At 30.4% G+C, this 269,378-nt stretch overlaps 7 protein-coding genes across 7 annotated transcripts; 3 read left to right on the top strand and 4 right to left on the bottom strand.

Annotated features, from left to right (window-relative positions):
• The first annotated feature begins 18,026 nt into the window (after positions 1–18,026).
• On the top strand, positions 18,027–23,700 carry LOC132926562 (probable cytochrome P450 6a13). The gene is made up of 4 exons (XM_060990932.1): positions 18,027–19,106; positions 22,085–22,309; positions 22,534–22,785; positions 22,927–23,700. The coding sequence occupies exons 1-4, from the start codon at positions 18,206–18,208 to the stop codon at positions 23,100–23,102; spliced, it is 1,554 nt and encodes a 517-aa protein (XP_060846915.1). The 5' UTR covers positions 18,027–18,205; the 3' UTR covers positions 23,103–23,700.
• A 39,116-nt stretch (positions 23,701–62,816) lies between these two features.
• Positions 62,817–146,409, top strand: LOC132926739 (transcription factor collier-like). Its single transcript, XM_060991128.1, has 14 exons — positions 62,817–63,855; positions 73,050–73,203; positions 75,252–75,315; positions 75,388–75,443; positions 85,897–85,970; positions 86,607–86,675; positions 128,858–128,939; positions 136,752–136,869; positions 139,154–139,308; positions 139,399–139,525; positions 139,669–139,757; positions 140,998–141,220; positions 142,885–143,238; positions 144,965–146,409. The coding sequence occupies exons 1-14, from the start codon at positions 63,659–63,661 to the stop codon at positions 145,072–145,074; spliced, it is 1,872 nt and encodes a 623-aa protein (XP_060847111.1). The 5' UTR covers positions 62,817–63,658; the 3' UTR covers positions 145,075–146,409.
• A 10,629-nt stretch (positions 146,410–157,038) lies between these two features.
• LOC132927450 (DNA (cytosine-5)-methyltransferase 3C-like) lies at positions 157,039–163,310 on the top strand. Its single transcript, XM_060991984.1, has 7 exons — positions 157,039–157,232; positions 161,135–161,200; positions 161,981–162,068; positions 162,162–162,395; positions 162,538–162,685; positions 162,764–162,999; positions 163,069–163,310. Exons 2-7 carry the CDS (start codon positions 161,159–161,161, stop codon positions 163,278–163,280), a joined length of 960 nt encoding a protein of 319 aa, XP_060847967.1. The 5' UTR covers positions 157,039–157,232; positions 161,135–161,158; the 3' UTR covers positions 163,281–163,310.
• A 4,926-nt stretch (positions 163,311–168,236) lies between these two features.
• On the bottom strand, positions 168,237–174,561 carry LOC132927129 (plexin-A1-like). The gene is made up of 2 exons (XM_060991589.1): positions 174,403–174,561; positions 168,237–171,310 (listed from the first exon to the last, which is right to left on the bottom strand). Exons 1-2 carry the CDS (start codon positions 174,430–174,432, stop codon positions 169,163–169,165), a joined length of 2,178 nt encoding a protein of 725 aa, XP_060847572.1. The 5' UTR covers positions 174,433–174,561; the 3' UTR covers positions 168,237–169,162.
• A 2,463-nt stretch (positions 174,562–177,024) lies between these two features.
• LOC132926813 (plexin-B2-like) lies at positions 177,025–186,332 on the bottom strand. Its single transcript, XM_060991219.1, has 3 exons — positions 185,498–186,332; positions 181,634–181,730; positions 177,025–179,638 (listed from the first exon to the last, which is right to left on the bottom strand). Exons 2-3 carry the CDS (start codon positions 181,706–181,708, stop codon positions 177,596–177,598), a joined length of 2,118 nt encoding a protein of 705 aa, XP_060847202.1. The 5' UTR covers positions 181,709–181,730; positions 185,498–186,332; the 3' UTR covers positions 177,025–177,595.
• Positions 186,333–186,409: 77 nt separating this feature from the next.
• Positions 186,410–195,020, bottom strand: LOC132926812 (plexin-B3-like). Its single transcript, XM_060991217.1, has 3 exons — positions 194,789–195,020; positions 192,219–192,307; positions 186,410–188,763 (listed from the first exon to the last, which is right to left on the bottom strand). Exons 2-3 carry the CDS (start codon positions 192,285–192,287, stop codon positions 186,691–186,693), a joined length of 2,142 nt encoding a protein of 713 aa, XP_060847200.1. The 5' UTR covers positions 192,288–192,307; positions 194,789–195,020; the 3' UTR covers positions 186,410–186,690.
• Positions 195,021–212,552: 17,532 nt separating this feature from the next.
• LOC132924433 (uncharacterized) lies at positions 212,553–263,037 on the bottom strand. Its single transcript, XM_060988745.1, has 6 exons — positions 262,769–263,037; positions 255,578–255,946; positions 249,470–249,608; positions 242,020–242,192; positions 232,871–232,894; positions 212,553–213,376 (listed from the first exon to the last, which is right to left on the bottom strand). Exons 1-6 carry the CDS (start codon positions 262,845–262,847, stop codon positions 213,294–213,296), a joined length of 867 nt encoding a protein of 288 aa, XP_060844728.1. The 5' UTR covers positions 262,848–263,037; the 3' UTR covers positions 212,553–213,293.
• Between the last annotated feature and the right edge of the window lie 6,341 nt (positions 263,038–269,378).

The raw sequence follows: 269,378 nt of genomic DNA, 5'->3' as shown, positions 1-269,378 counted from the left end.
CGAATTTTTGCTTTTTTTGTTTACGTATTGATACATCAATAATTAATTTCCATTATAACTTAAAAGTTGTAAGTCGGACCTTTCGATTGTATTAATGACAATACTCTATTGACACATACAATAATTTCATTAAATTGAACGTACCCGTACCGATATACCGGCGATGCATTATTTACGGATAATTTTGATTTGAATTGACGAGAAACCTTAGAGACTAAATATAATATACTGTATGTATATATATATATATACATGGCCTGACATTCAGTGGATATTATCGAAGAGTTCCCGGGGGTTTGACAAATAAAAAATACTATACATGAATAACGAATGAGTTTTAATTCGAAAATGTAGACATTTCGTAAAAAACTGTATCCCGTCATTTCTCTGGAGAGGCTACTTCACGTTCCAACGACAATGCATATAGTTTCGCTAAAATCACATTTCTGAAAACATAAATACATTAACAACATTATTCATAAACCAACTGTATATATATGTGTGTGTGTGTGTGTGTGTGTGCGTGTGTATCCAGCAAGCACGTTGGAAAATGAAACAAAAGCCCAGTGACGCAGACGATATTAGCCAACTCCGATCATCGAACTTTAACTATATATAATGTAATATGCAATATTCGTATTATAACGCATGTTATATTTTATTATTAGCATGCATGTTTTCGGTAGACTTAATTTTATTTTTCTATATCACAAAATCAATGTCTATTTATAAGTCAAAATTCGTTTTGAACCAAACAAAAAATGTCGTATGCATTTCGTTGACTAAAAAAAAAAAAAAAAAAAAATTCTTTCCGGTTCCCCGTTTTGTTTTCACCTAACTTTTCTAACAATTAATTTTAAAGTTCATTTTTCCATTTGTGTTTCGATGCACATCGATAAATTTCAAAATCATTATCCAGCTATATTTCAACCAGTTTTTGATTTTGTTTAGCTACTGTCTGCAATAAAGTATTTTACAATATATTATACATTTCTACTTGTGTATGGTTGTGCGTTTCTGATATGCACATCAACGTATTTATTATTTAAACATTCATTTTTGTGTATTTTTTAAAAAATATCATTAAAATACACGTAAAATCTACTAAATTCATTATAAAATGCTGATAAATAATAATATTATAATATATATCATAATATTAGTATGAGTATATACTATATATGTAAGACGCTTAATATACCTACCTACCTACTTATAAGACATAACTACATAAGTCATGTCCAAAAAATACAGTTGTTGAAAAATAAATAATATTATTTAATAGGTACAGTAATAATTGTAATCTTTATTATACATAATATATTGTTTCAATTGTCATAATAGTTGTTTTCAAATAATGGTCTAGAAATTATAATATAACATGCCCTGCTATAGCGTTATGCAAAATATGTGCTTAGTGCACATACCTTATATTTACAATGCACCTACGAATAATGATTATAATTTTAAACATCCATCGTAAGAAACAACATTATATTAAAAGAAGAACCATTCAGAAACCAGAATAAATAATTAACATTCGCGAACTTAGGAATTTTTATGGAAGTAGAAATAATAAGTTTTCATCTCTACATCTTTTCTACTATTCTATCTTTACAATAACACAATACTCAATATATATATATATTATAACTATTGATAACATTCAAAATTCAACAACAAAATTGGATAGAAAATCCCTTCAGTGCTGACTTTCAAATAAAAGTGCGGTTATCTATTGAACAAGACCAGCGGTTCGATGTAACGTCAAATTCCACAATGAAGGTGGTCTTCATTCGTATCACTGTCGTTAACCCAATTTTGGACACATGTGAAACTACAATACCCGGAATTGGCCAACAAAGCTTTGAAAAATGTAATACCTTAAGAAGTGTCATATATCTGTTTGAAATCGGATTTACTGCGTTAGCTGTAATTAAAATTAAATATCGGTCAAAATCGAACGTTGAAAATATATGAGAAATAACTATAGAGCTACGATTTTAATGTATTTAACATAAATAAGCTCATCCGTCTCACTAAAACACTAAATATTAATTAATTTTTATATTGATTTACATTTACTGAGCATAAAATATTTAATTATAGTTTTTTTCTATATTACCTATTTACTTATTAATCGTTTTTCATATACGTCGTATAATAAATACAATTGCATACATATAACCACCATTATTTCATTGTCATTAATAATTTGGCTCGCAAAGTTTTGTGAAGGCACAAAAGAGCCATTAGATGAAAAAGTTTGAATACCTCTGGTGTATTATTTAAGCGTAAAAATATGAAAGTAAATGCACCACAAAAATATTTTATAATATTGAAAAGAAAATCTACACATAGTTTGTGATACTGAAATTAAAAAAAATAATTATTGTGATTTATCAAGACAAGTAATACCTAATGATAACTATTTAACATGAAGCAAAATATAAATTGAAGTTATAAAACAAAATCTAATTTTTGTTTGTTCACTTTTTTAATCATATTAATTATTTCATTCACTGAAGTAACTATTTCCTTATTAATATAAAATAGCGCGTCCTTGGCCCATTCGTGCCCAACCATGGTTTCAGTCAGCGGCATACAATCGTAAATTAAAACAATTTAAAAATTAATTAGCTGCAATATTACATATGTAGTTTTAAAATACTAGTATAAATGACTTGTATATTATTATTATACTGAAATAATCAAATCACATATTAAAATTAATATATCAAAATGCCTTTACAAGTATAGTATTTTTGATTACTTTCAAATCTTAATAGAATGGATTTAAAATTTAATAGTTGTCATAAATTGTAATGAAATGAATCATTATTTATAATGGAAGAAAAAGTTTATTAATAATAATTACAAATTTTCTCAATATCTCATTAATAATTCAAAATTGAAAAATGTATTATGTGGGTTGTGGTGGTGATGAAGCGGAGATAAGGCTCTACATCAACACCCCAATGCTAGGTTAAACAAAATAAAATGATATTGTAATAATTATAATAAATAAATAATAATAAGAAAAACATTTATCATCATCACCCTTATACATTATATATTAGGTACTTTACACTATTTGACTTGATGATTAATACTTATCACTTATCAGTTATATCTATACTTATTCTTAATTTTAAATATATTACATCTTATCTAAAAAAAAAAATAATGTAAATCATGTAAGTAAAGAACGATATTAATATTTTGTGTTTTTTCACGAACTTATTTCATGGTCCGTACATTTCTGAATTCGGCTTTGTGAGTCAACTGATAAGTCACTTTGTATTCGTATTCTCATCGTATGGCATATCGTAATTTTTTATACTATACATCACCTGTCGAAAACAATCATATTCAGACAAATATTCTCTATTGAATATTTTCAAATGATCCAATTTTCATCAATCTATACAGTCTACTATATAGTCTATTTACTTAACAACTTAATACTCTAGTTTTCGATACTATAATAAAATACAAGCATAAATCTATAATTAGGTCGATTAAAATATTATTATCGTTGAAAATGAATTGTATCCGAAAAGTATATCGCTTGAAAAGGAAATTTGTGTATTTATTAAAAATGTAAACTCCCTCATAAATTACAGACCTTTTCGTTGCTTTTGAATATTTTACGCATTTATACGAAATTTCATCCGAGTTATATTCATAATTGGTTAAGTTATGAGTAAAAATGTGTTTCAAACCCCTGTTTTGGCACTGGAATTATTTATGTTTAAAGTTGTATAATATTGTCCTAAAATCGCTCCCACGAAAGAACCACCTAGAGGTTTGATGATGTTTAGGGTTGGACACATCATATACTCAACCCTTTTACAAAAAAAAAAATATAGTATATTATCTATATTAATTTATAAAGTTCAAAGTACAGATACATATTATAAAAGGAACACTAAAAATAACTTTATAACTGTGATTATCATATTGAAGATAACTAAATACTATAATATAGGTATAAAAGAAAGTAAATAAATATATCATTTAAATTTGAATATTATCAAAATATAAAAAAAAAATTCACAAGATTATTAGTAAATAATAAAATAATAATAATCTACCTAACTCTCAGCTTATTTTAGTGATATCGATAATTAAGTAGTCATGTTTGTTAAAAAAAACAATGAGGTATACACGCTTAATTTAAGTTACAAAAATACTTTTTTTTATTTATAAACTATGCATTTTATATTATAACCTATTGGCTAAGAAAGTTTGGCTATAAAATATTATAAGATTTATAAGTATTACTTTTTAAAATACAAAAAACTATTACAGGTATATTTGTAGAAAAAAAAACAGTATAAAGGATTAATAAAAATATAAATTAATAAATTAAATTGTATTAATTTATAATTTGTACATAAATCGCAATATTAGTTTATTCCCCAACACCTAATTGTAATAATTCTTAATAACATTCAGTATTTTTAAATAAAATTACCATCTGATGCAAATTAAAAATAAAGTATAATATTATTTATATAATATGACATTATTAACTATAACACATATAATAGATAAACTAAAGTTGTAAACGAAATTAATCAAATAAAAATCATAAATATTGTCGTTAAATAATAAACTTTAATTACGTTAATGAAAAAATTATCATAATTTACCCAAAAAATATCTATTCAAAAACGTAAAGAGAAGTTAGAAATCAAGTCAACCTATTTGTAGGACAATATGATTAATAATGAAACGATTACAAAATCATACAACTAAATTATTATTATTATAATAAATTAAGTCACTTAAAAACAGCTAAAAATAATAATCATCTACGAGGTTACGAGTTTATTGAACGAAATGTGTATTTCATAATAGTTCTATATGGCTATAATTTCATTTTGATAGTTTCAATAATTTGAAAACTATTATGGTTTCACCCGTAGTTACCGCACTGAAATAACGCATAAGACATACTAATTTTTGATATAATATTTATCGTTCACTCTGTACCTATATAGCCTACACAGCTCGGTGAGGCATGTCGGCGGTCAACTCTCAGATTATATTATTATTATGTGACCACGACGGCGGCGCGGTCGTGTTCAATTATCAAACAGAGTGAGTATAGCGCCGGTGGCTGCGGAGGCGTTGGGTATATCATCTGCACACACACACACACACACACACACGAACATCATGGCACTCACTCTTTATATTGCCCCGTCGTTAAGCCTGTTCAAACTTTTTAACCAGACCCAAATCTCGTCCGATCGGCGAGGCAATAAACTCGCGGCGCTTTATTGGCCCCAAGGAACTCGGTTCGGGGAGGGCACGGCGAAAAACGGCGGAACGGACGTGGAAGGAACTCGACCGCGCGGTATACCACTGCTATATACACCGGTATACCTATAAACGACGTGCGTTTGTACATATATATATATATATACACAGATATATACGTATATACGCGCTACGCTCGTTTTTCTTTTTTTCTTTTTATGTCGAAAGCGCCTTGTAAAACGTTTAGCCGAAACTACCACACATTTCGCGTCATAAACACGCGGCGGCGTTGGCGCGTCATATCGTCGGAGGTGTACTGTGGGCCGCCGTCGACATAATAATAATAATACATATAATACAAGAGTATAAAGAAAACGAAACGCGATAGAGACACCGAACGGCGGGAAAAAAAATAAGTCGATACGCGTATTATGACGTTAAGAAACCGACAACGACGTCCGGACGACAGACGCTGAGGAGTCTCCGTGTCGACGGAAAGTCGTGGCGAGTGGCGGCGGGAAGGGGTGGGGAGGGGGTTGAGGGGGTTGAAGATCGACCGGGGTCGAAGTTATTGTTCACCTTCAGTCACGTCGCAAATATCTCGCGCAGTTACCGCGCGCGCCATTCTTTCGTCAAAATTGTCTAAACAGCCCCCTGGGGTGCTATATTGACACAGTCTATCTTGATTGCTTGCCGATTATACACACACACACACACACGCACATCCGAAACCCACACACGCGCGCGCGCATACACTTTAACACACCGACACTCGGTTTCTCCGCGCGCGTATAGCCGGTCCACTGCGACTTTATATTATATTATATACGCGCGCGCGGAAACCATTGCTCTCGCCGTCCATCCGGATCCCGCCAGCTCGTCCACGTCTCGTCGTTCTCGTTCTTTCCGGAAACTTGTCTTCTTCCCAGTTCCATAATGCTCTACAGCTATTATTATTATTATTATTATTATTATTTCCACCGGATGTGTCTGAAATGTAATTTTTTCAACACGTACCACCGCCATCGGATCGAGTTCGTTATATATATATATATATTATATTATAAATATAAAGTCCACGAATCTCCTGCAAAAAGGAAATTGTCGACCGCGAGTTGTAACGAAAGATCTTCTTCGCAGCTAGTCAACCGCCATAACATAGTGAAGTACGCCTAAGCTTGAAATATCGTCGAACTATATAGATATCTGTTATATTATTTGAAGATTTCTTTAATAAAATGTGATTAATCGATTTATGAATATGTTAGGTAAGCAGCCTTAGTCAAAAATAGTTTGTACCGATAGTTGTAAATGTTCGATTATCGTAAAATTGAAAAATTTAATTTAGTAAATTATATTTTTGATATTATATGTGTACTGAAACGACAAAAAACAACAATCAAGTAGTTATGAATAACGAATTTTTGGATATTAAAGCCGAGAAAAAAAGTTATTCTTTCTATAACGATCTGACATCACATACTTTTACAATTTGTTTTTTGTTTCGGGGAATCTTTTTTTTCAATATATGGTTTATAAAAGATCAAAAAGTTTCATTCCTTAACTTACAGTTTGGAAAGTGAATAGAGAATTAATTTTTTGACTTACGAGATCTCTAATTTGACATTAAAAGTCAAAACTAATCAAAAACCGAATATCTGTAATCTAAATCTTCTCCTGTCAACGAACCTTAAGTACTAGCTGTTACTGCGGAAAATAAACGTTTAACCATTCCTGATTCACACATCATTCATTGAATTCATGTTATCAATTCATAAAATGTAATTACAATTGTAAAATCAATGCGAACGAGGGAAAAAATCTGTTTTAAGTGAATTGGATCCAAATTTACCAAAACCGATTATTAATCAAAAAAAAGAATATCTATAGATTCATGATTGGCTGATATCTTAATCGCCTATGCATTCAACGCAATAATCTAACAACATTATTTTATCACCTATGAATTTGAATACAATTATAGACAATTGCATTCGCTCGTTTCGGGTAAAAAATGAAAATTACACGTTCTTGCCGTACCGTAAATAGATAATAAAGCTACCACCGTATCCGGCCATCATTGAGCTCGTTCGATAACTTATTCAGTACAATTGCTATTTGCATATAAAAAGTACCTATAAAAAGATAAAAAAAATCGTTTTTAGCGTTAGATTGGACAAAAAATATCCCGTCGATGGGTAATAATAATCTATATTATTATTATTTATATTTCATATACATATTATATATATATATATAGTATTATACAAATCCCACCAATAAATATAATTATTTATATAATCAATTCACATCAATTTGTATGTAATATGTATAATTATTTAATATTTTCAGTTAATTTAAAAATAATTGTCATTTTTTTTTTAATATCACTTTCAATTGTACATTACTATATTAACTTGTGTAACTTTACGTCCAGTATTCACTGCAGTAGATAATTCAAAAGATATTTTCAAAATTTCCCAATATTTTTGTTTATAACATGTGATTAATAATTAAGATATGTTTACAATAGTATGACAATTAAATTAATTTTTAAATTGCATTATCTAGTTTCAACAATATGTCCATTAATGGGAGTTAAATTCTACATCTGGAATCATTTTGAGATGACCATTATTAAAAAGTTACAACATCTATATTACATGTGTATTTTCACAAGGAATTTAAAATCGTCTAAACGTTAATAATTTGTGTACTTTTTTTTTATTAGTATACCCGTACTACACCTAGCTATGTATTACCGACTTATGCCAACAGAAGAGACGTATACAAAGATCTTTGCAGACGATACCTTTATGGGCAATTATGTTTATAAACGCTATTTGACGGACATGGCCAAGACCTGCAGCAGCATCAGCAGCAGTAGCACTCCTCGAGGCGAAGTGTTTAATTATTATACGCCAAACTCGGAGTTAATAACGCGCGCCGCGTTTTCGCCTTAGACTGTTTTAATATTTATTAATAATACCGCCGCCAAGCACTGTACACGCTGCCGTATTATACCTACACAACACTATTCGTGCATATATATATATATATACATGTATACACACTATCTCTCTCTCACACACACACACACACAAGGATGTCACGACGCGCCCCCACACCTTCGTACAGCAGCTCTCCCACAAGACCGATAACTTTTCTACGCTGGTTCATCGCCGCCACTGCCGCTCTCGATCCCGCGACACCACCATCCCCTACACGATCCCTCCGAATTAATTCTTCGCCGCCGTCTTGGTATAGTGTTTTTTTTATTTTTTTATTATTATTTTTTTTTTTTTTATGTATACATTTGTTTGCTCGCGTGTGTTTTACCATTTTTTTACGCGTTCTCGTGTACCTGAACTCACACAAGCGCACACAGGATACACCCTCGGCTTTTGTTTTCAGCGGCCGTTAAAAAATTCAATCCGATGCGGCCGACGAAATTATACGCACACGCGTATATTTATCGCACTGCCAGTTTTCCTTCCCTCGACTGGCCGCAATACTGTATACACACATACATATATATATATATACTATATATATATACTCCGCCAACGAAATTAATATTTCATAATAGTTTTTCGTATACACGTCGTCGTCGTCGTCGACGTCACCGCCCGTCTTCGTCGTTCGCCGTGGTGGTGGTGATGGTGGTGGTGGTGCGAGACGGGAGGTTGCCGTAAAAGGAGAAATGAAAAAAAAAATCAAACCGTCGGCAAAATAATAATATATCGTATAGGTACCTACCAATGGTGCGAGGGTGCTTGATTGAATCTGTACGTCGGCGAATGAAACAACAAAATATACGCACTGCAGGCGATTCTGCAGCAATTTTATATACATGTATGAATATATAACGTGGGCGATGACAATCAATCGTTGTAATACACTATTGATAATGTATAGCTCATATTGTACACGCGTAATACATAATATTATACATTGGTATACTTGGTAATTGGTATAAAGCATCAAAACTAATAAGAACGCGTTGCTAAAGGAAAGCCTTTTTTTCTTTTTATAAAAATTATAAGATTCTTTACAACGATAATTTTTTTTGCGTATAACCTCGATTGGTGATCGAGACTTTCATCACTATAATTGTTTTACTTTCCTAAAAATGCCTACCAAAAAATAACACGTTATATACTATTATATATATTTTTTAAGGTTTACACAGAAATCGTATCATTTCTAATCTTGAAGTATAATACGATTAATGTTTTAGACATCGAGTAAAGCACGACAGTTTCACAGTTATTCTTCGGAAACAAAATTTTTGAGAATTATTTTTGAAATCATCAAAACCACAAGCAACGCATTTTCAACCTATAAGCATAAACTATTATGCGTATAAGTGTGTGTGTGAACATCGCAGCAGCTTTTGATTTATAATACGCGAAAAAACAAGATACCGGAGCTTTGTAAAATATACATATTTTATTACAATCTTTTTTATTTTTTTAAATTTGAAAAAGCTACATAACGAGAACAAGAAAAATATTGAATATAGTAACTTATAAAAATAGTTGTTCTTATATGACGTTTATATTATATTATAGAGAAGTTTTCCTAACCAAGTAAAAATTAAACACAAGAGGTTCGAAATACATAGATTAACCTGACCTTCTTTATTCTAGACCTGCCTTAATATTTAAGTAATATACCTACTATTGTATTATTTCGCTATTTAATTATTAACTTCCCAAGTAATGATTAAGACTTAAGAGGTCACCACAACCACAATAAGTTGTTGTCTTCATCTTACTTTCCTAGTATAGCAAATTTACGCTTTACTTCGTTAGTTTTTAAAAATTACAGTGAATCCACCTATTATGATACTTAATAATCATAACATTATTTGTGTTCATGTTTTGGATTTTTTAAATATCTAATTCAATTTTTACCGAGTTTTTCGTTTAAAAATAGTGACATTTAAAAAAAAATTAAACATAATTCGTTTTACCTAATGAACTATGGTATAAATATCATACTTACATAAGAAATCAGGCTTACAAATAATGTTTTTAACTTAAAATTGATTTACTCTAATTTTTAAATTAAACGTGACCTTCTGAGCGTAAATTTATCAAGTTACGCAATTGTAAGACGGAGACAACAAATGCTAGTGTGGCGTTCTCTTAACGACCATTTGAACAAATAAAAATATAGCAGTAGAATTGTATAAATATATAATTTAAGAATGTATGTTTAATGTTATTACAAAGAAACTCAAATAATTTTAGATTGAGAAAAATAAATTAAAAAATATTTCGTAAAACAGTTTTATAAATTTCACTATTTCTATTTTTTTTTTTTTACATTTAGTTCTAATTTAAAAAGAAACATTTTCGAGGAAATATAAATAAACTATTTAAAGTTCTATAAAACTAAAAACAATCGAAATAAATCTTAAATGTGTATTCTCTACATAATAGAACTAAATTAAACTTTTAGAGTACTATTTAAAAACTCATTAAAATCAATACGTTCATAATTTCGATTAAAACCTAATAAGTGCCATTATGACAATATAAAATTACAATACAGCGTTATAAAATATTTTAAATTGTATACGTAAAAATATCACATTAAACTATACTTATACTAAAAATACTCATGTTAACCTGCTAAATAATCTCCATCTTTTGATGGATCATAACAATATATTTTATCATTTTATCAGTGGATATTTAACCGAGCAATAAATAATTAATATAAGTCTCTACGAATCCGTATTGATTATAAATAATGGCTTTTTATATACATATTATATTTAACTATATACAGACAAGATAAATTTAATTGAATATCAATTTGACTTTCAAGGGGATTTGTGTACTTACTCGTATTATTGGTACTTTTATTGAATTTATTGAAAAAAAAAATTATTTTAATGATACATCATAAATATAATATAGGTAACAATAATTATGTTGCCGTGACACACATACATGATATATACATGAAAATGTATACGTACTACACATTTCATTTTAAACAAACGATACTTAACTATTACCTATATGATTAAAAATAGTTTTTTAATTAGTATAGAATAAGTAGACAATACCGGTACTCATTACACGTAACTTACCTCATTATATGTAATGAATATGGAATAATATATAATATATTAATATGTATGATGTACCTATATAGGTTGTACGTACCTATAATATGCACGATACATGTATCTATATATCTATACTTGTCACTGAGTACCATTTGTATACGGTAGTTTCGAGGAATAAAACTAAAATTGCATTTCAATATTAAATTTAAAAAAAAAACATTATTCAAGTACATGTATTATGCAATAATATATGCTACAAAAAATTATTAAATCGAAAAAACAAAATATTATATATCATTATATTTATTTTTATTGATATAATTTTAAATTGTGAGAAACGCCTATCTATATTTATTATTAGTTGTGAATTGTTGTATAAATTACGAGTACATAACTATATTTTATATATATATATTATTTTTTTTATCACATAATATCAAACAAATAATAATTGTTTATCAATTATTGGTCTTTTAAGATTTTAAGAAAGCCATGAATCGTGATCTCTTTTTAATGCATCTATGAATTTCCTAATAACTAACTTTCTAAATTTTGTCAGTCGGTAATGAAAATTAATTATACCACCCCACTATATTAATGCATGTTAGTCCTAGGTATCTACCTGATCATCTTTAAACGATTATAAAAGTTGTACACTTTTATTGAAAATAATGGACTTTTAATTCTGTCCAAAATTCTGATTTATGTCCGCTCGGAATATTTTTTAATAGATGATAAAATGTTTTCATTTTCATAGAAATACTCATTTCTATATAGTAATACTTTAAACGAATTTATAAATCAACAGGTATGAAAACGAGTGCTCTTAATTTTCGTATTTGTAACGAATATTTAATATCCTCACTCCTCAGTATATTTATTTGAACAGCCACGATTTTGTATTTGTCTCCAAATTCCTCAACTAAAACGAAAAAAGCAGCTATCTACATTTTTATACTCACAAATTTAATTCCGGACTTCAAAACGTTTTTATAAATCTATATAACGTACAAATATTTGACAATTTAACGAAATCATACAAGTAAAACGAAAAAATCAAATATCATTGAAAAAAATTAATCACTGACCATAAATTAAATTAATAACAAACAATAAATGTATAGTGTGTAAATTAAAATATAGTTGTCAGTAATTATGTTTATCCTTCTTTTTAAACTGTACCTATGATATATATCTTCATTCTATAGAAAATTTTAATTTTATTAATTTTTAACATTTTTGGGTATGGTCAATTCAAAACTGTCTAACTTTTGTTAAAAAATGGTTATTTTCCGAAATATCTAAATGTTATTTTTAAATATGCTTATTAGTATATTTCGGTAATTAAACTAATGTTTGAGTTTATATCCAATTTTATTGAATTTTTTAAAAAAAAACATTCAACTTAAAACGAAACATTAAAATAACGTTTAAAAATATAATATAGCATTAAACGGGAAACATCAAATAATGTTTAAAGCACAATAATATTAATTATTAGCATTTTATTAGATCTACATGCCCAAAAACGTAAAAACGATACACATACTTATAACTTAAGCCCTACTTGACACTTCATTAATATAGAGCTCATCGTTGCCTTTTCAAAATCAGTTGTATATTATTTAGAATATAAATTATTAAATTATATTTAAAAGACATAATTGTATGAAACATATAACATAATATACGATAAAATTGTATATTATACTTTTATATTGTTAATTAAAATATATTAAAAAAATTTACTGAATTGGCATACAATTACATACAATTTACATGCCTCTAAATTTCCATGCACAAAAAACATACACTAAATAATGATTTTTGATTAATAATCAAATTAAAATATCCATTCCAATAAAAATCAATATTTTATTTTAATTAGTAGTTAAATTCAGATTTTTAATTTTGGATGGTCTGAATCTATCGACTTTTAACTAATCTAAGCTGGGCATATACCTACATTTGATCATACAATAATAAAGTTGTATATGTATTTTATCAAATAATAAGCTCTTATGTATGAAGTATTGAACTTAATCACTTAGTCACTTAGATGTTGATACACTATAGCTTCTAATGAATTTGATGATTTTACGATAAATGTGTTCTAAAATAATATATTGAGTATAAAATATATGGTAGGTTAGATTAGGTTATATATATAAGTAAATATTTGGTTGGTTTATTTTACAGTAGCTTTTCAGTGTACCTAAGTCAATTATTGGGAAAAAAAATTACATAATTCCCATTTTAAACCAAATTGGTTTTGAGTCATCTCGTAATTTGTTTTCATTCCGAAACAATAGTAATATTTTTATATTTTAAAAAGTAAATACAAACAATTCGCTGTCTCGCTGCTCGTGTATATAGTAGGTACACAATATTATATTATATTATTATACATACGCTGTGCACGGGCAATTCGGTTTGAAACGATCGAGCGATTCGTCATCGGTACGATATACGATTTTTAATTTGATTTCTTTTTTCGTTTACAATCCTGGTCTAGATACAAATGAGATTTACAACGGCGAAACGTGACGAGGGGAGAGAAGCGAAAAACAAATGTTTAAACAATGGACGTTTTATGGAGATATACGCATATCATCAATTGGTCGGGCGGGGGAAAAAATAAACTCCGGCGAATAAACGTTTCGTGCAGCAGGTAGATATGCTGTGTAGCGTGTGCATAATATTATATCATCTAACCTATAATAATATATTATGCGTATACGCCTAGTTATCATTGTGCACATAATTATTATGTGTTATTAGTATGCCTTGTAAGTTATGTAGGATGTAAAATTCGCACGACAAAAAATCAAAAATATGCGAAATCACGAAAGGATTACACGTTACAATGTCGCAAAAAGTATGAACGCTTTTTATGAACTCATTATTTTTTTTTTTAGCTATATTTAGTTGCTTGCGGTCGACGATGTTAAAGTTAATTATTGAATAGAAAATAAAAATACTATCGGTTTCCGAAAAAAATTTAAAAAATATGAATTTTGCGATGTTATATATAAGCCATTAAATTATACATTTCAACTAAACACTGCAAACCTGTGCATTGAAATTTTCGTTTTTCGCACAACAATAAAGAACTAATTCGAAAACACTCGTTGAAGATGTCTCGATTTTTAAATTCGCGACGTACAGAACAACAACAGATTTCGACCTCGGTCTGCAGTTGTACTACTACCTATTACTATATAGAACAGCATATTATATAATAATTACAAAACAATTTATGCATTTCCGCGACCACTCCCGAGACCCGAATATCGTCACGGTCTGCGACGAATTAGATAGGTATATATACTCATAGGACCCGTCTCCTGCCTATACGTCATATTATATATTATTTATATGATACACTACGCGTATAATCGGACGATATTAAACGACACGCCGAGCATATTCAATACGTCATATCGTTATAATATTATATTATTATACACCAATATGGCGGCGGCGGACCGGAAACGCGCGATCGGGAACGGCGCGACGTTATATTATTATTATGGACTTCGACGGAAGCAGACGGATGACGCGGCGGCGGCGGGTCGTCGAATATATCAGCGCGCACGCGAAACCGGCGGACGGGGCGGCGGCGGCAGGACTCGGTACAAATGACTTGATCAGTGAGAAATTCCGTATCCCCACGAGGGCCGTACACAATGGTCTCCGGATCTGTGTACGCGCGCACACAATATAATATTATATTATATACCAATATACCTACTGCACACACACACACACACACACACACACACGTCACACACACACACGTGTACGCTCGCGCGCGTGTATATTATCCCTCTAAATAAATTAGCCGACGCGATCAATGAGCGAACAGCAATCTACGCGTACGCGGTCATGATTCTTCCGGGCGACGGATATCGGCGGATGTCGTGCGCGCCGCCGATTTGTTTGTATTTTATGTGCGCGCGTATATAATAATGTATATTGCCACCCGACCGCAAAACATTACGTGCACACACACAAACACACATACACACACACACGCGGTTACGGTATATGCGTATGACGGTACCTATGTATGTATATTGTGTGCACGCCGCCGTTCGGTCCACATATTATATAAACCGCCTACCTGGCCGACAGCAGCAGAGTTGGGCGACGGCGGTGATGGGTATATGTAAATTTTAATATCGTTATTACGTATATTATAATAATAATAATAATAATAATATGTCATCGAGATGTTTTATTTATGTTTTTTTTTTTTTTCATACGAGCGGGTTTCATTTTACGGCGGCAACGACGACGGACGATCGCTACGATCGACCTGTCTACACGACTATACGCTTACCCGCGGGCGAGTTGCCCTAACGCGCGAATGAAATGCACTCCCTCGCAGCATTCCGTACTCGCAAATCGGAAAATCGTACGAATATCATAATATTATAAAATATAATGACTGTATACGACTACACCGGTTGAAATCGTAAAGACGAGAACCAACGGGTTGATTGTACCTACAGCATGCAGTTGCGGGGTAGTAGAACGCGAGGAATATACGAAATGCAGAAGTAGGTCTGAAAGAAAGTCGAGAAATGGTAAACTTAAAGAATGACAAAAAGCCGAGGATGACGGGATGAACCCACTATATTACTCAAAAGTGAAAAACCCCGTTCAATAATGTAATTCCTGAGAAACGCCTACACGCTCTGCAAGCGGGTGACGAGTCGAGTATAATATATACACTTGCGACCGGTGAATAATTATGCGGCTTATAAGTGATATGCATCAAGTGACTAGAAAACTACGAGAACCTTTACTAGACCTTTTCGAGAAAGGCCTATAGAGTCATCGCAGCAATACGCGGGGATCCCACACTCAAAGGGTCGGGAAAAAACAGACTTAATAGACATTCCTAGTCTTTAGATCTTTAGACAACCTCATTATCAACCCAAGCTTTTAAAAGCCTTACTACAAACATAATCGGCCAGAAGTCTACTACTTAATTTAAGGTCTGCAATGACCGTGACTATAGGTACTACGATGAATGATAGGCAAATAATCATATAATATAATTGCATAGGTAAAAACCTGCCTACATCGATCTGAATTTTTCTAGCAATAGTCATACGTGTTTATAATGAATTAATGAATATATATATCGTTAAAATATTTATACTAAATACTCGTGATCAATATTCAATAAACCTATAAACAATTTGCATTGTAATAGATGCTTGCAAGATCGAAAAATTTAATATTCATTCAAATAACTATCGTCAAACTAATACGTTATAGTACCCAACGAATACCTAAATGAATTGTAAAAAAGACTTAAGAGGACGCCATACCCGCATGTGTTGTCTCTGTCTTACTAACGGACATCATAACAAATTTTCGTTCAGCAGAATACATTTTGTGATGTAAGCTTTAATATTAGAGTAAATTTACCTATTATCAAATTTAAAAGTAAGAATATTATCTAGACAATGATATGTGATTTTATTGATATTATTATCATTTTAAAGTTGTAATATTTTACATAGCTGTAACTCACTTTAAAATAATAATATCATTAAAAACATATGTCATTGTTTAGATAATATTCCTACCTTTAAATTTGATAATAGGTAAATGTACTCGAATATTAAAGCTTACATCACAAAATGTATTCTGCTGAACGAAAATTTGTTATGATGTAAGACAGAGACAACACAGCGGGTATGGCGTCCTCTTAGGACAGATGAACTCATAAATATGATGTAATACAATTTTAATTGATGACACTCGATAAGGGATTAAAAATATAATTCTTAAATGTACTTTTCGTTACTATTAGCCAAAATTATTGGTAAAATAACTTATATTGTTGATGTCCTACACTCCCACGAATATTTAATCATAGTTTTAATAATGCGTGCTCATAAAAATAAATAATAACGGGTAACACTGTCAATAAAAAAATTAATTACAAAATAATTTCTTCGTTCGAGTGGCCCGTGGTTGACGTACCGCGTGTGTGTGCTGTGTACCGCGTTCGTCAGTTTTAACCGTTTCTTTCGTACTACGCAGTATAGATACACGTGTACGCACACGTCATGTGAATCACTCCGACAATATTATAGTATACTGCGTGTTTGCCGTCGATATTAGGTAAACGATCAACAATATATGTCATTAGAAAACGAACGATATCGTATTGTTATCGTCGTATAATACAGGTAACAGGTGGGTACAAAACAGACTAAAGGTCAGCTAAAAAAAGAGCGAAACATAAAGTTTCAACGGATCGGTCAAAAAGGTGAGACTGTATACGTCTCGGCCGGCAGTCGATTCGTTCTCTAGAGAACACATTAGTGTCATTGACATGCGCAGATTGCCGATTTCGGCAAGTGGACCAGAGGGCGCAACTACGCGCGCGTTCCAGACCGCTTCAAAACACAACAACAACAACAACAACAACAACAACAACAATTATATTAGATTAATATATAGCGTTGTTCGTCGGCGACGTCAAGGCCACGTCGGCAGTCATTATCTCCGTGAGCTATTCTCTCACGACGATCGAGTGTATAATTTGATATGTGATGATTAACGTTCGAGGTCACTAGCCGCCGACCGGTGCACGCGATTCCCCGGCAATGAGGACGACGACGACGCACGATAACATCCTGATAAATACGCAATAACCGTCGCAGCGACGGCATAATACGGTCGGCGCAGTGGCCGCGTCCGGTCCACTCACTCGCGCAGAGATCGTCCGTCGATCGCTTACGGAATAGCTTCGGGTCGTCCACAGTCGCGGCGTATAATTTCCTCGTTATTCTCCGTCCGGTCCGTCCGTCGCGCGATATGACCGCCGCGCGGCTACTGCTCGAGCTGGCCACCAGCTGGTGGACGATCGCCGCGCTGGCGACGTTCGCGGCCGTCGCGTACCGCTTCGCCACGTCCACGTTCGGCTACTGGCGCGACCGGGGCGTCCCGGACGTCCGGCCGACCGTGCCGCTGTTCGGCAACTTGTTCGGGATGGCGATGGCCGCCGAACACCAGAGCCGCATGTACGGCCGGATCTACGACGGGTTCCGCGGCCGCCGGTACGGCGGACTGTATCAGATGCGCACGCCGCACCTGATGGTGTGCGACCCGGCGCTGGTGAACCGCGTGCTGATCGGCGACTTCGCGCACTTCACCGACCACGGCCTGTACACGGCCGGCCCGGACGAGAACCCGCTGGCCAACGGGCTGTTCAACATGAACGGCGCCCAGTGGAAGATCATGCGGCAGAAGCTGAGCCCCGTGTTCACGGCCGGCAAGCTGCGGCACATGCGCGGCCAGGTGGCCGCCTGCAGCGAGCAGCTGATGCGCAACGTGGCCGCGGACGTGGCCGCCGGCGGTCCGGTGGAGGTGCGCGACGCGCTCGGCAAGTACTCCACCGACGTGATCGGCACGTGCGCGTTCGGACTGCAGCTGAACGCCATCAACGACGAGCAGTCCGCGTTCCGCAAGTACGGCAAGGCCGTGTTCGCGCCGTCGTTCCGCACGATTTTCAAGGAGCTGCTGTGGATGGTGTCGCCGGCGCTGCGGCGCGCGCTCCGCGTCGGCGACTTCCCGCGGGACGCCGTCGAGTTCTTCACCGCCGCGTTCACCGACACGATGCGGTACCGGCAGGAACACGGCCTGGTCAGGGACGACGTCGTCCAGTCGCTGATCCAAGCCAGGACCGACCTGGTCGTCAACAAGACCGAACCGTCGGGTATGGCGCGACGGAGTGTCGGTCGGCATTACGTCTATTACATTATTATTATTGCGGGCAAAGCGTATGTGGTGCGACGATTCGACGCTTCCGGGGAAGAAGGTCGTAAACGACGCATTGGCCGAAAATGAGTTAAACGCCACGATTCTCTATCGATAGAGCCAACGATTGTACCGATACGATTTTTTTACGAATTACTATCGATTTTTAAATATTTTGCGTAAACGCCAGTATAACTATCAGGTGTGTAGTTATATTCGGTGTAAACGACTATTAAATATGTCGTTTACGCTGTTTTCTCTTGTATACCCGTTGATATGATGTTTTGAGCAATAATGGGCGTAAGTCCCATATTATCGCTAATAAGCTAATTTCTATCGTAATTATCAGTAAATTGTATAGTAAAATGTATTGTATTTTTATTTCGGCTGTCCTGTAAAATTACGAAAATGTCGTTTACGACCTTCTTGCCTGAAAGTGTCGAATTTTCCGGGCATTACGGTACTGTCTGATTACGAGGACCGGAAATGTACGCAAAATTACACGTTGGCTGGGTTATGTAAAATTGCCCAGTGGACGATGTAAACCAAAAGATTTTTTCATATAATTATAAACCTTACTAATCTTATCAATTACTTTATTAGTTATTACCTCAACTATTTATTTTTGCTAGTATTATTGAAATAACATTTTGAGTACAATTACATCTATCATAACATCATCATGTCCTCCTAAATTTTAATATTTCCTCGGCGCTTCTTCGTAGCAACCGTTAGGTCAGGCACATTTTCTACAGCAGTGTTTTTTCACCTTTAGAATAACACTAACACTGCATACAGTTATCTACAGTAACTCATTTTTCATTGCACGTAGTAAACTGGTGGAGAGACCATTATATTATATTAACACTACAGTATACACGACTATCGACTGCCTAAATAATAAATAGTATTAACAACTCACACGTTAGGTACGACTCAATGATTATAATAATAATCATTGGACGACATTTTAAAAGGTAAAACCAATATACCGATAAGTCGATAATATTATAGATGGAACGACGATAATAATTGACAAATTAATATGCAAAATATGCATTTTATTTACCAAAATATACAAAAACAATTTTTTTAGATATTAGTTAATATTATTTAGACTTGGGTAGTATTCCGAATATTTTTGAATATTTTTTTTTTTTTTGAAAGTATTCAATACAATATTTTGAATATTTTTTATAAATATTCTTAATACAGTATTTGAAATACTTTTTTACCGTCCAATCACACTAAAAATAATTTTATTGCTTCTTCTGTCATAGAAATTGCTTTTGTACTTATATAAAACCATAATATAAGCACCTATAATTGTATAACTTTTATAATAATATTAATTATATTATAATTAAGTATTAATGAATAGTTTTTTTTTTGTGTGTGAGTATAATGTTCCTTTATTAGGTTTTACTAAAAAAGTTACCCACTTTATTACTTAAATAAATCACATAATATTATAATTTGAATATTATTTATAACGAATAGATTGGACAATGTTCACTTATCAACACTGAATTAAAGAAAAAAAGTATTTGAAAAATATTTGGAATACTTTTTATGAAGTACTTATACTTGGGAATACTTTTAAAAAGTATTTTACCCAAGTCTGCTATTATTAAATTGTCTAATGTGAACGACCGGCGATTATATTGAAGATTTATATTGACTGAAACTGATTTCCATATCAAACGTTGTTGTTGGAGCATATTTAAATGACGTGATTTGTCCCGGATTTAAAGTACGAGTACCTAATATTAACATCTTTTTCTTCCGTTTTATAATGTTACATAAATTTTTATAAATGTTTTAAATCCCTTATTCTTTTTTAGTATTAAGTTCATTTTAGTTTAAATAGGTAGTTTATTTCCGATAATTCGTCAAATAAACCATTTATTATATAAATTTATTAAATAAATACTAGTTAAAATTAACTAGATACTCAACAATTTATATATATGCAGTTATATGCGTTATGTTCAAAATATGCAAAAAAAAAAATTGTACTATTTAATCAAGAATAAGCCAAATCTTGGTCATATCTGACAACCAATCAATTTGGACATAAGGAAAATAAAACATGCAAATGAATAAAAATACTAGCCCTAGTTATTGCTTTATAAATATAAAAATACGTAAATAATGTTAAAAAATTAATATACTAAATTAACTTGTTTATAGCTTAAGTTACAATACCCAAATTACTACAGGCAAAGCAATTTGGACCGGTCAAGGTTATAACCTTGACCGGCCAAATTGTATTTTTAATGTACCTATTGCCCAAATACACCGCGCAAAGTATACATAGACCATATAGAATATTTAAACATTTCCCGTAATATATATATATATATATATATATATATATGTATATGTAACACTATGCACATATAGGTGTCGCGTAATAAGACAAGACGAAACGTCTCGGTAAAGATATAGGTAATCCCAGTCATATACGCACCTGAGAAAATATTAATAATAATTTAAAACTTTAACCACAGTTATATTACGTACAATAATCGCACTCTATCTAAGATTATTGTATTATTCGTCATTTTGATGACATGTGTTGCGAGCTAACCATTTTGATTTCATTTATTTTGTTGTCTCCACCTTGCAAACGTACAACATAACAACTCTTATTTTAAGTTATACTCGAAAGACAGGGAAAATGTTTGTTTTTAAAACACTATTATTTGTGAATGATAACAGACAAAAAATATCATTGCCAAACCAATACATAGACGACCATATTCGTTAAACATCTAATGTGGATAAGCTCGTACAATATTGAATATTATAATATACGAGTATATGACTAATGGAAAAAACCTTTAACTTTAAAACCCATTTAGTTGTACAATTTATTTAATTTTTATCATTGAACATCATACATCTTGGTATTAATTTATTTCATGTATTTAGTGACATTCTTAGAAACCGATATCGTGGCCAATGCATTTGTACTATTCGCCGCTGGTTTTGAAACAGTGTCTACGGCGATGAGTTTTTGTTTGTACGAACTCGCATTGAAAAAACCAATACAGGACAAAGTACGAGAAGAAATGAATGCAATGAAGATTAAACGTAATACTGAAGTCGACGATGATTTTCTAAAAGAATTACATTACTTGGATATGGTATTAGCTGGTCAGTATCTATATATTTTAATCGATTTTATCATTGACAGAATATAAAAATAATATATACTCGTAAACTTAAATCATATTAATTCATCCCAGAAATATAGAATATTTACTATATGAAAAACCATGTCAAATATAGCAAACACCTGTTATCATTATAGAAATGATGGAAGGTATATTATTGACGATTTTTATGATTTAAAATATGTGTGAATATTGTTTTTTTAGAAACCTTACGAAAGTATCCGCCGTTAATAACACTATTCAGAGAAGCGACGCAGGATTACAAAGTGCCCGATGACACATTAGTAATTGAAAAAGGTACAAAAATTCTTATTCCTGCGTATGCTATTCATCACGACTACAGATATTATCCAGATCCAGAGACGTTCGACCCTGAACGGTTCTCGCCAGAAGAAAAAGCTAAAAGACCGAATGGGACTTATATGCCATTTGGTGATGGACCTCGCTTATGCATAGGTATGTGCTATGTTTCTGTTGTAATAATTTTATGCAAAAATAAACAATAAATGGCGTGTACGAATTTTTCACTGTGAATTAAGGTTTTTTTCCGTAATAAATAATATTTATAAAATTAAATAACTATCTTTAACATTTTAGGAAAACGATTCGCTGAAATGGAAATGAAATTAGCATTAACTGAACTTTTGACCAAATATGAAGTGGAACCATGTGAAAAAACGGACATTCCAATGCAATTCAGTAAAAGATCAATAATTACTATGCCAGAAAATGGCATTTGGTTAAAATTTAAACCAATAAATACCCCTAAATAAGCATACGTTTATTCAAACTAAAATATTCAGTACATATAATAGGTTTTAAGGCCATCAGCTTTTAGATGAGAACACGTGGAGGATCAAAGAATGTACTATACCATAACACACGAAACAAATTGTCTTATTTAGGAATATTCAGACAGTTGAGCAATGGCTATGTTCTAAAAATCACCTGTTTAATCTATTATCTATTGTATACAAATTATTACGTGTTATGAAATTTAAATACAAAAAATAACAATGAAAATGTGAATAATATTCACGATATTTCTATATTCTTATATATTGGTTCTCTATTTTAATTAGTGTAAACATGAAATATATTATATTTTTTCTAACTTAAAATATATATTTCATTAAAAAAAAAAAGTGTTATTTTATATTATTTAGTATAGCAATAATTATGGTTTGAAAATTTTATGAAATAAAAAAATGTTGAAATATATCAAATCTGTGAATTGCTAGAAAATAAATCAATTTCGCTATACATAGACAAAACAAAACACTAATAAAGAAATGTTTCGAAAATTGTCGATCACGATACTCATCACATATTAATATCAATAATTAAAGCTACAATTTATGAACTTTATTATTATTAATTAATAAATAAATTTTATATTAAAAAATTAAATTTCTAACACTAGCAATAATATAAATATTTGTATAAAATAATAATTTATACACTATCATCTGGATATACAGTTTATTGTTACTTTATAGTTAATACACGCATAAAAAAATATTAGATATTCTAGAGAGAAAGTGAATATTATTATTTATCAATATTTTAATTATAAATGTATGGTAATTTTTTTTTTTTTTTTTGAAAAATCAATAATTGTTACTATTAAACTTATTAATTAAAAAGTATGTATTTTGGCTAACATTAAAATTGTCTCTTTATAAGTGTTTATTTGCTTTTATGTATCTGTATTTATACATGGAATTATAAATACTTAGCTATACCATACGAATTATAAATGCAATATAAATTAAAAAGGTTTTCAGTGCTTTCATTGAACAAAGCATATCTTTTCTATCAGCCTTTTAATTTTAAAACCGGCATTTTCTAATATAAAAATATAGTCGTATACAGAGGTATCAGATATCTACCGTATTAACATAATTATAATAGAATCTATCAAAATATTAATTGTTTTTTATTTTTTATTTTTAAATATTGTCTTTCTACGTTGTGATATATTACGTATATCTGCAATTTAGTACTTATTTGTATTTAATTGTATTTCTAGTTCTAATTATATTTATAATTAAAGCGTATTAGTCCTTACTTCCTTACGGATCTATTTAATACACGAAACAGTTTTTGTTTACAAAAAACTAAAATATAACATGAAAAAAAACTCGACGCTATATTATTCATTAAACCCAACTTAAGCTTGGTTAATTATGCAATGTTATAACTTATAAATTATAAAACCATATTATCTATACTTAAGATAAAACTATACTCGTGCATCTCTCTACGACCGTACTAATACCTACTCTTAAAATCATTTAATAATAACAATAGTAATAATAGACAAATAGACCCCGATTTTCTTGGCTAGAGTATTGTATTTTAAAACAATAATTATCATTAAATTCATAATTTTCTTGCCATAAAAGTCTATAAAAAAATATCAAACACGTAAAAAAAGTTGTATTTAAAAAATTGTCTTGACTTATTTTTTTAAGAAATTAAAATCAAAAAAAGGTAGTTGATTGGTTACCGCTCTACTGTACATTAGTTGACACTATTATGAGTAGGTTAAATTTGAATTTAACCATCTATCATTGTATACATCATACAAAAAAACAGAGTCATACTCTAAGCAGAGAGAGTCTGTCAGCCTATATCACACACTATGTGTTTTTTTTATATACATAGCTATTTATATCATTTTTTAATTTTTAATTTTAAAGTAAGTTGATATCATTTTTCTTGGATAATATGGTATTTTATTATTTATATAACTCGAAATTTAATTTAACTTTTCTGTTTAATACATCAAAAATAGTTTTATAATACAAATATACATTTTCTTAAAATAAATCAAAAATGACGTTGCACATAACAAAGTTCAGTATACTTACGTAAAAGTTCTAAGTTTCCACGAATAACGTTTTTAAATTATAATAAAATAATAATTTTATAATTATCATTATTCATAGTTTAAATAAGTGATTTCGTCAAAATTCTAACTTCAAATGCATATAAAAAAATTGTGCCAATATATTATTAATATTTTTATACAGATATAAAATAATAGAAAAAAACTAACAAATAATTATGAAAAAGGTTCATACCTATAAATAGCTCAAAAAGGGTTTATAAAGTTTTGAAAATGTTATAATATAATGAAAATAATAATATAAACATTTGATGAAAATGTCTAGTGTTTTCTGTTTTTTGTTCTAAATATCAAAAATTGTTTGATGAAAAATTTATGAGTGAATATCGAATATCGTGAAAATTTTAACTTGAAATTGCTTATAAAAAATCAATTTGGATTTTCAGTAGAATTTTGTTTTTGTAAATAGTTCAAAAACTTATCAAAAATGTTTTATTTAAATATCAAATCTTAGGTATGAAAATAAAATATACTTTCATGAATTTCTAACTAAAAAAGAATTCGTATAGTTTTGATATTTTGAAGAATTTTATTTATCAAAATGTTAAATTTAAACACTTAAAAAAATTGTGATTATAAATTTTTGTCATTTTTAAATTGAAAAATAAACGATTTATGAGAAGCTGTAAATAAAATGTACAAGCATTTTTACTCAATAAATAATTTTTAATCGATAATTATTGAAAAAAAAAATAGAAGATTGCTCATGCCCATAAGTAGCTCAATAGTGTCGAAACATTTTGAAAATTTTTTTGTAAATAAAAAATTATAGTATAAAACATTTAGTGAACATTTCAAGTATTTACGATAATTCGTTTTCTAATTAGTTACATCAAAAAACCAAAATTGGATTTTCTTAAAAATTTCGGTTTTTCCTTAATTTTATTAAAATATGTTTCTTAATTTACTTTTTACCCAAAGTACCTAGTAGATCGACTTTCCTATCAGAAATCACTCTCATTTTTTGAAATTAAAGTGTTTTTACTGCCACAAAAGATGACTACAGACAGAAAAAGAAACACACACATACGAGTATCATTGTATCGTCTAAAATATGGAATATCGATCTCGAGTAGACAGATTTTAATATTTTTTCGAAATCAATCAAAATCATTACTTTGCCAATAGAACACGTCTACATTGCGTTAAACAAAGACAGAAAATCGCTTCCGATATCCCTTTAATTTATATTATCATATTATATAGTGTTAACGATGTATATATACATGTACGCAATCGACGTGTCATTCCTACGGCGGCGCCGTCATACAGACGCGACGTTTTGAATAAAATACAAATCTATGGCCCGTTATTATATTATTGAAAATAATTATTGCACTGCACGCGGCGGCGGCGGCAATCGAAAGCTGTTACAATTAACGTCAGGATTAACCGACTGCAGATATATATGTACAAATATATTACCACTACTATACACCTATATAATGTATTATATTGTATGTATACGCATACGTAGGCTACCGTAGTAGGTACTCCACAATATATACATATATATATATATATCGTATCAATTATTTATTACGTTGTTTCGTATATATATACGCGCGAATAACAAGGGTACTGTAATTGCACATGTGCTTATGACGCCACTCTATTCAACTAAACGTTGCGGAATTAAAATAACAACCGCATATCCCACGCGAACCCCGTGTACATACCGCGCACGTATATATATATTATTATTGTTGTTATGTATATTATATACGAAAATGATAGAACCAAAAAAAGCCGTTGTTATTATTTAGGTCGATTTTTTAAAATAATAGTTTAAAAAAATTACATTTGTAATAACACGCAGTTTAAAAGCACGCACGACGTATATATATATATGGTAGTTATATAATAATATGTAGTTTCGACGTGTGTATATATCAAACGCTGCTTGTGAACAGAAAGTTTTAAAGTCTATAATTTTCGTTGATAATAAAAAAAAAATATATATATATTAATTTTTAAAAAAGGTCATTAAACACAAACGGAGTATATATAGATGAATTATTCATAAAATCGTGAGCACCAGAAATATGTCTATATTAATAATTAAACACCCCGTGTTATAAAATAATAATATTGTAATATGAATAAAAGTCGTACGGTTTAGTTATTATTAATACGACAGATGTATATATAAATCCAAAACTGATTAAGAGACCGCGCGCAGTATGACGTTAATTTCGGTTAAAACAAATAATAATAATAATTAATAATATATTACAATGTTATATTTATTGCGGGCCTAACGAGTGTGAGTATAAAGTCGGTGGTTAGGTACCGCTATAGAGGAAATATAGTGTGTGGGTGCGTATAACAATGTATACTTAGTTGACGTCTTTCGACGTTGCGCAATGTTCTTTTGAACTTGCAGCAGCCCCATCGTGTTTATCGTTTAATACGAGTACCGCAAGATTTAATCCTTTCCATTTAATTTCCGAGTCGACAGCCTTTGACAAACAAGGCGCCGCTACCATTAGCCAAGCCACACATACACACGTCACGCGATCGGCGATGTGGATTTAATTCGAATCCAAAAGTTTTAAAAGGGGTGATAAAACAGAATTTTGCAAACGACGCGGAATGCAACGTCGTCACATATGAGAGGAGCTGAACTTTTTGGCACCGCGAAGTTACGTTTTGCGTCGCAAATACCTGCACCGGAACGTCGTAAAACCGAAGAATATCAATCTGTCGAACGGGATTTTGGTATTATAGAACGCGGCGAGTAAGACAGTATAAGGCATTAAGTTTAGACAGAGTAGGCACTAGATTCTATATTAAAAATAAAAAAATACCTGCGACCTGTCAATGAATGTCCATATAAATATATATGTTCTTGAGTGTTTTCTTTCCGTCGAATAGAAGATTATATTGACTAAAAGGGCGGATTTGTTGGATAAAAATGCACTACGCACTTTTTAAAAGCTCATTTTTTATTTCTCTCGTATGTACTTGGCGTTTATCTTTAATTTGTAATGTTTTCCATTTGGTCTATACTTACGGACCGTATATATGTTAAGGTATTATATACATAGTATATAATGTGTAATTTTGAGGCCGGTACCTATAGCCTGTCCAAAAGACATATATTCGAAAGCTTTTGTTCGGAAAGTCGTGTATTTAAAATCTATATATCTGTATATATAGTCGGTTTAATTAATGACAAATAAAATATGCGCCTAACGATATATCGATACAAATTGAATATGCCTTCAATGTGTTTCTACAGACTACGAGACTTTATTTCTTAGTGATGCGTGATGTTAAGCCATAATAAATAATTTTCAAAACATTTAAAAACAAGTAACTATATAATTAGAAAAACTGACGGTTGTAAATATATTTCTATTGAAATTGTGAGAAAAAAATTGAAACAATAATGCAGACAATCAGTGAAGAAAAACAACATGATTTAGTTATAAACTTAATTTTTCTCGAAGACCAAAATATTTCCACACACACACACACAGTTGATCCAATAATCCAATAGATATCGGATAACATATATTATATTCGCAGTCGATATAATATAATTGAATAGCTCGACATCACTGACTTTGTATATGTTTTCGATTCGTGACAATACCTATGGATATATATTATATACTGCAGTTTTTATATGTCAACAACTGCCATCGCTATGAATATTATAACGATCGTTTCGTTTACAACGCATTTGGTTGTTTAGTTTTAACTATAACGTATTTCGCCGTTTCGCGAAACGATATCGCCGATCATAACATAACCGGATGTGGCGAAAGACAATTCGGAAAAAGACATTACAACAATAACGGTCGTCAACAATATTTATGTGGTCGCCCGAGTTTTTATATTCTATTTTTTTTTTTTTTAAGTCTGCGGCTACGACCAAATTTAAGGTTTGCATTCCATCTACTTCCGTTGCACCTATATATATATACATATTATTATTATATATGTGTGTTCGCTTGATTTTCACTATGGCAAATAGATACACACACACACACACACACACACACACACACACATGTGCTCGGGTGCTTATATACGTATACATACAGATAATATAGCGTACCCAAAGATGTTGATGTAGTTTATGTTAGTGTCATTTTTTTTCGCAGCGCATAAAAGAAAAGTACGGTTTCCGTGAAAGCTCTATTTGGCTCGCTCCTTCTCCGTCCTACACACACACACACACACAAACAATATACATACACACATGTTCCGGGCTTTCAATGTTCCGCCATATTATACGCGTATATACACACACGTTCACAACGCGGTTTCGCGCATATTTATATGCGTATATAGACACAACAAGCATAATTCTTGACTTTGGGTGATAACTTTTCATTGTGAATAATATTACCATAAAGATGTCCCGGAATAATACAATTCGCCGAACCGAAATAAAAACAAATTTTCCCGCGACACCGCATAAACACAAATAAAAGTGCGAGTAAAGACGCGGCGGCGGCGGCGGTGACAACTGCTGTGGGGTCATAACGCGCAGTTGTGCCGACGCCATACAGCGAGCATATACGCACGTACGCGACTAACGCGCACACGTATTACGGTAACCATATATATACATTGTATTATATATATTATTATATTTTATATATGTATAATAAAGCCGTTGCGTTGCAGTTGCACAAATTACGAAGAACACAAAAGTTCGTGTTCGAATTTCCGTTTTATTATATTTATTGTATTATCACTTACATTAAAGTGTATATACCTATCTACCTACATACCGTCTGCCGCCTACAAACAATTTAGGGCGATACCCGTTTGCGTACATTCACCCTTTTTTTGCGACTCGTTTGCGTACAAATGCACAACTCAATATTGCACACACGAATTTTTAATACCTGCGATAAATGACACAATACGTAGAACTCGTTTGCGAACATAAACTATGGCAAAACTGCAAAAGTCTACCAAAACTCAAAAAACATTTTGCTTCTCACTTTTACAGGCTTAGGACTGTCTGTTTAGTATCGTTAACATCACACGTTCAACTATACCAGGGATGGACAACTGAAAGTTATTAGAGCCAATTTTTAGAAAATTAAAATTTAGCGGTCCAGAGTATAGGGAGCAAAAAAAAAAGGCATTCAAAATATGCATTTTAATTTAGCATTGACGTGGTATAGAGTATAGACGATTGACTCTGAAATTGTATGATGTAATTTGAAAATGTAGCGCGGGACAGATAAAAAAGGTTTGCGGACCGCCAGTTGCCCACCCCTGATACTTTACCATAGGCATAATAGTAATAGGTATGATGGTATATAATAACTCAAAACGTAGCCGAATTATCACCGGCTAAATCTGTAACTTGATTATACTTAATTCAATTAGTACGTGTATCTTATCGATAAATGATAAATCGTATCTACTATCTTGCATTAGGTACTAAGTTACAATATAAGTCTAAATTGAGTACGCAAACTAGTCGTCATTTTACAGGTCAAAATGTGTATTAGCGGGTTTTCACATTTTTCGTTGTACGCAAAAGAGTTGTCGGTTTACAGGTAAAAAACTGTGTACTGTGCGCAAACGAGTATCACCGAATATTATTAATGACACCGTGATTATATATATATAACACCTATAACCGAATTGACTAATGTTCATGTTTTTTCGACGAGGGAACTCAATCCTATGATAATAATGTATTTAAGATACCCAAGTTTTACGTAATAATAATAATAATTATTAAATATAATATACATATAGGTTTATTATAGATTATAATTTAACAGTGACGTAGTAGTTTTTCTAATATGTATACAGAAAAAAAAATGATGATATATACTATAACATTAAACCCATTTGACTCAATAAAAATAATATAGACAACAATAATCACATGATTTTGATAAATCTCGTCAACATTTTAACATCGAAAAGCTTACATGAAAAAAATCATGACTATTTCGGTATTTGTAATTGCTGTAAGTGGAATTTATAAGCTGTTATAGAGCTATTACATTTTAAAAGTTTTAGAAAAAAATTTGAAATACAAATTCGGAACATTTTTAGATGTCTGGAAAATATTTATATAAACGTTTGCTAACCATAGGTCTACTCGTCTACTCAACACCTGTACTACATAGCATAGAAATTACCGAATTTTCCTTTCTATTATAGTTTTGACTCACATAGTCACATAGAACGATTTAAGTCTAATTTTCTACCAGTTACCATCTTCAATATTGAAGATTTGTTCGACTATTAAAATTGTTTTCAAACCGAAAACCAAAAAAAAAAAAAACAAATGTATTTTAATAAACTTTACACAATCTATTGTAAAACCAATACATTCAGCCGGATGCTAATTTAAAATTATTTCAATATTCTAACCACTTTAAAAAGAGTTATATAAAAAATAATTTAAATCCATTTTAATTAACTATATTATTATAAACATCCATCGTTTAAGATAAGCTAGGTACAACGTGCAGGGCATCAGATTAATATATGTTGATTATTTGGAAGTCAAAAATTATATTAACAGATTACCTACTAACGACCGTTGTATAAAAATTATGAACATGGACTTTCATGCATTTATATGTGTTTTCTAGTTAAAGTTACTGTATGCTGGTATTGGTACTCAAAATATTTATCGCCTATTAGATACTACATTTGGGTTTAAATATCAGTTTTGATTTTAAGGCCATGTTTTTAATGTTTGTCAATATTCTGGCACTACGATAAATATTTCTTGCAAATAAAGCTTTACAAATTTGCAATTATTTAATTAAATTATGAGTTTTCCGTTAAAACAATACCAGAGGCTAATTTTCATCTTAATAGTCTGTAGGCTATTTAGATTACAATAATGCAATGCAACATAAAGTTTATCAAATAATTTATTACATCTACTCCTATTTTTGGTTAATATGAACGCGTATAATATTGTGTAAATAGATAGGTAAGTATATAATGATATAGTCCTTTAAAATACACTAGTTTAAACTCTGAATGATAATATTGTACTACATCACTATAATTAAAATGGTCATAGAGTAATTATCATTGTTTGGTCTATACAAGAAGGCATGGTACACTAAAATTGCAATAATCTAACCTAGATTTTCACTAAAACACGTAGCGTCGTGGATATAAACTTGTAGTTAGTTCATTGTTATAAGTTATAATTTTAAATGGTATAAGTCCCAAGACCTGGTTATAACCAATGTTGTTAAATATTTTTGAATGTTTATAATTGTTGTTTGTTTATACAATCTAGAGCTCTCGGATTTTAACGTGAATGAAGATTAACGTGATCGCGTGTAATTAATTGTTAAACCGCGGATATTTATGTCACATGTAATACAAATAAAATATTATTAAACTATAATAAAATATAAAAAATATATAAATGTTTATAATTTCCGTAAAATAAATAAATACTAATAATATTTTTACCTATTATTTTAAAAATATATTTTTCATAAGCAGTATTATATCGTACTCATAAAAGAACAGGGTGAATTAAATGCTTTGGACTCAAATAAATAACTAATATTTCCGATAATCGCTAGAAACTAGAAACCATTGGAATATACTAAAGTAATTGAAAATAAAATTCCACGTGTAATAAAAAAATGCATGTGAAATAAATTCACAACGTGAACACATACATTAATTTTAATTTCCCATGTACCCATGAATTTAACTACACGTAAGATAAAACGAAAATAAATACTTATTTCAGTAAAGTATAGTTTTCAAATTATAAATCTGTAAAAAATATTTTATATTATTAAATATAAGTTTCTCTATTCACAATCAATTTTATCTGTACTGAAAAAAGTTGAATACAGTGAATAAATTTAAATATTTATATTTATAAAATATATATTTTTAAATCGTTTAATGCCTGTTCAAATGGGTTATTAATCTGTCGTTTATGAAATAAATTTATTTATTATATAAGCACTTATTACGTTTATAGGCACGTCAAACCCTAAATCATAACTTATTTATAATTTTTAAAATCTTTTTCATTATACTTCTTTATTGGTATTTGGAAACACGTGGAAAAATTACATTATAAGTAAATTTGTTTTAGTTTTTATATTCAATTCTTTCATCAACTTGACGTATTATCAGTGAAAACTTTTAGTAACGTTATTATTTGTTTTCCTGAATATTATGTGTCACATTAATTCCAAAGTAGATTCAAAAGCTTGTTGTTTTCCTTGATTATTACACTTATTCTCATTTAATTTTTTTCAGAGTTTTGAATACTTCTTAAAGTTTATCAATTTTGATCACGGATTAGGTTTATTGCTTTTCTCGAAAATATATATTAAGCTTCTGTTTATTTTTAAACTTAATATAAGTATACTTTCGTTTCAATGAATTTTCATTTACCGTAAATGATAAAATAAAGCCTAACAAATGATTTCATATTTCATTGTACGAGTACAAACTATAAACTCCTTTAAATCGATTTATTTCAAATGCAATGTTAAACTTAGTCAATAATAATAATATAATAAGTACAAATAATATATACTTTATAGTATATAAGCACAGCTATAATAGTAGTAGCTACGAATACTACCGCTATTATTCAAAAAGACGATCGCAGCCATACTGAAGACCGAACAAGTTCGTGTTGGACTTTATCATATTTGAGATATCTGCGTACAAATATATTTAAAAATTATACAAATAACTAAATGTATAATTATTTATATTATTTTTAATTTAATGTAAATACAAAATTATTATTATTATTATTATTATACATAGTCTCGTTTGATATATAGAAACATATATTATATTGCACTCCGATATATAAGTAACACGTTTATTTATACGCTATAAATGTGTACGGAGAGAAAATCAACAACCTCCCCTCGGTCCCGGCCACGGGTCCGCTTCTGCTGCAGCATAGAGACGAGCGCGGGTCTCTTATTCGCGGTCGTGTCACCGGCGGCGATTCCCAACACTCGTAAATTTTTATCTCTTCCGGCCAAATCCCGGTGCACGGATGCGCCGCAACATAATAATATACCTCTTACGACGCGCCGCTCCGTATAAAGTTTCGTATTAGTGCCCGCCACGAATAAATATAAGTACGCGCGTAATACTTCTTTTACCGCGGCCGCCCGCAAACCCCCCCGCCAAAACATATATACGCGTATACACGTGTGTGTGTGTGTGTGCGCGCGCGCGAGTGTATTTATTTATATACATCGGTTCTTCTCGTGCCGATCGTAATTCGAATTATCAATTCCCATCCGAGGGAAACGTAAATCCGATCGCGGCGGTGGCGGTGGCAAGACTGCGGAAAAATAAAACTTTCTGGTTTTTCGACTGCGCGGATCCACCGAATCCTGAGATATGGACCCGGTCTCGGTACGTCTTAACCACCGTGCCGATACGGTATGGGTTATATAGGTATATTGTATACCTTTATATAATAATATATCCACATCTATACACATACATACGCAACCAAACCGCTGCGGCCGTCCGTCTTCGAGCCGCCGTAAGTTGTTGGCGGCAAATCGTAACACCCAAAACCCACCGCCGCCGCCTAGAAACTTTCGGTCCGGGGATTTACACGGATATAATATTATAGTAGTCGGTCCGCGAGCGCGATGCCAACGCCCAACGAAATCATTGCTCCCCGTCCGGACCGCATTGTATATTGTTATAAATGATCTCCCGAATCATTATATATATATAAGACGATATATGACGCGACTACGCGCGTATAATTTACGATCGCGAGTGTATAAAAATATAAACCATCATATACTGCAGGTGTTGTCTAAATAAGTGGGTGGATAGGAGGAGTAACGAGTATATAGTAAATCGACGAAAACGGACGTGTGCCGTTGTATATTGGTCGGTTGTATTCCCGTGTATCATTATTCGAGCTTCGTTTAAGCTTACGGACGATGCGGAAATTTATATCGGTGAAAAATCGCACTTTGTTTACACAGCGAAAATAATTATAGACCAGAGACGACCTATATGGATACGACTCGAATGGCGACTATTAAAGGACACCTCTTTTGCGTAACTATCATATTATTATAAACAAGGGATGAGCATTTTTTATCGAGTACCAGGAATTTTGACCACGCATATATATTTTAACTATATATGGTATATTGTATAATATATATGGCTAAATTAAGTTGTTCGCTGTCATCGGATAAATAGAAAAATAAGCCATTTGTTTAATTAATTTAATACAACTATCAAAACATTTATTTTTAACTCTGTATATTGAAATCGGTTCTCATGAAATATATACATTATTATTATTTTTTTTACAAATAACAGTGGATAATGTACATAGAGAACTAATTTTGTAATAATAATATAGATAGTATATTATAATTTACCATATAAAATATTTATTGTAACAAGTTTATAAGAGGAAGCTGACTGTGGGTATTCATTGACTTTCACTTATTAGTTTCTAATTAAATCAGAAACTCTATTTAATCAACTTTTCACGCCCCTACATAGTGTGTCATACCACCAGGAAAATAGGGGATTGGAAAATTGCATTCATTGAATTTCCATTTCATTGATAATTGTATTTATAATGAACATATATCTAGCTAAAATTTAATTATGATTTTTAAACTAGTAAAAATTTGAGTTATAGCTAAATCAATTTTTAAAATTAAATAGGTGTATATAGCATGTGCGATTTTATCTGAATTATCTTACATGTCCCTTTTATAACACAACTTAAAATTATAAATTATTATGTTCTTAATATTAAAATAATATTTAGATATAATAATAATAATAATAATATAATTATGTATAAAATTAAATTTTATGACAGACCTGCTATGTTAATTTTATATTTTTATAATATAGTAAAATAAAATATTAATTTTAAAGTAAAATATTGTTGTCGGCAAGGTGGTTGTTTAATATATTGATTATATAGCTACATATTATATGTGTATCTCATTTTCAGTCACCAAAGAAACAACACTTATGAGTTTATGACAAAGTAATATATGTTTTTTTTTCAATATGGAAAAAACATATTCTAAAAATCAAATTACTCATACGTATATTTTTTACGTAATAAATGTAAATTTATTCATTTTTATCTAATAAAAATCCAATTTATTTTCAATATTCTATTTCTGACTCTTAAATCAAACTTGTATCTCAATTTAAAAATTAAGGTATAGTTTTTGATTCCAAAATACATTTTTATTTTCAGCCAAAAATGGTTAAAAATACAGTTAAGTGTAATTTAGGCTTTATTAGGCACATTTGTGGTTTATTCATTAACTCTACACTCTTACTTTTAAACACTCTCTATTGGTATATTATAAGTTAGAAAACTACCACTCATCAATATAAATAATAAAAGTACATCAAAACAAAATGTTAAAATCAAAATCTGTATACATTTATTTTTTCATATTACATTTAATACTCAACTAAGTAAGTACAAACTCGCCACTTGTTTCTACAATTGTGTTTTAAATTTCCTTTAATCTTTCACTGTGCTCTGTTCAGCGATAGAAACTGCCATGGCACGACAAGAATCGGCGTGTGTTCTCTCGCTGGACAGATTATATACTTAGTGATCGCCATGCTCAACATTTCTTCAAATATTGTTATTAGATTCCATTGATTTTCTTGAAATTTGTCTTTAATTCGTTTTAAAACTAACCTCCTAGTGGTTATTAGTATATCGTACTGTTTTTGATTATATCTTATAGTTATATTTGTTGTTTTTATTTTGTATAATATATTATATAATATTTAATTTTTCTCATCATACTCGTATTAACATCGTAATTTAATATTTTTATTGTACTGTGTTTGTTATATTTTGCTTTAAAATTTTTATAATTATGTTCACGTTTATATATAAAGATAAATAAATATACTTAATATTCTTGGAACTTTTCTACTATGGTAAGTTGCTACGAAAAACAGATTTAACTACTGAAAGCCCATAAACATTATTATCATATTTATTTATTATACAATTAACAATGCACCATAAGTTATTTTTAATATTTTTCAATAGGTTATAATTTATTATATTATCATAGTTTAGTGGCGTTTAGTGTTTACTGATAATTATTGTGATCTTGTAAAAATTCATGAATAAACTAGGAGCTCAATAAATTATTATTTTAACATTTTTAATGCTAGGGTGTATTTACTATATTAGAGTTTTTAAAACAATGAAAATAACATAGGTATACTTTATTTTAATTTTAAAACGATTATAAATAGTATCGAATTCGGAATTTAATTTACTTATATTTATGTAGTGTAATGCATTATTTTGTACGAAATGTGTCAAATATCCTGTATGTCTGGCATCACCCCACAATCTAATGGAAAATAGTCGATGACGCGGTTTCCGATCGATATCATTATATATGGCTACACTTCTTTGAAGTCATAAATTTAATAAATTTTGAACATGTTTAGCATTAATTTTGTTAAGTTATTCCATAAGTTGTCCTATCGAAACGATAGTATTTTTATTTTTATTTTTGGAATAGTAAAAATTAATTTACTGTGATAATTATTGGATGTACCGACAATTTTTAGTCTTTTTTGTATAATTATAATAAATTCTAAAGACCACTATAGTAATGAATTGACAAAACAAGAACTCTGATACAAATGAACGTTCTGATTGAGTAAAAAAGTTACTATTACGATATATTGCTTATATCCGCATAATATGCCTGCAATATAATGAGCTGTGGGTAATTGTATAATACCTAATAATTTGATCGGAACCCCGTATTAAATATCTATAGATACTGATGTTTATTATATCGAATGTGTATAAATATATTATATCCTTTATAATAAATTGCGTGCACACAGTCACACGGTTGTTGTAATACGTATTTTCAGCGCTTCGTAAATAGACCATTCTCGTTATTAAACGAGAATGCGTATATACAGATAATACAATATAGCCCACTCGCCACGGCCCGCGATAACCGTACACCGGACCACAGTGACGCGCGGGGCGAAGACCGCGGGGGACGGAGAGTAGATCATTCAATTTTTCATGGTGTTTGATGCATATTTCATTCGGTCGGCGCATTTTCGGTTGTGCGGGATCGGCGCGGCCAATTGTTTTTAAAAGAACGTGATGGGTCGAGCACACGCGAGACGATGATGTCCAGAGACGTTAACGGTTAAGCGGGCCCTGTACGCCGCGCGACGGAGCGTGGTGGTCGCGCGAGGGGGGCTAAAACGTTATTTTTATTATGTACACCACAAAATGGACAATTTTGGTCAGGTAGCTGTTAAAATAGTGAACAGTGCTTATGCGTGTATATTGTCGACGGAGTCCCACAGGTCCAATTCAATGTTTGTGTGTGTGTGTGTGTGTGTGTGTGTGTGTGTGTGTTTGCGTGTGTGGCGTGTACCTACCCCTTCGCTTTCCCCTGTTCGTCAGCTCTTCTGTACAGCCTTGAACTCGCGGTATCATTTCTCGTATACTCAAATAGTGGTATAAGGACCAACGTCCCCCCGACCATAATCCCACCATATGACCGGATGCTGATCGAATGACCATATCACCCTAAAGCACAGCGCGCTTATACGCTGTATCTGTATATATATATAATAAACTATATACTAATATATTATTATAGTCGTTTTGTCAGCGTAATACTACATGTATATATTATTGTATATAGAGTGGTCATAACAATAATATAATACCAGCGTGTGTAAAGTGTGAACCATGACGACCTGTAACAAACACTATATGGACACTGGTATATATATATATATATATATATATATACATAACCGTGTATAATAGACGTACCTATATTAGAGCTATACACACTATATACATTATTCACCGCTTGTACAGTCGTTTAGTAATAATAAATAGCTAATACATATACATTATATTTACACACACGTGTATGTGTGTCTGTGCGTGTGTGCGTGTGTGGTGTGCTCAGCGACACATATGCGCCCCCTCACTGATGGTTAGAAGCACTACGGACCTCTCTCTCTCACTCTCTCTCTCTCTCTCTCTCTGACTGTCATTAACTGATTTACAGGCTGAACCTCATTAATAGAACGGAATGTTTAACTAAATTGTATCACTTTAAATAATTATACGCGGTCCGGCCGAGGGGTCAGCCATTATAAATTAACGGCTCTCTCTCTCTCCGTGTCTCTCCCATCATCCCTCTCCACAACTCACTCATTCCTACTCTATTTAACTCTGCATTTATGTATATGTATTATATTTATACATAAACACGCGTGTAGTGTGTGTGAATGTGTGAGTAAGTTTACTCGCCGACCAAAATTACACCATCACAGAGGTCGAGTCAGAAACTGCTATTCGCATTTAGGACCCATCTGACCAGAACTAAAAAGAGTAGCAATTTATTTAATACATTTCCTTCCTGAGAATGTTACTTATAAAGTGTCAAGTATACACAACAATATGTTTAAATACATAAATATTATATATTATACAAAAGGTATTTGGAGTATAACTTTGAGTGCATTTTATACCGCACAGTTTTGGGTACACCGTATTGTTTTTCTTTTTCACTATAATTATCAGAACACGAGTTCTGAAGGACGTCTAACGTGTATCGTGAGGCTGATGTACTTAAGTCAAATAAAATTAATTTATAATACATTTATATATATGAATATAGTGCAATGATAATCGTTGTGATTACCGTAATAGTCATAAAATCAACAGCGAAGGCGTAAAAATGATATTAGTCAAAATATGTTTGAAATCGGTACAATGGCTTTTTTTTATTATAATAATTCAAATTAATGATCGAGTCCAATAAATTAATGATTAACCATTGCAATATTTTATATACATTGTAATACAACTTACTATTTTGATTTATTTATGTATTTCAAATTATACTATTATTATTACTACTATTAATTTCTACACTAAACGGAATTTCAATTTAAAATGCAAAAATTAATATTTACAACAAAGTAAAGCATGATCTGACCTTAAATTTCTAAATTGACAGTTAGTTCTTTTTTTAATGTGTATTAAATTATTAAATTATTTAAAGAGAAAGTAGTATACCCCGTAGAGGTTTATTATAAATTTAAAATTTGTAACCATATATTATGATGATGAATAGATAGTAAATATTACAATATTTGTCCATATAAAATAAAAACCATAATTTTTATAGTCACTTCATTTTCATGAACGTAAATAAAAAAAATCTTAATTATCAAATACTATTTTTCATCTATACGAACTCAGTTTTGCGTATTTTCAAAAACTGTGATAATAAACTAGTTTGCTAGTTTGTAGCTATAAGCAACCGGAATGCTGGGTAATATTATATTATACAACAAATGTTGTAAATAAATAATCCATCTATGATGTCGAATTACCATTATTTAATAATTTATATGCATTACAAAATACATTACGATTATAAGTTATTAAAAAACTGTAGTTGTATTTGTGACGGTCGTTTTACCAAGTTTTATACCAGTTTTTACATACTGCAAAAAAAAGAAAACAATGCAATTCGAGCTTTTATCGGCTCTTACATATTTATTATTGAATATTTTAAACTCTTTGAAATTTTAAGAAACATTTTCTCGGATGTTTGTAAATACCTTGAACACCAAGTCACGTGCATGGCACATGAATATTAAAATGTCATAGATATTGTAACGTACTCGTATATATTATAATATAGTATATTATGGTTTATACATCATCTATTGATCTATTGATAAGTAAGTGCGTTGGAATAATTCGATAATATACATTTTCGTAAATAACTGACAGATGAGATGTCATGCTATTATATCAAATTGACAGTGATTGTTTGATAAAGTATCTGTATTAGTGTTATGTTAATAAACGTAGTGTGATAGTATTTGTGTTTATTGTTGGACGATCGGTAATACCGAAACCTCAGTGTAGTATTTACACTATTGGTTGGTGTAATTGTTAAGTGTTATTAAATGATGCCAAATATTTATTCTATTACAAAAGTTAACAATTATATTATTTTACTTGTATCCTGTTTAATGTACACACACACATACACATATATAATATAATGTAATATATTATAATATGTAACTTGTATCAATAATAATTTATTTCCTAAATTAATCGATCTCGATCCACCTTTTATTTATCTTCATTATCAATGATTCGCAGAAATTAATTTTCTGTTACTACTATTTTACACGGTTATTTACTTTTCTTCATTATCCTATTTATTTAAAGTAAACAACTTTACTTAACTCATATGAATTTACATTTAAATTGCTTGTTAGTGGTATAGATATTTTTACGTATCAAATAAAATATAAATTGTGTAAAAAAATAATATATTATGTACATAATTGCATAAATAAAATAATGTTATCATTTATGTAGAAATATATTTTACATAATTTACCTAAAATCTCAATTCTTTAGTTTTCTCATTGAGCAAAGTATTTAAAAATATACGTATTATATATAATTATATGTTATAAATATTATCCTATATAGTGTGATTGTGATGTCATTGTTTCGTCTTCTTTTTTTAAATTATTTTATTGAGTTTTTACTGTCTTATCTCATAAAAAAACAATTATTCACCAGCTGTACTACGCATTTCATCAGTGAAAATGAGCATTGTCAGCTTGAATTTTGTAACTAAGTTAATAATTTCATAATTACCATCACTAGTAATACTTAATTTGTGTTTTCGGACGGTTTATCACTGTTATCTTGCGATAAATCTCAGATCGTCCTAGCACATAGAATAGTGGTTTTTAACCTGGGGGTCGCGAATGATAGGTTTGAGGGTCGCAAAAATTAATAGACAAAATGATTTTTCTATATTATTAAAAAAATAAAACAAAGTTATATTTTTTTTCTACATCTATAATAACACCTATAACAAATATAGGATGAAATAAAATGTAGAATTAGACTTAAGAGTAGCAGTCACTAATATAAAACCTAATATGGAATCAATAATATCAAAAGTTCAAGCTCAAGTATCCCATTAACACGTGAATAACAAATTAAATTGTACATTTTTAAAATTTTATTTATGTTTAAATGTATTGTGTATGCTTAACAATACGTTTTAAAATAATGTTATATTATAAATTAATTAAATTTTAGTGTACGTAAATTAATCAAAATTGTATACCATATAAATATTTTATCAGTAATTACATTAAATTTTTATGAATAAAACAACGTTTCTTTATAAAGGGGGTCGCATTACAAAAAAATAAAAATATAATGGGTCACGATCGGAAAAAGGTTGAAAACTATTGAAATAGAAGATAAAAAGTCTAAAACCATCGCCCCTCAATAGTACGAAAATCTAGAAATTGTTTTGTTTTATCAGTGAGTATTCATATTTGTAAAAATCTAAACTTCAGATGCTAATAAAAAGTATTTGATAATTTATGTTCAACTTTTTGTTTTAAATTTAAACAATATAACAACTTATTAGGAGTTTTTGATATTAATAGATTATTTTGTATTAAATTTTCAAATCTTAGGTATAAATATAAAAAATTTTTTAAATTTTAATCAACAAAACATTTTTCAAATTATCACAATTTAGTCAAAATTCTAAATTTAAACACTTATAAAAAAATATCATGACAATATATTTTCGATATTTTACTAGTAACAGAATACTTATAAAAAACCTTAAATTAAATTTCATGTTTTTCACCTAACGAAAAATGTATAAACCTCATTGATAGAAAAAAAATGTCGTCTAAAATTTCTATAAATAGCTCAAAAATTCAAAATATTTAAAAGATTGTATAATGTATAAAAATACTAACATGAATACTATCTAAGTAAACAAATTTTTAAAAAAAGAACTGGGAATCTTTTACTGTTGATCCTACCTTCTCCAAATAACAACTAAATACAATTTTCTACAGAAAAAACTTTCAAAGTTTAAAATTAAAGCATTTTTATTGCTTCAAAGATTGATGACAAAGTGAAAAAAAAATACACACATCGTTGTAAAATCAATACCTGTATTCATTGTTCCGCTGCAAATGTAAAAAGTGTAATTAAGAATAATTAAATATTTACGTGTTTTGGTTATTATAAAGTTACGACAGATAATGTTTAACAAAAGTCTTATAATTAAGACGTGTTGAGTTGACCTCTATAAGCCAATGAATTATCTCTGTTTGTTGACTTTCGTGGAAAATCACAAGCACCCACAATGATTTACGCGATGTTCAAACCCTTTGTAAACTTTGCCATGGCGTGTGCATTGACCAGTTTTACGAAACTGCTTAATTAAGTTCCGTGTTAAAGTGTCCTTATAAGTTTTCCTCGTACTACGTGTAATTAATATTCGTCCGATGTTTAGTTTTCGATGTTCACGTAGTGCCATATTCATATGTATGAACACTGTATCACTGTAAAAATTATAAACTTTAATTTTAAAAACTTCCTGCAAGAACAGCTTTGTACTGTAAAAATTCATTTTTATTGCTATTGTATTTAATATTTTTTATGTACACAAAAATATTTAGAAAAAATAACAATATCTTTAAAGAATTTTATTTTTCATTGTATTTCTTTAATGCATACTTCACCCAGTTGCACAACCAAGGAATGTAGCAGCAGGTATATTGGTTCATATAAAATAATTCAAAAACTAATAACTATTTATCATCCTAACAATTAGTACTCGACATTTGATTGATACGAGTTCTAAATATTCTTAGAAAGTTAGAAATAACATTTATTAGTAATAATAAGATAATTTACAGTTGCAGAATTCCGATTCACTTGTTTTTAGGTATACATAATTCGTTTTATTGGTGTTGATATAAGTATAACATTTTCAATTTATTTTAATTAATAATATTGTACATTTTTCATGTAAATAGAAGAACATTGCATAAGTCATTATCATAAGAAGTTAATCAGCTGATGAGATCTCATCAAATATTTTATTTAATATAGTACAAATTGTAATGGTTTAAGACGTTTAAGTATTACTAGTATTTATTTTTCTATATAATATCGTCTTTTATAAAAATAAAAATATATAATTTAATTTTTTTTTTCATTAATAATACATTTTTAAATGTAAAGCATATGTTTTTACACTAATTGAATTTTCATTTTATACACTTAAACATGACATTTTTTCAACGTGAAAATGAAAATATGTTTTTGGTTTATTTTCAGATATTTTTACTTACTTACCTATATGTCCTATATTACCTATTAGGTATAGAGCTGCAACGAGTTTATCGTAGCTTTGGTTTTTATTTTCCAGACAATAATAATTAAGTCCCGCCTTTTATAGTTATATATATTATAACGAAATGGACAAGCGTTTTCTTGGTGTTCCAATTACTTTTTCGCACGAACTACAGCACACGATCCCAAGAGAAAAGACTACGGTAGACCACTGATGCCATTTTTTTTATCTACGAGACTATTCCATACGTGGACAGTATGTCCGACAATGTTGTTTATGATATATTTTATAAGGGTTCACCGCGACAATATTGCCCAGTGGAGTTGAGAAACGAATGTGCGAGGATAAATTTCCAAATAAAAGGTGCAGGTATACGCGTAATTCAAAAACGAATGAAATAAGTAAGTAAAAATAAAATAAATAAAAATGTAGGAGGGCTATATGTGTCCAACGTGAGATATTTTAAGAGTTTCGCGTTATTTAAAAAGTTTATTCATTTTCATATACGGGGCATATTATATATAGGAGTATACATTATACTGCAGTACACACATGCCCATATATTTATTTATTTATTATAACTGCAATATTGCACGCCCGGCGATAATACCTTTTGAAATCTCAATCTTTTTTTACAGAACAAAATACTTATTTAAAGCCAAAGCGCTCGAATATAAAGGATGAAATAAGAAACCAATACATATATTATAGAATTAGAATACGAAAAATAAATCTTTCAAAGTATGCAGTGGGTTTTTGGATTCAAGTAACATTTGTTATAAATGCGTAATATATTGTAGGTGGGTCATAAGTTGTAAAAAAAAAGTTAAATATGTATGCACTGTTATTCTTTATAAACTTCAATTAATTTTATAAGACTCAAATTTCTTAAAAAAAAAAAAAAAAAATGGTAAAAAAAACTTATTTGATTTTCATATCGAATCGGTGAGTATAACTAGTCAATTAATTAAAAAAAACTAATAAAATAAAAAATAAACAAACAAATTTTTGGATTTCAAACTTATTAATATTTTGTCACATATTTTATGTCAAATAAACACTGTGGTAAATTTAAAATAAAATGAAATAATATTAATTTTTAATTATTACAGTAAATATTATTCAAACATTTATTTTTAATATACTCTATATAATTACCTTACTAGATTACTTATAAACACTGTTCTAAAAAAAAAATAATATCTATTTTATATGTATCTATGAATATTTTAAACCTTATATCAGGTATTCAGGTTGCTAAATGATATGTATTAATTTTCTTCACTGATATCAATTTATAAATTTTACTTTTAAATATTATATTAACAAAGTATTTTTAACCTTCTTAACCAATAATTTGTTTTTCTATTGCTTAAATAATACATATTACACTCTTATAAAATATAATAAGATTTTTAAAAATACTTAAGAAAATCGTATTATAAGTAAATTATTTAATTACACATTTTTTACTTATTTTAAGCATATTATGCCTAAAATATAAAAGATTTAAATGTAATAGAAAATCAATGACATTAAAATGCGTTTTTTTATAATTACGCATTTTGCTGAACTATTTTTTAACAGTTAATTATAATCTTTTAAATAATAAATTGTTTTATAGACTTTCTAGTGAATTACACATATTAAATTAATGTAATTTACTTACATCAAATTAATAATAATAAGTTAATAATTCATATAATGTAGGTATACAGTCTTGTAAAGTATTTAATAAATAGTATTCTAATATTATTTAGTATTTGAACAATATTCTAGATACCTAGATAAACTATAGAAATTAGATACATATTCTAATTATATACTATATGATTTTAGCATGAATAATTTTATATTTTAATATTTTTCTCAGAAAAATACAAAATGTATATTGTAAATTATAAGCCCATTAGTCTTAATTAAATCAAGAAAACTATAAATCATAAATATATAATCAATATTAATTACTGCGAGTATTTTATGATTTATTTTTTGTGTTCAAAATATATTATTTATAGTATCACAAAATTAATATACATATTTAATACGTAATAAACTAATAACCATGGTTCATTATATACATATAACACGTACCTACCATTCATTGTAAAAAATCTAATTTCAAATATAAAACTAGGTTAGAATACATAATTAGTAACTAACTCAATACACTTTATTAATAACAGATAAAAAATTTATATAATCTATTACTCTTAAGCGTCAAAAATTATTTTAAATTTCACTTACGTAACTACTAAAAGAAAAAAAAAGAAAATATTTTAAATAAAAAAATTTAGCTTGCTGTTTGTTTAAAATAACTAGTTAATTGATTTTTTTTTGCTATAATTTTAGTTTTATAAGTTTAGTTCTTCGTTATATTTTAAGTTATTAACTATAAACATTTTTTATGTAGGCGCTTTCTTTGTAATTTTAAGACTTAATAATATAAATACGTGTTTTATTGTATTTTTAAACTCATGAACTCCCACACAAACTTTTTTGGTGTTTAGATGATTATCTTCTTAAAGGGATAAATAAAATAAATAATTCGAAAATATTAAATATATAAAAAAGTTTTGATTTTATTTATAGTAACGATCTGTTTGACTTACCCTTATACTTAACGTTTATATCAGGTATCTATTGAATACAAATAATAGTTGTGTATAATATTGTTATTTTAAAATAAATGTGTTTTCCTAATAAAACTAATCAAACCCAGTTTACATTGTAGGAGTCGTATATTGTAATGATAAATGTAATATATCATTATTAATTAGATTTAATTGTATATATTTAAATATTTGGTATTTAGCTATTTTAAATTTACAAATTACACATCATTTAATAAACAATTTTGAGATTTTAATCTAGTTAGTTTTAAAATTTAGAATTAAGAAGACAAATTAAAAAAAATTCGATACACAGCTTATTACTAAATTACAAGAATTTTATTGACACAATATATTCTATAAAACCACAAAAAAACACATAAAAGGTGCTCAATAGCTCGCCCAGTTTATATTCTACTACTGTACGTTTTTTTAATGAACGCATCTTTTAACTTATTATAATATGTTTACGTAAGGCATGTGAAAAAAACGAAAACCATAATTTTAGAATAATTGTTGTCTAACTGCGATTTGATATTCACACTATAACGCTTATATATTTTTTTGCCGCATAATGTTATTGCATGTATATTATGCATAAGAATAATAATTGACAATAGATAATGGTGAACTCATCTCCATTTCATCTCCAAACAGTCAAGCTCATTGCGCATGTGATTTCTGCAAATTTATAATTTTATTCATCACTCATCATATAATATATTTATGAATTAAAGAATAAATTTTTTTTATCGTTATGCTCATGACTTTTAATAATCCAAATTGATTATTATATGTTTTTTAAATTATTACAGACGACGATTTGGTTTATGAAAAAGAAAAAATGTTTAAGAGTACAAAAATGCTAACACTTTTTTTATGAATTCTGACAGTGTTTATTTTTCAGAAAATTTTAATAGTTAAATGATCACTATTCTGGATCACCATACTTTTTATATCCCCCTAAATATTGGAGCTAGTAAATTAAAAATGTAAGGTATTGTGGTGGGACTAATTTATTTCATATTATATTAATATACAAACAAAATGTATTCAGTACTAAGATTGACGGTCAGACTATCACGAACGATAAATATCTGTTCTTATCTAATTAGTCTTAAGGATCTATTTATGCTAATACAATATAATATGAACATTAGCGAATTGTACGTCAGCTAATTATTCATAGAAAACTATTTCTTAATATTAAAAATATTTATTCAAATTTCTCAACCAACAACATGATTATTCCTATGTATTAATTAACTAATATTTTTTGTTAAAACAACGAAAAATAAAATAATGTTAATGTATGAAACAAAATACTAAGAGTACCTACTAATTTAAATATATTTAAGTATTGTTTTCGATTAACATCTAAGATGATAATTTTATATTAATTGAGTAACTACTCGTATAATTAATGAAACGTCTTACACACTACAATTGCATCATATCTGTAAGCTTAATTAAATTTTACCAAAAGACAATATTCAAACCGTATATATATTATGTATTTTAACAGGCAATATTTCAGTATGGTAATTATGACCTAGACCCTAGATTCTAGAACAATAAAACTATAAATAAAATTAAAACACTTCAACTACTATACAAAATAAAATAATTATAGTTTGTCTGGATAAATACATTTTAGAGGATACAAAGTTACAATGAATTATTAGAGTACAAAAAAAAAGAAAAATGGATAAACAAAACACATGCTATTTTATGGGTTGTAAAAAATTTGATATTATTAAATTCTAAAAGGTATTATAGAACATACAAAGCAACAATAACATGCAAATCATGATATAGTAAATGGTTTTTAGATCGAAGTGATTCTACTTGTTTCAAATCCATGTTATACTCAATACGAACATGACAAGTACAAAAAACTGGTTCAGCTCATATCTTTCCGGCATTATGACACGTGGCTACAAACTCGCACTAAAATCGATTGAAGGAGATAAGTCTTAAGTCGATTACAATATCTTCATTCTTCACTTCAAAACAATTGTGGAAGAAAATGTTTTAATTAAGTGGTATTGTGATATTTTTTTATTTTGCTTTTGTCTTACAACCGAATAATATTAAATTAATAATAATTATAAGTATAAATATTGTATTAATTTATGGTAATAATAAAAGCTGTATACGTATATTGTACTATATTATATTGTGTATTGTTATAGAAGCGGATGGACACGTCACGAATAAAACCATAGACCGTCAAAACAATATGACTCGAGTAGATTCCGCTGTCGTCGGTTTACCCACGTCGTAAAGATTTGACAAAAGACTTTTGTCGTCCGGACCTCGTTTATTTGTTATTTCAATAATGTCCCGAAGTCCAATAGAAATTACTCGCGTCTAGACGAGCGTCGTCGCGTGTGAAGCTCGCCGCAGCGGGCAGTTCGTGCGTAAGCGATCGCGGTCCGGGCCCTTTGAAAATTTAATTAACGGCGGTGGCGACCGCGGCAGTCGGCCTCCGAGGAATATATAATATGTATAGACCGGCGAACGGGGGACAGTGGACACTGGTCATTTCGTGTGCACACACACACGCGCGCGCGAGTAAAACGCGTTTATATATATATATATTACGGTATACGTATATATAATAACAGTTGTTTAGTGTTGTGTACGGTGGTGCGGATGTGTACGTCGTCGTCGACACTGCGTAATACGATATCGAACAATAGTATAATACGCGTTGTACGCCTATGCATATTGTATGTGTGCGGCGCGTTCGCATCTCGCCATTTCGGTTATCTCGAGTCGCAGTTGCGTTTTGGGTCCGCCGTTTGTTTAAATATAAGTCCGCGCGGCGAAAACCTCGCGACGACGACTGCTGCGACTCTAATAATATCATAATAATAATATAACAGGTATAGGTAGGTATATATGATACGTATAATAAATGTGTTTTCGACGACGACGATGACGACGATATTCCCAGTCGCGTGGTGGCCAGCTATTAATTTTCGATTAGCGTAATGCGCTCTGGGAACGAGAGCTGTCCGCTGACGCCGCCGCCGTTCGCCCGTCGGGTTTCCGTCGGCCAATAATAATAATAATAATGCGATTAAAAACGATAAATTTACCGGCAGCAACGCGGACGGACCAAGACCGTCTTCTGGTCGTGTCACCTCCAACCGCTCCCCCCCCCCCCTTGTTGCACGACTGCTTTTATATTAATATACAAAATACAATACAGTCTTGTCCCCGGGAAATTCGACCGAATATTTACATAATATTTATATGGTATATATATATACACGCCGCGTATAGGACAAGGTGGAATTCCGGTATATTGTATAGGTCCCGCGGCGTACCGGATGGCTTAGTGCAAATCGCCTAATCATTGGTCGCGGAGCTTTGCCAAAGACGTCTCGTATAGTATTATATATGTAAAACATCGATTTGCTTTGTATTTAACTGTGTATTGCAATTTAATAGTACCTATATATATATTACAGTGATGGAAACTTATCAAATGTTCGCCACCAAAAAAACAATGCGTATAATTGTTCGATAAAAATGTATAATTAATTTGTTATTACTAATGTGCGTACACGTATAGCCCCGGAAGTACAATATAACAACAATTAACAATGAAATAATAATACAAAAAAAAAAAAAAATTTATAATTTTTTTATCGAGTTGAAGGTTTAAGCCGTTTAATATGTACGATTACGAATCGTTGAGTATTTCAATACGAAATTCACTATTTAACATTTTTAAATCAAATTATTTATTTTTCAAATTCAATGAATGAATGAATTATGATCAAATTAAAATGTAAAATTGTAATACTAAAATAATCATAATAGAAAAAAAAAATATTATAGGTATAGTATGTCGGGCGGGACTCTTTTCGTTTAAATATTTTAAAACTACTTTACCTTTTCACCCAAGAATATAGATGTGTGCTCAAAATATAATAAATTTAAAAATATAAATCATCAAATTATAGTTATTTAATTTATAATTTATAATAATTAGATGCCATTGATTTAATAAAATCATACCAACTAATCGTTCCTGTTTTATATTTTTGTATTTTTGCTCTTCGTACTCTGTAAAAATGTGGTCAAAAAGTGCTATAATATTCTTGGGCAAAAAGTTAAAGTAGTTTTAAAATATTTGGGCGAAACGTGAAAATTCATTTTTGCGCGAACAGAGTCTTACCCATTATGTCAGATGACGTGCTACTAATGGGTTGCCCGCTCCATCATGTCTTCATGTATATTTGGTTCTGTTTATTATTTATCTATTTACCTATTGTGCTGTTATTAGTATACATTATAAATATTCTTTTAAATAAATTTAAAAAATAGTAATACTTTATGACGACCATATGCCAATTGTGTGTTATGAAAGATATAAATAATTAATGTTATCTTTATTTCTTGTCCAACTTTAACATATTGTTAAATAAATATTTTTATTTTTATTTCACATATCATTATTATACAATAAATAGAAATGTGCCAGTAAATTTTGTAAACGGTAAAATATAGTACACTGTCTACCACTATGTATTATTTGAAGAGGTGTTGTTTTTTATATTCACTTTAACTATTTTACTATATTGAAAATTTTTAGGTTAGGTTTATGGTCATTGGTCACTCTACCTCTAAATAATATTATTATTATGTTTATAACATACTGAGAGAAAGGCGATATATGACAGTTCAATGAAGTTTCACAGGAAACTAAAAGAAAAACCCACTGTCCCTTGTGACTGCAGCAGGTAGGTAAATACACTATTATAATGGGTATATTATAGTAGGAAGGTACTATAAAGTGGCAGGCGACAGTCGCGGTCATTGCAACAGTGTAAGGAAGTTATAGTGGTTACTCAAATTTACAACGCAGCATTGTCCGCATAAATAGAAAAAAAATATTTATACAAAATTCTTCATAGGTATATCCGTATTAAATATGTATAATGTATATACATTATACATATTATGATAAATTTTACTACACTCAAAAGTATAATATTATACAAACCAACGAAACAAAAATTAAAATGATGTATAACTTAAAAACAATGAAACTATTTTGAAATTTATGTATTATGTTTAAAAAATGTTGATAATTATGTTCCCTTGATTTTTTTTTTTTTTTTGAAATTTTGAAAAGTGTTTTACTTATTGATTACCGACTAAATTTAATATTCTACAAGAAACTGCCTTATTCAAAGCTAAAGGTCGGAGCATTTTTACTACTCAATATCTAAAATATAAAAATATATACTGTCATTCCAACGAAGAAACAATACTTACATAGAAAATATTTTATTAAATAAAAAATAAAATATAATGTGGGTAAATAGGTACCGCTCTGCTTTACAATAAGTGTCTAGTGCACCTTTTCATTGAGTAGGGTACTGTATGAAGTGTGCTAAATATTTCAATTCAATGATAAATCATTGCATACAAAAAAAAAACAATTCTGCTCGGAGATAGTCAATCAATCTAAAACAATACGAATTTATATAATGCCGTTATAGTAAGTATAGTCTCTACTACATACTACGAAATTATAGCTATTATTATATTAGTAATACGGTCGGTTGAATTATGTTTTTCCAAAAGCAGATTTTATTATATTTTTAATTATTATAAAAATATGTAATAATATAATGTATTAAAAAAGTTTAAATATATAATATAATCATTATTAACTTTAATCGCTCCGCTCAGAATCTAAAACAATATTAATATGGTAAATATTTTTCGAAATAATATGAGTGTACGTATTGCCAAAATAATCGTAATGTATAATTTTCGAATAGGTATGTGCTTTTGAGATAAGGTCCATGACGTAGTCACTAACGTACTGTATATTTATAAACTGTGAATTATAAATAAATTATTTATATAATATAAATTATTTATTAAATATGATTAAAACACGTAACGTATAGTATGTGATTGGTATTAATGACTAACTGAATGCAGTGAATCTTAACTGCGTATAAATATGTGTATTTACAAAAGTTATAGCTTTTGAAAATGTCAAATTACCTATGACTTGAAAATAAATAAAACAGTTTTTAATTATTTTTTTTTTCAATTATTCATCAGGCTTACAAACATTTTTTTCCGCACTCGGTATGTTTCACAAGCTAAAACTCCAGGGAACTTCAATTAAAAGTTTAAATCACACCCTTGATATCTACATAGCATAGTCAACCCCGTGACAAGTTAATGAACTTTTAACAACAAAATATCACTTGAAAAAATTATGGTGTATTAAAATAACTTTTCCTTTAATTTAGATTTTAAAACGATTATTACAATTGTATAAAAATAAGAATAATTAAACTAGTTATCAACTTACGTATTAAATTAAATATAATATAAATAACTATAATATTTATAGGTCCATACAAGTTGCTACAGTTCGACTCAGTCAAATATGATAATATAATCAGTACATTAATTATTGTATATACAGACAGATATAGGTATATACAGAATACTCTCATTAAATATCAGACTTTCCGATTGATCAAATTGTTCATACAAATATACGAAATAGGTATATAAAAGATCACTCACTCTTTCTTTTCTTCAATCAATTTATTGAAAATACAATTTTTGGAAATTTCAAGTATATTTAAAAGCGAATTATTTAGACAACAATTGTTGATATCAATATCGTACAGAAACACACCATTAGAATGTTTTTGAATACCTAATAACTGTATACCAAGAACATGATGAATTAAAAATGATGACATTAAATTATTTTTAAAATAAACTTATACTAATTTTTATATCAATACCAAAAAAATTGTTGAAGTGACTATACCTGCTGGTCCACCTCCTCGTGGTGTACTACGAGTGATGCCAAGTGGACTGGTAAGTAATTGGGCTCAAGAATCTATATACCTATGACCTATCTATGCTTCCCTTTTATTAGGAAGGAATTGTGATATGTCCACTTAAAGATCATATTTTAAAATGTTTGAGATTTTATGAATCGATGGAGACAAATATTTTGATTTTTTTAAATTAGGTTAGGTTAGGTTTTTCAACTGTAAATTATTTAGCGGAAAATTTGTTTTTGAAAATGTTGACGTATTCAAAATTCAAATAAGTAGTTTTTGAATTGTTTAAACTAATGTAGATACTAAGAATAACAGGTCTATAGGTCAACTAATGACTTTAGAAAATATGAAGGCTATTGTGACTTAATAATTAGTAATTTATATTAATCTATATCAATATATTATATAGTTAGTAAAAATGGTACAAGTATAATAAACTCCAACTCCAATTTTATATTTTTGTAAAACCGTTTTTAAGAAATGTTATCCTTAATATAAACATTGTATCGACTAAAAAACTACTTGTTAAAATTTTAGATTAGGTATATCAACATTTAAAAAATAATTATATCCTAAAGAATTTAAAGTAAAAATGGAAGTTCTTATTGAAAAAACAAAAGTGTGTAGAACCATAGAACACTCCTTTTAACAGTATTTTTATAGTAGAAAAAAATATCTCAAAAATGTGTTCTTTGAGTACCTATATTAATTTATAGTATTCTATAGTATTAAAAATGAAACTTTTAAACTATTTAAAAATTCCAAAAATTCCAATTACAATAAAATCATTATTAAATGAAAAATAAGGATGAACATACTTGATAAATTGGTTATCAGTTATCACTATGTATAATTTTACATATGAAAGTCAATTATGAAAGGAATCACTTCTAGATTCAATAATAAAGATTTAACATTTATAACTGTGAATAAAAAGCAATTCATGGAAAAAGTGGAATTTAAACGCTGTTCTGAAGCCATGAGGCTTAGATGAATGATAAGAATGAATTAACACATTTTGATAGAAGCTGAAAGTATTATAGTCACAGGAGATTGATGTTTTATGCAATTTACTGTATAATAAAGGCGGTTATAAATTGAAGAACGATATAAATATTATACACGGAATACTAATTCGCCAATTATTATCGTAATGAACAAAATACAGTTATATTTATACTACCTATATAGAAGAAAATGATGATGTAAAAAGCAAATATCTTATTTGTGATCAAATCCAGGCGATTAACTAGAATTTATATAACCTTTTTAAGTAGTACATATACCCTGATAGTAAGTTACCCTTATAAGGTAAACTAATTTCAAATTAAAATATAATTTTAGATTCTGAGTAGAGCGATAAATATATTAATTTTGCAATGACATGAATGTGTTTTTTGTATTTTTAACTTAAATAATTTTTAGGGTAGAAAATGGGATTAAGTTTGTAGTTTTGTACTCTAAATTTTCTCATAATATGCGTAATCGTCGTTCGTTGTATATTTTTAAATAAGTACATATTCCGTTTCGCATTTTTCAGTTAATTTCTTAAATTATTTATTTCTATCGTTTTATTGGTTACAAAATGTTGTTTTTTTATTGTACTCGTTTATTAAAAGTTTAATGACTATTACTAAACACTACAGTTAAGTATGTTCTTAGTTGATAAAATATGTTTTTAAATTATTTATTATGATCATAACATAATTTTTTTAAATATTTTTATTCATATTTGTGTGTTTCTAAATGCTATAAAGTCGTATTCATGCATACCAAATAAATATGGATAAGTTTTATATTAACGATTGCACTATTTGCACTGATAAATTACACAAATATAGATGTTTTAAGTATTTTACACTACTATACAGAAAAATACGTAACTTATCAAACAAGGTGATTTACTAATCGTGTTCAAACCCAATTATCCTAATGCGTATTTTATTCAAATTCTATTTTTTGGAATTTCTAAGTATACTTAAGAATCCTATTTGATTAACCTTATTGTTTCTGTAATTCAAACTTATTTTATATTCCAACTGAGCGATAGATTTATGTACCTAATGTACCTATATTGTTTTTACAATTATTATGGTTTTTGTATGTGTGTATGTTGTATGTATAATATGTATGAAGACATATTTTATAGCAAAATAAATAATTCAATATTAAGAGTGGGTTTTTATGGAATTAAAAAAATGTTTTGGCTTTTTTATGATATTAGTAGAGTTTTAAATTTGAAAATGCTTGAAGTTTTGTATTTCTTATAATAACTATGATATAGTTTTAAAATATATATTATCTAAATGACTAAATATTAATGTTAATTTAACTATTAAGTACAAGAAAAATATATGCACTACAAATCATATATCAGTAATTTTAGTAAATATTTTTACACTAATTTAAGTTACAACACATTGAAAAAATAATATATTTATTTGTTTCAAATTAGGTACTAATAATTTTGATAATTTACAAAGATTATTGGTTAATATTCAACTACTTGGAAATAATGTTTGTTATATTATCTTTAAATTATGCATCTACATTTTCATATTTAAATTTATAGATTTAATTATTCAATAATAGGTATCTAGTAGAACTGCAGAATATAGAATTGTTTTATATATTTATTTTATTTACACCAACCATACATTAATTAACTAACTAGCTTATTGATTTTAAATATTTTATGTGTATTTGTAATTCTTCGATATTGAATAAATAAAATAAATTTAAAAATGTTTTATTCAATAATACCTAGTATATTGCAACATATGCAAATAAATTATTGTAAAAATATGGCACAAGTAAAATATCAGAATTTAAAAACCACTTGTGATAAGTGATAAAAAAATATGAATGCATTTGAAAATAAAATTAGAATAATAAGACTACCTATATTATCTATAGTATCTATTACTTATAAATTATAATTTTAACGATGCGCTAAGTATAATTCAAATTTTAAAATATTTCTTTCACTACAAATTAATTTACTAATACATATGTAAAATGTACATGTGGTACCTAACCATATGTAGCTAATATTATTCATATAAATAACAATAATTTATGCTTATAATAGTTTAAAATTATAGTTAGGTATATACTATAGATACTATAAGTAAGTTCACATTTAAAATAATAAAACAAATGTAATTAAATTATATATCTATAGATGATTATAGTAAACAACATAACCTGGTAAGTCGAAATTTTCATATTTTTTTTTCTATTGAATGCACTGTATTTTTGTGCACGCTTTGATTTCCCGGTAATTTCCTAAGACAACGTACAAAAACAAATGCGCGTACCTATATTATCAATATCAAAACCACACAGTTTTTTGCTGTTCCTGAAAAATTTGATAAAAGGGACGTATGAGGCTTTCGTCCGTAGCCGACGTTATTTCTTGTAGAAACAATAGGTAAGTACTATAGAAATAACTAATAAATATATACTAAATACAGCATATTAAGAGTATTTTTTTGCGTGCTATGTATTGATAAATATAATTAAATAATATATACATTTTGATAATAATGCGGATTTTACACATATTTGTCTTTTTTATTCAAATGACGGATCTATCATCTATTACGAATTAATCAAATCATAATACAATAACTCATTAATAATATTTGTTTTATGCAAATTGTTAATTACAATTAGTAACACTATATGTTATAGGTATAGCTGACTCAGTACGCCTAGTTGTGATATACTATAAAATACCAGCTCACATGACGTAATACAAGAACAGCTGAATAATTATTATTGGTTGTATGCATAAGTAAGTTTCGTCTATACACATACCAATTTCTATGGGTGGAATGGTAAATATTTTACCTAAACAAATTATTTATATTGCGTAAGACAAATAAGAACCTACCTATTATGAATAGAATAATAGGTAATAATAAATAAAAAAAAAAAAGATGATCGGAAGAAGGGTGAATGAGCCGCCGCTTCACTATCCCTCAGGACACCCCTGAATATGCAAGGGTATATTATATTATTGTAACCGACAATAGTATATATAATTGGGTAAAACGTGAATCGATTCGTATACGTGACACAATGCGCGAGGCATAGGTATTCGGCGTATATGATGTATATCTACGATGAAACCAAGACTTTTATTTAATTTAAATTTGTACTTGGCCATCAGCTATAGATTATTCAGGTACAGGATAACATCGACATAACACGTATCACATACAATATAATTAAGTGCACATAAATTATTATTATGACGCAGCCGCATTGGGAAAGTTAAGTAAAATGTCATATTATATAGCTAAGCAATGTGAATATTACGAATATATTTTAGTATTTTACCAAAATAATGCAACGGAATGGCTCTTTAGACTGGTATTATAATACATGAAAAATAATATAGCTAATGGTAAAATTAAGTGAAAACATTTAAGTATATATAGATCTGTGTGATAGAAATCGCTCACATTTAATTGTTTAAAAAAATCATTGACACATTGAATGTGAATTGAGATATTTTGTTATAATTCACATCAGGCGAAGGACTACATTAATAATAAATAAAAATCAATGATGAGGCCTCCCCACACCCTGAAAAGGTTTGAAAAATAAAAAATTTTATAAGGTACTGTAAAATGAAACAGATAATTGCAGGCTATATGCATCGCTCATCATGTCGGCGGAATATAGTTCGTTAAGTATTGATATAATTAAAAATTCCCATATTTTAGTTGATTTATAACTAAGTATATAAACTATAGTATAAGTATTATAGGTTTTAAAGTTACAGTTACATGTATACAATATATTTAGTGGTGTACAATGTAATAATATTTCAACGAAATATATGGACTACTTTTATAAGTATTTCGGCAAGTTTTGTCATCACCTTTCCGGTCCAATGAAACGTGTTACTCGTGGTCTGACGAAAAAGAGGCAAAATACGAAGTTATCACGTACACGTAAGATGCATATATAAGTCATCTATAATCTATAAAAGGGTTCTCTAAACTTTTTTTCTGGGTCCATAAAACAGAATTAAAATCATTTATATATATATATAGTATATACATGCAGCCATACAGAAGATAATACGTTGCACATGCATCATACGCGATACATGTTAATTGTTAATTACATAATATATACTATTACAATTTGTAATAATATTATAAACACATTTTCGGATTATTCAGCATTCTTCGGAAAACCGATTAAAACTTGTTTGAGACCCGAATAAGAACCGCTATCGTACTTTAGAAAATTCCATTATTTATATAAAACATTCTATAATAGAGGTGTTTAGCGTTTTTGCCTTACAAAATAATCTATATCGTCACTGCAGATGATGATGCAGTATTATCGGTATTATCGCAGAATGTGCATCTCCTTATTCAGTCTTCACGTCCACGGACTAAAATATCCAGTTGTCGCAACTTTTAATTTGAAGATTTTTTTCTTGTATAATAATATTATCAGTAAATAGTAAATAAGTGGATATTACTATAATAGAATACAGGCGAAGTGAAGAAATATTTATTATCCGGAATTAGGCTAATTTTGATGCATATCAAAAAAAAAACTGTGATTATACATTACATATATCTAGCTATTTCGTCGGGGTTGGACAAGTACCTAAATTAACATTTTTAAATTACACTATTCGATCATTCCATATAACTCTTATAAATATCCGTTTTAATGGTCAATTGCATGTGTATATGTTGATCAAAATAATATTAAAACGACGTTATTACACGACACAAGTAATTTAGAAATATACCTACATAAATACATATTGTTTTATTATTTATTTTTTCATTTGTAGTTATACATAATTAATATACTTACTTAAAAAAAAAAAAATAATAATAATAAACTTTGGTTATTAAAAATGAATATTATTTATAGATAATCGTTAGTAAATTGGGTTTATGTAGATATAATAAATTCCCTTCAGAGTGCAATTCGACGAAAATAAGTGCGTAATTTGACCCTACCTATTTTTTCGTGTAGTCCCTACTTATTGTAAAAATATGTTATGCAAACATCTATTTCATACAACTTTCATTTAGAATCTATTGTATTTGCTATTTACATATACTAAAAATTGTATACAGATATATAAAGAGGTACATATTCATTTGTATATTTATGGTCGGAGCGAGACCCTTTTCAACCAAAATCGAACCCTTCCTTTTGCCTATTCACTTTTTGAACAAATTTAAAAATAGTCAATTTATATATATATATATATTCTATACGATTTATATGTTTTTAATAAATTGATATAATAATATGCATAACGTAAATAGTACTCAAATATGCATGTAGAAATATTATTTGAAATTAACCTTAAGTTATAAATAATGTGCATATGTTTAATAACTGTAGAAGGTATTGAACAAATAATTATAATATTATATTATAATTATATGTGCATTTTATACAACTCATATTTTTCAATATTTTTAACATAAATTATATAAAGTACAAAATATTTTTTTTGGTTTAGCCCAAAAAGGAAGGGTACGATTCTAGTCGAAAGCGTCCATGCCCGTATCATAGATCGTATATATACTCGTACTTTTATAGGCTATAAGACCCAGAAAAAAAAAAACTTACAAAACAAATGTCGTGTTACATTTATAATATATTCTCACGAATAAACTAATATATACGTACAAGTAGAATTATTATTATACAGTTAAGAATACGTGGTTTAGTTACATATTATATATATAATAATATAAAAATGTAGATAATAAACCGCATCGTTACATAAACTGTATTTATATATATATTATATTAACGATTATAATACGTATATATATATATATATATATACTGCGCGAGCACGAAAGTTAATAATATACCAAATATAGGTATATATCAACAGTAGGTAATACATATTAAACGTACTGCGTTTAATACCACACATATTATTATCATATCTATCTGCTATATAATGTATATATATACTAGTTGGAGCTCGGTCGGCACTATATATATATATATATATATAATTCGCCAATCACTGCCGAGTATAATATTATTATAAATACTATACACACCGCGGCTGTATACTGCAGAATAGTATGATGCACATATACATATATATGTATATATAATATACACGTTATATTTTAGGTATATACCAATAATAATAATAATATGTAATTTACCGCCATGACATCATGCGTATAATATCATAGTTGCGTTGCAGTGTCAGTGCGAAAGGGGTGGAGGGGGGGAAGCGTATTACGTATTATATATATATATATATATATATAATCACATTGCAGCCGGCGCAGTGAAGCTATTTTAGCGACGAATATTAGCATTTAGAATTATATATATATACATATTAAATTACACCGTGTACAATAGGTATATATAATAATAATAAGCAGTATATATATATATATATGTATAGCGGATATAGGTATAGGTGTGATGGTGTATGTACGTCGGAAAGGGAAACAATATAAGACGCGCGTCATGTAGCCCAGCGAAACGTTGTCGGTATCTGTGTGGGCTGGGGGAGGGTGGGGGGATGAGAAAATATTTTTAACGTAATCCTTAACCTCGCTCCCTTTTCCCATCGCGTGCCACTCGCGTACGTATATATATATATATTATATACATGTGTATGGTGTACCTATGTATATATAAATTATATACGATACCTATATATATATATATAAGATGTAAGTATATATAATATATCTGACGGGTGAATTATTGATGTGATATATTATAGGAAAAGTGAATCGGCCGCGCGTGTGTGTGTGTATGTGTGCGCGCGAGCGTCGGAGGAATATTAATAATTTAAAACGACCGCCGCCGCTCTTGCGCTGGGAAAAATACGTAATAACAAACGCCGCTGCACAACGTATAATAATATAACAACAGTCGTCGTATAACCGTATAGGTAAATAGGTACATAATATATACATATACGATAGGGCAACGGAGGATAAATGAATATGGTTAATTTACAGAATAATAGCCGTATAAAATCACTAAATTTATACCTATACGAGTTATAAATAGGCGCAATTCAAACTATGCAGTGGGCTTATAGCACACTCCGTTTTGAAATTAGCAACCCAATAATAATTTAAGTCCTCGGCGGTTTGATTAACCGGATGAGAACTGTGGAAAATATAATATGTTAAACGTTATAAATCCGCGCGCGTATACGTGCGCAAATATCGTCGTTAAATATATGATTATTATATTGAACGGGGAGGTGTGTGGGGGTAAAATTGGTCACCGCGCAATACGTGATGAGACAGCGACTGAAAGAACTGGGGTATTCGCAAAACCCACAACCCCCCCCCCGCCAAAAAACGGAAAAAAAAAGTTTTTTCGTTGAAATTTCTCCGCCCCCCCCCCCCCACCCCCCATACGTAGAATAGGTACACCCGTTAAGCATTAGTACCTAAACACATCGTGTACGGCGTAAGATCGTGGTAAGTTGGTCGAGTCACGACGGACGGCGACGGACGGTAGCGCGCGCGATCCGCGTCCGCGTGGCGCGGCAGCGTCGGCCGGTGTGCGAGTACCGACACGCCGCCGGTGGACGACGGCCAGCCGCGTCGGCGGTCGGCGATTGGCCGGCGGGCGGAGTCGCCGACACCCGGGCACTGCCGGCCGGTGGGCGTGGCCGCGGCCGCATGGACGTGGCCAAACGCTCACGCACACACGCGCGGCCGCCAACGCACACACCGGCGCCGGACACGGCCGGACGGCGGTAGTGCACGGCGGGCCGCGTGGGGCGGGCACGGGCGCGCCTGCGCTCACGCGTACGCGCACGCACGCGACAACGGCCACACTGTCCGCGGCAACGTTTCGGCGGCGGTGCGTTTAGAGTATCGCGCGCACTCCCACCGGGACGACCATAGTCGCTGTGTGCACACGGGCCGAGAGAATATATTTTTATTGTATCTCCTCAACGTTTCTTCGCAAGACGTATACGGTACGCGTCGCACGACGGTGTATTATTATGTCACGGTACACGCGCGCCCGATCGCCACTGCACCGCCGGGAATAACACTTTTGCAGTTATTAAAAAATAATTATTATTAATTCGCATAATTGTTCTGAGATTTTTTTTTTTTTGATTTTTTTTTCTTCGCTTTTCCGTTTCTGTCGCCGCGAGACGTCGGTCTTCCGACACGTTTCGTGCGCACCGCAATATTTTTTTAATCGACACCTGTGCAAAGTCGTCGTCGGCCGGTCACTGCAAGACCGACAAAAAAATTATTCCGCTTTAACATTCTCACGTTAAACGCGCGCTCGCGGTACGCACACACATCACCCGATCGTACACATCGCGCACGCACGTTGACGGACACGTATAGGACGGCGGTGGGCCCGGAAGGCATCACGGTGGTGTCGACGGAAGAAGACGGACGGACGGTGGCCGGCGCCGGCTACTGGACGGGCGGCGCGACCGGCGGCGACGCAGACGCCGCGGTCGCGGCACCGTGGCAGTCAACGTTGGGCACGCTGGGCGGCGGTGGTGGCGGCGGCGGCGGCGTCGTTGTCGGTAATGTCGGTAACGGCGGCGGTGGCGTCGTCGGCGGTAACGGCGTGGTGGGTGGCGGCGGTGGCGGCGAACTGGACCCCGTGGCCGCGTGGGGACGCAAACTGTACGCCACGCCGGGCAACCATCACCGGAACGCCACCGCGGCCGGCCTCATGTTCGGCCTGCACCACCACCATCACCAGGACACCGGAACACCCGGTGGTATATCCGGACTGCACCATCATCACCACCATCACCACCATCACCAGCTCCGGGGCCCGGTTACCGGGCTCAAGGAAGAACCTTTGGCCAACTCGCAGCTGTCCGTTCCCCGTTCATGGATGCAACCTTCCATCATCGATCAGAGCAGGTATGAAGGACATTTTTTTTAACGTTTTTCAGTTTTTACGTGGTCCGCTGCCGTCGCAGTCCCGTAACATATTTATATAAACAATACGATATAGTTTTAGGTGTGGGTTCAGGTGACGATAGAACTTTGATAAATCATAATATATTTTGAGAAAATAACATCTTCGAGTTCAATATAATATATTTTACAGTAATTAAATAATATAAACATATTATAATTCGATGTACGTTGAAAAATTGAGTATAATTTCATTATCAAAGTCCTATATCACAATAAAATTAGGTAGCATAATTTTTGGAATTTTTTTTTCTCCTCGGCACGATACATGTAAGACCTCTTATATACACGGTTATTAATTCGTTCACGTCTCCGTTGTTTTGATCTCTGCGGTACTTACCCGACCTGAATAATATTCACGATCAACTGTTGGACAGTGTCGGTATTGGTCCGACATGTAGTATATTATAACAGGTACCTATTTTTATACATATTATATACATCTATGACAACGACATTTCAATAATATACACTTAGATAAATTATAATAAATTAACCTAACCGAAGCTAAGAATGTTTACATCTATAATTATTATACATACACACCAAATTACCGAAGAGTTTACTGAGTAAACAGACCATCTTATAGTTTATATTAAATTATAAATGTGTACACATAAGTATACGCGTCATGTTGATTGTAGTTAATTCAGATTATTGGTATTGCAGGTATACACAGTTATTTATGAATCAATTATAGTATATTATTATAGACTATATTTATTACGCGTCTCGTGTTTTATATTTTAAATATATATATTATTACATCATGGTGCATAATTTGAAACAATTGATTTTTCGTAAGAGCTTATTAAAATTACAATTTTTTATATCATTAAAACAATTTATATACCTATAATACGTCGATATTTTTTCTATTTTACGAGTAAATATAAAAATTACTATTATGAAGGTCGCGTGGGTACCTCCACCTAAAACTATAACATTGTTTTTTACGAGTTACGTGAAAATGTTTCGAGTAGGTACCTAATATATATATTATGTTAATATTAAAAATATTGTTTTAATATTTAAAAAAACTCATTATTATTTTTTTTACATTTGTTTAAAATATACGATAAATAAAAGTACGCTTTCTAATAAATAATTCAATTATTAAACCCATAATTAACGATAAGAATTTTTATTGAAACTATTAACATTTTGTTATTTTTAGTAAAATATTCATTTACATAATAATAATTATTAGATCGTTGCTATTCTAAGTGTATAATTAAGTGTAGGCAATTACATTTTAACATTTAAAAATTAGGTTGCAGGATACGATGATGTTTGTAATAATTCAAAAATATAATCTCTGAAACATTTACGAATGCTTAATTAGATCGTTGAGTATAATTCGTATTTGAAGGTAAAGGATATAATTTAAAAAAATATACGTGGGTATAAATGATGGTTAAAAAAACAGAACGAAAAAATGTATTTATATAACTATATATTTGCTGTCTTCTCAAATCGTACAATTTTAGAATTAGATTATGAATTTATATGGACATATAGCTAAACATAATATACTGGTTGAAGTAGTGCCGCTAAGCGCCTCCCACCTTTAAAAAATCCAGTTTTTATTCATTGAAATCAGAAAAATTTATTTAATATTTTAAATTGTACAGATTGTAAATTGTATATTTATTTATTTTTAATCAGCAAAAAAGGTATAAAAAGGCTGCTGTGGGGGGTGGTTAAAAGGACTGGAAAAAAAGAAATATTAAAATAAAAAAAATAAAGTAACTTTATGAAAAAGAGATGGAAAAAAGTGACTCAAATCTGTCATAACGAGCAAAAAGACCACCTATAGGTACAATATTGATTATGTAAACAAGACAGCATATCTCATAGGGTTTTGAATATATTCTCCTGAGGCTTTTCGTGTATAAGTATATAAAGGTAGCTAGAGAGCGCATATATATATATATATATTTATTTTATTTTACTTTTGCTTTTATAAATATATAATATTACAAACACGACCGCACAATGTTACAACCAGATGAGTTTATATGTTTCATGTTCTGTCTCATTGTTCGACTCTTATCGCCGTGATTTTGATCGCAACAGTATTTATTGGACGAAAAAAAATATATTAGAAAAAGTAGTCGTTTATTCGCAGCCACTCGAATGTCGCTTAGTGAATTATATAGGTATAGGATAAATGGTATTTATGTTTGAACCTTGCCACGGCGTTTAGAGTATGCAATAAAACAGCACTCCAACTCCCATTAATTTAATTTTTTTTCATTCTTATATTATTATAGTCTCATTTTGTATATACGAATGCATTTTACAGCATACTTTTGTATCCTTTATTTTTTCCGACGTCTCTATAAAATATTTAAATACAAAATATGTGCTTAAAAAGCGAAACGTTTACGTGGTATCGCTTATATAGATACTACTGTAGAATATGCTGCGTGCATACACATATTATTAATACATATAAAATATATGCACCGATTACAGTAGATTAGTATATTAGTATATTCATATTTTAAACTTAGACTGTACGTATTGAGCAATGTGTACTTAAAAATAACCAAAAAGAGAAACAGCATAGTAAAAAATGTATTTGAAAATTTAATATTATTTCATAAGCAATTCCTACGAAGCATTTACATTTTCAAATATATATTATTCATATAGGTGCACATAATATTATACTAACCCAACTTAAACAATTCCGCTTACTGCAGCAGCAGTAGGTAATAAACGACGCGCCTATACTTAGTACACTTACACACAATATAATATAAGTACCTACTACCTACATATTATGCGAATGAAATAAATAAATAGATCATAAGAGTAGTAACAATAATTATTAAAACATATGTTTCTGTCAATTATTTGAACGCATTGCATAGGTAATATCTAAAATTAATCTAACCCATTTTATTTCCTATTTCCTTGAATTCTATTAATCAATTGTTTTGTTCTGAATGAGATGAATGCATGTAAACATAATATGTATATAATACATTTTATTCGCGAATTAAACTTGTTGGTAACGGTATAATTCAAATTTAAAATTTATCAATAAATAAAAATTAAATTATCACACATTATATTGTGTACATTTTATATTATACATTTATAGCAATAATTACATTAAACACAACAATTCTACTTTTACGAATTTTAAATCATGTATAGGTCTATATGTATACAAATAATGTAACGTACAAATATTTAAAACTATTATTTTATAATGAATTTCTATTTATGGAATGTAAATGTAAAATACGAGTGGGCGACCAAATCGACAATAATACACTAATAAATAATAAATTTGATGGATACATTTGATTAATATATTCCAAATGGTATGGACGAACGATTTTTGTATAGGTATACATTATATTTTCATACATATCAAAAATTGCGATGATAATATTCTCGTTACTTTTACTAGCACTACAAGTATATCAATAGTTTACATCTATAAGAAAATATATTCTCAAACTGCTTTCGGATGATAAACAAATGAAACGTCAAATATGGACCTATATCATTATATATATGTGTAATGCGTGATATTCATATTCAGATACCAGGTATAGCCGGTATAGCCGGTATAGGTATATAGAACATTGATTGCAGGTGATTTGCGTTTGAATCGATATTAATCACATAATGTAATACAAGTATGAATACCGTATTATTGTTTAATATATAACTAGTTAGGTAACTTTTAGTATGCCTAACCGTTTGAAAATTAATTTTTATTTGTATTTGCTTATTATTATTGTTGGTAGGTACGTTATGATGTAATAAAAAATGAATAAAAACTTAGCTTCGATACAATATAATACTTACATAATAAAATACAATATAAATACCATACAAATATACATTTGACAAAAAGCATTCGGATGATATTTTTATTTATATAAATAAACCGTTTATATATATTATATACTTACATGCTGTATTCCGGTTCAAGTATGCAGTGGATTATGTCCCACTTACAGAAGATGCGTGAAAAAATAAATGCGATATTACAACAAAAAGTTATTATTTAAACACTGAAAAGTTAGTTGATTTTTGATATTTGTAGTTATGCATAAAATTCGCGGTAATGAAAAAAAAAAATGTGTACAGTTCCGTATGATGTATATAATATACTGCACTACACACATCTCAGAAACACGTACGTATAATAAAATATAGGTATATATAGTTTCCGGTTAATGAAAAGTTCACAGAAGCTTTTTTTTTAGAAGAGAAAGTGGCAACGACTCGTTACTTAGTTTTCATACAATTTAATATAACATCCGTAAATACGCGTGTACATAAAAGTAAAATATTATGTAGGCGGTATCCACGTGAGCGACAAAGCTCAAAACGCTTAGAAAACTTTTCTCTAACATAAAATAATGTGTACATTATTGTTCATAAAAATTATTAACTTTTAAATAACACATCTTTTATTTAATACACATTTTTAGATTCTGAACGGAGTGATGAATGTATTTTTTTACTTGTATTTATAATATTATATCAGTTATTATAAGTCGATTTAGTTGTTCCATTTTTTTCAAATTCCAAAAAATCAGCAAGCGCAGATTTTGATGTATGTAAATATGTTTTTCGTATAAAAAAAAATCTATAAATATTATACAATTCGTACATAGTCATCAAAGTGTAAATGAAACATAGTAAATTCAAATTTTCTACGAATTAAAATATATTATTTATTATTTTTTATTTATAATAATGAATAACATTCATCGTTAAATAAACCAATCCAATTGAAAATCAGAAGCACTTTTTTCAGTAGTGAAGGTGGATGATTTTGAACGACTCCAGAGATCCATCTATATAATATAATTGTATAAATAATGAACTTACAATGCTTAAACGTTTCTCTAAAACCTTTGACCACTATAGGTTATTATAATACTATATAACCACCGCTGTTAGGACAGAAATCCCATGTGTACAGTTTCCCGTACATCTCTGTGCAAGCATCTAGATGATTCTTATAAAGTTATATACACTAATTTCCTTAAAAAGTATTAACATATCCATAAGCATTTTTTTACAGTTTAAAAACATGACAAAACATTGTTAAAAAAAAAAAATAATTTTTAAACTTTTATTACTTTAATAAGTTCTTTACTTTTAAATAATGTAATTCGTTTAATTCATATTCCAAATCAGAATATTTTTTTTAAGAAATTTTATATAAAGAAATTAAATTTCAAGATAATAACTCAACATAGTGAATTCAGAAATTTGTTTTTTTTTATTTTGTAATATTTCATTAATTAGATAACTATTTCGGATTTTTTAACAATTTTTTTTTATGCAATTATCGACAATTAGAAAAAAGAGTTATGACTTTCTTTTAATTGATGATTAACAATGTTAACTTTTCCAATTAAAATACATTTTAATAATTTTGATTTAACAGAATATCTCTACTTTTTAAGCATAACAACATATTTAACTTTTACGTAAAATAGAATTATACTATTAACTTTGTCATATTTTATCATTTTATATAAACATTTGATTTATTAAATGAATTTGATTATAATCAATTAGAAATAGTAGGCGATTTAAATATATTTATTTTATTTTTAGGTAGGCATTAGGATTAAAGATTTTATAATTTAAAGTTGTTTAGATCATCAACTTTTAAGTCTTAATTTTAATTATTTAATGTTTAAATAAGTGCATTCAGTAGATATAAATAAAAACTGTTTCTCACGAATACGGTGTAAAGAGAATAGTATTGCGCTAGCAGTTTACAATTCCATCGAAATAAATTGTTTTTCAACATATATCCAGAGAAAGAAAGCAACGTTATTTCCACGGGTAATTGTTAATTGAGTATAGGATGGTATCTAATAATAAAAATATTATACACGGTGATTCATCAAGCATGCTCATCCCCTTTTTCATTTAATTATGCATTTAAATTCAAATTTACGACTTTTTTAGCACGTTTAAGTACCTATAGTACGTATACCTATACTAAGGTTCATAATGTAATTTAAGGAGTGTCCTGTGGCAATAAAAACACAATTTTTACTGCCAATTAACAAATCAAATTATATTTTTAAATAAAAATCCGAAAGATAAGTTTAAACAAGAGTTATTATCAAACCATTTGTGATAATGATAATATAGGTAAAAAAAATATGACGATTTTCAAAATTCTATATCAGTAAACATCAATCTATTTGTATTTTACACTTTTGAAAAATTGTCTGAATATCCATACTAATTAAGCGCTAGACTAAATATTACAATAATATTACATCTATTAAATATACTATTATTCTTATGTAAGTACCTATAACACAAGTTCGCAATAACTCAAAAACTATTCGTTTCAAATGGTTTTTAAAAAACCCCGTTTTTTTAATGAAAAAAATATTGTTTATATGCTTTAACCCAACCTAACCCACAGCGGATACTCCTTAAAGCTTAAATTTTATCAAAGTTCTATAATTATTTAAAAATGTAATATTACGTACAGGGCGAATCAATTCGTATAATTACATGTAATCACACTCGTTAAAGTAATTCATTAATTACGACACGCCGATGAAGTCTTATCACAGTATATAATATTACAACGAATGGGTATCCATCACGGCAGCCCTGCAGTAATTAAAACTATTAACACTGCGTCACTAAATTAAAACTCCTTTTACCTGTGCCGTAACAATATGTGCTCAAGTAAAAATGGTAAATATTTAAAAGAAACTCGCATGTCTTAGGGTGTTATAATAACATATATTATAATATCAAATTCGGTTAATGCGTACGGTCAACTCTTTGTCGGACTTTAGCAAAGCAAGTCTATGGCCAATCTATAACAATATAATATGATTATACGACGTTACACTACGCGGCACCTATACGCGTTCCTGTACAATATTTGGTTCAATATTCGTACGTATTTGTTCTATTTCATTGTACTCGTATGTTGTCGGTATAATATTTTGTTTGTAACTGCAGCGTATTGTTATTATCATTGGCGCAGTCCTATATCGTTTTAAAACGGTGCTATTCGTTATAAGTTATAACATATTAATACATATATAGATAACGAAAACACGAAAAAAAAGTCAATAAATTAATTACCGCGAGTGAGTCGGCCGCTCGAAACAACAACAATAACAATAATAGTAATAATAATAATAATAATAATAAAGAATAAATTAATAATCGGTGAAATAGCCGAAACACTGTGGTCGTTCGTTCGGGGTGGGCGGTAGTGGTGTATATACCGTGTACATCGCGGTTTACGCCACCGACCGAATAAACACACGTTAATATTCATTAAACGAATAACAACGGTAGCGAAAATAAAATACAAATAATATTATTTGTTATAACGCGTAGAAATATTTACACTCGTGTCAGAATTAAAAATACAAATCGCTATTAATTCGCATGTTTTGCGCGATTCTCTCTACACATCATTTCGTCATCGACGGTGACGATATAATATTGATAATGATGACGATAATATTATAAAGATGATAATAATATGAGCATAATACAAAAACCAAACACGCCGATTATTTTAAAAGCGGTTTATGAATTATAATAATATACGTATATAAATTTTTTTGTTTTTCAAATGCAGTCACCCACCACTAAGTCTCTGCGTTTTCACGGCCCACACATGTTTATTATAGTATATTGATGCCTCGACATTTACACTTAATATATCAATATTATTTTTAACTATATTAACATATCTTTAGTGTCATCCGATCAATAATTGGAATTTGATAAGTGAAAAACGACAAGATGCTGCCTATCCATCTGTTTGTATCGCTCGATCCTTCTCCTGAACAATATTATGCTGTGTAAACGAATAACTGCAGCGGTCGCGAAATTCAATTTCGATTTTTGATTACATATAATAGTATTATTGGATTCGGTATTCCATTCTCTCCTTCTTTATATTATACTCACTCTCCTAGTCTCCCTAGTCTCCTCCAATTAATCTATTCGTCAAATCCTATCGCTGCTTATTCGTCGTGTATATTTATTTTTATATTACCATCTCCGATACACTGTAATCCGTGTAATGATATTATATAGGACGTATGTTATAGGTAAACGAATTTCAACCAAAAGAACTCTTTTCTCAAAAATTTTCGGACGTGCGTTTTCATAAACACCTAATTCATACTTCGAGCCTTCACACTATTTGAGCCATTAAACTATACTGCTATAATTGTCTTATATATATAAAATTGTCAGCCATCCTTGTGGGAATTAGAACATGTTTTATGTATTATGTATGTTGGTCGTCCAAGCTCGTCCAAGCCATTACCCTTTAAATCACCGTCCAAATGCGATTACCTGAAATCGTATATATATTTTATTTATACATAATATTATAGAGTTGTTTACCACAATCGATTTGATTTTCTAAAAACGGTAGTTATGAACTTTAGATGTAACGAATTAGATAAACCAACATATTTTATAGATTAAATGTCAATTACAAACAGACCTTACCTATAAATGAATACATTATTGAGACTGATTATGTCCTATATCGACGTGTGTGATTATAACTTTAATATTAATCATGTATACTTATATTTGTTATTAAATTTGAACAATTTTTTGAATAAAATATCGTCTATACTTTCAGACATTTTTTACCGATATTAATTTTTATAAAACATTTTACGAAATACAAGAGTGTTTAATTTTTTCGTTAAGGCGGACTTATTTGAATATCTATGGTAATATAATATGTCTGTTGTTATAATATTGTATCGTGATTCGGTTTGATATGCATACACGCAAACTCACACTCAAACACATATTACATTACGTGAACATGTGTATTATTATATATGCGAATATTGTTCCCCACGGCAGATAACGCAAAATAACTTAAAGCTAGACTTGCTGGTTCTCCATCGATTTATCTGCATAAATACGTTGAACAATTTATGTATATATAGGTTTATAATATATTATAATAACGTATAATATATGTATAGTTTTCCGGTTATTTACCTACCACTGGCGTGATATACTTATTAGTATATCTATATATTATAATTCCGTCGTAAATATTCACAGTGTATATGATATCCATAAGTATATTTTGTTTTATTTCTATGTAGTATCGGAGTGGGAAGAGCACATTTTGAGAAGCAACCTCCCAGCAATCTGAGAAAATCCAATTTCTTTCATTTCGTGATCGCGCTGTACGACAGGTCTCAGCAGCCAATCGAAATCGAACGGACCGCGTTCATCGGATTCATCGAAAAGGATCAGGTAAGCTTTATCATTTACATATATAAACATTGTTTAGAAGTTATACCACTGTTTGTGTTTCCTTTACGACTTATCTAAATATAACGTTTTATCTAATCGTGCGTACAGTGTATATAGTACAATGTGTGTATACAGACGGCGTGTATTTTACAGTAGGTATATAATATATAGTAATATCATCTATGATAATATCTTATATCTATACTTGTGTAGTACAACATTAAAACAACAAAACAGGAATACACGACGTTTGGCCCTGTTTTTTTTTTATATTTCATTTAAATAATAATGATTTAATAATATAACATTATGATGCGTGTGTGTTTATTTATGTATTTTTTTTTTTTTTTTATTAAACTTAAATTTTCGTTTTGTTTCGTCGTCAATCGTCATCCCCGAAATCGTTGCAGCGTGTGTTTATTCAAAACCGATTTGGTGCGAACCCGTTTGTTGTCACACGCAGCGAGCTGAGAGACGATGATTATAATATAATATGCAAAAGCCGCGACGGGTTAATCCGGAATTAAGTTTATCCAGAAGTAGGTGACGACGACAATATGAATTACACGATATTACAATAATTATATAAACGCAACAAATAACGGTACAACGATTTGATACACACAAATATTCACTCCGCGCATATTACCAGTCAAACAGACCGACGCGCTTTAATAATATGTCGTATACTCTTATTATTGCAGTACATATAAATAAACCGTCACTTTACCACCGGTTAAGGTATTGTGTCAATTTTGACGCTGGATGCCGAGCCTACATTATTCATATAATACTCGTAATAATATTGTATTTCGCGTTCAGAAATTCATAATTCATAATGTTCATAACACGTCATTTGGACGCGATCAATTAATTTTCCGCTCGAAATGCATTTGCGTTACTTTAATAATATATCGAATACGACAATACACTATCTCGGAGAACTATATCACACGACACAAAGTACTTGTAAGGGAATTCGTCCATATTACATTGATATAATGATATTGTATTGTATTCGAAGTACTACGTGCGTGTACATCACAATGCCATTTCCGTTTTGGTAATAATACAACGTCATTACTATAGTTTAGTAAAGACAGCAGTGGCCTTTCCGACAAACATTATTTCTCACACATGTTTTTATTTTTATGATGCGTTAAAAACATAAATCTCCAAAATCACCATCATCGTTTTGTCAGATAAATATAATGTGTTAATTTTATATGATTAATGTACAAAGCCGCTTAAGTAGTTATTCACTGATTTTTATTACGGTTTAAAATGTTATTTTAGCCATCTGACAATCGGAATTTCGTGTTCACAATTACCAGGCTTCAGATTGATACTGCCGTAAACCACGATTAATGCGTTAGCATTTATTTCTTAACGTCTGGCAGTATAATATTATAATGCCCCACAAACATGTGCAATGTCGTCAAAACCTGTTATTATTAATAATGTTATATTATTATGTTTTGAATTTTCAACGATACTTTTGGGATAGCAATACGACGTTTTATATATAAATACGATTTATTATACGAAAACTGCAAATCTATATACATAATATCATGCCCACTTATAATACTTGACAACCCAACATCCACCAGCAATCGAGTAATCGGTAGTATTTTATTTTTATTTTATACGTACCCGAAATAAAATGGACCTAATCGATTTCGATCTTATGACGATCAGCAAATATTTGTGTGTTGTGGGTATATCCACGTGAACGGCACGAGTGTAATATGTACACACCTACATAATGTAGGTACCTACCGTACGTGTACAACACTCGTCATCCACTTCGTATCGCTCTACGCGTCTTACTTTTATATTTATATTATGCCGTGGCTATTTGCGTAGTGTTCGCACAGACGACGGTGCTCGTGGTCTGTTATAGACTTTCGGATGAGTTATATACATTTGACGATAAAGTGCATGTTCCGATAAGACAAAGTCTGTTTGTTTTGATGATTCCGCGCTCGCACTGCAAAATCTCCTGTAATACATAATCAAACATGAATCTTGTATGTACGTTTCAGGAATCCGAGTCACAGAAGACCAACAACGGTATTCAGTATAGACTTCAGCTGTTGTATGCTAACGGTAATGAACGTGCGCTGTTGCTCAAAAGCGGTCTGTAACTAAGCTAATATCGATACTGTTTTATTTATTTAGGTGTGCGACAAGAACAAGACATATATGTGAGGCTCATCGATACCGTTACCAAACAGGTGAGTGATTTTATTTTTTTAACGAAGTTAAATGCGGTCAATATAAATTAGTTATAAAATTATAATTATTTGGCAATTGAGGAAATTAAATATTATTATATAATGTGCGATATCACTTCATACGAAATAATATGCACTTGGGGTTACAGTAAAAAAAGCGATAAATTGTTTTTTTCGCGTTTCTGCGACTTTTAACGTCCGATATTTAATTGGGATTGTTTTGCATTTGAAAGCGATTGCAGATTTACGTATGTGAAGTTGGCATTCCAATTACATTATCATGACTTCAGATTTAATTGTTATTTATAAAGTTAATTTCAAATCACTATTTAGAATAATTACGAGTTCACGTATGCTTTATTGACAATAACAATATTTTAACATTGAAGCGTTTCTCGCACGTGTCGGTCCTAAACTCAAAACGCAACACGAGCCACACGAGCCTTATGCGGATATTTGTATATTTTATTATATTATAATATATATATACTTGTGTTTCGATAAAATCACAAAAAATACTGAATAAGTTATCACCGCTGCAAAAGAATAAATTGCTTCAAGTTTAACTACAACAGTTTTATAATTGATATTGTTGTGTTATTTACCTACCGTTAATCGAATATCGTACAATTCCGACCGTTTTAAATGTCCGATATACAATAATGCGATTGGAACACATGCAATAATTTGTCTACATCAAATTATATTCATACGCTTTCGTAGCTAAAAAATACAATCGTAATTCGGAAGCCAATACAAAACGATACCGCTCTATATATTGCGTAATTATTATTTACGTTACTGTTTAGGCATCACGCACGCGAGTTTGATGAACGTTTGTTATTATAATATATAGAGAGTATAGGTACTATATACGTATATTATACGCATCATGTGTGTGTGTTCTGTGTTCAAAGAAACGATGAGATTTGGAGCAAACAACGGGTGATTTTTTTTCATTCGTTTCGTGAATAAAAAAAAAGGTTTTATTTGCGTTTAATTTCCGATTTTTTTCGTTGTCGGAAAGAGATGTTGTCGACGAAAAGGGGTCGAGGAGTAAATTCGTAGAGGACCGACGTCGAGAGTAATTTACGGTTGTATTCTGTATGTATACTGACTGTACAGAGTATATTACATTATTATTATATTGTTTATAGATGCCGACGAATCCAATTTACGCGCTTCACTAATCTGTATAGGCACACGAGAAAATCGATCGATACATAAAACACCATATACGTATTGTACGCACGATATTTGCACGATATTAACGCTGCGCAACTAATTGTGCTGCGGCTGAATCCATCATAATTGTTCATCTTCGTCTCGTTCGAATAGTCTGAAAACATAATATTATTACGACGTTCATCGCGGATCATTGTCAATTGTCGAATTTATTCTCCCTTATAATACATTTTATAGATACCGTTATTATTAGATTTGAAGTTTAATATTTTAATACAAAATATATGATGAAAACTTGAATTTTGATTATTATATAATATATATTATACCCTATATGTATCATATATATAAAACCAAAACTGCGGGAGCTAAAACTGTGAACTTGTATATAATATAACTACAAAGTATACAACAATGTGATTCTTTTATTGTCTTCCTAGAAAATTGTTTTTTAACATATTATTAATTGATCAAATATTAAATAATTCCGATAAAAAAAATTCTGCTTCTGAATAATATGAAAAATATCATTCAAAAAAACTTAAAAAATCGATAACGATAGAAATAAATAATAAAGATTAAACATTTTTTCAAAAACATTTATTGCAATGAAAAAAAATATTTCCAACGTTAATACTTCGAGAAAATGAGTGTTTACCTATGCTTAAAAAAAAACCACCCTGCAGGTGATTCCATCATGCATCGTCATCGTGTCTATCCGTTTAAATTTGTTTCTGCTGCAGAAGTATTTCGTTTTCCAATGATCGTATATACATATATACACACACACGATATTATACGACTTTTTTATCTCGGTTAGATTGGGTACGATCGTTATATCCGGTTCGGATATGGTCAACGGTGACAACGCCTCATTATACACGTTATTATACAGTTTCCTCGCAAATATCGCAGACGCATCGGACCGGCGGGTCGTGTTTGTCGCCACGTCCTTAGACTCGCGTGATCGCATACAATTTTAATCATAATAACATTATGTACAATACAAAATTATAAAAAATATTATATTACTCGAACGTCACGTGCGCTGCGCGACCAAGGGAGTATAAACGCGTGCAGTGGCGGCGGCACGTGCCACGCCCCCCCCCATTCCCACCGACACCGCAGACGCCGCCGCCGCCACAATCTGATCCTCTCAGTGACGCGCGTCGCTCGCCGCCGCCGCCGCCGCTACTGTCCATCCGGCGTACGCCCACTAAACGGCTTTATCAACACGCATATTATACATGATGTTTTATTTATACGTATGTATGTATGTATATATAGGTATATGCACACGACCGTCGTCGTCGTCGTGTTTGTGACGATTATTATTACGATTACGTTGGTTAAAATCGATGCCCGAGGTCCGTCCACCGCACCCCTTTTCGAACATCCCTTGTTTTTTTCTTCTCGATTTTACCGCCCTCGTACGACGTATAGACTCGTCAAAAAATATATATATATATATATATATATATATAGTTACCTACTACGTTTCATAAGTACATAATATTATTATAGGTAGGTAGGTATAGACTTTAATATAATATATACTCGTACTACTGCCGTGCGACATTCAACTGCAGGAGGACGGGGAAAAGGAGCTGTGTAGGTATATAATATCATTATAATAATATAATATATCAAATAATAGGTATACGCGATTATTAATATTATTTATCAAATTTTCGTGATCTGTTCGCCTAACAGCATGTTACAACAAATACAACATTAATAACATATTAGATAAATAATAAATACATCATAAATGAATACTGTACTTACTCGTGAAAACTAAAATTAAATGTAATCTTCCAGTTACCACGCCAAACATCTTTTGATATCAACTCTCGCCCCGATTCAATCAAACGTATATCAATTACATTTTAATTTCAAAACTCTTAGACAAATTATTATGATGCACATTCACTAAGATGTTCGCCATCCTAAAATATTAACATCTATATCTATTTTTTAACTATTAAGTTAATTATATTTTATATAAACACTAACATGTTCTAAATATATATGCCTATGATGCCAAGGGATACAAATAAATAATAATAATAATAATAATAAAAATATGAATCTAAATATATATATATATATGGGTGTCTATGATTTATATAAGTATTATTTTGTAAACCTCGTTCAGTATGGTCCACTAATCACTAATGTGACTCGAAACTAGATACGTTAATTATAATACTATGAATTACATTATTATAAATTTCACCCTAAAGGGGACACTTAGGTAAATTACATCTAAATAGACATTCTATGTATACCTAAAAAACCTACGTTGATCAATTTTATTTTTCTGTTATAGACTATATACTATATACTTCATATAAAACGAAACTCGCACTGCATACTCTAACACGATATTGGGTTCGTAACTTCTGAAGAACCGCATAATTCTACTAGATCTTTAAATATATCATATCTATATATACGACGATACGTAAAATTTATAGGAACGTGATCAGAGGATATAACAATATAATATTATATTATATGTAATGTTTAAATACATGAGTAATATAAGTATATTAAGTATATTCTATATAATATGTATTCTATATATATAAAGGCATGTAAGAGTTATACCGCTAAAGCGTACAAAATAAAAGTTTTAATCGAATTTCTCAGTCTGCAGACATTCAATATATACTTTATACGCGCTGTAGGTTATATATTTTATCTTTATAAATTTATAATGTTATATGAATCGTATTTTGGTTGGGCGCGCGCGCACGTGAAATGAAACTATATCATTAAACCTGTTGCTTGACAATTCGCTCGAATATACGTGATATTTATATTTATGTATTCACACAATACACATATATTACCTACCACAATTAATTTCAACAAAAATGTTACACTACATTTTGTATGTGTTTGTGAACTAATCCGAAGATATAACATACATACTATTATAGGTTCCTACCTACCTAAACTTGGTCATTTTGATTTTGTGTTCCACGAATGTTACATAATATAGATTTCACATTATAATAATAAGGCAATATAGTGATTCATAAAGCATGCTCTCTTCCATTTTTTTCTTTTAGTAGGTAATGAATTTATTCAAATTCCAGATTTTTCGAGTTCATTTTAGGATTATATTTTAAAATAATAGCATTTTTATAACATTTTAAGAATGTCTTGTAGAGGTATCATAACTTTTTTTAATGATAATCCTCCTTTTTCAATAAATTGTTAAATGGATGACTTTTTTAAACATTTTGATGCATCTAATTGAATTTTAGACGACTGGTATACTACATATATATGCATATATGAACATTTTTTTGGACACATCCATGATATATCTAGACCCTAGGGCATCACCTTAAAAAGTTTTTTTTATATTTTAATTTTAAAACAAATAAAGAGCATTTTTAAATTATAAATTTATAGGAATAGAATAATTCATATAATTTTCTGTTGTGTATGTATAATGTATTCAAATATATGTATAACAGTATAGAATTATGTGTTTGCCATTTTTACGAGTACCTATTTCATTCAGGCACTACCGGTTTTGATAAAAAAAAAAAAATATGATAACTAGCCAACTAGGTATATCATTGAAGATTTAAGTTACGCAACGTTCTATACTTTATAATATTACATATAACACAGTTATACATATAACTATTTATATACCTAATTATATTATGCTATATAGCTAGTATAATTTTGTGTGGCCTCACAATCCGAAGAATATGTGTATGTATCTAATAAATTGTTATTTATATATTTTATCCTATAAAGCTTAATATAAAAGATTTATTTTTACTTCAAAAATTTAATTAATTTTTATAGAAACATGGAACGTATTATACCTAAGAATATTATATTACGATTCAATAACGGACAATGAAAACGCTTTACATTTTTTTCCACTTCTTATATATAATTCTGGAACAATATAATACATATAGGTACACATCATTATAGTTTATATCGATCATATTACATTATGTTATACATAGATATGTCATTATAAATGAAAATATCGTCGGCAACAATTTTATTTTAAATTTCAGTCTTTGCCTAATCCTTAATATATATAGTTTTACAATTATATCTTAAAATTAATTAAAATTGGCTATAATTTAACATTGTAGGTATTCGTGCATATTAATATACAAAAAATTTATTTTTTATTGTATTATTCACATGCAAATGCAAATGCATTTATTTTATGACCCTATGGAGGATTTAATTATATTTTTGTCATTTTTACAAGTTATAAATATTATAAAGTATAGAACATTGCGTAACTTAAATCTTCAATGATATACCTAGTTGGCTAGTTATCATATTTTTTTTTTTATCAAAACCGGTAGTGCCTGAATGAAATTGGTACTCGTAAAAATGGCAAACACATAATTCTATACTGTTATACATATATTTTATGATAACAAAACATTAATTTACCCTGCTTATACGCCGTATTGTTCCGCAACGAAAACAAACAAATACTACATATATATGAATACATTATAATATGTAGGAAACAGTTCTACTCCATCAGGAAACGAAATAAAATACTATATAGTCCCTCGCTTATAACGCTATTTTTCGTTCTTACTTATATATGCCTACTTACATATTATATGCACTTATTGTTCCGCATCAGAAACAAAACAAATCTTTATTATAAACTTATAAAATAAAACCTTTAAATATCGTTCTGGAACATTATATTTAACGATTTTACCATTCCTGATCCCCCATGATTCTACAACATATTATTATAGTTACACGCGCATGTTAATTTTAATTATATTAAACGTTGTTATGCGATACGCACAAAACGCAATAAATATATTTTATATTATATTAAAGAAGCGTGTCGTCTAAATAATAATGGTTGTAGAACTGCGCTCCTTGTCCAATCTAAAATGTTTGAATTGCACTCAGATTTAGAAACGAATAATATTTGATACGAGTAATTGCACTCGATCCGATCATTCCACAGAACTTATCATAAATATTTATTTTAGTTGGAATCTGTATGCGTGTCAATCGATTAAGTATTACAAATATTTACAATGTTTAAAAATAAACGCGTTTATATACAAATTTGAATATTATTTATTTCAATATGATACAACAAACTTTAGATTTTAGAGATATAACAGACTGTTATTCGTTAATAAATAGGTTTTATGTGACGATCGGGAAGTGTAGAATTTGATAATATTACCATTTTTCCCCGAGTGAAATTTGACGAATACATAAGTACAGTTCTAGACGATTTGCCCACTATACAAATTCATATCGTAATATTATATAAACTTACGCGATATAGGTATAACTTAATAATAATACAAACCGGATATAACACGTATACCTATGGTGGCTTGTACATCAAAAGTCATCTTATTATATCTACATTTTCATAATTATTACATTTACGATGGACATTGCAGACTGACGAGATATTGCGTGCTCGTATCACGAATCTACACGCGTGTCGTATATATATATATATATTATATAGGTCGGATGTATATTACGGCGGCTGGTGCGTAGATACCTATATATAATATATATATATATATATATGAACTACATTCGCATTTCTCGTCTGGGATACATAGTTTCTGTATAATATAACTCGCGCGCGTTATTACACTACGAGTTTAGCGGATGAGGGGGGTATTGGTTTGGTTTGGGGGGGGGGCAGAAGGGTAGATGTCGCACACGCGCAAAGACAATGTGATATTGCGTCTCTATATACATGTATGTATATACACATAATATAAATAGCACTAAATACGAACGCACACGCACACACACACACACGAGTGCTTGTACACGACAATATTATATTATTATTAACCCTATCTCTTCGGTACCATCGCCCTTCTCCGAGCATCAAACACACACACACACACACCCCTTGTCGGCGGTCCGAACGTGTATAAAGGTTATAACGCTGCGGATGACACACACACGTATACATAATATATATATATGTATTATTATATACAAAATATACTCATATATGTATATATATATATATTAGGTACGAGTGTGTATATTACACATGAACGCGTGCGTGTTTGTGTGGAGTTTTGATAGTGTTTTACACACATCGTAACACCACACACACACACACGATTACGTGTATACGTATCTATAATATTATTATATTATATTGTATATGTGTATATTGTCGTGTGTACTTGGAGCGTGTGCGGGGCGCGGGCCCGTAGGCGGTGGCGCGGGGCCGCGACAGAGATGTGCACGCGATAATGCCAATGCGAATTACAACGCGCTTATCTATCCGTTTCGCGTTGCCAAGTGGCGCGCGCGCCCGTTCACGTATAATATATATTATTATATTATATTGTACGAGTATACCGATTTTATGTGTACGAATTGTGTGTGCACGTGTGTATAAGTAATAATATAGGTACGACGACGACGACGACGACGACGACGACTCTCACTGTCGCAAACTAACACACACCCTCGCGCCACCGCCGTTTTACACACTCTCGCGACACGACGGCATAATAATATTATAATAATATATTACATATTATTATTATTGTTATTTCCTCTGTATTTATATGTACACTATTTTGTACACCGTATACATTATACGTGCGTGCGTGCTTCCGGTTACTTTACGACCACCGCCAGTCGTACGCGACTACGCCTCACTACGACGTTCCAAATGATAAATCGTACGACAAACATTTATCGTACAAATGCGTATTATAATGATATTACATATTCATCCGAATTTATGTTTTAATTGTTCAATTTAAAACAGTCTTGCTTTATTGTTTCGCCAAAATATAATATTATTACATTATATACAATTAATGTATGCACTAATCGTATAAAGTATATAGTGTATAGATAGGTACCTATACTGTAATTTGAGTATATGTCGCATATAATATTGTAACTATATACTATATTGTTTAATGATTTACGCATACAATAAACACAACTGTTAAACCTGACCTAACGGGGTAAACCATTATTACTATATTTGGTACTGCCAAATTATAGAATGTGATAGGTAACACATACTACAATGCTACTATAAGTTTTATGGTATTCGTTTCAAGACTACGCGCTGTGTTTACTAACAATCTGCGATTTATGCAAGCAATTCGTGTAGTATGATAGTTAATACAATATATTATAGACCATTTTTGTCTATGTTTATTGTACGATTTAAAGATATAAAATTAATTTCACCCACCATCATATCCTCCCCCGAACGTCAATCAAGGTCGATCAAAAATCGAGACATACCGGGTTAATTTGGGTGAGCCCATAATCGGACGCGTGTATTGATATATTTAAAAAAAAACATATAATTACTAAATAGGTAAAATAGTTTATTATTATCATTTTTATTATTTATCAAAACGCTGCAGTGTAGGTATTACCGCAGTCTGATCTCGTTAATTAACCACCTCCGCGCCCGTCTTGATCGCAAACTTTAACTAAAGCCAATTTCACTATATAATATACCTACCTAGAAGTCATTAAAACTTCCCGGGGCGGACGCAGACGCATCTACTTTGTGTTTCCACCGTATAATATTGTACACAGAATGCATTACTTCAAAGGAGATTTCTAGGAATATAATATATGGTCGTAACCAAATAAATTCCTAAACATATTTTCGTACCTCCAATTTCTCATCAGCTGGTTCAAAGTCAAAACCGTCTATTCGTAGCATTTATTGCGGTTTCACACGTCCACAAATTCTGTTTACGTCATACCAAAACTTTTTCGATACGTTTAGGTAACACCCACATAAAGACCACGAATGCAATAACCGCCGATCTATAACGGCAGAGGAATTAGCGATGACCTTTGCACGCATTTCGCTTAATGTATAGATTATATATATATATGTTAATATAACAGTTGTATAGTATTCCGTCGAATAACTTTGAATGATGATTCCTACGCTGTTTTATAATAATATATATTATCGTAAAAAACTGCTAAAAAAAAACTGGCAACGGCGAACATATCGCGTAGACTATGTGCACATACACTGGCGTATTTACTTATATATTATGAATAAATATGTAAGTACGCGCAGCATATGTATATATATATTCAATTAGACGGTATTTATTGGTGTACCGCAAAAAGGGTGAGTGCGGCCGAGTAAATCCTGCTGCGGCGGCGGGTGAGGTGGCGCACAGCAGCACAAAGCCCGGGAACCGTGCGCGGAGTATATATTTATATAGATAAAATTGCTTGCGCCCCTGATTCTCGCGAGCCTAAGACCTCCGGATTAACCGTCTTATACATATATTATATATGTGCACCGTGTACCGCCGCAACGTTATTTCGCCCTGCCGCCGCAGACGACGATCCCCTCGCGTGCGCGCCCGTCCGCCGGAGAGAGTATTGTTTAAAAATCTATTACAGAACGCTAATGCCATTAAGCTACTTTAATATGTTACATAAGCTCTCGGAGGGCTCCTTCTTTTTTTTAATTGTTTCCATTATAGGACATAAAATATTAACCTTTTCGGTTTCGCCGCGCGACGGAGACCTGCTGCAGCACACGATATATTATATATCGTATACGTACGTATATATTATATTATATGTACCTGCGGCTATACCCCAGTGCGAGTTCATGATATACACATATATATATATATATATATAATATACTACGGTATAGACATATAATCTGTTCTATATATTTTAAGGCACCTTCGTTATTCTTTTATTTTTAGTAACGAAAACTATATACTTGGTTTATTGATCATAACTTTTTTTTACTTAATTGACGTAACGATTTTACGTGTTCTATAATAAATAGAATTCTTGCCGTATATGTTTGAGGTGGACCTGCTTAGAATATTCTATAATATAAATAAGAAAACACTCATGTCTTGAAAAAAAAAATATGTCACTTATGAAGCCTATTTTAATCAAACGCCCGCGTTATAAATTATATATGCGTTGTACGGGGTGGACCTGGCCGGTATATGTTTCCATACACGACTGCATGATGTAGTTTAAATGATATTATATATTTAACGCTGCAGAAAAACGGGAAAACTCCACGCGCCCAGCTGCTGTATAACCTCTGTATGTTATTCGTCGTGTTATTATTTTATACAATGGATCGATGCGTTTTTTCCACATTATATATCAATATATAATAGAAATCATTATTATTATACGTCTGATACGCGTGTGTTATTGTAGACATGATTTTTATTTTTTTGTCATTTTACAGGCCATCATTTACGAGGGTCAAGACAAGAATCCTGAGATGTGCCGGGTGCTGCTAACGCACGAAGTCATGTGCAGGTAACGCATTATTATTGATATAAATACAATATTTAATACATTTACCTGAACAATATATTATCCTAAAAGTATACTTCTGCACCATAACCGTGCGCAGATATTATTATTATTATTATTATTAATATGGTATAACAGCCGACCCCATTTTATGGGTGCCAAAGACGACGTGGCGCGGTAGGTATAGGTTAGCAACCGCATAGCCATAATAATAATAATAATAATAGTAATATATATTGATGATGAATCGGTTACCGGTCAAATATTATGGCCGCTGACACGCTCCTCCCCGACACAACGACATTCCTTGAGTCTCTTATGTGTATAATGTTTGCACACACACATATCACACAAGCTAACTCGGGGGAGAAAGTTTGCCGAGTCATGCACGTGGTCCAATGCTATTTTGTATGTAGGTACGCGCGTACATACAACGTAAACAAAATCGTCAATAGCTGACTTCGCGCGAGGGGTTGTACGCGTATTTATAAAACCAAAGGGGGCCAAAACCCCGGGGGACAGGTGCGGCGTAATAATAGTTCGTTCTACGAACATGTCGTATATATTGTATAATATATTATAAATATATAAGCCTCTTTGGTATTTATTTTGTATTGTAATACATCGTGTTGTTTGCAGTCGATGCTGTGATAAGAAAAGTTGCGGCAACAGAAACGAAACGCCATCCGATCCGGTCATCATCGACAGGTAAGATTGATAATTATTACTATTACGATTTGCATACTTAACATAATATTGCTTTCCAAGGTTTATTAGTATAAAATAGTTTAGATTCGGTCAACTGCATAGCACATCGATTCAAATATATATAGCATACAGATATGTTCATAGTTTCTGTTTTAAAATATATTACAATATAGATAAAAATAATATTATGTTTTTTCGGCTATTTATACTTCCAACCGTCGTGATGTGTTTGGCATAAAAAAAAAATAGAAAGACTAATGTTCTCTCACCCTCTTTATTTTGGTCGACTTTAGCACTTAGAAAAAAAAATCATTCGTTTCTGTTATGCTCTCTCTCCCCCAATACTTTTATAACGGAATGGTTTAAATACCACAAAGAGATCCGCACACTAATAAGCCGTCCCAGCGGGTGGGGTGCTTTGAACAAACTTCTGCTCTTTCGCCTTTTATCTAACGTTGTCCTCCCCCAGAACCAATTAAAACACCACAAGCGCCCGGTATTTTTGTTTTATGTAATCGGTAGAACAAAATAAAAAACAAATATTGTACGATATCCCGCTATAAAAACATCATTAGTGATTGAGACTTCAAAGAACATCTCCAGATTGTTTGAGAGAATTAAATTACACGGCAAAAAAATCCAGGGTAATTACTTAAATGACTGAGGCTAAAGTGAAACGGTATTTATATACGATACTATTCATTATCGAGATTAAAATGCGCCCATAATCAAAATAATCAAACAATTAAGTACCTTAAATTAAAAAGTTATGATGTGCGGCTCAACGTGGTTAAAACGCAATGGGTTATAACTTATAGCTGGACTTTACCAACTAAATATTATTGTAATTGACGTAAATATTGGTCAAATCAACTCAAAATATACAAAAAACATTTTTAATTTAAAATTAAAATATTTTATATATAACAATTATTAAATAATAAAATGTACAATCTCAATGTCAATAAAACATGTATTAGTCCACTATATATATTCGTAATAAATATAGTATTAATAATTTTGTATACTTTCCACTCCGAATGCGAATGTATATTTTACACACAAATATGCAATAAAGATGTTGGCCACTTTGTATCAACCTGGTCGACCCTATATAATAGTATAATGTATGAACAAACTCCTCTAATAACCGTTAAATTAATCGAACCGAACTCTCACCACGTATATTGCAAATATATGCCTGCAGCGGCACACGTGTATAGTATACATGTCAATATGTTAATAATTTTTGTAACATATAATTAAAAAGAAAAATAAAGCAAACCTTTTTAATTCAGAATGAGTCAGTAATAGTCAGTAAGTGTATTTTCATGGTTTTAATGAAAATTAAACACATGTACCCGTGTAATGTGTATGTATGTATTTATGCGTCAAAAATATTACGCATGATCTGTTAAATATAGTACCCCACACCATTTAAAACAATATAATATAATACTAATCGTAAACCATGTATAAAATATTCTACTACAGATACTGAATTCAAGTAATATCTTAATATATTAATTTCTCGTCGTTAGTATTTGACGAATTTAATAATACGTTCTTTTTCATAGACTGTAGGATTTTTCAGAGTTATAGAACAATAGTAAATATATATTATATACAAGTTTACCTACTTAAACGCAATCAAATAGCCATCGCGTGAACTATAATGTTATACTGGTGGTGTTCAATATACATATATATACCTATAAAGACCATAATAAAACTCACTGAAGTAATAAATTAACAAATATTAACGATTTGCCGAAAAACATTTCATTCCCATCACTTATGTATTAAATAAAATATATGAAATACAACAATACCTATATACAATGGACCACGTATTTATGAATGGTATTTAAGTACAAGTTTTCGAACTCTTAAAACCCCTGGATATCTTGAACTTTAAGACATTCAAACAGTTCAAAATTCGAGGAAAGTTTTAGTTCGAATTCGAATTATTCGAATGGTTCGAACAGTATCAAGTTTGAAATGTTCGAATATGCAGATTTTTTTCTTATTAAGTTTAAACACTGTTTTACTACTATATTATGTTTTTAAATTTGTTATAGAAACAATTTTGTAAGTTCGAATGAGTTTAAAAGTTAAAAATAAATTGAATTAAGATTCAAGTACGAGAAAACTTAAATTTGATCTAGCCCCAATGATAACGTCATTGCACGCGCAAATTTTTCGGCCATGTTCACAAAAACGTAATAAATATATAGGTATATAGGACATTTAATAAAAAACCAAGTTTTGATTAAAAACAGTTCGATTTATTTATGTATGCCCATTATATTTATTTAGTTATTTATTTTTTTTTTATTTTTTTACCGATGTCAGACAAGTACAAAAAGAATGAGAAAACCGACTGTACACGTCTCGTATTATATTTGTATGTAATTCATAGCACGGCGATGTAAAACGGCATAGAGATTCCGGTGCTAAACGCTTAATAACAATACTGGCGGCAGTGGATACGCATATTCAACGTAGGTTGTTATTATTATTATTATCATCATCGTGGGCTGTATTTTTTTTCTTTGGGTTTTTTATTTTCGTCATTCTTTTTCCCGTTTCTTTACTAACGGCGGCAACGGAAGATCCGAATCGGATGATACTATATAATATATACTTACTGTATAACGTATACTATAATACTACATCGTTCCGACCGACCACCTCCGCCAGGCGCACCCCCCCCCCAACCCCACCTAATCACTGCACTGAAGCGCTGCAGCGGTAACGTCGAGACGACGGCGATGGCGGTTTGTCGGTATTATAACCGTCGAATGTATATAAAAGAAAAACCGTCTGCTCCTAAAGATTTTTATGTTCGCGTCCTATAACGTGCAGCGCGGGGCAGGCGGAAAAAATATGGCCTGAAAGAGATAAAAATAGCACGCACCCTCCCCGCCCCGATCGACAAAGAAAACAAACCCCATGTGTCTTATTACGCATCTCCCCTGTGCGCGTACACCATCTCCCACGGGATGCCATTTTGTCGTCGTCGTCGTCGGCGTCGTCGAACCTTCATCTTTTTTTTTTCTCTCCTACACCATTAATTTCTCTTATTCCGTCGGAGATTTTTTCCCTATTCACCGCCGCGTTTATATATCTATATAGGTACGTGTATAATACCTATTCCATTCTGTTTAATATACTGTTGAAAATTCTTGTTATGTGCGATGCATATATACAATGGTATATACCATGGCCCACGCGTACCAATGACCATATTATAATATATGGTATTGTGTATAGTGTCTCGTGAGTTGTGTGGTACATTCGTATTTATGATGAAAAATAGAATACGTAGCGTTTTTTGCGTTTGTCAAGTTGTTCTGCAAATATTCGTGAGTCTATAATAAATACGAGTATATAAGTACATATTATATTAGGTACCAATAAAATTCGTCCGAGATTTTTGAAATGCGACATTAAAATGATCAACCTAATAATGTTTACCACCGACACTTACAGTGTGTCCCTGGGGTCGTATACATACATCTGCATATAATACGTGTACGACTTTATTATAATAAAACGGTACACACATTGTCTCAGACGTCATTGTGTCATACTTAAACATACATCCGTTATAGCGTCGTTAAACGCTGCGCATTTACTGTAGCCTGCAGTTTAATTAAATTTTATATCGCAATTTAATTTTGCATTTAAATCGAACCGCTGCGGAGTAATATCAACAATAATTCACGCCCCGTTAAATGTCAACACTTGAATTTTATAAACTGAAACTCGAATCGTTCGTGGTACCTGTATAGTATATTATTATATTTGAATTGCGTACGTATCGTGTCAATTGTCACTACGTAATCCGATGAGTGATTTCTGTTTATCGTTTCGACGAGTCCTGGTCCTGCTGCAGTAATGCCGTGTCTAAAACATGATTGCGATTACACATCTTATACCGACGCCCACCGGGCAAAAACGCGTGTTGTGTGTGGCGAGGACTTTATATTGTCTACATTTCCGTATACCTATATGTAAGTATATGTAAATACGAGCACGATATAAATCATCGGAAAACTCCTGTACACTAGCTGTGTCACTATATATTATTATTATTATTATTATTATTATAACACGGTGGTGCATTCAACGTATGTTCGTCGAATAATAAAGACACTATATTATATAAAATAAGAAAAGTATAGCGCAGTGCATTTTATTCTGGTGATGGTTGAGTACACGTAAGGGATTCGAGAACAGGATAGGTACGAGGAATTATTCGTCTCTCGAGTCCTAGAAGACAGTTTGAAAGAAACGCGTAAAACACAACGTATTATATACATATACATGAATGCGTGATAAAGAAAACTGAACGTATTATAAAGGACGAAAAAGAGTGGCGGTGACACCGGTGAGTGGGGAGTTTTGCACGCATATATAACGGGATTCCATAATATGTTTATTTGCTATATACACCCATATATTTGATATTACCTTTATATATGTATATATTATCATATTGTATTATAATGTGCAGCAGCGACGAGGGTTGTCCCGTCGCGCACTTAGATGCAACGTCACCCCTCGACACTGTTCCTCTAAAAATGTGCATACACGAGAGCATAGAAATTTGCTCTCACATTTATTGGTAGGTGCCATTTATATAATATATATATATATATAATATTCACGCGATTACCATCAGTGGAAAAGTAGAAATTATTATGTATTCTTTCTTTCAGAAGTTGTTATCGTATTTCTTAGACAATATTTGCATTGCGTACTCTCTGAATTGTATTTACTCTAATGTTTTTCTACATCGCGGTCTACGTCACATCGATTTATTCCTGCATATTATACACTGCATTATATTATATTATTATAAAAGTATATACTACAGCTGTCATCGGGACAAAACGTTTATATATTTCGAGCAACGCTCGCGTTTGAAAACGTAATCGTTGCGATACACAGCAATATATAAATACGTTAACTATTCATGAAGTCTCGTTCAGCCAAATAAACGCCGTCATAACATAATTTGCCATCGCAAGACACAACGGAAAACGAAACAATGAATATGATTCGTACTCGCGGCTAAAACTGTCGATCTGTTAAACAAAAAGAATACTTATAATATATATGTATGATGAAATATTGACTTTCGGTTTTTCGATAATCGCAACGGTCTTGCAACAGTCGATTAACATCACTACTGTAACTCACCAGTTCGACCGAGATGAAATGTTTATATTTTAATCGATTTTTTTTTTTTTTTTTAATGATGCGTACCATAGTACCACCGTACTGTGGACATTTTATTAGTGCTGTGACTGTTGTGTGAGTCTCGGCGAACGTAGGGCAGTCAATAATATTGGTGTTACGGGATGTAACCAGGTACAGTGCCACCGAATTTACTTCTGCGATTCTTATCGCGTGCATACATAATACATATTATTATAATATGGTTCGCCCTGTGCGCGTATTATTATTAAAACGGACTCGTTTCGTGAGGTCAGCGGTCGACCGCGCATAATATGCGCTCATATAATAATAAATGTCCAAGCCGGATCGATATAATATATAAACATTATATATCATACCGTGCGAGTTTTGGAATATAATATATTTTTTATCTATACCAATGCGTGTGTGTCGTCCGTCGGCTAATTCAGTCGGTCATTTATTTTTTTATCGGTACGTTTTATTCGACCGATAATAATAATAATTGTGGCAATGTTATTATTATTATTATTATTATTATTATCACCATCGCGCATATACGCGCACGTTCGGGTCGGGTCACAGGCTATGAGGCGCCGGTGAATTATCGACAGTGCCGCACGAATAACGCCACTTGTATCGTCTACATTATAATATTATATTATGTAGGCAGTATATTATATTACCCGCCTATATAAACATAATATTATTATGTGTTACATAGGAGCGTGCAGCGTCGTCGGGTTAAACTCGATCGACTGTTATCGAAACCATCGTCGAAAGGTGGTAAACACGTGTGATGTACACGAGGCGGCGATTATTATTTATTATTGTTATTATTATTACACTATAAATACCGGAATTTATTATTCCGGAACCACCCCGGAAGTATATATGACTACTGAAAGTATATATACATATATCCTCAGGTATACACTCCAGGGCTACATATCCTCGGCTGTATCATTCCTGAAAAACTTTTATATACTTTATATATAATCTTTATTATATTGAATATCGGATACTTGCGCACTAGCTATAGTGTCGCCAATGTCGGATACTTAAGTCCAGGATTAAGAAAATAAGGAAAATTTACATTAATCGTGCACCATTGTTATTGTATATTTATTATTTATATGGGCTCACCTTTAATTTAGAGAATATGCATTTTTTTAAATTTTTTTTCCTGATCAGCGCGTTGTTCGATTAACGGCGAACGGCCGCAGGTGCTTTAACATAAAATATTATTATTTATTTATATTATAATGATGATACCATTGTTCATCATATCAGTGCCAATATTTCGGTTCACTGAATGATTTTACAAATGTGGTAATCGCTTATTTTATTTTATTAATTTTTGTATAGTAAATTGTAATTAATGATACTAACATGGCTAACACTGTTCGCCGAGGTGAGCGAAGTAATACGAGTGCCGAGTGGTCAATGCTCACCGTATCTCTATATTATATTCTGTTTCTGCTGCATTCGTATACTGTTTTCAAATTAATTTTAAATATTCTGTCACACGCGAAATCGATATCGAATGAAAATGTTTATATTATTATATCCACTACGACATTACCTGATATTATATAATCGCGTTTTAGTGCGTGGGTTTGTAAATTTAATATTAAATGTATGATATTATAATTGTCACTGTGTTTTAAAAAAAAAATAATTATTCATTTAATTTTGAATAAATATTTGTTAACATCCAAACACAAATATTTATAATTCATTACGAGCTCACGCAATTTTGTATAAAAAAAACGTACAAGTACACTTTAGTTGAATCGTTAATTATTATTTTTGATGATAGTTTTTATTTGACAACATTATCAACAGCATAAAACTATTATTGGTATTACGCTATATAATGACAGTGTATGTAGGTAAACCATGTAGGTAAATAATATAACACACGCACGTTTCTTTAATTGATTTGTTAGTATCATTGTTTCTTCATTATGTGGATAATGCTTAAAAAAAAAAAAGTTTATTTGTTTAATAAGTTGAAATCTTAATAAGAAAAAAAAGTTATTAACAGACGACCAAAATAATTAAAATAACATTAATTATTATGAGTTAAAAGTTTAATAGTACCTATCCAAAACCAGAGAATTCTAAACCTCAGACAATTTGATTCGGAAAACTGTACTCTCGCATAGGATTTCAACTTTTGGTGATTAGGTACATCATTAAAATTTAAACTAAATTAGTCTTTTTAATAAATTATACTGCTTACTGGTAGAACGCCCGATTACACCCACCCGTTATTGAATAATTTAATAAGATTTGTATAAATTATCGCTGTATATAAATTAACTATCTCTGCATCAAATATTGAAGAAATATGAAAGCAAATATTCTTTATTTATTTTTTTAAGTCGAGGCAAACCAAGCAGTATAATACCTACCGAAATATTATAAATAGCGAATCGTGGCTCGACAACAGGGAGATAATTTTCCAAAATCGTATTGCAAAAATATCAATTTGATAGATATGAATTATTGGCCGGGAGACAAACAATAACGCCCTTATGTATATAGACGCGGCCGTAACGATAATATTATACGGATTTTGGTGTATATATATATATACGAAAGCTCGCGACGAAATGAGTCGCCTCAGCTCTGTCGCCACCGCCGCGAGTATAAAACTGACCACCTGAGTCCTGCGGGGCCCGATGACGTAACTCGCGCCACTACGGTCGACCCTTCTGCGGACGTGCGTATATACATTGTATATGCAGCGTGGGGGTATTATTTTTCTATTTACATGTATTATTCGTTTCGTCGGCAGCGTCGGACGCATCTCGTTTGTGCGGATGATTAATGGAATTACGATGACAGCTGCCGCCAAGACTCGGCAGTGCGACCGGCAGCGTTGGCGGTCTGACATCATCAATAAATAATCGCCCAAAAAAAAAAAATGTACATATATTGTACGTGTGTGTGCGAGTACGTCGTTGCAGGGCGGGATGCCCGTCGCATAATGACGTATTGTATCAGGAACGCGTTTTTGAATTTCACCGAATCCGCTCGACTTGCATAATTTATCGAATTGTCGCTCTTTCGGTACAGTTTGGGTAGGACCGGACTGTATAATATATATAATATAATATTATAACGCATTAACGCGCGGACGAGTTTTCACACGGACTCTGTGCGACTTTTCGCGGGTTAATACATCGACACATCGTAAACGCGCTATTTATTTTTTTTAATAAAAAACAGCATTTTCGTTTTTACTCGACTACTTTACCCGAAACGTGTTTTTAATCATTTTTGGACGGGAATTCGTCGAATAACATTATTTGTGTACGACCACTATATAGACAGCAACCCTGTGGCACGACGAATGTTTGAAATTAAAAAAATAATAATAATAATAATAATAACGACCCCGACGCAGTCTATTAATTATACACTCGTAATACACGCGACTAGTTGACAAGCCGAATATTTATGGCCATTTCGATTGTTCCAAATTGTTGTCGACGTACTGCAGTGTGTGGCCCGACTTTCGTTACACACTCTTCTCGTGCGCGTCTATACATTATTATCACGTGTGTATCGTTATCGCGTATAAATGTGTATGATAATAATTATTATGGGCCCTCGAGTCTAGACCTAGCTAACAATAATAATAATAATCGACGGAGAGTAATGACGGTATATATCAACGAGCCGTGATTTATTTCCGTTGACAATTATTGAAATATAATATGAAAACGCGTTCAGTCTCGTCTGAAATTGGCCACCTCTTAGAATATAACGCGATGTACGTTCGACGTGGGGTAGTAATGGGCCAAGACTGATTTGAAAACGAGAGAAAAAAAAATGCACGAAAAACGCGTGATATGTGATATTATATTATTAGGTTGTGTATATACATAATATTATAACAATAATAATAATAATAATACGGTGGTGCGGGTGCGACCACGGCGCATATGGTCCGAATGCACACACACACACACACAAGCTCACAAGTGTATATTATGGAAACTGCTGCTGCTGCTGCTACTGCTGCTGCTGCCGCCGCGTCGGTGCCGCAGACGACCCTCACTCGCGGTCGTATAATTTACCCGTTTTCGATAGTCGTGTCCGGGGCCGGTCCTCGTCCGGAAAGGGGTCACGCAAATTGTTGACATTGTTCCGGGCGTGTATATAATATTATATGTGCCATTTGTGCGTGTGTGTGTGTGTGTGTGTGTGTGTACGGAGGCCTCGAGCGTTGTCAAGTGTGTAGTGTGTACAGCCGACCGGTACCGCCACTGGTATATGTATATACACAACGACAACGAGACGGGGGAACGAGACAAGTCGATTCACTTGTCTATACACATATGTATATATATGTGTGTGTGTGTGTGTGTGAATATTGTGTGTACGGTACACTATAACGTCGAACGCTGTTTGTAATACGACGCTGCGTCGCCCGACCTCTAATCAAATATCGCGCGCGAGAAACGCAGTTTTGCATCCCACATCACACGACAGCTGTGCTTACGCCGCCGGGTTTTGCACCTCCCCCGAAATTATTGTTATCGCCATCGCCACCGCGTTCGTCGCGTGCGACGTAATGTCGGCACGCACCGGTGAGTACGAAATCGTATGCGACTCGCCCGTCTATATGTATTATATATTATAGCGACGAGGCGGTGGCGGCTATACTGCTGCTGTGCATCTGTCGCACGCGCGCGCGCAATTAAGTATTGTTTTGTTGTTCTCGGTGCACCGCTTAATCGCTGAACCGCGAAAACTGCAGTACTATCCATATGTACTATTATATATATAATAATAGCTGTATGATAAACCTGAATTGCGTGCACATCATTTATCTCCTACCACACCCACCCCCCGAACCAACCATCGCCGACGTCGTTGCATACATATCATACTTTATAATGGACGATACGAATTCGGGATATTGTTTTAAGCGCGTGGATTCAAAATCGTGGTTATTATATTGTATACACCAGGAGTGGTCAACATAAATAGGTTCGTGGGTCACATGCATAAAAACAATGGTACCAAGAGCTAAAATGTTTATAAATACATTACCTATATATAAATTGATAATTTTTTCATAAATTTATACCTAAATAATAAAATTTATAATAATGTAATAACAATATTTTAATTTTGTAAACAAGAAATGAGTCGCTTTTGACAATGACATGGCGTGTTGGCCACGCTTGATATATACTATATACTATATAAATAGTATACGAGATAGAGTATAGATATATTATTATTATATTATATAAATGGATCCAACTAGAATTCAAACTTTATTTTTTTCTCTCAGTCGAATTCATTTTTTACTCGTACTTTTGAACTTAAAATTTAATTTAATTTATTGATATGGAACTTGAGTTTTATCGGAATTTTCGAGTTCGAAATATTTAATTTCAAGTATTAATTTCTAACGAAATGTTCAATTTTTTTGGAGTTTTAGGTGTTCGAAAGTTCAATAACTTCGAGAAACCTTCCTTGATTGCTTTAGTATAAAGGTACACACAATAATACACTAAACGAACAAAATTAATGGATTGCAATTCGCCTGTTCATACCTATTAAAATTAGTAGAAAATGTTTAAAGTTGAATGACTTTAATATTTCTTTATTAAACACTGTAATCACGTTAATTTTACGTTTATAGTCGTAGGTAATATTTAGAGTCGTTAGAGAACCAGCTCGCAAAACCTCACAGATGATTTGCATCTAGTGAGCCAATTCTTTACAGGCTTTCCTAAAATATGAACATTTTTACTTTTTTGAGAATATAAATATTCTGACGTATTGACAATCAAAACACAATCAAATTATAATTTATAATACTGTTTAAATTAACAGTCGCGTAAAAAGTTTAATCGCTGAGACGCCTAAATCATGTATTTTGATTGTTATCGTATTTTTGAATTTGTTAAAGACTTTTTAATTCGAATATAGAGCACGAAATTATACTGATACGTGCAACAACTAAACATCACACTGGTACAACGCTTGTTCCGTTTTGGGTCGATCGTGACCGAATGACAACAATACTATGGTTGCGGTATAACGCACTGCTATAACGTATAATATTCGAAATAGTGATAGTAGTCGTTTTGCACCAATATCACTCGTGCGTACAAGTTTTTAGTGTTAACGTTTTGGTCGATTCAACGACGCCACCGCCGTACGTTATTCATCTCATATAGTCGCATCCGCCGTACTTCGCACACACGCGTGTGAGTAGAGAGTATATATATATATATATGTCTATATAGCAGAGATCTTCGGTCGAACCATCAGATTCCTGTCTAAATAATAATGTGCCCGAGGGGGTCAACGGCTTATGTTATTACGCGAGCTCTATTAATTCCCCTTTATTTTCTCGGCGCTGGTCATTACAACAACGGCAGACAATATGAAGGAGAACGCTGGGGGGTTTATTTTGGTTCTTTTTTTTCCTATCTTCCCTCAACCATCGCCCTTTTGGCCACCACCCGACAGCGCGTATATATATATATATATATATTTATTTATTTATATATGTGACATACGTGTATTATACGTGTATGCGTGTGTATGTGTATGTGTGTGGTGTGTGTGGGGTGAAAGCATCGCAGTGGAAGTCCCATCTGTTGTGTACTGCTACCGCCGCCGCCGCACTTGTGCGTGAGCAGTAGCCCACTTTTTAGCCCCATCCCCTTGCCATTCGTTATATAATAATATAAGGTTAGAATAAACGACGCGGCCGTAGGGCTAGCGGAATAATTGCTTTACGCGTGTAAAACGAGATGCGTAAGTGCCCGGCATAATCGGCCCTCGAGCAAATGTCACGGAACACCCAGCGGCCAACACTGTAAATGTGTACTTATGTGTGTATGTGTATATAAATATTTTATAAGCCATGTGGATGTGTGTGAGTGAAGATACCACGATGACGAATGCACAAAATAATAATAATTTGTGCTCTAATATGAATATTGGTCTGAATTAAATTACCGACCGTTACCATGTTTATTACTGGAATTAGTCCGACTAATCCGCCGGTGACGGCTAATCAGGATCAGACGAGTGGAATTCTATTTGGGACGGACGCGCCTGAATTGCCTGTATATTATATTACTATTAACCATTATTTTTTTTTTTTTTTTAACATTATGGTCTATTTTATCCCTAAACATATATACACACACAGTGTATACGTCTGTATAATGGTTACTGATTAGTGCACCCTTCAAATCCGATACGCACAAAAGCGATACATTAATTATTCTCGACATAATATTTTCTTAGTTAAATCAATATTTACGAGAGCATATAGATTAGAAATTAGCAGAACCCTTTGAGATTTTAATAAAATATAAGTACTTATACACAAAATGTAAGCAATACTGAATATTACGCGTTCGTATAATAGATAGATAATACATTTACGATAATTATAAATTGTACTACAGAATTAATGTACTTATTATTTTTTATGAACCATTCGTTTTGTAATTATCTGTTTTTTATTGAATTTATACTCTTTCACCTTATGCTCATATGCAAGAATTTAGATTAACCATTAACGCGGGCGTACACGAATATATCGTCCTCAATAATAATAATAATAATAAAAATCATTAACGATAAGAAATTTACTTATACATTTCACTCGGTAAAATATACGTAAATATAATTCAGAAGGTCAATCAACCCGTTTCGTAATAAGTAATATTGCATACTGTTAGTTTCAAGATAACAACTTTTATTTTTTAAATTGTTGGTGTTATTGTTTCGAGTGTCAGTTTAATAACCATAAATTTGCATTTGAAAGTTATCAAAGATGATAACAAATAAACAAAAATGTTTGACAACGATATTTATATAAGTCATCATATTATATATATATATAATAAATCACAATTTCAGAAAAAAAAGTATAGTAAATACGGTCGAACGAAATATTCGAAAAGAATCAAATAAAATTATACAAGAGTGTTAATATTAATTCATTCTTCAAAATTACCGTCCTGTATAAAATTAAAAATATTCTTTGACACAAAACATAAACTGTTTACTTAAATAAAGTTCTAAAAATTATATAAATATTATTATATTATAAATACTCGTATTTATTTATATAAGTAACTTATATAAATAAATACTCGTATTTATTTATATAAGTAACTTATATGACTTATAACTCAACTAGGTACTGCATGTCTGCATCACAAGGATCGTCGATTGGTGCAATCATTCAAACACATACATAGTATACCACACTTGTATAGGGATATCGCTTTCCGCGCAAAACGAGCGGATATGCTTAAAGTGTCTTATCAAAATAGTACTTTTATTAGTATATCATAATATAATATATAACCTGCAGCGAGCGTCTTGGCCGGAAGCTATTCTTTTTTGCTTTTCGTTTATTGTCGAGATGCAATTATATTTGTATAATTATCGTGTATATTATATCGATATTATAGGTATTAACTAATAAATACAACATGAGATTACGATTCACCAATATATTTGACATTTTTTTTAAAGTAAGCACTCTTTATGTCACCAACTTTTCGTCGAAGGGTTCTTTGTGTGTTAAATGGGATGCAAACGCGTGTTTATCTCACCTTTTAGATTCTGAGTAAATCGTGAGAAATTCATTTTTGTTTTACCATGATGTATGCTTTTTATTCTCACTAAAAATTTAATGCAGACCTTTTCCAGATTTAAAATCCAACGGGATAGTAATTCGAAAAGGTTTTTCGATTCATTACCAAGGTAGTTTTCGATGCGGTCAAGAGGAATACCTAAATAACGGTACAGAGTAAATTAAACCTATAGGAAATTTTCAAGGTATAATACAAGTGAGGTCCGCTTAAAATCGACGTTTTGAATATATTTAAAGACATAACATATATTTAATGTCCACAACAAAATTAGTATCTATTTAATATATATTTACGGAAAAACACGATTTTTATATTTTTATCAAATATAAGATATTAAGTATTGTACAATCAGACAATTTTCAGACCGTCCAAAGGACAAAAAAGTCTATTGGATATAGTCCTGATCGTGTACATATAATATAACACAAAATAATAACGATTTCTCCAGTGTTGTAGGTATATCGTGTACTTAAATATAAGTATCCATGTATACGAAAACATTGGAAAAAGTGAGCACCAAGTGTTAACGTATGCGAATCACCGCATATAATATTGTCGTCGGTGAAAAATATTATCGATACATATTCTTCGAAACGAGCCCAGAAAAAAAACCACAACGTAAAACGGGTGGGTCGGTGACGGGGAAAATATAATATATATAATATACACATATAGGCGTGTAATGATGAATACGACTATATTATTATATCACATGACGTGGGATTTTTATATTACCTATATACTTTCGGTGGATCAGTATGTGTATACAAATGTACGATAATATTATATACACCAATATATTCTGATACACCTGCAGTCGCAGTGTGTATATTATATTATGCGAGAGGTACGTATACACGAATACACTGTGCAGTATATGGTGTGCTAGTTGTATTTTTCGAGTTTACCATCGCACCGGTGCTTTTTGTATGAGTGTACGTACAGTGCGCGCGTGTGTGTGCGCGCACGCATATACAGCAATAAAAGTGGACGCCGTTCATTACCCTATGCAAATTTGGCACAGTCGAAACACAGAGCTGACACGAGGGTCCAAATAATATTTATAACGCGGAGAGAGGGATCCGTTTTTGTTATCTTCTTGCCGGTATTGAATTAATTAGGCATCTGGCCTAAAATATTATCATTAAATTACGGGCGGACGGAAAAATGGGACTTTACCATAATATTATAACGAGCGCCGCCACCGCCACCACCACTACCACCACACAATCACCGACCACCGTTACTTCTCTACGACCTACACCTCATCGCGTTCATATTGTATATTATAATATGTATATATGTATATATTGTATACTTTTTTGACGATTTATATAATATACCTATATAAAAATTACATTCTAAACTACTGTGGGTGCCGTGAATCATGATATTTTATATTTTTGTGCGACCAAAGTAATTTTTTCCCTTCGCCACACAAAGTATGTAAATATATAACTAATCTAAATGGAAATAAATGGAAAAGTGAAAATTATAATTAAAATACTAAATGAAAATATATCATATACGCATATATCATTCAAATATCGCAACATTATAATATTTAGTAATTTATTTTATCGTGAATTTAGAACACTCCTTACACACAACAAAATAAATAAGTCAAGTGTATACATTTTGCATTTTATTTTAAAATTTTAAAATAAATTATAATTTAAATAAAAACAATAAAATAACTGATATTCATTTCACTTACTGCGATGATTAATATTCTATCAATACAATAATTTTTATTAATTTAATGTCTATAACAATAGTTTTAATACAAATTGTTAGTGTGTTTACATAATTTTATGGGAATGTATAAAATACTATCGATGATAATGATGAATAATTATATAAGGATAATATTATAATAATAATTTATAACAATACAAAGCACAATTTATGGAATATTTAAACATATTATTATGATTAAATTTGATTCTAACTATAAATTTTCTAACAAAATAGATATATATTATGTCAATAGTACCTAATAATCAGATATAACTGCTAAAAACCTATTTGAATTCATCATATGGAGATGAAGTTTTCATGTTTTTTAAAAAGTTTCTCGTTTCTCTAACTATTTAAAATTAGATTTTTAATTGTTGAATATAAAAAAAATTAATATGTACAAAAGTCTTTGCTATCACGACAAATTCAAACATGTTTTCAGAAATTTTTTCATTTAACTAGGTAATACAATTGGAAAAGATCAATATTTTTAGACCAAACAAAAAAAAAATAAATAGTTCATAACGTATAAATTATTTGATATTTGCGTGCACGTGCAGGAGCGATCCGTTATTTATTTTACACTATTTGACTTAGTCCAAATATACGTACTCACATAATTAATTGCCTACATCGAACTCCTTTCGATGTCAAATCACATTAAAAATTGAATTATTATAATTATTTTGATAATAACTATTATAATACAATACTTGCACTGTTGTGTCGCATTTATATCGTAAAATCGATTGCCAATTTGTTTTTAAAACATTACAATGACGTGTAACTTCTATAATACGCTCGCGTCATTACATCGTCATATCGATATCGTACATTATAATTATTCATATGGCATGGCGCCGTTTATTTTAGTATACCTACAGGTATATTTAATCAAACATAATATCACACGCCGATGTTGTAGGCACATTAATATTTTATAATATCGCATAGCTGTAATACGCACGAACAATTGTGCGGTGATATAGAAACGAAGCTATAGTGCGATCGCGCGATCATAAAATTGGGTATATCATCGAAAGTGCCCATTATACCCGCGGCAGATTTCACCGCCTGGGCCTCGCTCATTCCATCTTGTACGTTTCGTTAGCATCGTCTTCCGCGGGCTGTAAAACCGTTCGAAATAATTACGGTAGTAACTTTATTTATTTAGTGCACAGCACACACACGCACGTGTGCCATAATATATATTATAAACATTGTGTACCGAGCGCTGATAATCGTTTCTTGTCCCCTACGCGACCGCCCCCTCCCAACCATAACGAACCGGACCCGCTGCAGATTGTGCGCGCGAAATTGCTACGCAGACAGGCGCTGGTGACAGTAATCGACGAGACTTCGGTCAAATTGAAACATATTATTATTAAGGAAATAAGGGTTTCGAACGCAAAGCCAGCAGCCTCCGATGTTTACAGGACCCATTTACAAATAGGTACGCACGTGTATTATAATAGTATAGCCGTAGTATATAGGTAGTATATTACATATAAATTTGTAATGAAATATATTGCGTACTAGAATAATAGATTGAGCTGCGGACGTTCGTCGTGCGACATTCGTGTTGACACTAGAGTAAGACCTCGCTGTTCCGACTAATATGGGATCACGGGTGGTCGGATTACTGAGGGTTTGACCAAAAAAAATATTTATACGCATTATTGATGCAAAAATATAATGTGTATAACACGTTTAGATTATAATTTATAAAATGTAACGGTAATAATGTATGTGTTTCTTTTTTAACTTAAAAATATTTTGTAACTTTTTGGTCACTTTTGTTTGTGATGACTAATTCATAAATAGTACTTCTCGTATGTGATAAAGGAAAAGGTATAAAGTAAAGTGTCGGATTACTGTGGTTGTCGGACTAGCTAGTTCTTACTGTATAATGTATATGATGTATATTATTATATATAATACCATTAATTAATGTCATATTATTATTGTTATTAATATATACACATAGTAGGACTCAAAATCAATTTCGGCGGGACCCGTGCCCGATAAGTCACTAGGCTTTGCTCGGTATTAGAACGGCTTGACGTTTCAGTTCGCGGTTAATTATATTGTTACATTTCACAACTTCGGTCGTTGACCGGACGGTATAACGCATATCGTCGACGTCGCCTTCAAGTAAAATCATATTATATCCTTATAATACAGCGGACCCGCGTTAATAACGTTTCATTCACAAGTCGCGTCGTTGATTTTTCAACTGAGTTGCAAGCGTATTAAAAATCTTGTATCATATAATATAATGCTCTGAACCATCGTGTAAGTACACAAAATATTGTAATACATGTTGTTTTAAAATTCGCCAAACATACTTATTAAACCCAATTTTTTTTTTTTTACAACGAATTTATTAAAATGGTTTAGATTTTTTTTAGTATACCTAAGTACTTGCGTACTTAATAACCACTTTTTAAATATTTAGATTTTTACATCATTTAAGTTGTATTGTCCCGTGACTATACGTAGGTACAAACGTATTATTATCAAATGAGAATCAATCATGTTACTGAAAATTATAATCAAATTATTTTTTGAAAATCTTAGATAAATTCGAATGAATAGTTTCTAAGTTAATAAAATGTGTATATTGTATATACCTACCTGTTTAAGGTAATAGTTCTTAAAAATAGTATTGCATAATATTCACAAAATATAAAATGTCGAATTAAAAATAAGATATCATAAAATATACTTATTAGAAAATTTCAAAAATTAAAATTTTAATAAAAGCAAAATAGGGGTGGTACTTCAATACTTGGTGATGGTGAATCATCCTGAATGTGTATACAATTATATTATAACACTGTGTAATAACTGTGTTATTAGTTATAACACAGTTATTAAATAATGGTCTAAATATTTCCGGTTACAACATTTAAATTTATAGCAATATACTTATTACTTATATACCTATAAATAATTATAATTATAAAAATATTTTTTAAAATCAAAATTCGTTGTATACTCGATAAAAACTCTATTATTTTTTTTTTATATTCGAACACATGTGGTTGGCAAGCTAGTTGATAACAGTCACAATGTGATGGTGGTGGTGGTAGTGATTGGTGGCGATGGTAGTGGTGGCGGTGGTCCGATAAATATATATATACACATACAGTGACAAAGAAAAAAAAGCTATAAAGTTCGGAGCAGTTAGACGCGCGCGTAGTGTATATTAAAGGACGGGATAGTGACAATAGAGATATATGGTATGGGGGTCGAGAGACGATAAAAGAGAGAAGGAGATGTTATTTCGATAAACTATCGGATGAAGGGTTGCTGTTGCCGCCGGGAGAACGACAGCCGTAGGGTGCGGTGTCGGCTGAATAGAGGAAATTATTGATGAGGCTCGGAACTTGACCAATGGTTCGCGGAATGAGTGAACGGCAATACCGGAGAAATTAATAAATATTTAATAAACACCAGACATCACTTTCCATTCTATGCCACTATATGGAGCCGACAACACGTTTTTATCGCCAGAGAGTAGTGTTTTTAATATTTATGAAGAAAATAACGCGCGCGAAAAAATCACATTTATAGACAACAGATTTTCCTATGCATGTAATATAATAGATAATAATACTACATATTATCTATTAGGTTAGGTTCAACTCGCACAAAAATAAATCGAAAATCACAAAAAAGTCGTAATAAAGGTAAGCAGGCATCAAGCATCTATAATTAAATTCGTAAGTCATTTGTACTAGTATATGCCTCTAAATAACATATATATCAAACACTATATTAAAATTATCTTTTACATTTTAGAAAACATAAGGAATTTTTTAACACAGCATGTCCTTAAAATTATAGTTTAGATAAAAATAAAATATTTTAAAGGTATATTGTTTAAAATTAAATAATTAGTAATATGTATATGTTATATATATTATACATTCTATAGTTGTAACTTAGTGACATAATTTATACATACATATGTTACAAATATTTACTGCTGAAACGTTTATTAAGCATTTGAAAAAGAGAGAAATAAATACTAACAATGAACAAAGTATGTATTATTTGACAAAAGAAACTTTTCGAAAATTGTAAAACGAGTGAAAATTTGATAAGGCGCGGATCCTTTTTTTATCGAATAAAAATAGATTTGTATTGGGTCGGTTCTGGGTAAAATATACTTTTAAATCTAGGACGCATTTCGATTTGTTAGTGAAGTACTCAAAACGACACTGTTGGATGCACGCGGCCAATATTGGAGGATCACACGTTCTAAAAAATAACTTCCCTGAACAGATTGCACCCCTTCTACCACAACCGATTTCAAAACAATAACCCAAACTACAATTAAATATAATTTATATGTTAGTTTTCATATTATAGTTTATAATGCTTATATATTCGTATTGAGACGTGTAAATTTATTTATTACTTTTTCTCATACTTAATTTTAAATAGATAATAGATTACTCTAAATAAATATAATTTAATAATTATTAATATTGCAGTGATAAACATTTAGTAAAAGGAAATATTACGAATACATTTTATATTATATACGCGAACATTCGACAAGTATGATGTATATAATAAGTTTATGATCGTATGTAAATGTAAAATATTTAAACCATACTCGTGGAATAATTCCGTCGCTGTTAATTTGGGATTAACTGTATCTTGTATTGAATAATTATGATTTTAAGTATCTATAATAGAACACCGCCAACTTGAGTCAGAACGCTATGAACCATATTATTATAAATACGTTATACAAGCAAATCCGCAGTAAATTCGTCAGGCCGCAGTAATGTCGGCTGTATAGTGGTGATGGTGGAAAATATATATGGGCAAGTCGTTTGCCGAACTGGGTAAAAAAATATGTTAAAAATTAACTGACCGCGAAAAAACCAATATACCAACGATATCGCCGGAATCTATATGACCGAAAAAAATCTATACTTAAAATGACTCGTCTATATATTGTTATACTAGAGTGGTTGGTGTGCATCATTGTAGTGGTCCCATTTTTATCTGTCCAGTGTATATACATTTATTATAGCTATAGATAACACTCACACTCGACGACCGTTAAGTCACACGTATTTGACGTTGATCTGTTCATCGTAAAAGTATATATAATATCCATACAGATAGTGTGCATTGGAATTACAGCAACAATCACAGAAACTTTAGAGATTTTAAAAAAAATTCTCGATTTTTCGTTACCGTATCACCACTTTACTACTTTTGCTATTTAATAATAACAATTATCAAAAGGAGGCAAATCAGCAGAACGACTGTTTAAGCTATCACGAATATTTTTTGTGTAGCTTTTAAAGGAACTAGGGAACCTCGTTTGCGAGTATTGGAGTACCCTTGTGTTACGCGCTTATGCCAATAATTACCCAATTGGATATTTCTAGTCGTACGAGTGACAAGTCTTCTTCTAAGGAGAAAGTCTGTTTCTGTAATATTGGTAGTTTGTGCCGATAATTTCTTGGCTTTTTTTGTGTATGTAAAATAATGCAAAGTCGAAAAGTGTGTTCGAATGTCTATATAATATATATATATTATCATATATAGTTATATCATCATAAAATATATATATTATGCAGTCACCGCCGGTGTAATCGAACCTGCAGGCTGTGCAATCGCAACCGTCTTGATGTTATTTACATTTTCGAATGAAAAATATAATGGTATGTGAAAAAAAAAAAAATCCAAAACCAAAATCCCGTATACGCGCGCGTGGTTCTCATGACGTTCAGACTACGACGACGTAATGTAATTGTTGCGTATGACAACGCCACGCTGCACAAGTGGGGCGCACGTTTTTATCCGAGGGTTTGCTCAGTCGACGACACTCGGTCCATTACGGGTATCCGGGGACGGATTTGTCAGATAATTAGCGCGTTGAGGTATGCGCGGGCGCGAGCGCGTGTGTGCCGCAGTGTGCGTGTGCGTATATTATATACACACTGACGATAAATTATCACTGCGCGCGGCACCACAGGCGTTTCCGTCGGAAATTAGTAAAAACACTTTAAACGGTACACACACACACACACACCACGGACGAGTAAATATATTAATGTTGCCGCTGTCGCGGGGTCAATCAATACGGCGATAGAGGCGTGAGACGAAATGTGCAGTGTGCGTATAATATAATGTATTATGTGCTGCACCGCGACCAAACACCCCAAACACAACGTATATAGACGCGCGTAAACGCGTCAGACGCAAAAATAATAATAGTAATAATAGTATATAGTAGTTGTGTAACACTTCGTAGGTCGTAACGCGTATCCGCCTATACGAGTGCAGTCGTTAACATATATATATATATATTGTGTATGTTTGCGGAGTGTTGTATACGGTTAATTCGTTTTTCGGGTTTACTGTATAATATACAAACATCTGTTCGATTCGCCGTACAGAATATATGGTCCAGACCCGGTCGGGTGGGGGGAAGGGGGGTGCGCAGTGACGGAGAGACTGTAAAGAGAGTGTCTCCCGTCGTTGGGTTCACGCGAACCGTGTCGCGATTCATGTGCTCGCACACGTCGGCACCGCGCGGATTTCACCCATTTACGAGATTGCGTCCAATAATCGTTTCGACAAAATAGTACTATATGTATTATTATCGGTACAGTTCTTATTCGGTGTTAAATAAAACTACTATGACTGCGAAACAGTTAAGCGTCAACGAGTGAATACGTACCCATATACCAGTGGCGTATTTAGGTTTTTGTCATGGGGGGGGATATGACTTTTTACGGTAATTACTAACTTGAGGGAGGCTACGCATATGCTACGTATATGGCATATACACATACATATATATAATATATAGTATTACGCACCGCCACCCGACTCGCCGAAATCACTACTCTACACTAAAACGGACCGATTCAAAGTATTTCCCTTAAAGTTTCGTCGACGTCTTGTCCTTCAATATAAACTTCTAAGAAATCGCTGATGACAATAAACTATTAAATACACACGCGTGCTCTCTCACACTATTTATGTTTGTGTGTGTGTGTGTGTGTGTGTGTGTGTGTGTGTGTTAGATTCAGCCGACGTCGTCGACGCCCGGATTTAATCAAACTGTCAACCCCCCGGAAGACGAACTTTATAAATTATTAATTTGTCACCAACCTTTTGGCTCGAGCAAATTGGAGCATTCGTTTTCCGTGTCGGGGGAATTGCAAAAAAAAAAAAAAATAATGTTAAAGTTATATGAAATTAATTTTGCTTTCAAGTGTCAATATAAACAACCGATATCGTGACGCCATCGTTCAAAACGCGCGCGCTTCACACTGTGACATCTCCGGGGAGAAAAACTTTTACCAATTTAATTTGCCGACAATTTTTCGCGAATAAAAAAATGCGATAAATCACACCGCCACGGGACGCGACAGTTTATTTATTTATTTATATATATATATATATATATCGCACTCGTATAATATAATGTGTAATGCGGTAAACCATACGTGGCAATAGTTTTACGAACAACTCATCCGCCGACGTTGTGTCACATTTATGTCATGCGTGCGCCGGCGTACACATTATGATGTTATTATAGGTGTCTGCGTTTACGCCGCACGACCGTTCACAGTGTTCACACCTATATACGTGGTTTTCGCGCGGCAGACGAAATTTTTTTTTACGGCCGACGATATTGTACTGTTTTCCGTCACCGACGAAATTCCGCGACAACGCCGCAACCAACAGCACTATATACTCTGTACGCGCGCAATAAATTACGCGGCCGTTGACACTTCTTGCATCTGGTCCGCCGCCAGAATAAGCGCGGTCATGTGTCAAATGTATCACCGCCGTCGCCGTTACGACTCTATACATTAGCGTTATTTTATGACGTACCACACCGTGTAAATATATAATATGATAATAATAATATACACGATATCGTGTGGTAGGCGATTAGGCGAAACGACCAACATCACAGCAAGGCGCACTATATATTATACCGTTTTTACTATATGTTAAAGTGTTATAACGTTTGTAATGTGTATGTAAAATATTATGCCAGTTTGTGACTTGAGTTAGGTGTTTTAATAACGTGTGTATATATACGATTTTTTTTTTTCAACGTCGCTGGCGTTTTTATCTCTATTCCGACGAGTGCCAGAGCACCGCGTGCTACGATCATCGGTCATATCATAATACAACGTGTATATACATATATATATCGTATACAGCGGGAGACCATATTCTGTGTTATAATATTGCGCACCACTAATGCTGTGACCTATAGTTGCCGCAACATGGCGGAAACGCGATAAAACCTAATGCGTGCGAAGAACTAGGTTTTTCGGTTTTATATTTATTTTTCACACACATACTACATATTATTATATATTATATACATATAAATTATATGAAATATACACATTATACGCACGACCCGAATCTCGAGTCGACGACAAAGACGGCGACCCTTTTTAATGATTTATTAACTCGACCGTTCGCACAAATCGTCTCGGCTATATATTACATATTATACTCGTCCTATATTATATTATGTATGGACAATGTTTGTTTCTTTATGTCAACTCGTGTGTCGATGTTTATTTTCATTTTCATTTTTCATCCTCTTCCTGACGCAACCGGGACGACACTGCTGCGCGCGGTCCAACGAGGTGATTGATGTGCATGCGTGCACATATATAAATATATTAAATAAGTACGCATGTGTGGGTTTGTGTGCGCGTAACTCGTGTCTATTATTCACAAGAAAAATAAAGTGTACAAAACGCCACCTGCAAAAAAAAAATAACAATAATGAATAAATAAAATGGATTGGCGAATTATTTTTTTGAGTCGTTTCGAGATTCCGGAATAAAATAAAACTAAACACAGACGAACAGCTTACGACAATCGTATTTGAGCGTTAAGACGAAAACTCTACGAAATCATAAATCGCTGATGTTTAACGCTTTACCTATACCCACACATATATTGACATGGGCGTAGCTAGAATTTCAATCAGGGGGGGGGGGGTGCAGTGGCATAGTTAATTTTAAATCATTAAAACTCAATTTATAAGGTGTAAGAAATATAATTTAGTTTGAAATGCAAGGGGAGGGCACTTCCCCCCCTGTCCCGCCCTCAGTACGCCCATGTATATTGATGATTATGTTATACTCGTCGTTATACACGCGCAAGAAATCAGACTTACATGACACGTCCCAGATGGTGCAGATTAAAAGAAAACCGCGATTGGGAATATAGTCGTTATGAAATGATGACCGATTCGCATACTAAAGCTATATACACTATAGTGTTAGATGCGTCTATACGTACAATGCCGGGGGAGGACGGATATAAGGCACGACTTTTGAGTTATTCGACACAATACGATTGCACATATAGATAATGTTTTTGAGGATCTTCTTGACACGACAAAATCCCGGAGATAAATACTCGAGTGGCCCGAGAGTGGTGCACACAATACTATTAGCACTCGACCGGCGTGTTATAGTCCGCGCCAACGTATTATATGTAATATACGAGAGACGCTTATAATTCACTAGGATTTTGGCGGCCGTCTGTTGTCGTATCTCGCGTACGTGTCGAGACGACGTGTGACCGAAACGGGGGTAGAGAAAAGTTTAAAAAAAAAAAATAAAAATAAATAAATAAAACGTTAAAGGACGAAAAGCGGCGGTCGTTAAAAACCATTATATATATATATATATATATATAAGCGCGGGAACGACACTATATATACGTTCGATACACAGCCGACCTGCACGGACGACGGCCGCCCGAGTGTTTTTTAATCCGGTACGTGTGCGACGAATAAAAAACTATAGAAAATATATTATTATATTTGTGTACAACAACGACCGGTTAGGTTAGGATCTAATCCGCGCCGCTTTGTCGTATATATACGTACAGCGTATAACTGACGGGGCCGACTTGGGGTGGTTGGCAATCGGAATCGTTTATATATATTACCATGTGAGTTTATTACGATATGTGCGCAGATAAAAAGCGAGGGCGAGTTTGAGTGGGGGGAAGTGGGGGGAGGGCCTGAGAGACAGAGCGGCAGAGACACGCCGGAAGAAACGAGGACTCGCCGCCGCCGACATACGGCACGCGGTTTCGAGTGTCCGTAACGCGAGAGCACGTCATAATAATATAATATACGACGGGCAGAGTCCGGATTTGAGCGGCTCGCGCGCCCGTCACCTCGGCGATTGGCCACGCGCGGGTCGACTCGCGCGCGCAATCACATTAATTGAACGGTTCCGGGGAGAGCGCGCGCGACCGACACGTGACCCGCGGCGTCCCGATAAACCCTTCCGTCGTCGTCGTCGTCGTCAGCGGCGGAGCGATATTACGACAGTAATAATTATGCCGTTGCGCAAATACGAATGCGTAAAATATAATATTTCCCGTGAGCGTGCCGCGTAAATCGCGTTGTTTTTCGTCGTCCGTGCACCACTGTGCGTATATTATTATATTCTTTACACCCGTGTATATATGAACCACAGTACCTATGTACAGCGATAACTCGAAAAACTTGACAATTCGAATTTTTTTTCTATTCCCCAAGAAATATAAATTATATATAAATTAATATAAATTCGAGTTAGACATCACGAATAATACATATCTCGAAGCGAATTTTTATCTCCCTTCGACTTCGAGTTATCGCGACTCGGCTGTATATTTTATTCCGGGCGGGGGCGACAACGTTCGTCGTAAAAACCCAAGTCCCGTGCACAGACGTTTTATTGCACCCGACGACCTACACACCCACACACGCACACCCGTACACCTACATAGGTATATATTATGTATTGTGCATCTGGACCGTGGGACGAGATTCGGAGTTTATTTTTACTCTCCTCGACAACGTTTTCGTAATAATATTATTATTATTATTCTACGTTATACGCCTATACCTATATATTGTACGATTCCCCGTGCTTGCAGCTTATATATACATATATATAAATATATATTATACGATATCGACGCGCACACGGTTGCCGTTAATAAACCGCGTTAATGACGTAATTTATCAACAGCGACGAACGCGTTGTATATATATAATATATAATATTATATAGCGTTTGTGTGTGTAGCGGCGGCAGCGGCGCGCGCGAACGAAACGATCTCGTGGAATTGATGATGTCATCATGAAGCTGTTAATACGGCGGCTGCGAGCTGACAGTAAGACGGAACGGCCCGGGAGTCGTGCAATTTGTTTCGCCCCCCCGCCGCCGCCGCCGCCGCTGCAACCCCGCGCGGGTACCTGCGCCGCCGCCGACTGTGTACAGTTTTTCCTTGTCGCGCGCCCAACGTGATATCATATATTTTATTTTATTTCGGTGCTACTGCAGTGCTGCAGGCGAATACGCGCGACACGTATTATTATCGTATACTGTATAATATAGATACGCGGTGCTTGTCACACACACACACACACACCCATACACATATAATAATATATGTGCGCTGTGTACTTGCAAGTTATATAGAGCGCGCGTATAATGTGTACGTGGGTGCCACGAGCTTTTCAAAGACACGCCATTGGGGTCATAGGTCAGGTAGGAGGAGGTTGATTTTGAGGAGATGGATACATTTTTTTTTCAAATGCACATCCTCTCGTGGAGTTCACCTAATTCTCACTATATATTAGTATTATACTATTGTATTTGCTGATTAATTACCCATTAACCTGTATATTTTATAATATTGTCTTTAGCATAAATGCCCCGCTGTATCGAAAGTGATCCAATATTCACTAAGAACTATGATAATAATTGTTTTAGTCACAATCCGGGAAGAAAAATTAAATATTTTAATTTTTTTTTACTGTATTATCATAGCACAGTTTTGTCTTTTGTTTTTCTGTGAGGAAAACTCCTAAATACGACCCTTGTTGACGCGGAGATGTTGACCTTACAGGTGTGAAGTGGACCGTCAAAATGTTAGTTCCATATTATATTATATAATATATCTGTTTATTCTTTTTATATATTATAATAACCGTGATTAAATTTCTTGTCTAAAATATTGCAGCTATAATCAGATTTCTAATTGGTAGGATTATATGTATATTGTAGTAAAGTACTGTAAAAAATTCGTCTCAACAGTAACGTATGCGTATATGTTGGGTGTTTATTTGCTAATAATAAATAATAATAATGCTAATAATATATATTAATATATAAATCAATTGGATAATGTATTTTGATTAAATTAATCTAGTTTCTATGAATATTTTAAATATTTTCACACGAGTGAAGAAATATGGAATCTGATAACCTAAATACCCAATATCTTTTTTTACGATAAAGCGCACCACTACAACGCGAGATCAACATACGAAATTGGTTATTGTTTTTATTTTTTCTACGTCTATTAGAAGATCTTTCTTTTCTCAAATAGTCAAACATCTCACAAAACCGTTTCTCTCTGCATTCGCTTCCTATTATGCCTATTGCATACATGGGTCAGGCACTGCATAATATAATGTAACTATTATATGATATTACTGTATTATATTAGCTATTCAACAGCTAACCCAGTAACCCTACGCCCACTCTTCACCATGGTAGATAATTATATTATTATACTATATATTTTTCCTTTTCTCATCCCGAGCCACATTATAATATGCGTCTCAAACACAATTGAGAAGTTTATTCGAATTCCCCAAAATACGTGAACTACTGTTGCCGATACTATTTGAGTGACACTTTAAACTAAAAAATATACTTGTATATAGGTCACTATAGACCTATCATATTTTATTCACTAGAAAACTGTGCAAATATGTGGTTATATTAAATATAGATTTTGGACTATCTGCTTAATTTTCTATGATGTAAGCATTATACTCCCTAATATAAACTACGGGAAAATTGTCAAAAACCAACAAAAATATTTACTGCTAAAGTTTCCGATAATAAAAGTTACTGTAGATCCAACTCTATTATAATAGTATTTCATTGGTTTTATTATTTGTTCTGACAGACACAAACGATCGTTTTTAATTACCATTGCTATACTGACCAGATAAATATTTTATATAACTCGTTTTATAATTTACGCCCGAACGAAGTTATAGTATACATATATACTATATAAACGCAAATATAGGTATTGTGTTCCTATTGTTTAAAACATACACCCAATCGTTATATTGTATTGTTATAAAAATCAATAGACTATATACATAACGCGTATGACAATACGAACGCGGAATGATAGTAATTAAGCTGAAATTTGACGTTTGCGATTCCGGCGCATGCTTTAACAGTTATTTGAGTAATTTATGGTGTTATATACTCCACCGACCGTAAAATAATAATAAGTGGCAATTTAATGATGTTTAAACAACTATCAAGACGATAAAACCGACACTAGTGGCGTCGTATCAGTTTTTAATAGAGAGATAGTGATGGGGGCAAAAGTTTTGACCAGCTCATATAATATAATTTAAAAGAGATCGTTTTCCTAGCAAGCAACTTACATTTTATTTCAATACAATTCTCATCTTACATAACTATATGTACATTATAAAATATGTATCATCATATTATCAAAATAGCCTAATTTTATTGGGAAAAAAACGTGGAAAGCTAAAAAATATAGTACCTTCCTCAGTGGTGTCATAATAGATTTTTTTTTAAAGGTCGAAAAAATTAAATTATAATAATGAACGCAACTAGTAAAGTGTAACTGACAAGTGAAAAACTGAAAAATATTAAATACTTATTTAGTATACGTATTCCATATAATATACGTATAGGTAGTATTCACGTTTTTCGTTCGACTGGAGAATAAAAAAAAAAAAAAAAAACAGCTCGTACTTAAAAATACATAATATATAACAAGTATATATTCCTATACACAACAAACACATAGATACGGTCACGCGTCCATCTATTTTAACTAAAACAAGATATCTTTAATATTATCTAGCATGAGGTATACTACCATCAGACAACAGTATTGAATAAATAAATTTATGATTGTGCTGAAAAAATGTAAATAAATATAGAGCTATATATTATAAAAAATACAAATAAAAACTAAAATTCGCATTCCAAAATAATAACATTAATAACGATTTGATATATTCCATTTTTTAATCGAGTATAGATAGTACCTTTAAAAAATATGTCGTCAAGTATATAATGTAAAAAATAGTACAAATGTCAAATATACATTATACATATTATATAACATTTGTGTAGTAAAAATAATGAGAGATAATTGGAGATATCCCGCAGGGCCCTTAATACTTCAATGACCGCTCTACGACAAATTTATCGAAGTGAAACACTGCAGCTAATGCAATCCGACGGGATTGACGATTGAGAGTGTATATACGCGCGCTCTCCGAAACTCGATATACTAACGTTATTGGGTCTGACACGCCGCGCGTGCAGTATGTCGTCAGAAAAAGAGAAAAAAATCATTTCCGGTGTACACTTTATGAAACATAAATGTACAGTGTACAGCGTGGACCTTTCGCAGCGTTTTGCACGATAGCTTATAACACAGAAAAACGGGATCAAATGTTGGTGGTCCAGCACCCTTTATACGGTATATTGGTACATAATTTACTTACCTATCGTTCGTTCGTTTCGTACAGGTGTCTTCGATTCTATTTCATTTGTTTTATTTCATTAGTCCATATATATATATATATTAATATATCTCGTTGATAGGCTGTAAAAGAAAATTAGAACGCGTATGCTAATTTTTAGCAGCGTGTTCTGACTTTCTGTTTCTGATTATATTATTGATTTTTATTTTTTACCCTTCAAAACCTATCGAAACTTTTCTACTAGAAATAGTAATAAACTTGTCTAAGCTGTAGTAAGTATATATAATAATAAAAAATTATTTCTTGAAAGCAAGTTGTACTATCAATGATTTATGTTTGATTTCTGCCGATTTTGACGGCCAATATATAAAAGAAAATGAAAATATATATATTTTAGATTCTGTGACGTGAATCTTTGGATCAGATGACATAATATTATTTGAAATTTCTTGGAATTTTAAAAATACGCATTTTGTAGAATTGTGATCTCTAAAAATTATTTATCTAAATCGTTTTTCTAACTATTATTGCTATCATAACATTATTAGTATTCACACTAATGCGGAAGTTATCTAAACGAGAACGAATTTCTGTTCAGTGATCACTGATCAGTATTTAAGTAGTTAAAATTAATTACATTTTAAGTTTAAACTCTTCGTTTTTAATTCTTTGTATAGGTTTTACGATTAACGGAATATGAATTTCAAGCGTGTATAATATACTATATTATAATAAATATTTATAATTTATATATACATGATAATTCGCCAAGTATGCTCGCCCTAATTTCTTTATGAAAATTCCAGTATTTAGATATTTTAAATACACTTTAAGCTTTAAAACCATATTTCCAGATCCGTGAGATTTTTATACTACTTAAGGGTATCCTGTAATGATACAAGCTCTTGTTTTTCAAACGAGAACCTTCGTTTTTTATATAGGTACCTACATTATTTTATATATAATTTTTATAAATCTTTTTATGTACCTAATTCAAAAATTTAAAGTTTTTCTGTTATAAAAATTTTTACTATAAAAATAAAAGTCATTAAAAGTGGTTTTATAAAAATATAAAATTAATGGTTTATCGATTTTAGTATTTACTATACTTGGACCTTTTTATAAATTATAATTATTAACAGATAATAGAATGATTTACTAAAATAGTTTAATAATCGTAGACCCAGCGTTTTCCGAACCCATTATTATAGATCTGTTACTTATCAAAGTGTTAAATAACTCTAAAACTACTCGTTTTTATTTTTATTTCAATTTATCAACATTTTCAGAAAAAAATACCAACTAAACGCCCGGTGCTTTTTTAATTCATAGATGATAAGAGTTAAATTACTTACACATTTACATAATATACAATATATTATATTAAAATAATATTGACTTATCTATTATATATTTATATATCATTAGTATAAGGTATGCGATAGAATTTTGATAAATCTGTGTTTTCATATACATTTTATATAAATACATATCATTAAATGTCGTAATATAACAGATTTAATGAACACCGCATACACACTTTTTAAGGGGTTTGATGTAGGCAATTTTTTATGATATGAATAAAAAAAAATTTAAATCATAAAAATGTTTAAATACTAATTCAATGTAAGTTAATCCATGTCTATACTATTATTGTTAATTATGTAACCACAATGTAAAGATACAAAAAAAATAAAAAAAGATATTTTATGATATAAAAAAAATTTTTATCTTTTATATCGTGTATAAATCTAATTTCTTAGGTACGACTGTGGAAGTGTGGACCTCCTGAGTGCTTCTTTTTCGCATGAAACAATTTTCTATATTTTGCATTATAATCTCTTAGTTATATAAATACCAGCAATAATACTAAATTGGAAGTTGGAATCACTTCTAAGCTATACTTTGAAATAATATTTAATAAATTGTTAATGATATTTTAAAATTTCAATTTCACTAATAACGTCATTAAAATTGCCTATGAAAAACCCCTTTAAAAGAACAACATTTATAATATACGATAAAGAAGACAAATTAATTGCCGTGTCTTAGAGTTTGTATTGTTCGATATAAATCATACAAAAAATTCATTATTCTTTGAACCGTTTTATTTTAATATATTTCAAACTTAAATAACTTTTATGCTGTTTGTATTTAAAAAATAAAAGCTACTTTACGACAAAATTTTGTTCTCTACAAATATTATGGGTGTGTGGTTTTTAATATATTATGAAAACATGTTGATATTTAAAAAGCAATAATTATAATGATTATTGTCTAATATTGTTCGTTAGTATCTACTGTATGTATACTCGATGATCAATGCGATCTATAAGCTCGTTATGGTACGCCGTACTTTACTAGAGTCGCACACTCGCGGCCGTACAACGACGCCGACTACAGAAATAAAGTCGTGAGTTCAGCGCGTAATACAATATTATTATAGCTCTGGCTAATGGTTATTAAATAATATGTTTCGTACGCTCATTGCTTAAAACACGTGTGTGTACACGACGTAATAATAACGAATGGCAAATGCGCGCGATTATAATATTTCATGTGTGATTTGTCGGGATGACGGGAAATATAAAACGAAACAACAACAACAGACAATACGGATTCTTGGAGTTTATAATACACTCGGTTTGGGAAGTACTGCGAGCCGCGTAAGGCGAGGTCCCAGCGGTATTGACTGGAACCCAAGCCCAGGGGAACCGGAGTCAATACTCTCTCTCCCTCTCTGTCGCTCTGTCTCTCTCCTACTCGTCCTCTCTCTCTGGTCCCCTCTCACACTCGCTCGCCCTTCCCCTCTCTCGACACTCTCTTCTCGATCCCTCCCCTGCAGCCGTCCCCCTCCGATCGCTATATACCACCGGCACGCCGCCGACCCGCGTCGATCCTCCCCTTAAATTGTCTACCCGCCACCGGAGCGGCATAAATATATATATATTATATACGTATACACACGCTATTGCCGTCGACTGCTGCTATTCCGTGGCGCGCACACGCACGCACACTGCACACGGCACACGCACATACGTGTACACGCGCGCGCGCTGGCTACAAGTAAACTTTTATCTCGGTCCGTCCGTTTCGCCATATTCTCCCTTTCCCGCGAGCGTCTCCGCCGCCGTTCACCCGTCGCCAAGACCGGACCACCGCCACCACCACCGCCGCTGCCGCCGTATAGAACGTTCGTTTGTATATATGTATGTATATATACATACGCATATATACAGGATTGTTTTTGCAACGTGTCCGTCCTCCGCCCTGGACCCTCGTACCGAGAAATAAAGAAATACCCGGCCGGATATTTGAATCGGACACTATTTGTTTATCGTCGTCCGTGGGCCTTCCGCGCAATTAAATCCATCCGGAATCGTTTCGTTGTCGTCGCCCCCCCCTCCCCCCCCCCCCCCCGAAAATTTCGAATAGCGACGTCCGCAACTGCGCGGTGTACATTATACGCGCGTCTTTACCGCAATACCGATGATGATGATGATGATGATGATGATGATGATGATAGGTAAAGCATTACCGATAGATTCCGACGAATAATAAATTGTTCGTTCGAAAACCACCGCGGAATCCAATTATTGTTACCCAATAACGTTATAAATATAATAGTATAATATTATAGTTGAAGCTTCGTGAAATATACGACACTTCGTGTAAATATTTTAACAGTAGCTCTAACGTCAACCTGGTTATTAACTTTTGACTATCTGGTACTTATCGATAGTAATAATTGATACCGTGTCACGACCGATTTATATAATATATATATATAGTAGGTAACACAACACTAACAACTTCTGTATATAGTATATATATATAATGATCTATTTATTCGCGTCTACCATATTATTGATAGGTTTTTGTTTTTATTGATAAACTAATTATTAACAGTTATCGCACATTTATTTCAACACGTTAACTCTACGGTTCTAAGTTTGGACGTTTTCCGAGCAAAAGTTTCCAAATATAATACAGAACTTAGTACGGTTTTGTTTGCTCGTGAATCCCACTGATATTTTCACTTTAGACGAATCCAACCAGGAAACATAATAACAGAGGTCAATTTAAATAATATACACGTTTAATAATATTTTCTTTGATACTCTCACCCCTAAAGAGCGTGCAGTTTGTGAACCCTTTAAATAAACAGCGCGCGACCTATATACTGCAGTAAATAAGTAATCCCGATTTTAAACTCGTGTAAATTGACTTATATAGTGGTGTAATGTTTATTTTTAACGACGCATAGCGGGTTGTCCTCAACAGTTTTTTTTACACCAAAAAGGTGTGTATCTGATACTGCCCCGCTGCAGCTACAATCGGTCTTTGTTTACCTACAACGATCAAATCAAACGAATTGCAATAATCCGTAATTAACACTTTGGCGTGTGCGTCTGCAGTGTGTATGATTATTCGATTTGCGTCGATCCGGGACCGAAATAAAACGAAAAACAAACGCCGGTTATTCAATTTTTACGATACATTGCGTTGGATCGTAAACGAAATAATTATATCCAAACTTTTACACGCGATATAAAGATAGCAAGATAAACTGCAAGTATCGGAATAATCGAGTATAAGCAGTGTACAACTTTATCGTCGTCGTTTCACTGCACTACGTACATATGCTAAGCCTTAACAGCTAAGGCACTTATAAAGTCCAAGAGTACCTGCATATATATATATATGTATAATACGAAAAGTTTTAAGTGAACGCAACTATAGAACGTGCTGTACAAACTATCTCGTCTATAGCGTTAAAATTTGCGGAGGAGAAGATAATTATCGAGAAGAACTGTTTTGACCGCCCGATGTATAGCGGGTACCCGGGCCGCGCGATTAAGTCGGATGAACTGTCGAACATATATACAGGCCTTGCAATCCGTATATATCGGTATATATTCAGTGGTACACGATGTGATGCGGGGCAAACATCACACACGCACACAGCGGGAATAGGAGGGCGCGGAAAATCCAGTGCTCGGTCGGTGTGCGGGTGGTGGTTACGGGACAGGAGGGTGGCGAGTCGGAAAAGCCATTGCCACCAGCGAATCCCCCCCTCTCACCATCACCGCCCCGATTTTTCCTCTCGACAATGTATATATATATATATATGCTCGTTGAACGTATATTATGCACGTATATATATATATATACAAACACTGCAGTATATATACGCACTGTCAAATCCTCCGACCCCACCGGACGGCGTCGCGGGTACCCTTCTTCGCCACGATCCACCCCCGTCGGTCCGCGAACCGCTCCGCGCCAACGCATTTTCACCCCGCGCCACGAAAATGGAAGGCGACTCGCGATAGTCCCCTAAAACGCCGCCGCGTTGCCACGGAAACGACGCCGCCGACGATTGCGACTGCCACTGCGACTGTGACTGCGACTGCGGCGGGGGCGACGGCAACGACGACGGCGACGACGACGACGGCGGCGGCGGCGGCGGTGTGCCCTTCGGTATCGCTGTATATAGCACTACAGTATATGTAACAGCTATAACATGTGTATCTAAGCGTATTTTCCGTTTTAGCCGACATTATGGTGCACGATACGGAACAGATAATAATATTGTTATTTTACTCTCAAATAATACACCACCGCGTGTTTATCGCATAATACAGAGATAACATAGCCGCACTAGTAAACGACGTTTATGGCACAAAAATATATAACGCGAAGTATTCTTTTCGTACAAAACACTACTACTTTGGTTTTGATTTGATTTCCCATTATTATTGTCATGATAATATTATGCGTATTGGCCATTGAGCCGAAAAGGCTTACGCGGGCGCCGCGCCGCCGAAAAGGCGACAAACACAACGCAGCTTTCGTCGTGAACAGATAAATAAAATATTTGACGTTTATATCGAACGACAGATATATTATTTATGTTGTTGTGAAGTATATACAATACAGCTGTCCGCGCACTGTTGACGATTAATATTCCTATTAACGTCATTCAAACGGATTAAATGGATTTAAACGGTATATTAAAACGGTTTTAAATGGTATTCAACGACGCGTTAGGCTGCGCATATCGTCGCAATTCATACCACGTCGACATTCGTCATCAATCGTCAGATTGTGGTTGCGATCGAACATACGAATACTATGCAGACGCTACATTTATACGATAACAGTCGTCAGTCAGTCACCTCAACGGCGTAAGTCAAAGACTGGCCGTTTGGGACAAGTATACATAATTTACCAACGAGCCTCAAAACGTATACGTTCTCTGTATAAATATTAAATACATATATTAATGCAGAACGTTTCAGCTGTTTCGAGGTGCGATATACTGATAATTGATAATCATTATAATTATTGTAGCTAGTAAAAAAAACGTTCAAAGTTCAAATTGAACAATTTTCCAATCGGTCGCGTTCGATGGGCGTTTTAACGTGTGACCAGCCAACTGCTGTTACAAAAATATTGGCCTATGAGTCTATGACTGTGACTCTTATGTTTTATAATTAAATTTATCGGTTTATCTGTAGAAATGTTACTTCGTCAAAAACCTATATGGCTATATATACGTTTACGTAAGATTAACAGAGGTATTTAATGGTTGAAACATCGTGCCTCGTGCGCGATATTCACCCGGAAAACACAAGCACACGTCAGCGTCGGTATATATGTATATATTATATATATTATATATACATCGTGGCGTATTTGGCTTAATATGACGACGGAGCGTAACGGTTCGACGGGAATCTCTCCCCGACACCAACATCGTCCGCGCTGTCACCGCCGAAACTTTGGCATGCCCCCGCTCTCTCTAATGATTATATTATAATATAATATATTATATATGAGGTATACACGCAATACACTTCATCCGCCGAGAATAACTCACGCGTAAATATTATACTCACGCACTCGCTCGACACAAATGTATAGAGAACGCATATTTACGTATATCATTATATGATATTATATATACATGCACAGGTATTTATGTATGTATATATATACATATATATATATATATATGTATATGGATTCAGACAAGCGGTGCGGTCGTGAAGTTTTCAACACCACACCGGATGAGAGTATATACTGCACCGCCGCCATTCTCACTATATATATATACCACACTCGCATTCCGAGTGTTGTTCGTGCTGCAGCACAAGTTTGTTGCGCGAAAACTTGGTCGAACCGTAGAGACGGCGAACGAAATTAAACGTTAGACTTACCCCGCTGTGATATTCATATTATATTACCATACGTGTGTGCGTATAGAAGGTGTGTAGAAGGGTGTGTGTTGGCAGTATATAGTGAAGGTTTCAGCGGGCCACCGCCGAACTCGGAGTTTATGTGTTGGTATACGTGTGGTGTGTGTATATATTATACGATTTCGGCGAAATGAAATATTACAATACGTATTACTACTATACAGCGTATGTACGCCGTGTAATTTACGGAAAACATTCCGGCACCGTCGTTTTTTCTAATTGCATCAAAACCATACATTATGTATTATATTACCATACGTGTTACCATAGCGCGCACGGTCTTATACCTATACGCGCGTAGATACGATGTACATATTTCAACAGTATGATATTATATGTACAGAGAGCACAGTAAGTACCCATATATATATACATAGATGTTGAATGTTAACTCTGCTGTTATTGTCGTCGTCGTCGTAACTTGTTTGTCGGATTACGGAACTTTAGAATATTATGAACGACGCTGAAAAACAAATTCCGCAATTAGTTTATCGTCATCGTATTGTATAGAAAGGAAAAACAAATTCACGCGGACACGGTATATATATACGTGATGTCGACACGCGTGTTAGGTATACAACGACGCGCACTGCGTTTAATATTTTGAATTTCGAATCTCGGGAGCGAATTGAAATGCGCGGGTTTTTTCCGCGTAAAACGGCGATTCCGGACCGCGCGGGAAAAACGTTTTGAAATGTCGTATATATATATATATATATATATATGTAATGCGCGGCGGTACGTTTTCCGCTGTCTGCCGGCGGCACCTGGTGTGCGCGGGCGGCGAGCGGACGGTTTTTCGATCCGGATTACACAGTGAGCCGCACAATAACGGCGATGGGTAGTCGTCACGTATCATATAGTAATCATTACAGGTCGTCGAGAAACGGTCACACATTTATTATAACGCCGCGAACGATCTATTTAATTACGGCGAAAAAACCTTTAGCGAGATTGTGCGGCCCTGTGCTGCAGACGGCCGCACGCGGGAGATTTTTATTGCGGTGTCGTTGTTGTACACGCGCGTATATATATATATATATATATAAAGGGGTAAGAACTCGGTTTTGTAGGTATAACGCGTACGAGTGAGATGGATAGGGAGGGAGAAAGAGAGAGCGGTTAGTGAGTGAGAGAGATACGTATAAGAAACGGTCGACGGGGGAAGACGGCGTGCGGAGAATGAACGAACGTCCGCGGTAACAACAGTATACCTATATATATATATATATATATTGTGTGTGTGTGTGTGTGTGTGTGTGTGTGTGTTTAGTGTATACGGTATGGAAGAGAGAAACCTTAAGGATCGAAGATAAACTGTTGCGGGGTAACGAGAACGACTGTCGCTGAACTATCCCCGGGGAGGAATCGCCGACGGTGTGTAGTCATCGACTTCTCGGGCTAATGCAGAAACATTAGGTATACGCGGTAGCCCCCTCCGTCCCGCTGCGCCACGAGGATATACGCAATTCCGTCCATGTGTGTGTGTGTGTGTGTGTGTGTGTTTGTGTGATTTTCACGGGTAGATAAATGCAATTATTTCACTCTTTTCCCCACGCGGACGTCAGTACCCTTTCCTGCCGTATCCGCTTTTTCTTTAGTTTTGCCACTGCTGTGCGCGCAGTATAGGTATATTATATATTATTATATAATATAACATATCGTCGTAAAGCATATATTATTATAAAGATATAAATTACCGTGCCTGCGTGCCGCCTGCTATACCACTATACTAGTAAGTTATACTTTTGTGCCGGACGTATATATGATAATCGTAGACCGTATGGATTTTTCACACTCCGCAAAAAGCCCGAGTAGCGGCTGGTGTCGACGTTATTTTTTATTTATCTCGTGTTGTGCAATACAATTCCATTGGCAGGAGGACGTCGTCTCGCGAAAATAGTTGTTCACCCAAAGGTCGAAGGTACATGATATCGTTATGCGAACGAGCAACAATGTGCAGTAGCCAGTGGTAGTGTAAGGGGGAAAGATCGTATTCCGTATACAGAGCTCGCACGTCTCGCGGGACCAATATAATATTGTCGACCCGGCGGAATCCTTTTAATCGATTTGGCCGCACGTTTCACACGTCGTCGAAACATTGTTATAGCACCTATACTCTTGCCTATTCTTCATACCGACTAAACATACAGAAATATAACCACAACATGATTAATGATAATTATATTTTAAAAGTATTGACTTCAGAATGTATACAGAGAGCTACAATAAAATCGAACAATTTTTTTCAACGAATAAGGGCAACTTTTAACTATATATATATTATATAGCTTATTTTTAACTTTGATTTCATAGGACTTAAGCCTCTGTAATCCGTACGACTGACTATATACGTTGTATACAATTTTTTTATACGATTCGTTTTTAGCGTTTAAAAGTCATCATTAACTGGAATGCATAATTCTATTTTCCCTGCAGGTATAGCAGCGTATTGTTTTTGTTAAACATTAATCTACCCCGACTATCCTTAATATTATTACTCGACCATTTCTACGGTACGTTTGGAATCAATGGATTCGTCTGTATACATATAGCATTATAATATTGTACTAATATAATGTGAACTGTTTGGCCTGTACTTCAAAGTTCAAATACGCAACGACGACGATGACGTGCTGTGTTCAAACCGACCGGATTATTGCTTCCGTACGGTCGTATAAACTATAAACATATAGCCAAATACTGTTATTATTATTATTATTATTATTATTATCATCGTCGTCATCTTCATTATTATTAAAGATCAATATCAGTTGGAAATCGATTTATCCGGCACACGGCCGCGTGCACGCGCTCTATGTGTACTGATCTCGGGACTGATTGTCGGCTATAAAATACATCACGACACATACGCCACCGGTCGAAACGTTAATCCCTCGTCAGTCCCACCATGCATATAATGTACATATGATATAACTTGGCGATATATTTTCAAACTATACAATCGTATAATACTGATCGTGCACTACCGTCGCTGGTTTGTTTGCTCAAAAGCTATAATATATATATATATATATATCATTAAGTTGGTTATCGTCACAACTATATACCGCATAATATATAGGTTAGATTACAGCGGCGTTATAAAAAAACTGCATCCGGCTTCCGGAAACATATATTATGTATATATATAAATATAAATATGTATTAAGCATTAATAATACATTATTATGTAGGTATATAAATTGAAAAAAAATTCTATATTCTATATTTATCTATCTTATAGTGGTATAATATTATAGAACACTTGTGACAGAGGAAGTATTAAATAATAGTATTTCGTAGTCTTATGCTTTGATGATCGCGATGTTGTACACGCGCTCGTATATTGTTTTTTTCGAATCCTGTCGTTGCAAATACAATCGTCGCGGCGTTCGTCACGTGACTTTTTTTTTAATATGAGTATATAGTATACTATATACCTGGTATACCGACCAAGTTTTTATTACCATTTAGTAAACTTAAATTCCACGTGCATCATATAATATAATTATATATTTTATAGATAGCTATAAAGTCTTAGAAAAACGAAACGAAACAAACCACGATATCGCGGTGGCGGCGTGATGCGTCGGACAGACCGGGAAAATTCCTCGGGGAATCGCCTCGGAGACGGTCCGTCGTTTACTTCAGTCTTTTCCGACGCCGCTGCCGACGGGTTCGGAGGGTCGTGCCAAAGATTATATATATTTTATCGGGCTAACCTATCCCGGTGTGCGTGATAGCCGACCATATAATAAAACAGTAGACGGGTCGGTACCGCGATGACGGTGCTACTAAGTGCGAGAGTGGTGAGGGGGGAGGACGATTGGCAGTGTGCATCAATCATTATGCGCAAACTATATAAAATTATAATACTATAACCTAAATATATATATATATATTATATTATTATTGTAACTTTATTACGTAGTATACGTTCATTACCCCGACAGCAAATTGAATAATGCAATTTTCCATCCGGGGCCGTCCCCGCGGGCTCTTGTCCGTAATTCTTTCCGATTCGGTCCATCGATCTGGCGTTTCGTTTTTATTATAATATGATAATAATATGTACGTACACCGATCTTCGTGCGTGGACTGTGGAAATCGGTGAACAAATTAATACTTACTCCATATAATAGAATAATTGTGCAGAACGATTCAAAAAAACAGTTAATAATCGGATTATACTGTATGTGCAGTCGGTGTTTATTAAACGCCAAAATGTTATTACAGGTAGGTAACGAAACGCACTCGGCATAGTAATATCACAATGCGATGCACAATATTATTACCTCGGTATAGATGGTACTATAAATAAACTATATATTTTGCGACGGAATTCTCTACGGATAAGTGTATACTTAACGTTGTTTCACTGCTATACTTAACCATTGCGAACTCGACTGTAAATATAATATGTACCGTAAATAAATAGGAGAAACGTTAATTATTGTTAATACAGTGACCTTAAGACGAACGCCCTTGGTTACAACACGAAATATGTGATGAAAAATATTGTTTTTAAGGTCTTACTATTTACCACAGACCGCAATAACGTACAATAATTTTATATTTTGTTAGGGTATTGGATAGGTACCTATCCCACCCGTAATAATAATATTACTGACATTTTGTTATTGTTTATAATAGTTATAACTACAACGCAACTAATTCGAAATGACACGTTTTGTTTTATAGATTTTTCTTGAAGTTTTTCTTGAAATGCAATCAAAATTGTTTGAAAAACGCTGGAAATCCCAGAGACATGCGAAGGTTTCAAGTAAGTAGTTACCTTTATTTTTATATTATATTTAGAGTACACTATATTATGTTAACCAATATTAAAGGTAAATGTATGTATGTATATAAACCGAACAAGGTCTTTCGTTTCCCCAGTTAAAAAAAAACCGAGGGGGTATTTTTGTATTTTTTCATTCAAGTCATTAACGTAAAAGGGTTTTCCAGTATTATAATATGTATATATGCACACAAACATAAAATGATATACACCGTCTGTGGTGGGTTTGTCGTGCGTGTCCTATACGCTTCGTTCAAACACGAAATGTAATTTTAATAACATTATGTACTCCGATTATTGTGGGTTAACATCGTAAACAAGAAAAATTAAACGATCTTCGTTGACGTTTTCAGTACGCTATAAATATATATGCATGTATATATAATATATCAGTTATTATTTTTCAAACGGAGGAACGTATTAATTACTATAGGTTTAACTAATACGTATAACAACGTACAATCATTATTCACAAAATAATAATGAAAAGGTGTGTAGTATCCTATAATACCCGTAAAGCGAGAGAATTGTCATCACAGGTAAAAGGCATTTGTTTAATTAATGCATGTGAAAAGTTCGTGTTTTTTTTTTTTTGTTTCCTAACACGCTCGTCTCTGTCGATTTTTTTTCGTATAAATATTTTATTGCATTTCACGCTTTAAATAATAATAAAAAAGTTTCTTTCATCTGACGATTGCAAGAATACAAAATGCCATTACGGTTCATAATTGATGCAGTCTCGTCCGAAACGGTAAACAGGAAAGTAAAAAAATAAAAAAAACAAATGAGAGGTTTATAAGAGAAAGAGAGAGTGAGAGAAAACCTTTTTCGTATTAATTATTTTTTTAAAGCTTTCGGTGTAAAAATTACTCAAAACAGCCGGAATTCATGTCAAGACTATCTACGGCAGTTTGCGGAGCATGCCACGCGCGCGACTAATAAAAGTTTTAACAACATTAACTCCCATAACTAAGCAAAAACAAATATATACAACGGTTTTACATTAAGAATACGGCAGAAAAAAATCAGCATATTATTATTATTTGAAGTAAAATAAAATGATAAAAGCAAAAAAAGACCTTGAAAATTAAAAAAAAAATAACATTCGTTCTATATATTGGCCTTTCGATAAAAAATTAACAAATTATCGTCGTCCGGTAGGTATTTTATTAGCCGCATTTATCACGTTTAACGACAATGGTAACCATGTTATTATCATCCCGATGTCGATATAATATGATAACATTCCAATTGAAAAAAACGGAAAAAATACCAAAAAAAAAAAAAAACCCGACATTATTATAACACGTCGCCATTTGTACCGATGACATAACACAGGGATCGCTCTTTTTACGATACACATAATTTTTTTTCTCGCTGCACGTAATAAGTACACGCATAGGCTATATAATACCATTAATCATTATGTATATCTGGTAATATAATAATAACACATATACACGATTTAACGAGGTTAAATAAATCGATGTTTGCTAGTCCGTGGCTCGCGCGTGCGTAGATAATTTGCGACGTGTAAAAATACATTTAGGCGAAAATGTAAAAAACGAAGTAACAACAATAATGGAAAACTTTCGAGGGTTCCCGCTCGCCGTCCCCCGCTCTATCAAATCTAAACTTTTGTAAAGTACGCTAGAATATTCTATCGGCATGTGCAGTTGTCGCAAGAATAGAATATATAATAATAATCGTAATAATAATAATAATAATAATATGGTGTACCTATAATATGTTTACGTCGTATAAACCCTGCAGTGGCGGGCGGCGCTGCAGCAGTGTTTAATATATAATAATATTACATTTAAGTTGCGTATACTCGCGTGAGTTGTCACTACTTCCTTGTTGACAAATTTGTACGTCACAACTTAAGATTCGTGTAGTTAACATAATATTATTGTACTGTTACAGCTGTTTTAAGCGATAAAATAATAAGGACCATCGTAAACATAATGACGTTAATCCGCGAACGCACAAAACATAAAAACCGTCTTCAGCAGTTAATGGAATAATAATATATAAATAATATGGTCGTTAATTGCAACAATGATAATATATAACTCTGCGCTACGACAATAATAATTTAAGTATATAGCACATGCACATTTATAAGCAATATCGCAATGAAATTTCGATGAATAAAAAACTCTTGATCAACTTTTAAAACTACTTAACTACAGACTACAGCAAAAAGCAAAGAAAACAATCATTATTGTAGGTTTGGCGTTCAAATTCACGCTTATAATTTGTCAATACCGATAGGCAGTGGCGTAGCCATGGGGGAGGGGGGGTCAGTGGGCCATGCCGCCCCCATCGGCTGTATCAACTTAATACAAAAATGAACTGTTATTTTTAATTGTTGATTATGTTTTTTTAGAATTTTGGGTTTGCCTTCCTCCCATTTTAAAATCATGGCTATACCGCTGCCTATAGATAATATTAGGTTTATATATAGAAAGACGTAAAAATGTTTTTATCATGAAATATATTTCTATAAAAAATTACTACTCATGTCGTATGGTATTTACACGCCATGTTTGACAGCTCATTTTTTGATATCGGAAGACGAAAGTATTTTTTAGTTTGATTAAATTGACCGTATAAATCTCGTGGTAGGTAATTTTTAAAAGTTTGCTTCATTCAACAACCACTGAACATCTCACCCGCGCCATTAGATTATGTATAAGCACTTACATTTTTTTTATAACGAGCTTTTAATAATTTAACACACGTTTTGTCGTTAAAAATAATTTGTCCATAAAATTCGCCTATATTACTCATTAAAATTAAAATTTATAACAGAACCCAACAAAAACAACAAACACCAACAAGTTTTTCAAGCACCGAACAAAATATGTATATATTAATTAAAAATAGAATTATAAAAAAAATACTAATGTGTATAGAAATGGTACGCGTATATAGTAAGTTATGTAGACAACTCGATCGAATGTATATATTAATATATGTACCTACCCCTCTTCCACCGATGGAAATTTTCGTTTATCCCACTCGTAAAGCATATATATTATAATATATAATAATGACAAAATACGATAATAACATAGGTAGGTAGGTATACGACACGTCTTGTGTGTTGTATATATATATATATATATTATATACTCGTATATAAAGGCGTCCGGCTGATGTACTTCGGTTACATATAATATTAAAGTGGCACGGGCGATCCGCGGCGGCAAAAGTCGAAACGCTCAGAGAATTAACCCGGCTTGCGTGCAGGGTATACATAATAATATGTATATATATTATATACGTACAACACCCCTGCTTCGCCCCACCAATCCACCGCCTCGATACCCACCCCGGAATCGAAGAGTAGCGGCGGCGAGGGGCACTTGGCGCTATGTTCTTTAGCGATTCAAAACCATCCCCTCACCTCCGTCATATACCGCCGCGCGTGTTCCCATGGGAACGGCAACCCTGTGGGACATCGGGCGTAGGTGCGGCAGTCGCGGCCGGCGGTGGCGATGGGGGATGCGGTGGCGGGGGTTGCGGAAGACGACGACGCCGACTACTACGACGTCGACGACGACGACGACGACGACGTCAAGGACGCGCTCGCGAGCTCGCACACGATCGCCGTCGTCGTCGTATACCACCACACGGGCGGCGGCGTATTCCCCGGAGGCGGAATTCAAAACCCTCGAGAGGTGGAGTCGATTTTACCCTATCGCGGCCGCAAAATGGGTGGCGGTGCGCTCGTTTGTGTGTGTGTGTGCGTGTGTGTACAACTACCCCTTGCAGCCTGCACTCACAGTTATATATAATATGTTATATATATATATATATGTGTGTACGTATATTATATGCCTAAAGTGCACCGCGTCGCCCGCTCGTGTTTGTGCAATGCGCTGCAAAGGCCAGCGGCGCTAACACTATACATACAGATATATTATATATATATATATACATACAATATACACGCGAGTATAAGTAAGTACGCATGTATATATGTATATATATATATTTGGTGAGTGAGCTCTACCCCCCCGCGCGGAAAATTCTTATTATTTCGACGAAACGCGCGCAAAAACTTTCGTCGGCCAATCTAATTTACACCACGCGCGCCCCATATATATATATACTCGTACACACACATGCACACACACACACTCACACGTGTAGACGCGAGGAAGCGCGTGCGCTCACCTCTTTAATAATGAAAAACTTTCCGCGAGAAAATCGACGCTCGAGATTTAATAATTGACTACACGACCGCCGCCGAATGCGCTCGGTGCGGCAGCGGCGGCGGCGGCGGCGACGATGACGACGACGACGTCATCGGATAATTCGCAAAGCTCGACCTCGTTGTATAATATACGACCAGTATATTATTATATTATTATAAGATGTTAACAATCTCCGAATTTTATAATAACGATAATAATATAGTAAGTTTATCCGTCTTATATTTTAGAATGAGTATAAATATATATATATATATAAAGGCTATGACCGTTCGCGCTTGGGCGCACATTGGGTAATATAACCTGCAGCGGAGAGGTCGAGCCGCCGAACGCGAGATTCGCGTTTCTTCCTTTTTTTTTTTTTTCATTTTATAAAACCTAGCGAATAGTTTAAAAATAACCATACAATTTAAAATGTATTTAAGGAGATTGGAAACGGTGATTTTCCGTGTTTGTCCAACGCAGTACCTACAGAGAGGATTTCTAAACGTGTGTAACGATAGTGCCTTAGAGTGCTGTGAAATGCATTGTGAATTGAATTTATCTTAAAGCCCCGAAGCCTACTTGATTTCGATTTCCCTCATTTTTAATTTGTCGATATCGTCTTGTATGTTCACCAAAATTAAAAATATTACCATGGCGTGCGTATGTGTATCAGCATTCAGCGCAATAAAAATGTAGAGTCGGCAAAATACGTAAATAGTAAGTGGTCGCATTAGTCTAGAAAAAACTAAAATAACGTCACACTACCACAGAGTCATTTATTTGGACTAAATGACCAGTTTGACAATTGACATCGATGATAAAGATATTATATACACATTATTATATTCTAGTCAAAAACAATAATAATTTATTGTTGTTGCCGTCGTTGACACAACACTCGTTATATTCGGGGGAAATTATTTTATAAATATTCTAAAAATAGTGGCAGTACTCGAAAACACGGTTTGGTATGTTACGACATGCTAAATGTTTAGTGCAGCACATACTATTTTTATACAAATTTATAATATGTATATAATATTTATTATATGTTTTTCTTTTAATTATATTATGAATTATGATATACAATTTTCACTATGAAAAGTAAAAATGATCACATGAATACGTGAAGCCTGCAATACCATTGACCCTTTATATAATATATAATAATTTTCATAGCAACGCATTATGTATCGAATAGAAATGAATAAATATTCTATTATTATTTTTTTAATTTTAAAAGTGTCTATCCATTTACTTCTTTACATCAAAGATCTCGTCAGGAATAACAATTTGACGTATACGGTTGCCAAAATATGTACTTCATTATTTTAAATAATCTCGTATCAAACAGCTACGACTTTTTATGTAAATTATATGATTTTAAATTGTTCCGGTATTCATTATCCAACTATACATCGCCCGACTGCGGTATAATAAGTACTTCCGAGTAGTTGTATTAATATTTAATGATTATCTACACAACACGATGACGATAATAATATTATGTGTTCAAGAAAAAAGGGCATTTTAGATTCTAGAGAGCAAAGCTCTGAATGTATTGATTTTATAAAACATTATTAATAATTTTCATATGTGTGCTTCATTTGGTAAGCCTATCATTACTTTTAGGGCAGTAAAAATCATTTGATTTTCAACTTTGAGGTGGTTTCTGGTAAAAATTTGATCTAGATGGTAGACCCCATTTATACTTTTCTTATATCTGTATAAAATAAAATACGTAAGCAAAACTTTTTGATATGTATTTGAAGTTCAATTTTTAATATAATTTGTCAAAATCATAAATTTAATGAATTACAATTTAAAAAATGAAGACAGTTGTTCATAAGTTGTTCATATTAAAACTAAAAATTCTAATAAATATTATATAAGCACAACAATTATTTATAGACATTTGAAATTCAAATTTGAACAAAATTACTTTTGACTTAAAACTTGACATAGGTATATTATGTATTTTACCACACACAATGACATGTATAGATTTATTTCAAGATATTATTTACATTATTTTACGGTTAGATTGTAATGGTTGTATTCACTCAAAATTTAATATCAATGATATAATACGTTGTAAATTATATTTATTATTGTATAAATAACACAATACATGCAATGTTTACGGCAAAAATTAAATCAATCTTACAAACTAGTAATTAGTAATTACTAAAAAAAAAAAAAATTACTAGCAATACCAAACAACATATAATACCTATAGGCTTAGTGATTTTGTTTGACAGACTGTCTCCACTCAGAACTCGTTTTTCATACACAATGATATATCATTGAATTTAAATTTAACACATCCATTACAATTACCTACTCGTTCTCTATTTTACAACAGAGCAGTACTCACTTTCTCACTTTTTTTATATTATTATAACGGCAAGACCACGTGGATTGTGAACCATTCCGCTCATATTATATATTAGGTGTAAATTATAATAATAATGTATCTTTACTTATACAGAATAGTCAATAGGGTTAGGGTTTTCCTTTCGTGTGTTTCAGCTTTTTGTAAAACTCGTCAACTCTCCCTGTATAAATAATACTATTAATAGTGATATCTGTGAATATAATATAGTATGGAATTACTAGATCCGATTCAGCAACTACCATCGCGACTGTTAACCCTTTCCAGTCATAAATTTGAAATAAATGAGTATAACTTATCTCGTAAAATATCTGATGTGTGTAGTAACCACTATAACACCGTGAATAATTATTTATTACCTATCATTCTTTATATTATATACGCACCAAACATTAATCAATATATATATATATATATGTATAATACAGAGAACTACAACAGAGATATATTAATTCTCCATGTTTGATAATATTTATCATAATAACTGATCGCTCATGAGTTATACATGATATAATAATAATAATAATAATAATAATAATACCTATTACCTCTGCATCGGTAGATCAGCCATTCAGCCATTATGTACATGACTGCAAGATACGATGCATAAATGTTTACATAAAATAAATCGTATTCAGATAAAAACATATTATAGGTTTACAGTATTAATAACGACCTACTTGTTTCCTTAAGCTGAGTGATCTACCAAGTACGCTTACCCTATTTTCCGTCTAATAATTAATTAATTGTTATTCAAATATTTAGAACCTTTTAAGTATATTTAGGTACTATATTTTAAATTATTTTGATTTGTTATAGTTTTTAAAAAGTATTCTGTGGTGATAAAAATTTTTCAAATTAAAACCAACCATTTTTACTTTGAATTATTAATTAGACTTTTAACACATTTCTATCTAAACTTGAATCGAAATTCGAAGCAAATGAGCATACTTGGTGAATCTCCCTATACCAATAATCACACCATATCTATATTATAATAGATACACACACAGTAACACTCGTTTACGAAAGTATATTCAGTACATTTTAATTTAAAAAAAATTATAAACCCTGTTGCAATTATATGTATCATGTATGTAGATAATTTAAAGTCATCAGCCGATAACAATAATTAAAACATATCAGTTATGTGCGAAACCGTGTTAAATATTAATTTTCAATTTTCAGGTGGTCATTTCAACACAAGTTACGGTTGAAGGTCCTCTGTTGGCTGTATCGGATAACATGTTCGTACACAACAATTCAAAACACGGACGCCGAGCAAAACGTTTAGACCCAAATGACGGTAAGAATAGCTCAGTAAATATTTGTTTTCGTATAAAATCGGTTTATCAGATATTATTAATATTACACGTACTGGCTATACCACATAATTATTTTGGTTTGACGATTATAATTTGTGTGTGCGTACTGCAGAGTACGAGAATAGAAGTATTATACAACTTTATCATGAATTAAAAATAATTTTTATACACCGAGATATTTCGTAAGGGCAATTTCCGCCGATTCTAATATTAGTGTTTTGGTAAAGCCGTAAAGGTCACTTTATATAATACTATGTATTTCCCCGCTGCGAACGACAACGCGTAATAATATAATATTATGGTATATTTTCGGATATAATATTATTGTCATGAACGTTTTTTCGCCGTTTTTATCGTGCGGCATATTGCGTATTATGCGTATAGACAACTTAGACGGCATACCTACCAACACGACCTAATATTTATTTTAATTGACTTGGAGCACGAACAAAAATACAGACATGCACAAAACACATTATTACAGGGTGTCTACTGTCTAGTGATTGTTAAAAGCCGAGCAAAACGCCAGAGCAATACTAAACAGATATTCGCGAGTTTTGACGTTTTGTTTTGTTTCCTTAAAGTAAGAGGAAAAAAAAAAAAATAAAATGGAAAGGAAAATAAAATAAAGGGAAAAATACACGTGGAAGTTGTTTGTGTATGCTGGGCGACATTCTACGGAGTTTTGCGATCTAAAACTTTTTTCTTGTCCCGAATTGGTACCGCCTGATTCGGTCCACTGCATAAAACCCATTTTATACAGCGTCGCAATTGAACCGCTCCCGGCAAAAGAAATCTCTCGGTCTCGACAGCTAAGCGTAACTTCAATTCACTCCATAATAATATATACCAGAGATAAAAATACAACGAAAAAAGTAGAGAAAAAAATATTACGATGTCGATGGATACAGCGAATAATAAAATATAATATACTATAAAAACATGTATACATATGTATATATATATAATATGCATTTATACTGTTTGTCCCGTCTGAGGATTTTTGTGTTTTTACGTTCTATCGATTGTTATTTTTATTTTTTTTTTCCTGCGATAGTCGTAGAATTGTCCAGTGAAATTATAGCCATTAGCTTTTTTTTTCACCACACACGATCGATTATTTCACTTGACACGCGACTGTACATTCGGTTTTTCAGAAATCGGATAAAACCCACGAGTACTGTTGTAAACGATTCTTAATGCCCGTGGTTTGTTTATGAATCTCGTCCGTAAGAAAGTTCACATTTGACAATCGACGTGAATTAAATTTAAAAAAAATTACAACACGTATTTATATATTATTTACCGGTCATTTTGCGTTGAACGCTGAATCAGAGGCAATAAGCGGAACATATTATGGAATATAATATGTGTATAAAATTGTATATACATTTGTGCAATAATAAAACATAAATATTTTGAAAAAAAAAATGAAAATCGAATTACTTACCTACTACATTATATTACATTATTGTACATCTTACGACCAATGGGCGAACACAAGTTTGGAATATTATAGGTACCTACGTGCGCACATACAATAACAGCTGTAAAAGTTTTCTCTTATAATGTTGTTCATATTTAAAACGTATCAAAACTTTATTCGTCGTTCGCGTAACGCGTATTTTTGTAGTTATATGTATATGGCTAGGATTTATATGCATTGGCATATTTTTTTTAGTAAACTCTGATTGCTGTTTTAGTTTTAAATATCCACGAATTTCGTAATGATGTAACAAATAGTGGTTATTTTATTTTGCATATTGTATGTTTTAGCCGCGATGGTCAGTAAAAGAAGAAAATAGAGTATTATTAATTCAAAATATATATACCCAAATATTTATATAAGTATAGTAAGATATATAGGTATAGTTTTTTTCATTTATATCTTATCATAAATTCGTACAACTACAGCGTTTTAGTTTTAACATAGTCGTTGTCGTTTATTATGAGTGTATTATACCTACACGTACTGTTTGTAAATCTACTTAATTTCTATTTTCGTCATTTAAAATACCAAAAATAACGGTGCAATATACTCGATCAAATGTATATTTTCGATTTGTTGCACATTTTTATTTAATCAAAATGCATATTTTACACATTTTTTACTGCATATTAGCCCTAACTATGAGTATATTATATAAATACGAATTAACGAAAAAAAAATCTCGTTTCACGCGTTAACGCAATAAACATACGATATAGTATTCTATACGTTAAAAGTGATTTTGTGTTCATTATTGTTTTTTTTTTATCTCTTAGGTATGTTTTCTCCTCTACCCGTGGCGACACCGTGTATAAAACACATTACACCGAGCGAAGGATGGACCCACGGCGGAGCTTCGGTCACTATATTGGGTGATAATTTTTTCGACGGGTTGCAAGTGGTTTTCGGCAGCAATCTAGTTTGGAGCGAAGTAATTATAAACAGAAAACTCAATACATATATATATTATTGCGCATTCCCAGCACGTAGGTTTAATACGATTACTGTATTTTCCCTGCAGCTATTGACTCCACACGCCATACAAGTGCAAACACCGCCCAGGCCCATACCCGGCATCGTAGAAGTAACGCTGTCGTACAAATCCAAACAGTTTTGCAAAGGATCTCCCGGCAGATTCGCGTACATATGTAAGTTTAATGTTTAAATAGTTGTACATTGTAAATATTATAATATTATGACCGATAACGCGCATATTTCGATAAACGATATAATTAAATAATAATTCGTATCTTTATATAATTATTTATACAGAATATATTTTTAATTTTAGCACTCAGCGAACCTACCATCGATTACGGTTTCCAAAGACTACAAAAATTTGTACCCAGATATCCAGGTGATCCCGAAAAACTACCAAAGGTAAATTACACTTACGTACTTAAATTTAATAAAGCAATATACTATTGTAAAGCAAACATCGTGTTATTTAGCTGCTACGTGCAGTCTACGCTTGTTTAAACGGTAGACAATAAACATAATTTATCGTATTTAATAATAGCATTTTTCAAAATTAACAATCAGTAAATTTATGTAATTTTACGTGAAACGGGTAAATGGGTAATAATTTTATCGAGTTAATTCGTTCGTGTTGGTACTACAACACTTTCTGCAGCTACATAATATAATAGCAGACGTTAGTCGCATACTAAACAAGTGATCGAAAACCGAGGCTATTTACAGAAATATCAAACAATCATGCTCATACCAATTAATAGTATAGATGCAGTGGCGTACACAAAAATTATTAACGAGACGGAAGACTCAAAACAATATATTTGATTTAATTAATATTTACATGATAGATGATACACAAAATTATGATTTTGTTAACTTGGTATTATTTTATTACATTATAATTTATAATAAGACGATGAGTTGAATGAAATGAAAAATTCAAAATCTTCATTGTTATCAAAAGTAATAACATGGGTTATTAATAATTAGTTATATTTGATCAAGTTATAAAAACTTTAAAACAGATTTAATTTAAAATTATGAACAGAATTATTATGTTAATGGTAGTATTAAAAATTAATTGTAAGAACAAAATTTAATTTATTAGGAATCTTTCAAAGTATTATGTTGCTCTCTATTGCTTCTAGTTAGTTTATAAATTACTCTATCTAAGAAATTTAAAAAATAAAAATCTTTGTATGTTTATACAAAAATGTTTTTACTCAATATTGACTTTGCATCCGAGATAAAACTATGGTGACAGGCGTGTCATTTGCATTTACATTTTGAAACATCCAAACAGATAAGACATACTCCCTCCTTAGCTGTGCGTACGCCACCGCATAGATGTATAATAAAATTATATTTTTTTGGGAGAGTTTTAAAACACGTATCGACGTTTGATCACCGTACAGTTTTTACCGTTTTACCGATACCAATTCTCGCTCATATTAGTTCTAAAATTAGTAAAATTATAAAATCACTCATCATTCTAATAAGACTACCGAGTGTGGCGCGAAACGCATCGCGACTAGAGGATACGATATATCGTGTAATAATATGTACATAACGGAAGTAATACGTGCCTAGTATAAATAACTCGATGTCTATAAAAATGACACACGTTAATGTCGTATTTTCGCAGGAAGTGATCCTGAAGCGTGCGGCGGATTTAGCGGAAGCGCTATACACGATGCCCCGAAACAATCAGCTTTCGCTATCGCTGCCCAGGTCGCCGTGCTCGCGGGACAGGGACAGCAACAACATGTCGACGTCGGCGGGGGCGGTGGGCACCGGGTTCAACCCGTACACCGGACAGCTAGCGGTAACCGTACACGACCACGGTGCTACTGGTCAATGGAACGACGGTGAGTGCTGTAATGAGATCATATTTTTAAATTATTAGATATTAGATATTATATAGTTATAACTTTCCTATAATTGCCGGACGAACGCGGGGAATCCCGTAGGCCCTACAGTGTAGAGCGTTATTCCGAACAGTAGTGAGCTAGAGCGATTATTTCGAATTTCGAGAGTAAAAATGGAAAATGTATATGAAAACTGTTTGTTTCACATCCATCGTTATATAATTAAAAATACATTGACAATATTTGAAATGTACAATATTAAATTACAAATGTATTGTACAAGAATGCAATAACGATTTGATCGAAACATTGAACATCGAGACGACGACGTATATTGACGTAAAATCAATAGTTGAAATGGTAAAAGTTAAAAATAGTTTGTAGAAAAAGTACGTCCGGACATATTATTAATGTTTTATAAATAGATGAATAAAAACAAGATTATCGAATATAATATTACAATATGTTCAAAATAGACTGAATTGTTTTTGACAAAAGTAACAAGGCCGGACTTATTTGTCCGCTTTACATTTAAAATATAAATCACGATAAAATATTAATTATTGCATATCTTAGTATCTTTAGTACTTGTTATAAATATACGATATAAAACCTATCTTGCGTTAAAACACAACAATTTAAGTATCAAAATAATGTTTTAACCATGCCATTCACAAAATATTTATCCAAATGGAAAAAACAACCCTAATCAACCAAATGGTTTAAGGATTTTAAGAAAATTGGACATAATAATTATAGGTAACTTTTTGCCTTTTAGCCATCGATTTATGACCAGTGAGGTTCTGGTTTGAAAATAAAATTAAAATATTTTCATTTAATAATTGCTACAAAAATAAAAATAAAATGTCATAATCTGTAGAATTATAACTTATGTCTTATAGTACATTAATGTAAGTCCATACCATAATATCTATAATGTACTATAATAACACTATCTACCGTTTTCAACCAATGTTATTTTCGTCAATATAGTCATATTTGACCACTCCACCGAATTCGACCAAGTATATACATTATACACACATAATTGTGTGAAGACTAAATTATATAATATGATATATGAAGCAGGTTTGCCGCCATAACTAAATTATACCGTCTCGTGTTAAACACTTTTTGCTAATTAGTCCAATCCTTATAATTGATACGTAACCTTATACAAATATTGAAATATCCCCTTCCCGGCTTCCCCCCCCCGTGTAGTCGTAAGTGTAAATCGTTAATCATAACCAAACGTTACTATTAAGTCGTATTAAGTCCATCATTAGCCATGTGGTGTAGATAAAGTATATAATAATATATTCAATCTATACATAACGTGTTACCAAAATTCGTGACCTATACGTATTAAAATATGTACGAAATATTATGATACGACACGGGTACATGGTGAGACAATTAGAATAATTTGACGCATTTAATGTAATATTCAAATTTCGTTCCCGAGCGTTGGCCAATTTGTCGTCGTTCTAACTCTTAACATGGTATATAGCCATATAGGTCACGATACGAGATACAGTATATTATTATAATACTGTTTTGGAGCGTAGGGCAATATAATATTGTCTTATACGCCGGCCAAGTGTGGTTTTTATTTATTTATTTTTTTTTTTTTGTAATACGAAAACCTTTTTCCTTGTCCACAGACGATTACGGACGCGGTCAGAGCAGCAGCGTGTCGCCCCGAGGCGGCGGTTACGGGTCCAGCGCATCGACGCCGCATTCGACCAACGGCACGAACGGAAGCACGTACATAAATCCGCCACCAACAAGTGGCGGCGGTGGCGGTGGTGGTGGCGGTGGAGGCGGCGGAAGCGGCGGCGGTGGCGGAGGCGGTGGAAACCCGTCCAATTCCGGTCCCAACAACGGTAACGGAGGAAATTCCGGTTACAACGGTTCCACCATGCCTAACACCACATCGGCCGCGTCGTCCGTTCAACTGACCAACATGAACTCGCCCACGGCCACTTCGCACCCATCACTCTTCAACTCTTCCTCGAGTAAGTACTATAATACGACGACAATTGTACACGATAACATAGTACTAGTGGTGCACATGTCTGTAGTTGTTTGCCAACCATATATATTATTGTGTACACCACGTTTCGCTTACAAAAATAGTACAAAATAAATCTAGACCAATGACTATAGAACTTTTAGAAAAATAGTGGACGCTAAAATACGCATTTTCAAAATACGATGTCGAGTCGTATCTGTTCATTGTTATTATAGTCATAAGCATATATATAATATATGCTTATAATAATATTATTACAGTAAGATGTTATGGGCGCCCCCCCCCCCACCTCACAATTTTTAGATATTTTTATGATTATCATTTTTTTTTTAAAGCTACAATTTTCAACATCTGATTTTCAAAAAGTAATAATATCCTTCCGAAACTTTTTCCTGTGTACGTACCTACTACATCCCTGTTCGTAATATGATTACTGCCATCGTCTATTTTGTAATCGAACTAAACATTTTCCAGTGTGTTTTCTATAATAGTTATTAATTATTTTAGTTGGAATGACTAATGATTCTGCCAATTTAATGGCGATTAGTGTGATGAATACTTATTCTATTATTATAGTCAATATAGATATTTAGTCCGAATATAAGTATTGGCGTATCGTGTTGTTTACGAGGACACCACGAAATCAAAAAACATGACATATCAAAATATTATTCCATAATATAGAAATATACTATATTATGTTAAATACACATTACCATGTTAAACACTATGCTATGTGTGTATAATATATATATAATATATATTATATATGGATAGTATGCTTAGATAACGTACTGAAGCTAAACTATGCTACCCTGCAGGCTGCAACAAAAATCGCTTGACGATAAGAGTGATATGAGCATTCCATCGAACATTTTATATATTGTATTTTTCGATATTTATACATCACTTGAGCCGTGAACATGTAACCCAAAAAATTATTTTTGACTTTATTACTAGCGGTTATTGCAGTAATACTTTTTTACAGGCAACATTTAGATTTTTCCATATCGTCTCACGGTACTTGCGTAGAATCGAAATTTACCAATTTGATATCAAGTATATATATAGTATATACTATAGTAAAGTATATTGATATCATTTTAATTTTTGTATAAATAGTCATACCCCACACACATCGTATTAATATGTCCAACTATTCCATTTTTGTTTTCGATCTAGATTTTAAATTTTTAAAGAACGTGATTATTTATTTCTGATAATTTTAAATTTTTTATTAATTATATAATATATAGTAATTATTAAGTCGTTTTTGGCGATGGCGTAGGCCGTAGAGCAACGTTTAGTACGTTGGAGCGGGGACCAATGCGATTTTTTTGTAGTGAACAATTAAAATATTATTATGCAAATTAAAAATGTTTATCGTTAAATCGTTTCACGTGAGAAAGAATCAGTCAAAGTTAAAATATCAAATTTTCACTTTAAATAGAGTAGCATTTTGACCGCGTCGTAGCGTTTTTATTTTATTTTTTTGTTAAGACCAGAATTTTAAAAGTTATTAAAGTTTAATAGTTAAACTGTTTAAAGAATGTAAAAATAACAGATTTTTAGAGCGATAATGGTCCACCCTGCCCCCCCTAAATATGGCCTTGATAATTTTCTTTTTCGATCCCACGCGTTGTTATAATTATAACGTATGTCATTTTTGTTATTAATTTACTAATTACTATGATTTTACTTTATTACAGGAATGGGCACTTTGGTAACATCACCGTTCGCAATGAATCCGTTCGCTTTACCAAACTGCAACGGACAGCCGTACGCCACGAGCCCGTTAATCAGCTCGTCAGCGAAATAAATATACAAGACACAATGCGCCGCCTTTAAAATATAGTGTCGATTATGTTTCTAGTAGTTGTCTAACTTAATCGACTGTACACGCCGATTCGGGAATACGACACTCCCGTTAAATAGGTTTAAAATACGCATTGTTATTATTAAAATCATTTAATCATTATTTATTATTATTATTATTATTATTATTATTATTGTTATTATTATAATTATTATTATTACAGTCCGGATTTTTATTCTGCGAGTACACTTAAAATATGTTTGTATAATGTACACTACAATTTCCACATACCGATCAAATTTTAATATGTAACAATTAAAACTATAAAAATTATAATTTCTCCATTGTTTAAACTCAAAAACAACTTTTCTATTTTTTAAGAGTAAGTAACTAAATGTACTTTTAAATTTTTGAATTTTCACATTTTAGTATGATTAAATCACTATCGATATTTAGAAAAAAACATTACTAATCGTATGTTGGAATGAAAATAATTATCTTAGCTTCAAAAAATACTCAGTTACTAGTCCATTTACATAATTACATAGCCATATATGTACTCTGAAGACCATAAAGACGCATAGTGTATACATTTGTATTCATACATACTACTTATAAATGATGGTCCGTGCTTTTTAATTTCTAATACGAGATCATAACAGAAAAACTGAAAACAACTATGCAATTTAACCATAGATAGAACAAAAATAATAATCATAATAACATAGTAAAATACGTTTTTCTACAGATGTATAATTAATAAATAAAATCTTAAAAATCCGGACAATAATTTATTATTATTGTCACATTGATAAATGGTTTGGGACATTTTTGATTCTGTCTTGCTGACCAAAATATTATGTAATAAATAAAAATAATAATAAAAAATAAAATATCAAATTTTAATGAATTTCGATAACACTATTTTTGTATAAAAATAAATATATATATATATAATAATGTATTTAGAAATCCTATTGTAAACTGTATTCTATTTAATCTTATTATTGTATTATGTTGTACGATAATACATTTTCTTTGTTTGTTTCTATTTATTTTCAAAATATTTTGTTGTTTTTTTTATTTGTGTATGTAATTTTTGTTTTGTGTATAGTTTCAATGTCTTTTTAAAATTAACTATGATTTTTTCATCTAGTCTAATTGTAAAAATATGTATCAAGTTAAGTTAAAATTTCCTCGCAAAATCACGTGTTTTAATGCAATAACCCAAAACGAATGTATTAAGTTTCATTTAGAACACAATAATCCTGTGAATGAAGTAATTTAAATATTATTTATTGTATACAATATTATTAAAAAATAATTTTTTTGTGATAATTTGATACACTAATAATAATTATTAATTTCCCATGTCTTAAAATATTATTGTTAACTTCGATAAAAAATATAATTCGGTGTGGTCATGTATTATATCTAATAATACTATCCATGACGATTGAAACAATTACATATCATACGAGCTTTGTTTGCTCTATACAATTTATGTAAAAAAAAAAAAAATACGAAAAAATACTATTGTTATTATTTAGTGTATATATATATATATATTATACATAAATATATATTATATATAATTTTATATTATATAAACACTTTAGTTTCTTATCAGCTTCTGTAATTAGTACAGCGTCTTATATAACATATATAAATCATAATAATATTATAATATATTCCTAGACTGCCAATTTTTGGTTGTATACAATTGTTTTCATTGTACATATCTAATTATATACATCAGTAATAATATAATATTATATATACTCTATAAATTTTGTTCAACATTTATTATTACTATTCGATCATGTAAGTAACATTATTTATTTATTTTTTTTTTTTTGATTTTTGAGATTAAAAAGAGACATTAGCGACCAACCATCTACTCATTGACTTGTGTTGTTTAGTATTAGCTATTTCGTATATTATTATCTCGTTCAATTTAAATTACTAAATTCATTGAGTTCTTCGTAATCGCTCTGTTTGACGATGACCAGTGTTCCTTTTCCCTATATGTTTTCTTTTTCTGGATCTCGTCTGATTCACAGATAGCACCTAAGTTATCCCGTAGTCCACCGGCCAAATACTTCGTGTCACACTCTCCATCCTCAAACAGTCAGAACAAATGAATTATTAGTAATGATGCATGATGCATTCATGCTTACAGATTTTATTAATTTTATTTGTATAAAGCAGTCGATATTGACAAAAAAATAAAAATGTTTGTTTGTTGAATAACGAATGAGAACAAATACCATTACTAAAGCAGTATAGAACTATAACAGTATACGTGTTAGGAAGGCGTTATTAAGTTTTGAAGAGGGGGAATGAAACTAAGACTAAAAAATATAGTTACAAGTTTCGCGTAGCTCCCCCCTTTAGAGGTTGACCGACAAACTGTTGAACGGTTGGCATTGCGTGCGAGTTGCGACCATTATTAGAAGCGCACGAATCAGAACCAGAGAGAACATCATGACGTGCTTAATAATACAATATTGTTTTAATTTTTCTTTCCTAACATAATACATTCATATAGCGTTCATTACAACGAGTTATTTAAAAAAAATCTTCAGTAGACAAATATCCATATTTTGTATTAATATTTAATAGGTAAATATTGACAAAGTGGCAACATATTGTAAATCGAGTTATGACAGTTATGTAGTTTAGTGTATTATGCATTTACACTATTATCAATTAATATAATTTTATTATAATTTAATCATTACATGAATGATTATAATACTATTTACAATCATAAAAAAAAAGGTTGTATATTATATTATGCATTTTCATCTTGTGTTTATAATAATGAAATAATGTTCGTGTCTACTTATGTCTTATACTCTTATGTGTATAATGACTAAAATGTATATTAGGTGTTAATACATGATTTGAATGATTATTAATTACCATTATTAAAAATTTCCTTGGTATTTAATTTTAAGGTAGCAGACAGAGACAATAGTTTTTAGGTACTTCTTAATTTACCTCTCACTAAAATTAAAAATAAATAGTTTATTAATTCTCATTTAAAAATCATGAAATAGGTATTTATGAAGTTAAAAATTCTTAAAAAGTTAAAAATAAACTTATTAATAAAAAGTATGGTGATTTCATGGTGACTCACTATCACTGTTTTGCTAAATTTTAGAACCTAGATTCCTTTCCACCCAAGGCCAAATATCAAATTAGTGTTTTGTACACTACATAGAAAATAAAACATTATAAATATCTTATAACCCGAGGCAAGTATAACCCCCTTATTTCCTTCTCGACATTTAACTCATCATTGACGAGTTATACAAATTAAAATACAATTCCTTGAGGCATCGCTTGATTATTAAATCTATATAGTATTGAACTAGTTGTTCCAAATATACTAGTATACTTATATTATACTATACTATATATATTATAATTTAAAATGATTGAATTGTTAGTAAGGAGTAAGACGGAAATCCTTCGACTAAACAGAAATGTAGACATTGGAATTGGAATTTGTTACCACATACCAGTACTGGTGATAGCTAAAGACCTACCTAGTGGATAGTATAGTATACGTATTATAATTTAACGTTGACAAATTTTACCATTACACATTTACGTTATCAATTATTATCATCATAATTTCAAATGACAAGTGCGATTGGTCTTGGAATCGGTGTTGGTTAGTAAATTAGTAATCTAAATAACGGCGAGAGCCAAGAAGATGTATTTTATTGAATATTGACCAATAATCTTAAAACTCGACAAATGTTTTCATATTATTATTATCATTTTTATGTACAAATAATTGTCGTCTACAGCATACTGAGGAACGAGATACTGAGATTCGAAAAACCGGTACATATCCAATCTTCGACAGTACAATACAACTCGCTAATCTATAATTATTATTAAAATAAGCAGTATAAATAGTATAATATATTGTACGAGTTTTGAACGCTGTCGTAAACAGAGGGTCCCCGGCACATCATTATCACTGGCCTCCGTTCGCCAAACTTATACTGCGCCAATTTGGACCGCGCGGGGGATCATTAATTATATCGCATCGCGTAAATTGACTCGTATCCTTCTATATACACGAATAACGTACAAATGTATGTATATACTATATATATATATATATATATATATATAAAAAAAACAAAAAAATATCGGTCCGCGTACGATTTGTTTATTCGCCCGAAGTCGTCGTTGTCGTAACGGAACTCGGCAGTGGCCGGGAATACGCGCGCTCCCCCGAAAGCCGAACTGGGAAATGATTAATTTCAATTATACGCTCCAGAACCACGGGAGACTATAATACACGCGATTTGTTTGCTCTCGCGTCCCCATATCGTTTACCATATGTCCTACCCCCTCACCCACCCCTCGCCGCGCGGTCTCTTCGCACAATACAGTTAAGTATTTGTTTTGGCCTCTTCGGGTATCGGGGGTTTTTTTTCATATATATATATATATACACATTAAATTTTTTAACAACCTTGGCTATTCTCAACCCCACCGATCACACACACACACACACACGATGCACTTGTGTAATACGTATGAGAGTGTGGGACGTATGCGGGTGTATATATGTATATGTTTAATAATGTATAGGTATAAATGAAACGACGTACAAACATCGATGACGGCTATATATTATATTGTGTACAATAATATACCACTTCACACACACACACACACGCGCGCGCGTGGACACACTGACATACGCTCGCGCTTAATTTTTATCTCGTCCTACCTACTCGTGTCCGCCGGACTCTCGGCGATTTTGTTTGTTCGCGAAATTGGAAATCCATCGATCGCTTCAAGTGCGGGTATTTTTCGTCGTTTTTTTTTTTTTTTATTTCCCGTAATATTTTATTACATTAACCGCGTATGTAGGAGGTAGCCGTGCAGGTGTATCTCAAGTCTGATAGCAATCGTCCCCGTCGTCGACGTGGCGGAGTCGTCGTAGACGTCGGAACGCCGCGCTCAGAAGAATACGATCGCGGTACACCGATAATACGTATAATATACGAGACTACTACGTGTATTATTATGAGTCATGTTATATTTAATTTATTTAACATAGGGCATAACATAATCTAAAATCGTATTACACATTATATGACGTACGCGCCACGAGCGCGAATGAATATGTATGAGGTACGGAAATCGAAAGGGAGCGCGCGCGCCCGGCTCTATACCCGCCGCTCGGGTCCGTTATATTATCTATTATACAGCCGAAGTAGAATATTCCCCGCTCCCACTCGTCCGAATTATACAACAATAACAACAATATAATAGGCTTCTGTTATTTTTATCCGGGGCTTAACTGACCCCCCTTGCACACTTTTTTTTCAAATTCAATCTCCACCCACGCATCACCGCCGACGCCGAGGTTCGATTACGTTATTAATACCACCGTCTTCCCGCACGAAATGCCTACATATATTTGGCGTATTAATAATATTTATAAAATTGTATGTGTAAGTTTATAGAATACGTCAATATTCGTCAATACGTCGTGTCAATTATAAACTTCAGCGGTAAAATAGCTGATGAGTAACGTGTACAAATTTTAATATCACACAATACTTATCCCCCCAGCCGTTTAACGATACGAATTTGTTGTCTGTATACGTATAATGTACTATACATATAGGAAATCTATACAATTAGTACTGATAGCGGGATATAGGAGTATTACCATAAGAGACGAGACGTGTTCGCGATGAATGATGATTATTGCGTGGTTCACGTGTTCGTGTGCACCATATTAAATAATAAATATAGTACGAGTTCCACTGTCTTTGCCTGCGGGTTTATTTATAAGCGATTTAGATTATTTCCCAGACATACTATTGAATGTCAAAACTCAAAGTTATACACTATACATATACATTGAATGTTTCCGTTTATAATAGTTATTTATACATTTTTGGATTCAAAATTATCGACGACAATAATATTATTCCCTATTAGCTTTTAACGTAATATTAAATTAAATGTATTATTTTAATTATTTGTTTGAGAATATTATCGTCGGAATATGAAGTTTCAGTTAAAAGACAAATTTATCAATTTTCCAAATAAGTAGTTTCCGATTTTTAAATTCCTATGATAATTAATAAATCAAGTAATACACAATATACACACTGTTTAAGTCTAAAATATTAGTTTAATTAAATTAAATTTTTTTTTTATTATTATACAATCTGTAAATATATTATTTTTATAATAAGTATAAGTGTTGTATAGGTAGAAATAGAATAAAAATAAAATAAAGAAGGACTGTTGACTTGAGAGAAGAATCTATCCAGCGATGGAATTCTTAAAATTTAAAATAGTTTATTATTGTCAACGTTATTTCAGATTTGGCGAGTTAAGACTAATTGTTTTTATAAACAATAAAATGATATTATTAAGACAGGAATTTGGTATTTGTGCTCAAAAAGGCGGCCAACGTTATAGTTACTATTTTTTTTTATATAGCTTTAGACACAATAATTTAAAAAGTTGTGATTAGTATTTAGTATTTTTAAATTTTAAATAATTATTATTTATACCAGATGAATTTTGTTTTCGAGTAAGTATTGATCATAAAATATACTATAGACGTTTCTAACGTTTCTTTGTTGGTAGATACAATAGCTATATTATAGCAATATATCATAATATGCACACTGCACAGTATTTGATGTTTGCCGTTATAACTTTCACTATTAAAGGTACCTATTAACTTATTTACTATTTAATAATATTTATATTTTCATATTTGATTTTACCTATACAAGCAGTACAAGCAATCTGCGACACTGCCCAGTGCCCACTGGTGCGTGCGAGGTGCGACTGATATTGTTTACATAAAAATAGACCGTTATCGAATTTTATTTTTGAAAATCAAAGAAGACGATATTATAATACACTTTTTATTTTATCGTATAAAAGTAATAATTTGATTATTTTCGTATATTTGTAAACCGTTCAGACTGAACCTATAGTTTTACAATATCATTACTTATTTATTTTATATTATACTATACAGTGCTACACAACCATGAACCAGGATCACCCATGCTATAATTAATGAAAAATAATAATTATTTTAATATTGTTGAGTATTTATTTATTTTCATAGAACTTAAATAAAAATATAGATTGGGCCTATTATTACATTGATTTGAAAAATTTTTACTTACAGTAACACCGTGTTACGGTTAAACAGTGTTTTGACTTGCAGAAAAATTATAATTTTATAAATTTGTCGTAGTCCAACAAATAGATAGATAATTTTGCTCATGTTATAGGAAAATATGGTACGAGTATATTGGTATATGTTTATAGACTTTTTATTATTATTTAGTATGCCCTATTTCTATATAGTTTCTCAGTACTTAGTAAAAAATTAAAATGTACCCAGTATGCACTTGAATACTGGTCGCCTTAAAGGGCGTCGTTCAAAACTTACCATTCATAACCGCACATTTTCGACCTTCAAATACTGCGCACGTTTTTTTCTATTATTAAAAAGGGAAATTTAGAAGGTCAATAATATACAATCGCTCATATTATTTAATTTACAGTTAAAATTTAAACATTAATCGTTATTAAACAAATAATTCAATACACGAGATCTTATAATTTTAATATTAATTAAAACAATTCTCAATATTATAATAAGATGAAATAAAATATGTGTAGTAGATAATACTTAGATTAGAATAAATGTACATGCCAATGTTTCCAAATATTCTTATGAATGAGAATTCATGATTTTGATTAAACATGATAACTTACTGCTGTACGGTTCGAAACAACAATATAATTTTAGATAAATTTGTGCGTTATTAACACATTAACATTACTACATACTTTTACAGTGTTTGCGGTATCGAACGGTTTGATTTTTGGAAAAGTATGTGGATTTGAACGACAGCCTTTTTTGAAAGTGTGCGGTTATGACGACCGCCGAATTTAAATTAAGGTAGTATAGTGTCAGTTAGTGGCGAAGCTTAAGTTTTTAGTCGGGGAGACATTGAATAAAATGACACTAATACGCTTGGAATCCTCCCTTTTTATTTTACCTATTCGATAATACATTTTTTTTTCGTACGAGTAATTGATAATTCCATCGTTCAAAATGACATAAATTATATCATCAGCCATGAGGAAAACTACAATATAAAAACAACAATATTAAGAAACACGTAGGTACCTATCGGCTATCAGTTATAGCGATTTACGGGGGACGATGGCGTGAGAACGCGATGGCGATGTCGATAGTTGAGGAAATCCGAATAGCGAGACATGTCTCATAGCAAATATAGTAAACCACACTTACATTACAATCGCCCCTGTACCCGCGCACCATAATTGAGTGACGTTGCGATACAACGTCTCTTTGATATAATATAAATAATATAATATTTGGAATGACCCGCATGGCCGTATCGCGCGATTATAATCTATTTTAATAATTCTTAAAGACTACAACGAAAAACCAATTTTAACAAATATTAAAACATATATCATTTTTATAATATAAATGACGTTAAAATTTGTAAATATTTTATAAAACAAAATTATTTTTCCTGTTCTAAATTTCTTGGTGTGTGGACGTTGTCTCTTTGTCTCCTATGACGTTTCGCCACTATTAGTCAGTATAGATAAACAATAGGTTTCAGTAAATTCAAAATTAATTATTAATTATTAGATAAATTATTTAACAACTCTAACTACAGATACAAATAATATAAAATGCACGATTCTGACGGACTTTAATCTTACTTATTAGTGTTATTAGTTTATTACACATACACTATTGCGTACATTGTGCAAAATGCATTGGCAACCACAAACATCTTCACCCATCGGGTTTACGTACTACGCAATTAGTATTAGGTATTATTATTCATCTATATCTTATTAGAATTTATACGGGACGACTGAAAAGTCAACTACCATTTTTATAAAATGAAACTTTTTTTTAACGAATACAATTACTGATTTGTTGATACTCTAACAATTGGATATTAAATATTAAATAAAATACAAATTATGGTATTTATAGAATTGTAGGTATTAGTTACGGGCAATGTATAGAAGGTCCAATGTAGCTCTGTACTAAGTGGGTATATTGTAATAATAATAATATTTAATACCTAGTTAATAGTAAATACTAATAAAGTAATAACTATTATATAATATGATATGGGTAAAAGGTACAACGCATAAATCACAAAAATACAATTCTCTAGAAACAAGAATATTATATTATAAAATATTTTCGTCATAAATAACAAAATAACCAAATCAGTTATTTCTGTTTTTGCCGTTTTTGGTAACGGTCATTATGTTTATTTAAAATGTTTATATTTATAAACAGCTAATATTGTCAATAGACAAAATAGTTCTTGGCGGTTAACTTTTCGTTTTCGGTTCTCGCAGTACGCAACTACACATGTATAGTAATTTTCTGGGCTTAATAATATTTATCAATATTATTATTTTAAACCATATTACTGGCTATTTAGTATTTATACATATATGAAAAAAAATTATAACTTAACTTGAGTTAATAAGTTAATTGAAATTTTCCATTCAATTTCTAACTTAACTGAGTTAAAAAAAAATTAGATTAACTATTAACTTATCAAATAATTGTCTATTAACTTAACTTAACTCAGTTAAAAATTTTCATTAACTTGCCAGGCTTGAAATTTGTACACACCATAATTTTATTATAAATAAAATGTGCATGATTTTTTTGTTTTAAAAGTAAATTACGAAAGTAAAATATGTTTTTTCTAATCTGTACCATCAATAATAACATTTTTATTTTTTTATAGTCGTAATAATGGCTATAGTACTATATCGCGGTACCGCTACTTCCACAACCATTCAGACCCCCACAATATAGTAATATATAATAATCAATAATACCATTATTGCACCGTCATCGACGATAAGATTTTTCTCGGAAATAAAATATTATAGTCTTGCTTAAAAAGTCGAAAATCAATATTTGTGTTTAAAAAAAAATTCTTTTTATTTTTATGAAATATTTTACTTCGCATAGTAGGAATAGTATACACAAACTACGTTCTCAACACGACTTATGTTATAGTTAATAACTTATCACTTATAATCACTTATGAACAATTTTCAAAATCAGCAGGCGTTTCAATCTCACTCGATTTAATGAAATAAATACATTTCTTAGTGTGAATTAATGTTCTATATACACACGAAAACGGTTTTAAATAGCCGCGGTCTAGAACCGCGACCGCGCATAATTTAACTGCTGTGTGTGAAATTAGCTTGAAACCTAAACTATTATTAAGTATAAATTAAGTTATATGAAAATAAGCCACCGATTGGGTCTGGGTGGCAACTATCAAATACCATGTTATGCGCCCTAAAAATAACTGATTAATTCTTAACTAATTATGTAGGAGACATGAATAATTTATCCACATAAATTTCTTTTTAGTGTAAACAGTTCTTACATTCTTATACATGTGTACACTGCTGCGCAGTTCAAGTTTTACTGAAATATGCCATATCAAAATAATTCTATACTTACATTATGAGTGAAATAGTGTACCCGACTAATTTTATGAAATAGCAAACAAGAACATTATAACTATTTATAACTGTTATGTGTTTGTACGTTAATTTTATAAATGGTATTTTTAATTTTTATAAGCATTTGTAAATTGTAATATTTTCAATATTAATAACTCGGGGTATCGACAATAATAATTATAAATATGTGTATCCAATATTATGGTGATTGGTGACGTTAAGTAGATTCAAATATATTTTTATCACAAAATTATTATTTTGGAGATTACGTTATATGGTAGGTAGGTACATGGAAACATTTTTTTTTGTAGTACACTAAGTATTCAAAATCAATTGAAATCTTCAACACAAGCGTAATGCATAAGCTTACAGAAGATAGATAAATCATGAAAATTGTATTTAATTTACTATGAATTTTGTTCAAATTATTTATGATTTAATAAAAAAATTGTTAAAATTGTGCCGAATAAGCCCTCAACAAATTTGATGAGATCCTTACTGACTACACAGTTACTTGACTGTCTTGACTACACATATTATAATACTGATAATACTATCATATTATCATTATAGCTTCTACGCTTAGTTATACGTTGTAGTCGTTTAAGTCGTTATATATTATGAAGATACTGAGATTTATGCAGTTGAGAATAATCCTTAGAATAATCGTTGGTGTAGTGGACACTCATTATCTCGAAACTTTACATAAATATTATAATGTAATAATAATGTAAGTCGTACCCTTGTAACCGAGTCCGGACCCCTTGTATAAGTATAACTATGCTACCTTAGGTAACGGTCAGACTATACGCACAGACTATGTCTGTTTTCCGACGAAAACAATAATAATAATAATATGTAATCATATAATAATTATTGTGGTCAGATTACGTTCAACGTCGGATGAAATCAAAATATTTTATTCATTCGTGCAAATAGAGTTTGGCTTAAGTCGGATATAATCGACCACTGCCTAAATACGTTATACGATAATATATTGTTATTTCTATTTCATTTATTACGCATTAAATAGTTGATGGTAATCGTTTCATTGTTCGACGTTCGTAACGATTACGATTCTACATATACTCTGTAGTCTATACTCCATACTATATCATATCAATGATTGTAACATTATAATAAACACACGCGCCTCATAATATATATGTATTACCATATTATTTATATTGATATTATTATTACAATGTGGTATTTTATTATATGAGGAATTTCCAGATATTCAGGCAGTTCGTTTGGATTCGTCGATAATGGTTTTTAAATAACATTTTCAATAATATGCGATCGACGAATGAGGTTCCGTCGGTGGCCGACGGGGATATCATAAATTAATATTAATCGGAAATACCGACATTGTGGCGGCGTCGCGTCGTAGACCGTAGCAATTCAGTTGACTAGTTCAACAGTTACTGCACACTGCTCATTCACTTTGGTTCTTTCGACGCAGACGTTAGTCGGTCCCGTCTTAGAGCCACCATAATTTTGTCTTCTATGGGTACTGCGAAGCAATCCAGAATTTTTATAATAAAAACATAATTGTTACAAAGGTACGTTACATTTTATCGTATTTATTATACTACAGGTACATTATTCATGTATAAAGATTTCATACTTATAAACGAACAATTGACATTTTAAATTTTTAGCAAAAGACAAAGGTTTTATAATTCTATTTTTTTTTTTTTTGGACGATTTAAAGCATTTTTTCATTTACAGTATTTTAAGAAATAGAAAAATATTTAATTAAATGGATCATATTAAGCTAATATTTCTAAATTTATATTTTAATAAATTAAATAATTTTTTCTATTTGGTTTTGTATAATGATTATCTATTATATTAAATCTAGAAGTTTTACGAATGAATAGATTTTTGGCTTTTAGTAACTGAAAATAATAAATTTTCACTTAATATAATTTATTATTTAAATTATTTGTAATGAGACACTTTTAAGCTACCTTACAATAAATTAATTAGTTATTTATAAAAACGAATTTAACCATTATTACGATATTGTCTCTTATATTAAGTGCCATTTAAATATTTTAAATTCAAATTATTAAATAATAATTTCAAGTTTATCAATATATGTGTAGTTTATTAGAGGATGACAGCGCCATATTTTTTTTCTCTCAGACCCACGTGCGACATGGGTAGATAAAACGCTTTCACCTAAAATCGTTTTTTATAATTTTCGAGTTAACTTATAGTAAAATCACCTATTACTAAAATTATAGAGTATAATATTTTTGAGGGAATGACACATCAGTTTTATATTTTATTGTTATTTCATTTTTACTCTTTTTTTTTGTTTTAGAACAATTTTTAGACAAATCGATATGTCATATCCTCAAAAATGTTATTTTTTATTGTTTTAGTTATAGGTGATTTTATTCTTACGATTACTCAAACTAAAAAAAATTCTACGTAAATGCGTTTTGTCTAAGTGTTGAGCATAGGCTAGAGCGAAAATAAACTGCGCTGACATCGATTGAGGTTTTAACTTACGATAATAGTATTATATTTGTCATATTATGTATGTATAAGGGTATGGTGCCATTTATTAGATTTTTGGCATTTAATAATAAATTAAAGGTAAGTCGTCAATAGTCATAGAAATTGTGTATGTATGTAGTAAATTATTATTAAATATATATTATTGGGTTTTCTGGTTTCTTAATTTAAGAAGATATTTTACTCACAATGAAGTTCCTCCGTCCTGCTACGCACCACGTGGTCGTGTAGGACGTAGGTAATTGTATATTATTCTGAATTTTTAAAATGCTCATAAATATCTTGTAATTACCAAATAAATCATACATGGACTCTCAATTAATATTCATACTATTATAGATTAATTTTTTTTATTAAAAATTATAGGGTAAAGTTTATTATTTTTATGTAAAATTTGGTTTTTTGAGTTTGTGAGGTGGATCTGCTTAAGTTAATAGTACACAATTTATTTCAATTTTCACAACAATATTTTGTAGCGATCGAGTTTTATTCGATGAAATTTAAGTAAAATATATTTTTTATTTGATGTACTAACACCATTTAACTGATGATAATATAACTAATAAATAATATGATTAATTGTAATATTATTATATATTTTTAAAAGACATTACCAATGTAAAGTTTAAATGATATAATTTGTACAACTTGAATAATATTAAGATATTACATGTCTGATTTCATTCAAAACATTTTCATTAGTTCGTCAAAATTATTTAAACTTATTAATAATATTATATTTAGAACAACGTTAGCGGATATAGTGATGGCCGATGGGATTTTCTATTTTTAGTAGTAGTAGTGTTGTGAACTCCAATTTGATTAAGTATATTTTTAAATAATACATTATACATATACATTATGATTTGTAGTATTGGTAGATTTTGATTTTTGGTTTATAGACAATTATTTTATATTAAATGAATTTATATTTTGTAGATAGTATAATAATTAATTTAATTTAAAAATACCATAATTACCACTTAGTATTATTTTATTTTTTATTTGCTTAATTTTACAGCAATCTCTTGGAAAAAAACCCATGCTAAAATATAAATTACATCAGCTATGATTTTAATCAGAAAGTCGTACGAGTATATTTGGTTTTTTTTTCATCTGTAAAGTCATGCTAGTTATACGTTAATAGATTTTAATTTAAGAAAATTTCATCTTGAATATCAAATCATTAATTTCAAGTAACATTGTTCTATAATTATAAAAATAGTTTGTTAAAATCGTACGTTTTCTTCTTGGCTTCTCGCTGATTTGTTGACAATTTTACGATAAGTGGTTTCATTTTGTGTAAAATACACTAGTATAAATTATAAGATCGAAGAAAATAATATTCATTGTTAATATTATTATTTTCGTATTGACAAAAATAATTTAGGTATTTATAAATTTAATAATAAACCAAACGCGGCTATAATAGTAACCGGTTTCGAATCATGCGATATCTAACACTGCTCTTATGCGCGCGGTGCACGGTGTGGCGAAAGTGTTTAGAACACTGTTGCTGTAGTATCAATAACAGCACACAAATCACAATGACTTTTAAAACTGTAAAATTCGTAATTTTCTTTACCAAAAACGTGCTTTTTTCGTTCAATTGTAATCACTAATGATCACTACAACTGTAGGTATATTTTTTGTATCAAAATAAACACGTATTAAAAATTTTTAGAACATTTTTTTTTAAGATTTTTTAAGTTGAACAAATTGTTTTTACAAACTTCAAATGTAAATAAAATTGGTTTTAAAATAAATAAAAAAAGTTGGTTTCGAGATATACCTTCGTCGATAATTATTTTTGGACGTGCGATGAGTCGTCCGCTCCGCGGCCGCCCGGCGTGTGATTATGATAAAACGACGTAAAATTTCGCCAGTTAGTTTTTCGACGTCCCCAAAACGCTGCAGCCCGTAAAAAAATATGAAACGATAGGACGATCCATACACACGCCGCGGCGGTGATTGACGTGCCGCCGCGACAGCGCAATATGTAATTTGTGTGTAAACAACAAAAGCGCCGCGTGGCCCGTCGGACGTCGAGATCCGCGTGGGAGACGCGCCGCCGGCTGTCATATCTGGTCGTTTGATACTAATAAGCTCGTCGGTTTTATCAATAAAAATGTAACTAGACTCTTCCTGGTCTCTTCCGGCCGGCACGTGCCGAGCGCGGCGGCGTACCGTACGAAAAAAAGATGGAAAAAATGAAACAATAACATTTGTGTTCTCCGAAACGTTTACATTGTGTGCGCGCGTGTTTGTAATGTTATTGTAATTATTATTATTATTATTTGTTATCGTGTATAATATAATATAATATAGTAGGTATGTATAAGTTTTATATTGTGTGTGTGTGTGCCTTTGGTTGACGAGGGTGGCGATTTATTTTAAAACTACGTGTCTACAAAATAATAATAATAAATGTTATCGCACGGAGACATGAGACCCGTGTGCGGTGTCGTATGTATACTGCGAAGGGTGTGTGTGGTACTGGGTATGTGTACACGCGCATTTAAATTTTGTATTGAATTTCCTCGCGCACTGGACCAAAAGCTATTTTACGATCTTTTTTGATTTTGTATTTGGACAATGTACGTATATTACGCATTTTCATTTCCACCTATTTAGAAAATTTCCTACTGCTGAGAATAATCGATTAAATCTTGAAAATTCGTATTAGTTTCAGTTCTCAAAAACATTTTTAAATTGCTCCAATTTTTGTAACTACTTAAATAAAAAAAAAATAATTAAAAATATTGTCTGCAGTGTGTTGTAGAACGTAGGTAGAGTAGATACTACTAACAAATAATCACGTAAATAATATTTACAAAAAAATCATGTCAAAATTATTTATATAAATATTTTCATTAACATAAAATTGTATTGACAATTGTATATGTATTTAATACCTAAATGTTATATTATTTAGGTATCTGGCATTCATCAAATAAAAATGGCCGATAAGCCATCTCCCAAATTGAAGGCGAAAAATGTGGTTTGTATTTATTTTGTAGTATCTAAATATTTTAAATGATAATAAAAACATGCTCATCGACTTTTTTCTTTAATATTATAGTTAATCTAATTTTTGGAGTTTTTAAATATATACCTTTATCAATAGTTACTATTTCTTGTGCATTAAAAAACATTCTAACCATTTTTTTCCTTTTTATAAGAAACCCTTAAGTTTTTCATTTTAAATATGAATTCTGAATCAAAATTTGAAAGATTATTTTCCTAGTTTTCATTTATTGTTGTATTCAAGATAATAATAAGTTCATGATAATTTGAAAATTATAATAATTAATATATATTATAACTTGTAAAAATACAAAGTTCAATGTTACATCGATTTTATATTTTTTGTAAAACCATTTTTAAGAATTATTCTTGGTATACTTATACTGAATTTAAGTCATTGTATAACAACATACACTTTAATGTTCATAAACTATTAATTTGAATTTTGAATTGATCATTAACTATTTTAATCTATTAATATCTATTGAATAATTTATAGTATAAACGGATCCCATTTAACTGAGGGCTTGATTTTCATTAGAAAGACAAAATATTAAATCATCACAGAACATTTCTTAAGTGGTAAAAATCAAATATTCAAAAATATGGTTTTAAGTATATTTAAAAATTCCAAAAATCCCATTTCAAATATTTGCAGTATAAAAGAAAAAAGTATGGGCGTACTTAGTGAATAACCCTGTATAGATGTTATATACAATCGATGTACGTAACTAAAATAATTTTTTGTTTGCAGCATACAACAGTACCAACTTCGTCAAATGCAAGTACATCTAAATTACCACGGCTAAGAGTACTGTCTCTTTTCGACGGAATTGGTACAGGTAACAGCAAAAATAAAAAACAAACACGAAAAACATTCATTGCTTTATACCGAACAAGAAATTTTTTATTGATTATCTGTGTTTTTTTTATAGGGTATCTTTCATTGAAGGAACTAGGATTTAATGTTGAAGTATTTTATGCATCTGAAATAGATAAAGATGCTTTATTGTTAACAAAATATCATTTTTCCAACATTATACAATTGGGTTCGGTCACTGAAATAACCAATGAAGTGTTGGACAAAATCGGACCAATAAATCTGCTGTTTGGTGGATCACCATGTAATGACTTGTCTAGCGTCAATTATCGAAAAAAAGGCATTTACGGTAATTAAAAATTAATTATTAAAACATTTTTTGTGTGTTAAAATTGTAGTGTAATTGTAATGCGCGATGAATAGCTGAAAAGTGCAAATACATTATCTAAATATTGTAATTGAATGACATTGTTTTAATATGTTTACTGTAGATCCAGATGGTACTGGTATATTATTCTTTGATTTTTATCGTATATGGAACTATCTACAAGAAAAATGCCGTAGAGATAATACACCATTTTATTGGATGTTTGAAAATGTGGCAAGCATGGAACTTAAGAATAGAGAATACATCTCAAAGTAAATTATAACTCTTCAGTGAACATGGTACATAAAAATAAATAATTATGCTATAATATATCATTATTTTTAATTTAGATTTTTTGAGTGCCAACCATTTGTCTTCGATTCATTACACTTCAGCCCACAAAGACGGAAAAGGTTTTTTTGGGCCAATCTCCCAGGCCTAGAGAAGCTGTCTTATGACTGGGAGATTGGCCTAATTGGTACTAATGAACACAAACTGGAAGAATATTTGGCAAAGAGTCTAAACAGACGGGCTAATGTAGAAAAAATTGGAACCATTACTTCAAAAAGAAGTTGCTTACAAGATGGTATATTATTTATTTATAAAATACTATTACCAAATGTGGTATCTTAATTTGTTTTTTTATTTTGTTCAGGTAAATCTAGAAATCCTGTTTGTCAAGACGGACAATACACGGGGCTGTATATAACAGAGATTGAAGCCATCTTTGGTTTACCTCAACATTTTACAGATGTCGGTGATCTATCAATTGCAAGTCGCCAAAAACTTATAGGAAGAGCATGGAGTGTTCAAGTAATTTCAAAACTATTTCTTTTATTTGAAGACACATTTGCTAAGATTAAATAAATTTGCAACAATAAACTATACTTTATCCGATTTCTGTTATTATTTTTTATTATTATAACTTGATGTAAGACTAAGATACTAATATAAATGATAGTATTGGTTTAAATAATAATTTTAAGAGTTTGTAGAAAAAATTTAATTTTATGGCACAAAAATATCCTATTACCCGAAGAATGTCTTAGTTTAAAGAAGTACCTATTGTTACATTTTAATTATGGTTATATTATTTTAAAGTTTTGTCATTTTTACTGGTACTGCTTTCAATTTCTATTTTTAATATAAATATTTTCTTAAGTAATTATCCCAGTACCAAAGTGTTTTTCTTTAATCGTTCCACTACGGGAAACACTATTGATTGATAGTATAAATACAATTTTTTTACATTTCATGTAAGTATGTTTGATTTAAACCTCAATTTTCAGTGTTTTCACATTTAACTAGTTGGTATTGAAATCTCTACTTAAAACTAATGAACTATATTAATATAATAAAATATTCATAACATTAAGATAAATAAATATCTTAAGAGGAGTTCTAGGTGTATCATAGTCATCATTAAAAATAAAACACTTATCTATCATTTGAAATTGTGGACAATTCAATAATGATTAAAATGAATAAGACTATTTATTTTCACAAATAACATACATTATACATGCCATTTAATCCAAACTGTACAAATAATTAAAAACTTAATTATTAATAATAATAGTAATAACAATTAAGTATACCAAATTTCATAAATCATAATGGTTAGCTTACCGCTACATTGGTGTATTGGTGTTAGAGAATCTGTTAGATATGGGTAATTTGAAGATGGTTTTCAATATCTTAAGAATTATAATTTTAATTATATTGTAGTGGGGGGGGGGGACTTCAAGAAAGATGTTGAAATAATAAATTTCAGTTTATATATTTTATTAGTACACATTCTGTATACTGTAAAATCTCAATTAAATACTGTAATATGAAAGCTTACGAGTATTATAGTTATCAAGAGTTGAACGTAAAAAACTAGTGTCTACTTACATCTACCAAGCATTATCAGTTAAGTGTTGGTAAGTATTTTTTAATAAGATGTTTAAAACTAGTGGTTTTTTTTCTAAAACATTTTATTTATTAAAGTTTTGATATTTAAAATACTTTTTAATAAACATATGAATTAATTAATTTAGATTTTAAAAATAAAAAACTATTGCTCGATTAGTTGGAATTTAATTTAATTTAATTTTGACAAACTAATACATTAACATTTTGTATTTTCGAGAAATTCATTTTTTTAAATTGTTTAAAACTAGGAAATATAGTATGAATATTTTTTTTCTAATTCAATATTTATTATTATATCAAATTATGTTTATGGGTTTTAAGTTTTAACAGTGTCACAAATCTGTGATTTACAACCACTTACGTACTTTAATTTCGTAACCTACCTATTTAAAACTCATTTTTAAACTCAACCATTTCGTACTTTCACAGTGTACTATAGTGTACTATCTCATATTTAAGTGTCGGTCCGGGGTGATGTGCACGAATAGGTTGCGCCCTCTCGCGGTTAGTAGCACGTAACATCGTACCGCGGGTTCTGACTAAATCGCGAATAGTCGGTACCATCGCGTTTGCGACGGGTATGTATGTGACATGTGTTTTCCGCCAGATCGATCTAAAGGCATTACCTGTATTTATCAACTAATATATTCTTCCATTTTTTTATTCTGGTGTAAACGACCGTAATAATATTCTTGTTATAATATTACATTATTACTTAGTTTTCTATTCATATTTAGATACAAGTTACGCTGATATTATAAAATAATTACTAGAAACATTTTCACACACGATAACACGATGAAGTATAAAATGAATAAAACAATTTTGTAGTTCCCTATTACGGAATTTACACAAATTCCATTAAATACTATGATGTTCTTAGACGAACAAATCAACCACCTATGTTCAAAAATAATTTTTATTTGAAAAATACAAAACTCTTGTGTCTTGAGTAGTATGGGATTATTGTTGTAAATGTTGTTATATACGTTAAAATAATTCAATTTACACAAATCAATCTGCAGTCGTATATAGGACTAAAGGTAATATTTTAAGTATATAATCATGTTCGGCAGAAAACCATTTATGGGCATAGTACGTGATACGTTAAAATATTAATTCTACTACCATTTCACCAATGCACTAAACTGGACACGAGAAAATGCTAAGCTTTAATAACATTTCGGCAATCTAAGTAATGACATAAAACAACAATATTGCGGACATGCAGTGTTACTGCAATGGTTTTGTACACCTTTATTGAATTTATTAAACGGCGATATTTTTATCATCACATTTATTAGAACTTAGATTAACATGTCGACATGTATTGCACTATGGTACACATATTATCTTATGTAGTAGTAGATATACATTATTCATTCATTATTATGGTAAGTGCGGTACATGTTTAATTTGGTTTCATTGAATTCTTTTCACGAATTATATAAATTAGTTTTTAAACGATAACTTTTTATAATCTTTCTACTATAGATAATACGATTAAATAACACACTATAGATATAAAGAACGTCAATAACACCAATTTAAACTGAAAACAAACAAAAAATAATATAAACTGTAGGTTACCATTAGTAAACTGTTTTTCTTCTTAAATAAATCAATATTAATGTCTCGCGTTTAAGTAAATTGCAAAGGTTATTTGTATGCAATAAGTAATATTAAATTTCCTTTTTTAACAGCAATCATTATCAGAAAAAGAAACAACCAAATAATGAAATATCTAATTTATTTTTGTAAACTGATTGTTAGTTATTAATTTTACAAAATCAACAAAATATAATTCGAAAAACTTCAGTGTTTATCATTTAATGTGGATAAAATAATTTTTATTTAAAATTTCCAAATGAATTAACATTTTATTTTCAAATGCTATTTCATTAATATTGTTAAGGCTATACATGCTTATATGCATGAATACTATTTGTTATTTGTATTCTTTATAATATGCGTTTATAACAGTAAGTATAAACAGTTATGTATACCTGAGCATCTTTACGAAACACTCGGACCCGATCACGAAAACACTATCAAAATCATAAAGTTTCTCAAAAATAACTAAATTGTATAACCTTATCTAACATTTTTATTTTATTATTTTTCTCACTACCTATGTTGTACTCATATTTTTTAACGTTATACCTACATAAATTATCTACATTGTATTTAATATTCATAATGCTAGTCAGCATCTAACTTAATGTTCACATTGTATACTATGCCAATAATAACCTTAGTTGTTGTGGCTTTAATAAAATAAAATAAAAAAAAAAAACAGTTATGTTTTTATAACAATACATAAGATTGTGAAAGTTACTTTACTACTAAAGGAATTATAAGTTATTAATTCGTTATAGGTACGTTTTAATACAGTTAAAGTATTTTTATATTTTTAATTTTTAATAAGAAAAGTATTGTATGTTAAAAAAACACTACTCTTTTACTAATAATTTTTTAGCTGCCAATAAAAAAATCATATTATTTAGCAGAAATTGTAAATTGGTAATTGGAACAAAGTGTTAAACAATTTATAATAATAAATGTATTGCAACATCACAAATTTTTATATCAAATTTTACAATTATAAATACAATATCGCAGCACCCCAGAATAGCAAACAACAAAAATAGGAATTATGTATTATATAATTTGATGTGAATATTAGGTTTAGGTTAGAATGACGCAACACTTAAATTGTATTTTACGTAACTGTACTAAACTTTTAAAATGACGGCCAAGGTAAGTTTAGTGCAACATGTTTTATTTTGATAGATATTTGATATTTTAAGAAGTTGCGATAATGCGTAAATTTGACATTTGTAATAATATTTATATGATTTTATTAAACGTTTATAAAACTGTTTAGTTGGGACATGGAAAAAACTTATTATTTATAGTTATATACTTATAAAATATTATTTTTATTAAAAATAACTGATATTAATGAATTATGGGAAACTGAGTGGACAAAATGAATAAAGTTATACTAAAGGTCATAATAAAAACATGGAATTTTTAAAATTTTTGTTATTGTGAAAAAGTCCTGCTTTAGTTAATTATTGGAAGTGTTTAGCGAAAGGAAATATTTACGTTATTTTAGTATAAAATATTAAAAAAGTATTTTTTTTTTAATAAAAATGAATAAAACTATAAAAAGTATACATACATAATAAATAAACGAAATTATAACTTTTATATTTTCATTTTTGACTCATTATAACATACTTAGAAACGTTTCAAACCCATTTTTATAAATTTAGGACTGTTTGTTAGAAGGATTTTACTGGTATGATTAAAATGTTTTCTTTTATTTTTGAAAATATGTGTAATTTTTTCTTTATTATTATTAAATCATACCACGTATTTAAAATTATAATTAAATAAATTTGTGGTCTTGATATTAGTGAAAATTTGACGGTTATTTTATTTATTTTTTGTATTAAAATAATGATGGGAAAGTATAAATAGTAAACATAACTATAAAAGTATTGAAATAAATGTTGATATAAAATATTGCAACTATGTTTTTGACATTTTGTAATTGGTAAATAAAAAATTAAAGGAACGTTGTACTAAATTTTCAAGAATTTTCTTACAACTATATTGGATGCTTAGGTTAGTTAATAAAATTGGTAAAATATTGATAATTTTGATAAAAAAAAAAAAGCGAGAGTTAACCGCTCTGCTGTACAGTAGATATGTGTTAAACTGTTTAGTGTACCTATCGTCATTGAGGAGTAGTAAGTCACAATAATGTACGTGTAACGTGTTATATTTAAATTGAATGATAAAGATTTAAAAAAATGTAACTTACCTTATTATAACTTAATACTTAAATGTTAAAATATGTTTTAGTAACAGTAACAAAAATACAATTCTTACTAATAATAAAATAATAATATTTTTATTTTTAAAATGATTAAAATTTGCAGTTTATATTGCAAATACCTACATGCTGTATTATATATATGGATAAAAATAATAATAACAAGTCAAATAATTGATAAAATAGTTAAAAAATAAAACATATTTATTGTGATTTATTTGCTATATTAAAATACCTACTTGGCATTTTACATCTGTCGTAGCTAAAAATGGGTTGAGGTTTTAAAGCGTTGCAAAAAAGTTAGACCGTTATACATTTTTGAGTTTTCTATGGTAAATTGATGGTAATTTTTCTTTTAATACTAAACTTTTTTAATTTTTCATTCATTGAATACTTAAGTTCCTTTCGGAAAAGATTCCTATAGCCTCGACAGTGTTATGCAGGATAATTTTTTTTATCATAAAACACTCATTATTTCAAAAAGTATTCATGTTTACATAGTTTCAAGTTGTTAAAAAAATGTTTTCAAAAACACGAATACTTTTTGAAATAACGAGTATTTTATGATAAAATAATCACCTTGTATATAACACGTCGTAACTGTTTTGGTAATACATTTTAAGGAGTCTTAATAATATTTCCACGGAACTCTGAACTAAACTGTAATTTTCACTACACCTAGTGATTTGTCTATTCGTGAGTATAAGGCGTACTGATAGAATATATGCTATAGGCGTATATATATAGGGACACATAACATCGTGTGAGTGTGCAAGTCAAACATAAGACACATGAAATATTATAGGAATGCGGTCGAGCGATAAAATGATGAAATCGACAGATAATATCGGACGTGGTAATATTTATTTTTAAATTAACCGCTTTTGACTTTAAATCTTAAAAAAACTATTAGTGCGCAACCATACGCGGACGTATAGTATAGTGCAATGCTGCTGGTGCTGCAGCGGACGTCGCTAACTGATTACTACATTATCATTATCGAGTCGTTCCGATCCGCCGGCGGATGCAGTTCGAAGAGCGGCGTGCGCGTGACGCTGTGCGTGTACCGGTTCGTGATCTTTCGGCGGCACAGCAGCGCGACGCACCCGCCGCACAGCAACGACGACAACGCCGCCAAAACGGCGACGGCGGTACGGCCGTCGGTCCAGGGCCGCTGCCAGACGTACTCGTCGTCCGGACGAACCGGCGGCCTCCGGTGGACGACGCGGCCGAACGACAAGCCGACGGTGATGTTGAGCGCGCGCACCGCGTCCAAATCGATCGACGAGTTTCTCGGCACGCAGACAATCCGTCGCCGGCCAGCGGACGTGACGTCGCACGGATTGGCCGCCGGCGAGTCGTCTCCTCGCAGCAACTCGACGGCCACGTCGCCCGCCCAGTCCTGCAGGTTCCGGCCGAAGACGGTGATCGCGTGGCCGTCCGTCTCGAAGTCGCGCAGCACCGGGTCGGCGTACACGCGATACTCGGCGGTCAACAGAAACGCGGCGCCGGCGGCGGTGCCGTTGTACACCACTCGGAAATCGCACCGAAACGCGCCGATCGGTATATTGGCCGTGTCGTCGTCGTCGTCGTCGTGTTCAATGTATTCGTACCAACCCGCCGCCGCCGCCGCGGTGGTCGGTCGCTGCGGTTGTACCGCCGGGACGATGTCGTCCGGTAAGAGTGTCGGCGACCGGCACACCATGAACGTGTCGTTGTACACCTGACAGCCGGTCCGGCGGACGGTGCCGTTGCGCACGTGGACCGTCATCGTGGTGTTGCGCGCGCAAGAGAAGTGACGTCCGCGCACCGGGACCGCGGTGCCGCCCGAAGCGATGCCGGCCAACGGCGACGTCGCCGCGTCCAGCACCGGGTCGGCGGTGTACGCGAAATACTTCCGGCCGACTTGTCTGATCGCGGTTCCGTTGTCGAACGCCACGTTGACGGTGTCGTTAATGACGACCCCGGCGCCGGTCACGCACGAAATGCGGTCCCACCGCCGGTCGGTCACCGCGCACGCCGCACTGCCGCCGATCGTCACGCTGACGCCGTTGCCGGTGTCCAGATGCTCGCCGCCGATGTCCAAAGTCGTGCCGCCGGACAGCGGGCCACAGGTCGGGCTCACGTCCGTCAGCCGCGGTTCGACGAGCTTGAACGGGAACTGGGACGCGACCGCGTACCTCTGCCGCGGGCCGTACTCGACGCCGACCAGGCCCACCGTCGGCCGGCCGTCCGCGGCGGGCGCTTCGCCGGCCGCCGGCCGCGCCACGGTGCACGCGATCGTCTCGTTGTCCACCGTCCGCGGGTCGACGCAAGAGCGTCCGGCCACGGTCACGGTCACCGTCTTCTTCTCGGCCAGTATCCGGTGGTTCTTGACGGTGACCAGCACCGCCGTGCCGCCCGTCCACGGCGCGGTGACCGGCACCGCCGAGGCGACGGTCGCGTTGACGCACCGGCCCGCCATCGCGGTCACCGCGGCCGGCGCGTCCGTGAATTTCAGCGCGTGCCGCCTGTCGCTGAACTGGTACAGGCCCGTACACCGGTTGGCGCTCGAACACCGTTTGAAGTGGTTCACGTACCCGTCGGCGGTCCACGTGCACGTCACGCAGCTGTCGTCCCTCTTGGGGCCGCACTCGCGGTCGTAGTTCGGCACGTAATAGTCCGCCTCGTTGTCCAGCCGCAGCGTGTTGTTGTTGAGCCTCACGTAGTAGAAGTAGATCGTCTGCCTGTGCTGCGCGAAGTCGGTCTGCGTCCGTTTGATGGCGTCGCACTTGATGTCGTTCTGGTCGACCCGGCCCCTCACGTTCACCGTGTGCAGCGAGCACGTGATCGTCGACCGCCGGAGGAACGCCACGAAGTCTTTCTTGTCGTTCGACACGGTCAGCGTGTAACTGTACGGCACGTCCTTCACCCACGGCTGCTTGGCCACCGCGAACTGCGGACAGTCCGCCTCCACGTGCACCATCAGGTTCTCCGACAGTTCTTCCGGGTGTGCGCAGTTCTGACGTTCCAACGACCAGCTGCACAGCGTCTCGTTCACGCATTTCGTGCACGACACGTACTCCTCGCAATTGACTGTGCCGTTTTTCGCCGGTTCGGACGCGCGAGTGTGTGCGACTGCGCGCAACGATACCTGCGCAGTCAAAGACAACTATAATTATTATTATTATTATTATTGACGAACGAGAAATAATTGATTACCGCGTATGTGCACGGTTGAAATGTAAATCGCCGGCTACAGTTGAGGCGTTTAATATAGGCAACATTAATGACTTATGACTGATTTCGAGAACCGTTTCAAATAAAACACATTGCTCGGCAGGGCCGGATTTAGACTCTCGGATGCCCGGGGCAATCTTTTTTTGATGCCCCTGACAGAAAAAAAATTAAAAATACCCAATATCTAAGTAGTTAAGGAAAAAAATTAAAAATGTGCAAACTTACACGTTATGTCTATTCACCTAAAATGTATTTATTTCTAGTTTGATATACCACTGTTCATGATCATAAATTTAAAAATTTGTTTAAAGATCTCAATATTATAATAATTTTATTAAGCCTTCATAATTTGAAGTTAAAATAAGTATATTAATCTCATTATATTTTATTTATTAAAATTTTGAAATTTAACCTTCACACTGTTACATTATTAATAAATCAATATTTAATTTTTAAAGTTAATTTTTTTTTTTTATTATTATTTCAATATTCGGATGCCCCCAAACATCTGTTGCCCGTGGCAAATGCCCCTAAAGCCCCCCGTCAAATCCGGCCCTGTTGCTCGGATATTGTGTACAATGACCGAATGCGTGAAGGGTAATGTATGCTACCGTGTATAAAAACTATATATACCTATTGTAAAATGAATATTATATTTATTTATTTATTATTATATTATACTGATTAGATACAAGATACATGTTAGTATATACATAGTATTTTGTACGCAAAATATTTCAAAAGTCGTCTTGTGACAGTTTACCGAAAATGGCTATTGCATATATAGTAACGATACTCGTATTATACAGAAAAACGATTTCGCGCGATATAGACTTATTACGAGTAAATAATTATTTACAATAATTTTCATTTATTATTCTATACATTGTAACATTGAAGATAACTTTATCTGTGACAGAAGGTTGGCACTTGGGTAATGTTCTACTGTGCGATAGGTCAGATATGAGTCAGTGTAATACTGTAATTACTAATGGATGTGTTAAGTTTGAATTCAATGAGGAATTTATTATACACGAAAAACAATGCTGAACAGAGACGGGCAGTCACATTACTAAATACATTCTATGTTGTTTGATATTGTTGTTAGAGTAATATTAATTTTATTAATTTTAGTATATTATAGTAGGTTGATTTGGATTATGCTGGAAATTGCATTTATTGTATTATTAATAATAAATATTTTCTGTACCATATTGTGTTATTGTTATTAGTGTTTGAGTCAATTTTCAAGATCACTTTAGAATTTTAGACACTGTAAAACAGTGTTTTTTACACTGAATAGTATAAATGAGTACTATCTTAAAATTAATTTACATATTTTGAAAATTTCATTGCGTATGGTTAAGTTCATAATATGCACAAAAGTGTTAATTCCCCGATTTTAAACAAATAATTGTCATCGTGAAAATATGTAATTTTATCCAAATTTAAATTTTAAATGTACACAAAAATCTTGAATTAAATTTTTAAAAATATTTAATTGATTTTTATTGATATATTTGTGATAATAAGTTAATAAGTAAAGGTCTTTGATAGATGTTGGTGGAAGATAAAAATAAAAATAAAACAATATTATTTACATCTATTAATTAATTAGTAATAAATTAAAAATTAAACGATTAAAGAAAATGTCCATCATCATAAAAAAAATCAAGAGAATAAAAAATACTACAAATATTTGGTTCTTGGTTCAAATTACCATCATGTAATATAAATTATAAGAGATGACGTAATATTAAATATACCAAAAATAGGTAACACACGTATTTTACTGAATGGATAAAGAAGAAGAAAAAATATAACTAACTTTGGTGTTTCAGAAATAATCAAACATATTATATTTACAGAATACGTATAGCTATACTCTAGATTTTAGAACTAGATATAATATAAAAATTCAACATAATAAATATGATTTGCTGGACATGGCGTTGACATGGTTGAAAAAAAATATTTTTTATTAAAGAAATTAATCTGAATAATTTTTTAAAAACAATAAAAAGTAATTAAATTTTAGGTACCCAATTTAATTAAACAAAATAAATGTGATTTTAGCAACAATAGCACAGCTTTTAAGATACATTTAATGATGTTCATAGATCTTTTGTAAAAATAAAACATTACACACTTTATTCGTAAATACATAATTGAGATATGATGTAAAATATAGCTTAATGTGAACACATTGGTTCAGATCATTTTGATTCTATTAACCGATTGATTCCATAAAACATTTTTATTATTAATAAGATTATATTTATATATATGTTTAAAATTATAAATAAAAAAATTAAAAAAAAAAAAAATGCATTTAAAAATTTAAAATAAAAGTAAAGAAACTATCTATTTTTGTTTGTACTTGAGAATTTACTAATTTCTTTTTCATATTATATAGCGATTAGCCTGAAATTAAAATCCATATTCAATTAATATAATATACACATGATTTTTAATTATTTAAAATTAAATAAATAATAATGTATGTACATTGTACCTATAACTTTTGGAACAACTGAAAAGTATCATTTTCGACATATTTTTGAATAGCTCATATAATTAACTTTTTCAAAACAATTCTTGTTTCTTTTTAGTGAAAGTTTGAAATGCCATTAACACGATAAGAATGTTCTTAAAAATGATTCAATTATCCGGTACTTTGTGATTTTAGTGAAACGTTAATTTAACATAAGTCATATAAGATCTGGTTTGGGATTTTCAATTTCGTTTCCAATAAACGGTTGATTCTAAAAAGCCAGTGATCACATTAAGCGGAATTCACTGTAGTTCAATAAATTAATCGCATTAAAGAAAACAATTAAAGTATAAATGCCCTCATTAATATAGAAAATGCACAAAACTTACTTTAAATTCAGAATACAATTTATCGACGTAAAATTATTTAATTAACAGTTCAGTTTATGAATCATAATTATTGAAAAACAATTGAATGGTTTTATTAAAATACAATTGTAAAGTCAAACTTACCATAAATATTATAAAATTTGAAAAAATCATATTATTATTTATAAAACGCTTTTTATGAATAATAAATATTTACTATTAGTATTATTATAGCGAAACATAACATAATATATAAAAACAAATATTTAATGCGAACTAGTCCACGTATATTTAATAAATAAACTTTAGACCCACAGTAGTTTTATGCGAAATGGAAATGTATAAATAAATTGTATTATCAAATAAAATTTTATCAATTTCCGGTTTTACGATTATTAGGTATTCACTTCATTATTGTTGATATATCACAAATATTTTTATTCATATTTGGAACACATTTATTTAGTATAAAATATAATCTTAGTAAGTATATCAATAATATTAAATTGTTAAATTTTAAAATATTAAATGTACAAATACACACTTTTATGCCTAAAATATATTAGAGTCAACGTTATTGGATAATTGCTAATCTGTATAATTTCACACTCTACATACTCACAAATGGTTTACTACTCAATTCCGCTTTAGTGAGGATATTACATATACACAGCAATGGTTGACAAGACGTAATGAAATGTTATTAAAACAACATATAGTCGTTTAATATATTTATTAAAACTTAAATATTGTAAAAATGTTTATAATTATTTCATAACTCTAGTCTATAATTTTATATTTGTAGTATTTTGTACATTTATATAAAATGGCAATGATGAAATTTTATCATCGTTATAAAATATTGTAGAAGTTTTTGAACTGAAACTAAATTATTACAAGTTATAATAATACATAGAACTTACACACAACGAACTTCTATTTAACACAATATTTTTTTTGGAGCAATTGGAGCCATAACATATTAGAACCGAATATATATAATTCAAATTTCTCTGTATAGTGTGAACTTTTTTTGATGTCCACGAGACTTCGTAGTATGAAAGTTTCGCGGAATTTTACATTTAAGGACACACTAAGAGTAAAAAATAAATAAAAATAAACAACTTGAGAATCTCTTTTAAAAAAAAATTGAATGTTTTAAGATTTCTTCTATTTTACGCATAATAAGTTTTGTATGCACTATGCAAACTATTTTGTTTATTTATAATGTATGTGATATTATAATTTATAATACACTGTAGAATTAAGATAATCAAACCGCAAGTTCTACAAAAGGAATCTATCCTCAATATATATATCCTATATTAATACATTTATATATACATTTTTTTTATATATAAAAAAGGAAAAATTCTCTTACTTACTCCCCGTATTAAGATTTCATATTAATTAATAATATACAAAGTAATGAAGTGAGAAGTGAGAATATCAATTTAAATACGATACATTCTAATATGTTTATGCAAATATTAGATTAAAACCTTCTACCATATTTGTAACTCATTAAAATATATTATTAAAAATAATATTAATATAATAATAAATAATAATATGTCTGAAAGAATCCCATTTTCTAATCTAACAAATTATTCACAAAAACATACTCTATTATACACAAATAAAATCATGCAACATTAATGGTTATTCTTTGATACAAAGAAAAATATTCATAATTATTTTCCTTCAAAACGCAGTTTCTATCTTTGTAGATAATTTTGAAAAAAAATACATACCTATACCATCGGAGATTGAATTAAAAAGTGCACTTGAACTAATTTGAACTTATAGCCCTAAACCACATGCCCAGAACCATGCTAGAGCCCTATAGCGAAGGAACAATAATTGCTCTATGAAACCGTTCCTGCTATCGTACATTACTGACACAAAATTCCGACATAATAGATTTCATAATGTTTCAATCGAAAATAGTGTATTGTAGTGTGAAAGACAAAATCAAAATCGTTAGTTATTTATAGGGATATTAGATAATACAAATAATCTAGCTGTTTTAAAAACAAATATTAGAAAACACTAATTGATAGAATCTATGATAAATGAAAACATGACACAATCTCTCCACGATATTAGAACACAAAATTACAATCGATGATAACACCCCCCTCCAAAAAAAAAAAAATTCACTTCAGATCAAAATTATTAGCATTTAACAAAATTAAATATTTAAACTTTTAAAATAATAAATACTTTTCGCCTCATTAATAATGACTAATATCTTTCCAAAATCGACTCAAAAACTATATTAGTTAAACTAACAATAAGAATAAATATAACGTCAAAATTATTACAACAAAACTGTTAGAAATAAAACAATTACTTGTATTACTCGCAACTACATAAAAATGACAATAACTTACTATATTAAAAAAAAAAAAAACTATTATTATTTTGAAAAAAATACAATACACTGTCAAAAATCTAAGAACAATATTGGTTTCTTAGTTCTAGTTACTAGTCGTCGCCTATATTGGTCTTAAAATAATATAAAATCAAAAAGACTGCAATAAGCAAACGACTTGATAATATTCTAAACACTGTTAAACAAAAATTATTTTTTTGCCATCTCGGCAATCCTCATATTAGAAAAATATTGTTCTATTTTAATCCATTATTTCCTTTAAAACACTTAAAATACAACTAATTCTATGATTTTCTTAATGGCTAAAATAATATTATAAATTTATAAGTACTTAAACACTAATAATAATAAAAAAAAAAAACTGTAAGAAATAAATATAATCGATGGGCGGTTAAAAGTTTCAATTGTATACATTTTCTTGCTTTTAATCTTTACAGTCTTATAGATTAAAATATATTGTAAATATCATAGACAAATAAAAAGTATTGTTTAGTTGTATTTTCGATTATATTCTATTAACATTAGTAAAATTAAGTTTAATTTCAATTATTAATCAATATAGTTAGACCGACTTAAGTAAAAATTATTACAATCTTGCAGTGAATATACGTTTATGTCAAATATAATTATTTTAATTTGTTTTAATAATAAGCGCTTAAATCTAACACGAGTTAGTCGAATCGTTATAAATTATCGTTTGATCACATAATCTATATTATGTAAAATCGATATTGACCCCATTGTGGTGCGGGTCTGTATACCGACGGCGCTTTAAATAGTTACACGATTATTATAGTAATATTATATCATCGTCGTACGCGGCGTAAAACGAAAACGTTAATCGAATAATAATAATAAATTGGTTATAGTATTGTAGTATAAAAAGTCGGAGCGCGTCCGCCGGTCGCATCGATAGGTAACGGAAGCCGACGCAGCAGACTACAAGTATCGGCGGATATCGCATTGCTTGTACCACACCGCGTAGACCATGCCCACCAGCAACGACATGAAGCACACGCCGGTGAAGATGCCGGCCAACAGCATGAACGCGCCGAACAAGCCCATCGACGCGGGACGGCCGCCGTCGTCGTCGCCTGCTTTCTTCTTCTTCCTCTTCACGGTGCGGACGAACTCGCGGCCGACGGTCACGTACAGCTCGCGCAGGTCGTCGTCGTCGTCCGCGGCCGGCGGCTGTGGTCGCACGCACACGATTTGCCGCCGCTGCGTGTCGACGACGGCGCACGCGGCGCCCTTGGCGTTGCGCAACCTGATGGCCAGGTCGACGTTGGCCCGGTAGCCGCGGTCCATGTGCCGGCCGTTGATGGTCACGTTGCGGCCGTCGGTCTCGAAGTCGGCGAACACCGGGTCGGCGTACAGCCGGTAACCCGGGAAGTCGGGCTGCGGCGACAGGTCCATCGTGTGGCCGGCGAAGTGCACGCGGAAACCAAAGTTCAACAGCACCGGGACGGCGGGGGCCGTGGCGTTTGACGGCTGCCGGGGCGCGTCGAGCGCGGGCGACCGACACTCCATGAACGTGTCGTTGCGCACCGCGCACCCGGCGTAGTGCCGCACGCCGTCCGGGTCGTCCACGTACAGCGTGGCGTTGCCGACGCACGCGAGATGGCGGCCGCGCACACCGACGTACGTGCCGCCCGAAGCGATGCCCGTGAACGGCTGTCGGGCGCTCAGCACCGGGTCGCCCGCGTACCGGAACTCGACCGCGCCCTGCAGCACGGTCCGCTTCAGCGACTTGTCGAACACGACGGTGACCGCTCCGGCGGCCGGCCCGTCCGCGGGTCCGGTAACGCACAGCAGGTGGTCCTCGTGCCTGGCGACCAGCTCGCACGGCACGTCGGCCGGGCCCACGGACACGGTGGCCGTGCTTCCGGCGTCCATGTGGCGGCCGGCGATGCGCAACAGCGTGCCGCCGGAAACGGGGCCGCAGGTCGGGCTCAGCGCGGTCGGCTCGGGGTAGACGAACCGGAAGGTCTGCGCGGACGTCAGTCGCAGCGGCCCGTACGACACGTGCACCGGACCGGCGGCCGAGTCGTCGGGTTTCGGCGGTCCGACCGTGCACGTGATGGTCTCCCGGTCGGCCGTCTTCGGGTAGATGCAATCGCGGCCGGCCACCGTGACGGTCGGCTTTCGCGACTCGGCCAGCAAGTCGTGGTTCTTGACGGTGATCACCAGCGTCGCGCCGCCCGACCACGGCGCCGTCGGTGGTTCCACGGACGCGATTGTCATGTCCGGACAAGCGCCCGCCGGCGGTCCGTATACGCCGTCCACTCGCGTTTCCGCGGCCGCGTGTTCGTTTCGCGCGCCGGACGTCCGGCGATCGTAGTACTCGAACAGGCCGGTGCACGCGTTACCGGCCGAACACCGTTTGTAGTAGGACGTCGTGTACAGCGGTGCCGGGTCGTCCCAAAAGCACTCGACGCACCGCTCGGTCTTGTTGGCGGCGCGGCAAAAGTGCGCGTCGTACACGGCGAAGTAGTTGTTGGCGCCGTCGTCGATGCGCAACGGCACGCCGTCGAACTGCACGCCGTAGTGGTAGACCATCAGCCGCTGCTCGTCCGCCGGCAGATGGTCGTTGCTGATGGCCGCGCACTCGATGGTGTCCGCGTCCTCGTCCACGGTGCCGTTGTGCGCGGCGCCCTCCAGCGAGCACGTGACGTTGGTCCGGGCCAGGTACTTGACGAAGCCGCTCACGTCGTTGGACACCTTCACCTTGTACGCGAACGGCAGCTGCGTTTTGTAGACGAACGTGTCGACGGCGGTCAGCCGCGGACAGTGCGAGCGGACGTTCACCATCAACAGCTCAGGCCGCCGCGTCATGTTCACGCACGTCTGCCGTTTCAACGACCAGCTGCACGACGGTCTCTCCGCGCATTTCGTACACGTCCGCGATTCCGAGCAGTTTGCCGCGTCGTCGTCCACTTTACCGCGCTTGATCGGACCCGCGTGCGATGTGCATTCCAACACCTGCAATAGAACAACACACGTTTTAGTGCGACGTTTTCGAATATAGTTCCGACACTTGTTTATTTACAGGAAATTCTATTTCAAAATATGTACCCATAATAATATTGCCAATATAGGTTGATCGACGTAAAGACTATTCGCGTATAGAGATTATGATGTGTAACTGTACACACTGCAACCGTGCAGACTTCAGTCATTGTTATTTTACACCTATAATGACAACATTTTGCTGTCGACATTTGTAATCGGATTGTTTTATAATCTAGAATCTATAGTATACTTGCAGTTCAATATTAAAAAAAAAATTTGAAATAGATTCGTTGCTTAGTGTATAAAAATTTGAAGCATATAGCTTATAAAAGATTTTCTCAAAAGATATAGGTATTTGAATGTATATAATATAATAAATAAACAAAATATTTCAAGCTCATTGACATTAAAAACTTTATGTCTTTATACAAAAATAAAGTAAAATTTTTAAATATAGTAAAAATTAGTTTGCTTTAATATTTTAAATTGTAATTTGATCTAAAATTAATTGAGCAAATAATTAAGTTTTATGTATGTAAGATGACAACCAACATAGTATGTACTATTATAATATGTGTACAGGATAACTTATAACTTAAAAGTTATTTTAAAAATCAATAAAAATTAAATTTTCATATTAATTTCAATTTAAAAAACATATAATGTATAATGTATTCAAATTTAAAAATTTTAATAATACATTGGATTAAAAAAAAAATATTTAAAAATATAAGAAAACCGTTTTGAGGTGATTTTCACGATGAATTATAAAATATAAGTTTTTAGAAATGTTATGGGATAATTATTAATCTATAAAAAATAGTTAATACAATTCGTAAAAGGTTGATACTTATTAATTTTACCTATACATATAAAAAAAATAGTATTCGTATAGCCGTGTAGCGTGTTATTGGCATATTATATGTGCATGTTGCAGGATGTTCTGCTGTTGTATCCAGGGCCTAAAATTGTGTGCAGTAGCACATACTATGCACAGTAGCTAATATTAAATGTGCAGTATTTTTTTGGATTTTATAAATTTTTATTTGATTAATATCCAATATTAATTATTGAAAATTATTAATTAGTAGAGCACGGATTTTTTAGTACTAAAAATTAGTAAAATTGATTTGATTGCAGTATTAGACTAAAAAATACCAAAAATTGCACTTAAAAGTTAAAATATTATAAAAATTGCATTAAAAATAACTGCGTTTTGTAATAAATGTTTTAAATTTTCTGTTATTATCTAAAATTCTACTAAAAATATAAATATGAATAATTCAGTATTCTATATTAAAAGTGGCTGAAGAACAAATTGTAACAATATAACGCATAATTGTTAAATAGTCATATTCCACAAATACCTACAATCTTGAAATTATGTTTATTTTATAAGATAACATAGATGTTATGACGGTTAAGTGTCGACTAAATAACTAAAATAGTTGTATATAAATGAGTAAATTCAATACAATTACAATAAAAATCCAAAATTTACAAAAAATTGTACTTTAAACTTTTATATTTTAGTTCGTACTTACATGAAACGCATTTAAAACGTACTTAGCAATATATTAAAAAAGTAGAAAAAAGTTGCAATTATTGCAAAAACCTCCGTGCCCTAATAATTTATAACTAATTATTAATAAGTACCAACAATAATTATGCTACGAAGTTATATATGTGACATGATGTGCATTGTGCACTACTAGGTCTAGGTATGTTTATTATTTAAAAATATTTTGGTGTGCAGTAGCAAAATACCCTAATTTTAGGCCCTGATTGTATATCTATATACACGACAATTATGCGGAATATATATAGTAGGTATATTTTACACAATACGCCTAAACTTAAAAATTGACTGTATTGAACTCCTTAAAAACTGTCGGTATCAAGTCCCCTTAAAAATAATATTAAATTTTGAAAAAAGGTATGATAAGTGTATAAACTTTTACGTACCAATATGATTGTAATTATTATAGAAACTAATAAAAGTTTCCAAAATGGTTTTCTTCGCCCTGTCGCATCAGCCATGTTGCTTGAGAATTGTATTATTCTATAAAAATAATCATTATATTATTATGTATTAAACATATTCATTAAATCAAGTAAACAATATTTTTATTATTATTGAAATTTATTGTACCGTATTTTACGTATATATTTACTATAATAATGATAAATGAATAGTTAATTATTTATGAAAATAAATTATATTGATTTTTTTTTTCAAAAAAAATTAAACATTTTTATTAACTGTATAAATCAAAATAATAAATTTAAACAACTTTAAATTATAGTATGAAATTTGCTAAATATGGTTAATTATAGATTTAAGTAAAAATAAATTATTTGTTAAAATTATAAGTAGTGCCTTATATTTATCATAATATATTTTAAAATTATCTTTAATAATAATGGAATGTAGCATATTATTTAAAGCTTTAAGAAATTTATAACTATAACTAATCAGACCCAGAATGAAACATTAATTATTTTTTTAAAAGAAACATATATTGTAAATAAATTGTAATGAATAGATTATAACTGTAAGTAAGATACGAATGGCAGATGTTATTCAGATCAATAATAATAATAATAATAAAAAAATTAAGAATTATTTAAACTTATATATTTTAATATTGTTTAAACTTAAAATAGTTTTTCAGTCAAAGTTTCTTTAGTGGTCAGTCGACAATAATTAATATCATCGAAGTTCATATTATATTATTATTATGATGACGTTACGTTATTAAATACTACACAGCAAATACAAAGTAATATAATTAAATATTACTGCTCACTAGTATGACTACATTTTTTTAGCTAAATACCATGTCAAAGATTATCGTAAATAATAAAAATTACTATCAAAAGAATACTATAATTTGCAGTTAAAATTAAATGAAGTTAAACAATATTATAATATCAAATGATATCATTGATTTCGTTTAACTGGATGATAATTAATCAAATTTAGCTTTCTTGGTTAGTACAATTATAATTATACATTGGCGAAGAAAATTATTATGTTACAAAATGACAAATGGTATATCAATTATCCTAGAGTATGATTATGAAAATTGTTTTAAATTTAAAAATTTCTTGTACTTAATTTAAACAATTCTGACTGTTATGAGTGAAGTAAATTACATATTCTCAAACACAATTATTTTATAATATTTATTATTTAAAAATGGGTGTTTAATAAAAAATTCGGACATGATACAAAATGTAGTGTAGATCAATAGATCAAATCGTTTCATTTCGATCATATTAGTGTAGAATATAGTCATTGTATTAGTGTGTTGTGATATATGATTTGAAAACAATAGAAAACCGTCAGATTCAAAATGATTCTTAATGAAGTTCGAGTATAACTATGACTGTTAACATAATTTTTAAAAATCACTCAATCACTTTTTTGCACTTATTTAAAAATATTCTATGTTATTATGTACCTAGCTTATCTTTATACGATTACTCCAAATTTATAGAGAATTAGAGAAAATAAAATAAAAAACACTTTAAAATACCATCTAAATATGCTCAATATAATATTTAACACTCTCTAGTGAACGTACTTAATTTTATAAAAAGTGATCGTAAAAAATACATGTTTTTGGTGTTTATTATAACTTTATTCATTTTTATATCTGTATTGTGCTATTAATTTAAAAAGAAAATTACGAAAATTCTGTAAAGACTACACTCAGATTATCTAAAAATATTTCAATTATAAAATACTAATTACAGTAAAACCTCGATTAACCGTCTTAAATGGAACAAAGAGAGTGACGAATAATTGAATTAGATGGATTAAAAGAAAACATTCATTTTTATATGTACAATCATTATATTGATATTAATTTTAAGATTATATATATTAGTGTATATGATGATAAATCATAAATGAAAATAATTTGATAAAATTAGTCATTTTAATTTGGTTATATGAATCCCGATCTTAGATAAGTTTTTTTTATCTTTCAAGTACAATGTGTCAATGTATACCCATAATACGGGCGTGCAATATTTTATTTATTATTTAAGAGTGGGTGGCGTATAATAGAAGTTGACGAATAATTGGGGTTTTACTGTATTATTCTTTAAAAAATATTATCTAAAATTTGATTAATATTCAAAGTGACTAATAAATAATAATTATTAATTACACTTAAAAGTAGGTATATTCATTAATACAATTTAAATGAAATACGAACTCATACACTGGCATAATTTCGGTTTTTACTTCTTGACAATGGTAACCACTTACTTTATTGACGACTAGAATTTTTTCTACTCTGATTCACTTAAACATGAGGATGGGAGTTTGTGTTCAGGTACATGGCAAACATTATTAAATCTCATATCAAAAATAAATAATAATGAAAAAAAGTTAAAAGTTATGATCTTGTATTATTTTTTGTTAGTAAATAGTAATAATATTCGAACACAAATGAAATGTTGTGCCTACAAGTTACAATACATAATGATAATATAATAATATTGTGTATAACACGATTGCGCCCGCCGTATCTTTTCACATTTGAAAAACACACCACGAATAATGATTATGCCTGTAATATAGGTATTACCCTTATTATTATCTTGACAAAGCACTACATTTATTTAAAATGTATTACTTGGAAATCTACGGTAATCGGTAGCCAATTTATGTAATAATTTTTAAAGTAAAATTATTATTATTAATTAATAATTATTATTGTGTGTTAAAGTAGTTATTATTTTTAAAATTCAGTTTACAGACAATATACAGTAATATTAATGTATAATATGTTATTGTATTATATTACACCGTTATCCGCCAGTAAGGAGACTGGAAGAGCGACCAAGCGTGACCAACATAAATATGTTATGACAGTAATAAATACATTGATACCTTGAGCCAAAATGTTTATAAATACATTTTATATAATTTGATAGATTTTTATAAATGTTTACCAATAAATTAAAATGTACAATACTAATAATAGATAAATTTTGATTTTTTAAATAAGACAGCCTTATCATAGTCATAGCCTCATCAGACTATGACGAGAACCGCAACTCACAATTTGGTAACCCTTGGTATATACCATAGGAGTACGATGAGACAAACGTCATCATATATTTAATTATTTATTATTAATAAAAATTAAATTATAAATATAAGGTATATTAGTATTTAGTATATAGCAACGGAAAAGTGATATTTGTATGTTTAATTAGCCCCCACGTCACAGAAAATGTCAAGAACCGCCACTCTAAGAAATCTTATGTACCTATATTAATAAATTATTTATTTATTTTGGCTTAAAAAATATCTAAGAGATGTCATCATTAATTGAAAGCTTGATCTCATTAAAAAAAATTATCATACTTATTGACAAGACTTCGAAGTGTTATTAATTTATTATAAGTTAAAAAAAAAAAATGAAAATTTGGAAGAATTAAAATAAGAATAGTATAAAACTTACTGAAGAACAACCTCGTATAAGAATTTTTTTTTTTTAAGTTTTCGTTGGTATACAATTATAATGTTAAATTAATAAATGCCGTAAACCTAAAATTAAATAATATTCATCACTGTATAATTGATTTTTTCATTAATTTTAAAATTATATATGAGTTTGAGTTGATAAATATTAGATGATTTTAAGATCGCTATTATAATTGTCTAGTTAAAATATTTTCTAGTCGGGAGTGTTCATAATGTATTAAACAATAAAATAATATATTATTGTAGGGTTATATGTAATAATTTTATAATTAGAGCTTAAACATAAAAACTAAATATTGATACATTGTTTTTCTACTTACCTACTTGTAGTATTTTTATTTCATCTGATGGCAGCAGATCTGTTTTTTGAAAATTGTACGATCGTTAAAAACCAAAATATACGTCGGTTAACAACTAGAGTTTTTTTTCTTATAAGTAAAAATTAATGATAATATGACACTTTCCTATGTTAAAAAGTAAAACATTTTCACCGAGAACAATATGTTAGGTGTGCATGCTTCATACATCGACGCTCAAATGACCGCAGTCGTCGTACCAAGTACTACCAACCGAGCACGCGAGAAGAATTAAGGCGCCCAACAACAATTAGATATCCAGACGGGGAGAGTTATCAAAAATCCATTACGGCCGAATATTGATAGATAAAAAACGTGTTTTCGGCTACTTGGTTGACACTCAAATATACATTAGGACGATGAGACACGATTAAATGGTAAATGGACGGATATGACAATGACGCATAACGTTCTGAAATCCAGATAATCGCGTAGACCAGAATTTTATTTTATAATAATATAAAATCGTATCGATCGTTTTCGAATAATAACACGTAGGCAGGTACGCGCACATACTCTTCGGACAGCGCACCTACTTTTTCATAAAAGGTACAATACCTGTTTGGGTATAGGTAGAACCTCTATACAATCCCGTTTGCAGGGTGGAGGAGTAGGGGTTCAAACCCCAAAAGAAATTCTTAAAGTGAAATCTCGATTACGTGCTCGAGTAGCGGTATTAAAACCGGAAACGGCCAACGACATCGCCATTTGCTTGACAATACAATAACAATATAGTACATAGGTCAGTTTATATTATACGAGGAACGTGCGTATTTCGATTTCGAAACGGATCTGTGCTCGCACTGCGGGGAGACGATGACAAAGGACGACGGTTACCAATGATTACCATAAAAAAAAAAAAAAGAGTCAGGAAAATAATAATTAATAAAATTCGACCGATGTATTATTGTTATATAAACATCGAATTATAGTAATAATTACAGTGCATATAAATTGTGTGTGCAAAGCCACGCGAGACGAGCGGGAACGTCCTAACAAACCGATTTTCGGACAACACGCGTAACAATATTATTATAAATTAAGTCTCTGGCCGCGAGTGAGTGCGAGTGGTGTAGAACGTAGTACGATGCGCATCGTCACTGCGGCGCCGGTGTGACGGGATGTTGGCCGGTCGTCCTCCGCCGCGGCCACGCCGATCAGTTGTTGCGATATCCGACTGCCGCCCTCGCGGTCGTGGCGGGGTTGTTGTACGCCGCCGCCGCCGCCGCGGTGGCGCCGACCCGGTTTTTGGCCTTGGTCCGGTAAACGGCGACGCACGCGATAGCGATGGCTATCAGACAGACGACCTTGACGCCGGTGACGACGTTTTCGGGCGGACCGCCGTTGCGGCCGCGGCTCCGGCCGTCCGGTTTGCGCTTCACCACGTAGGCGAACGTGTCGCCGATGGTGACGATCACGCCGGGCACCGTGTCCAGGTCGGCGGCCGCCGGGTTGGCCGGCACGCACACGATCCGCCGGCGGTCCGTGGACGTGACGTCGCACGCCCCGCCGGAACCGCGGAACCGGACGGTGAGGTCGTCTTGCGACCGGTACCCGTGGTCCAGGTCCCGGCCGTTGATGGTGACCGCGTGGCCGTCGGTCACGAAGTCCACCAGCACCGGGTCGGGGTGCAGCCTGTAGCCGTGCGGGTCCCGCGGCGGCGGCAGGTCCATCTCGCGGTACTCGGGGTCCTGCACGCGCAGCCCGTACTTGAGCGACGAGGCCGAGTCGACGTGGCTGTACGGCAGCTTGGGCGCGCGGCACACGGCCAGCGTGTCGTTGACCAACCGGCAACTGGTGTAGTGCAACCGCTCGCCGTGGTGCACGTACAACATGGCGTACCGCAGGCACGAGAAGTGCCGGCCGCGCAGGTGCACGGCTGTGCCGCCCGAAGCGATGCCGTGCGGCGACTGTCCCGCGTCCAGCGCGGGCACGGCCGCGTACGTGAACACCACCGACCCGTCGCCGACGTACTTGCTCAGCTGGCCGTCGAACATCACGTTCACCCGGGCGGCCGTGGGCCCGCTGACCGCCGCCGGGCCGGTGAGGCACACCAACAGGTCCGGGTACAGGGCCACCGGGTCGCATGTCGCGTAGTCGCCCACCGACACCCGCAACGTGGTGCCCGCGTCCAGGAACCGGCCGCCGATGCGCAACAGCGTGCCGCCGGCCGCGGACCCGCACCTCGGGCTCATGTCCGCGATGACGGGGTCCACCAGCCCGACGACCAGCGACGACGTGACCGTGACCGTGGGCGGGTCGCCGGTGTACTGCAACCGGACGGGTCCCTCGTGGTTGCGGCGGCGGTCCGTCGTGGCCGGCGGCATCATGGTGCACGAGACGGCCGTCAACAGGGCGTCGTCATGCATCCGCCACATCTTCGGTTCCGAGCACTCGCGCCCGGCCACCGTCACCGCCACCTCCTTGCCCTCGGCCATCACGTGGTGGTTGACCACCGTGAACCGCACCGTCGTGCCGCCCAGCCACGGCGCCGTCATCGGTTCCACGGACCGGATCTCGGCGTCCGCGCACTCCAACCGCACGCCGCCGTCCCGGTCCACGTCACCGGCCACCACGCCCGTGTAGTTGTTCACGTGCCACTTGGCGTAATACTCGTACGGGCCCACGCACCGGTTCTTCGCCGAACACCGTTTGTAGTAGTTCTTGTAACCGTACTCGTTCCACGTGCACGTCACGCACTCGTCGTCCCTCGACGCGTTGTTGCACTCGTGGTCGTAGTACACGAAATAGTTGTCCGAGTCGTTGTTGTATCGCAATATGACGCCGTCGTCGATCGTGATGTAATAGTGGTAAATCATCAGCGCCCTGAACCGCTTGTCCCTCTGCGCGGCCAGCCTCTTCGTGTTGCATTTTATCTCGTCGTTCAGCACGTACCCCGGCAGTTTCTCCTCTTCCAGATGACACGTGATTTTCCGGTCTTTCAGAAACGTCACGAAATCGTTCATGTCGTTCGACACCACCACCGTGTACGAGAACAGCTCGTCCCTGAGTACGGATTTCTTGGGCACCGTGAACCGTGGACAGTGTCCTTCGATGTTCACCGTCAGATTTCCTAAATTCGACGGCGTGATCAGACATTTCTGCAGGTCTAACGACCAACTGCAAAAGGCGTGTTTCGCACATTTCTGGCATTCCAGGAATTCCGAGCAAACCATCGCATTGTTCTCCATTTTCAATGAACTATTAGCGTGTGATATTGATACGAATATCTGTTGAAAACAAAATGCATTTTTAGTAAAATTTATTACGATAATTATTTTGAGAATAAGGAAATATATAGGTAAGGTCACTTCGTCATTGATTAGGTCACTGTATTGTTACATTTGAATTCAACAATACATCATTAGAAACGAAATACAATTCTGAGCGAAAACGGTCTGTGAGCTTTTATTACTATAAGTACCTATATTTTTTTTATATTTCTATTAATATGATTTACTTGTATTGGGATAAGTTGAATTCATTTTTGCCGAATACACTAAGTGTATTTTATTTAATTATTTACATTTAATTATTGTAGTAGTATATTAGTATATATTTATAAAATTTTTTATTATTATTATTACATTTTGGGTCCACCTTAGAGTAGAAATGTGTGTATACAAAGAAATTCATGATTTATTAGCTGTTGTAAAAAGGTAATAGCTTGAATTTTTTTAATCTTATCGTTATTGAATGTATGAAATATAATAACATAAGTAGGTTAAAAATTATGATTAATATATATTTAATAACAACAAAATTTAAATTGTTATTTTTAGTTTAAATATTTATTTTTTTTTTCGGTTTAATATTCGTGAGGAAATCTGTATTAAATTTTCAAGCCTTATTAGCTATAAATACTGAACACTGCATTTATAACTACTTACAAACTGATTTGCAAATTTTCGTAACTTTTTAAAAAAATTTTCTTTAATTGCTCATGAGAAAATGTGTCAATATATCTTTTTTTATTACACAAATATAATAAAAACTTATGAAGAATACTATAATAAGTTTTTAAACTTTTTGTCAGAGCAACAATTTTTGAAAAAACTAATCTCAAATCTCAATTGCTATAAATAGCTCATAAAGAGTTAAAAATATTTTGAAAATTATATCATGTATGTATATAAAATAATATAATTATTTATTGAAAATTTAAAGTATCTATCTAGAGAGTTGTTCGTTTTTGTATTACAGTAATATAAATAAATCGAATTTGTTGAAAACGGATTTTTACTAATTTTTCGGTTTTCCTTACCATTTTTTAAATTTTTATTCAACAAAAATGTCATCAAAGTGACAAACTAGATTCACTTTCCTACCAGAAAATTTATGAAAGCTGAAAATCTAAGCATTTTTTCAACTTCAAAATATGATGACTAACAGTAAAAAAACACATCATTGTAAAATCAATTCGTCACGATGAAGTTCAACTCAGTATCTAGCATGGACATTTTAACGAAAAGAATAATCTTATTTATACATTTCATATTTTATGTAATTACTTAAGTGATCTTTTAACATTAATAATATGAATAATAAAAAAAAAAATTTAAAAATTTAAAAATATTATGGCAAAACCATGTAGAAAATTATGTGAACAAAAAACCACGATTTATTAGAAATCATTAATCAAGTACTAATTTGAGCTCAAATTTATAATATAAATATATATATATATAAATATATAATATATAATTATATAATAATTATATAATTTATATAATATAAATATTTAATTGAATACGTTATTGCTTTTAATTGATATATTTTTTTACCTACAATTAAACGATAAAACCAAATTTAAAATCAACTGAAAAAAATGATTTAATAGATGCCAGTAATTACTGGAACCAATATCCTTCAAAAAAAGAAAGATAATTTCTTTACATATTTTTGAATAAGAAATTAGAAAATATTAAATTTCAATTATTAAAATTATTTATTATTATTTATATTTATGTTGTGTCAAATTATAAAAATTAATATTTTACTATATTTTATCATAATGATTTTTAATTGTATTACATATTTGATGATTACCTATATGCATAAGAATACATAGAAGAATATTCTTGACCAGAAAATTATATTTTCTAATATCTATGTTTATATTTTCTATATTATAATTTTTAATTTTGATATAACCGAAGAAAATTGTTTTTTTTTTTTTTTTTTTTAAGGTATATGACCATATCATTTTACCTGTAAAAGACTACGAATATAGTATTAATTTATCCGCCCTCTAAAAAAAATATAAAATAAATAAATAACCGGATGCTTATTATCTAAATTTTGGAAAACTCTAAGCCTGTATGCATATTTTATGTTTAATATAAATAATAAGGATGATAAAAATTAAAAATCTTTAAGAAAAAAAAATTCCTGGTGCACAATATTACGCATACAGTATTTTTCAATAAAAGTGATTGAATAAACTTTATCAATACGTTATCTATATTTAATAACAGTATACAAATATATTGGTAGGTATTTATAATATAATCAATATTATATTATTAAATAAAAAAATTTATAAGTACAAAGATTATTAAAAACCTAAAATCAATATTAAGGAATCATTGCCTATTTAGTATTTAATGATGAAAATAAATATTTAATAAAATTGAATTTACTTTTATATTTATATTATCGTTTTCAGAAATCAATAAAAGTTTTTGTTTTATATTTCAATAAATACGATCTATAATTTTGTATGTATAATTCTGTAAAAAAAGTGAAATTGAGTATTGTTAACTAGGAGTTTTTAAGTTTTACTAGATACATTATACACAAGATTAAAATGACAAATATGAAATAATTAACTTCATTGGCTACATTAAATAAAAAATTGTATTAGGTTACACAAACGTAGAAAAATATATATTTATAAAATATTTTGATAATCGAATTGCTATAATAATTAAAAAAATAAATAATGGATATTGAATACAATTAATTGTTGCACAATATTTTCTAAGGATGGGTGTTTATCAGTTTATCACTTTTTAATATATTATAAAATGTATACGTCAATAACATTTGTAGTTCTTGAATTATCGTTAAACCATTAAAAACTGTAATAATTGATTTAAAAACTATCATTATTCATTATTTCAAAATTTAAATTTTTTATATTATCTATCAAAATATTTTATTTTAGGATTTTTATTCTGATAATCATATTTTAACAAGGTTTTTATGCTGATTAGCTATAAATTAATATGTATAATATGTAAAAATATTATTCTTTAAAATTCGCAATATATTAAAAAATATTCAGTTTAAAATAAAGAAGACAAAATAAATAATTTAATTATTTTTTTCAAAAATACGCAAACTCAAGTATTTATTCAAAAATATGCAATATTATTAGATTACCAAAAATACATTTCGATAAAATTTAATTCTTTTCAAAAAAAAAAAAAAAATACATGTAAAATCGCATTACATTCAAGGCTTTGATAATAATATAATAATAAAGTATTTATTTAATAATATTTGTGTTATTATTTCAATAGCATATCAGTATTTCGCTATTTTTTTAATAAACTTCTTTTGTCAAAAAATATTTCTATGCAAATGACAAACTATACGTCTGTAAACATACTTACAGAATACTTTTTTATAACAATATAAGTTTGTTAATTTTAACCATAAAATTCTATTATTTACATACCATTGCGATTAAAAGTCCATGAATAAATGAATTTCCATAGTATTTTCTTTGACGCCCGCGATCAACCATATTTACTCGATTTTCTATGACTATAAAATAAAAATAATAATATGTCGTTATAATATCCCATTATAATTCATAAGATTTCATAAAAGACTTATCTAAATATTAAATATCATGATTCAAATGCTAATACGATTTCAACTTAATGCAATTTCTGATAATACTCATAATTTAAATTTATCGGGCTTTATATATTTTAAAACCACTAATAATGTATTTATTTTGGGCAGCACAGTCAAATTACTTTTGAAATATCAAAGCTTATCAAAGTACAATTTGTAATTAAATTAAATGTCAGAAAATATTATAATCTCATTAACAGTCGGCAGTGACAGTGACCACTACGTCATTTAGTTAAGAATGTAGGCACCCAGATTAGTTGTTATCTCTGTCTCTTCTTTAAAAGCATATGAAATATAAACATACTTATGGTTCACGATAGTCTGTTACATATCGAAAAGTTATTCAAGAATTTATAATACCCATTAAAAATATATATAGTTTTTTGAGGTTTTGTAGATTTTGTTCTGTATTAAATTAAAATATAGTACGATTGAAATTATAAATATTATTTTTAAATTATTTGTAATCGGGATAACAATTAGATCCCGAGCGAATTCAAGACAATGAAATTAATACAGTTGATACTTTTATTGATATTTTATAAGTTACATCAATTTCTCTAAGTGCAAAAAAATGCTCTGAAAATTAAGAAAATATTCTGAAATTTACATGTTATAAATTCAAAGGTACCTATTATTGTTTACAAAATGCATGTAATCAGTTTCGGTTAATTAGTTCTAAACTTCTAACCTGTAAATCGTAATACAGAAAAAAATGTAATCTTATAGACTTAGATTATTTAGAAACTACAATTATTATTTTACTTAAATATCATTTGAAATATATTTCGATAAATACATTTTGTGTTAGTTTTAATAATATAGTAAATTTACCTATTATCAAATTTAAAGGTAAGAATATTATCAAGAAAATGTCATATGCTTTTATTGATATTATCATTTTAAAGTTAGTTATAGCAGTGTAAAATATTACAACTTTAAAATATTCATAACTCACTTTAAAATGATAATAATATCAATAAAAGCATATAACATTTCCTAGATAATATTCTTACCTTTAAGTTTGATAATAGGTACATTTACTGTATTATTAAAACTAACATCACAAAATGTGTTCTGCTGAACGGAAATTTTTTATGATCAACATTAGTAAGACAGAGACAACACATGCGGGTATAACGTCCTCTTGAGCATTACATTTAAATTTTATGATAATCAAAATACACATCGTTAATTATAAGATTTTATTTTAATTTAATTGAAAAAACATTTTTTTAGTAATTTACAACTTTCAATAGTATACTAAACTTCAATTAAAACTATTTTTTTTGCATAAAATGACTGATGATTTAATTCAAATTTATATTAAAATACACCATTTATCGTGCTAGAGTAAAACAGTTGATCAAATATTGGTGTCTGATCATGACGTATAGCTTTTTTATTTCATTATTTCTTAGAGTAAAATATTATGGGATGGCTAAAATAATATTATTTTTTATGTTTAGTTCCATGATGATAATTTTAAATATTTATGACAGATTTTCGTAATTTTATTTAGTTATGTTTCTAGTCCGAGAAACTGGTAGATATAGAATATTGTTATGATGCTTTTTTAGTACCCATTTATAACAGTCGCCCGAGACTGCCAATAATTGCCATTACCATTATTAATTTAATTAAATGCGAGTAATAATTATTAGTAATTTTAATGTTATGGTTTGATCCGTTATAGTGAAAAATATTACTATAAAAAATTATAAGTAACAGACTGGTATGCAAATGCAATATTTATTGAGATTGATTATATTATAAAAAAGGGGTTTATCTTAAAGTCATTGTCTAATATAATTGTCTATAAAAAATATAATAATAAGAATTTGCTTGTTCGTATTGATTTTTTTTAACTATTTAATGGCAAAAAATTAGACATTACCAATGATATTTCTTGTTTAATTTATTTTTATTTTTTAACGTATGAAATTAAAATCGTTCAAATTGTAAAAATAAAAATACTCTTAAAAATTAATTGCTATATTATTACGCGTGTACATTTACACTCATATTTAAAAAAAATGTATTAAACATACAGAAATATTTTATTTCAGACTATTTCTATACAATAGCGATTTTGATTGTATGATTAATAACCTCATTTATACAATAGTATACGCCGTTAATATTGTTTATGTTTTTTTTGCAAATAAACCTAGCTTTATTAACATGATTTATTATTAATAAATTATTAAAACTATGATAATTTTTACTTAATGGTTAGTTACTAAATGGTATACGCGCGGCAATGATTTATAATAAATAAAAAAATATATATACGAATATTAGATTAAATTTTGTATTCTTGACATCGGTTTTTATTCACTATTAAGTCAACATTTTAAATTAAATTTAACCTAATTGTCTTACCTCCAATGTTATAATATATTGTTCTGTCCAGTTACTCCAGTTTCATCGAAATTATAAACCCAAAAACATAAAAAGTTAAAAGAATATTATATTTTAAGTTATTATTGACATAATTTTAAATCAATACAATAAGAACATGATCATTTTATTACACACTTATTCAATCATAATTAAATACTTTAAGAGCAAAATATAAAAGTATGACATACTAGTGTGCTGACCACAAACCAAATACAACTGTTTCACAAATAGGCTATAGATTATTATGTTATATCATAAAACGTAATTATATTTGGTCAATATGTTATATTTTATGTCATTACAAATTTACTTTATTTATCATCCAATTATTATAATTACAAATTTGATAATTCAAAAAGTAATTAAATTATATTGCTGTGATTGAAAAAGATAGTATAATATAATATAATTAATACTATAATTTTTATATGAGAACTGATAACTGGGAAGTGGTAGCTTGTAAAAAGTTTTTTTTTATTGTCTGTATTTAAAATATAATATAAGGCTATGAATATGTGCGCGAATTAAATTCTCATTAATAAGTGTTATAGTTGGCATTCTTCTTATGCAAATTTAATGATTTGAATGTTAATAATATTTTAATATGCAATCTTAGAGTTAGTTTAGATCTATTTCTGTCAAAAACTGAAAAATGAAGAAAGTGTGTAGGTTTTTGACTGAAATGTTGGTTATTTTTAATAAATATTCAAATATTCAAACATTTGTATGAAACTTTTAAATGTTATTAATTGAAAAATCAAAACACCTTGTTTGGCCACTTATAATTTAGAAAAGAGTGATGTTTTCAAACAGATTAGTAAATTAAATTAGTATAATTCCAAATAAGAAATTGTAATTTTTTTAAGTATTAATTATACAAAACTAGTTATACCGTTAACATTTGTTATAGAACATGGTTACGTCATATCTGCACATATTTCTTATGTAGGGGAGTGCATTATTCAAATGTTAAAAGAAAAAGCGATGTTTGAACGAACATTAAAGAATAAGTAGGCAACACCGCGCCGTCTTCTGTGTGAACGTATTTGCAACCAACAAATTAATAATTATAATTTAATATAAAAAACGTATTTATCTTTAATTTGATAAGAATTTCTAAACAAAGGATTAACATTTAAAAATAAATAATTATTGATTAAACTTATAGTTACTATAAATTATACTTAAAAATTTAATTTTGAATATTGAATTGAAATTAAAATTAAAAATCATAGTTCTTTTTGTTATTAAAATAATTTATATAAAAATGAATATTGATCGGTGAATTATTAATTCTGCTAAAATATCAAATTAATACAAATTGACTTAATTTTATTATAATTTATAACACTTAGGTAAAATACACAAAATTAATAAATCTTTTTTATAAATATAATATATTGCCTCTAAATAATAAATATTGTATTGAATATTTTATAATTTTTTTTTTTTGTAATATTTGTATTATTTGATTATAAAAATTCATATTTATATCGTATCCATATCGTATTATTAATAATTATGATGTGGTATTTACTAAACTATTAAAAACAATAAATACTCAATATTATTTTAACACAATTGACAATAGTGATTTTTAAAAGCAGCTAATGTATGTGAAATATATGTTAGATATCTTAAAACATATTAGAACATCTATATATACACCTATATAAGAATTATGTTAAGCATTATTTTTTTAACTTCAATTTTTTAACAGTGAGTTTTGTCTGTTGTAATTTATTTAATATAATTTAAAATGTACATATAAAATTAAACATTATACATTTTTTTTTACGTATTATATTATAGATTCATGTATAGTTGCATACTATTTGATTAGGTAATTACTAATTAATACATTTGGTAATTGGTGATTATTATTTATTATAAATATAAAATATAATTGTTTAAGAAGAAATCACTATGAAAATGGATTAGGAGACGACTTAATTGAAATAGATAGTGTTGATGGTGATGGAGAATATTAAAGAACGGCTAAAAAGATTGAGATTTTAATCGCTAAAAAAAAAAAATTATTTATTAATTTTAATAAATCATTTTATTATAGTGATATAAACATTATTTATCGTCATAATTTTCCACAAACGGAGTAATTTATTTTTAATTTTTTTTTAGCTCAATAAAATATTAATGCCGTGAAAATAAAAGTTTAAATTGTTATTATTATATCTTTATCGCTCGATTGTAATGAAACAAACACTTTAATTAAATTCAAAATATTTAGTAAAATTAGTAATTACAGCACTTTCACACCACAATATAGTTGTACTATCATAAAAACAAATCAAATGAACTAGAAATCTTGGTGTTTCCTGCAAGGCTATTTTCAAATTAACGCCGCTGTTGAACATGTCAAAACACAGTGTTGTTCATCAAGTAAGGAAACATTTTTGGAAAAAATATGCACAAACAATGTTTATTCACTGTGTTCACGGCTCCGGTAGTGCCACAGCGTATGTGAGAACGTGTCAAGTTCAATTTTATACACGTTAATCCTTAAAATGACGTCTGCAGTGTGGTGCTTTCATTTTCAGCTTTAGCGCTTTCACTTTCACCGTTCGGTTTCTAAGTTCCTGAAAAGGCTATCAGGGTCGTATACGCACACCGCAAATTAACTTTGCCGAAAGCTCAGGTTTCACCACCGCTCAACCTCCGTTCAGAAATAACGACCTTTTTGTTTCAGTATCTTATCGAATCGATTTTCACAAACAAGCCATAATAATAACTGCTAACAAAAAAGTTTGATAATTATGTACGTGATATTCATAAAATATTATTAATAAACGATAACAATATTCAATAATTTCCTTATCCATGGTTTATTCCCGATGTAATTATTAATAACCTATTTTGATCACAAAATTAATTGTTATGCAGCATTGATAAAAATTTGATTTGTAAAATATTTAGAAAAATAGTATATAACACTATATTATGTACATATTTATTTTATTTCATTTAAATTTGCGATAATACACGATTGCGGGGGGTCATAGGATAACAACGGACACTAAAAACACACGATTACGAAGAAATCTTATCGAATTTATAAACAATAATTCGATAATGTGAGAATTCTGTGTGTATTAAATGTAAATTTATAATATTTTACAACTAATTTTAGTAAATTACTTAAATAGATAAGACCCAAAATGTATGTACCTAAAATTAAATATTGAAATTTGTAATTTATAAAATCACTTTTATTTAATAATTAATTTTTAAGTCAATATTTAATTATTTTAATTATTTATATGAATTATGAAAGTAGTATACGATTGTTGTAAAAATAATTGAGTTAATTTATTACACATACCTACAGTATCACAAAAATGAACTTAGTATAACTCAAATTAATAATATATATCATATTATGGATTATAAAATAATTTCTGAATAAACTACAAAATAATAAATCAAGAACTGATCATTTAAATATTAAAATCTGAAAGTAATAAAAAATAATAATCAATATAATATTGTAAAAGTATAAAATATTAACAATTATACAATGTATAATGTGTTGTTGGTTTTTTACGATTATTAAGTTTTTAAGTGAGTTATGACTTTATGAGCATTTTTAATTTACCCTATGTTTATACGCATAATTTGCTAAAAAATTGAACTATCGTAAAAAACCAACACATAAACATAGATAATGTGCTTATTACCAAGTTTCATAATAGGTCGATCCATTTTTATTTTTAAACTGACTGAGCTAAATGTGACCTACTGAGTGTAAATTTACTATGTTACTTACTTGTGTAGTTGTGTAAGACGGAGCAACACATGCTGGTGTGACGCTCTCTTAACTGCTAATAATTCATTAATTATAGTATATTAGTATAATTTATAAATTATGATTTTATGTATGATTGTCGATATACGATTACGGATTAAGTGTTGTGATTTTAACATACAACTTGTCATAAGGCTTAAAAGACGTACAATATTGTACAATATTTATTATTTCTGGAATTGCTTAATATATATTTGTGGAATCACTGGAATCGTAGACCCAGACAAAAATACAAAATGACAAATAACACCATTACTTAAATACCACATAATTATTTAAATTGAAAAAAAAAGAATCACTAGTTTTCAATAAATTATTTTGAATACTTAACATAATTCTGAATTTTGTAGTGTTATTAAATGATTTACTTTATTTACTCAAAATTTTACTAATCTAATGTAATATCGTACGCAATTTGATGTTGTTATTAATGTTTTAAGCAGTTGTATCTCGTGTCAATAATACGAGTAAGTAAAAATATTATTGATGCGGAGTGATATGAATGTATCTATTGATTTTACAACGACACATAAATGTTTTAGTTCTGTTTATTTCGAGTAGTGTAGATACGTGATATTATTTAGTAGAAAAAATTCTTTAATCTTACAACTTTGAGGGTGGTCTCTGATAGAAAATTGGCTGGCTTAGTTGGTACCTACTTTTGAGAGGTCAAAATTGAAGATTCCCAATATCTATTTTCAAAAATACATTAACTAAAAAATAATGAAAAACTGGTATTTTTATTTTTTACTCAACACTAGTTTTTTCAAGTTTTTGACAAAATGGATTTTTTGTTTTTATTGTTAAAACAAATAACCGGAGATACTTCAAATTTTAACGATATGTTTATGATAGCATATCGTATAATATACTTGTTAACATTAACTAAATAGCTTGAGCTTCTTTGAAATTTTAGTTTTTATTTAATTTTTTTTTCTCTAAAATACCGATAAAAATTATTTAAAAAAAGTTTGAAAAATGAATACGTAGTTTCTTTATTAAGTTGTTCATATACCAATTAAAAATTATCGATATCACGTTGACAGCATTTTTTGTAAGTGTTTATAGACATTTAAAATTTCGACAAAACTCATCAAAATTGCGAAAATGTTCATATTGTTTTGTAGTTAAAAATGTATAAGTATGTATAGTGTTTGGAATTTACTATTCCCTTAAAAAGATCGCCCGTCCCGGATTCCACGACCCATATAACACAATAAATATTAAATCGTCGAGTTAGTTTATTCTATACTCTCGTGACGCGCGAATTCCAAAAATCGGACGCCAGCCAGCCGTCGCCAACCACGGCGCACGTCGCGACTGCCGCCGCACACTATCGCACAATCGGCCGGTATTGTCATCGATCGTACGAGTGTTGATTTATATCGACGATAATACACAATAAAACATTATTATAAGACGGACAATGGCACTCGTTGCTCACAGCACGTCACTGTATGGTAGTCGGTAGGTACACGTGAGCGGATGCCGAGAAGAAACCAAAATATGCGAATGTCAAAATGTCCGCCTCGGGCGAGAGTTAAAATTAATAAAAACGTAAAAGATATAAAAAAAAAAACCGTAAGTGAAATCGTATTACGGTCGTGTCCCGACGGCGGACGAAAGGATAGCTACGATCGTCGGCAATATTACATTTATTACCTATTACATATATCTCGGTGCACAGTACCGTATATGGTCGTCATCAGGCTCGTTTATAATATTAATATAATTCAATAATTGCATATGACGTGTCCTGCACACATCGTGTCGAATAGGAGCAACAGATATCACAGAAACGACGATTGCGATGTTGTAAAAAAAAAAAAACTCACAATAATACGAGTAAAAGTATATTTTTGCCGTATAATTTGGTGGGACATGCGCGTGGTTGATAAATCGGCGGGAACTCGTGGATATTTTAAGGCAATAATAATAATAATAATACGTACGGTACGTATTGTATACGTCGGAGCGTAGCCTGTTTCGGTTTGCCGCCGTGTTTCGGGCGGCAGCTCGCCGAGAACAGCGCGGTTCCGCATGGGACCCTGGTAGCTCGGGAGTCGAAACGGCAACCAATGTAACACAGTATTGCCTAACTCAGGAAATCCGACTGGGCGAAGTGCCGCCAGGAAACGGCCGTCCTACCCTAACCCCCCTGGCCGCTATACACCACTCGTCCATCACGACCGCTCGGCTATAGTGTCTCGTTTTCCTGGCGAGGACTTCGCACCCGCACGCACAGTCTCCGTTGTCTTACACGCGCACGGCATGGACAAAACGCGCGTTTACGCAGTCAGAACTCGCTCAATTTTGATTCTACGGCAAATATACCTATTATGAAACCAAAAGATGACAATATTTCGGAGGGCGAGACGTTGAGTTTTTTCCATTATTCCCAATACGGCGTTCGTTATAGTCGTTTGGATTTGGCGAAATTTTCAAAATTGTTAAATGACCTTTAACTGTTGGAAACGTTAATTATCTAAAAAAACTCGTCGTCTTGCCCTCCGAAACATTGTCATCTTTTGATTTTATAATAGGTATATTTACTCTAGAACCAAAATCGAGCGAGTTCTACTCAGACTGCGTAAACGCGTTTTGTCCATGTCGTACGTGTGTAAGACGGAGACAACGCGCGCGGGTGCATATAATATACAGATCGCACTCACCGGTCACCGCCGACAGACTGCGTGCACGTTTTAGTATCGTTTTAATCGTTTTAGAAATTCAACTGTTTTAACACTGAATTTCGAAAGAAATATATAAATATCCTTCATCGCAAGACAATATTATACTCTCCTCCATATAGTCAGCATCTCATCTGTTTATTTTAATTATTGTCTGTGTTTCCAGCCGTGTTTTACGGTAAATAAAAATAAGTATCCATCCGTGCGGCAATGTCGTCGTTGCTCAATAATTAATTATTATTCATTAACGCAGGTGCTCGACTTGACTGTTTAAATTGAATACACTTTTATACTATTACGGGTTAATGTCGAATGGTTTAAATAAAGCCCAAATTTCTATGCAATTGCATGCTTTTTCTTTTTAATATTTTTGGATCTTTGTCAGTTATATCCACGAATCATCATTCATCATAATTTGAAACTAATGGTGACATTTTTTTTTACATAGTTCTGCATATTTAAATGTTATTGCATATTTTTGTATATTTTGGTAAAATTCAAATTTTATTGTACATCGAAGCAAAAATTTAAAAAAAATGTAAAAAATAATATTTTGTCAAGTAGAAAAATTAAAACTAAATTTGATAGTCATTACTCATTATAAATAATAATTTATGTTTATTAATTATTTATAAGATAAATAATCGATTACGACGTAAACTTAATTGCTCTTGCTAAGATCGAATAACACTAAGTTGCTTCAAATGTGCCTCAATAACTTCGGTTGACGCCAAACGTTCGTTTTCAGTCTTATAAAAATATGTTAACCGATAAACGTCACAGCTTCACAGAAGAAAAATTCGAAATGTATATGATTATTCATTTTAATAATAAATACAATTTTAAAAATACATTCAGTTGTTCAGAAAATTCCCTAAATTTTTTTTTATTAAGTAGGTATTTAAGTAATTAATTATTATAAGTTGTTTAATTAGTAAATTTTAAATAAATAAAAAATTCTTGCATATTTTTTACATATTTTCATGATTTTTACTGCATATTATACATTTATATATGGGCTATATGGCATATTTCGATACTTTTTAGTGCATAAAAATCCGCACTCTAGTTATGAATAAGATTATAAGCACAGTACGCTCGTCGATGATTCGATAATAATTCTATTAAAATCGACAAACGATTCATGCACTCGGTTGCACTTCTACACATCAATAAATAATTAATATAATTTGTACGACTCCGCCTATAGGTTTTTTTTAATAATATTATGGACCTGTTTCAAATATACAAGAGAGTAGGCCTGTGTAGGGTTATCACATCTGTAGTTATCGCAGCCGAGAAAAATGTGACTACGAAAATCGACGAACAAAGGAAGTACGCTTGGTAGTCAGATTTTGTACCAGGGGAATATGTGGCGGTAGCCCACCGCCGAACGTTACTATAGACACGATATTGTAATATTATGTACCGTTGCCTGGCGCCTGCTATTATTTTGTCAAACGACTGATGGGACGTTTTCGTTAAATTTACCTCTGCGATTATTTTGTGTGTACCTTTCGGAGCATAAAAAATGCTACAAACTTCAACTGCAATATTTTTACTGGTAGAAAAGTGGAAATGTATTTGGTACTTTGGACGTCAAAGTTAAAATTGTCAGTGCTGTTGTAATGTTTTAGTAGTTTTAACTAATAGCTGAGAAAATAATAAAAACACCGATTAGAGAGAAATGACATTTTTTTTCGATTTTGTTACAATTCAATAACGAATAGATATAGTCAGAGTGTACAATAAAATGTTGTATTTTCTATATAATAATGAAAAAGTCACAGAATATTATGATTTTTTCGAGCTATTTACAGAAATTTGAAATTTTAGATATTATATAGTTTTTTTTCTTCAAAAAATGTAGATAAAAATATGTATGCTCAGTTATAAAAGCTTGTAAGTTATTTCATTAGTAATTAATATTTGTATTAAAAAAAAAAAAAATAGTTGACAGTAAATCTACAATAATTTCTTATGAGTGTTTAAATTTTACATTTTGATCAAACTGCAGGATATTAAGTATTAACACGTAAAAGATGATTCTTATTCTCAATTAGTTCTTAATTCAAAAAGTATTAACCATAGCTCTATAGAGACTTAAATCATTTTATTGTTTTATAAATTATCATTTTACCATAAAATAAGTCTATAAGTAATTATTTAATGATGATTAAAATAAATAAAACGATGAAATTAAAATTATAAATATAAGTAAAGAAGTGTAGTTGTTTTGCATAACCACTGGGATAAATTCTTTTTTTTCAGACATTTTCAAATTTCAATAGTTTTTGACACACACTAGCAACGAATAAAACTCACAAACTCGACTAAAAACTAATTTAATAATTTAATATCACTACGACAGTCGACAGAATACTAACAACTAATGTACCGATTGTACTAATGATGCGAAACTGACCAACAAAATGTATGAAAAGATGAACTGTAGACTGAAAGGTAAACTACGTAGGTATAAGCTATAATATCATAAAATTTCACAGTGCCACTTTAATAATTAAATATCAACAGGGGCCCGGAGCCTCAAATAATATCGGTGCCCGGGGCTGCAGCCCACCCAGCCCCCTATAAGTTGGGCTCTGATTTTATCTAAGTAAATACTATATTAAATATTAAAACTCATGGACTAATAATTGCAAGCCATATTTAAAAGCATTTTAAATTAAAAAATAATAAAAATATAAATGCACAATTGTATACTATAAGGATTTTAAGTTCAAATTTCGTTAAAATCGAGAAAATTTGTAAATTATTATGTAGTTGACTATATATAAAATATTCAATTTATATAGCTAAGACTTAAAAATTGTATACACATTTGAAAATGGAATGACCTTTCAAAATATTTTTATAGATTATTTATTTTTATTTTTATTAATTTTAAGTTATTGCATAATTTTAACAATAAATTAAAATTTTTAATAAATTATATTAGCAATACTGGCTATTATTTATGATTGTCTCTGCGCTTACAATTTTTAGATTCTAAACGGAACGGAGTTATTGATTTTATAGTATATGTATCTATGTTTTTTTTGCGTGAGTTCACGATAAGTAGTCGAAGAAAATGATTCGACTTTCAGTTTAAACGGTGGTTTTAAATAGCAAATTGGATTTAGATTGTACTTTAGAGAGGTTAAAATTAAATACACAGCATTTTAAAAAATAATCTTAAAAAATAAATAAAAACTAAGGAAAACCTAAAAATTTTACGATAAAACCAGATTTTGACAAAATTGATTTTATGTTTTAGTGAAATTCGAAAACTAATAAATGCTGAAACTTCAAATTTTTGATAAAGAACTATAAGATTATTTTCTATACAAAATATAATTTTTAATCATTCGTAAAATAATTATTTTTCATTAAACAATTTTTGATATTTTGTTGTGTATTATAAAAAAAAATAGCAGTAGATACTTGACATTTACAGAAAATGTTAGTATTATCATTTTAATTATATCATAAACTTTTCAAAATTTTTAAAATTTTTATGAGCTATTTATATTTTATAGGCATGACAATTTTTCATTTTTTTCTTCTATAAATATTGATAAAAAATAATTTATTTTCTCAAAATTTTTGAAAATTTAATAAAAGATTCTATAAAAGTGTTTTGTTCATCTGTAATAAAAAATAGCTGCAATTTTTATTTACATGTATTTGAAGTAAGAATATTGACGAAGTTCGTCAAAATCGCAAAAATTGCAAGCTATTTTGTTTGTTAGAAATGTATAAAAATTTGTCTTTCTATATCTAAGTTTTTAAAATTTAAGATAATATTTTTCATAAATATTTCAAACATAAAATTTAAAAAAGTAAAATGTAACTACATAATATAATGATAATATTTTTTATAAACATTTTAAGTTTGAATTTGAACGAAATTAATTGTTTAAAAGATAAATAACAATGGTAATTATTTTCTTATAATTCAAAAACATTATTCGCAAGGACTTAATCTTTAAAGTACAAATTGTATTAGTTTTTCTAAACAAAAAAAATTTTTTTTTTGTTTGCTGTTATTTAATTTATTAAGAAAAAAATTATTAATTAGTAAAATACTAATACTAAATTAATATTATACATTAGTATTTTGTTCTATATCATAACTAAATATACATAATACAATATTGCCAACTGCCAAGCGCTCCATTAAGAACTTATATAGGCGTATCCTTTATATTTATTATATTTTTGCTATTGTAATTTAGTTTAATTCTTTAAATTCTTCATTTTTCAAAAAATACTTTACTAATGACAAATTAATATGTAGTTAATATAGGTATAATATAATAGTACAACGCTTCATTATGAACTATATAGGCGAATAGGCGATACTTAATATTAATTACATTTTTGGTTATAGTAATTTATTTTGTGCCAAATACCTATCAATTTTCAAAAAAGTCATTACTCATTAGCATATCTTTTGGGTTTTTTAAATGTTATTTAGTCTTCGAAAACCACTTTGTACTAATCTATGATTCAGGATTCTCACAATAGTCGAACGATCTGTACGTTGTGTGTTAAGTATTGCCATATATACATTTTTGATTTTTAGGAATAAATACATTTATATAATAGAGGATATTGTTATTAAACAAACTGTAGATTAATATAATAATAAATATTTAATTTTAAGATTCATTTCTTACATGAATAAATTAAAGAAAATAAAAAATGAAATTACAAAATAATATTGTAAAACGATAAAAGTAAAACGAAATATTTCAAATTTATGACCTTGGATTTGAATTGTTTTTTTTTACTGTAAAATAGACTTAAATTATAGGTAAACTTATTTTAAAAATAATTAAAATTTTACTTACACACTGTTTTAAATCATATTTTATAAACAAATGTCTATTATATATATTTAAGATTATTAAGTTTCAGTAAGATCTAATTAGTAATTAATAGTTATGTATTAAATTTTCAATTATTTGCTATAAATATTGAATATTTTATAGATTTTTAACTACAAAATAATGATTGCATTTTAGTGATTTTGACGAATTAAAAAAAAAATTTGAACTTAATACACTTATGAAAAAAATCGTGCTCAGTATTTAATTATTTTATATTGCTATAAGAAAATCATTTGTAGTATAATAGTATACGACTCGTATACCTATAAAACCTAATTAATATAAATCTAAGACAACATTATGTCTGATGGATAATCATAACAATAATAATATTCAAGACGTCGTCTTCAGTGAGTTATGGTGCCAAACTCTGGTAAGAGAAGGTTAAAATATAAATGAATACTCTGCGCTCTCTAACGGAGTGTCACAGAACTAAAGTGAAGTTATTTTAATCACAAGATTATAGGTGGATAATGGGTGTAAAAGTTGGCGTTGACTTGTGTACAAACATCGCAACACCGTCCCAAGCAATATTAAAGATAGATTTATTGAATTAATAAAACAGATAAATTAATTTCTATTCTATTATAAATCAATTTAAATATTAACAATAATTATAAAAATGTATACCAAACCAAAATGTCGATTAATATCAAATTTGTTTTATAAATGTTTAACTTGTAAATTAAGTAAATATAAATAACAAAACAAAAAAAAAAGTTCTTAAATACAACAACATTGAAAAAAGTAATCAACATTTTAATCATAGATCACAAGAGATTTGTATATACCTAAAACATTATTATTTTTTTTTAATTTTAGTAAGGGAAATTCTTTAAGAAAGTCTTACTAATCTATATTTTATACAGCCATAAGGACTAACGACGACATATTTGTGTTATATATAGTGACGTTTTTCACTCTCTAGCGCGGAAGCGTGATATTGATACGAAAAGTTTCAATGCTATTTCAACATTTGTTAGAAACGTACTATTCAATTTTGAACTTGTTAATGCTTCTAGAAAAGAGTGAAATGATTATTTTTCTTCTTCTAAAAAATGTTAAGCTATTGTTTTAAATTAAATTATTGAAACTTGAAGGTCAAGTTCTAAATCTTCACTATACATGACTACAATTTTTTTTTAGTTTTTTCACGTATAAAACTTCATTATAAGTTTTTTGCACATTGAAAAAAAAAACTAAAAATTGTATTAAGTATAGGCGATTTTTCTTTTATTTAAACAAAAAATAACTTTATCGAAAAATGGTAAAATGGTTTTGTTCATCGTAGATTCTTCATTAAATATCATATGATGAGCGTTGATAATCATGAAAAATATATTTTTTTCTTCCGAAAAGTTTTCATATCCATTCATTTGTTTTACTCCAATTAAAATATGATTAAATCTATTACTTAAATCAGGAATGTATACCTTAAAAGACTCACATAATTTCATTATACAAGAACGAGTGTCATCATAAAAAAAGTCAACATTTATATTTAAAAAAAAATATTTTATATTTATTTTAATATTGAAGTCTACACTGCTATCATAAATGCAAAGTTATGCACATTTATTTTTTCTTACAATGGAGTGCTTCATATCTAACCAGATTTTTTTAATCTATATTTAATGTTATTGTTTTTAATTATATATTTATAATTATATTATTATGCTGTTAAAACTACTTTTTAAACTTTTATGAATACAGTATTTTGATGAAAATTTGGTGGAGCATACATTTAGTAAAAGCGTTGAATTGTTTTTATTTTTTTTCGACTGAAAGTATTTCCCATCGTCATATAGATATTTTGTACAAGTGAGAAAAAAATCTTTTGTCCTTCTACTGTTACATCATCAATATGATATCTAATTAAATTTACATTTATATATATATTATTTTAGAAATAAAGTACTTACTATTAAAAAATATAGTTCTTAAATGCGTTGCCACTCCAAAAATGTGATACTCCTGGCAATCGTCTCTTTATACTCGACATTCGTCTAAACACGGCAATACTATGCGTGAAGTATGTATGCCTATATAATATGCCTGTTTTATTTAAAATTTAAAATTATACTACATACCTGTATATTAAACATCGTTTAATTTATTTGTAAACTAATAAATTACTCCTCATAATGTTGTATTTATGGATTTTATATATTCAAGTATATAAATCCAATAAACACAATATAAATTATATAATTTTATAATATAAGAATGTCAGTGATATATTTGAAAATTAATTTTAAGAGGTCCGGTGGGTTAATAATACTCCTAGGTTTTTAAAATATACCACTATTACTAACGAAAAAAAATATATGAGTATAATATATAATAAACAATATTAATTTTTAACATTTTAAAATTAACTATGATGGAATTGTTGGTCAATGCCAAAAGAATATTTATTTGAGTTGTGCAGAACAGTTTTATTATAATTTGTTACATTGTTATTGATGAAATAATAAAAATGTTGCAATGACATCTTCTCTTAAACCAATAACTTTATCACTTTATCATTCCGTTCCAAATCTATGTGAAAAAAGTGCTGTCACACTATTTCATGAATTTGATAAGTGGAACTGTAGAAGTCACAGCAGTGGTGCTGATTTCTTTATATTATTTGAGAACAATGATAAATTATTGTATTTGAACAACGGCCTGAGCGGAATTCGATTTATCCAAATATAGTCAAGATACAATGAATTAAAACCGTCCTCGTTAATACATATTTTATTTTAAGCTATTTTATTGAAATTCTTGATTTTCTTAAAACTTCTAGGAAATTCGATCGGTTATTTTCAAAAGAATATTTTATCACGAATTACTCAATTTTTTTAATAATTTATTTCGGTATTACGGATTAAGTGATATTCTTAAAGTGAAGTACTCTAAAAATGAAGTATACATTTAATGAACAATTTTCGTTTAAGGAGTTTTTTAATACACGTAATTCTTGAATATTTTAATAGTCTTCTATAATTTTCACTTTTGTACTCTAATCAACTTTTAATTTCCAATGGGTAATCTTATTTTAATTTTATTTTACGGAATAAATGAAAAAAAAATGTTTTTTTAATACGTTTTAGTGTTAACATCATTATTAATTTAATTCAAGCCATTTGGGCGATAAAATCACTTTAAGTTGGGTATTTGTAAGAAACGATATAACATTTACGATTTTAAACGGTAATATTATTACTATGGCCATACTTACGATTAAATTAAATAATATGTTATAAAATATAAAGCATTCAACCATGAAATAAGGCAACGAGAAGATTACAACTCATTGATTTGTTAAAATAGTTTGAACTACTTATTATTTAAAAATAAAATATTCAAAATATTTGTTAACAAACACAAAACAATTTATTTTCAAATTATTCTGTACATAATAAATAAATTAAGTATTATTAAAATAACATCTATGTTGATAGTTACCTACTAATTAGTAATTGATTTTTTTATTATTTATCTATTAATAGTGTGTTTTCTACTGAATATTATAGATTCACCATTGGTTTTATAAATGTTTAAAAATTAAAAAACAAAATACTTTCCTATTTATTAATTTAATTGATTATTTTATATTCTTTTAATATTTTATTAACACACAAATCACAGTTGATACATTTTTAATAAACCATTATATCGTCTGCAAAATTTGATTTTCAAACGGAAGTTTGTAATCTACCAATCTAAATAACATAAATACATAATATGGACATATAGTATACTTGTTAAAAGTTTGCTTACACATTTTAATTAATTGAAAAATCGCTTTTCAATTAAACAAAACTGTGTATCGTATATTTAATTTATCGCAATAATGAGATCCTTACCTTTTATTAATAATAATTAATATGTATATTATATTATTGTGTTACTGTGTTAACTGATAGGTTATTACACACTACAAACATATTATTACTATTAACACATTTATTACTGCACTAAAGACTTAGGTACGTCCAATATATATTTTTTTAAATCTTTATACTACGTTTGCAATGTGTAAACAACGAGAGGAAGATACGGGATTCAGTAAATATATTTGAAAGTTTTTAAAATGAATTCGATAGTTTTTATATGGAAAAATAAAAATAAAATGTAACATATATATATCCTTGACAACATAATATTATACACGCGTGTTGTGTATGATATCATGCATGCTGTATTTTAATATATTATACTTATACAGTTTAGGTACGTTGTTAAACGCACGACTTAAAATATATATATATATATATATATATTATAATAAAAGTATATATTTTAAACCACTCGGTTAAACGTCATTCTTGGTGGTGCTGCAGATTCATGCTTTGATATATCGTGATATAATATGCAACTGCATTTTTTAATAGCCATATATTCGAAAATCGGTAAAGTAATATGTGATATTATTATACTCCACCGGCAGTAATAACTACGTGCATTATAATATAATATATGACATATATTTTATATTTGCATTATATTTGCACAGTCATTGAAATAACAAGCGCAAGTCGATGCGTATAATATAATACTGTATATATATATGTGTATTTAGTGTATATAATGTACCTATATAGGTGTATTATTACGTTGAATTTGTATGCGTGTACGTCCCAATGTAATGAGATCGAAAAGACATTTTTCATATTTTTTGACTTCTTGTACATTGTACAATTCGCATTCGGTATATAGGTAGGTAAGTACCTATGTACGTTTTTCAAGCTGTTGAAATTATGATGTAGGTATTTCTGACGATTATGTAGTTAGGTTAGCGCCACCAACTCATCCGATCGACTCCATTCAATATTTATTTTAAATTTTTTATTTTCTAGAACCAATTTATTTGCAAAATATTATAAGTCGTTTAAATAACGAGATGTTGGGTTGACTTAATTTCATCACTATTGTCTTCTAATGCACATATTTATGTACGACTTCAATGCATAAGTTATTTTGTTATACGGTGATTCACACTCTTTATATACATATAAATGTATAATACGTATAATATACGATATAGCTATGATTATTTCAGAAACAATTAAAACTTACAATTTTGTGATGTAGATTTATTTTTTATTTTTGTATCATGAAAACTGTTGAAAAATCTGTTTTAATATTTTTTTAATTTACAACGTAAAATCGACAAGTTTTGCTGATTTTTTAATATCTTAACGGCAATTATACACGTCTTGCGTTTCACTATTTTTCAAGGAGACTTTTTTAATAAAAATATTGATGTATAATGTTGTTGCTGGCTTATTAATTTTAATCGTTATCAGTTTGGAACAGTATAATGGTGACAGGAATTTAGTACACACTATTTTTAAAAAGATATATTTTATATTATCCTATGTATTCATCCAAACCGAAATTAAATATCAATTATAATTGATTAGTCATTAGTTTAAAATTATAGATTAATGCAGATAAAAATATTGTGTTTCTGGGAATTTAAGATTAAAAAACCTGGGATTCCACGCCTGCTGTATAATAGATTTCGAGTGTATTCGTCATTTCAGATAATTCATCGTAACGGACGTGTTAAATGAGAATTCAGACATTCAGTAGTAGACCATTGTACACGAAAAAAACGATTTTGAGCGATAAACGGACAGATTAACATCTATTTTTAATGATAATTTATGTTTTATTATTATTAATATTTAAAACTACCAAATTTGGCACCTACATGATATCTTTTAAAGTTGAAGATTGAGCAAATTTTGTTCTCCAAAACTTGATTACAACACACAATCATACTTCAGTGTAATTCCAATTATTATTGATAAATGATCGTCACGTTATATTATTAATTGTTACATATTTTATAGTATGTAAAAACCTTAATATTATGTTTATGTCTAATGTATAATACCCATCTATTTAAATTATATAATATAATCGAATAAATGAACACGTAGTTGAACTCGTCCCCTGTTCTATTAAGTTTTGATTTAGTAGTTCACAGATTTTTAAAAACCTTTCATCACATAAATCTTGATCATTAAAACCTGGTGATATCGTACGCATAAAATATGCATGTGCACTCGTGCTCTTCAGGTGTGTATACTAAAACAAAATACACACACTACACCTGAAGAAAAAGCGAAGCCATAAATTACCACATTATTAATGCAATGGTAAATAAATAACTAAAACAGTCGTGGTTCTTAATCTACACCTTTATAATACATATGAATTTATAAGGTGTTTATAATTGTATTTATTTTTACTATATTATCTACATAAAAGGTATAGGTAGTTCACATTAAGTAGAGGTTAAATGTATTAAATTTTGGTTTTTAGTTTAACAATAATAAAGGCATAATATTATTATCTTTATTTTGATTTTTTTTTCAAATATTTTGGACTAACTTAACTTAAGTATTAAATATTTAACTTAAAACGATTTCCTTCTAGTAAATTACAAAAAAATAAAAAATACAGTTCAGCGAATAATAATGAATCCTTTAAATGTAAACTTAATCGAATTAAAAAAAAAAATTAATACTGTTAAAATTACATATTGACAAAATTATTACTACGAAAAAATGTATCTTATTTATCATTAAAAGTAGTTATATAATTAAATTAATTCAAAACTTCTATGGAATCGAATATAAAATGTGCGTATAAACGTAAAATTCCATTGTACTGTAATAAGTTAATTATTTATTACCGCCTTGTTGTATATGAACATAAAAAAAATATCAATCAAGTTTCATTTTCAATATAGTGATTACAACATTTGAATCTGCCTTAACTTAAAATTGGTTTCATTGAATTTATTTTGTTAAAGTATAATTCTTTAAAAATAATTTATTATCTAAATAAGTACAAACTTGAATTTTTTGCACGTATAATCTGTAAATAATTAAAGTAGTTCGTCATATTACGCGTACATAATTTAACAACGTCGTTACGTATGTCTTATGTATTTATAAGTAATGTAAAATTTCTGGATAATAATTATTTAGATGGGACTGTAATTAATAATTGTTGTGACTCTCATGAAAATCAATGAATACTAAATAATAGTGATATGCTTATGGATTTCTTCAGTATGAAATGACAATAAATAACCATACGATAGTTGTAAATTTTAGAGTTTGAGATAATTTTCTTGACCATGCAGCATTTTCTGAAAAAAAAAATACAAATAAAAAACAAAAATTAATATTTTCACAATAAAACAATAAAAGTGTGTACAATTATAAATTTATATTTTAAAGTAGTAAGTTATAGTTGTGGTATCAAAATGTAACCATTATATATATAAATATCACACTTTTTATTAAACAATTTTTTTCTTGATATGATTCTTTTGACGTTTAATGTAAAAATATAGAATTTCAAAATTAGTTAGAGTAATAGATTTTACTTTTATAACGAATATAATAATTAGTTGTATTAAAAAAAATATAATAAAATAAAATAACTTAATAGTTTATAAATATTTCATCACTAATAAATAAGCATGATTCAAATTGTTGAGACTTTTTAAAAACTTCATTAAGTTATATTCTCCAAATAAATTATTTTTTTCTTTTGGTTGAACTAGCTCAGTATAAATGATACTAAAGATGTCACTAAAAATAACATTCATGTACAGAAATCATTGAGTAAAAAATGAAATAATTTTCCTGGAAAATGTTTTAACTAAGAACTTCGAAATAATAGTACACTTGCGTTCGTATAAAATATTTTTCTGTGTCATTTTTTTTTCTTATAAGAAATGGTGAACGCTTTACTAGTATGTTTTTTAATACAATATTTCCTGCTAATTGTTATATTTTCAGCTATTAATTAAACTATAAACTAGATGTATCTATCTTTATGTTATTTGTTATATATTTAATTAGTCTATTAACTTTTGATGTGAAATGATAAATGTCTATAAAATATTATTTTAAAAACGAAGAAAGTAATAATTTTAATATGTTCAATAAACAATTAAAAATATCTTTGATGGTAATTTGAATTTTCTCAAAAAACTTAACAAAATCAATATTTAACAACTATTATATAATATTCATAATATAAGTTATAGCTAATATAGCTAGTTAATATTCAATCGAAAACCACTAATAATACTGCACGCAACTAATATCTACCTATACTGAACAAGTTATTATTAATACATAGTAATACTAATACAACTTAAATATTTACTAATGACTCAATGAGATCACCAAATTTATAAGTTTTGATATTTTCATTTTATTTTTAAAATATAGTTCAAAAACGAAAAATTATAATTATAATTCAATGTTGTAATCATTCAATTGTTTATTATAATAAAGAAATTCCTTAACAACTTAGAGCAAAAAATAAAATTCCATTAAAGAAGTGACTTTTTTATTTAATAAGATGCTGTGTTAAATATAATTATTGCGTTTAAGTGTTAATTTTATTAAAATAATTTATGCATCACTCGGTTGACTATATAATTATCACTATTAAAAAAAATGAAAGACTGGAATATGTTCGTCCTTTAGAAAAAAAATATACATCACTAATAATGTATATTATATTATAATCTACCTAATCTACCTAATTGTTTGGTAATTGTAAAATAATAATTCGTTTCATCAAAGTTCTAAACAAAAAACGAGTCTGTGCTATCTATGATATTCATATAGATTAATATTCTTACATGATTTTGTTTAGTTTTTATATTACAAAATCGAACAAGCAACTTTTTCGTTAAAACACGACAAAACTTTACCAATATCTTTTGGAAAGGTCGACTACCTTAAATACTCCTAGAAGTATAATGGTGTAATTAGTGGCAAATGCCGGTGGAGACACTAGATGAATTCATTGTTCACCCTTTCACTTTTATCATGAAAATAATGAGTGTGCATTCCAGTCAGCTCATTCTTTGGAGAAAAAAAAGAAGTTTTGTTTAAAACAAATTTAATTTCCAATGTAAATTAAAAAGGCAGAGCGTAAAGACCCGGACATACGACGACGTGTTTTTTCAGAGATATAATGAAAACTCTGTGTAAAGAACCAAGTGGGTCAGCAACAGAATAAACTTTTTTGTCATTTGACACGCATTAATCAACCAACAGAATTACTTTTACTACTTAAAGAGCTTGTATTGCGAACATTTTTTTTTCAAAATGACCGTAAAATGGAAAATCAACAGATGTCTATTGAATACTAATTTTGAGTGTCATACAATCATCTATACGGAGAAGACATACGACATAGTTTTAATGAAAACACACACTTTAATATTGCTATAATATATTCTTCGTTGGTACATTGAATATTATATTTTAGACGGAAAACAAAGTCTAGTTGATAGTTGTTTTATTATTGGATCGAGAGTATATTATCATATCTAAACGAGTTTGGAGTTTATTAGATGTACATATTTATACTTTGAGAGGTTTGATGGACGGACTGATTTTACAATGTTGTATATTTTTTGATTAATTATTATTTGTGTCTGTTATCAGCTTTTGAATATAAGCAGGGGCGTCATTTGGGGGGTCCATATCCCCCCGATCGGGTGTGCAATTGCATCCCTTATTCTTAAAATAGATCCAATTGGCTTTCGCCTAGATGAAATCACGCACGATTATTAATATGATTAAAATTAAATTGTATTTTAATTTTCATATTGGCATTTATCTATAGTGGTATACTGTCAACCATGATTACAACTTTAAATTATATTTGTTATAAACAAAGCTATCAATTTTAATATATTTTAGTTTTTAAATTGATTTTTACTATTTATGTTGATGCAATGATTCCGGTCCATGGTGAATGGAAATAACTGAAAGCAGAATCATGTACATATATAATATACGTATATCTATTTTTATATGGTCTAGTGAAATTTCAAAATGGCCTGTTTGATACCTTGCACACCCGAAAAATCCTGAAATGACGCCCCTGGTTATAAATACTTTCAAGATTTACAATCTTTATTTTTGAAGTTGGTTTCTGGTGGAAAATTGAATATAGTTTGTATATGTAAAGGGAGGGTTTTGTAAATTGTTACGTAAAACCCGTTTTTGAGAAAATTAATCCACTTAATTTCTTATTAGATTACATCTTACAAACGAAATTTATAATTTTCAAAATATTCATACTCATTTTAAGCTATTTACATGCATTTAAATTTTTTTTAGTTTTTTTTTTTTTGTAAATGTTGATAAAACTTTTTATAGTTTTTTAAATAAGATAGAAATTTAAATGAAGGTTTCTTATAAGTTATACTTATAGTAATTTAAAAATGTAGAATATATATTTTCGTAATTTATATAAGCGTTTGAAGTTCAAATTTGTACGAAATTTTATCTTTAAAACTTGAAACAAAAAATAAAGATTTTAATTATTTTGTTGTGATTAAAAAAATATTATTTATATTGACTTAAAACTTTTCTTTACTACGTATTTTATTCTTTACCATACACATTAAAATTCAAAATATTTTGAATAATCTAAGCTACTTATCCTCAAACCTATTCACACCATTCACCGTATTATGTTAATATTGATTTATATGTTAAAAACATCTAATATTTATTGCATGAAATAATATTTTAATTGTTATTTGTTATTTGTTATTTGTTACTATCTAAAAGAAAATTAGTCGAATCTTATTAGGTATTATATAATACCTATTTATAAAATATTATTATATACCTATAAATATTAGATGGCAATCGACCGCCTCAGTTCAGAATCGTTTTTCGTATACAATGATTTATCATCGAATTCAAATTTAACACATCCATTACAGTGACCTACTCAATAGCTAGTAAAATTCGACACGTACTATGCAGCAGTGCGACTTTCTCAGTTTCTTTTTAAACAAAATGATATATCATCATATACCTACACCTATCCTGTATATTTGTGTACAACAAATATATTGCGTATTTACGTCAGAGGTAAAGTATCGAGTTATTATATGTTTTTGAAACGAGACGGTAAGCAAATATTATTACACGCGTTATTTATAAAATATAGCGTGTACCTATAATGATACAATAACAAATATAAATATTAAAATAAAAAAAAAAAAATTAGAGTATACGAGAAAATATGTGTTTAAATTTAGGCCAAATCTAAATGATATTTAAAATGCAAATAGATTCGATAAAAATTGCTCTCATGACTAAGTTTTTTGTGAAGTTTTTTGTTTGTAAGCACGTAATTTTGTATTAATAATGATTAAATTACACGCCAGAATTAACCAAAATATAAATTTAAATCAAAAAAACCTCTTTTCGTCATATTTGCATGATAAAGAGATCGTGTTGTACGCTATAGTCAAGGAAAATGAAGTATTTTTGAGTACAAATAATTACAATAATGTTATTAATACGTTATTTTTTATCATATACTTAATGTAACTAATTCTATCAGAATCTATGGTATATTAATATTATTATATGCGTAAATTGAAACTTGTAGTAGTAATAATACTATAATTATTTAAGTAAATAAAAGTTTACACTGAATGCGGCTATATTTATACTTGCCTAGCAACTGCTTTTTGACAGTCAATGTATAGTTAGAATTTTAATAATAATTAATATATACAGTGAAACCTCCCTTAACGGACACCTCTAAACAGCAGATATTTTTTGAGGAACGGGGACATTTTCACTACTATTCTATAGGAAAACCTCTGAATACCGGACACCTCCAAATAGCAGACAAAATTTCAGCGACTGAAGGTGTCCGGTATTTAGAGGTACCACTGAATTTGTATTATAACTTATAAATTATATTAGTTTCCAAAACAAGTAACTTGAAGAATCTTAGTAGGTGTACAGCATATTCAAAACAGTATTACATTTATCCATTTAAACAGATAAGAACAAAAGTTATCAAAAATAGTCTACTTAAAAGTTATAAAAAGGTTATTTACTAAGTTGATTAAAAATGATGATGCCAGTGGCTCAATAAAGACTAAACTTCGAACATGATTTTATCAATTTAATTCCATATTTTTTTAGCTTGCACACAGCTGAATCGTACTAATTTATTTAAGAATATTTAAGTAATAACAATTTATATTTACAATAAAAATTAACATACGTACATCATCGGAAATTATTTTGTGTACAATCTAGGAATAATTGCTGGTTAAAAATTTAAAAATGTATTTATTTGTTGGATTTATAGTAGGTACCATAAAATACAGAGAAATTACTTTTTATTTATAATAAACAAAACTATTTTGATTAATTAAATAAACTAATAAAGATTTTTCCAACTGTAAAATTTAACGAGTTAATTTTAATCTGCAATTACTCTAGTCTGCGATGTTTTTAAACTATGCAGAGTATTTAATATCGTTTTCATTAAATTCGAATATAGAGGATACAAGAACCATTATAATATTACAGTTTTAGCTGAATTGTCAGTTATTAACGAAATTGAAACTATTTTAGTTACATAAAATGTAATACATTTTCGATGAAATGCTCTTGTTTATCTTACGCTATAAATATATAAGTATACAAACAAAACAAAAGGTACACTTAACAAAATTATCTTTTTTTTTACAAGTTTCAATAAAATACGTTATTGTTAAAAACATTTCGTATACAAAAAATTCGAATCAACGAATCGTTATAGCTGCAAATGTAATAGAAAATAAAGCGGATGTATTAAGTGAAAATAAACTACTTTAAAAAAAAAATTCAGAACCTACTTAACACATTCTTGAGTGTGTATAATTTCTATACTTGGTACAAGAACAATGAACACGAAATCAATAACGTCTTCACCACAGTAAACAATTTGAATACAAAAATCTCATAAGATATTATATAGTATATAGTATATGTTTTATATATAAAATTTACCTGCGTGCACATAGTGTATATATGTATGTATAATAATTGGGTAAAGTGAAGAGTAATGAAAGGCTTTGATGTGTACCGTTCTCATGCGGTCGGTTCCTTTGACGTGATACTTTACGCTGACCCAATTGTATACTCAGAAAAAAGTTTCCAACTTCGAACAAGGCCATTAATATTAAAAAAAAAATATACACAATACCTAAACATATATATATATATATATATGTATATATTATGTACATTATATAATATAAAAAACGGAAAACTTTCATGGCAATACTATTATTTGTATAAAACAAAAAGAAACGTTCAAAACTATATTTATAACAGCATGTGTCCAACACCAATGCGGCAACTATCGTAGCCAGTATGGCTCCAGTGAGGTTGAGAGGAGACTAAAATATTTCAGTTACCTAACAATATATGGGTAAAAGATGATGAAATCTCTGCCACTACTTGTTAACAAATCAGAAATATATTATGTCAATATATACCGTAATGAGTTATCAGAGTCATATTATTAATTACTAATTTTTTTTTTTTAATTGCATTCATTGAACGCTTTTAACGCTATAATAATTTATATAGTGCCTTTAGAGGTACCATAAGTTATACTATATAACAGGGGGGGGGAACGGGAAACCACGGACCATTTTTAACTAGCCCGGTGGCCAGTGCTACTATAAATTACTTAATAAAAATATAAAATGCTAAGATTTTTCTGTATTTTTTTTACTATATTTATAAAATCGACATAATTTTTATTGTAAAACATAGATATATGAATTCTTATCTAGTATTGAACTATAAAGGCGAATTGTAAATATTACTGACTTTTTTTTTTGCTTTCTATGTTCTCTGACTCGCTGGATTTTCACTTTCAAAAAATTGGCCATACATTAAGTTGTTCATCTCTGCTATAGGTAAGACTTATAGTGCTAAAATGATTAAAAATTGGTTTTTCGGGACCCGGTATCCATTGAGATAATAAAAATTAAAGTCGAAGATATTTTTTGAAAAAATATTTTATTTATTTTTGTTATAATTTAAATTTTATTTTACCTATTAACATTTCTAAACTAAGTACCAACATAAAATATGGTATTATAAACATTTGGTGATTATTATTTCAAGTATCTACGAGTTTTTTGTAATTACAACATTATAAGAAAATTGTTTGATAAGAAGTCGTATCGTGGTTTTAAAAAACAGAAAGATGAAAGAAAATAATACGGTCTTTAATTTTATTATAATTAATAGTTCAAAAAACCAGATTAACTGTGTCATTGTAGAAGATAAAGGGAGTGAACATGTTTTATGGATCATCTTGTATACTTATATCTCTAAAAGAGTCAAAATATTTTGAAAATTATACCATAAGTAGAATATACAAATTTTGTTAAAAATTTAAAGTATTTAAGGTTATTTATTTTTAATTTACGCCATAAATAAAATAATTGATTTGTTCAAAATCTGGTTTTACGTATCAATTCTCGCTTTTCTTTTGTTTTTTTTCCAATTATTTTTAAAAACTCTTGGAATGTTAACCTTCCAAAAATAGAAGCTAAATCTTATATTTATTACCTAATATAAATATTAAACGTTATTATTTATTTGGTACCTATAACTATAATTTGATGTTTTTATATTTATTATCTATAAAAGATTATATTAATAAAAATAATAATTTGTTTATCAGTTTTTTTATTATAAAGTCGAGATACAAATACAAATCGTAAAATATACAAAAATATTCACATAATTTCAAAATTATATACACATAGTATACTATCTAGTGTATCTAGGTAGTTCAAATATACTCATGTTTATTAACATCAATTACATAGTATTTTATATTTTTAAATATAAATGTATGAATTATTTAAGAAATCGTATCTTTATTTTAGGCACAACTTAATAATAGTTGTTCTCACAACGTCCCATCACAAAACAAGTTGCGGCACTGTATAACATGGTTTTATTCTCTACTTTCTTCATTTTTACAATTATTTAGGAGCAATAACAAAAATTAACTAGTTAATAGTTGGGTTTAAAATTATTTTGCATGAAAAAATATCAAAGCGTCAAACAAATTTAATGAGTAAAGACAGCAAATATCTGTTAAAGAGAATTTCACCAAAAGTATTACAGTTGTAACTTACAACAGTATTAAAAATAAAACCAACGTGAATCTTGTATAATTGAATGACGGTTGAAAGTGATGCATGAAACGAGGATTTAGGGACCTTCATTATCCAGTTAAAATGTTTTTATGTATATATATATATATATATATATATATTGTATTAAAACAATAATTAAGGCACATGACATATTCGAATTAAAAAAAAAATTAAGCTCTTTTTTAAGTTTATTTTAAAATTTCATGATTATTTTTTGTTTAAAAAAAATGGTTATAAATTAACAATCATTATTTTGTAGATTAAGTTGTTGTATACGTTATGTATTGAGTGATCTAGTAATAATATTTCATAACGATTTTTTAACACTTTAAAGATTTGTATATCCAAACATTTTATCTAAACATGATAAATATTGATTAGAACAAATAATTAGAAAGTAGAAAAACATTCCACATGATGGCACAAATGCATAATATATAGTGGTAGGTAATGCTGGACATTAACAAGTTAAAAAGTTAAAGTTACTTTTAACTGAATTATAAAATAACAAGTACTTTTTGTTCAAAGTGGCTTCTAAATTCCATTTTCTTTTCTATACAGCCATACAGGTACTAATCAGTTAATTCATTTTATAGTCACATCAAATTTTTTTTTTGTTTATACCTATTATAAAACATATATATTTAAAATATAGTTATGTATAGTTATTTTTCTATTGTTAGTTTAAAATATTTAATATTTATTACTTAACATTTAGTATTGTAAATTTGTAAATATTACATTCTATTTCTGAACATTTTAATGTACTATTTCTGGATTTTAATAGGTATCAAAATAACTTACATAACATATTAATGCAATTTTTTATAACAATAATATTACAAGATAACTCAGTTTAAAGTTTAAAGAAATATTGGAGCAGTGATTTCTTGATTAATTTACTTACCTAAAATTGACCTAAATAAATAATTAATTCTGTCAATGTTTCTGTCACTGAATGGCTTAATTTTCTGTTATGTTTTTCATTAATTACTTTTATAAGAATGTATTATTATTTATTTTTAAGGAATGTTAATGTATATTTTTGTTTTCATATATATACTTTTATCAAATCTGCTTATTATGCTTTGGCATGGATTGTAAATGTTCAATTAAAAATTTTAAAATAGAAATGTAACTTTCAACTTTCAACGTTTCTAAAATTTATCTATACAATAACATCAATAACTCAAATTATCGAGTTTAAAATCTGAGTTATCTTGCGCAGCTTTAATCTAGTATGGTGTTCTAGATTTATCAGAATTATAAAATACTCGTTAGTTTTTGAGTATTTTGAGTACAGCTAATTATAATCTAGGAAAAATTATAATATCAGTATTAATTACCACTGTTACATAATTAACCATATTATACTAATTTATTGTTGATTTATTGTACCATTAATGAGCATAAAGGTACAATATTTTCTCACACCTTTCCAACAACGGAAAATGAAAATATATTTTCCCAACATACATACACATTCCAACTACGTATACATTGTAATATTATAAGTTGTTATGTTTATAACCATCATAAAATCTGTGGATTTTTTTCATTTATTTTATAAAAGATCACTATGGATCGAATATACCTATATTAGTAGTATATTCGACAAAACAAATAAATGAAGTATTGAACAATACGATTTTTCCTAATAATATTATCTTCTACAAAACCAATGTTTTTTTCAATTATTATTGTTCTGGTTGGAGGACTCTAAACATGACGACCAACGTATATAATTGAAGGAAAAATAATAAGTCATTGTTCAGTTTATTAACACAAAAGTCATGTTTACGTGGAACATGTATACAGTTATTTCGAGGGGGAGTTGAGCGAAAAATAACATGCATTAGTATTATGCAGTAGTATCATGGCTTAACTTGACATAAAATGGTGAAGGATATTTTGATCTCTTTATGCTCACCTATTTATTTTGAATATTCCCGTGCGCGCAAACAAATAATTCTTACTATTAAATATTTTAATTTTATTACGTTATCTTAACTGGTATACAGAAACTAAACTATGTAATAATTATATAACAAAATATTTAGTTTAAAGAAAAATAAATCATCATGTTAATATGCACTGTTGTTCATTAGGCGCCGAGTGGATCATTGTAATGGTGTAATGGGTGTATTAAATTTGAATTCAATAATAAATTATTGTATATTAAAAACGATTATGAACAGAGACGGTTTGTCAGCCTATGTCACGGTATAAGTATATTTCATTATGTGTTTTTTTAATATTTCTATTAAAGTATTAACTAAAACTTTTGTAGTTATTGGCTTAATTTTTTCCAAATACATTATATTTATTTCATAATTAGTATTTAATTATTAAAATGATATATATATATATACCTATTTATTCAATTTTTTATTATAGTTACTAACTGTTCAGTCATTTTAACTTATCGTAAAAAAGTGCGTTAAATGGGCAATATCTTAAAATTAATTTTCATATTTTAAACATTTCATTGAGTTTAATACAGTTTATAAAAACCGTAAAAATTTTAAGTCCTAACGAATAATAATTTTTGAATTTTAACAAAATAGTTAACATTATTATTAATTGTTAAAATATGTAATTTCGTCGAATTTTATGCTTTAAATGTTTATAATTGGTTTGTATGTTTTTTTTTTAATTTTTAATTTCAATATGAACTTCTTTTGAGAAACATTATAATGAAATATTGAAATGTTCAAATCTTAGCTGTAAAAATTGAAGATTTTATAAATTTTTAACGACAAAATACTCATGGGTTGTACATTTTTGTTATTTTAAAAAATGTTGTTAAAATTCAAACTTAAAATGTTTTAAAACAAGATTATGCGAATGTGTTTTTATTAATTGTATATAAATATAAGATAAACGTATGATATGGGATTTTGTATTGGGATTTTTCACCAAATTTTATGGAAAAAATTAAAATATATTGAAAATTTTAAATGCCAATATACCTAAATAGTTCAAAAAAATTTAACATAATTAGAACATGGTTTTATTATTTAGAAAATAATACTATGTATAGAAAATTATAAGTATTTATGTGTATGGTTATTTGTTTTTAAATTACAAAAAAATTAAAAAAAAATGGTTTTGAGGGAAATAGTTGTTATATAGATGAATCTAATGTCGTAAAAATTTAAGGTTTAAACAGTCTTAAAAAATGAATGCGACTTTCCGGTAAACTTTATTATTTTAAATAGGTAAAAAGCTAATGAGGAATGTTTTATTCAATTGTCAAATGTCAGATATAAAAAAAAATTTTTTTCGAATGACTAACAACATAATAATTCATAAACTTTCGAGATTTTGACGAATTTTATATAAATACAGACTTTAAATGCTTTAAAAAAATATGGTATAACAATAAACTTTTTATAATATTTAGTTGGAAAATGAAAAAATTATCCTTGTATTATGTTTCAAATATTTTACCCGAAAATAGATTTTTTATCGACATTTATAGGATAATTTATATATAATGAGATGATAATGAAAATTAATTAAGTTAGTATTTTGTATAATAATATTTTTTTTATCGAACCGAAAAATACTTGTTAAAATAACTTTATTCGACTAAAATAATAACATTTCGAAGATAAATCATTCTTTCCAACCAAAGAAATTATTTTAATTTAACTGAACAGCTCTAGTATAGCTGCAGTATAGCTTTATAAGAATGGACGTTACTTAAGTCTGGACAGAAGTAACCAAATAGAGGGGGGACTGATTTTTCTTGTACTCCCTACTTAAAACCAGAGTATTATAGACACGTGTGTCACCACCGTCATTATAACCATAGATGCAGTCACGCAGACATGTGCTTAAATGTTTTATGAACAGTTGGCTGGAAACGCGAAATATGAATAATTTATCTCATCGTGTAACGCTCACTCGCGCACAGACTCCCCGGAGAATCTCTTCGCTTGAATTATATCTTTAATATAATATGGCAATCGAATGAATCAAGCATTTCGGTTATATGAACTTTAGTTAAATAGTAAATAGTAATGTCATAAAGTTAATCGCAATCAATAATAATATGAACATTATTAACGACAAACAGTATTAACAAATAGCAGTAAATCTAATATTAATATTTTATGCGTATTCGATTCTTTAGGTTAGTTTAGCCATGATTTTACTGTTGGGGTTTTTTTTTTTGTAGACAAAACTACTGTGAACCGAAAAATATAATCTGCCGATTTATACGTTTACAGTTGAATATGATTGATTTTGGGGGACTTACATTGAAATCGTATAAATGCTCCACCTTCCTCCAACGGCCAACTCAAAATATGAGATTTTTATTGGAAACTACTACCTTACATTATAGATATAATGTAATAGTTATATATATTAATCGAAAATACAAGATACAATATAAGAAGATTATTTTTTCGACGAACAAAAATTTTCATTACACCAATTATTGCATGTAAGTCAAGCGGAAACTTTCATACGAAGCGACCGGCGACAAACGCCCAACAGTCTAACGGCGATAGTGGTTTTCGCACTCTAACACAACTACACTTATATACAATACATATAATATATATATGTATGTATATGTGTGGGTGTGTGTGTGTGTGTGTGTTATAGTCGAACAAGTTTTTGGCCGAAAATTCGTTTTTCCGCGGCGGCTGTTCCCAAGAGAGAAAAACGTTTTCCGGCAAAGCCCTTCCACCAAGCGACGCCTACCCCTCCACACTGATCATTGGGATGTACTTTCCCACCCAGAACTACCCGTTAACGTGATATTTTAAGTTCCTTCCGACGGGAAACTTTTACCGCTTTGACGCGTTCATATAGCAACACTACGCCTATATTATGCTAGCATATACTCTCGCTATATGACCGTATACCGTTAAACAACGCCCGGCGGACTATGTCCATAGACATACGTATTACCTACGTATTTACGTATTGTAGATATATTTTATATTACGCATTACACCTATGTCTATATACATATATAGGTAAGGTTTATAGAGCCACAACCTTTTCGTCGCCGGTCAACCGTAATAAAACATCTATGTGCAATCTCAACCCTCTGCCGGAGCAGCCGAATCTCGTGATCCCCGTGTTGAATGTGTAATTTGAATTCGCTATATTACATTGTCTTTAAATGGCAGCCGTCACGCCGGTACGTGGTGACTCTTTACACAATATATATGTATATATTTGTATATAATGTATATCGTGTATATACTATATAGTAATAGGTAAATATAGCCTTATACGTACACGTGTATAGGCTGAACGCGCACGATAGACGTCGATCTAAAACCAGCCGTGCCAGTAAGTCGCCGGAAATTAAACGGCCGCTATATGACCACCGAAAACGATAGTCGTTAACTACGCAGTCGGAATATTGTATGCTTATATATAGGTATATGGAATAGACAGACGCGTATAACGTTTATATATATAAATCTATATTACCTATAGTCCTATATAGGTAGAGTTTTAAGTGACGTCGGACTGTTTGCATTATAATATATACATCTATACATAAGCGCACGATTAAACTGCAGGCCGCCGTTATACACACAGACCGACATGTATGTATTAGTCATATTACGGAAACCAACCAGTAGCAAATCACGCACTTCTGTGTGTGTGTGTGCGTGTGACTGAGACGGTGAAAAGTCAATAATACACACAATGTATAGGTAATATAATTTTAATGGAATTAATGTTACTGAGTTTTTTGTTCGATTATACGTATTAAACATCAAAGAGACGCCAACTTTATATTTTATACTAAAAAACAATGTTTTGCGAACGAATTGCAGGTATACAATTAAATATATATATATATTATTTAATATATCAATTTCCGTTTAGATTAATATTTAAACGTACAGCGCTTCGACTTTAATAGTATATACGGATGTTTAATATAATTTTGTTCCTAACATCGAAAACTTTAGTTGTTCGGTAATTGAAAGAATTTGGTTGATTTATCTGGATTTGTAACTGAAGCGTATTGGATTACTTTTTATCACCAATTGAACCTATTAAATACATAAAACATTTTGGCATCTGGTTTGCTAATTATGTAAACTTAACTTTAGACTTTATTTAAAACAACCTCAAGTTTCCTTTTTGTAGGTATATAATATTAAAAACACGGTTGTATAATTTTAATCAAAAACATTTTCATTTTTATCGAAAAGTAATCACGAACTGAGGTATAGGCTAAGTTTTTAATCGATTTTAGGAATTCAACGACGTAAAGCAAAGGAAACTTTTTTGAGATGGAGTAAATTATACGATCAAAATATATAAGTATAATATACTACATATACACTAGCTACTAGGTATATTATATTTATATAAAGAGATTGTTAAAAGTAAAGTACATTAAATTAAAACATTCAAAGTCATTGGTTACGGACAAAAATCAATAGGGAGAAAGTGTGTGTAAGATGTTAAAATAACAAAAAAAAAAATGAGATAAAATAATCAAATTGAATATTGAAGTAGTAAGAAAATATAAAAAGAAATGAAAAATTAAATTGTTTGAAATAACTGATCGCATTGGTAGACGACGACGAGCTACGGTCGAAGTGAAATATTAATAATAATAATAATAATCGTGTCCTACGAAATATGTATAAAAACAAAAAATAAAGATTTATTATGAATAGCGAGGAGGAGAAGTATATTTTGTAACTCGACTATTATAGTATACGTTAACGTGCTATGGAAATTCTTTACTGATCGTCAAACGGAATTACGCGAACGATTTTTACGCACGTAATACGAGAGCGCACGGAAGGCCGGTTAATGTTATACGCGTATGCGTGCTGCCAAATCTGCGCATCGCGGTGTTATCAAAATGTTCCGCTGAAATACAAATCATTGCAACTATTTTGCAAATTAGTTGTTTAAATTCACAAATCGTTCCGGCAGTGCTAAGACAGTTCGATAATATTATGTGTATAAATATACAAGGCGTTGGTGGTACTTTGGTAGACGCGCGACGACCGCATTATGATAATACTTGCAAATACATATTATTATGTATACATATAATATAGGTATATAATGTTTATATACCTAAGACGAGCCGCCGCGGCCGAGGGTACGTGCGCACGTCATTTTTGCGATTTTCGTGTCGAATATCCAATTTGCATACATTTTCGAGAAAAACGTCGGAGAAACTCGACGGGTAAAAGCGCCTTCCGCCCTAATATTCAGGTGAGTATATATTGTTATTTATTATTACATATTTTGTACTTTTACGGCGATCGACGCGAATGTATACAACAACAAAATTACGTCATCCGTCGGCGTTGAAAGCCGGCCGCGCGTTTATTTCGTTATTGCTGTAATTATTCGGTAAAATCGTATTATCGAAACGATAATGAAAACACGTCGGTAATCGAATTTACACAACGTCGTCGTTGTCGTCGAGTTTTTATTCGTGTAGCGTTGGCCGACGGTCCTCAGATAAAATGGTTGTAACGTGCACATGGCACACACACACACACACACACTCACACATATTCGTGTGTGTTTGTGTTTTACTACCGAACGTGAAGTAAACGCTATTGCGTTTAAAATTCAATTTATTGAATTAAAAAAAAAAGAAACTGGTATTGTATGCCTTTTGTAGTTTTGTACGAAAAAATAAATAAGAACCTCGATGGCGCGAATGTCTACATACACTAAGTGTGGAACACCTAACCTTAAGCATATTTTTATCTCGTTCTTTAGATATTCTTACAAATATGATATAGAATACAATTAGCCAACTATTCAATGTTATTATATATATAGATTATTTTATACTTACATCTATAGTTATTAGTATATACCTATGTACACTCTTTAACATAGATTAAAATAAATATCCTATAATATAACGGACTATATAGATTAAAATATTATGTACTATAATAGTGTACCAAGAACGGTAAAAACATAGGGTAGGTAAATAGGTAATGGGGACAATAACGTCTCACAGTGAACCGTGTTTTATATTTTGTTTCATTGATTTATTGTAAGAATATTTAATTCTTTTTTTATCTAAGTTGTGTGTAAACAATTATAATATTTATTTAAAAATTTTAAAATATCAATGTTATCTATACAGAGTACATTTATAAAGGTATCAGTAAAAAATGACAAAATTTATAATAGCTAACTAGCAAAGGAATGATCTTTATTCTAGCATCTAAATTCTATAAACGATTCCAATATTCCATAATAAACTATACATGATCATTTAAATCCTCTCATATCAAATTTATTCTCTCTGAACCTACCCGATACATTCCGTCGACTGAAGAAGTCCAGAGATCTTTTAACCTAATTATTATTATATTCATACTTAAATTAAAAAAAAAATCAATTCTCTAAATAAGATTTTAGATAATTTAATATGTTATCATTACTTATGTGTACATAATTATAAAGTGATTTTAATAGCTATTTTCTCTAGTCATGTCTTCTTCATATCATTTTGTTTTTATATTTTCATCAAATTTACTTATTGTATAATTTAATATAGATTGTAAATTAAAATTAAAAAAAAACTATTTTAATAATAATAAAAAAAGTAATAAACATGAAATCCGAAGCATCGGTGAATAAATGGAAAGTCGAAAACAAGTTTAGAGATTATAGAAAAAGAGTACCTAATTAAAATATTACTTAAGTAATAATTATTATTGTCTCAAGTGATAAGTAAATTTCCTTAAAGGTATAACCTTTACAACTTTAAATTTTAAATTTTAAAAATTAAATTAAAATTTTAAATTTAATAACTATGATTTTTGTATGAAATTCTGATTTTTTATCTTTGAATTTCACTCATTTTACTTTGCCATTATTACATTTGCTATTTTTGCCTAGACCCATTTATGAATAATCTGATTGTATTTGGTAACTAAGGTCCAAGGTTTATAATCAAAATTATTACTATTAATATTATTATTTTAATAATCTATATTATAGTATTCAAGCCATACGAATTACACATAATTCAAATGAAAACATCGACAAGCAGCAATAGTACCATTAAAGGTGGAAAGAAATCATTAGAAACATTGAGAACATTTTTTCTTTAATAAAGAAATGAGTAAAGTCTCATAAAGATCAATGAAAACTAATAAGCAAAATACTATTGATCCCTTTTTTTATAACTTAATATTATATATAAATATTTTTTTCATGAATAGGTGAATTACTTAATTCTTATGACACTACTTTACGCATCAGTTCAATACTTTCACTCATTGGTGTACTGCGAGTTGTTATCAAAGTTAAAATAAAGTTTGGTATCTCACCACTGCCACAATGGTCGTTAAAAAATTATTTGTATAATGGTACATTTAGTTTATAGTGTTGTCGATTGTTGGTTATGTCTTTCAAAAGTTTTGGCTGCGGACCGAAGACGCAGGCTATTCAATATAATTTGTAGATAAGACTACTAGCGTATTTGGGCTATAAAAAAGTAAAAAAATATAAGCGTAACGCACTCTTAAGGCATCTCTTGGATAAATAAACGGAATACGATACGATAAGAAACGGCGTAATGGAAATTAAACATTACAATTATACTCATTAGCATTGGAGTAACTAGGTAACCAAAAATAATAACATTTTTCCATTAAAATAAGAATATTTTGAAATAAATATTATCATTTATTAAAATATTTTGTATTATACTGTGTATTGAAAAAAATTAAGTACCTATGATGTTCCTGGCTATCTGTGAGGCTCTTCACATTTTGTACACCCCTAAATATCGGTTTAGTTGCGCCTATATTTATTTATATTATATTTATTAACACTAAAGTTTAGTTACTAAACGATGAACCTCTTATAATATTATTCTTTGATAATAGATTTTTGCGCCCATGTTGTAATATATTATACATGTGAAGTTACGGATGAAAAAGAGGGATGTATGATGTTTAACCTTAAATTTACTTATTGTATTTAATTACTTACTAATATAGATTTTGAATAACAAAATAAAATAAAAAATGTTGAATTCAATTTCGTAATCGACGGAATCAGTGATTCAAGTAGTTAATAGTGTCTGTTATCGTACATTTTAATATGATAAACTGTTTTTGTTATTATTTTTATTATTATGCATATTTATTATATATCTGAATCGTATAAAATAAAATAAATACAGAATACATTTATATTACATTTATCCATAGGTTAATCATTCATTAATATAACTCGTTTTTGTAGGAGATGACCCAAATAAAAAGCAATAATATTGAGTTTTTCAATGTTATTTTTTTTTTTTAATTACAACAAAATAAAAATAAATTGTAAAAGGAATAATTGTAATTTTACTTGGAAATAATCAATGTCGTTAAATTTTGAATATTTTGATCGCTTATAAAAAATGCGTGATGCTTTAAGCTAAACTTTTTTTAATTTTCTGTAAAAAAAACTTGAGGAATCTTGTCTTAAATTTTCAAGTTTTAAATATTAAAATTAAAAATTTTACGAAAGATACGAATTTCAAAATAATTTACATATTTTAAACATTTTTCCTCATAAACGAAAATGTTATTAGGCATATTAGGTATATTTAAAATGTTTTAAATAGCACAGAAAGAGCCAAAGTTCACGTTTTTCGTAATTTTTGTTTTGTTTTTCGTAATTGTTTTAAAAAGTATTGATTCTCAAAAGTAATCCCAGAGTTAAATATTGAAATAATATTTAGCTCTAAATAATATAAAAGACGATTAATAACAATAAACAAAACAAAGAAAAACACACACACACACACACACACATTTATTTACTGGTGAGTATTACAGTATTGCAAATTATTGCATGCCATTTACATAGAGTTGGTCTCGATTTAGAACAGGTATCAAAAGTAAGTAGATAAATTTCATAATCACTTTGATAAAATTCGTACGTAATCTGAATCAATTATTTATTTGTTTATTAAATTTTATTAGTTATTGGAAATCATGTTAATCATGTTAATCACTTTACTTATCTCTACCATCAAAGAATAATTTTCAAAACGTTTAAAAAGTAAAAGTATAGATAAACTGAATGTATAAGAAAGAGCATATCGAAAATAAATTCTATAACAGTGGTTCCCAAACTTTTATAACCACGGAACCCTTGAGTGTTTCGTGGAATCCAATTTTTTTTAAATAACATAAATTACTCAAATATACTATAAAATAATTTTCTCAATAATCACATACATCTGGCGGAACCCTTGAGATTGTCCAACAGAACCCTAAGGTTCTGTGGAACACACTTTGGGAAACGTTCTATAACACTTATTTATGACGGAAGTAGTGACAATACTGATTAAGTGATTTAAGAATTCATGATTATGCAACAGTTATAATATTAAAAAATAAATACAGAAGTCCGGACATTCAAATGAAACATTGAACAATTTCGTAATAAAAAAAGTTTGAATAAGTTTATTGTAAAATTATGTGTATTGATTACTCCCGGTGTGGTATATATATAGGTATAATAAAAAATACACACAGTCAATTTAAATGTTATAATTAAATAATACCTATAATAGGTTCAAATATAATGTATTCATAATATAATCAAATTAGTACTTACCAGCAGACAAACTTTCGGTGTTACCTGAAAATAGAAAAAAAATCTCATTAATTAAGTAGCATAATCATGATGATTTATGACATTAATAATTGTGCACATATCTCTAAATAAAATTAATTTTTATGGATACTGATTTACAGAACTTAAGTAAAATAAAACCGTAAATCATCATCATAATAAATCTTGTGTAATATATTAAGTTTCAATTTTAAAATTTGGCTGAAATGGACATACATTTAAGACGTATATTGCACGGGAATTCGATTTTTGTTTATACATACTTATATATGGTAACCAAAGATTTTAACTGATACAAGAAGATGTTATTTAATACTACAACAGTGTAATATTAACTACAGGGATAATCGAATCCATGAATACTAATAAATGTAAGAGGGTGGCCAACTTTTAAATTATTTTCATACATTTCCCAGCAAGAAAATAAATGTGAAATCTTTTGGATACTTTTTCGTTTGTCCTTCCGAGTATTTAACAAATACTTTCGAACGGAACCGTATTTGTTCTCTTAACGAGAACAATGCCCTCCTCCCACCCTAGTCATCATCATCACTAAGTTATATTTTATTTTGATTCTGTCAGCCAACGGGCGTTTTATTAGTAATAGTAAAAATAATAATAATAATTATAACAATGATAAACAATTTCATCAGTTTGACGGTGGGAAATACATAAGTCGCACCGCTCAAAACTTTTCATGTATTTCAAGATCTCATTCGCACGATCACTAACTTCCAACTGGTCGATTCCATACAACTCGTTTGTTTGACGGTTTTATCTAGAAAAAAATGTATACTCTCTATCCGATCGTGTTTAAAAACAACGGGCGATAACGTTCTTCCTGGGTATACGTCACTAACTATATTGTCGTCGTCGTCCCATTACTAATTACCGACTACTGACGCACATACATCCACAAAGGCCGAAATATTTTTGTCTGTAGAAGACTAGTGAAATTATATTATTATCTATATAATGTATAGTGTATAGTGTATACTGTACACGTATTGTGAGGAAACTAATTGTGCAACGCACTAGTGCCTTAAAATGGTGTAACTTTAATTGGAAGGTGTTATGCCGACCGTGGGGGATGGTGTAATTATAATAAAATATGTTATGTATTTTATAATATTTAATCTACACGAGTATTTACATTTTTAAGTGACATTATCTTATATTTCACAAACAATTGTGAGATCATAAATTTTCATTATATTTCGTTAGTAAATAATAGTAATAACTCCTCTCTTTTAAGTTAATTATATAACATAATAATTAATTAATGTCCGAGCAGCTATTTTTAATAACTATTTAGTTATTATTGGTTTTCTTATAAAGTAAAACGCAGAGGAATCTCTGTCTTGAACAGATCTTTCAACCGAAATCTAAATTTGTGTCTGAAACACACACACACACATACATACACACACATACACACACATGTACCGCCTGTCAGGATAATGTTCACGGTGGACCCGTCGAACATCGTTTATAAAAATCGTTACCGTTTTTAAAACCAGACGGCGTTCCAACCCGCGTGCTCGGTGACAAGTGTCGAGAAGATATCACAATACTAAATCCCCCTCGTGATGTCAGTCGTCAGTCATCAAGGTCTACAATAGTGGCAAAAAGTAAACACGAGTGCTGTATTACGATTATTAATAGTATTTTTATAATCAATAATATACTAATGGACACAGTATTGCATTACTGTAAAAGTACTCTTGGCTACTGTTTATTTAATTATAGGAAACGACGGTACGATTATAATAATAATATGTTCTCGGGTATAGAAAAACAAAAGCAACGATAACATTGCCGGATCTGACGGGTTTGTCCTTGCTGACGGATGAGAGAAAGAGACTGTGGTCTACAAAGTCCATAAAATGTTCTGGATAGTTTGAATACAAAATTAATATATCAATGCTCATCACTATCAGAACAATAATAATAATAATCATAAGATATTTATAGCAATAATGTACATTGTTTATGATATCTACAGGTGTTAGGTAAAAGTACGAATACCGGTAAAACCTATGGGATACACAAAATAGTTTGGCCAAACCCCGAATGATTTCTGCAGTTCAGACTTTTACAAGCAACTATAACAAGATTTTCGGTTAATCTTAAGAGAAACAAATAGCGTTGATAAAAGTCCGAAATTTTGCACCAATTATTTGTTATTAATAATAGTAATTATTGTTTAACTATGCCAAGTACTTTATTAGCTATTTCCTACTAGTATATTAAATAAGTACACGTTTATATTATTATTAATTATTATATATTGTATTTTACTTGTATATATATATAATACCAAATACATTTGAATTTAGAACAAATTTATTATTAAATATTACAATAATTATTACATTCATAATTAATTTATTTGTGCAGGCTTGGTTACTGTGGCTTCTGAGTTACACAATGCATTTTTTGATCGGCATTTACATCTATCAGTTATACATTTTTTTTTAAGCAATCGCACCTTATCACCCCTTGTCCACCAGTCAAAGACAGTTCTGATACTGCTTGACGAAAACCAATTATATTACCTGAAATTATTGCCGATTTTAAACAATTTTCTTCACATAAAATAAATTGTTTCTAGTGAAAAGTTGAGAAAGTGTTACTGTTTTTGTACCCAGGCGATAAAAATCTTCAATAACATATTTTTTATTAGTTATGTATAATAAGTTTTTATCATTTTTTGATGCGACAACACCATTTAAAAGTTTGTAAAACCGTATTATAAGCGACATACTATTCGTGAAAATTTATTGTAAAACGAATACTCCTCGTAAAATGATTTTCGATAGGCCTGGATTTCAATTTATTATCTGTCTTATTAACCTGTTCTGTATCGTAAACTAAATTGTATGTACAACACATTGTTTAGTGGGAATAACTCTTATCTTATATATTTATACTTTAAGTACATTTTGGCTAATTTATTGATTGTATAAGTATATACCCGTGTCAAGGTCTTTCAGTATCATGATTTATAAAAGTCGATCGCAATATTATTATGAATATTATTATGATAAAACAATAAATACACAAGTAAAATACAATACGATATAGGTAATAATTAATAATAATATAAATGCGTGCCTATCTAATTTACTAGTAGGGAGTAGCTAATAAAGTACTTAGTATAGTTAAAAAATATTATAAATAACACATAATTGGTAAAAAATTTCGAACCTTTACCAACTCTAGTTGTTTATCCAAAGATTAACCAAATTTTGTTTTTAAAAGTCCGAACTACAGAAATTATTCGGGGTTTGACCAAATGTGTATCCTAAGTTTTACCGAAATCGATCGGTAAACCTAGGATTTTCCAGTATTTGCACTTTTACCGTAACACAGGGATCAAACATGCTACTTTATGCCAATACCTATTCATGAAAATAGAATACATTTATTATAAACTTAAGTAAAATACGTCATTATAAAATGTTATAAATTGAATCGATCTTTTAAATTTAAAAATCAATTTTATTATTTTATAAAGAATACAATATAAAAAATTAATGGTCAAAATATATCAAACAGAATTAGCTTCACTAGTACAACTCTCGTAATTTATACATTATATAGTAGGTTCACTATTATAATATATTCAATAAACTATGGGATTTTTATTCAACCGATAAACATATATAATATATTATATTCGAGTATATCGGTTGAATAAATAAAAAATTGTTTGCGAAAATATCTTTGTTATAATAATCATATTATGTTATTATAACTTATATCACTATTTACGTAAAATATTTAGACTGAGCAAAAAGATGAAGTCTTGATTTTATAATAAAGATTTTTTTTTGTTTTTGTTTTGTGTGTATTTGTGTATTCAAAATAATCGGAAAAACAAAAAAACGAACAAAAAAAAACACATCATAATAAAATCAATATCTTCATTGCTCCGCTCAGATTTTAAAATTAAGGAAAACGTAATTTTTATGTAAACTTATTTTCGATCAAATTGAATATGTTTTTTTTTTTTGTTAAAGACGTATTGTTCTGTAATAAAAATTTATGAAATGCAAATATCAACACTTAGGCTTGACAATTTAACTGAAGGTTTCTCGTAATTAATTCTTGCAGACATCTATAATCTAAAAAATATAAATGCACAGTTTTGTTTATTGACACTTCAGGTTCAAATTCGACAAAATTGGATATTTAATCGAAAAACAACAATCTTTGTTATTTTCTTGTACTTAATTTAAACAATTATATTTGTATTTTATAGGGACTTGAAACTTTCCGCGAACGCCTATATTATTATTTACAAATAATTTTAATACATTTTTCAAAGTATTTTTATTAATTTTAATCTATTGATTATTTATAGTTTATACTACCACAAACCTATTCACAGTTCACACCGTTTTAAGAAAAATTTGCATTGACTCAAAAGCTTATAACGATGTTATATTATTTAAAAATATTATATATATTATTATGTTCAATTATAATAATTAATAACAGGTACCTATAATAAATGTAATATTTCGAATAAAATAAATTCAATCTACGGCTAATATAAGATATAACTAATAGTAAAATAAATTACTGCATTAACAATATAAATACATAAAAAAATACGCTTGGACATTAATAGTCATCGCTCAAAATTGTTTTTTTTTTTTATTAAAAATTTAACACATTCATAATAGTGACCTACTTAATGACAAGGTATACTCGATACTTACTGTGTAGTAGAGCGGTTATCAGCTAACTTATTCTCTTTTAAATTTTACAAATTAGTAGCTTAATTATACGTAGATATATTATTATATTATAGTATGCGTAAAAAAAGATTGTTAGTGATATAAATTATAATTCTAAATTATATGAACTGGAAAAGTGTATTATGCCATACAAAAATAAATGCTTCATATAAATGCTTCGTATAAAATAAAAATGTTATGACTGTTGAGTATTGTACAAGAAACTATATATCGAATCGACCAAAACTATCTATTACTATATATCTAATATTTTTACATTTCTATTCCTAACAACTTGTAAAATTTGAGATTCCAATTTACCTTGATTATCGGAGTCTTACATTATTTATTAGATAAAATTAGCTTTTTAATTTTAAAAATTACAATAATAAATTGTTCGTCGTTGACTGTGAAAACAGAAATATATTTGAACAACGACCGAACTTTCTTAAATTAACAAGATGCTGATTATGGTGCATAATAAATATAATGATTAGGTAGCTTAATTATTTAGAAAAAATATTTTGAGAAAAATAGTAATTTAATTGTAATCCTAATTTTTTTACATAAAATGTAAATTTCAATATTATAGAATTGAATTTTGGAAAAAACCCATATTCGCTATTATTTTAATATGAACGAACAATGTTCTAATTTTCTTGAAACATAACTTTTGATTAATTAAATTTTTGTAACTTTCGATTTTTCTCATTATATCAAACCTTTGGACTTTGATACAAAAAACGGTTTTATAATTTTTTTAATTATTAAAAATATCGATTTTATATTTTAAAAATAAAAGTAAGACGTAGTTATATTATAATATTTCTTCATGATTCGTAACATAGTTTTCTAGAGTATATTACCGGTGAATTTTTTCCATATTTTTACAGGAATCCATTTAACATAAGAATATAAGATGCTCTTTATTTTAGAAAAACCTACACGTTTTGGAAAATATTTTTTTACATCATGTTAAGCCATTACGTACAGGCACGTATACAGGGGGGGGGGGTGAGGTCCCCCCGAATTAATTTCGAGTTACGAGGAAAAAATTGTTTTATTTTATTGCGGCACAATTTGTATTGCTAAATTTTGTAATCCCCGGCAAGTAGTTTATTAATTGTAACTTGTAAGTATTTAAAGTTTAGATGAGTGGTGAAATGGACCACCATTTTGTGTGGTATCTCTGTTTCACTTATATCTAAACTTAAATTACTTATATATATTTTATAAATCACAATCTGTACACGTCCAAAATTCGATTTTTATTTATCGAAATACGTATACAAAAAATATTCTGCTTTGGTATGAGGAATTTAGGATACATGTTGTTATTATATAAGTACCTAGACAATTATAAAAATAATAACGATAAAAAAAATATTTTTATTTTTAAAAATGTTATTTTTAACCACTTAAAATTCTGTAAGAATATGTTTTCAAAAACGTTAGTATTTTCTGAAATAATGAGTGTCTTATGTTAAATGGATCACCAGGTGTTACTTTATACAAAGATACTTTGTGTATTAATTTCGTATGCCACACCGCTCAATTTACGTAAATCTAAGTCTGTGGTCTGTCCCCATAATATTTTAGTCGTGAAACAAACATTAGTATTACATAATATAACATCATTGTAATATGCAATTTAAATTTTCAGTTACGGGTGGAGGGGGGTAATAGTAAAGCACCGATGTATAGATAATAGTATAGTCCCATCTCAGTATATCCCAGGTCGTACTATAGACGAGTATACGTTGGTATTACGCCGCACATAATATTAGGATTATCATTATTATTGTTATATAGGGATTTATGCACGTGTCTCCGTCGTACACGGCAGGAAAAACGATTCTACGATGTTTGTTTTCATTTTTGTTTTCTCTCTCTTGCTCTCTCACTTTGTCTCTTATGTGCTTTCATCTCTTCTCTTTCGTTTTCAGAAACGAAAAAGAATTAGTCGCGCGCGCCTAATACGTTTCGACGTTCCCGCGAGAGTCGCGAAAGCAATATCCTCTTCCGGTCCATCTCCCCCTCCCCAGCCATTCAAGCGCGAGCGGACCGTATATGACCGGGAAATGCCCAACTCCATAAAGTCTCGACGTTCGGATCTTATTTCACGGACGCGGGTGAACGAAACGTACGAAGATTAAACACGTCATACCGGCAAAACTGTTTGCAAACCATTTACACCGGGCCATCTCCACCGCCGCAGCGACGGACCGCGCCACCGTAGTCGTCTCTGGGGGACGGTTATAACTTTACAGTACCTAAATGTGTGTGTGTGTGTGTGTTAGATGTATTAACCACGTGTCACTACGATCACTGACCTAGATAAAAAAAAAAAAAAATAAAAATAGGGATAAACTGCATACTTGATACTTTGGTGGCTGATATCGCTATAATGTCTGTTTTTACGAAAGTGAGCGTAGATATTTCGTATACACACGCGAGTATACTTTAGTTTACAATTTTTATACATAAATATATACACAGTGTCACAGAGTGAGAGGGAGATAGAGAGAGAGAAACCTATGATTCGTAAGTGTATATACATAATATACTCGTACCTATATAAGTACACTAACGAAGATTACGTCGTATATATACGGAAAACACTCGGAATATTTTACGATATATTTTTGTCGTATAAGCGTGTACGATACATGTTTAATATGATAATAATATGCGTGTATATTGTATATTATTATATACTAGAGGTAGGGTACTTTAGTATATTATTATATACTAGAGGTATGATACTTTAGTATATTATTATTATTATATTATTCACTTTTGCCTTCGTACGTGCGGAATACTGTCACAGCGTTTCGGTTGCGAAATTTCAGCAGGCCGTTTTTTAGACAAGATTTCTTGAGATCGCGAATTTAAAGTTATCCTTAATAATTACAAATTCCGTCTCGAGAGCGCAAAACAATTAAAACGATTAAACAAACTACTTGTTTACACAATTATTTCTATTGTACGGGACTTGTGTATAATATATATTATACAAATTGGGAACGTCCTAGGTTGAATACTATTTTGGATTCCGAAATTGATTGAATAGTTTGTGACTCTAAATAACGCTTTCATCTTGCGCAAGCGAGTGTGCGAAGTATACGTGCACGTGCACATTGTTTGGTAAATACAAATCTAAGGATCGCCTATCCGTGTATCTACATTTAAATAATGCGAATAAGATTAATTCACTATTATTTGTTTCCGGCGAACCGTGTATTATGTGTTATTTTTTTAACATCGATGTTATTGTCATTCGAGTAGTCCTGTATTTACGTAACATTCCTATTAGCTATTACACAACATGATACTTACCTACTACATACTATTATATTTGTATAGAATATAATAAAAGAAAACAACCACGACGAGACGAAAGACAAATAAAAATAATAATTTTTGAAGATTTTTATTTACTCGCGAGTAATACATACTTATGATATTATTACTGGAATATTTTTTACGATTGTCTATACTACGTAATAAACAATATGTCAATATACAAAGGTATATTTATATAATATAGCTATTCAATTATAAACACCAAAGTCAATATTTTTCATTTGATGAAAATGTTAAATTTAATTCACAAATCGCAAGAGATTCGTTCGTGAATCATTGAAGAAAAATAAATCATTATTATTACAAAATAAACTTTGAAAATTCATATTCAATTTTTAATTAAACATTAGTTAATTCAACGAAATACACTAAAATCGATATGTTTGTCTTGGAAGTTTTTAATATCAAAAGTTGTACAGTAGAAGGTAGAATAGACTATAGAGAATAAAGTTGTCTTTGGATATAACATCTTAAAAATCAAATCAAAAAGTAAAACAATTATACTGTACTATCTTGGAGCTGACATAATTATTGTTTATTTTGGTTTTAATGGGATTTTAAAATAAATCCAAGAAAATATCATCTATTCTGTATATTTTTTTAAATATACTATTTTAGAGTCGGCTACTTCAATTAAGATATTACAATTTTAACTTTAGCTTGATCAAACGAATATATGAGTAATGAGTACATATTGGATAGAAATCAAATTGGTTAAACATTTTTTTTCAAAACTTTTCCCATAAAAGTATATGCGTTTATTACATATAACATTATTTTATTTTTAATCACTAATGGTGGTTAAAAAAAATAATAAAAATTAATTATTGTATTAATTAAAATAATTGTTTTATAAATTATGTATAGGTACAAGTATAAATTATACTGGTAGACACTCGTAAGTGGTATTTAACACACACTAATCAACTGCGCGAATAAAATGTTTTCAGTATAACATTTTTATATTTGCATAAAAATATTACAATTTAATTGTGTACCTATTAATATATATCTTACCAGGATAATAAACAAATCGTTTTGTGATATTGTATGGAGTACTCGGTATGATGAGTTCGCAAAAAAATGTTGTTCGCGATGGTAATTCGGATTCGGAGAACAACGTAGATATTGTGACATCAAATGCGCCATCGTTTTGATAATCCAATATCTCAATAGGCAAAGAACTGTTTCTAGAAAAAAAAAATAATTATATCAAATGTTTATTTCCAATGTTAAAACAATCAATGGAAACAATTTATTTATTACTGAAATTAAATGAATTGTTCCGTATACTAAGTTCAATAAAGACATATTTGATCATTTTTTAACCAAATATTTATCATAATCCAGAATTAAAATACATTCACTGGACAATATAATATAATATTTTAAATAATAATAAAATCTCATAAATATATTAATATATTTAAATTAAATTTATTACAAATTGTATATTATGTGTAATATTCAGCAATTTTTAAAAATAAATACTAAATATTGATAATGTATATTATATAATAAAAATATGACAGGAGCATATTTTTCTACTTCCGTGATGTCAAATATGTATAATAAAAATATAAATATTTTAATTTGATCCTAGTCATAAACTCAGCTTAACTGTATCATTACCTTAACATCGAAATTTCAAAATTACTTACAGTATGCTTTATTAATTCCATGCTTTTTGACCTTAATAATATTTATTTTATTAAGAAAAAAAAATGTTTTTATAAATAGATTTATAATATCTCCATTATATTTTAAGACCGAGATTGAAATATTTGAACAAAGTAAGATATCAAGGAAAATATATAACAGATGATGGCGATGATGCACATTACAAGTGTCTTTTTTCACGTTCTTTGTTTAGTATTACTGTTCTTACTGCGAGAGTTTTGAACTTTTTATTTTTGTTTTCCCAATGTGTTTTGTTACTTTAAGTAAGGCTTTTCATAAATGTTATTATATTAATAGTTTCTTCAACTCATTAAATGATCTTATTACAAATCACCAACATTGATATATTTTTATAACTAAAATATAATTTGTAACAACTAATATGCCACTTGAGAATTGATAATATGCTGAATAGCTTCTTTACTATGTAAAATATAATATAATCATGTATCTATCTTATATTTTTTTCATATTGTTATTTAATGCATACCGATTGTTTAACTTTATAAATAATAAAATATAAATAAATAAGCTATGTAGTATGTGCCATGAAATTTCAAATATTTGGGAATTTTAAGTTCTGCATTTTATAATTAAGTAATTTATGCTTACAAACCTGTAATTTTATGAGACAAAAGTTTAAATTTTTACTTTTTCCATTCTAACTCCGATTGACCATTTCAATCTACGAGATAAAATATTTTGAATAATAAAAAAGTTAGTTTTTATTTTCCTATATTTCTATATTATATTTATTAGGAAAAAAATGAATTTTTAAAGAAATTCAATATACAAATTTTATTTTATAATGTTGTACTTGAGTTTGAGTACAATAAATTGTTCCCCAATTTTATTAGTTGCTAAACATTTCTTTTATGTAACTAAAATTAGTATTATAACATATATTATCTATAGATAAATATGTTAGTTATTAAACATATCAAAATAAAACAATTTAAAAATACATTTATTTCATTTAACTAGGTTAATAAGTTATTAATAATAACTAATAAAGTTAAAAGTTAAAAATATATTTCTTACAACAGTTTTTAATTAATTAGCCTGTACCATTTATTTTATATAGCTATTCCACCTACATTGAACTACAAACTTTAATTGTAATACCTTAGATTTATAAAACGCTAGTAACTTGGTCGTTGATGCGTATTTATATATATATATATAAATTAAACAATTAAGAATACATTTAACTAGGTTAATAACTAATAAAGTTAAAAATATATTTCTTACAACAGTTTTGAACTAATTAAAATCTAACAAAACTAAATAAATGAAATGAAATGAAAAAACTATACATAATTTTCTTCATTTAAAAATTAATTCAACAAAATTAAATTAATAAAAGTTTTGTTGAAAAATTGTTGAAACAAGATACAGTCATAATATTGGGGTCTTCAAATTGCTATAAAAGTTGGTCGATTAAAAGTTTGGCTATTTTAAAAAGATTTAAGAATTTCTTGGAAAAATGAATATTAATTATAAGTTATGGAAATTACATATAACTGAAACATGACTACCTAATATGTTATAACTGTTATAAGTAATAAACTAATAACTAATAATATATAATAATATTACCATTGTTAATATTACAAAATATAACTATATTATTTATGAGTACCTATATTAAATGATAATAAAAATAGAATTTTGTGGTTTAATTTACATTTTATTAATATTTGACTTTATAATGTGAAGCGTAGTAAAAATTGTAATGACATTCATCGTGATCATAAAATGATTTGGCGAATTGGTTTATCCACTCGACCGACACTATTTTTTGAACTCAAAATAAAACATGGAGCATAATAATAGCATTATTATTAGTTTTAAGGAAAAATAATAACGGTAGATATAGCGTATAATTCTGTGAAAGACGATCAGTCATACAAAAATACAGAGCTTTTTATTTTATGAAAAAAAAAATCTATAATTCTTATATAGTATAATAGTTCGAATTCGACGAATAATAAATATTATAATAATCCCGAAAAAAACAATATTATAATATAAGTACGATATGTCAATATTCGATAAACGTGGAACGTAGTTTTTTTTATGTCGATATTATTACAGACGCCTCGGAAAAATTAACATTACGGACTATATAGTGTAGGTAATAGGTATACTGTAAATAGATTATATAAGAAAATGTTAATTAGATATTAATAGTAATTACGAACGAATAACGAAAGATAAAAAAAAATGTTTCAAAAGGACCAAATTATTATCGATAGTGAAAATTAAACATTTAACAACATGCCTTGTTTTTCCATTTTTCCTTAAGATATAGCGCTGAAAGTTGAAACAATATTTACAAATATAATAGAACCCAATAAGAAGTTTTTATTTTTTTTCGACACAGTGAAAGCCTATAAAATATAGAGGGTGTGGAAATTACTTATTGTAAGTAGTCGTATTTTACGTCCCCATATAACAGTAGTCTGTTGCTGTTGTGTGTTTTCGATTCTCCAAACGTATGATTGGTTACGACAATTTATAAAACGCATGGGGACGGAGCGTATCTCATCAATATGTGAACTATTACAGGCTGTTACTGCTACATCTTCGGTCAACCGAAGACTTAAGCGGTGACATGATTTATCGTCCGTCGGCTTTTGTCTCGACGTTTCCACTTTTTAGCGGCGATTTTTTTTTCCAAAAACGTCTACAAGAATAACTGTTGAGTATCTTCCCCGTCCCCTCAAAAAAACCTACACGCGACAAACACTGTACTGCAGTTCAGTTTTACAAAAAACTTTTCTTATATATTTTATTCTTTTAGTTTCTCTTCCTCTTACTTCATCTTCGTGTAAGCAGAGACTTTGGTTTTCCATTGTTTGTATTTATTTTGTGTGACTTGTAATGTTATGTATGTATACAGGCACTACAGGGTGACTCATTTAAAGTGCGTTTATATATAGTTATAGTAGTTTTATCGTGAAGCGATACGCGAGGGGTCTAGAACAATAGTTGGCGATATCCTTAAAATGCAATTACATATAACGAATTATTAATACTATTATGGTAGATTTAAGTATATTATAGGCATCCTAACACTTTCATTAAAAAAAAAATCGTGTAAGTATCAATTTCTAATATTTATTACACGATTAAACATTTATCGCTGATTTTGATGATTTAAGCTCGAAAGTAATAATATTTTTTTTTCTTGATAACGTATTCAACATTATAAGAAATTGATTTAACGTCCTAACCTATTTACTTCTAGAGAAAAATTATTACAGCTTAAATATGAACATATTAAATAGATAAAATAGTTTCTAATTATATTTGTACAAAGACTGTAATGATCCATTTTTGGTTTTAAGTAAGTGCAGATAGAATTCATTTAAAATGATAGAGAATATTAAATTGATTAATGATGTAACTATGTGGTTTATTGCGTAATGCTTAATAGCACCGAGTAAAGGGATTTAAATATGAACTAATAATAACGCGTCTTTATGACAACAATGGAGATAATGAGTATATAGAATGTATATATACTCGTACACATATGATATATTATATATATATATAAGTATATATCTATTATATATACAAATAAGGGTTAGAATAATTATGATAATTATTATCGTTAACAAGTTGATTATAACATATTAATAAATTATAATTGTAATAATTAACGACAACATATTAAGGAAAATAGGTATATATAAACAAATAAACCCATTAATATCAAATAAAATGTTGGGGAAAATTAATTTATGTATACTGTATAGTGTATAGTATACTAAGACAAGCGATGTTTTGAATTGATTTACACAAAATGTTTCTAAATTCACACTTATAACTTGGAAATTAAATACAATTTTTAAACCACATTCATCATTTTAGATTATTAATGGTACGATAAAAGTATTTTTACAATGATTAAAATAATAAAATACTAGTTAAAAATAACTGATTTTACAATATTGGATGAAATTTTCGTATTTGTCACCATCCACCTTTTAGAGTATTACAATTGATCAATTTGATTTCAGGTGGTAAATCCAATATTTTTAGTTATTTGGGGGTAGAGTTAAAAATCATTCGAATACAGTTTTATTTAAACAATATTATTTGAATAAAAAATTATTCGAATGAAAAATTATTCAACTAATTTTCAAACATAAATAATAATATTAATAATATTTCGAATAATTATCAGTAATTTTATCTTAGTTAATATATGGTATGTATAGTTGGTATTTTGGTAATTAAAACATTTACATATTAAAAAACAATAGTTAGCATTTTATTTTAAGTTAATTATTATAAATCTTCTTTTATTTGAAATAAATAGAAAAATACTAACAAATATAGATCTATCTAAAAAAGAAACTAGAGAGTAAAGAATTCGAATATATTTGAATTTTATATTAGAATTATGCTTGAAAATTATTTAATTACATTTTTATTCGAATAATTATCTAGGTTAATATTTTGACCAACTCTGTTGAGAGGGGAGAGTAAATAATTCATACTTTGCAAAATAAGTAATATCAATATCATTTTTATGTTAGCGAATTTAAAAAAAAATGATACACATTTCATAATAATTTGGCTCATTTTGTGTGATACTTATGGACATTACAATTTTTTGAGTTTTTTATGTTTGTTTCGTTTTAAATTGTCTTTAAGTTTATATTATAGCAGTTAAAAATAAAATTTCAAAAACATAAGGTCAACATTTTTTTTAAGCGTTTAAAGTTCATGTTTTTATGGAATTTATAAAAAAATAGAAAAATATTTAGTTATGTAACTTGTATAAATACTGAAACATTTATTACATTTTTAATTTAATTAGATAAAAAATGGAAAAATGTGATACAATAATTATTTTTTATTACAGAAAATTAAAAATGCATATTTTTTGTTAAAGATATTTCAAGTTTAAATTTTGATATCTAAGAATTTTAGTTATATTAATATAAATCAAAACATATTTTATGTAGGGGACTTGAAACTTTTTGTTATTGTCTAAATTATTATTTACTAAATACAAAAAAATTTTCAAAATGTTTATATAAGCTTAGCTATTGCCTATTTCTACCACAAACTTATTCACACCCATACATGGTACGTCAGTTATGACTTATAAGTTATTAATAATTAATAATGTTATATGAAATAATATTATAAAAACTAATAACATGATATACTATTTGATTCTAGCAAAAGTAAGTTCAATCTACTGAATTAATAATAAATTATAAATTACTTGTAGAAATATAATTACATAATAAGAAATCATTAAAAATATAAGCAGTCTTCGCTTAAAATTGTTTTTCATCGTATACCATCCCGGTGAATTCAACATTGACACATTCATTACAATTCATTACAATGACTTCCTCAATGATGAAGTATACTCAAAATGTACCTACTGGCTACTATGCAGCAGAACTGGTTCCCTGATTTTTAATAATGCGGATATTGAAAAAGATATTATAATTGGTAAGTAATAATAACTTTTTTGAAATGTAAAGAAATTAAGTAGCCATTAAGTAATCAATTTTCAAATTATGAACAGTGGAATTCTAAAATAGTAATTTAAGTCTAGTCTAGAGGTATTACAGTTGTTATAGATTAAATATGATAATTTTTTTTTTTTTTTTGTTACTGTCGAATGAAGGTGAATATTCTCTTGTATTTTTTAATTATTCTGAGATATATTTAATAATAATAAAAATAATAATTGCGTATTTTTTAAAATTGTTCTGTTCTTTTTAAAGAATTCGAATAATTATTTATACCTGACCTCGGTTCCCGGAAAATTTAAAATTAAAATGTACTAATTCATTTTCTTTAGATACAAAAAATAATTAAATTTAAATTTACAATTTATTCATAACCTAAATAATTTAAAGTTCCTATTGAAATAATTTTTCAAATCAAAACAAAGTTGTTGACAAAAAGATCAATACAATATAAAATCAGAATCTTGATTTAGAATTTAATCAAAAAAAAATTATGATTATCTATATAATGTTTTGTTTTGGAGACCATAGATTTTAACTTTTAAAGCTGTATAATAATTTTAAGAGAAGTTTTTACTTATACACATATAATATACATTATACTTAACATATATACATATACTATAGTAATAAGCATCAAGCTTTTAAAAAAACCTTGCTATTACTGAAAAAAGTAATGTACCACGCAACTTTATAAATGTATAATTTATATAAATTCGGTAAGTATCAACAAATAAAATGACCTCAATTTTATTCATATTTTAAACCAGCTATTTTATATTAGAAAAAAATGTTTGTATTAAAACTGCTTTTTGGAGCAGTTTGTTCCTATACCTATTATATTTTCATGTATAATTTATTTTTAATACACTAATTTAGCTTACTTACTTTTTATTGTATAAAAGAACAAATATTAATTCTTATAAAATTCAACCATTTTTGTATTTTAAAGTTAAAATAAACAAATAATTAATCAACATTAAAATTTATATATATATATATAAAGATATATTATTAATTTAAACGCTATCTAAATTAACGTTTGAACTATTGAAAATCAAGAATTAAAGAATATTTATGTTATATCCATAATATTATTGTAGTTAATCAGTCACTTTTGGGCTAAAACTGGAATAATACTTTAAATTCCAATAAGCGACTTTTTTTCGAGTTAATATGTGTGAACTAAATATATAAACTAAAACTTCGATACGATTAGTAATTTAAAAATTACTGTAAATTATGTTCGTATTTATTATAAGCAATATTTAATTTACCTGTGTTCTGTTCCATTTGTTTCGAGCTTGTACATTTGCATCTTAGGCATAGGAAATACTCTGGAAATCGTACAAGATATGTTTACCATGGCTTGGTCGTTGGCTTTGGTGCGTTTCATGTGCATATGTTGGCCAGGCGCTGTAAAATGGAAAACAAACGGTACCTATGTATCAATATAAAGATTAAATATGATGTATGCATGTGAATATCTCGGTAAACATTGTTTTTGCCAACATTTAAAATTGTTTGATGTTTGAAGAACACAGGGATGCTATTTGGGGTGTGCCCGCAGGGTGTACTTTGGCACCCTTATTTTTTCTGCGTTTTATTGGTCTGCCATAATATTTATAAACACGGTGATGGCCAATGCATAAAAGTTGAAATATATTATGAAAACCATTATAATTTGTAAAATATAATGTGCATAGAGGGTAAGGTTATTATTATTATTTTTTGTTATTATTATTTATAGGTGTATATTATTACAATAACGACAAGAGATATTTCCAACTTATGACTTTTCTATTTTTTAAATTTATTAAAATATTAAATAAACAACTCTTGAACTTGTACATATATAAATACTTGTATTTTTTTATTATGAAGAAAAGATGGCACGACGATGGAACAAAAATTGGTTTACTTATAAATGCTTAAAAACCTTTAAAAAAAAAATTCAAAATATAAGAGGACAGTCGGTAACAAACCAAACAACTAGAAAAACGTATTTGATTTGCAAATTAGCATTTGAGCAAATAAGAAACGTCAAAAAATACCCGCACTATTTTATATACCTACTTGTATATGGTGCTAATTATTACCAGAATAAAAAATAAACCACTATCATCTAAAATTACTATAATTCATATTGTTGTACTCAAATATAATATTATGAAATATTATTTATATATTGTATATATTATCTTATGTCCATATTAGAAATCCTTAATAATAACAAAAAATTAACCCTACCTACATACAAAAAAATATTATTCGTAGTAAAGTATAAAATAAATTACATTTATAATATGAAACCTAAAACGAACAGGCGTTGTTTTTGTAATATTATAATATATTTCAATATAATTGTAATTGTCCCTTCAACGCAATAACAGAAGTTCGCCGTTTGATCGAATACGTTAATAAAAAATGCATTAGCACTTGCCTCGACTTTGGCGGATCGCAAGGGCTGGACCTCATACCCCCCTCCCCAAAATCGTATACACGCGTCATGCGACAGACCACCGCGATAATACGACCGTTCACGCGTATCGTATGTATACCACAGGGTATTTCACGGGTCCGTGTTTATTCTTACTTTTATCATTATTATTATTTTATTTCATTTTTTACATAATCTATCTTGCGAGTATCCACTGCACACCCGTCGTATACACGGGGCGGTATCCCGTCGTCGCTTATCCATCTACGTCCGATGTGGCTTAAAAAAAATTGTCACCCCCCGCGTTGTACGTAGGTAGGTACATAAGCTTATATAACAATTTATGACTATGTATCGTGTGTACAACGGGCGCGAGTGTGAATGATTCACACGTCAAAAAAGACCATCAATCAAAAATTCGGGAGGAAAGTAACCGAACGTTTTAGCTTGTAATCGAAAACAACACTCTACCGTGCAGCAGGAGCAGCAGTGGCAGCAGCAGTAGCGACGGCAACAGCGGATACGGCGACGGCTACAGCAGCCGTCTTTCCCCCCAAAACAAATCCAACCATCGCCGTTGTCGTCGTTGTCGACACTCGGCAGTGTGCATGTATATACATGTTTCACCACGCTCGCGAATCTCACTCATATACGGCTGAAATAATAAGAAATTCCGATCGAATGACCTGTACACGCTATACTATACACGATAATATATATGTATATACACGGCGCAGTGGTAATGCGGTATACAAGCAAGTCTAATCGAAATCGTAAGATTTCCCGTCAACATTGAGAATTCCTGAGCTTCCGATACGATACGTGTCGTATACCTATATATGTATATAATATAATACACATTTTATTCGGACTTCGACATTTAATCGGTGTTCGAATTCTGAGGCATGTATACGTGTCTCGCAGTGTTTATACTGTCAATTTATCACGTATGTTCGGGAGTGAAAAAACATCTATTTTTTAACGTCGCGTTTAACGAAATCTCATAGCAGTCGGTTTTAGGAGTAGATAGGTAATTTGTGTTGGCACGTTTATCAAATGCGATAATTAGTTTGTCAGAGAAATCACACCATTAAAAAATATCATTTTAATAAAATCTAAATGTATTATACTAGTTTCACTAAAATTTTCACCGTTTTAGGCATGATTGAAAAATTCTTAAAAGTTTCATTACCTACGATTATTTCTGTCAAATTTTGTATCCATAAAACTTTTACAGCACTGTTTACGATCAAATAAAAAACACATACCTTTAGTTGTAAAATCTAAAACATTTCTTGTTTCACTTAAAATCTAATGCGATTTTATAGCAAAACGCGACACTGCTGATAATACGGGTCGGTCGAGTAAATTGGTAATTCTTTTGACATCATAAATTGTACAATCAATTAGAAGATTTGATATTTAATATATTATACTTATTATAGTATACGTTATTTTCATAATTTTTTTTTTTTTTTTAATTTTAATGACGAAAAGCTCAAGTTATATGTCGGCATTGCAAGGTGCCACATATCTACTAAATTTAAGTACTTTATGATATTTCTGTGCATATCATCCGATAGATCCGTGTATTCAACTCTGAGCTTTCTCGAACGTCAGACAAAAATGACGTTTTTCACATCCAAAACATGATATAAACATGAAGGTGTTTATATCGTTAACGGCACTACTACGATTATTGCATTACGGGAAATATCCAAAACACACGAGTGAGTCGTATATAAGAGTTTATTCTTTATAAACTCTTTATAGATAAACGATTAATCAATAGAAATAAACTAATACATTATATAGTATTATAGTGTACAGCTGAACGAGTGAATACACTACCGATTGAAAAATAAAACTGTCTTTATGCGTTTGTCAAGTACTAAGTGTGTTACGTTTGCAAATATATCAGATCTCGGGAATAAAGAGTAGGTCTTATAATAAGTATAGAGATACTCAAAAATAACAATGTTACTTTATATTTTATTATTTTCGTCAATTTTTAGATAGAAATTAAAAAAAATAAATTATTCATGGTACGATAGACAATATCCATATAACCATTTAGCGTAAACTAGTGGTTATTTAAAATTAAATTTAAATAATATATTACATGATTTATACGAAAGTAACATCAATAGAATTTGATACTCTAAATGGGTGAATGTTATATAATACTAACATAATATTCATCATTTCTGAAAATTTGTTGAAAACGAATTTTAATAAATTATGAGGCTTGAAAGCATATAAACTTGTATGTATAGTAACAAAATAGGTAATAATAACCTTTTGTCTAAATTATTAAAACGAGAATTTTCGTGTATGCCTATTATATCATATTATATAGAACACAGATCTATATTTTTCTATATATTTTATTGTTGTATAAGAAATTTTATTTTATTAGGTGTTCTAAAAAAATAATCAGGGAGCTAAGCTTTAATGTTATTTCAATGATCGAATTCGGTAGTAAAGTTCAGAACGCACATACCTAATCGTAAGCCGAAAATATGAATAATTAATTTTATACGTTTAACATTTATTATTACTGATATACCGTCTTGTGTCCAATTCTTCGAAGATTGTAGAATTATTCACAAACCTAGAATATTTTCAAATGCCTCAAGGCTGGAAGCTAACTAGTTAGAAAATTAAAGTTAAGTTTAAAAGCTACTTTTAAACTAACTTTTTAACGTAGTGAGTTGAATTGAATGCATGAAACTTTATGCGTTATTAGACTAACTATGTAATCTAATGTCTTAAAAACAATGAGTAATTAGTAAGTTTTGTAATCACTGCAAAAATCCAAAATCCCAATGTTCCATAACACTGGTGACTGCTGATTGGATAATAATTAATAATTAATTATAAAAGTCAGTATTTTGTGATGATAGGTAAATTTCTATTATATTTCTTTACCCAATATTTAATACAATACTACAGTGAAGGTGGTAAAATGAAATTGTTTTAGTGGTGGTGCATATATAAAATTATATTATATACTTTTGAACTATAAAAAACTAACATCTAACTTAATTCCAACTTAAGTTATTGTTTTCATCAAATTAATTCCTAACTAACCATGTTAGATTTATTGAGAAATTTCAGAAACCAACTTATTCTTTAATTTTATCAGTTTTTAGATTAAAAGATTAAAGTAACCTACAAAAAAATTAATTAGTCATAAAATGACAGTAAATTTGAGAATCGTGAGCGATGGGTAGTTAAAAAATTGAATGATATATTATTATAGTTGAAAAGAAAATATACTTAGATACATGGCTTTTCGGCTTCAAATTTCCATTACAAAAAATTATATATTTTATTTACCTCTGACTGTATGAATATAATTTGTATACTGAATAATTTTTCTTATTCATTAAAAAATATTTATTCCTGAACACATAAAATGGTTTTTAATTTGTGAAAATTGTTCAAATCGATTTATTTGTATAATTTTTACGGTATTAATATTTATCATAGTATAATAATTAATACAATATTTATTTGTATATTTCATATGTTGATGTAGACGATGTAGTAATCATATGAATCATGATTTTCAACTAACCCAAAACTAACATAAATTCATAGACCTTATACAAAGTATAATAAAATAAATATTCTAAAAGTATTTGAATATGTTTACTAAATATTTTTTTAACTAAATATTTATTTGAATTCCTAAACCTGTAAAAATAGGGTGTCAAATGATTTAATTAATTTAAAAAAAAAGTTTAAAATTTCTGGGCAATAGTTTTACATAATAATTTATGTTTCGATAATATATCATAACATCCATAACATTAGAACAGTAGTACAAATTCTAGAATGCAATAATGTAAATTAAATTATTAGATAAAAAAAAAATCAAATTTAATTAATATTTAAGTCACTATTTTTGATAAATTAAGTTCGAGTATATTGATATTTTGTTCACTTTTTATACAGGTACTTAAAATAATATTATTTCAGTGTTTTAAATTTTAAATTTGTCTCACACACTTGGTTGTTAAAAAAATTAACTTAATCATTAGACTGGAATAGAATATCAAAAATTACTGAGAGAATAATAAATAAATGTGAATGTCTGATAGGAAGTATTAAATGAAATTTGTGATAACAATATTATGATTGAAGATTACCTTAATTTAATACAGACTTTTACATACGACTATAAGAAATGTATTATATTTACGAATGATTATAATTCTTATAGTTAATATGAAGGATAATAGTGTTATCTTATTTATAAAATTTTTTTATACGGTAATAATGTTTTACATATTACTATAATACATATTAACTGTTATAAACGAATGGAACTAATAGATCTTTGTGATGCCGAGTAGCTAAACACATTGTAACGGTTTGAAAAGAAGTGATTTTTGAACACAATAGTAGAGTGAATGAATTTTTTTTTTAATTCAAACCGTAAATATAAGGTACGCAGATAGAAGGTACACTTGGTGAAAAAATACGAAGCCAATGTCAAGCATTTTTGAATCAAGAGTCACGTATTAGAGTAATAATAAAATTGATTATAAAGCTCGCAACACGAGTTCAATGGGTTTCCTATTCTTAAAGGAAACGAAAATATTCGAAAGAAAATAAGTGGACCAAAAAATGTTGTATTTTCGATATTTACAAGTGAATTACTTTCCACGGTCTATAATGTTCAGATTCAATAATATATAATATAATAATTATTGTACGATAAATATCATGTATAGGAATCACATCAATCGTTCATTAGCGTTTGCGTAGAATCGAAAAATTTGATTGTAAAAAAAAACCAAAAAAAAATTGTAAACCATACAAATCGTTTTCGATTTGTTCGGTGACAGAGTCGCCCCCCCCCCCTTCACGCTGAGTAACGGTGGATGCGTTGACTACACATACTATTATAAAATCGTTAAAATCGTTCGCTCACCGTAAACAATCATCTTCTTAATCATAAAGTCCTCGTCGTTGTACGTAGACACGACGCACTTGTAGTTGCCGGTCAGCCCGGTGGTCGGCCTGATGATGTACAGTGCGCGGTATTTGGCCAGCGCGTCGTCGGTAGGCGCGGCGTAGCCCAATCGGATGTGGTTTTTCAGCGGACCGATGGCCCGGGGCGGTTGGCCCTGTATCCACTGGTAAGCGGGGCTGGGGCTGTTGTTGAAATACCACGTGATCACCAGCCCCTCGGCTTCTTCCGGTTTCACCTTGTACACGCAGTCTAACACGACGTACTCGGTACCGTTCAGAACCGCACTCGGCACCCTCTGGTCCGTGATCGTAACGCTGTCCACGATCGCTGCGCACACAGACCAACACACACACATTTAACACGATTTTATTATGTCATTTTAATAATACTAACCGTCATTATACAAAGCAACACGCATATTATGTTCAAATGTTCGATTCGTATGGAATCGAGTGTTTAATTTTTTTTTTTTTTTGTATCAAATATAATTCAAAATGTTCTCACGCGTATTTTTGTTTATTACATAAAATAAAGAAATACAGAGAATTATAGAATATAATATTATACACGAATAGGAAATGCATTGTATTCAAGTGAAATTGAAAAAATCAATTTGAAATATATCAATATACATATTATACTATTATAGTCTATGTTCTATATGCAGGTATGTGTGTTTTTTATATTTTAGAGATAGTTATCAAAGAGGTATACGCCATACATGTACAATTCGAGTTGTGGTATATTCACCACTGCTAATATTAAATAATAATAATTTTAAAACACAATATGACGAATATTATTATACTGTAAAATCCCGTCACAACGAACTCCAGGGAACTAAACTTTTTTTTCGTTATAACGGAAATTTCGTTGTAACGAAAATTCGAATAAGCTCATTATAAGCCCTGCTTTTCGGCAGGGGACTTTTATAACTTTCGTTATAACGGGATTTTTCGTTGTATTGGTATTCATTGTAACGGAAATTTACTGTATTTATTATAATAATAATAATAATAATAAATAAATAAATAGTAATGCAATTTAGCGAATTCAAACTTATTGGATAATTATCATAAATCATTCCCACAACCCTGATCATCACAGTATATACCATGTGTATTAGGTATTAGCCATTAGGATATCATATTTTATGACAATTATACGTTACTGACATTAATATCTGATAAAAAACATTTTTTAAATTATGTTTTTTTTTCAGATAAACATTGTTACTAAGATGATATTACACACTAGCACGTATTGTCGCTCATTTTATATATAAATTTGATCGTTCCTGTTGGTACTCGGCGGCACACAATTGTCAAGTGGATGTATATAACTGAATTTTGAATCGTATTTAAATTTGTTGTCTCTATATAATATATTGCCGTTCACCTTAATATTTTTTTGAAGTTTTGATGACAAATATTATTTTAAAGTTAAAATTTGTAAACGAAAGTCGCTGTAAAAACGAGGCCTCGAAAGTCAATGCATCGAGAACGTCATGTTTTGTGAATTGTAATGTAAATATTTCATTATTCATCGTTTTCGTCATTATTAATTGGTTGACAATATTTGCGCCCGTATTTCGTAGGCAAAAAAAATCATTAAGTTGTCTTAACTTGGAAAACATTATCGTGAAAGCTTTTTTTCTGTGGATTGTAGACATCATTGCATGTATCTCTCTCACTGTCTAACAACTCTAACACCATGTATATAAATACTTATTATGTTATTATATAGTTAATAAATTGATTATATATAACATTATAACTATAACATATTAACATATTATGTACTTTATTCTGACAATGCATTTAATATTCTTGTAATAGTTGTTAAATTTAGGCATTATATGTGCCATGCAGGTTCAACACTATAGTTCTAATTTCTTTTGATAAAATGGTATTACACTTCTATCTGTAACGTATCTTCAGTTAATACATGCAATATTAAATATATATTGTAAAAATTAAATAATAATATATTTTATATATGTCTAAAATTTAAACTATAACTACTATTTACATGATTTATCAAAAGCAACATAATAGGTTCCTCTAAAGTTCCTCGAACAGTAATTAAATAATACAAGATCACAACTTTTTTTATAGGTATTGAAGTTTAAATTTGAAAACATTGTATACTTGGATAAAAATGTATGATTTTTCATTCGTAACGATTTTAATTATTTGGTTATTGTAATTTAAAAAATATTTATCGTAAAGATTTAAAATATTTAACTAATTATGTTTACGTATATTATTTATTTTCTATGCACAGTGAAATTTTCAACATATTTTATATATAATACCACAAACTTATTTTGCTATTTATACCGTTTACGATACATGGTGTAACTTTTACTTTAAAATTTATAACAATATTACATAATATAATATAGTATGGGAATTAAAATTAAAATTATTAGATCAATAAATTCGTTAATTTTATCTAAAATTAGTTTAAACCTACTTACTACATTTCTAATTAAAAACATAAATAAATAAACCTTGAAAACTTATATAAATAAAGTTATTATAAAATGTACTTAAAAATAGGAAACTGACAAACCGTCTCCATGAATTATTTTTCGGAAGTATATAATGATTTATTATTAAATTCAAATTTAATACTGTCATCACTGCATGACCTACTCAATGACGAGACACACTCAAAATCAATAAGTTGCCTAACCAAACAAAATATATTTACATAATCACCGCTTATATCTAGTTTTGATCACTAGGTAGATATTTTGTTTTCTCAGTTCTAAAATTGGAGCCTATGGCAATTACTCCAGTAACCCCTATACCCCTTAAATGCGCCTACTACTTTATAATTAATTATAATAGCATTGATAATTTATAATAATATTAACAAAGTACAAGGTATGTGTTATGTATGCTAATGAATAATATGTACCACTACACTGACAAAATATTAAATGTACCGCCTCATTACGCAATTTCTAAACTCTCGTCCTATATCTAACTCTAACTTATAATCGAATTTCACAAATTATTCATTCGGTTATACCATACCAATACACATCCTTTAACTATAATTATAGACATAATATTAACTACTTAAAATACTCTATATGGGTATTTAAAAGGATAGTGAACTAAGAGCCAATTTAAAAGTAATAAAATTAATGCACAACTAATTTTCCTAACCATTAAAGCTCTCACTTATCAGTTAAAAATATGAATTTGTACTGTTAATAAGTTCCGGAAAAATTTAAATTGCACCTGTATATAACATGCGTTTATTACGTTGTATCGATATTTATATCGATAACGTATTACAATAACGTGTGCAAATAATATATTCCAACGATATTATTTAGAAAACCATACCACGTATAAGATACATTTATCTTAGAAGCGGGAGAAGAATGCTGGTGCTTGCATAACTTGATGGCTTAAGGACTCAAAACATCAAGGGGTGGGGTGAGAAGGATTGTCTAATAATAAATCGACTCGCTTCATAGACAGCAGAAAAATAGACCTAGGAGGGGTGGCCGCATTGATATACCTTTGAATTTTCAAATCTGCACGTGTATCCTGGTATAGAATCGAACCGATGTATTCAAAATGGAATCCTATATAGTATGTACAAAATAAACAATGTAAAAAAACAAGAAGAGTTTATATGTGAAAACATAATGCATTATCCTTTTCGCAAATATAGTATGCGTGTAAAAGAAAGAAATAAAAATTAATATTTCTTTAATCTAGAACTCAACGCCACAACCACCACTACCACCACCCACGCTCATCCGTCGTTCATTCTCCGAGTTTGCACCTCCCGTGGATTTAAATTCCATTTCCATTTCCATATATTATATTTAAATATATCGTTTTTATGTATTTTTTTTTATTTTTTTGTATAAATATCAACATAATCGCTTTCTTCCAGTGGTGAACTTTCGTCGTATCTATACCTCATCGTTTCCGTCATCGGATATGCGGGAATACCGATAATGGATTGTTTCGTTTCGTCGAAAAATAATAAATAAGTAATTCCACCCCATCTGCCTGGCTTGTAGGGATAAAAGGAGAAGTTTTTCAATGTAAAAATTTCGCGGGCGTAGGGGTCGGATATCGCAGACTTTGAAGCACCAAAAATCACCTCTTGATCCAGAAAGACACTTAATTAGCCGCACATAAACTGACTTAAATTAACGATGATAGTAACAGTGAAAGCAATAGTCACTTACTTCGAAGTTTGATCGACCGCTTTCACCCGAATGTTTATCGGTTCTTTCCCAATACTGTTTGTTTACACACGCATCTATGCCGCGAGCACTCGTCTTAATTAAAATCGAACACCCTGTGATGTCCAATTATGATGAATCCGAAATGATAAAACTTATACAACTCGAAAACAGAAGACTAAGTTATTCTATATTTCATACAATTATACAATATACCTACATATGTATATCCACCTAAATGGTACTTATAATCTACGAACTACATTTATAATATATCAAAATCAATATACATAATAATACCTAATAAATGTATTTATAAAATGTTTCATCAACCAACCAAAGAGTATTTAAAAAAAAACGTATTTAAGTATATTTTAAAATTAACTACCTTTATAGCAAATAGTTTAATATTTAAATATATATGTATATATATTTGTAAGTCATAGGTAATAGATAAATAGCTAATGTACAATTAATACAGATAATGTATTTCGTTATAGTTGTATGATTTTATTCCAATTATTATTTACTTGTTATAGAGTAACTAATATAAAATATAAAAAAAAATAATTTTTAATAAAAGAGCTTCAGGTAAATAACTAATTACATATTATAGGTAATAATTAGGTATGTTATAAATTTATAATATAACAATCGCAAAATAATCAACCATTGTTTCATAGAGAATAGAACACACGTGTTTATCACTAGTTCTACGCTTTCAGACATACACAATAGTATCCACTTATTTAACTTATTTCCAATATTTAAAGTTTATCTTTTTTCGTTTTGTAGCAAGTATTACTCATACTTATCGCCCAACCATACAATACATGTCACTCAGTGAATAAATTCACCTAGACATCCCATTTCCGTTATTTTCTTTCTTCATTCTTGCTTTTATTCTAACGTCTACGGAGTATTTTTTTATTTCATTTTCGAAAAGAATTATCTTACCGAGATGACAGGTAAACATTTAAACCAAACATTTTACTAGAAATGCAATTAAAATTTTCTTTAAATTAATATTATATATAATTAAAAAGCATATCGATTTAATTATTATATTTTATTTTGAGTTGTAAACATTATTTAGCTAAAAAGTACATTAAGTTTTTAGTTTGTGTTAAAGCCATAGGTATAGTAACAGTAGTCAGTAAGTTCTAAGTATACCTACAGGTAAACTTTAAAATTTAAACACGCACTAAAAATTAACATTTTATTACTAATTTTGAGATTTGACTTTAAACTCCTTCATGTTTTTAAAGGACCATGAACAATATCGTAAAATAACTTCTGTAAATTAAAATATACTGATTACGCTAGAGACTAGGTAAATTTATTTTAAGTTACTTAATAAAAAAGACTTTCGATGATTGACGTTATCTGACTTTAGCATTTATTGTCGTGAAAAAAATATACTTTCCCACAAATCCCTACCAAATAACCTGTCAAAAAAAAAAATTGTTAAATATTCTTATTCTTGTTATTTATTTTTTTTAATTAGAGATAATTAATATACATTCACTAAGTCTTTCACAATTAATTAATAAAAATAATATGATATAAAAACAAAATGATTTAAGATTTTTGAATTTGTATAAAATATACTTTTATATGTTATACTTTTAAGTATTTGAACAATGCAATATCTTATATCCGTAGACAATATAATATTACAAAATGCGTATTTAAATGTATATTATTATTCTCGTTGAATCCGCATTTGATCATTATTCTACACCAGTAAACAAATTGCCTGTCTAAAAAGTTCATTTCAAGTTGATGTCAAGATCTTAGGGAAATTATATCGTACTACAATTTAAAGACTATTATTATGTATGTTTTCGAAGGAATCTTATGTCAAATGTATTTGATTTTCAAATCTGGATTGTATAACGATGATATTCTGCGATATTTTTATTAATATTTTATAATTACTTATTCTTTGGCCGATGTATGCAAATATACAATATTCCACAATTTTTTCAACTTGTTTATAAAGTAAAACATTGACGTTTTAATTTTTATATTAAAAATGTGATTGTTTACCCACTATATTTCATAAAAATAAAATGAGAAAAAAGTTCTGCGAACGACGCCAAATAAATATTATATTATATATTTTTACCTAGGCATTTATGTGACTCAACAAATGTCACATAAGTTCGCAGAAATATTTTTCTTAACCCAAATTATCTTTAAATAATGTGTTAGCTTTCTGATTTAGATTTACGACTTAAAACAACGAAATGGCTAAATAATAAATATCTCTACGGTCCCTTTGAAATTATCCCTAGAGATCATTCTCAGTCGCGTCACCCCTATCTGGAAAAAAAACTGTTTATTATTCGACGCGAACGATCGCGAGTTTTTCATCTTTATCCTTGGCAAAAACTTTTCACCATATTCGCTTAAAATTGTGTAGCGTTTATGAAATCTTCTGGCTTAAAAAAAAAAAAAAATAAAGGAAAAAAGGAAAAAAGAAACGTGTACCTATTTTATTCTCTAGATGCACTTCAATACTGCGCAGTATTATTAAACCTTCGTGTATACATATTCGTTCTTATACGGTTCAAAGGCGCGTCAATGTCTTTTACATTTTTAATAATTTGTTTCGTGCAAAGATTTAAAAACTCTTATACACTCATATATATATATACTTATATATATTATACAACAATATTTGTTTTTCGCCCAAACCACAAACTAAGCATGCATTAAAGTAAAGATTAACCTGTGTCAAAATGTTATATAATTTTGCGATTACCTATACAGCGTACACGTTGCCGTATTGCACACAGCAGTGTTCATACGCTAAACAGTTATATGGAAAAGCTCGCGGGAAACGAGATAAGTTAAATGACGACTACGACCACGACGCCGATAATACGTAATATTAATTTCATAGGTCTATTTCTTACCGTCGAGCGCGATCGTGCACGAGTAGAACAAGGAATAAAGGCCCAGAAGCAGCTTGGTGGTCACCGGTGACCGGGCCATGGCTGAAATCGACGTCCTCGGCGGTGGTCCGACGGCGGCGAAGACGAAGCTCTCCAGAGTCCGGACAAGAGTGTCGGCCGGCGAGTCGTCCCGCTCGGCTTCGGTGGCGGTGGTACCGACGTGTGCGTAATACGGCTGTCGACGGCAACCGAGTGCGTCGTCGGCGTCGGTGTCGGCGACTGCCGTCGTAGGCTATGATGCGACGACGGCGGAGGGATGGGATCCCGCTGCCGCCACCGCCGCCGGTTCGGTCCGGTGTCCACGTGGTGCGTGCCGCCCGAAATGCACCACCCTCGCCGCCGCTGCCAACGGTCGCCGCATGCCTCGTGTGTTTACAATAATCCTCCGTCCCCCAGTCTACCCACTACGACACACTCACACACAAACACGCGCCCCCGCGTGTGAAACGAGAATAAAATTGGAATTTGAAAATGTCGTCGTCGTTATTATTATCGAGTTAAGTTTCGAGACGGTAAAATACGTCGAAGTGCGATTTTTTTGTTGCGAGTTATATAACATTAACGTACCTATAAGCGCGTTAAAATGCAGATGGACTTGGTCACTGCGCGAGTCGTTATCCTATATGACCGCGCGACGAGTTAAAGATACATAGGTATATAACTATAATATTATTATCATTCCCAAAACGCGATTAATAATTATTGTTTTTTTTCGAGTATGATATTTTATTTTAAACAATAATTTCTAGGTCTCGATGAAACCACCCCGTTCCTTGCAGCATATACACCACGTGTTTTAATATCACCCATATTATAGTGTGTGTGTGTGTGTGTGTTTTGTTCGTCACATAATAATACGGCTGTTGTAGGTACCTCACCGAGGTTTTAATGCAACCTTCCGGTACCTACTCCCCCCCTTCTCGCGTGTGTGCTCTCGTACGTGGTCGACGAATGACGTCGATTGTACTTTTTGTTTTACGACTGTTGAAACGGAAACGCGACAACTGCCAGAGTATTGGTTTGCACTAACCACCTAGGGTGCGATTCGACATTCAATGGTTTTCTTTAAAACGTTGAATATCTATACAACTAAAAAATGCTTATTTATATATATATATATATGTGTTTACATGCGCCTAAATTAAAACCTGAGAAAATATAGTGGCACCACCAAACACCACCCTATTTGTACCGCTACCACGGATATGAATAATTAATGTAAATTGTTATCGATATATCAGTTTTAAAAAATATAATAATGTATTGAAATCATTTATTTTATAACTTAATCGAAGAATATATATATATGCTTATGGTTTTTCAATAATAATTTAAATAAAACAATTGTTCGTGAAATTATTATTACACATAGGTTGCAGTTACGATATTAAGAGAAAATAACAGATATTGTACAAGTATACTATACCTATAAGCCATGACGGCTTATTTTTTTATACTTATTTTCAACAAAATCGTGACCGATTAGTTAAATTACACTTGACTTGTAATTGAATTATAATTTTTAAATAAATGTTATTATACTTATTAAAATAAATTATATAAACAAAACACGAATTAAAAGACACTTAACTAATAATATTTTCTAAAATACTGTGTCTTGAATTTCATTACATTATTATTAAAATATAACCACAAATATCCAACATTATCGGTCGCTTAAATCATGTCGGCTATTTAGAGAGAATCGTTAGCGAAGGTTTCGCTGCATATTATTATTATTTTTTAATTAGGCATACAATTAGATATAAATGCATGTAAAAAATTATAAAATTAGATTGTAGTCTATTACTCATAAATTAAGCAATAACTTTTTTCTATCGGGATTTGGGATAAAATATTGCGGTTTATTTACTTAACATCCTTGAAAAATGTTTAATTGTGCTGCTATTACGCTTCTTAACGTTATCAATTAAGTGTTGATCTCAAACAAATATCAAATTGTATACCTTTTTTTTGTGTACACATTACGATAACATCCAAAGAACTTTAAAAATAAAAATACATTTTCAGTAGAGGTGATTATGTATTGGTACTAACGTGAAATTGTTCGACTTTCTATGACTACGATAACTTAATTCGCAAGTCATAACCGATCAAGTAGCCACACATGCAATAGAGCTGCAGAAACTCGAGACTTTTAAATTACAGTGATACAGATTTTCTAGATACATCAGGTTCTTTTTTTTATTACATCAGCTGGTTCTTTGAGATACGGATTTAACCATTTAACTATAGTATAATAATATCAAATACACTAGGTACAAACTTACAATAAAAATTAATATTAAAAATAATAATAACAATATTAGGTACTTATAACAGGCTTTGTATTGTGTCTTACGCGTGTCTTTAATAAAATAATAAGGTAAGCACAATTTACAACAATAAAGCCATTTCATTTTAATTGGTTTATGCACATTTAAGGTTTTGAATAATATGACCCTTTAATCAATTTTACTATACCATCAATATTCATTATGTCCTATGTTCATTCCTAGGACATATTATAAAATGAAAACATTAAATAAATACCCAGCATAGATTTGCTGTGTTAAATTATATCAAACATAATATTATCTTACATTCAATATTTGTACACATTTATATTATAACGTGTATAACCGATTATCTAACCAATTTTCAAATATTTTATTGTTTCAACTTTATATTTTATATACATTTTGTGTAGAAAATATATATAAGAGTATAAACAAACTTAATTATGTAATTGTAACTAATACAACCGCATATTTTCGTACCAGGCGTGGTGTGTAAATTGCATTAAATACTTACGCGAGCACTTACGGTAGTTAAGCCTACGCCAAATGCCCTTAAAATAATTCGATTATCTTTGAATAGTTTAAGTTAATTTTTCTAAGATTTCATCTGCTGTGCATAGTGTGAAATATTGAATGACTAACTTCGTTATTCGCTATCATTTTTATAGTATTATCCAGTAGATTATTTCATCCACTCTAAATCCACATATTATTTTGATTTACAATATTACACACTTTGTACTTGTATAGACTGTAATATTCTTAGCTATATATCAAGTTACTATAAACTGATGTTTAAAATGTATTTATTAAATTTAGTTTACTATGTATTAAAGTATATCTACTAACCAATGATCATATGTCTCGTTTAAAACGAGATTATCCCTTTTTGAGTACCGTGTCCTCTTGTACTGACAAACTTTGAACGGAATGATTTTTATTCAGTTTTTAGTCTATAAAACCAGTTAATTCTGTTATCTCCATATTATTATACTTAAAAGTATATATGCATAAAAGCAAAAAACCTGTGTAAGGAAAAAAATATTTTTACTGTTTTACATTATGTCATTATTTAAACCAAAAATTAAAAGTTGTTATAGAATAAATAATAGTTATTGTATAATGAATTTCGAGCTACGACTAAAAAGTTATCCGAAATAAACATGAGATATGATCTATATTGACGTAATCAAAATTTAAATATAAAAATTACTATCCAATTTTTGTAAGTTTTTTTTAGTGTTAAGCTAAAATTATTTGTCCCATTTTATTTTATTTTTTATGAAATATATAGTCACCCTAAGTTAGAGTGTAAAAATACGTAGGTAAAGTCTACCATGAATTATGATAATATTCAAAATTTCAGAATACACAACAAGTGTTTGTTATGAACAAATTACCGTTTTAAAATATTCTTCTCTCGACACTCAATAAAAATAAACAAATAAAAACTAATAACTCAACTGAACTATTAACTTAATTTCTTATAAAACAATAATTATTATATAATTCACAGCCATTTCGTAAAAATAATTACAAATATAATATTCACTATTCAGATACTAATAAAATGTAAGACTATCAGTTTATGATTTTTGTTATATTAATACTATTATAGTAACTAAAAGAACACCTTATGTCTTATAATACTTATTTAGTTAGCTCATGATTTTTAACTTAAAAATATTCGTAAAGTAAACCGTTTCAACTTTCAACTCAATATCATTATACATTATACATAATATTATAGAACAATAGGTAATGTATTTTTGAATTGTTTTATTGGACATTTGGATAAATTCTACAAATCTCAATAACTTTTTAACATTTAAATTGTCAGTAATATAATATCAAATAAAGTATTATAATATAAGTATCTACCAATATCCCAATAAAGTAAAACTCTGCAGTACCACTTACTCTTGGTTACGCATTATCTATAAATTAACAACAAAAAACAGTTGATTTATAATTGTTTATGCACTTTATATTTTTATTAATTTATTATTTGCTTTATCGTATTACCTCGTAGTTAATACGTACAATATTAATCATAAAAAACGTATAATTTACAATAATAATAGTACAAAATACATATTATGTATATTAATAGAATTTATTTAATCTGTTTAGTAAAATTTGAAAGTTTTTATTTTCGAGGAATCATTGTATTCACATTTTAATAAATAAAACTACCTTTACAAAACTGCATAATAGAATGTAGAACCAATTTTTAATGTCAAACAATCCATGTAATAAATAATATTATGACTCGTGACTTTGTCATGTTTTTATACATTATGGTAAAATGTATTAGAAAATAAAATAATATTTTTTTGTCACTCGTATGATCAGAATGAATTATTTACATTTTATGAATTTGTAAATAACAGTGAAGGGAATAATGAAGAGCTTCTTAGAAATCTTATTCATCATAATGAGTAATGACAGTGCGACGGTACGTGAGATAATTTGTTGAGAAGGGTGGCGGTCTTCCGGGAATTAGAGCATCGACGAAGAGTGTAAACTATTATTAATCATTTTCTTTTGCTAGCATTTTTTTTTAATTTCAATAGTTAACAACTTACTATAAGCTAACAACTAATAAGTAAAAATAATAAAATTAAAATACATTGAAATAATAATAATAATAAAAAAAAAATTTAGTATAAAAACTATAAATATTGAATTGAATTTGTTTTACTATTTGAATCATTTCACACTACGTTATTTATGAAATATAAATCACCAAATAATTTACAACAAAGCTATTTTTTATAATAATTCATAATATAATATAAATATATATATATATTATATAATATATAACATCGTGTATGCATATAATATATTGATGAATATTTCTTTATGAATGTGAAATTTATTTATTTTTATAAATTTAATAATATCCAAAATAATAATAATTTAATAAGATAGTATTTCATAATCTATCTATCCTATATCTTTATGTTTAATCAAATTCTATAATTTGATTAATTTAAAGTATATATTAATATAATAATAATAATATGATAAATCTCTAAGAATAGCTAATATTTATATTACTCTTCATACCTGTTTATTAATTTTTCAAACACTAAATTGAGTGTAGGTTTATAGTTAATTTTATATAAGCATCTACTGCATTTAGTATATGCAACTGTAGTGTTTTTGAAACAATGACAATGTACCCGTAGATATTTCTATGATACTCGTAACGGCATAGCATGGTTAGTAATAAACTTGTTAAAAATATGTGGTACTTAGAAATAATATTTTAGCTCAGACATGGTATAATATGTGGGATTGTATTATGGACCGACTAAAATGCATTTTTGCTACCCTCTTATATTTTAGGGTTAGTCTTAATTGAACTTTCCCTTGAACTATAAGACTAGATATACAAGCTATACCCAAGTATATCTACCCTATTGTTGGCCCGTTCTACGAGATTTTTAGATTTATATCGAGTTGTTATTATTTTTTTTTTTTTGCAGCGTCCCTACTGGGCCGGCATATGGCTACGTCCTACGAGTTAATTTTGTTTCGCAATCAAAAGTGACGGCGGCGTTATAAATCGTACGTATGAGCTCGACGGGAAGGGTTCCTATACACACTATACACAGCAGCTATCCGTACGACGCAAGACAGCGACAATGCCGCGCGTACAAATGCATTCAATATAGGGTCGCGGAATGTCTTCTTTTCAACTTACTCCGATAAAATCCAAAAGATACTAACCCCTCGAAAAGATTAAAAAAAAAAAACCATCGCATAATAAGGTCTCAATATTTTGATGATGAGGGCACATAATATATATGCACGCATATAATATACATATACAGCTGAATAATGGGGTGCAATCAGTCTGCAACCACAAAAAGCTGACAACGGCATTATAACTTTACCCATTCGTATATGTTCAAAATAGTACATTTGCAACGCGTAAATAACACATGATCACGTTCGATTCGTATTGATCTACCCTTATACCTAAAACGAGTATACTTTTTTTTTAACTACTGCTCACTCAAAACAATATTTTTATTTTTTTACAATTCAACAATAGGTTACAAAATAGTATATTTTAATATGTTTTCAAGTTATAAATATAGGAAATCAGCTTTATCCAATCAGCGGTAATATAAACTATATAGTATATATTATAAATTATACCATAACATTAAGAATTTAATATCACTGTAATAATGTATAATATACATAGAAGCTATTAAACCAACACATACAAATCGATTTTATCATAAACGTTA

Source organism: Rhopalosiphum padi, chromosome 3 (genome assembly GCF_020882245.1).
Source record: "Rhopalosiphum padi isolate XX-2018 chromosome 3, ASM2088224v1, whole genome shotgun sequence".
In the NCBI taxonomy this organism is placed as follows: domain Eukaryota; kingdom Metazoa; phylum Arthropoda; class Insecta; order Hemiptera; family Aphididae; genus Rhopalosiphum; species Rhopalosiphum padi.
The sequence above is the reverse complement of the archived record's forward strand: the minus strand, read 5'-3'. Positions and strand labels throughout refer to the sequence as shown.

Bases quoted from the DNA above. Each gene is read 5' to 3' on its own strand.
- LOC132926562 (XM_060990932.1), top strand. From the start codon at position 18,206: ATGACCGCCGCGCGGCTACTGCTCGAGCTGGCCACCAGCTGGTGGACG. The intron at 19,107-22,084 runs GTATGGCGCGAC...TCATGTATTTAG, and splicing joins CAACAAGACCGAACCGTCGG to TGACATTCTTAGAAACCGAT. The intron at 22,310-22,533 runs GTCAGTATCTAT...TTGTTTTTTTAG, and splicing joins CTTGGATATGGTATTAGCTG to AAACCTTACGAAAGTATCCG.
- LOC132927129 (XM_060991589.1), bottom strand. From the start codon at position 174,432: ATGATTTTTTCAAATTTTATAATATTTATG. The intron at 171,311-174,402 runs GTAAGTTTGACT...TTGACTGCGCAG, and splicing joins CAAATTTTATAATATTTATG to GTATCGTTGCGCGCAGTCGC.
- LOC132924433 (XM_060988745.1), bottom strand. From the start codon at position 262,847: ATGGCCCGGTCACCGGTGACCACCAAGCTGCTTCTGGGCCTTTATTCC. The intron at 249,609-255,577 runs GTGAGCGAACGA...TCCATTTTACAG, and splicing joins TAAGAAGATGATTGTTTACG to CGCCTGGCCAACATATGCAC. The intron at 242,193-249,469 runs GTAAATTAAATA...TTTTTTTTCTAG, and splicing joins ACAAATGGAACAGAACACAG to AAACAGTTCTTTGCCTATTG.
- LOC132927450 (XM_060991984.1), top strand. From the start codon at position 161,159: ATGGCCGATAAGCCATCTCCCAAATTGAAGGCGAAAAATGTG. The intron at 162,396-162,537 runs GTAATTAAAAAT...TGTTTACTGTAG, and splicing joins TCGAAAAAAAGGCATTTACG to ATCCAGATGGTACTGGTATA. The intron at 162,686-162,763 runs GTAAATTATAAC...TTTTTAATTTAG, and splicing joins AATAGAGAATACATCTCAAA to ATTTTTTGAGTGCCAACCAT.
- LOC132926813 (XM_060991219.1), bottom strand. From the start codon at position 181,708: ATGGCTGATGCGACAGGGCGAAGAAAACCATTTTGGAAACTTTTATTA. The intron at 179,639-181,633 runs GTACGTAAAAGT...GTTCTATTGCAG, and splicing joins TAATAATTACAATCATATTG to GTGTTGGAATGCACATCGCA.
- LOC132926739 (XM_060991128.1), top strand. From the start codon at position 63,659: ATGTTCGGCCTGCACCACCACCATCACCAGGACACCGGAACACCCGGT. The intron at 136,870-139,153 runs GTAAGAATAGCT...TTTATCTCTTAG, and splicing joins ACGTTTAGACCCAAATGACG to GTATGTTTTCTCCTCTACCC. The intron at 139,526-139,668 runs GTAAGTTTAATG...TTTTAATTTTAG, and splicing joins CGGCAGATTCGCGTACATAT to CACTCAGCGAACCTACCATC.
- LOC132926812 (XM_060991217.1), bottom strand. From the start codon at position 192,287: ATGGTTGATCGCGGGCGTCAAAGAAAATACTATGGAAATTCATTTATT. The intron at 188,764-192,218 runs GTATGTAAATAA...TGTTTTCAACAG, and splicing joins ATGGACTTTTAATCGCAATG to ATATTCGTATCAATATCACA.